The sequence below is a fragment of the Lontra canadensis genome, unplaced genomic scaffold (assembly GCF_010015895.1).
Source record: "Lontra canadensis isolate GAN:19392208 unplaced genomic scaffold, GSC_riverotter_1.0 scaffold12, whole genome shotgun sequence".
In the NCBI taxonomy this organism is placed as follows: Eukaryota; Metazoa; Chordata; class Mammalia; order Carnivora; family Mustelidae; genus Lontra; species Lontra canadensis.
Window position 1 is genome coordinate 10,143,309 of NW_022631006.1, and position 246,434 is coordinate 10,389,742.

The following is a 246,434-nucleotide window of genomic DNA, read 5'->3' on the forward strand; positions in this document are numbered from 1 at the left end:
CAGATACAATAGTTCATGTACTCCCTGGAGTATTATTTTATTTGCTCACTCATTCCTTTATTCATCTATTCATGCAGTGAATTCATAAGGATTCAGACACTGGATATACAATGTTTCTCTTCTAGTGACATTTCCAGTTTAGTTAAGGAGAAAGACAAATCATAGGTGGTCACACTTAGGAGTATAAAATTACAAATTACATTAAGTGTCATGAACGAAAGGAACAGATTTCTATTAGATCATGTGTGCTGGATGAACAAGGAGTCTGTCCTTCCAGGACTATGGAAGCCACGTTAAGGATTTGGGTTTTTATCTCGACACAAATAAGAATCTACTAACGCGTTTTATGCAAGAGTGACAAGATTGTACTTGTGTGTTGAAAAGATCACTCGGGCTGCTCTGAGTTAGAGAAGGGCAGAGTGAATGCTGGAAGATCCATTAGAAGATTTTGCTGTAGTTCAAGTGAGACATGATTAGAGTTTGGATAAGGATGGCGGTGATCGAGGATAGAGAACAAAACTATTGTATATATAGGTAATATATATATATATTTCAGAGAAGGAGAAGTGTGGGCTAGTGTTATGAGACATCAGGCTATAGATGATAATTAGGGCCATGGAAAGGTTAGAATGACCTAGGGAGAAAAATATGACTAGGAAAAGACCACTGAAAAGAAAGTAATGGCTATTTCAGCTTTCGTAAGGAGCATTTTATTGATGTGATTATTTGAGAATTATGATATTTTCTTTGTACTAATAGTTAAAGTAAATTGGAATGTTAAAATGAATTCGATTTCATAAAATATAGACAGCAGATTTAAATTGTTTTCAAAAAATCAGTAAAGGAATCTTAAAATGAGAAAATAAAATTTGGGCTTCTGTGAAGCTGAGGCCTCACACAAAAATTTGGGCTTTGCCTTAATTTTGATCCTACCTAATAAAGGACTATGAATATAAAAAGGCTATTTTGAAAACATAGGACTTTCTCTTAACCCACAATGGGGAGACTCCAAGTTAGAGAAAATAGGAATCAAAAGTTTTATTTCCTCATTTACCTTGAAATTTATGATTCAGTCCACTCTTAGTAGAATCATAATCATCAATCAGTCTTCGATTCTTGGTTGAATCAGCGTCTTCCACATTTAATTTATTATCATATGGGGAGCTTCTAATGGATTGTCTTTCTTTCTCAGTTTTTTCCTTTTCTGTTATTGCTTTTAGCAGGTTCAAGTTATCAACAAAGGAATAATTGCTTTCACCTGGCTTGTTTTCTGGAAGAAAAGCCCCCAAACCCAACACATCCATTTTAGTTAAGATTTTCATAACCTATGTTATTTAAATTATATCACCATAATTTCTTTTTACCTGGAGGGTATGTTTTTTTAATCTTGTCTGCTTCTGCTTCAGCAATCTGGGAAGTAAATTGGAGATAGAACTGGTTTTATTTTTTTTTTTATTTTTTTTTTTAATAATTTTATTTTTTATAAACATATATATATATATATTTTTCCCCCCAGGGGTACAGGTCTGTGAATCTCCACGTTTACAAACTTCACAGCACTCACCATAGCACATACCCTACCCAATGTAGAACTGGTTTTAAATCATTGCTCCAGCATTTACCAAATATGACAGCTAAATAATTTAATCTCTGTGGGATTTCATTTTCTTATTTGTAAAATGTAGATAATAATTTCTATTTCAAAGCATTGCCATGAGGATTAAATGAGATAAAAGAAAGGGCAGATGGTCTGCAAATATTAATTCCCTGCTCCTGTAATATTGGTGAAAGATAAATCTGATAAATTAAACAGCCTTAAAATAGAGTGGATGTGATATTGGATTTACTGGGTTATTATACAGTCAGTTCTATGTATTATACAGAATTCTATGTATGTAACTGTTAAGATGTATCATTTCCCAAAACATATTTTCCATCTTAATTTCTGCCAATTTATTATTAAGTTCCTGAAGTTTATGAATTCAAAATGGCTAAAATGTCACAGCTTAATTACATTAAATATAATAACTAAAATAAAATGAAATAACATTTATAATTTTACTTTTGACCTACCTGTTCATTCAAAGGTCTTTCTGCACTTAATTCTCTATTATGTAGGGGTTTTTCTAGAATAACCAAACACAAATATAAATTTTATTGTACAGTGGAAAGATACAATATGTATCTTACTACATAAAATCTCCAAAAAAGAAAAATAAATATTAGGAGAAATGGTTTTGGATGCCTGTGAACAAAAATATGTATTAACAAAGATAATCAAGATTATACAGTAACAATGATTATCAACGTTGCCTTGCTTATTATCTTGGTGCACTTCCTGAGTTAATAGAATTACACTTTTATTTTTCTGCCCAGAAATCTAACATTTAGTTCTAACACTTCTCTTACCAGCTGTTTCCAGCTAGATAGAGCATAATTTGGATTGGCATTACTGGTACGTTAAAAGCTCTTTTATCATATGCTGCACATATTATGAATAAAATATCCTAGTTGTAAGACAACTAGGGGGAAAAATGCCACTTTTTAAGGCGGAAAAAACCACCCCCTCGCCCAGTTTCAAAATAAGATATTTCAAAACAACCCATGTTATTACTCTATCACTCAAAAATTGTGTGTAGGGGTGGTGGCACCTGTCTTGTCTCTGAATTCGGACTGATTTCTCTATCAATATGCACGGATACGATCTGATCAGAAAAGAGGCAAGGTGATTTACAGTTCCGGGATTATGCCAAGCTTTACCTCTTCGCGGCGAAATAAAAGAGAGGTGGGAAGAAAAGTGCCCACGTACCTTGACTGCCTCCCGGCTTGGGAAAAGCTTGAATTGGGCTGCTTTGGAGCACCAACACCAGGATCCAAGTGCCCGTCCAAAGGAACCCCATTCTTCCACGCTTGGCTTCAGAAACAGCCTGGCGCCGGACTCCCAGAGCAGTGGCTTTTGTTATGAATGAAAAGGAGGAGTAAAAACAGGAAGAGCTAGGAGGGCGGGTGAGGGGAGGAAGAGTGGCAGGGACCCAGCGGCCGGGGGAGCTCCGCGCCGCTACTCAGTAAAGGGATTAGAAAGGCTCCGGGCGCTCCGGAGTCAGGTCCTCAGGTGGGGGAGAGCGCTGTCCGCCCCGTGGGTGCTGAAGTTCCTGTGACGCGAAGCCGGCCGTGGGTCGGTTAGGGCGTAGCCTTACTCTCTCTCCCTCCTTGAGAGGAAGTGAGAGGAAGGAAGCGCATGCTCTCTGAGAGCCAGAGGCGGTAAGGGATGGCGTCAGCGACTCCAATGCTACTCCAATCCCCCGAGAATGCAAGAGGGGAGGGGCGACCGGCAGGCTAGCGTGTTTTCCGTGCCGCAGTCTTTCGGGTGCTCCTGCGCTCAGGGTCACCTGGATTGCTATAAACTTGGAAGTCATTTTCGTAACGTCCCAACCAAATGTTACCTCAAGGACCAAATGCCTTCCCTGCCCTTGCACCTGTCAAGGAGAGCTAGATAACCTTGTATGAAGGTTTCTGTCTTGGAATAGTTCTGGGATATCTGTTCCAGAATCCCTTCTTTCTCCTCCACCCCCTTTAACCAAAAGGTAGATATAATACTTACATCCTTAGAAAAGCCATGCCTTTGTGATTTGGGTTGACATACAAAATGTCCCTCGTCTCTCAGTGCTCTTATTTCCGTCTTAATTCTATGCAGTCTTTTGAATTGGGAAATGCAAGGAATATTCTTTCACATATATTGCTGCTACACATTCTCACTCTCCTAGATGCTGAAGCAGAACTAAAAAAATTACTACCTGTTCCCCCAAGCGTGGATGTCCTCATCAGTCTGGGATAAGTAAGCATCAAGAGTCAGTTTCATTGTGAAACTCCCCCTTCCTCACTAAGAGGAAAGCTCCCTCTTCAGCACCAACAGCACCACAAAACAAACAAACAAACAAACCTGCATTTCCGTAAAATTCTTCCCCAGGATTCAATTATGCCTAAGGGTCTGGCTGTTCCAGAAGTCTTGGAAGAGAAGGGATCCTAACTAGGTCAGGAGGTGCTTCCCACATTCTGAGAATATTCCCCAAAGTCTAACACTATTGCATAAAAGAAGTTATCAAAAGACTTTTAAATAACGAAAACAAGCAACAGTAATGTCAGCAGGATGCTGAGTAAGCTCTTCAGTTTCTGATTTTTAAACAGAGCTTGGAGCCTTTCCTTCGTACTGTGGCATTCTGGGAACCCATCTGAATAATGACCAAATAGAAGGATTCAGCACAATCAGGCCTTTGATTTCTGCACCCTTGCTTTTCAAGGAGCAAGTTAGTCATTCGAGTACCTATAAACAAACAAACAAACTAACTAACAAACAGATCTCCCTTGTTCTAAAGGGTTTTGAGTTTGGAAGTCACTCAAATACTTCCCTTTAGAATCTGAAGAGTACTTTCACTCTAACAGCTATTTCAAAACAAATAGTTGTTTCTTGGCAGTGAAGTGATAACAGCATTATTATCCCAGTATACTGGTATACTGCATTAAAAAAATTGTCACAATTTAAGATCCCAGCTGGGTAAAGGATAAATTTCCTCATGACCCTCTTCTTTAAAACAGAGATAATGGAGGGAGGCCTATGTGGCTCAGCCAGTTAAGTGGTTGCCTTCAACTCAGGTCATGATCTCTTGGTCCTGGGATCAAGTCCTGCATTGGACTCCCTGCTCAGTGGGGAACCTGCTTCTCCCTCTGCCTGCTCTGCTTCCTCTGCCCGCCACTCCCCCTGGTTGTATGCTCTCTCTCTCCAATGTAAATAAATAAAAAAATCTTAAAAAAAAGATGACAGTCTCTGTTTCCTTCATAATGTCATTGTGGGGATCAAATGGTACATGTTTTGATCAAGTCATTTTGATGCTAAGAATATTTTGACATAGCCTAAAATATAAGTCATGAAATGTTTTCAGCACTTAAGAAACATTACTGAATATTATGTGATATAGCCTTTTGCCAATCCTGCACTCTATTCCTTACCTGATTTCTCAGTATCACACTATTTTTAAAATAATTACCTTCATTTTTAAGATTAAAATATAGTTGACATACAGTTTAAGTTAGTTTCAGGTGTACAACATAGTAATTTGACAACTCTATATATTACACTATGCTCACCACAAGTGTAGTTACCATTGATTATACTCCCTATGCTGTGCCTTTCATCCTGGTGACCTATTCACTTCATAACTAGAAGTGTGTACCTCCACTCCCCATCATCCATTCAGCCTCATTCTTTTATTTGTCCTGTTTCTGACTCACCTCTCTCCTCGTTATATGTTCGTGGTTGGGAGAGAGGCTCAGGGTAGAATGAAGGTAAGAGATGGCTACTAGCACATTGCATTGCTTGCCAAAAATTTTTAAAAATGTGTTTGACCTTTTTCTGCCATTTGGACTCAAGGTGACTGTGTTAAATGGACACTGAATCTAGGAATATGTTATGCTTCTGATCAAATGAGCTGTAGAACACTGAGTAAACTGTAAGGCATGAATTACTTTACATTCCTCAGTCTTATGGATATTTCTGGTGGACACAGTGTAGGTCTAAATGGAGTGATTCTAAGTTTCATTTATCCATTAGGAAATGTTTATGGAGCACTTGACGTGTAGCAGGTATTGAGATAATTGCTGGGTATATAAAGACAAATAAGACGGTCACTGCTAGTCTTATAGCCTAATAAAGAGAAAGGATGACAATAAATACAACTATTTACTGAGTAGTTTTCATGTCCTATACATTGACCTCATTTAAATATAAGTAAACAAACAAGCACAGAATTGTGTTATAGGTCCTCTCTTTTATGTGCAGAGTTCAGGTGGGGTGCAAATAATGGAATGAATGGTCAGGCAAGGTTTCAAAGAGAAAATATCTCTTTTCTTAATAATAAAAAGATTAAAATATTTTATTATTCTGTATACATACACTATAAACATTGAATAGTGGGGGCACCTGGGTGGCTCCGTCAGTTAAGCAGCTGTCTTTGGCTCAGGTCATGATCCCTGGGTCCTGCTCCTACTGAGCAGGGGGCCTGCTTCTCCCTCTGCCTGCTTGTGTTCTGTCTCTCTCTGTCAAATAAATAAAATCTTTTTAAAAAGTTGAATAGTGTCAAAAATACATGTTGAAATTACAAGTGTCATTGACACAGATGATCATAAAATAGACAACATACAATGAACAGGTAATTTGTAAGTACTTCTTGTATATAGGTGAACACACACATGGATTGCTTGTCATGTTCTCATTCACTGGTGAAGAAAATGCCTTTTGAGCTGAGTCTTGGAGATAGAGATATTTGAAGGATGTTTTTAACCATTATTGAAAAAATTATTCTATTTAATTATTGCATATTTTATGATAGGAAATTTCAAACAAACACAAAAGTAGAGAAAATACTGAAATTAACACCCATGTGTTCATTACCCAACTTTATTGGTCATTAGCTTATGACTACTCTTTTTATTTTATATTCCCAACCACTTGGCATCCCCAATGGATTATTTACCTATAAAAATCCCAGACTTCATATCATTTCATCCATAATTACGTCAGTATGTTTACCTAAGAGATAAGGATTCTTTTTTCCTAACATTACTGTCATACCTTTAGCATACGTCATAATAATAATAATAATACCTTTGTATCATCAAATATGCAATCAGAATTCAAACTTCCGCACTTGCTTATAAATATTTTGACAGTTGGTTTGCTTGGACCAGGATCTAAACAAGGCCATGCATTGCATTTGGTTAGCATGTGAGAGACACATACAAATATAAGATTGGAAAGATACATTTTGCCAGGTTTTCTTTGAGTTTCCCAGACAAGTCAGTTTCTTCCTTAGAATATTGTGCACACTTTTAATGTAACATGTAGACAATTGTGCTGCTTTTGAACATGCTTCTTTTTCCTTATTCCAAAAGTAATAAATACACATCAAAGGAAAATTCTGAAAATACAGATAAGCAAAAAGGGGGGAAAATCTGATTGAGATAACCACCAACTTTTGGCATATGTGCTTTTGGTGTCTGTTTTTTTTTTCCTAAGAAAATATTTTATATGTATCTTAATAAAATTGTATATCATAGTCTAATTATCTGCTTATATAATTTATCCCACTAGCTATTTATCCCACTAAACTATGAGATCCTCAAAGGAAAGGATCTTGTCTTACTTCTCTTTCTTTCTCAACCATCCTTACAGCATCTGGAAATCCATTTGCTTAAATGGATGAATAAAATGATAAGGATTACCAGTTCACCTTCAGTTGTTTTTTTTTTTTAAAGATTTTATTTATTTATTTGACAGAGAAAGATCACAAGTAGACAGAGCAGCAGGCAGAGAGGGGGGAAGCAGGCTCCCTGCTGAGCAGAGAGCCCGATGAGGGGCTCCATCCCAGGACCCCGAAGGCAGAGGCTTAACCCACTGAGCCACCCAGGTGCCCCTCGTCTTCAGTCTTTAAATGCTGAAACTATGATGGTTGTTCCACATTGGAAAATTATATAGTCTTACAGTGCCAGGAGCTGCCAGTACCTTAAAGAGCTGTTAGCCCCTCTATCAGTATGAATCTCCACTCGGCACTTTTTTTTTTTTTAACACAAAAGAGTAGCCTGGCAGAAGAGGTGCTCACGAAAGGCCTAAGAATAGTGAGGCAGAGCTGGCAAAGGCCCTCACAGCTATAGAATTATAGGAATGAATCTGTTGCAGTTAAAGAGAGACTGACACAGGACACCAGCAACTAGAGATAGCTGTTGTTATAGCTCAGCAGAGAAGTAGATGTGAATCTGGAAATTCACTATCAGAGGAAAGTTGAAGTAACTAAGGATAGCGACACCTGGGTGGCTCTGTAGTTAAGCCTCTGCCTTGTGGCTCAGGTCATGGTCCTCAGGTCATGATCCTAGGATCCTGGGATGGAGCCCCACACAGAGCCCCGCATGGGGCTCCCTGGTCCACAGGAAGCCTGCTTCTCCCTCTCCTACTCCCCCTGCTTGTGTTCCCTCTCTTGCTGTCTCTCTCTCTCTGTGTCAAATAAATAAATAAATAAATAAATAAAATCTTTAAAAAAAATAACCAAAGTAATGAAAATGAGCAAATAAAAAGACTAAAATAATCAAGGAAAATGAAGCCATGGAAATGAAAAAAAAAAAGTATACAAAGAAAGTGGGCCCAAGTGACAAGATCTTATAAGTCACCTAACGAGTGGGTAGTGTCAGGATTGAATCTGAGAGTGGGAAGGAAAAGGTAGCTAGCTGAATGGTGGACTATTCTTGTTGGTCACCCACCTTGGTACTGTGGTTGGACCAGATTGGGTCAATCACCTGCTCAAGGGGCCATGGAAGGAAGGTGTGAGATGTTACAGAGGACTCCCTCCAGAACTATGAGGGCAGAGCAGTTTCCCAGAAGGATTCAGGGTGAGAGTATAAGACAAACACTACTCACTATATTGTGGAATATAGCATTTAATATGGATTAAACAGCATTGAGTGAAAAATATGATTAGCAGTATGATTCCTATTATAAAAATTGTGCATAAGTATGTTATATGTGTATGCACACATAGAGAGTTATCTGAAAAATTTATTTCCTACAATATTTACAGTGGTTTTCACGTAAGAGTTTTTTCTTTTTTAATTAGGGAATTCTGAATTCCTTGAATTTCAACATAAGTATGTATTGGTTTTACAATTAGAAAAAAAAAACCTAATGCAATCTATGTAACTAATGGATTACATACTGTATACTATATACTTCATGATATTTCAGATAATTGTAATGAATTTTTTTTAGGATAGAAGACTAAATTGTGATAAGATCAGCTGAGAGAAAATTAAAATCTGGTTGGAGGTTTTTTGTTTTTTGTTTTGGGGGTTTATTTTTTAAGGATTTTATTTTATTTATTTGACATGGAGAGAGAGATCACAAGCAGGCAGAAGCAGACGGGGCGTGCGGGGGGAACAGGCTCCCTGCTGAGCAGAGAGCCCAATGTGGGGCTTGATCCCAGGACCCTGAGATCATGACCCGAGCCGAAGGCAGAGGCTTAACCCACTGAGCCACCCAGGTGCCCCTATTTTTTATTTTTTGTCTTCTCTGACACTCTGCTACTACCTGAATCCCATTCTAAACAATTTCCACAGATTTCCACAGTGCATTGTCATTATTTATGTCTTTTTTATTGTGACCCCCACTTGGGAGAAGAGGCTGGTCAGGATTCATCTTTTTAACTCAGTGCCTAGAAAGAGTATGGTAGAGAGCTCAATAAACGTCCATTGAGTAGAATTCTATTTTATGAATCTATCTATAGCAGCTCTCTTACATGAGACTTGTCACATTTTTCCAAGCCACAGGTCTACCTCATGTAGCCAAACTGCACCATTTCTCCCCATAATCCCTGCCCATCTCCTCTCTTTCCAGGGGCAAAACTGCTAGGTGGTCAGAGGCAGGCTTCAGAAGGCTATGGCTGCCCAAGGACTCCTCAGGTTAGTACACACCCTCTACCCTACCAGGCCCTGAAGCTAGCCTTTTGGGGACCGGGAATTAGGAATTAGGAATATTCAACACGTTCTTCTTGTTAAATGGTGGTGGGATGGGGCTCGAAGGCAAGACAGATAAAGGGTACAAACTGGGATTCATTTCTGTAGGGTCCAGCCTTAGAGGATTTGCTAAAATATTAATGACATGGTCTCCCTTGTGGATCTTCAAAAGATATTAGCTGTGCAAGGCGTGTGCAGCTTGCGTGAGTCAAGGCCACTCTTGACTTTCTTAGCCAGTGTGTTAGGCTGGCCTTGAGTGAGCTACTTCAAATCCTGAGAAATGTTGAGTAGTGTCATCTAGGTTTCCCGGGAGGAGAGGGTATACACAAGAAGCTTACCCTTTCACTGCTAGGAGACGCTCTTCCCAAGTTTGTGCAAAATAGCAGGTACATCAGAGTCATCCTGCCAGGACTCTGAGGTCAGCTAGAAGACAAGGTTAAGATGGGTACCCACTCACCCCCTTATGATGTCCAGGAGGCCGCGCAAGGTGTACATTAGGAGGATGGTACTAAAAGAATCAGTGGCCGTGGCCTAGGTAATTGGGCTCCATAAAATCATCACCATCTGGGTCTCTTCTAACTATTCAGTGTGACAGAAATTAGAATCCCTCTCTCATTAGGTGTGGTGGGCTTGAACATGAGTTGTTTCTGACCCACAGTTACCATGAGTGGAGATAATAGACAACGAACAAGAATCATGGCCTAAAGGAAGGCATGATTAGAGTTGTGATAAATAGTATAAGTCAAGTCACCAAACTGAGGGATCCAGAAAGGAACCAGAGCTCTGAGCTGAAAGGGGCAGGGAAACTTGGAGAACTGATGAATCAGTGTACTAAGAAGGAGGGTGGCCAGTCTGGAAGAATTTCTGACATGGCCTATAGACACCATAGCTTTTTTTTTTTTTTTAAAGAATTTATTTATTTGTCAGAGAGAGACAGAGCGAGAACACAAGCAGCAGCAAGAGTGGGAGAGGGAGAAGCAGGCTTCCCACCGAGTGGGGAGCCTGATGCAGGGCTGGATCCCAGGACCCTGGGATCATGACCTGAGCCAAAGCCAGATGCTCAGTGACTGAGCCACCCAGAAGCCCTGACACCATGGCTTTTTATGCAGTTTTTTTTCTGGTTTGCCTGGTTGTGCCAAGTGAATTAAAGGAATAAAATGGACTGACCAGGGATCTGTGGAAGGGGGCACTCGTCTCAACTGTCACCATAGAACCCATGGCAGAGGGCATCTGGGTGGCTCAGTGGGTTAAAGCCTCTGTCTTCGGCTCAGGTCATGATCCCAGGGTCCTGGGATGGAGCCCTGCATCAGGCTCTCTGCTCAGCAGGGAGCCTGCTTCCTCCTCTCTCTCTGCCTGCCTCTCTGCCTACTTGTGATCTCTGTCTGTCAAACAAATAAATAAAATCTTAAAAAAAAAAAAAAAGAACTCATGGCAGACTTTAGCTCTCCGTTCTTCTTTTTTATGAACAAGATGAGAAGGATCCACTGTGCAGAAGATTTCCCATTTTAAATTCTCATCTATGGATTCTAAGAGGGTCTAAATCTTCTAAATGTCAGGCTCTATGATGAAATATATCCCATAGGTCCTTATCTAGGGCCTGGGTGAGAAGATTCCAAGAGATCTCTCTGTAGGTCAGCTTAACCATGGACAGTAAAAACAGTTTCTCCCATGTTGTATCAATCAGCCTCTGTATGATTGTGAGCTATCCAAGGGACTGAGGAATCAACATTGAGACACAGGTAGTCCACTCTTCAATGAATTAAAGGGACAGCCAGTTCTGTTTGTTCCTTGCCATGATTCATGTTGGGTTGCCTACAGGGGCTTCCTAAGACTTTCTCTAAGAAAAAATGGAGGCCTAGGGACCGGTGGGACCTGGGTCCAGTGGAACTAGAACATCACTTACAACTGGGTTCTCGTACGTCTGGTAATGATGGGTTAGGACCCCTTCTAAGTATGGCTGGAGGCTTCCTTGTTGCATGTGGTTTAATCCATTTATCTGACTCATGCATCTGGAAGGAGGTGAGGACAACTGGAAATCTTGCCTAGAGAGCTGAGTCTTCTGAAGCAGCCTGAGAGAGAAAGGGAATGAGAGAGATCTTTTAGGAAATTCTCAAGCTCTCTACTTTACTCTGAGAAAGAGCCACATCCATAAATGCCCTTTATATATGTCTTTACACTATTTGGCTCTCCACCAGATCTTTGACCTCATCTTTTATTATTCACCCTTTATTCCTTCTAATCTAAATACGTAAGATTCCTTGCTGTTCCTCTGACACAGAGGGCCCACTTCTACCTCCCGGCCTTTGCACCGGCTCTGCTCCATTCCTGGAATTCTCTTCTTCCAGATATGCCCAGGGCTCAATCCCTTACATATAGCATATGTATCTAAGAAGTCGTGTTCTTAGAAAGGCCTACTTCTCAGGTGGGGTTCCCTAAAAGCAGACACTGAAATGGAGATTAGCAGTAGGAAGTTCATTTGGGTAGAGGTTTCCCCTGCTCTCTGAAAGTAGAGCATTCCTACAAAAACTTTCATAAGCTGAAACGGCATAAAACAAAGATGCAGCTACCATTAATTTATTTGGAAAATTTTTTTGAGCATTCGCAGACCCCAGAAATAACCTCTTTGGGCTTTTCTGATACCTTAAGACACATCTTGCTAAAGGATACACAAGATAAATTAAGATAAAGCACAGATGCTCACAGACACATTTTAAAAGCTGTGGCAGCTTGATGCGGAGATGCTGAGTGTATTCCTGGGGAAGGAGCTTCGAGGTGCCTTGCTCAGGTGGTGCAGCATCTATAATGGATTTGCAAAAGGAATGCTGAATGCTAATTTCACTCTTCAGCTGTGTGCGTGTGAAAGCAAAAAATCCTCTTTGGATTTCTTTCCGTTAGCAAAACCGGGTACAAATGTAGGTCTTTTATAAAAGTGAACCGGCATAATGTGAACTTCTGAAAAGCAGGGGATACCTGTATGCTATTGAATCAATACCCACGGGAGGGACAGAAGGGGGAGGATGCGGGATTTGCCGGAGGGAGTAGTTGAGCTGCAACAGTCTGAGTGGAAGCGTTAGTCAATTCTACAAGGAGTTCTGAAGTTCAAAAGAAGGGGATCCTTCAGAGCGGGGCTCAGTTGGGGAGAGAGGTGGAGGCCTTTATAGTCCTGCTCAGATGAGTCATTGGGTGTAGGCATCCCCAGAAGGAGTTATGACCTGGATGAGATGGCTCTTTCCAGCATCTGTGAGAATAAGTCCTTTGGTCCTAAAATGGGATCTGAGCAGTGTATCCCAATGTTCACCACATGTGCCCTGACCCTTTATTTAAAGTTGTAACCCCTGCTTCTGCACTCCCTTTCCCCTGCCTTATGTTTCTCCACTCCACTTATTGCCTAATGTTTCTCCATTCCAGTTATTGCCTAATACACTGTCCATTTCACTTATTGATTTTAAAGATTTTATTTATTTATTTGACAGACAGAGATCACAAGCAGGCAGAGAGGCAGGCGGTGGGGGTGGGGGAGCAGGCTCCCTTCTGAGCAGAGAGCCCAACTCGGGGCTTGATCCCAGGACCCTGAGATCATGACCTGGGCCAAAGGCAGAGGCTTAACCCACTGAGCCACTCAGGTGCCCCTCACTGATTGATTTTAGTTATCATCTCTCTTCCCCACCTACACTGTGAGAGATTTTTACAGATGGAGATTTTTTCGTCTATATATTTTTTCCCATTGCTATATTCAGAGCATCTAGAATAGTTTCTGATATATAGTAAATGCTCAGCACACACTCATGTGTGGAATATGCTTTAAAATACTGCAGGAAAAAACATATAGCTAGCCGAAGAGAAAAAATAAGATTGGCCTTTCATAGATAATTATCGATTCTGGGTATTGATTATATAGAGATTGAATATATTATCCTCTTTAGTTTTGTATATGCTGGACATTTTTCATAATAAAAAGCTTTAGAAAGAAAAGGGTTGTTTTAAAATTTGCTGCCCACTGGTAGAGAGAGTAGTAAGAGAAACTGTTTTCCTTTCTTATTTCTCTCAAAGTTATTCCAAAACACAATTAAACATCTTCCTCTGTGGAACAGAAAATCAATTGGTTTTCTCCGGTGCTCCAAAGCCCATCTTCCAACCATCCCTGGAGACATGCTGCTGCCTTGGGGACCTCACCCGATTTAGCTATAAATGCTGCTGCAGTGTTAGCAGTGCAATTTCTGTTCTTTTTCTCCTAGGATGGCAACATTTTCCAGATACTAGAGAATTAGGTCAGCATTTCTTGCTAGCCACTGCACGGAAACAATTAGACAGGACGAATGCATTCTGAGAAACTTAGAGTGATTACTGGATTTCCTCTCCCATCCATCTGGGAACAGCGACTAGGAGGAGGCTGTGGGAGAAGGTTCAAGTGCACACCTCTCCCCAAAGCGGAGGGTGGGTTGACCCACACAGGAAAGCAGTTACCTCTTCTCTACTGCTTCTCTTCCAAACAAATCCCCCAAAAGGCCTCGAGTGACATAATTTCTATGACCTCTCCGACTTCATTTTTTTCCACTCATCGCCAGGCCCCTGAGCACCTGTTACATTGGCCTCTGCTGCTCTTGACTTGGCCAGACATTCTTCTTATTGATTCACTTACCATGATCTCCTCCTCTACCAGAAATAGTTTTCACCCCCCAGCCCCAACAAACCTTAGCTCAAATGTCACCTTCTCAGTGATGGCTTATTTAAAATTGCACGCATGGGACGCCTGGGTGGCTCTGTTGGTTAAGCATCTGCCTTCAGCTCAGGTCAAGATCCCCGGGGTCCTGGGATCAAGCCCTGCATCTGGCTCCTTGCTCAGCAGGCAGTCTGTTTCTCTCTCTCCCTCTGCATCTGCCTCTCCCCCTGGCCTGTGCTCTCCTTCTCTCTCTCTTTCTCTCTCAAATAAATAATAAAATAAAAAATCTAAAACAAAATCTAAAAAAAAAAAATTGCGTCCACTTCTGCCACTCCTGTATTCTCAACCTTATTACCTTGCTCTACTTTTTCATTATTCCTTGCCACTTATCTCATTTAAACATAATATGAAATTTATTTCTCTACTGTGAGTGCCTATAATAGTGCCTGGCACATAAACAGTTATTGGAAAAAATTGAACAAATGAATGGAATTCAGAGTCCTGTGTTTCTCAGACAGTGTCCATACATTCAGGATTTTTCGAGCCAGTCCTAATTTTAACTCTGTTTAATCTCTCTGCTCCCTTTCTCTTGCCCTTTATCTCCATCCCTCCAGTTTATACTTTAAAGCCACCAGATCTTTTGAAAATACAAGTCTGATCAAAGGTACGAGTGGAGTTTGGGCAAGGCAACCTGGAAAGTTGTAGCACCCTGTGCCTAGCTAGTCCCAGGTAGGAGACATTACCATCCAGCCTGAGCCTGGTGTGAACACTATCAAAAGGCTGGCTGATAGCCTTCATAGAGGACGCAACCAACAGGAGACAACCTAATAGGGAGGGAGCCAGGGAAATAAATCTCCTGACTCCACTCTCTTCTCTTCCTCTCATCTCCTGCCAGTGGCCCCTTATGGCTGATGACAAGGGAGCCATTCACACAGTCCTCTGAAGTCATTCTTCTTGGGCACAGGGTTGGGTGGACTGTGGATGTGGCAGGAGGGAGGAAATGGAAGATAATCTACTTTGTCTCTTCTTCTTTCATGGGGCTCCACTCTCAGGCCCCTTCCTGTCATTCCCAGAATATGACAAGCTTTCTTCCCACTCAGGGATTTTGCAACTTTGCTCTCCCTTCTGTCTGGAATGTTTCTTCTGCCAGCTCCTTCTCATCCCAGTCACTGTCCCCTCCTAAGACAGGCCTTCTCTGACCAGTGTCCTCACTCACTTGTCTTCTATCACATCTCTTTCTTTCTTAGCATTTATCACAACTTTTAATAAATATGTTTTATTGTCCATCTCCTCTTCCAGATTATGCAAGCACCCTAAGAGCAGAAACTTTGACTTTTTAAAAAAATTCCAACACCTGGAATGGAGTCTGGTTTCTAGTAAGCATCCAATAAATAAATTTTTGAATAAATGAACAAGTACACGAATAATGAAAAAAAATTCTGAAAGTGAAAGAAGGGGAATTTCTTACTAGATATTATAAAGCTACAGTAACTAAGACATTTTGACCCTGAGCAGGAATAGAGTACCCTGGTTCAGGAGCAGAACCATTGCAAGAGCTTCCTAATCGGTTTTCCTGCAATGTGGTGATTTAGCATATGACAAAAGGGGCATTTCAAATCAGTGGGGATTAGAGGCACTTGGGTGGCTCAGCTGGTTAAGTGTCTGACTCTTGATTTTAGCTCAAGTCATGATCTTAGAGTTGTGCAATTGAGCCCTGTGTTGGGCTCCATGCTTGTGGAGCCTGCTTAAGATTCTCTCCCTGTCCCTCTGTCCCTGCCCCTGCTCTCTCTCTCTTTAAAAAAAAAAAAAAATCATTGAGGATTAGATAATTAATACCTAAGTGATGTTGGGATATTGGCTAGCAATTTTGTTTAATGATGGATGTATTCCTCATACCTCCATTGAAATAAATTATATATGGATCAAAGATTTAAATATAAAACCATGATAAATTATGTGAATACCTTTATTATCTTGAGAAAAGAAATGCTACTTTAAACATCATAGACAAAACAGAAAACAGAAGGGAAGAGAATGATATATTAACTACCCAACATTTCTATTTTTAAAAATGTCAAAATGGGGGCCCCTGTGTGGCTCAGTGGGTTAAAGCCTCTGCCTTTGGCTCAGGTTATGATCCCAGGGTCCTGGGATCGAGCCCCACATCGGGCTCTCTGCTCAGCAGGGAACCTGCTTCCTCCTCTCTCTCTCTGCCTGCCTCGCTGCCTACCTGTGATCTCTGTCTGTCAAATAAATAAATAAAATCTTAAAAAAAAAGTCAAAATGTTATAACAAGTTTGAAAAACTGGGAAAAGATCACCAATGTTCCCAACCACCAGTAATCAAGAATGCAAGTAAAATGATTATAAAATATCATTTTTGATCTTTCAAATTAGCAAAGATTGAAAAGATTGACAATACTGAATGTTGACCAGTGTATTAGTTTCTTATTGCTATTTAACCTATTACCAAAAACTTAGTAGCTTAAGCTCACAAACTTTATTATCTTACAGTTCTTTAGGTCAGAATTATGCCATGGGTTTCACTGGGCTAAAATCAAGATTATCAGCAGAGTTGCCTTCTTCTTGGAGGCTCTAGGGGAGAATCCTTTCCTTGCCTATTCCTACTTTTAGAAGCCACCATATTCCATGGCTCATGGTTCACTTCTTTCATCTTTAAGGCCAGCAAGATTGCATCTCCCTCTGAACCTTCTTCCGTAGTCAGGTTGCAATTTTACAATTCCAGAATCAGGACATCACGACATATTGTGTGATTGTATGGATGTACTTGCAATGTTTTGAATAGACAAATCTATAGAGACAGAAAGTATGTTAGTGTTTGTCTGGATATGGTGGGGATGGCAGTTGGGAATTGGAGGTGACTGGTAGTAGGTATGAGGTCTCTCTTTGGAATGATGAAAATTTTCTAAAAATGATTATGGTGATTGTTATACAACTCTGTGGATATACTAAAAACTACTAAATTTCACACTAAGTAAATGGTATGATATGTGAATTATGTTTAAATAAAACTAATAGAAAACAAAAGAATCAGGATGACATTATCCAGATCTAGGGATAAATCTTAATGCTACAAATAGTGTAACAATCAAACATATGGATATTCTGTTATGATGTAATTTGAAGTCGCTTTGAATTAGTCTTGACCAAAAAAAAAAAAAAAAAAGGTTTGTTTGAATCTAATCAAGACTTTAGACCTAAATTCCAGGATACCTTTAATTCCAAGAATAAATTCTGTTTCCATGAAGAAATAATGAGACCAGAAGGTGGCAAATCCTACCAGACAACTCTTCTAGCCCTCTCAAGAAATTGCTGTCATGGAAGGAAAAGTGTGGATGGAAACAGTGCCAGATTTCATAAGACTTAAGAGATGTAACAAATGTGATGTGTGGGCCTTGAGTAGATGTTATTTTCAGCAAACCAACCAGAAAGGACATTTTTAATATAATTGGAAAATTTAGATACCGAATCAGTATTTTATGGTAAAAGGAATATTGTTAATTTTGTTAGGGATTATGGTTATCTACCCTTAATTACTAGAACTCTCCACTGAGTGAAATGTCATGATGTCTGCAATCTACTTTTTAAAAATCAGGGGCACCTGGCTGGCTCAGTCTGTGTAGTGCATGACTCTTGATCTTGGGGTTGTGAGTTTAAGCCCTACACTGGGTATAGAGGTTACTTAAAAACATATAATCTTAGAAAATAAATTAATTAAAAAATAAGAAATCAGAAAAAATATAGACAAAGCATATATGGCAAAATGTTGACTATTCTCAAATCTGGGTATGTATATAGGGGTCCATTTTACTAGTTCCTGTCTTCTCCATATGAAAATTTTCATTATATAAACTTTCAGAGCCAGGAAATTGTAAAATCTGTAATGATAAACAAAAAGAATTATCCAAAGAGTTTTCCAAGAGATGTTCGAATAAATTAAGGAATATAAATAATTTTTAACAATTCTGAGTTCTATATTAAGCTGCAGGGGCTATCAACTTCTACAGCAAACACATAGATTACAAAATGACAACCCAAATATTATTGAATTTTGTATTGCATTTTATAGAACATTATCATTTTTTAAACAAAGGGGATTGAAAATATATATACATAAATATTTAATATCCATACCTAGGTAAAAGTTTTCATGCACATAAATTTAAAAAGAGGAAAAGTCCTTTATCATATTATTTTTTTATTTTTATTTTTTATTTTTTTAAGAGATTTTATGTATTTATTTGACAGACAGAGATCATAAATAGGCCGAGAGGCAGGCAGAGAGAGAGAGGAGGAAGCAGGTTCCCTGCTGAGCAGAGAGTCCTTTATCATATTATGATCCCTATACTGTGACCGCAAAATATGGCAACTTTATCCATATATAAAGTTTAGAAGCATTGTATTCTTGAAATTCCAGCAAAAGTCAACAGATAACAGTAGGAAAAAAGGAACTAGTTCTCAATTTCCTGACATGTTGATCTAGAGTTCCACAGTCCAGTTGCCTGTCTTATCTTATTCACTCAAAGATCTCTATCTCATTTCTGGAATTTCTTATAATTTAGATGATCTAGGAAGCAGAGGTACACAGTCAGATTTTCTCAACAGGGGCAGAGGCAAATCATAGACAAATGGCTATTTTATCCTACTTCTGGTCAAGCCATTGTTTGCTACATTCAAAGACAGATTTATGGTGAAGCTAATGAAATCTACTTGTACAAGTCCCTTCCAAGTGCCCAGGAAAAGTCCTAGCTATTGTTCACATAGCTATAAGCTTTTGTAAAATTTGAAGAAGTTTTCAAACACAATTGGTAGACCTTCATCTTTGTACTCTAACCTCCCACCAAACTTACCTGAATGTTAAATGCTGGATGAATAGCAATTGGCATTTCTAGAAGTCTAATAAAGGGAAGTCGAGTTGGGGATACAATGGGTTTAGTTCATTATATAATTTAAGTGGTTCATAATTTAAGAGCTTCATGATCATGTTTGGGTAAAGTTACTGCTAGTCTGCTGGATATAGGAATGAATTCCAAGACACATATACTGTGTACTGAGGGGACACTGACTGGGATAAGAAGGAGCTGGCAGAAGGAACATTCCAGACAGAAGGGAGAGCAAGTTGCAAAATCCCTGAGTGGGAAGAAAGCTTGTCATATTCTGGGAATGACAGGAAGGGGCCTGAGAGTGGAGCCCCATGAAAGAAGAAGAGACAAAGTAGATTATCTTCCATTTCCTCCCTCCTGCCACATCCACAGTCCACCCAACCCTGTGCCCAAGAAGAATGACTTCAGAGGACTGTGTGAATGGCTCCCTTGTCATCAGCCATAAGGGGCCACTGGCAGGAGATGAGAGGAAGAGAGGAGAGTGGAGTCAGGAGATTTATTTCCCTGGCTCCCTCCCTATTAGGTTGTCTCCTGTTGGTTGCATCCTCTACTGAAGCTGTGCCAGTTCATGTCCTGGAATGAAAGTGCAGAGCTAGAGGTCCCACCACAATATGAACATGTTCTAAGCTTACAGCACCAAAATATGTTTATAGCGGATGAGAAACAAAGTCAAGAGTGCAATGGAGTCACTGGGGAGTGATGAATGCTGCTGCAGAGAGAACAACCAGAAGAGGATGCAAATGGGCTATGTTCTCCAATAGAAAACAAAGATGATCAGACTGGATAAAAAAAAAAAAAAAACCCAAGTATTCACTGCTCCCAAGTACATAATTTAAGTAAGGACAGAGAAAGTTTGAAAGTAAAAAAAAAAAAAAAGATAGAACCTAACTGAGCCAGAGTTGGTATGTGGAGAATTCTTCTAGGCATTAGAAGTGTAAAACTGTAAATGGAAGATTCCCCCCTGAGATGGGAAGGAGCTGGGTGAGCCTGAGAAAGAGAAAGGAGGCCCGTGTGGCTGGAGCAGAGTGAACGGGAGAGAAAGTCCAAGAGGTGAGATTGATGATGTTGGCAGGGATCAGATTATTCAAGACCTTGTAGGTCATGGCAAGGAGTTTATATTTTATCTTTAAAAGTATGGGAAGGTTTACAATGTTCTTACTTTAAAAAGAGACAAAACATGTTAACTACCTTGAGCTACTCGTCAGCACCAGCTTTGCATCAAGGTGCCCAACAGAACTCACAGGATATTTTAAATTTTAAAGAAAATATAGCAATACATCTGTCAGATAACACACTAACCGGTAGCTCCAGATGGTTAACCATTTCAAAATTAAACTGAGCTACATTCAGTTCGGTGATGTCATATCCTTGGGAATCTGGGTTTTCAGCACAGCTGTGATAAAAACCAAGAACCACATGAAAATCATTGTACAATAGGAAATAACCATGGTAGCATGCAATCCAGTTTCAAGGTTTGGGAAATTGTGCAGTGCCCAACAGGTGCATGCATCTCATCAGTGATTAATTGCAAATACTTAAAAATTAAGTAAAAATATTTTTATTTCACATACGTTTATTATGTTCTCAAAGAACTACTAAGTTGGTAGAATTAAAACTTATGAAGTAGGGGTGCCTGGGTGGCTCAGTGGGTTGGGCCGCTGCCTTCGGTTCGGGTCGTGATCTCGGGGTCCTGGGATCGAGTCCCGCATCGGGCTCTCTGCTCAGCAGGGAGCCTGCTTCCCTCTCTCTCTCTCTCTGCCTGCTTCTCTGTCCACTTGTGATCTCTCTCTATCAAATAAATAAATAAAATCTTTCAAAAAAACTTATGAAGTTATTTAGACCTAATTATTTAATAAATTGAACTATTTACTATCTCCAGAGGCACTGTGAAAAAGTCACTGAAACACTAGGGCACTATAAACCAAGTTTGGGAGACTTTGTCTTTTTTTTTCTTTCAAGCTTTTATGTAAATTCTAGTTAGTTAGCAAACAGTGCAATGTTAGTTTCAGGGGTAGAATTTAGTGATTGCATCACTTGCATATAACACCCAGTGCTCATCCTAACAAGTGCCTTCCTTGATGCCCATCACCAGCAAGCCTCCTCTTGTTTCCTATAGTTAGGAGTCTCTTACGGTTTGCCTCCCTCTCTATTTCTTATTTTCTTTTTCCTTCTCTTCCCCTATGTTCACCTGTTTTTTTTCTTAAATTCCACATATGAGTGAAACCATATATGATAATCATCTTTCTCTGATTGACTTACATTGCTTAGCATAATACCCTCTAGTTCCATCCACATTGCTGCAAATGGCAAGATTTCAGTTTTTTGGATGGCTGTGTAACATTCTATTATGTATATATACCACATATTTACTATTCATTGGTCAGTGGACATCTAGGCTGTTCCCATATTTTGGCTATTGTGGACATTGCTGCTATAAACATTGGGGTGCCTGTGTTCCTTCAAATCTCTATTTTTGTATCCTTTAGATGCGGATGTGGAGAAAGAGGAACCCTCTTACACTGTTGGTGGGAATGCAAACTGGTGCAGCCACTGTGGAAAACAGTAGGAAGGTTCTTCAAAAAGTTAAAAATAGAGCTACCATATGACCCAGCAATAGCATCACTAGGTATTTATCCAAAGGGAACCTTTGTTTTAAGCACAATCTTAAATTGATGAAGGAGGCCAAGGAAACCCAAGGGTTTCCCAAGGGTGGGGACTAGAAGGAATAGAATCATTTGCACAAAGGAGTTAGCTGTGGAAAGGAAGAAGTATGTTATTTTCCTCTAAGGCAGGAATAAGTTAGATAAGTAAAAAAGAGGTGAAGGTGAAAAAACAAGGATAAATACAAAAATGTAATAGACAAATGGAAGAAGCTGAAGGAGTTTCTTCTGTAGGGCCATGGTTTTCTTGGGGTTATCTGCAAATATGAGGGAGTTCCTAAGGGCTTTAGCGCATGAAGAGGACTGGTTAGAGAAGACAGGGTAATCTCCACATTTGAGGTACCATGTGGTTTGTTTTCATTTTCTCTGATTATTTATTAAATATAAAAATTGTGGGGCACCTGGGTGGCTCAGTCAGTTAAGCAACTGCCTTTGGCTCAGGTCATGATCTCAGGGTCCTGGGATCGAGCCCCGCATTGGGCTCCCTGCTCAGCAGGGAGTCTGCTTCTCTGTCTCCCTCTGCTCCCCCCACCTCACATGCTCTCACTCACTCATGCTGTCTCTTGTTCATGATCTCTCTCACTTATTGCTCTCTTTCTCAAATACACAAATTTTGAAAAATTTTAAAAAATATAAAAATTGTACTGAACAATGCTTTTTCTTTTTCCCCAAGGATTCTATTTATTTATTCAACAGAGAGAGTACAAGCAGGAGGGGTGGCAGGGAGAGGGAGAAGCAGGCTCCCTTTGAACAGAGAGCCCAACGTGGGGCTCGGTCCAGTGACCCTGAGATCATGACCTGAGCCAAAGGCAGATGCTTAACCCACTGAGCAATGCACATGCCCTGGCCAATGTTATTTTTTTCTCTTTCTTTTGTTCTTGTTTTTATTCTGCAAAAAGGAGATATGCTGGTTTTCAACAAGTGTTTCTATAATGAAAATTTCATACATACAGATGTGTGAGGAGAATAGTAATAATGAATCCTGATTATGTCCATCCATCTAGTTTTAACTATTAACTTTTTGCCATATTTGCTGGTGGGTTTTTTTTGTGTGTGTGTGGGGGTGTGTGTGTCTTGTTTTTGTTTTTGTTTTTGTTTTGCTAGAGTATATCAAAGCAAACAACAGTCATCGTTGTATTTTATATCTAAGCACTTCAGTAAGCATCTCTGCAATATGAAGACATTTTCTCAAGTACAGTCAAAGGATGAAACCATTACTCAACATTTGAAACCCAAAGCTGTATCTATTAGTTAAGTAAACAAGTGGTATACTGCACAGGGACAGTCTATCTGGGTAGAATAGATTGCTGATCTTATGTAAGGTTTAGAGGAGTGTGGAGTTCAGAGATCGGTGGATGTTTCCAGGCAGGGATTGGGTTTTCAGAGATGCGGAAGTTACTCCAGTGAGGCTGTTGCTGATTGGTTGGCATTTGGAACCCTCTTCTTTGGAGTAACTCAACTGACTAACTTTCAGAAGCAAGAGACTGTGGCAGAGGATTAGATTACAAACTGGATTGAGGCAAATGGTCATTGATTGACTAAATGGACTAAACTAGTTCTGGTAGTTATTTGTTACCATGATATAGAACTACTGCTTATTGGGGTGCCTGGGTGGCTCAGAGGATTAAGATCTGACTCTTGATTTCAGCTCAGGTCATGATCTCGGGGTCAATCAATCTAGCCCTCCTTCGGGCTCTGCACTCAGTGCAGAATCTGCTTGTCCCTCTCCCTAGGCTCTTCCCCCTGTGCCCTCTCTCTCCCCCAAATAAATAAATAAAATCTTAAAAAAAAAAAAAAAAGACGGGGCACCTGGGTGGCTCAGTGGGTTAAAGCCTCTGTCTTTGGCTCAGGTCATGATCTCAGTGTCCTGGAATCAAGCCCCACATGGGGTTTTCTGCTCATGGGCTTTCGGCTCAGGGGGGAGCCTGCTTCTCCCCCTCTCTCTCTGCCTGCCTCCTGCCTACCTGTGATCTCTGTCTGTCAAATAAATGAATAAAATATTAAAAAAAAAGACTCTTATAATGAGAGGATCCTTTTTATACTACTTCTTTTTTCATGTCTTTGACTTGTAAAGAAACCAGACCAATTGTCTTTGTAAAATTATCCATCCCACTTTGTGGTTTGATTGCTCCTCAATTTTTTTTTTTCTAGTCAATAGCTTGCTTTTTCACTTTCTTAATAGAGTCTCTTGAAAGGCAAGACTTCCTTCATTCCTTTAATCCACCCCCCACTCTCTACCTCTGGCAATCACTAATCTGTTCACTGTATATGTGAGCTTGCTTGGCAGGGAGGGATTGTTTATTTGCTCTGTTTGTTTTTTCTTTTTTAGGATTCCACATATGAGTGAGATTATAGAGTATTTATCTTTCTCCTGGCTTATTTCATTTAGCGGGATGCCTTCAAGGATATTGCACGTAGCAAGATTTCATCCTTTTTTATGGCTAATATTACATTGTATATTTTCTTTATCCATTCATCCATTGATGGACACTTCCTTGTTTCCATATCTTGGCTATTATAAATAATGCTGCAGCGAACATGAGGGTGCAGATATCTTTCTGAGTTAATATTTTCATTTTGTCTGATAAATACAAGTAGAATTGCTGGATGGCACAATAGTGTTGTTTTTAATTGTTTGAGGAATCTCCATACTGTTTCCCATAGTGGCTGCGCTAAGTTACATTCTCACCTACAGCACAGGAGGGTTCCCTTTTCTCTATGTCCTCACCAAGACTTGTTATTTCTTGTCTTTTTGATACTATCCATTCTGGCTGGAGCAGATATCTCCTTGTGGTTTTGTGATATTTTTCTGATGATGAGTGATGAGCATCTTTCCACGCACCTGTTGACCATTTGTATGTCTTATTTGGAGAAATGTTTATTTAGATCCTCTGCCCATTTTTTAATCAGGTTGTATTTTTTTGCTGTTGAGTTTTATGAGTTCTTTATATTTTTTGGATATTAATTCCTTATCAGATATATGAATTACAAATATTTTCTTCCATTCAGTGGGTTGCCTTTTCATTTTGTTGATGGTTTCCACTGCGATGCTTTTTAGTTAGATATAACTCCACTTGTTTATTTTTGCTTTAATCTCCTTTGTTTTTAGTGTCAAATGAAAGAAATCATCACCAAGACTAATATCAAGAAACTTACTGCCTAATGTTTCTTCTAGGATTTTTATGGTTTCAAGTCTTACATTCAATGATTTCATCTATTTTGAGTTAATTTTTGTATGTGGTGTGAGATAATAGTCTTGTTTCATTCTTTTGCATGTGGCTGTCCAGCTTTCCCAACACCATTTACAGTAGAGACTGTCTTTCCCTATTCTATATTCTTGTCTTCTTTGTCATAAAGTAATTGACCATATACGTGTGGGCTTATTTCTAGGTTTCCGTTCTGTTGCATCAATATATGTATCTGTTTTTATGCCAATATCATACTCTGTTGAATACTATAACTTTGTAACATAATTGGACAATAGGGAGCATGATGTCTTCAGCTTTGTTCTTCTTAAAATGAAAAAAATTAAATATAAATTATAATAGCTTCAAAAAACAGTGAATACCTCAGAATATATCTAATGAAATGTACAAGACCCCTCTGCTGAAACTGCACTATATTACAGAAAGAAATTTTAAATGACCTGAGTAAGTGGAGAGGAAGGGCATGTTTATGAATTAGAAGAATCAGTACTGTTGGGGCACCTGGGTGGCTCAGTCAGTTAAGCAACTGCCTTTTGCTTGGGTTATGATCCTGGGGTCCTGGAAATGAGTCCTGCATCAGACTCCCAGCTCAGTAGGAGAAAATTTATTTGGAAGTGCAAGGGAACAAATAGCCAAAATAATCTTGGAAAAGAGCAAAGTTGGACTTCTTATACCTCCTGAGTTTGAGACTTACTATAAAGTTATATAATCAAGACAGTGGATAGATAAATATCATGGAATAGAATAGTATATCCAGCAAAAGACCCAAGGTGCCAAGGTAATTCAATAGAAAAATGAAACTCTTTTTAACAAATGGCCCAGAAACAACTGGATATGAGTATCAAAAAAATAAAATCTTAACCCTTATCTCACATAAACAAAAAATTAATTCAAAATGAATTAGAGAGGGAATAGCTCTGTGGTAGACTATTTGTAGATTAAAATGTATAATAGACCATATAAAAAGCTGGAACTATAGGCCTGCACTAGTCAGTACAGTGGCCACTAGCCACATGTGACTACTGAGCACTTTGAATATGGTTCCTCCAAGTTGAGATGTGCTGTAAATGTAGAAGACACACTAGATGTCAAAGCCTCTGTATGAGAAATTATAATGCAAAAGTCTCATTAATCAGTTTTTGATGATGTGTTGGATATATTGTGTTGAATAAGATATATTATTAAGATCAACTTCACTTATTTTGTTTTACTTTTTAATTTTATTTTTATTGTTATTTTTTAAAGATTAGTTATTTATCTGTTTGACAGAAAGAGACAGTGCTAGAGAGGGAACATAAGCAAGGGGAGCTGGTGAGGGAGAAGCAGGCTCCCAGCTAAGCAGGGAGCCTACCCAGGGGGCTCAATCCCAGGACGTTAGGACTATGACTGGAGCCAGAGGCAGATGCATAATGACTGAGCCACTCAGGCACCACTTTGTTTTACCTTTTTAAAGAAGAGACTACCAAGACATTTAAGGTGACATATATAGGATGTAGAAGAAATGATACTCTGGTGTTGATGGGCATGCCTAATGCTCGGGTCTGGTTTTCCAATGCCATTCTTCAGTCAAAGAAAACAGGGCTCCTTGGAAAAGCAGGGGATTCTAAAACTGGGGCAGGAAATATACAAGATAAGCCTGGAGCATTTTATGGCACTAGAAAGTAAGAAAATGCTCAAATCAAAGAAACAAACAAAAAAAGTCTACATTGATGGGGTACAGCAAAGCGACTTAAGAACCAACTGAAAGGGGCGCCTGGGTGGCTCAGTGGGTTAAGCCGCTGCCTTCGGCTCAGGTCATGATCTCGGAGTCCTGGGATCAAGCCCCGCATCGGGCTCTCTGCTCAGCAGGGAGCCTGCTTCCTCCTCTCTCTCTGCCTGCCTCTCTGCCTGCTTGTGATCTCTGTCAAATAAATAAATAAAATCTTTAAAAAAAAAAAAAAAAAAAAAAAGAACCAACTGAAAGAGCTCTACTGGCCAAAGCTGGAACAATTTGAGCAACAAAATAAAGTAGTATTGGATTATAATCAGAACTATAAGATAAGTATCTGTGAGTCCAAACTGATATAAAAAATTAATTGAATAATAAATAAATGGGAGAGACAAGACAAATTTTTCTCTTGCATAAGAATTCAATATAATCCATGCAGATCTCTACCTTCAAGGAGAGGGAGCACAGCTCCCCGCTCCTCAGATAGGGGCTACACAAAATGATTTAGTCATAAAAACGCATCAAGTACTGACATAAAAATATGGATGAGCCTTGAAAATACTTTGCTAGGTAAACAAGAATGAAAAGGCTACATATTGTATAATTCCCTTGATATGAAAGGTCCAGAATAGGCAAATCCGTAGAGATAGGAAGTAGGTTAGCGGTTGCCAGGGACTTGGAAAAGGGGGAGATTGGGAGTGATTGCTAATGGACACAGGGTTTCTTTAGATGTGGTGATAATGTTCTAGAATTAGATAGTGTTGATGGTTGTAAAATGATGTGCACATCCTGAAAACACTGAACTGTAGAATTTAAAAGAATAAATCTTATGGTATGTGAATTACATCTCAATTTATTAAAAGTTTTAGAAAATGCCTGGACCTCATCTTAGCCAATGAAAAATAAGCTTTGGGGGTGGGCCCCAGGCATCTCTATTTTTAGAAAGTGTCCTTCAAGTAATTCAAATGAGCACTTAAAGATATGAGCTACCAGTGTAGACCAAAAATATTCACTATCAGAGAACTGGAAGTTAAAAAAAAAAGGAGGGGCTTTTGCTAGCAAAGAAGCTGGGGGAGGAATGGCTACCAGATGGTAATCAATAGTATCTGTCACACTGTGTAACAACTTAGATTATGTTTCAAGTAGAATTTCTCTCTCTGAAGGATATCTGAATATTAATTGAGTATGTGCTGATGCTGAGTGTATGGTAGTGAACAAAACGTGTTCCCTGTCGTCATGGTGCTTAGTCGTGTGGATTATTGTTCTAGTGTAGAGAAATGTTGCTAAGGTAATATGGCAGGAACAATTCAAGAAGTGAGGAAGTTGGGGGTGGGCGTGTCCAAGGCAGTGAGAGAGATGATTTGGGCTTTCTCAAGGCTTAGGACCTACAAATACCAGACCACCTTCCCTCAGTACACATATGCAAGGAAGGCCTGAGATGGTACACAACTCAGATTACAAAATTAAGATCTAATCTTTTATAGTACTTATGAACATTATCTTTAAATTAATTCCATAGGGAAATGTTTAATTAAAGGCATTTTGCAAACTTTTGTTGCATAATAGAACTCTATGTATTGTATGTGTTTATGAGACTGCCTGGAATTTGCTTTACTGTCTCTGTGGCTGTCCTTTATACTGCAAATATTTATTATGATCATTTATGTCATCATGAAAGAAGACAAAGTAACAAAGACAGACTTACATTTGGTTAATTCTTAGAAAGCTTATAATGACAGCTACCTGCATAGGATTAGCCATTCTAAGCAACCTCCCAGAAGGAACTCATTTCATTCACCAAGTATTTATTAAGATTATACAACAGACACATGGGTAAATATGTAATATATTGGTTATTGATACTATATTACATGATAGAATCTTATTTATATTTCTAGACTTTAAGGTTATCTTCTGTATTTCCAACCCTGACCACTTCTCTAACCTCATTTCCAGATGCCTACTTGCACCTGAATGATCCACAAGCATCTCAGGTCCCAAATGAAACTATTCAAACTCCTTCTAGCCTCATTCCTCCTGTTTCTCAAAGGATGTTAGCCAAGTGTCCACTGGGGCACTGAGGGTCAGATGTGACTCCAGCCTCACACCCCACAGCCTACCAGTTATTTTCATTCTATTTGTCCAATCCATCTCCCTCCTCTCCTTCTCCCCACCCTCCGTTTTATACAGTTGTTAACTTAGTAAGCACTTTTTTTAGCATAAATCGTGTGCATTAGTGTTCTATGCTTTAGAACAAAGTCTCAGTAAACAAAACAGTCAGTGAACAAAATCAAAAAAGATCCTGCCTTCATGGAGCTTACATTCAACTGGAGAGAAAAATAAATAAATAAAATAGATAAGAAAATATACATCTTTAGAAAGTAACTGGTACTTAGGAGAAGAAAGAAAGCAGGAAGAAGGATAAGATGCGTAGGGGTGTGACTGAAGGGCTTCAATGAGAAGGTGAATTTTGAGTGAAGACCTGAGAAGGAAATGAGGGAGCTAGTCCTGTGGGTATCTGGGGGATACCCCCAGAGGAAAGTGTATGTGAAGTAGCAAAGTGTATGGGGTAGGATTGTACCTGGTCTATTTCAACATAGCAAACAGGCCAGTGTGGTTGCAGGAGAGTGAGCAAGAGAGAGAGGAGTAGAAGGGAAGGAAAGAAGTGGGAGAGTTAATAAAGACAAGATCCTGTAGGTCACAGCAAGGAGTTGGGGTTTTGTTCCAAAGGGGGAACCATCAGAAATTTTTGAACAGAGAAGTGACAGAATCCGACTATTTTAAAATAAAATGATCACTTCAGTTGTTACCTTGAAAACAGACTCAAGTGGGGGAAAGAATAGAAAGAGGAGAGAAGTGAAGCTATTTGAGTAATCTGCTAGGGAGCTGATGGTGGCCCACACCAGTGTGGGAACAGTGGAAGGTATGGGAAATGATCAAATTCTAGAGCCAACAGAACATGATGATCAACCAGATGTGGGGTGTGAGAGATGTCAAAATGACTTAAGCACCTGGAAGGATGGAACTGTCATTAGTGGAGCTGGGAAAAACCACAAGGGAAACAGGTATGTGTGTGTGTATGTATGGTGGTGGTAGTGGTGGTGGTGAGTGGCTTTCAGGAGCTCAGTTTTAGATGTTTAAGCTTGAAATGCCTAGTAATTATCCAAATGGAGATGTCTAGCCAGCTGCGGGGTATATGAGTCTTGAGCTCAGGGGAGAGGCCTCAGCTGGAGATGTACATTTGGAGGTCAATTAAGTAAGAATGGCATTCAAAGCCATGAAACTAAATGAAATCATCATCTCAGTGAGGGTGGGTTGAAAAGGGAAGAGACCCAGCTCAGCCCTGGGGCCTTTAAACAGTTAGAAGTGAAATAAAGGAGAAGGAGAAAAGGTGATTCAGAAGGAACAGCAGAAAGGATAGGGAGCAAGCCAAGCAAATGGTGTCTTGGGAACCACGTGAAGAAAAAATTCCAAGGAAGAGAGAGAGAGTGATCAACTTAAACAAATGTTGGTAGGTCCAATAAGACGAGGTCAGGGAAACTAACTTAGGATTTAGTAGCATGGAGGGCTTTGGTGACCTTGAGAACAGTCTCAGTTTGAGTGCTGGGATCAGACCTGACAGGACAGGTTCAGCAGGCAACAGGAGAGAAATTGGAAACAATGAGTTAGGCGTATTTCTACTGAGTTTTCTTGTAAAAGGACAGAGGAAGAGGAGTAGGAACTGGAGAGGGAGTTGGGATTAAGAGAGATCCTTTAAGATGGGACAAATATCATGTATTTATTTGTATGTTGATGGGAATAATCCAGCAGAAAGCAAAAAAAAATTTTGTTGTTGTTGTGGGACAGAGAGGAAAGAATTGATTGCTGGAAACTATGTTATTGAATAAATGAGAGGGTTAAGATCTAATTAGGGGACAGCAGACAGACTGGTCATGGCGTGTTCACTCCATCTACAGTGGAGGGTGGGGCGGGGGTGGGAAGGCTGGGCATGTAAGTGCACTGGCAGGGGGTGGGGGCAGGTGGGATGGGAGGTGGTACTTGGCTTTGGACCTTCTCTTGTAACTGCTTCAGTGTTCTCAGTGAATAGGAAGCAAGGTCATCAACTGAGAGTTGAAATAATATTGCTATAAAAATTTAGTTCCTGCCTTTTGAAACACATTTTTATGTTTTTTGGTTAGTGATACACCTAGAGGTAGAAATGCTGGCATATATAGAATGCAAATGGAACCAATTAGGATTTTTAGGATTAATATTTTTTTCTGATTTTAAAAGTAGAAAATACAAAATTGTTTAAAGAAGCAAATACCAATAGAACCCATAACCACCTCTTCTGGAAACAAGTGTTATTAATATTTTTATATACTTTATTTCAATATATTAATTTTTCAATGTGATTAATGTTAGGAGGAAAGTAGAAGTCAATTTTATGTATAATTTCATTGCAACTATAAAAAATATGCTTAGAGGAAAAAGGACCAGAAAGAAATATAATAACATGCTAACAGTTTCATTAGTAAAAAAAAAAAAAAAAAAAAAAAAGTGATTTTTTTTTCTATTTAAAAAAATTTCTGCCATCTGATACTTTTTAATGAGAAAAATTAACACAAAAATTTTAAAACAAGCTATTTGTTGAAGCAACCCTGAAAGACTTCTAGAATTCCTGAAACTTCTAGAATTACCTTACCGCTGTACTGACCTAGTAAGTATTCGCTGTAGCAATCCTGCCTCTTTCCATTCAGGTGACATTGGACATCACATCATAGGATTGGGTTTACATGGAAAGTACTCTTGAAATAACAGAAGGGAACTAATTTTCGCCTGGATATTCTACCCAATATTTAGGAAACACCGCCACCAAGTGGATCATAGGAATTTAGTTTTGATTCCTGTTTTCATTCAGTATGGAAAAGTCAGAATAGGCCAGACAGAAAATGTGTGGGAGTGGAACTGAGGAAACTTTGGACAACTGAGTTGAATTAGGAGAATTAACTCAGACAGTTGCTCATGTATATGTGAGCCAAGGTGGAAAGATGAAATCTCAAATAGGAGGGAAACTGAAATGGAAATCTTCAAGAGATTGACTTGTACATCTAGTAGTCTGAGTAATGTGTCCTGATTCTAATTTTAGAATCTATTCTAAAGAAATAATCATAGCTGCACAAAAATATAACAATGTTGCAAATATTTAATGCTGGTGTTTATCCTGTTTGTTTGTTTTATAACAAAAAACAAAAAATGTAAATTTCCAGTGATTGAAGATTAATTGAATAAATGATACATCTTTGTAAGTAATAATTCCACGTATTTTCACAGCAAGCAACTTTGTTGTGGTCATCTTTGCTGAAAGCATTTTTGCTGCAAACATTTTTGCCACATACCTAGTTGGCCATAATGCAATTTTAATATGAAAGATAAAATCAGGAAAAATAAAAAAGCTTTGTATTATTGCATTGTGAACGCTTTCCATACTGTTGTTTGTTCTTGGCATATTGTCACATGTTCATTGATAGATGTTCTAAAGTTCTATGGGAAACTTAGAAGAAATGTTAATACTGTAGCCATTTGTAAATGAGCCTTATAACTATTGTAACGTCCATGTTGTCATTTTCTAGTGTTGTATGAGATGCGCTCTGTCTTTATAGTCTTATTTCACACTTCGAATATTTTCCATCAAATCAATAAACATAGCTGTTATCATCTACTATCTTAAGACCACCATGTGTACACATTACTTTATAGATTATTATGAGGGTTGGCTACTGTTTAGACAGGTCATTAGTTATGAGGGCTAGCTAAGATTTATATATTATAAAAATGGGAATGTTATTTTTTTTTAAGATTTTTTTTTTAATTTATTTGACAGACCGAGATCACAAGTAGTCAGAGAGGCAGGCAGAGAGAGAGGGGGAAGCAGGCTCCCTGCTGAACAGAGAGCCCGATGTGGGGCTTGACCCCAGGACCCTGGGATCATGACCTGAGCTGAAGGCAGAGGCTTTAACCCACTGAGACACCCAGGGGCCCCAAAAATGGAAACGTTATTAATGGGGAAATGAAACCGAACTGATAACTAGCTTCTACACATTAACTCTGTCAAAGGTGGTTGACTCATCAATGAAGAAATGAAACTGTCAACCAGTTATTTTACCTTCTATGGCAAAACTGCCTATGGCTAATTAGTTATGCAGCAAAAATGTGGCAAAATGCTTACAGCAAAGGTGTCTATTGCAAGGATGCCCACTGCACTAATACCAGACACAATTAACTACTCTTTGACCATTAAAGTAGTATTAAAAATATGTAGTGACAAGGAATGATGTTTGTGATATATTTTTTAGGGAAAAAGGCAAATCACAAAGTAGCATGTATCACACACAGCTAAAAGACCATAACAGTATCTGCTAATATGTTAATAGCAACAATAGTCATTAACATATGTTCAGTGCTTACTATGTGCCAGATAGATTAAAGTAGCTATCCTACACCCACCTAATACTGTCTTCTCTAACTCGATCCTTCTAATGCTTCTCTTGCTTCCATTCCTAGCCTTTTTGGGGCCCCAGACCTCTTTGGCAGTCAGGTAGGCACATGGAATCCAGAAAGGTGTTTTTAAATACATGAAGTAAAACACGGTGTAACCAGGAAACATATTACAATGAAACACCATTATTAAAATATCTAAGAAACCAAATTTGTGATGTAATAATACATATGTAAAGTTCTTCATTAATGCAGTAAATAAGATATAATAAAATGTGTAGTAAAAATTTCTCTGTGATATTATTAAGTGATATTTCAAGATAATTTCAACAGCTCTGATATGATGAAAATATTCATGATTTCTATTGGTGACGAAGGCGCTGTGTTTTGTTGGCTATATTCATAACTGAATAGTGTTAAAATGCAGCAACAATTTGGTGACAGTATAGTTTCCCCTGTTTTCCTATCCATGGGTCCTAGGCTAAGAACCACTGCCCTCCAGTCTGTTATCCAACCAGCTGTTGGATCATGTCATTCTTTTTTAAACCCCTTAAATGGCTTCTCATCTCTCTTAAATCCATAGTCCATGAAGATCTGGCCTGTAGTTTCCTTTCTGATCTCATTTTCTACCATTTCCTAGTAGCCCCCTTCTTTCTTCCTCCCCTCCCTCCCCAAAGGCCAACCACAGTTCTGGCCTTTGCTCTTGCCATTTTCTCTGCCAGAACATTCCTCCTCTGGATATTGGCAGAACTTGCCCTCTCATATCCGGGGTCGACATTTCCCATCAAGGTCCAAATAATAAGAATTTTAGGCTTTGTGGGCCATATCTTCTCTGTGGCAACCATTCAACTCCACTGTAACACAAGCAATCATAGACCATATGTAAATGAATGGGTGTGAATGTATTCCAATAAATATTTTTGAATACTTAAATTTGAATTGCATATAATTTTCACACATCGTGAGATACAACTCTTCCTTCAAAAAATTTTAAGCCATTTGAAAAGTAAAAAAAAAAAAATCATTCTTAGCTCTTGAGCTGTACAAAAACAGGCACACAGTCAAATCTGGCCCACAGCCCAGTTTGCTGAACCCCACTTTGTGTTACTCAGGTCTCTGTTCAAATGTCACTTTTTGAAGAGCTCTCCTTTGGCCACTGTATCTCAAATTGCCTTCTTTTCTCTCTCTTCTCCTTTGCCTTACTTAATTTTTCTTCATCAAACTTCTCTGAACCCAACATATATTTTTATTTGCTTATTTTCTATCTTGCTTCTGTAATGTAAGCACCATGAAGTAAAGCCTTAGGCTTTTTCTTCACTTCTGTACTCCCACCCGTATGACAGTGCCTGCTACAATGTAAGTACTTGAGTATTTGTTGACTGAGTAATTTAGTGCTGGTGGGTTATTGTGATTTGTAATAAGAAATATATATTTGGTTTTCATTCTTATTCCTGGCCCAAACTAAAAACTCTTCAGAATTTCTTGAGTGATAAGAGTGATAGAGATACCCAAAGCAATCTGCATACTAATGCAATCCCTATCAAAATACCAATAACATTTTCCACAGAACTAGAATGAACAGTCCTAAAATTTATATGGAGCCACAAAAGACCCTAAATAGCCAAAGCAATCTTGAAAAACAAAAACACAGTTTGCGGCATCACAATTCCAGACTTCATGTTATATTACAAAGCTGTGGTGATCAAAACAGCATGGTGTTAGCTCAAAAATAAACATCAATGGACTAGCATAGAAAACCCAGAAATGAACCCAATTTAATGGTCAATTAATCTTCCACAAAGCAGGAAAGAATATCCAATGGGAAAAAGTCTCTTCAACAAATGGTGTTGGGAAAACTGAACAACAACATACAAAAGAATGAAACTCAGCCACTTTCTTGCACCATATATAAAAAATAAATGCAAAATGGATGAAAGATCTAAATATAAATTTTGAAACCATAAAAATCCTAGAGGAGAGCATAGCAAGGAACCTCTTTGACATTGGCTGTAGCAACTTCTTTCTAGATACGTCTAAGAAGGTAAAGGAAACAAAAGTAAAAAAAAAAAAAACTATTGAGACTTCATCAAAATAAAAAGTTTCTGCAGAAAGGAGGAAATAGTCAACAAAACTAAAAGGCAACCTAGGGAATAGGAGAAGATATTTGCAAATGACACATCTAATAAGTGGTTAGTATCCAAAATACATAAAGAACTTAGAAAACTCAACACTCCCAAAATGAATAATCCAATTAAAATATGGGCAGAAGACATGAACAAACATTTCTCCAAAGAAGACATACAAATGGCCAACAGGCACATGAAAAGATGTTCAACAGCCCTCATCATCAAGGAACTGCAACTCAAAACTACAATACAATATCACCTCACACCTGTCTCACTGACTAAAACTATACAAGGTGAGGATATGGAGAAAGCCAACAGTGTTTATCTGTTGGTATCTGTCAAGAAGCTTGACATAAGGCTGATTGAATAGGACCAATATTTTACCTCAGCAATTGGTGGGTGGAAATGTAAACTGGTGCAGCCACTGTGGAAAACAGTATGGAAATTACTCAGAAAGTTAAAAGTAGAGCTACTCAATAATCTAGCAGTTGCACTACTGGATATTTACCCAAAGAATGGAAAAATACTAATTCAAAGGAATACATGTTCCCCATGTTTATAACTATCTACAACACCAAATTATGGAAACAGCCCAAGTGTCCGTTGACTGATGAATGGATAAAGAAGATATGGTTTATATATAATGGAATATTAGTGATAAAAAAGAATAAAATCTTGCCATTTGCAACAACATGGGTGGAGCTAGAGAGTATTATGCTAAGCGAGAAAAGTGAAAGAAAGACAAATACCATATGATTTCGCTCCTATGTGGGATTTAAGAAACAAAACAAACAAGTAAGGGGAGAAAAAAAGAGTAAGAAGCAAACCCAGAAATAGACTCTTAACTATGGAGAACAAACTGCTGGTTACTAGAGGGGAGGTGGGTAAGGGGTATGGATGAAGTAGGCGATGTGGATGAAGGAGTGTTCTTGCTCTGATGGGCACAGGGTGATGTATGCAAGTGTTGAATCACTATATTGTACACCTGAAACTAATCTTATTGTATGTTAACTAAGTGGAATTTAAATAAAAACTTTTAAAAATAAAACATTTTGATAAGCTCGAAAAAAAAAAAGAGTGACAGAAGTGTCTTTTGTGATGTTAATGGGTAACTTTTGGACATAGCCTAAGGGTGGGGGCAGATTGCCCTGGGGACCCAGTCATGTGATTAGAGAACTGGAATTTTCAGTTCCACCCCACCCTGACTTCTGGTAGGACTTTGAATGCTGATGACCTGGGAAACCTCCCTAAAGCCCAGAGCTTCTGGTTTGGTGAAACGTGGAGATTGGAGAGAGTGGTGGCATTCAGGGCACGGAAGCTGGGCACCCTTCCCCTGTACCTTGCCCTGTGCCTCTCTTCCATCTGGCTGTGCCTGAATTGCAATCTTTTTTTAATAAACTGGCAATCTATTGAGCAAACTGCTTTCCTGAGTCCTGGGAATGGCTCGAGCAAATGAACAGAGTCCAAGGAGGGGTTTGTGGGAACCTCTGATTAATAGCCGTACAGTCAGAAGCATAGGGGACCACGAAGAGGTGCAGTTAGCCTCTGAAGTGGGGTGGGAGGCACAGTCCTGTAACACCAAGCCCTTAACCTCTGGGACCTGCCACTATCTCCAGGCAGATAGTGTCAGAACTGAGTCGACTTGGAGGACACGCGGCTGATGTCGGAGAATTGCTTGGTGGTGTGGGGGAAAATGTCCCCATACACATTAGAATTTGAACCCTTAGCTGGTTGTCTCTTTATGAATTTATTTATTAGAATCAGAATTTCTCTTAAATTATGGTAGCTAGAATTGATAAGTATTGCCTGATACAGCCTGAATCAATGCGGGGTAAAATAAAATTATGCTCCTATTAATACTGCAGTTTTTACAAAACCTGATATTCAAATGGAAATTTTGACAAATCAGATTTCTCCAAAACTATAGTTGTGGTTGATTTTTTTTTTTTGGAACCTATGTCTAATTCTCTAGGTTTATGTTGTTGGTTTGGCTCTGTGCTTTAGTCTGTTTATATTATTTTGCATATGATTTTGTTATTTCCCTCATCAGTCATCCTGGCCATCTGCATATTTGGTGACACATATTATCTTCCTCCAAACCTTTCAGAGTAAGGTAGAGAGGGGGACTGGCTCCCCAGGACTCCTCCAGGTGGCTGGAGCACGGCTGACCCACACTTACGGGGTACATCCTGTAGGTAATCTTTTTGGCCAGGGTAACAGGGAAGTCCCCCACATAGAACTGGGAGTGGTGGGAAAAGGGGGACTTCAGAAAATTCAACTGAAAATCAGCAGCTGAGATACTCAAAGCACATTCTTCAAGAGGGAGAATCTCACCTGAGATTGAATTGTCTTCAGAGAGGATGTGTCAGTGTTAAGGGTATGGAATCGGCCGTGCAGAAACAAAGGAAAATCCCTGAGGTAAAATATTGGTCCTATTCAGCCAGCCTTATGTCAAGCTTCTTGACAAAATAACTGCTGAGAGTTGGATATCTGAATCATCTAAGAAACTCTCTTTGTTCTGTTTGATTCCAGACTCATACAGACGCTTCCTGAAAATTCAGCTTCCCATGTAATGAGCCCGCAGGGAGAAAATAGTTTGGTCAGGTTGACCCCTTTGTCTGGGCCACCAGCCCATTACATTTCTCACTGAAAATTAATAAAATGGCATGTGTTTCAACAAAGTATATGGACATTGATGTTCTGACAGAGGGTATGTTCATCAATTAATTCTGTAAACTGTTATTATTAATACAGTGGAGCAATGCTTAGCTATAAGAAAAATGATGAGCTGTTGATATATGAAATAGTATGAAAGAATTTCAAAGCAGAATGTGAACAAGAAGCCAGATACAAAAGAATACATACTGTATAATCCCATTTATGAAAAGTTTGAGAATAGGTAAATCAGAATAGGGATCGCCTCTGGAAGGTGGAGATGTTGCCTGGAAAGGCAAATGAGGAAATCTTCTGGAATTATGGAAATAATCTCTATCTTAATCTGATTGATGGTTATATAAGTGTATACATTTTAAAAAATTCACCAAGCTATACACTGAAGATGTGTGTTTTTTTCTTTATGTAAATATATTTCCACATAATACTGTAAACATTTTAACAAGTATCTGAGTTTTTTTTTTAAGATTTTATTTATTTATTTGACAGAGAGAGAGTTCACAAGTAGGCAGAAAGGCAGGCGGGGGTGAGGGGTGGGGAGCAGACTCCCTGCTGAGCAGAGAGTCTGATGGGGGACAGATCCCAGGGCCCTGAGATCATAACCTGAGCCGAAGGCAGAGGCTTAACCCACTGAGCCACCCAGGTGCCCCAACAAGTATCTGGTTTTAATTATTAGTTTCTTATGGATTTTGAAATCATGAAGAGATTGAGTTTCTGAGCAGATTAGGCTGAAGATCAGAGTTTCAATGATGGTGAATTTACCAAGGGATCTGCCATTTTGTAGAGGCAGCTGGGACTTTATTTAGGTGTGATAATCCAGTAAAGATTTTGTCAAATTTCTCACTGAAAGAAAATAAAATTTGTCTATGACATTAATTACACTATTGAAAATAGACATTAAGTAAATCTGACATGATTTGTTCTCAGTGAGCACTCGCTGGCTCCTAATAGATGTACTCCTTTAATCAATTGCCACAAGATGTTTCACAATCCATTAAGGACTTTTCCAGGTTTATTAGTGTGTAGTTGTCGGTATCCCACTGTTCTGTTTAGAAAATTAAGATAACATTTGTCTGCATTAAACCTCTTGGCACCTCTCACTAAGAAACAAGTTTGAGTCATAAAATGTGTTTGCTTTTTTATGGATTAGACAGAAATGTCCTAGAGAAGATCATTAACCATGCAAAGAACTTTTTTTTCAGGGAAGCAAACAAGAATAGTAATCAGGTGCTTTTGCTTCTGAGTTAGACAGATCTGGTTTGACTCCTAGCTCACAGATATGTCACCTTAGGCAAGTCTCTTAACATCTCTAAACCCTGTTTTCCTAATCTATACAAGGGAATTGCTATGGTGATGATGAGATTTTTATAAAGCACTTAACACAGCACCTGGCACATAGTAGCTATCATCATCATCATCACCACCACCACCATCATCACCATCATCATCATCACCACCACCATCATCACCATCATCATCATCATCATCACCATCATCATCATCATCATCACCACCACCATCATCATCACCACCATCATCACCATCATCACTATCATCATCATTATCATCACCATCATCACCGTCATCATGGTTGGTGGGAATATTAGCTAGCCACTCATGAATTGGTTTCCCAGGGCTATAAGTATCTCGTGAACCTCTGTAGAGTGCTTCATAGGCCAGAAACTTGCCCTTTATGCCAACTTGGTGACTGAGTTTAGAAGGATCAACTCACATACACACCAATTCACAGGAACCCCCCTATTTATGTAATCACAAAAAAACAGCTGCGTGAGTATATTCTTTCTTTCTATATATAATTGGGAAACCAAGTTATCTACAAGGGTATTAGACCCAAAGACCTCACTATTTAGTGTAAATGATCTCCATAGGTAGTTGATCTTATTACATGTTCTCTTTTATAATTTCATTTTCAGAGAAAGCCTTATCTCTAGGGTTTGGGGGTACATCACTGTCATTAATTGTTCAGAACTTAATTTTTTTTAAAGCTCAGAAGACCTGAATTTTGAAAGGGTTCTTGTGGGGATAAAATCAAAGACTATATTCTTTCTGGATCATCTAGGGGAGAATTTGTTCCTTGACTTTTTCATCTTCTAGAGTCTGCCCACATTCCTTGGCTCATGGCCACATCATTCTGACCCTGGTACCATTTTAATCTCACTCTCTCTGTCTTAAACCTTCCCGCCTTCGCTTTTCTCTGTTTTTGTTTTTTTTTTTTTTTAATGCCTGAAAACCTTGAATCATGAAAAAGATAAGCAAAAAAACCCAACAACCAAACAAAAGAAACTAGGTGACTTGATATGCTTATAAGCAGCAACATTTTATTCCTACTGACCTATATATAAACCTTGAGGCCTGAATTTCACCACTTGCCTACAAAAAGTTAGCTGAACTACCTCCTCATTTCTTCTTCTTTTTTTTTTTTAAATAAGATTTTATTTATTTATTTGTCAGAGAGAGAGCACAAGCAGGGGGTACAGTAGGTGGAGGGAGAAGCAGACTCCCTGCGGAGCAAGGAGCCCAATGAAGGACTTGATCCCAGGTATCTGAGGGCAGATGAACTGAAGGCAGGTGAACCATCCAGGCATCCCTACCTCTGCATTTTATAAGCAATAGAGTGCAGCAAAAGAACAACATGATTGTGTCTGTCATGTAATCTTCTAAATCTACATTTGTGAGATAATATTTATGTTTTATTTTTTAAAATGTTATTTGTTTGGGGTGCTTGGGTGGCTCAGTTGGTTAAGCATCCAACTCTTGGTTTCAGCTCAGGTCATGTTCTCTTGGTCGTGGGATCGAGCCCGCATGGGGCTCCGTGCTCAGTGGGGAGTCTGCTTCAGATTCTTTCTCTGTCTCCCTCTCCCTCCCCCTCTGCTCCTCCCTGTCCCCCCCACTCTCTCTCTAAAATAAACAAATAAAATCTGTAAGAAATATTATTTGTTCTTTTTAATTCTAATATGATTAACATATAGCATTATATTAGTTTCAGGTGTACAGTATAGTGATTCAACAATTCTAGACATTATTCAGTGCTCATGATGATAAGTGTACTTTTTAATCCCCATCAGCTATTTCACACATCCCCCCACCCTCCTCCCCATGGCAACCATCAGTTTGTTTTCTACATTTAAGTGTATGTTAATTTGTCTCTTTTTTCCTGTTCATTTGTTTGTTCTTAAATTCCACAGGTGAGTGAAATCATATTGTATTTGTCTTTCTCTGATGACTTATTTCACTTAGAATTATACCCTCTAGATGCATCCATGTTTTTGCAAATGGCAAGGTCTCATTTTTTATGACTGAGTAATATTCCATTGTGCATATATACCATGACTTCTCTATTCATTCATCTATTGATGAACACTGAATTACTTCCATATTTGGGCTATTATAAATAATGCTGCAATAAACATAGGGACTCTGGCCTCCACTATCCCCTAAGTGATAGTTCCCTGGGCTACCCAAATTGCCTGAGGCACACATTCTTGGGTCCCTAAAACACCTAAGAGAGAAATTCCAGGACCGTCAATATTTCCAGGGGTAGAATTTGGGGAAGGAAGTGTTGCAAAAATCACTAAGGTTTACTTTCTGACTCCTTCAAAGACCTAAGGTCAAGTTTCCTGGCCACCTGCAATCGCCTAAGGTCTAGTTTTCTGCCCTTTTCTCCCCCCCACCCCCTGCCATGAAATATCCTAAGCTGGAGTTGTCTGGATCCCCAACATTTGCCTAAGGTGAATTTCTTGGGCCCCAACAATTAATCAAGTATGTCCTGGTTCTCCAGAATTCCTAAGGTAGCGTTTTGTGGGCCCCCAATATTCTCCCAAAGTAGTGTGTCTTGGCTCCACAAAAGCACCTCAGGTTCAGTCTCCTGGGCCCCTCAGTTACCTAAACTAGAAGTAGCTGGGCCACCACATCATCTAAAGCAGATCTCATTGGGCCCCCACAATCACTTCTCTAGAGTTTCCAGATCTAAAATTTCTTTAATTTTTAATTTTTTAATTTTTTTTTAAAGATTTTATTTACTTATTCGACAGAGAGAGAGATCACGAGTAGGCAGAGAGGCAGTCAGAGAGAGAGAGAGAGAGAGAAGAGGGGAAGCAGGCTTCCTGCTGAGCAGAGAGCCCGATGCAGGGCTTGATCCCAGGACCCTGGGATCATGACCTGAGCCGAAGGCAGAGGCTTAACCCACTGAGCCACCCAGGCGCCCCAAGATGTAAAATTTCTAAGGTAGTGTTTCTTGAGGCCTCATAACACCTAAGGGAGAATTGCCTAAGCCCCACACAGTCACTAAGGTATGGTTTCTTGGCCTCCCAAATAGAGTTTTCTTGGCACCTTCAATCTCCTGAGGTAGACAGACATTCCTGGGACTCTACAAACATATCAGGTAGAGTGTTTAGGGCCACCCTATTCATATAAGGTACATTATCTTTGCCACCCACAATCATGTAAGGTAGAGCTCTAGTTCCCAGGCCCCTATGCCACTTAATATATATAGAGATTCATGACCACCTAAGTAGAGAGTTCTAGTATGCACTCTTGTAATCTGGAATTCTGATACCTCCGCCTTTCTTCTTTTTCAAGATTGCTTTCGCTATTTGGGGTCTTTCATGTTCCATTAACATCTTGGGATCATTTATTCCAGGATTATTTGTTCTGTGAAAAGTGCTTTGATAGGGATTGGATTTAACCCATAGATGGCTTTGGGTAGTATCAACATTTTAACAATATTTGTTCTCCTAATCCATGAGCACGGAATATCTTTTTTTTTTTTTAAGATTTTATTTATTTATTTGACAGACAGAGAGAGAGAGATCACAAGTAGGCAGAGAGGCAGGCAGAGAGAGAGGAGGAAGAGGGCTCCTTGATGAGCAGAGAGCCCGATGCAGGGCTCGATCCCAGGACCCTGAGATCATGTCCTGTGCTGAAGGCAGAGGCTTAACCCACTGAGCCACCCAGGCACCCCAAGCACGGAATATCTTCCTATGTGTTTGTGTCACCTTCAATTTCTTTCATCAGTGTTTTATAGTTTTCAGAGTAGAGGTCTTTCACCTCTTTGTTTATTTCTAGGTATTATATTCTTTTTGATGCAATTTGTAAATGGGATTGTTTTCTTAATTTATCTTTCTGCTGTTTTTTATTCGTGTATAAAAATGCAACAGATTTCTGTATATTGATTTTGTATCCTGTTACCCTATTGAATTCATCTGTCAGTTCTAATAGTTCTTTGGTGGAGTCTTTAGGGTTTTATGTATATAGTATCATGTTATCTGCAAACAGTGAAAGTTTTACTTCCTCCTTACTGACTAGGATATATTTTATTTCTTTTTCTTATCTAATTTCTGTGACTAGGATTTCCAGGACTATGTCAAATAAAAGCAGTGAGAGTGGTGATGAGAGTTATCTTCTTCCTGATTATCAAGGGAAAAGCTCTTAGTTTTTCATCCTTGAGTATGAGGTTAGTTCTGCGTTTTTCAGAGATGGCCTTCATATACAGAGGCATCTTCCTTCTAAACCTACTTTGTTGAGAGTTTTTATCATAAATGGATGTTGTACTCTGCCAAATGCCTTTTCTGCATCTATCAAAATGATCATATGGCTTTTGTCCTTTCTCTTATTGATGTGATTTTGGTTTTGGGGAGTTTTTTGATTACTGGTTCAGTTTCATTGTTGGTAATCAGTCTGTTCAAATTTCCTATTTCTTCCTGATTCAGTTTTGGTAGGTTGTATGTTTCTAGGAATTTATCCATTTTTTTCCTAGGTTTTCTGATTTGTTGACATATAATTTTTCATAATATTTTCTTGTAATCCTTTATATTTTTGAGGAGTCAGTTGTTATTTCTATTGTTTAATTTTTAATTTTGTTCATCTGAGTCCTCTTTTTTTTTTATTTAAATGAGTCTGGCTAAAGGTTTATCAGTTTCATGATCCTTTCAAAGAACCAGTTCCTGGTTTCATTGTGGTTTTTTTGTGTGTTTTTTGTTTGTTTGTTTTTTTAATTTATTTGACAGGGGGAGCAACAGGCAGAGGCAGAGGGAGAAGCAGACTCCCTGCTGAGCAGGGATTCCTGAATCAGGACTCAATCCCAGGACCCTGGGATCATGACCTGAACCAAAGGCAGCTGCTTAACTGACTGTGCCACCCAGGCATCCTGCACTGGTCTGTTTTTTGTTTTTAGTTTCTATTTTGTTTATTTCTACTCCAATATTTATTATTTCCTTCCTTCTACTGGTTGGGTTTTTTTTTTTTTTTTCCTATTTCTAGCTCCCTTAGGTATAAGAATAGGTTGTTTATTTGAGATTTTTCTTGCTCCTTGAGGTAGGCCTGTATTGCTATAAGCTTCTCTCTTAGAACAGCTTTTGCTGTATCCCAAAGATTTTGGACATTCGTGTTTTCATTTTCATTTGTCTCCTTGTATTTTTTTTTATTTCCTCTTTGATTTCTTGGTTGACGCATTCATTGTCTAATGGCATGTTATTTAATCTCCATGTATTTGATTTCATTCCAGATTTTTTTCTTGTGGTTGACTTCCAGTTTCATAGTTTTGTGGTCAGAAAAGATGTATGGTATAACCTCAGTCTTTCGGAATTTGTTAAGACTTGTTTTGTGGCCTACCATGTGATCTATTCTGGAGAATGTTCCATGTGCACTTGAAAAGAATGTGTATCTTCCTGTTTTAGGATGGAATGTTCTGAATGTGTCTATTAGATCCACCTGGTCCAATGTGTAATTCAAAGCCGCTGCTCCTTGTTGATTTTCTGTTTAGATGATCTGTCCATCAGTGCAAGTGGGGTGCTAATGTACTCTACTATTATCGCATTACTATTGATTACTTCTTTTATGTTTGTTAAAAGGTGATTTATGTATTTGGGTGCTCCCATGTTGGGTGCATAAATATATGCAACCATTATATCTTCTTGTTGGACTGTTCCCTTTATGATTATGTAGTGTCCTTCTTTGTCTTCTGTTACAATTTTTGTTTCAAAGTTAATTTTGTCTGATGTAAGTATTGCTACCCCAGCTTTCTTTTCACTTCCATTTTCATGATACCTCTTCACTTTCACTTTCAGTCGGCTATGTCTTTAGGTCTGAAATGAGTCTCTTATAGGCAGCATATAGATGAGTTTTTTTTTTTTTAATCTATTCCGTCATCCTGTGTCTTTTGATTGGGGCATGTAGTCCATTGACATTCAAAGTAAGTATTGATAGATATGTACTTACTGACATTTCGTTATTTGTTTTATGGTTGACTTCTCTGTTCCTTTCTTCTTTTGCTCTCTTCTTTCCTGGTTTCTTTGCTTTCTTTATTCATTTATTTGGATACCTTTTCTTTATTTCTTGTATATCTATTACCATTAAAAAAAAGATTTTGGGGCCGCCTGGGTAGCTCAGTGGGTTGAGGCCTCTGCCTTCAGCTCTGGTCATGATCTCAGGGTCCTGGGATAGAGCCCCACATCGGGCTCTCTGCTCAGCGGGGAGCCTCCTTCCCCCCCCTCTCTCTGCCTGCCTCTCTGCCTACTTATAATCTCTCTGTCTGTCAAATAAATAAATAAAATCTTTAAAAAAAAGATTTTGTTTATTCATTTGACACAGAGAGAGAGAGAGAGCACAGGCAGGGGGAACAGCAGGCAGAGGGAGAAGCAGGCTCCTCACTGAGCAAGGAGGCTGATGCAGGATTCCATCCCAGGACCCTGGGATCATGACCTGAGCCAAAAGCAGATGCTTAACTGACTGTGCCATCCAGGTTAAAATACTATTAAGCCCAAGAAAATTTAATTTACCACACTTATAAAAAATAGAACTCTCCAAACGTCCCTGTCCCTCAGATTATGATCTGAGATTAGTAAATAAATCTCCTTCCTGTATACCTCAGGTGTTTTTCAAACTGCTCCTTCTATCCTCAGAAGAGCTGTTTGATGTGCAGTCTCTGTAAGGGTAGGGATTCAATTTCTTATTACCCTCTGGCTCTCCCAGAGCCTAGCCCACTGATTTTTAAAGTTCCAAGTGTTAAGCCGCACTGATCACAAGAACTTGCAAAGCTAAGGGGTGCCGGGTAGCCCAGCTGTTAAGCATCTGCCTTCCACTCAGGTCATGATCCCAGGGTCCTGGGATGGAGGCCCGCATTGGGCTCCCTGCTCCCCAGGGAGCCTGCTTCTCCCTCTCCTCCTCCACACCCCTGCTTGTGTTCCCTCTCTCGCTGTGTCTCTCTCTGTCAAATAAATAAAATCTTAAAAAAAAAAAAAAGAACTTGTGGTGGGTATTAAGGAGGGCATGTATTGCATAGAGCGATGGGGTGTGGTGTATAAACAATGAATTTCGGAACTGAAAAAATAAAAAATAAGAACTTGCAAAGTGAAGCCCCTCTGGTTTTCAAAGCCAAATGTTTTGGCGATTCACGTTCTCAGTATGGGTCCCGCATGCCTGAGGTGCTTGTGCGGAACTATTTCTCTTCCTTCTCCGCGCTTGTGGTGGCTCTCCCTTCTGCCGACATTCTCACAGGTCAGGTTGGTTCCCAACTGTTTTCAATGTGACCTCTCCTCTATGTTTAACTGTGGAGAGTCTGTTCTGGCAGTCTTTGGGGTACTTTCTGGGCTATTTACATTGATGTAGCTGTTATTTAGTTGTATATATGGGATGAGGTCAGTTTAGGACCATCCTACTCTGCGGTCTTCCCCAGAAGTCTTTGGAAAACAATATTTTTTTTAAAAAAGATTTTATTTATGTATTTGACACACAGAGATTACAAGTAGGCAGAGAGGCAGGCAGGGAGAGAGAGGAAGAAGCAGGCTCTCCACGGAGCAGAGAGCCTGATGTGGGGCTCGATCCCAGGATCCTGGGATCATGACCTGGGCCGAAAGCAAAGGCTTTAATCCACTGAGCCACCCAGGCACCCCTTTGGAAAACAATATTAAAAACAAAATACCTACATTCCATTCTGAAAATTAGGAGATTTTGTACCTAACAATAAAGTGGTAGGATTTCTGTGGAAAGAAATGTTTAGGTTTTTTAAAAAATAAGGTAACTGTGTAAGGCTAAAGTGGGTCTTTACCTGAAATGTAATTTATAAGGCATAGAGTGTCTCCAAATAGAATACATAAGTGAAGAGCCCATTTTGAATTTGGCATTTGAAGAGTCTGGCATTTTGATCTGACATAACCAGTGGTGATTTATTTGCTTTCATTTATAGTTCTTCAACATCCTTTTCTGAATAAACCCAGATGGAAAGGTCTCTCTTCTGGATGTCTGTTATTTGCAAGTCTAACAACCACTAATCTGTTCTCTGTAACTATGACCTTGGGGTTTTTGTTCTGTGTTTAGATTTCACATATAGGAAAGATCACTTGGTATTTGTATTTTTCTGACTTATTTCACTTAGCATAATGCCCTTAAGGTCATTTCATATTGTTGCAAATAGCAAGATTTCATTCTTTTTATGGCTGAATAATACTTCTATGGGTGTGTGTGTGTGTGTGTGTGTGTATTACAATTTATCTGTTTACCCATCAGTGGACACTTGCGTTATTTCCATATCTTGACTATTGTAAATAATGCGGCAGTGAACATGGGGGTGCATAAACCTCTTCAAGTTAGTGTTTTCATTTTCTTGAGATAAATACCCAGAAATGAATTTCTGGATTATATGGACATCCTATTTTTTGGTTCATACTTTATCTCTGACTAACTTTAGTTATTTCTTACCTAAAGATTGGCTTTGAGCTACCACACAGTGTACAGGATAAGAATGTAATGAGGGGTGAGAGGTGGGGGTAGAAAGTTATAACTACTGGAGTTTTTTGTTGTTGTTGTTCAAAATGTCTTTGTGTGTTAATATTATGAAAAAAAAAAGACTTCAAAATTTCCAACTATGGTGTAGCAGTAGTGCTAGTAAATAGGTAAAATGATTACTTTTATTGAGCAACTATTGTGTGCTAGATCTTAAACACAGACGTGTATTATTCTATTCAATCCTTACAATCACATTATCAAAAGTAGAGCTTTATTCTCATTATTCAGATGAAAACATTGAAGATCAGAGAAGTAACCCACCTAAAGTGACATAGTGAGTAAGTGGCAGAGGCACTATCTGAACCTAAGTCCTGATTTTAAACCCTGTGTTCTGACTTGCACATTACATCAGTGAAACAGGTCCACTCTTATTTTTTTTTAAAGATTTTATTTATTTATTTATTTATTTATTTATTTATTTATTTGACAGAGATCACAAGTAGGCAGAGAGACAGGCAGAGAGAGAGGAGGAAGCAGGCTCCCTGCTGAGCAGAGAGCCTGATGTGGGGCTCGATTCCAGGACCCTGGGATCATGACCTGAGCCAAAGGCAGAAGCTTTAACCCACTGAGCCATCCAGGCTCCCCAGGTCCACTCCTATTTTAAGATCATTGGTTCTCTAATGTCTAAATGTTGAATCATAGAAAAGTGGAGTTGGAGAAATCTCCATTTCTGGTATTTATTACAAAACTTGCAGTGTGAAGTGTAAAGATATTGTTCGTCATTTGTTTAAGGTGGTAACAGATCTTGGAGTTGTCTAAGTCTCATTTAGTAGTATCTGGTTGTCAGCAGGACCTTCTCAATTTATACATCTTTAGAGAAAAAATCAGGGGGGTTTTGCTGCTTCAGCCAAAAATTAGACTGTATTTATTTATTCATTTGAGAGAGAGAGAGAGAGAATGAACACAAGTAAGCAGAGGAACAGAGTGGGAGGAAGAGGGACAAGCAGACCCTGTGCTGAGGACAGAGCCTTTGTTGGTCTTGATCTCACAACCCATGAGATCCGAGCCAAAATCAAGAGTTTGTCACTTAACCAACTGAGCCACCCAGATGTCTCAGCCAAAAATTATTAAGCGCTTATTTTAGTGTTGGACATAGACAGTAATAATCCAGTTTATGGTGCGCATAGACTGCAGACTCAGTAAGTACAGAGACTTTGTATAGCCTTAGCGGCTAACTGAGGTCCCAGTGAGGAGCTCAAATAAAGTTTGTTGAATGAATGGAGAATAAATAAGACACATATAAAATTACAACAAAGTAGAATGAATGGAGGCTTGTTTACCCAACTATGGCAAACTAGAATCAGGGGATATTCCTTGATGATCGTGAGGTACGTTTAAGAGAAATAAAGGAAACACCACAGATGAAATAAAAATAAAACAACATAGAAGTGAGCAAAAACAAAACACTCCCCACCCAAAGCAAAAAACAAAGTCCCTGCCTAGAACAACATTGGATCCAGAAATGGGAATTGACCCTTTTTTAAAGAACATTGGAATTGTGCATTATGCTCACATGTTTTATTAAGTGAAGTTTTATCATTATAAAAGATACATAGTGTTTGCCTGAGAGGGCTCAGTGACATGGACACCTTTTCTGCTAATTTAATTAGGATGCAGGAACCAGATTATGGCATTATTATAAACTTCTGTTGAATTTTCCAAACACACAATATAAGAGATGCCATTTTTTGAGCACTTACTCCCTAGTAAATGTTCAGTAATTGGTCTTTTGACAATTTTCACGAGTACTCTCACTAGGCTTTATAGTGTCTCCTGAGTGATTCAAATGAATTTGTTAGGTGAAATTTAATAATAATTATTATTTTTGTTATTATCATTAAATTTAACCTGAAATACTTACATAGCACTTATTTTGTGCTTTATAGTGTCCTACGTGTTTTATATGTGGTAATTTATTTAATTCTCACAACAAGACAAGATAGGTGCTATGATGACCCCTATTTTACGGATTGGAACGTTAGGTATGGCATGGTTGATGTGCTGAAGATCGCATAATTAGCATGTGGTAGATCTAGGATTTGAACCGAGCATGTTTCACTAGTCTTTGTGCTACATTGTTTCCCACTTCGGATTTTGTTCATTAGAAACCTCAGGGGAACTCCACATCAGCTTACTTAATAATCAGAATCTCTAGGAGTGGGACCCACATGTTGAATTTTAACAGGCTTTCCAGCTGCTTCTGCAAGTAGGACAGCATCAGTCAATGGACAGACATTAAGGAACAAGAGCCCTATGTTCCTCTTGCTTCCTCTTGCCACTGATGCTCGGGCAACCATCAAGACAGAGTTGTCATTGCCTGTGCACGTCTGTCGATTCTTTAGAACGGGTGTCAGAAGCTTGGAGAAAATCCCAGAGACAATAATGAAACATTCTTTAGGAATTCTGTGGCATTTGTGCTTTGGATTGTTCAGAGAATGATATGGTGGGGAGAGACCTAACGCTGACAATTCCAAGCTAAAAAGCGATTCAGTAGAGTTGAAGTCTGAATATGAGTGAGTTTAGGAAATTTTGACCCACTTACTTTGTTTATCTTTCTTTTTTCCTTCTCTCTCTTTCTTTCTTTTCTTTTCTCAAAGGAAGCTAAATTTGATAAAAATCAAGAGAACTTTCAATAAATTTAAAACAAATATCCCTGGTAATAAGAATGTAATATAGTAGTTTAATTGGTAGCTTTTGTTCTTTCTGTTGGTCTATAAAATAGTGATAGTCTTAGAATTGGTAGCATTTTAGAGTAGAGTAGTAAACAGAATCTTCTTTAATCTTTCAGAGTTATCTTGTGGTTCCTGATAAAGGAATGAGGAATGTAAATTTCTTCTCAGCACACTCAAATTCTCACTTGGGGAGAAACCAGAATAGTGAACCACAAAGTGAATAGAAATGTTGTGAACCCAGTGAACTAGATGATAGAATCCAGAATAATCCCTTACCTTCTTTCACATAATTCCAGTTTGGCTGAGATGTTTGAGGGGTGGGGGGTGGGGTCAAAGGCAAAAACAACCCGGTGTTACTGGGAGGATTATGTACCACAGGTGTGGATAGTTTATTACAAAAATAGCATCACTGGGGCACCTGGGTGGCTCAGTGGGTTAAGCCTTTGCCTTCGGCTTGGGTTGTGATCCTGGGGTTCTCCGATTGAACCCCAGGTTGTGCTCTCTGCTCGGCAGGCAGCCCGCTTCCCCTGCTCTCTCTGCCTGCCTCTCTGCCTACTTGTGGCCTCTGTCAAGTAAATTAAAAAAAAAAAAATCTTTAAAAAAAATGGCATGATTATCCTAGGGTGTTCAGTTCACCATACTGGCTCCTTTTAGGGTTCAGGCAGGATCTCATCACATTAATAGCATCAAGTTCCATATGAGATAATCTCAAAATAACATTATTTTGCTCCTATATGCACAATTAATTTCAAAAATCCCTGCTAATGTTTTAGCTAGACTCTAAGAGAAAACTATTAAAAAACAAGAGCAAGAAGAGTGTTCTGAAGCTAGCCAGTGATCACCTACTACAAAAACTCACTAAAAAATTAAAACCAACAAGAAATACAAAGCTATGAGAGGCAGATAATGCAGAGAAAACACCTTACTGGAAGTGTGAAGTGGGGCGAATCTGAAGCCAGGTTTGATTTTGTGACTTGTTGATGGGTAGTAAGTGTCCCACAGAAATTATTGTCCACAGGCCAATGGCCAAAGCTCTAATAATTATGTTTTGGTTTCATAAAAGTAATGTGATTTTACTCTTTAACTGAAAGAGTGTTAGGGAATTATATTATGACTTCCCTAAATTAGAGTTCTCTCCACAGGTAGCCAGTATTATTTAAAATTTAAAACCATTCAATGTGTGTTAGAAAACATGGTTAGTAAAGTTACAGTTCACATGTCTATCTAGACAAAAAGTGTGTGGCCTGCTAGCTTTGGACCTGGTACTCCTCATGTCCTCAACTCACATCAGTGTGAAAGTCACTCAGCCAGCTTGGAACAAGGAGTACAGGTGTGCAGAAGCTCAATCATACTGTAGCAGGTGAAGAAACCTTTAGGTGAGAGGCAGACAGGTAGCAGGCTTGGGAAGAAGGAGCCAATTCGAGTGGACAAATGCTAATTGTGCAGAACATCAGTCTGGAAGTCTAAGGACATCACAATATAACCTCGTTTATATAAAGGGATCTATAAAATATGTAGGTAATTAGGTGCTGGCAAGCATGAAGGGTAATGTACTCAGTAAATATTAACTCTCATTGATATTTTCTCTTCTTCTTTGTGGCATAATTTAGTCTTCCTTTTCCTGACATACCAATAGTGAGTGGCATTCAAAACTCTGTGTGTGTGTGTGTGTGTGTGTGGTCGAACAGCATTCTCAGTAAGTCATGAGTGGGTTTGGCCTTAGGGTATGTGTGGGGTCAACTTTTTCTTAAGAATAATCCTAATTGTGTTCTCCCCCAGTTCTCTCACTATTCCATTATGTGAGTGTCACAGGTTAAATTCCCTAAGTCACAGCTCTTATATATTGTATATAAATGATTTGTTTATGTACCTTTAATATGTACTAAGTATGTTGTGATCAGAAAAGCTATTTTTCTACCTTGGTATATATATATTTTTAAGATTTTATTTATTTATTTGACAGAGAGAGATCACAAGCAGGCTGAGAGGCAGGCAGAGAGAGAGGCGGAGCAGAGAGCCCGATGCTGGGCTCGATCCCAGGACCTGAGATCATGAACCGAGCCAAAGGCAGAGGCTTTAACCCGCTGAGCCACCCAGGCGCCTCTACCTTGGTATATTTTTATCCTCTAGAGTCTTGCTCGTAGCCTGGCATGAAGGAGCTCAGGCTTTTTAATTTTCTTTTTAAGAATTAATTTTTATATAATCTCTACACACAACATGGGGCTCAAATTCACAACCCCAAGATCAAGAGTCACTCGATCTACCAACTGAGCCAGCCAGACTCCCCTGAAGGAGCTCAGTATCAAACCAGTTTCTGAAGGTGTGTCTTTGAGTTCATATTCTAGCAGAAATAGATATCCAAGCTATAAAGCATCAGGAAATATTATGTAACATTTGGAAATGGACAAAAGAAATTAGTGGATGTCTCTTCAGTGAAGTATTAGGCATTGCCTGAGGGAACTTTGAGGATTATCTGATTCTATTTGATTGATTTGCTATTGATGAGTTTTTTTTTTTTTTTTTTTTTTAAGATTTTATTTTTGGGTGCCTGGGTGGCTCAGTTATTAAGCATCTGCCTTTGGCTCGGGTCATGATCCCGGTGTCCTGGGATCGAGCCCCACATTAGGCTCCCTGCTCAGCGGGAAGCCTGCTTCTCCCTCCCTGGCTGCTTCTGCTTCTATTTCCTTTATCACTGTCTCTCTCTCTGTGTCAAATAAATAAATAAAATCTTTTAAAAAAATAAGATTTTTTTAAAAGATTTTATTTATTTGACAGACAGAGATCACAAGTAGGCAGAGAGGCAGGCAGAGAGAGGGGAAGTAGGCTCCCTGTTGAGCAGAGAGCCCGATGTGGGGCTCGATTCCAGGACCCTGAGACCATGACCTGAGCCGAAGACAGATGCTTAACCCACTGAGCCACCCAGGCACCCCAAGATTTTATTTTTAAGTAATCTCTACACCCAATGTGGGGCTCAAACTTATAACCTGGGGATCAAGAGTCACTTGTTCAACCAACTGAACTGGCCAGGCACCCTGAGGTTATTTTAAAATTATGAAAGTAGAAGTTAAATTTTAGAGTGTGGATAGCATACAAAGAATTCATGGTCATAGCAATGCAAATAAGCTTTGTCAGATAGAGACTATAAATCTGTAAGTTAAATTCTCATTTGAACTAGTTTTAACATCTTACTGGTTTCCTCATTAATGAGTTGAGTAAGATCTTTGGCACAATTTCGTTTTGTATTTGCGTCAACATAGTGCTTTTTTTTTTTTTAAGATTTTTATTTATTTATTTATTTGTTAGAGAGAGAGAGAGAGAGAGCATGAGCACAGGCAGACAGAGTGGTAGGCAGAGGCAGAGGGAGAAGCAGCCTCCCCGCTGAGCAAGGAGCCCGATGTGGGACTCGATCCCACGACGCTGGGATCATGACCTGAGCCGAAGGCAGCCGCTTAACCAACTGAGCCACCCAGGCGTCCCAACATAGTGCTTTTTAACTTTTCAGAAAGTATACTTTAATAGAAATAATGTGATAAATCCTATTATGGAGGCACAAAGATTTGTGGAATCATAAGGTGGGATCAATTTATTTGATACCACTGGGGAGGGAAGATTTTACCCAGGAATTCATTTTTAAGCTGGGTTTGAAGAAAAAGTTGAATTGATGTGTGGTTGTATTTGGGGGAGAGGAGTGAGCTAAGAAAAATCAACAGGCATAAGCAACTATAGACATGGTAGATCTGTCTCTGGCCCCCACTGTTTAAGAGGTATGAGCCTTAGAACTACCACTGGCTCCTCAACCACTTTTCAAAGATGGTGAGATTTCAGGGTTGAGCCCCCTGATGCTGTTGTAGGGTTATGAAAGTCATCATCAGCTACAAGGCCAAAGGCCCAGTAGGCATCTGACCCCTCTAGGTATCCCAGCACATACTCTGTGTAGACTTATTCAGTGTATAAAACCCACTGAAAATTTAAAACAAATTTAGACATGGCATTTGCATTCATATTTGAAATTTTGTATGTAAGTATGTGCAGATGATTGGATTTTAAAAATAATAAAATATATTCCACCAATCTCTTATATTCTCATATAAAATCTAATTCTGTAATAGGAAAACTGACATGGATTGCATATTTTTTTTTATAACAAATCTGCCTTTTTTTAAAAGATTTATTTATTTATTTATTTGACAGACAGAGATCACAAGCAGGCAGAGAGAGAGGAAGGGAAGCAGGCTCCCTGCTGAGCAGAGAAGCCTGATGTGGGACTCCATCCCAGGACCCTGAGATCATGACCTGAGCTGAAGGCAGAGGCTTTAACCCACTGAGCCACCCAGGCGCCCTGACATGGATTACATATTAATCATGAGCATGATTTCCTAGTTTCTTAATTTAACCTCTTCATAGACTTGAAAGGCCACTCTTTGTTTAAAAATTTAAAATCATTATGTATACTTTTTCTTAGTAAAAAGCAAAGTATATACGTTCATTGTGGAAAAATTGGAAACAAATATCCAAGAAGATTAAAACTAAACTTGTTCATAATTCTACCAGCTAGACACAGGACCTGTTAAAGTATTTTCCAGATTTTTTTCTTTGTCCTAGCTTGTTTTTAATTCACAAAGTAAGGCTATTTCTTTTTCTTTTTTTTAATTGAAGTGAAATTCATGGAACATGTGAACAATGAAAAGTGAACAAAGGCATATAGTTCAAAAAACATTTTTAATCACCACATAAGGAGACCTAGTACCCATTAAATACTTACTACCCATTTCTTCCATTCCCAGCTCCTGGCAACCACTAATCTCTTTACTGTCTCTGTGAATTTACATATTCTGGATATTTGGTATAAATGGAATCATACAATATGCAACCTTCATGTCTGGCATATAACTCTTGTTATAGCATGTAACAGTACCTCATTCCTTATTATGGCTGATTAATTATCTATTTACCCATTTTTAAATTTATTTTTCCAGTCATCCATTGATGCAGTGATTCTTTTTGACAATCTAGTTTTTAAAAAATACAATAAAACCTTAATAAATCTTGAACATTTTTTATAGTCTTGCTTCATATGTGATCACAGGAATATGCCTGTACAAATGTGCTTGCAACATCTAGAACTAGACTAAAAGGAGAGTCAAGTTAGGACTTCAGGATTTTTTGTTAACACCCAGTGCATGTCGGTACACCTCACACAAGTGCACACATGCCATCACTACCATTATCATTGGAGCCAGACCCTCCTGAACTTTCTCGTTTCTGCCCCCAGATACGAAGTTTTTCTTACAGGAGGGGGACTCCATACAAAAGTATTGATTCCTGTCCCCTGTCACCTCTCTTTAGGGGTGTGATGTATGAGGTCCAGTCCTCTGACCATCTTAGCCAAGCCTAAGAGTACTGTACTATACTTGGTGATCTCAATACCATAGTGCCTCATCTCTCAGCAGTAAGAACATGAAGTTCATTTTATTTTGTGAATCTAGGACAAGATTAATTTATTACTCCTTATTTAAAATTTTATTTTTCTCAAGCACCATGCCAACAAAACTAATTCATTTCTCTAGAGGCATAGAATGGTCTGTTTATTACTTGGTAGGCCATACCTATCTTTGATAACTAATTCCAACTATTGTTTAGTTCTTATCTCTCATCTTAATGCCACTAGACTTCTATCTCCATAACTACCATCTGCCACTTCCCAGAGGAAGCAGAATTTTGTTTTCTGAGGCCTTGGGAAGATATGTGAGTTCTAAAATATTTGTGATTTTTACTAACTCAATTAACATAATGTACACCCAATACAGTTAATAACTACTTGGCTTAATAAACATTTCTTGAGGGGCGCCTGGGTGGCTCAGTGGGTTAAGCCACTGCCTTCGGCTCAGGTCATGATCTCAGGGTCTTGGGATCGAGTCCCGCATCGGGCTCTCTGCTCAGCAGGGGGCCTGCTTCTCTCTCTCTCTCTCTCTCTCTCTCTCTCTGCCTGCCTCTCTGTCTACTTGTGATCTCTCTCTGTCAAATAAATAAATAAAATCTTTAAAAAAATTTTTTTTCTTGAGTTCCTACCCTGTTCCAGGCACTTTGCCAGTCTTTAGAAATTAAAAAAAAAAAAAAAAGGAAGCTAAAAATGAATTAGGATTAGGAACAATTCTAACAAAGACACAAAAAATAGTGGCTTAAATAAGTCAGAAATTTATTTCTCTTTCATGTAAAAATCTAGATGTAGACGTCGGTAAGGACACTTCATGATTCTGGGACTTAGTGGAAAGCTTCCAACTTTGTACTGTGGCATCTCTAAGAATGAGTCCCATCCTTGTGTTCTAAGATGTTGCTCCAGCCATCACATCTATATTTTAGAGAAATAGGATTGAGGAAGGATGAAGCATAAAGAGTATGATAGCTACTTTTTTTTTAAAGATTTTATTTATTTATTTGACAGACAGAGATCATAAGCAGGCAGAAAGGCAGGCAGAGAGAGAGAGGAGGAAGCAGGCTCCCCGCCGAGCAGAGAGCCCGATGCGGGGGCCGGATCCCAGGACCCTGGGATCATGACCTGAGCTGAAAGCAGAGGCTTTAACCCACTGAACCACCCAGGTGCCCCTAATAGCTACTTTTTTTTTTCTTAAGATTTTATTTATTTATTTGACAGACAGAGATCACAAGTAGGCAGAGAGGCAGGCAGAGAGAGAGGAGGAAGCAGGTTCCCCGCTGAGCAGAGAGCCCAATGTGGGACTCAATCCCAGGACCCTGAGATCATGACCTGAGCTGAAGGCAGAGGCTTAACCCACTGAGCCACCCAGGTGCCCCCCCTAATAGCTACTTTTTAAAAAAAATTTCCAAAAACGGCTATGCATTCCATCTTCTGCTAACATTTCATTTGTCAGAACTTAGCAACATGAACAAAGAGCAACACACAGGCTGAGAAATGTCTTTGTTCTAGGCATCTGTATCCCAGCTACAAGCTGGAGATTCTAATGAGAGAGCAGTTAAGGGAGAAGGCAATCAATTGTCATCAAGACAGAGTCCCTGTCCTCCAGACAAATGTGGGAAGGAAATACCTAGAAGAATGCCTAACTGGGATCTAATTCACAGTGAGCAAACCTCTCGAGAGATGGGGGCTTTTGAACTGAACTTTTTTTTTTTAAATATTTTATTTATTTATTTGAGAGAGAGAGAGAGACAGTGAGAGAGAGAGAGACAGTGAGAGAGAGCATGAGCGAGGAGAAGGTCAGAGGGAGAAGCAGACTCCCCGTGGAGCTGGGAGCCCGATGTGGGACTCGATCCTGGGACTCTAGGATCATGACCTGAGCTGAAGGCAGTCGCTTAACCAACTGAGCCACCCAGGCGCCCTTGAACTGAACTTTTAAGGAAGAGTAGAAATTAGTCAGGCAGAGGGCATGGTAGCAATGGTGGTGATGGTGGTAAGGGAAATCCTACGTAGGGGAAGCAGCAAGTTTCCAGAAGCCGAAGCATCAGAGGAATTACTAGCACTTCGGTGTAGTTGCAACGTATTTAAAGGTCAGGAATACTGAAAGATGAAGTTGGAAAAACAAGCAGGGGTCAGTTCATGTCATATCTAATCTACTCCACATACTAATTATTTAGAGTGACAAAATATTTTTTTTAAAAATTAGTTCCCCCTTAGGCTCTCACTTCAATGTTTATGAAACCACTAAACATTGGTATTTAAGAAAATCAGTTGTATTTGTAGGGCATCTTACTTTTCACAATACGATCATAAATAGTGCTTGCAAAGATAGGAGCCATTTGCTACAATTCTTCTAAGATGATCAATCTTCTCAGATCTTAGCAACAAAAGAATCTAACTAGATCAAAACTTATCTTATTCATCTGCTTGTAAGATTCATTTCTGCCTCCTCACAAAAAGTGTTTAAAAATTGCCCTCTGTTCAGCATCTCCATATTAGAGACAAAAAGCTAAAAAGCTTAAGGTGTGAGTTAAATAGCTAAGATTCTGAGTAGTAGTCACCAAGAAGACAGTAATTTGATGCAGCCTCTAGCAGAGAAAGACATTCTTTTAGGGTTCCTGGATCCAATTCTAATGCCCCACCTTGCCAACATCAAGCAGTTCTCAGACACCAGTGGGGCATCTAGGAATTTAACTTCATTCTTATACTATCTACCCAGAGATAGTATCAGATTCTACTTACAGGTTAAGGGTTGTCCTGAAAGACTGCCCTTCACTCCCCACTTCAGATGCCAGTTGCAAGCCCCAGTCTGTTACCTGTGCTTCTCAACCAACTGGCTACTGATTAAAGGTTCCACTGACTTCCTCCTTAGGTCAGATTAACTTGTTAAAGGGACTTACAGAATTCAGGGAAACATTACATTTCCAGTTTATTAAAGGATATGACAAAAGATACAAATCAACCCTTAGATGAAGAGATACATAGGGCAAGGTCACAAACAAGAGTGCACCTGTTGTTGTGGAGCTGGTTGGGGGGCAGCTTGATGGTACTCGGAAGTGTTCTGATTCCCCAACCTTGGGAGCTCTCCAGAAAAGGACCAGTAAGCTGCTTTCTTTGAGTTTTTTATGGAAGTTTCATTAATAGTTGTGACTGACTAAGTCATTGGCCATAGGCTGATTCAATCTCAAGCCCCTTCCCTGTTCCTGGAGGTAAGGCAGGGGGAGGGGTAGGACTGAACTTTCCAACGCTCTAATCACAGGCTTGGTTTACTTGGCAATTGAACCCCATCCTTAGGTGGTGTTCAAAAGTCACCTCCTTAACATAACAAAAGATACTTTTTATCCCTTTTAATACTTAGGAAATTCCAAGGATTTGGGGAGCTGTGAGCCAAGAACTGCAGATGAAGACCAAATATATATTTCTTATAAACCACAGCATTGCAAACATCATAGAAAATATATAAAAATTTTCATCCTATAAGTGCAGTCCTAATTCAAACAAAGCAAAAATAAGAAATCAGTGGCCATGGAGATGATCAGAGGTAGAGTCTGGGTCTGTGATAAAGACTATTTGCAAAGACGGCTACAATAATTCCTTCTATATCCTTTGTCATTGTGACTTTTCTGTTCCTCCCATTGAAAGATGGAATTTATTTCCTTTATCTCTTGAATCATGATGACCATGTGACTTGTTTTGACCAAGGAACATGGTGAAAGTAGCTGTGTGTGTGACCTTCAAGACTGGGCCTAAGACCGGTATGGAAGTCTGTCTAGCCTATGGAGGATGAGAGGCCACATGGAGGGAAACCAAGGCACCCCAGCTAACAACTAGCATCAACTCCCAGCCATTATGCCACCTTGTACCTTTTACTCCAGGTGACCCCTTCAGCTGAATGCAACCTCATGAGTGAGCCTGAGTGAAACCAGCAGAAGTCTCAATCCAATGCACAGAGCATAAGAAATGATAAATCATTGTTGTTTTAGGCCACTAAGTTTCAGAGTAGTTTGTTACATGGCAATAGATGACTGAAATAACATTATTCCCTTGATATTTTAGATTAAAATACATTACCACGATAGCTCATGAGTCAAAAGCAATTAAAGGCAGGGGTGCCTGGGTGGCTCAGTTGGTTGAGCATCTGATTCTTGGTTTCAGCTTAGGTCATGACCTCTTGGGTTGTGAGATGAATCCCATGTTGGGCTCTGTGCTCTGTGAACAGTCTGCTCGAGATTGTCTCTCTCTCCCCCTCCATGCTCTTTCTCTCTCTCTAAAATAAGTAAATATATCTTAAAAAACAAACAAAAAAAAGCAATGAAGACATTGCTATTACATCCATTTCAGGTTTAGTGTAATAGATTTTGCAAAAGGAACTGGTAATAGGGAGTCAAGGTGCCTATTTCACTGCTATAGGTCCCTGTAGTCACTGCTAACAACTGAAGAAAACGGCAGCTTAAAGTGCTAGACATCTGTAAGATAATTATAAGATCTCCACAACTAGAGGAAACATTCAGAAACATGGGTATTAGAAACAGAAAGCATCACACTTACGCTATACAATCTCGCTCATATGTGGAATCTAAGAAATAAAACAAATGGATAAACAAAAACATGGGTATTAGATCCCTGAAAAAAATAAATGTACTCACTTGGGAAATTCAGTATTGAAAACATATAGCTAGTTCATTAAAGAACTGATAACAACAGATATATCAGAGATTAGCATTATGGCACTCTAGATGTATGAGTAGAAATTCCAGTGATCTCTGTAGGTAGGAATAAGAATGACAAAGATGATGCCCTTTGACGCTTGTAGACAAAATCTGTGGTGTGGCAGTTAACCCTCCAAGAAGTCTCCCAGTGATTCTCATTCCCTGGGACTCACTCTCTTGGGAAATATTCTCCCTAAATCATGGCTAGCAAAATGTGGTAGAAGTAGTGATATGTGACTTCTGAGGCTAGGTTATAAAAGATATTGCAGTTTCCACCTTGCTCTCTCCCTTGGATTACTTATTCTCGGGGAAGCCAATTGCTATGTCTTGAGTGCACTCATGCACCTCTATGGAGAGGACCACATGGTGGGGAACTGAGGCCTCCAACCAGCCACTAGGATCAACTTGCCAGCCACGACAGTGTGCTATCTTGGAAGAAGGTCTTTTTGTCTCAGTCCAGCTTCCAGGTGACTGTAGTTCTGGCTGATACTCCTTTTTTTTTTTTTTTAAAGATTTAATTTATTTATTTGACAGAGAGAGAGAGAGATCACAAGTAGGCAGAGAGGCAGGCAGAGAGAGAGAGAGAGGAGGAAGCAGGCTCCCCGCTGAGCAGAGAGCCCAATGCGGGGCTCGATCCCAGGACCCTGAGATCATGACCTGAGCCGAAGGCAGAGGCTTTAACCCACTGAGCCACCCAGGTGCCCCTGACACTCCTTTTTAAGATAGATTTTTTTTTTGAGGTTATTGTTTAGTTACCGTACAATTCAGTAATTTTAAGTGTATAATTCAATGATTTCTAGTAAATTTACAGACTTGTGCAATTATGACCACAATCTAAATTTAGAATATTTCCATCATGCCAAAAGAAATGCCATGCCCATTAGCAGTTACTTCCCTTTCCACTACCAGCCCCAGGCATCTGCTAATGTATTTTCTGTGTCTATATATTTGCCTTTTCAGAAAACTTAATCTAAATGGAATCATGCAATATGTGGTCTTTTGTGTCTAGCTTCTTTTTAGTGCCTAGCTGAAATTTTTTAAAAAAATTTTTATTTATTTATCTGACAGATCACAAGTAGGCAGAGAGGCAGGCAGAGGGTGTGGAGGGAAGCAGGCTCCCCGCTGAGCAGAGAACCTGATGCGGGGCTTGATCCCAGGATCCTGAGATCATGACCATGATCTCTGAATTTCTGATCGCTGAAATTTTGAAAGACTTTGAACTAGAACCCTAAACTAAGCCATGCTGAATTCTTGATGCACAGAAACTCTGTGTGTGTGTGTGTTTTGTCTTTTTTTTTTTTAAGTTAGCCACTGCTTCTGGCGGTAATTTGTTACACAGTAATAGATAACTAGTATAGAGGAGTATGTGATTACTGCTGGGAAACTAAGTGCCTCTGTCACCCAGTGTTCCATTAAGCCCAATCCCAAAGGCACAACATTTGTTACAATTAAAACTTGTGGATGTGAGAAATTTTACTTTATAGTTTTATTAGTATGTTCTGTTGGTGATACTTTCCCACTTTTTAAAAGAAAATCACTTCCAGATCAGAAGAAAAAAAATTTTAGGTCTTCACAGAAGGTTGGATGAATGAGGAAGAAATGAATTGTGGACAGTTAAAATGTGGTTGGGTGGGCTACTAAGGAAACATGCCATATTAGTCTGGAAGGAGTTTTGGTTGGTCAGAGAGACAAGAAAAGGCTCAGCTGTAATTCTAGGAGAATTAACTAGCCAGTTGCTAACCTGAGATGTTGCTATCAAGAAGTCATTTAGGGGCACCTGGGTGGCTCAGTCAGTTAAGTGATCAACTCTTGATTTTGGCTCAGGTCATGATCTCAGGTCCTGGGATTGAGCCCACATCGTGTTCCTTGGTCAGTGCAGAGTATGCTTGAGATTCTCTCTCTCCCTCCCCCTCTTCCCTGCTCGTGCGTACCTGCTCTCTCTCAAATAAATAAATAAATAAATAAATACTAAATAAATAAATAAATTGAGAGAGACAGAGAGCAAGCACACACATGTGAGAGAGAGCACGAAGATGGGGAGTGGTGAAAGGAGAGAGAGAAACAGACTCCCAGACAAGCAGGGAGCACAATATGGGGCTCGATCCCAGGTCTCATGGGATCATGACCTGAGCAGAAGTCAGACGTTTAACCGACTGAGCCACTGGGCACCCTAAATAAATAAATCTTAAAAACAAAAATAAAAACGGAAGCACCTCAGTGACTCAGTTAAGCCTTTGGCTCAGGACATGATCTTGGGATCCTGAGCTCGTGTCGGGTTCCCTGCTCTCCCTTTGCCCCTCCACTCAGCTTGTGCTCTCTTTCTCTCTCAAACAGATAAATAAAATCTTAAAAAAAAAGTCATGTAAAGGACTCAGAAGGGAAGAGAAGAACAAGTAGATGCAGGGTCCAGATTTTGAGTTGATACCAAAAGGAAGAAGGAAGAGGCTTACAATTTTACAACTGTGTAATGGCTCAAAACTTCATGGAATGCTGTAAAACTAGAGCCAATTGTGAAATGTTTTAAATAATACCGAGTTATAATGCTATTGACAGTATTATTTAGCTGTATGTTTTGTTCCAGTTTTTACTGAAATGTTTGTCTACATGTACTATACCTTTTTTTTTTTTAAAGATGTTAGTTATTTATTTGAGAGAGAGCGTGAGCAAGCAAAAGAGAGCTCGAGCTGGGGGGAAGAGGCAGAGGGAGAAGCAGATTCCCCGCTGAGCAGGGAGCCCAATGTAGGGCTCAATCCCCAGGACCCCTGGGATCGTGACCTGAGCAGAAGGCAGATGCTTAACTGACTGATCCATCCAGGTGCCCCTAAACCTTCTTATAAATTTATTTAAATCTGTTGTATTTAATCCTGCTTGCTTTACACCAATTTTTACTGATATGTGCTATATATATATATATATATATATTCTCCCAAATTCATTTTATATGTGGTGTGCTTTTCAGTTGCTAGTACCAAGACACAGCACCAATATTTGCCTTCATGATACTTCATGCACAACATGGGGCTTCATTTACCTAATCCCTGCATTGTTCAAGGGCCTACTGTGCTATGATTCACAGTTGTGGGAAACAGAAAATAAGCCACTGATCCTGACTTAAAATATAAGACTCTAGTGGAAGAAACAGACACAAAACAGTAAGTGATATGTGTGTTTCAAGAGGAGGAAGCCTCAAGGTATTTGGGGGTAGATAAGGAAGGCTTTACTGAATAGGTGACTTTTAAACTAAACTGTGGTTTATCGAGTCAATAAGGGGAGGAAGAGCATTCCAGACAGAGCAGAAAGCATGAACCAAGACAAGGAAGCATAAAACAACATAGTATGTTCTGGAAACGGCAAGTAGCTCAGTGAGGCTGGAAAACGGTGGATATGAGGGAACATCCTGAGATAAAACAGGAAGATTCCCCAGAAGCCAGAATGAATGGGTCTATCAGCCAAACTAAGGAGTTTAGACTTCAGCCTGTAAGGAGTAGAGATTTTAAGTGGAGTAATTTTTTCCTTTAAAAAGGTTTCTCTGGCTGCAGTGTGTTGGAGAGCAGAGATGGAAGGCAGTCAGACTAGTTAGGAAGCCATTATGGTAATTAAATGAGAAATGATGGGGGCTGAAATGAAAGTAAATAACGGCAGGGAGGGCGGGGTGGTTGTAGAGGGAAGGGAATGCTCAGGGTCATGAGTTAGGGATCTTGATAAGGGACCCTTAGGTTTGGGCAGGAGAGGAAGGAGCCAAAAGTGGCTCTGCGTTTCTAGTCTGGGTGACTGGGGGTAAATTATGGCACTAAACAGAAAGGAAAAGGAAAATATCCCCGGTTGTTGAGAATTATCTTTGACTCCTCCTTCTTTTTTTCCCCCACCAAACATACTACCAAACTCTGCCAGGCCTATGCCTCCTATCTCCCCACCCTTCTAATTATCCTTCACAGTGCTACAAAGTCATCTTCCTGAGGAGCTCTGTAGAAGTTTCTGCCCGGAAATGTTTGATGGAGACCGCACTGCATGCAGAATGAAACCTAAGCTTCTTAAGGGAGCATTCAAGACTCTCCTTATTCAGGCAGGCCACAAGCTACCTCTTGGATACCTTTCTCTTGCGAAGTATCTTCTTCTTTTCCCACCCTATATATCATCTCCTCCAAACATTAATCTAATCTTTGTTCCCTAACACATCTTGTCATTTTATACCTCTAGGCCTCAGCTCATGCTATTTTCTCTATTTGAATGCAGAGTTTCTTGTCTAACTCAAACTGCCAGAATTTTACCCCGAGTTTACGTCATCTTCTCCATTACACTTCACTCATCCATCTCCTTAGTCAAAAGCATTCTTCCTTCTCAGTGGCGCATAGACTTTTGTGTCTCAATCACAACACTTTTGGCGTCTTTTTTTTTTTTTTTTTTTTAGATAGCTGTGCTTTGGAATCCCTTCTGTTCCCCTGCCCTAGTGACTTATACGCAGTATAGATTCAAAAATTGGTGATGGATTTACCTGGAGCAGGGATCTGAGTCCTGTATCCTCACCGAAAGTTTAGCCTATAGTTTCGAAAAATCAGACGATTCTGCAATTCCGTGACATCACGCATGGAAAAGAGTCTAGAGGAGTCACCTGTCTCTAGGGGGCCCTTTCGCTATCTAGAACATCCATGACAAAAGGTGGGAGCAAAATAATTTGCTGTCAGGGGAGTATGGCTTCTCCAAATACTTGCAAGGTATCTTTATTGTTTATGTAAAATTAAATACCTTACGCTCGGTACTGTCAAAAAGCCCTACAGGATCTAAGATTTTCTGAGGTGGAATTTCCCGGTGACTGGCGTCCTCCTGAGGTCAACTGCCCGGACCATCACACAGTGTACTCGGGAGCGTACGACAGAACCCAGGCGTGTCCCCAGAGAAGAACTGCTACGTGCCCCGCCCCCACTGGCCGCAGTCGGGAGGCTCCGAGGGAACTCCCGCACGTCTGCGCGCGCAATCCCGGGACCAGGGTCCACGCGGCGCGCGCAATTGCCCTGGAAACCACTGCGCGCGCACGCGCAAACGCGGGGCGGGGAGCGGGACTGAGCTAAGAGCCCAGCAGCTGGAGGAGGGGTTTACCCTCCCACTCTACTGTAGCTCCCTCGAGGGTGGACGCGCGCACCGCCCTTCTCCCTCGGGCGGAGCGTCCTTTCCAGCACGCTCCCGGCTCACGCGCTACCCCGGCGGCCCCCCCGCCTCCGCCTCACACGCACCCTTGCGCTCCTCCCGCATTTGTGCGCCGGTGCAGCAGGCAGTGGGAGCATCCGGGCATTTCCGCAGCCGAGCGGCGATCCGGGCGGCCGCAGCGGTCGAGGAGCTCCCATGGCAGGGACAAGGAAGGGGGAAGGCAAGAGCGGGGCGAGGCGTTAAGCCGGAGCCGCCGCGGGGTGGGTCCCCAGGGAGGCGGAGGGAGAAGCGCTCTCGCAGTCGGGCGCGGGGCTCGTCACTTCTCTCGCGCAGTCCCTTGCCAGCCCGGGCTTCGGAGATGCATCTGCATCAGGTCCTCACCGGGGCTGTCAACCCTGGGGACAACTGCTACTCCGTGGGCAGCGTCGGGGATGTCCCCTTCACGGTGAGCGGCGTCGGGAGCTCAAGGGGGAGAGACCCGGAGCCGAGATCCCCGTCTCGGCCCACGCCTCTCCGGGGAGGCACTGAGGGGCTGGTGGGCCCCACCTGCGCCCCCTTTGCAGCTCAGTTTTGGGGGGCGGGCGTGGGACTGTGAGTCCTGCGGCTGGTGTAGGAAATTACCCTTCAGGGAAAAGGATTAGGAATCTACCGCACTGTCCGCCCTCAGCCAACGGGCCCCCGGGGATGACTGGACTAGAAGGTTCCTCTCCTAGGGCGGCCTCGGGTCTGCGGTGGAGGAAGATGGTTGCAATCGCCGAAACCCTGAGCGTCCGTTTCGCACCTGCTCTCGGCGTGGAGGCCAAGACTTGGTCTCGTCTCGGAGCATGGAGGCGATGCTGCACCTGGCTCCCCCTGCCCGCCGCGTTAGGGCTGCGAGGAGCGCTGGAGCCTGTGGCTTTAAACCCGATACTACGCGACCTTCTTTATCTCCTAATGCAGATATTAATTCCAACAAGGAAATAAAAAATTTCATTCTTTGCCCCCGAAAAATCTAAATGGAAGGGTTAGAGTGACAGTGGCCTGGAAAGCTATTTATCACGAGATCAGTTTGGTATCCTTCCTAGGTAATATTTAATCCTTTGCAAGGTAGGCTGGTTTATTTGTTTTTAAACTAAGGCAATGCAAAAATTTTATAAGTGTTTTTTGTTGTTGCTGTTGTTTGTGCGAGTAAAATGTGTGTAAACGATAACGTGTTAGAACCTTTCAGATCTCGATGAAAAAGGCATGTTTTCTGAATGAGCTTGGACGGATCAGTCCTTTTGGAGAATGGATGTTGTTAGTATAGCTAATTCAAACTAAGCCCTAGAGCTTCTTTCTACTCATAGATAGACTCCCATGGATCAACCTGAGTTCCTTTTCTGTATTAAGTTTATACTGGGTCCTCCTTGGAAGGCACTGTAAGCAATAAAATCTTGATTAAATACACAATGTTATTGATAACTTATACTTGATAAAACTGGAAATAGCATAATGGTATGCTTTTAAGACAAGGAAGACACTTTGATGTCTGCTTTCCAACAACATGTTTTTAAAGCTGCAGAAATAAAAGCTCCAGCAAAACTGCAGAATCATTATGTAGCACAGTGCATTCTGGAACAGAATTTATCATTATGATACATTAAAAATAACATAAGGTTGCCTTTTGGCGATTTTAATTTTTAAATGGATTTCAACTTGGCTTTGTTTCAGTTTAGAATGGACCTTTAAGGATATAATTTGCCTGACTTATATTGTTACACATGACCCTATCAGTGGTGTCATTTGTGTTTTGCATCCATGTGACCTAAAAATCCATAGAGTTGAGCTTGGACTTCAAGTGTATAGAAACATTTTGGGGCATAGAAGAAATTTCCCTTTCCCCAGTTGTGTAGGTGGGGAGGAAGTTTCCTAGCTTGGAAGAGTAGGCTTCCTGCATCAAGATGTCTGGAACCTTAGGTTATGGGGTATTTCCACACTATCATAGTGGTGGTAGTTTTTTGTTTTCATCTAAAGTGGAACAGTGTCTGTCTCATTGTGGGAATGTTGAATAGAGCTAAACAAATTCAGGTGCAGTCTGGAAAAGCTAATGCAAGAACTGTTAGCATTGCGCAGGTGTGGTTATACTGTAGGCCACCCATGACCAGGTCCTTGAAATCATTTTCAAGTCTTTTACCACCTCCCTAATTCACCCTATCACCAAGGGTGATTGACTCTCTGCAGTGTGTATCAGATTTCTCCCTTCTCCCTTTCTCTCTTTCTCTCTCTCTCTCTCTCTCTTTCTTTCTTTTGGTTTATTATTTTTGTCAGAGTGAGAGAGCACACTCGAGCACAAGAAGGGGGAGGGGTAGAAGCAGAGGGAGAAGAAGGTTCCCCACTGAGCAAGGAGCCCTGATGCAGGACTCCAACCCCGGACCCTGGGATCATGACCTGAATCAAAGGTAGATGTTTAACCTACTGAGCCACCCAGCTATCCCAGATTTATCCCTTTTTATCATCTTAGTTACCACCTTATTGTAGAACCTAAATTGTATTACTTAACATAAACACTTCTAAACTGGTTTCCCTTATACTCCTCTCTGATCAGTTTATCCTCCACACAGCTGCTGGGATAGTTTTTCTCAAATACCATTTCACCATATCATTCTTGGCTCAGGACTGTTAAGTTGTTCCTAATGGATGTGTTATGAAGCTTAAACTTGTCAGATGTTCTGCCATCTTTGACTTTATATTTGATTATATGTTCTCCTCATCTTAGCCCCTCTGCTATAGACCTACTAATCATCTTACTTGATCCTACATCTTTTTTTTTTTTTTTAGATTTTTATTTATTTATTTGACAGACAGAAATCACAAGTAGGCAGAGAGGCAGGAACAGAGAGAGGAGAGGCAGGCTCCCTGCCGAGCAGAGAGCCCGAGGTGGGGCTCCATCCCAGACCTCGGGATCACAACCGGAGCCGAAGGCAGAGACTTTAACCCACTGAGCCACCCAGGTGCCCCTCAATCCTACATCTTAAAAGATTTATTGAAAAGAGAGAGAGAAAACAAGTGGGGGGAGGGGCAAAGAGAGAGGGAGAGAAGCAAACTCCCCACTGAGTGTGGAGTCAGATGTATTTGGGCTCCATCTCGCAACCCTGAGATCATGATGTGAGCCAAAAGCAAGAGTCTGATGTTTAACCTACTGAGCCACCCAGGTGCCCCATATCCTACATGTTTATGTTGCAACACGAGAATTCTTGCTTTTTATTTTCCCGAATATGACTCAAAATTTACTTGGTTTAGGATTCCTGCCTATGATTCTGATTGATTTGGCCCTTTGGCATTTATAGACCCTTGTTGCACACCATCTCCTTTTAATATTTTAATTTTGAGGGCACTGATGCAGTTATAATTTTGCCATGAACTAGAAATGACCTTTTGGACTCGAAGAAGAACAGATTCTCTTAAAAAAAAAAAAGTGAGAACAAGCTGTATTTAAGTATTCTAGACTCAGCTAACAATTATTTGAATGCCTACAGTAATACAAAAAAATAAAAAAAAAAACCCACAAAAGTAGAGCTCCTTTACATAGAGTGTGCCATTTGATTTGTATAGCAATCAGATAAAAAACTTTAGTTCTGAGTCAGATGACTGAAAAAGGGACCAGCCAGGACTGGAATGGAGGTCCTGTGACTTCACATCTGGTAGGCTTTTCTCCGTAGTATGTTTTTTTCCTATCAGAGTGCTTGCTTTGGAGGGTGTGTGCATGTGTTTGGAAGACATAGATATGGCCAGTGTAGTAAGAAAGACTGACTGTCTTGCAGCCAGACAGTGGTTTTTAGCTAATGCTGTCTTTCATGATAACCTGAGGATCTTTTCAAAATAGGGTAGATCTTTTATTTCAGAGTCTATAATTTTAAGTTTTTTTAAAGAAGGAACTATTCTTAAAGGAATTTGAAGCGTTTATGATATCGTAATTGAAAAACAGTGTGTTATACATATTCCACTGTGCGTGGTGGGTAGTGGGTGGTGTGATCATCTGGCTTGTGAATGACTGCTTATGTCACCGTGTCCCAGTCGGTGCTGTGTTGTCATGATGGTACAGTTTGTAGTGGACAGTCCCAGTGGTGTGTATCTATAGTGCTAACACATGCTATGATGGTTTTCACTTCCATTTGGGCAGGTAGTGGTTTTTAAAAATGTGATGTTATAAATGTGGTTGTATATATCACCTTTTGATCATTCTGTTCTTTTCAGTGTGTTAGCTAAGTTATGGGGATACTGTTATCCTGTAATAGATCAGGACCCAGATAGGCCAAGGAGCTGATTTTTTTTTTTAAACTATGTATGAGCTTTGTTGTACTACATTTTGCCATTGAGACATTCCCAACTACCTTCTTATCTATAAGTGAATGTTTTAAGGCTTAATGTAACAGATAGTGTAAATTTTCCTTATTTATGTTTTTTATTGCTTCCCTGGAAAATAGTCTTTAGTATTAAAAAATTTTTTTTGTAAGTATTAAAATATCAATTAAAATAATGATAGTACATTATTAATATTAATTTTTAGTCTTTATTTTAAAAAATTTTCTGTATTAAAATATCAATTGAAATAATGATAGCACCTTATAATACAATTAATATAATTAATTTTTTTCACATTTTGACTTTAAGGGGTACAGACTGTATTTTCAGATGTATAAGGGCAGTTGATGTTATTCCAGTCTGATAGGAATTCAACACATTTATTAAAGTTTACAAAAATTAGTCATTACCACTCGGTTTATCACCTACTCATAGAGATTAAAAATGATGTACATAGCTATGATGTAAGGCAGATGAAAGAGATCACATATAATTGGGAACATAAAAGATTTCACGTAAGATTGACAGTTGTAAAGACAGGTATTAGGCCTTTCTGAGTGGCAAGAACAACAAAAGCCAAGGAATAATGTAATATAAAGGATAAATTATTGGGTGATTGTTCCTTCACGAAGCAATAAAAAAATAAAACACAAGACTTCCTTATTAAATAAGAAAACACTAACAGAATGCTGAAAAATATAATTTGCAACCCATAACTTTTTAGGAAAATGTGTTCTGGCATTTCCTAACTTTTATTTTTTTTCCTTAGAGCACCACCGGAAAGCTAGTAATGAATGAAAAAACATTCATTTAAAAGTTAGAAGTTACTGTTATATGACCTCTTTTTCTGGAATTTAGATACATTTTAATTCTACTGTGGTATAATAACATTCCAGTCCTAGAATTAGGGCAACATCAAACTTTGAAATGATCAACCTGTTTATACATTTAGCACAGGTTTCTTGAGCACATAGGTGTGTCAGGCTCTGTGGAGATGAACAACAGTGGTAACAGAAGAACAAAAACACGTAATACTGATCTTAGGGAATTTATTAAAGAAGTATAGGAACCTGGCAATCTCCTTGGAGAGTTAAGACATGTACCTAACCACAGCCCACTGGCTGTGTAGTGTTGTGAGGCACTCATATTCTTTGTGGGAATTCAAGAATAAGAGATCACATTTGGCCAGGAGAATGGGAAGTTGGACAGAAAAATGCTTCTGTGCTTGTCAGTTATCAGTGCACATAACAACTCATACAGCTATTACAACCTGTGCTGATAGTAAAGGAAAAAGCAATAGTTAAGAATTTAGAATGGAGTTGTTCTCTAAGAGAAGTTGGCTTGTTTGTTCCTGGAAAGTAACTTCTTGTTTATCTAAATCGATATCTTCAGAGTTTGCGGGCTCGCGTTTAGTGTGAGCCTGTAGATAAATATGAGGTTGTGTAAGTTTTTACTTACAGATTGTTAGCCTTCTGCCTTATAGAGGTGAGACTCTTAGAAGCTACCCAGAAACTCTGGTACAAGTCTCAAATAATGCCTCCTTAGAGATGAGAAGTTAGAGACCAACTACTTCTATGACCCTGAATAACTCAAACTTATTATTAGGTTTTTCATCTGTAACATGAGGTTCTTAACTTAGGATCTTTTAAAGTATTTAGACCTTGAAGGAACATCATTTGGAGTTCTTGAGAGATTTCCAAGAGGCAACAGGGCGAATGGACTGGAAACATACAGTGATTGTGCTAAAGTAATAGCTCTGGAGTCTGTTGTATATTGCTCCTCCACTGATATGTATAGGATTGTTATCTGACTTTACAGTTAGGGAGTTTGACCTCCCTTCTGGCTCAGAGAAGAAGCCATGCAGAGTGTTTATGAAGTTGTGTGTCTTCTTTGGGCCCACGGTTGAGAAGGTGGCGTGTATTCATGATTGTATCTTCAGCGTATGGTAGGTGGTAGTTGCCTGGGACTGTCACAGTACAGTATGAAGTGGAAGATGGGGCCATTGTGGTTGTGTTGAAGCTTTCCATGCTCTAGATATACTTACTCCTTTGCTTTATGTTCTTAGGATTTGGAATATTTAAAAGACAACTTTAGGAATTACAATCAGTATCTTACCTTGGGTCTTGGGAAGTTTTTAGAACAAATCGGAGTCTGAGTATTTAATTATCAAAAAGGGCACAGGGTGTTGGGTTACAACCGCAATGGCACAGTGGAAAAACAAGTCATGCCTGAGCAATTTAATTTCCTACTATGATAGAAAGCAAAGCAGTATTTAAAAGGGGATAATGATAGAAAATATCTGTAATTCACATTTAATAAGGCTCTTCAGGCTTGTGGGTTATTTTTTAAAACAAGTTTGGAAGCCAAATATTTTAATAGAAATTTTAGGGCTTTCAGTCTTCTTAAATTTGTAGAGTCCTTTCATATATTTGCTCTGAAACTGTAATTCATTATGTAACAGGATATAGAACCGGTTATTGAGGAAGCAAGTGCAACTTACACAGGTGTTATGACTGTATTTTCTTTCTCTTAGACATAGCTCCTGTTATCTTGGAACTTGATGTATATATGTGAACCCAGTTGCCTGGGCTTTTCTATTCTCAAACCTTCTCATTTCATGATTGCTAAGGGGTTGTTCAGTGGCCCCCTCTCCTCCCATTCTAAGCACCTGCAGAATAAGATGGTTATCTTATATACCTCTGGTAGAGAAGTCAGTAGGTACAAAAGTGTCAGTGGATAGAGTGAGACTTCTTTAAATACTACATGGTAATTTGGGGGAATGATTTGAGACCCATAAATAATATCCTCTTAGATTGTCATTGAAGATGTCCCATTAGGACTGCCCCCTCTAAAAAGTGAGACTTCTCAGAAATGGTAACATTTAATTAATTAATTTTTAGTTTAAATTAGGCTCCATACCTAACATGGGGCTTGAACTCAAGACCCCAAGATCAAGAGTTGCGTGCTCTACTATCTGCGCCAGCCAGGCGCCCCAGTACATTTAATTTAATTTGTGCTAAGTCATTATGTTTTCATCCTGTGATTTTAAGAGAAACCCAGGAAGCTTGAGACTATGTAGGCATTATGGAAGGGGGCGTGGACGGACCCAAAAACACATAGAAGTTTTGGCTTAGATTCAGTTCAAAGATAGACATAGCTTATATGTTAGCTGTAGTTCAAGAACAAAATACTAACATTTTCCTTGGAGTAATGAGTTTTGTGATATAACATTTCCTTGGAGTAATGAGTTTTGTGATATGCTAGCAATTCCTTGTTTTCTCTGGCCTTTCTGCGTGTATACTTAACGAGGATCTAATCAGAGAGAGATACTCAAATTATACTGTACTCTGCCCATTGCATCTTCTTTCATGCCTTTAATGTACATGAAATGTCAGTATTTCCAGCAAAGGCCATTTCGTCCACTTATACTTGTGGCTTTAAACTGGGAGTGAGAGGGGCGCCTGGGTGGCTCAGTGGGTTAAAGCCTCTGTCTTCCGCTCAGGTCATGATCTCAGGGTCCTGGGATCGAGCCCCGCATCGGGCTCTCTGCTCAGCGGGGAGCCTGCTTCTTCCTCTCTCTCTGCCTGCCTCTCTGCCTACTTGTGATCTCTGTCAAATAAATAAATAAAATCTTAAAAAAAAAATAGACTGGGAGTGAGTTTGCTCCCTAGGGGATATTCAGAGACATATCTGGAGACATTTTTGATTATTGTGACAGGGTTGTTGGGGGCCGACAGGCATCTACAGCAGAAAGGCTACAGATCCTGATAAATGTCATACAATGCAGAGGACAGCCGCCTCCCCCCCCCATGTCAATACTCTAGAAGTTTTGAGAAATCTTGATTGATACCCTAGTTCTTATCTTTTATCTACTCAAGGGCATTGTGTTAGCAGTTTCTATTTTTCTCTCCCGTAAAATTGCTTTTTCTTTCTTTCTTTCTTTTTTTAAAAATTTTTATTTATTTATTTGACAGGGAGAGGTCACAAGTAGGCAGAGAGGCAGTCAAAGACAGCGGGAAGCTGTCACCCAGGGGCCCTGCTTTTTCTTTCTTATTGAAATACTTTCTTCAACAGCTCTCTTGGATTTCCTCCACTTTTACCTGCTCCCTCTCAGCCTGATTCCAGACCTCTATATCTAGCTATGACTTTGTCATCTCCCTCTTGAATATCTAATAGCTATCTCAGAATCCCTATCCTCATAACATTCTCCTTCTCCAGCCTTCCCTAAATCAGTAAATGGCTACTTCTCTTTTTCTTTTCAGTTCACTTGGAATCTTTCACTCCTTTCTTTCATTTATGCCTCATATCTAATATTGGCAAATTACATTGGCTATACATTCAAGATGGATCCAGAATCTTACCATTTCTTTTTTTTTTTTTTTTAAAGATTTTATTTATTTATTTGACAGAGAGAGATCACAAGCAGGCAGAGAGGCAGGCAGAGAGAGAGGAGGAAGCAGGCTCCCCGCTGAGCAGAGAGCCCGATGCGGGGCTCGATCCCAGGAACCTGGGATCATGACCCGAGCCTAAGGCAGCCGCTTAACCCACTGAGCCACCCAGGCACCCCACCATTTCTTTTTTTTTCTTCTTTTTTTTTTTTTTTTTAGATTTCATCTGTTTATTTGACAGAGAGCACAAGTAGGCAGAGCAGCAGGCAGAGGGAGAGGGAGAAGCAGGCTGTCCACTGAGCAGGGAGCCCGATGTGGGACTTGATCCCAGGAACCTGGGATCATGACCCGAGCCTAAGGCAGCCGCTTAACCCACTGAGCCACCCAGGTGCCCCAGAATCTGACCATTTCTTATCTGTACTGATACCACCCTGATCCAAGACACCATCATCTCTAGGATTATGGCAGTAGGTTCTTAACAGGTCTTCCTGCCTTGTTTGCCTTCAGCCTTACCCTCCTTCAGTTTCTTCTCAATAGTAGTCAGAATGATTCTGTTAAAATATAATCAAATCTTGTTAGTTCCATGTTTAAAACTTTTAAATGGCTTTTTTTCACTCAGAGAAAATACCTGAGTGCCCTAAATGCCCTTTAGTTTTATTTCTTTAGCACCTAGAACAAAAATTTATTGGGTGCAAGAAGTACCCAATACAATAGTGTATGGAAAGGGCAGTTAGTGTAATACAGGACATATTTATAGTAAACATAGTGACCACTTTTTTTTTTAATTTTATTTTTTATAAACATATATTTTTATCCCCAGGGGTACAGGTCTGTGAATCGCCAGGTTTACACACTTCACAGCACTCACCATAGCACATACCCTCCCCAATGTCCATAACCCCACCCCCCCAACCCCCGTCCCCCCATCAACCCTCAGTTTGTTTTGTGAGATTGAGAGTCACTTATGGTTTGTCTCCCTCCGAATCCCATCTTGTTTCATTTACTCTTCTCCTACCCCCTTAACCCCCCATGTTGCATCTCCTCTCCCTCATATCAAGGAGATCATATGATAGTTGTCTTTCTCCGATTGACTTATTTCGCTAAGCATGATACCCTCTAGTTCCATCCACGTCGTCACAAATGGCAAGATTTCATTTCTTTTGATGGCTGCATAGTATTCCATTGTGTATATATACCACATCTTCTTTATCCATTCGTCTGTTGATGGACATCTAGGTTCTTTCCATAGTTTGGCTATTGTAGACATTGCTGCTATAAACATTCGGGTGCACGTGCCCCTTCGGATCACTACGTTTGTATCTTTAGGGTAAATACCCAGCAGTGCAATTGCTGGGTCATAGGGCAGTTCTATTTTCAACATTTTGAGGAACCTCCATGCTGTTTTCCAGAGTGGTTGCACCAGCTTGCATTCCCACCAACAGTGTAGGAGGGTTCCCCTTTCTCTGCATCCTCTCCAGCATCTGTCACTTCCTGACTTGTTAATTTTAGCCATTCTGACTGGTGTGAGGTGGTATCTCATTGTGGTTTTGATTTGTATTTCCCTGATATGACCACTTTTTTTTAAAAAGATTATTTTATTTATTTGACAGAGAGATCAAAGTAGGCAGAGAGGCAGGCAGAGAGAGAGGAGGAAGCAGATCATGACCTGAGCTGAAGGCAGAGGCTTAACCCACTGAGCCACCCAGGTGCCCCCATAGTGACCACTTTTATAACACTGTTTTTTTCTGAAGATTTTATTTATTTGACAGAGCGGGCGCGAGCACAAGCAGGGGGTGTGGCAGAGGGAGCGGGAAAAGAGCCTGATGCTCAATCCCAGGGGCTCGATCCCAGGACCCCGGGATCATGACCCGAACAGAAGGCAGGTACTTAACTGACAGAGTCACCCAGGCGCCCTTATAATACTGTTTTTTATAGCATCTTTTGATATAGCTCGATGGCATTTTATAGGATGGGAGCAGGGAGAGCTGATAATTACCATTCAGGTACAAAGCTTTGCTGATCTGGTTTGTTTGCTTATTTATTTATTTATTTTAAAAGATTTTATTTATTTATTTGTCAGAGTGACCGTACAAGCAGGGGGAGAAGGAGGCAGAGGGAGAAGCAGGCTCCATGCTGAGCAAGGAACCTGATGGGGGACTCCATCCCAGGACCCTTAGATCATGATCTGAGCCAGAGGCAGACACTTAACTGACTGAGCCACACAGGTGTCTCTGGTCTGGTTTAATCTAAGGATGTATATTATGTATTGAAAGAAGTGACAGTGCCCATCAAGCAGTTCTCCCCTTTTCCTTAATTAGCTTTTAAAAGACCTCATTACATAAAAAAATTGGAAATTAGCCTAATCCTTGGATTGTGTTGATTCTGCATTTTAAGAGTTACATGTTTTAACAATCAGTTGAGCTAGGCCTGGAGTTGAAGACTGGGGAGCCTGCAAAGACATTGTAGAGGTGGCTGCCCTACTTGGTGGTGCTAAACTCAGCCAAAGGAGTATTGGGTAGAAGCAAGATTCTCTTTAGAAAGTCATTTGAATAATATTCCAATATGTAGACAAATGGAGCATTCAAATATGGGTATCATAATTTTATGCTGGAAAAATTTTATAAAATTTAGATAAAAATAAAAAGCCCAATTTGGCCATTAAAAACAAAAAAGCAAACAAAAACCATAAAAGAACCCAATTTTTTTACTTTAAAAAATCATTAATGTAATAATGGCATTATAAAGAACTCATAATTCAGACAAAGTTGAAATAATAGAAAATAAAAAGGAAAGTAAGGGAAGTTTCCATTCCCCAGTAGATTAGCATAACTTCATGGTTATCCTTTACGCAAAAAAATATTTGAGGACATAGGCATTGTGTCTACCCTCTAAGGTCAACCAGTTATATAAATGTGCACTGCTATACAAGAGGAGTTGGTGTATGTTGTTTTAAGATATAAACTAGTTAAACTGGGGGTCATCTACCAAAGTGCTGACTTTGGTCATAGAGAAACTGAGCTGTAGCCCTTCTTTCTGGCAGTATTTAATAGTGTCAGTTGTATGTGGTTGGTATATAGGAAAAAAAAAACATTTTTTTTTCTTTTGAAATGGTGGTATTGTCAATCTTGTGTGTTAAATTGGTACATGAAATATTTCACACTTTGATGTAGTACAAGAATTTTAGATCTGAGAATTAAAGGATTTAATCAAAGACACAGATAGATCCAAGACAGAATTAACACTGGAACCCCTGCTCATTCATATGGCCTTGTAGATTATTTGAACAATACAGGAGAAAGATAAAATCATTTGTAATGGTATAATCCAGAGATAACCCCTCCTAACATTTTGGTAAATTGGACCTAGACCTCATGTGAGAATGTTTATCTGTCCTTTTTTTCCAGAATAAGTTTTAGATCATTATTTTTCCAAGGATTTATTCCTTGTGTAGATTTTCAAATTTTTTGTATAAAATTGTTTGCAGCAACCTCTTAACTATCTTTTTAAAGTCTCCAGCATCTGGTATATTGCTTCTTTTCTTCTTACTGCCATTTATTATTTGTGCCTTCTCTTCTTCTTTAATGGAAATTTATTCACTTTTAAAATTTATTCTTTTAAAATAAACTACTTCTACATTTACTAGTTTTATTACATATTATCTATTTCATTAATTCTTATTTTAAATTATTTCCTTCTTTCTACATTATTTGGATTTATTTTGCTATTTTCTACCTAACTTATTGAGATAAATGTTTAGCTCATTTCAGTCTTTCTTTCTAATACATGCATTTAAGAATGTAAATTTCATATTCTTAAGACTTAACTGTATTTGCTTATCACAAAGCTATTTTTTAAAAGATTTTATTTATTTGAGAGAGTGAGAGTGCAAGAGCGAGAGAGACACACACACATACACACACGCATACACACACACACAAAGGAGCATGAGCTGGGGGAAGGGCAGAGAGAGAGGAAGGAAGCAGTTCCCCATTGAGCAGGGAGCCCAATGTGGGGTTTGATCCTGGGACCCTGAGATCATGACCTGAGCCGAAGGCAGATGCTAAATGAACTGAGCCACTGAGATGCCCCGAATATTTTTTTTTTCATTCCATTTTTTCTCTGTAAAATTTTTCCTGAAGTTATATACTCTGCTTTTACCTTAGAAATTACAATAGCGTTCTTAAGTTACCATTTAACTTGCCATAGCTGGCTGAGGCTTTATAGTCCTTTAAACAATACAAGCACTCTTTGTATTGTTTTTTACTTTCTTCCTGCTTGTAATCTGTCCTTCTGTGATAAGTCTATTCATGTTTACAAATTCTGTAAGACTTATTTGATATAGACAGTAGTTATTTACATTTACCTGTATATTTATAATTACCTTACTCTTCATTCCTTCCTGCATCTTTCACAGTCCATTTGGAATAATTTTCTTTCTTCTTGGAGAAACTTTAGAATTTCCTTTGGTGTGGATCTGTTGGTGTTGTAATGTCATTTTTTTTATTTTTTTGAATGAAAATGTCTATTTTGTTTTGTTGTTGAGAGATACTTTTGCTAGGTAGAGTATGACAGTATTTTCTTTTTGCCACCTTAAAGGTGGCCTCTTATTGTTTCTGTTGAGAAGCCAGTTACCAGCCTACTGCTTCTTTAAAAGTTGTATTTTTTTCTCTAGCAGTTTTTAAGAATTTTTTTCTTCGTCTTTCTGAAGTTTTACTATGTTGTGTCTAGTTGTGCGTATATATTTTTTCAATCCTGTTTGGGGCTTTTGAGATTTTTGAATGTGTGAATTGATGTATTTTATCAAATATGGAAAAATTTCAGCTGATATCGCCTCAAAAATTGCCTCTACCCCATTGACCTTATGAGACTAAACATATTGGACCTTGTCACTTTATTTTTGTGTCTAATATCCTTTCCTTTGTATTTTCTTTTTATCCTTCTCTGCAGCACTCTGGATAGTTTCTTCTAATCCATTTGCTAATCCTATTTCAGTCATGTCTAATTTGCTTTATTGCACTTACTGTACTGACTAGTACTAGGTTTTGTTGTTTTTGTAGATGTCCTTTATAAGATTGAGCAAGTTTCCTTCTATTTGTTTTTTTGCCGAGAAATTTTTTTTTTTTATCACGGAGGGGTCTTGAATATTGTCGGATGTTTTTTCTTCACTGATTAATATGGTCACGTGGTTTTTCTTCTTTAGACTGTTAATGTGGTGGATTACATTGATTGACTTTTGCAAAATGAATTAGCTTTGTATTACTGGTATATTATTCTTTTTATGTATGGTTAGATTCAATTTGCTAGTATTTTATTGAGGTTTTTTGCATTATGTTTATTACGGATGTTGAGCTATAGTGGGTTTTTTTTTTAAGATTTTATTTATTTGAGAGAAAGAGTGTGAACGCTCAAGTGGGAAGCAGAGGGAGAAGGAGTAGTGGACTCTGATGAGCAGGGAGCCTGATGCAGGGATCGATCCCAGGATCCCAAGATCATGACCTGAGCTGAAGGCAGACTCTCAACCCACTGAGCCAGGCGCCCCTATAGTTTTTTTTCTTTACATTGTTTTTTGTTTGTTTGTTCTTGGTATCATTGTAATGCTGGTTTTATAAAATGAGTTTAGAGGTATTCCTTTTCTATTTTCTGTCAGTGGTCATGTAGAGTTCATGTCATTTATTCTTTAAATGTTAGGAGAATTTTCCAGTGAAACCTCTGGGCTTGGAGTTTTCTTTTCAGGAGGTTTGGTATGACACATTTGATTTAATAGTTAAAGGACTTTTCAGGTAATATATTTCATCTTAGGTGTGGTTTTATAGTTTCTGGTTCTAGAGGAATTAGTCTTTTTCATCCATTCCTTTGTCGTATTTATGTGTGTAGAATTGCATATAGCATTTATGTATTTTCTCTTTAATGTCTGCGAGATTAGTATTGGTATTCCCTCCTTTATTCCTCATATCGATAACTTGTTTCTTTTCTCTTTTTCTTTGTCCTTCTAGAGATTTATATGTTTTATTGTTCTTTTTCAAATAATCAGATTTTGATTTCATTCATATTTTCTATGATTTTTCTGTTCTCAATTTCATTGATTTTTGCTCTTTATTATTTCCTGCCTTCTGCATGCTTTGAATTTGTTTTGCTTTCCTTTTCTGATTGATTAGGATGGAAGCTTAGATTACTGATTTGAGAATGTTGACCTGTATCTCTTTGAACATTTTTATTTTGGCCACTTTCATGTTTTTGTCTGATAATGTCAACATATTGGTCTGTTGATTGCTTTTTTCCATTGTGAGTTGGGGGTTTTTGTTTGTTTTTAGAGAGTGTATGAGTGTGGTGGGGGACTGAGGGAGAGAGAGAATGTTAAGCAGGCTGAATGCCCGTCGTGGAGCCGGATGCAGGGCTTAATCTCACAACCCTGAGATTATGACCTGAGCCAAAATCAAGAGTTGGACGCTTAACTGACTGAGCTACCCAGGTGTTCGAGATTTTCTTAGTTCTTTGTATTGCTGAATAATTTTGGATTGTAACCTGGACTTTTAAAAGAATTATGTTATGAAACGTTGGATCTTGTGTAAATCCTATTGAGAATGTTGATATTTTTTGTTTTAGCAGGCAGTCTGCCTGTTTGGATTCAGGCAGAAAATTCTGACCAGCCTTCTGTGGGTTTCAATGTCAGTTCCATTTTTAAAGCCTTTGCAGTCCTAGTTAAATATACCCAGTGTATGTTCCACCTAGTGGCCAGTAAAGAACCTGGTCAGTGGCCTCTCCTGTAGTTCAGTTCTTCAGGTTTTTGCTCTTTTGTTGGCAAGGTATGATCCATGCATTTGTTGCCTGGGAATGAGCCCAGGAATTTATAAACAAAGTTTATAGGCTCATTCTTCTGAACTCTTCCCTTTCTGTGATTTCCCTGGTACTTTCTGGTTTCTGGGGCTCCCCTTTTTGGTTTCTTTGTTGCAAAGTTGAGGCTCTAGTTATTCTGCACTGTACTTCCTGGGAATGTACATGTGTTCAGTGCCAAATAGCATTAGGACAGGGAAAGAAGAAAAACAATGGGGGTTCACCTCACTCTCTTGGAATCATAGCTTCTCGTATGGGAGCTGTGGGATTGCTTGGGGACTGGGATGTGAAAAAATGGAGAAAGGAGAAATGAAGGATAAATAGGGAATTCTCCATCCCTCTCTTTGAAAACTAAGTCTTTTACCCTACTTCTTCAGCCAAAAGTAAATGGTTCTTTTGGAGCTCTTTTTTTTTGCTTCTTGGTTTCATCCTAACTTTAGTTAAACTGTTCTGGTACAGTGGACTTCAAATTTTGATATTTTTTCCTTTTCCCCCCCCCCCAAAGTTATTTATTTATTTATTTATTTGACAGACAGAGATCACAAGTAGGCAGAGAGGCAGGCAGAGAGAGAGAGAGAGGAGGAAGCAGGCTCTTGGCTGAGCAGAGAGCCCGATGCGGGGTCGATCCAGGACCCTGGGATCAGGACGTGAGCCGAAGGCAGAGGCTTTAACCCACTGAGCCACCCAGGCGCCCCTAATCTATTTTTTTCTCAAGGATTTTGTTCATTTTTTGAGAGAGCATGAGTGGTGGGGCGGGGAGGGAGAAGCAGACTCCCCTCTGAGCAGGTAGCCTGATGTGGGACTCGATCCCAGAACCCTGGTGATTAGGACCTCAGCTGGAGGTAGAAACTTAACTGACTGAACCACCCAGGTGTCCTGGTCTTTAATCTATTTTGATTTTGATTTTTAAAAAATAATATAGTGGTCCAGTTTCATTCTTTTTTTTTTTAAATAAAGATTTTTTTTATTAGAGAGAGAGTCTGGGGAGGGGCAGGGGCATAGGGAGAGAGATATAGTATTTTAAGTGGATTCCATGTTGAGCATGGGGCCTGATGCAGGGCTTGATCCCATGATTCTGAGATCATGACCTGAGTTGAAACAAAGAGTCAGATGCCTCAGTGACTGTACCACCCAGCTGCTCCCAGTTTCATTCTTTTGCATGTAGCTGTCCCATTTTCTCAACACCATTTGTTGAAGAGACTGTCTTCCCTATTGTACGTTATTGCTTCCTTTATCATAGATTAACTGACCATATAAGCATGGGTCTATTTCTGGGCTCCCTATTCTGTTCCATTGATCTTTGTGTCTGTTTTTGTGCCAGTACCATATTGTTTTGATTACTGCATCTTTATAGTACATCTTGAAATCTGGGATTCTGATACCTCCATCTTTCTTCTTTTTCAGGATTGTGTTGGCTATTCTGGGTCTTTTGTGTTCTGTATGTGTTTTAGGATTATTTGTTCTAGTTCTGTGAAAAACATTGGTATTTTGATAGGGAGTTCCTTGAATCTATAGATTGCTTTGGGTAGTATGGGTATTTTAACAATATTAATTCTTCCAGTCCATGAGAATGGAGTATCTTTCTATTTGTGTCATGTCCAGTTCTTTCATCAGTGTTTTATAGTTTCCCCGAGTACAGGTCTTTCATCTTGTGTAAGTTTGTTTCTAGGTATTTTATTGTCTTTGGTACAGTTGTAAATGGGATTGTTTTCTTATTTTCTCTTTCTGCTACTTTGTTATTAGTGTATAGAGACAGAGCTGATTTCTGCGTATTTATTTTGTATTCTGTAACTTCACTGAGTTTATTTACTATTTCTAGTAGTTTTTTGGTGGAGTCTTTAGGGTTTGTTATGTAAGTTATCATGTCATCTGCAAATAGTGACATTTAACCTCTTCTTCTCCAATATGGTTACCTTTTATTTCTTTTTCTTGTCTGATTACTGTGGCCAGAGCTTCCATACTGGTTGGATAAAAATGGCAACAGTAGACACCCTTGACTTGTTTCTGATCTTAGAGGGAAAGCTCTCAAGTTTTTACCATTGAGTATGATGTTAGCTGTGAGTTTTTCCTATATACACTCAGTACCAAAGAAAATATGATTAAAAAATGGGCAGAGGACCTGAATAGATATTTTTCCAAAGAACACATACACATGGCCAACAAACATATGAAAAATGATCAGCATCATTAATCATCAGGGAAACATAAGTCTAGACCACAATAAGGTATCATACCTGCCAGAATAGCTAAAATCAAAAAGAGAAGAAATAACAAGTATTGGCAAAGATGTAGAGAAAAAAGAGTCCTCGTGCATTTTTTGTAGGAATGTAAATTGGTACTGTCATTGTGGAAAACAGTAAGGATGTTCCTCAAAAAAGTTGAAAATGACTGGGTATTTACCCCAAAGATACAAAGATAGTGATCTGAAGGGGCACCTGCACCCCAATGCTTTTAGCAACAATGTCCACAATAGCCAAATTGTGGGAAGAGCCCAGATGTCTATGATCAGATGAATGGATAAAGAAGATGTGGTGTATACACACAGACACAGACACACACACACAGGAACATTATGCAGCCATAAAAAATGAAATATTGCCATTTGCAATGATGTGTACAGAACTAGAGGGTGTTATGCTAAGCAAAATAAGCCAATAAGAGACAATTACCATATGATCTCACTAAATGTGGAATTTAAGAAACAAAAGAGAAGATCATAGGGAAATAGAGGAAAAAATTAAACAAGACAAAACCAGAGAGGGAGACAAACCATAAAGAGACTCTCAATCATAGGAAGCAAACTGAGGGTTGTTGGAGAGGAAGGGGGTAAAGGGATAGGGTAACTGGGTAATGGACATTAAGGAGGGCACATGATATAATGAGCACTGGGTATTACATAAGACGATGAATCAGAGGCCTGTACCTCTGAAGCCAATTGTATGTTAATTGAGTTTAAATAAAAAATGTTCAAAAACAAACTTAAAAACAGAATTACCATATGATCTAGTAATTCTGCTGCTAGGTATTTACCCAAAGAAAATGAGAACACTAATTTGGAAAGATATATGGACTCATGTGTTTACTGCAGCATTATTTAGAATTGCCAAGATATGGAAGCAACCCAAGTGTCCATGAATAGATGAATGGATAAAGAAGGTGTGAACAGAGTAGATTGAGCTTCATTTTTTAATTGACTTCTCTCTAGCTATGAAAGTCCTAAACAGCGTCTTCCAACATAAGGAGCCATCTTTGCTAGTGATGGTTGCTCGATCTTCTGGACGACTTGATGCTGCTTCCACATCAGCACTTCCTGCTTTGCCTTGGACTTTTATGTCATGGAGATGGCTTTTTTCCTTAAATTTCATGACCTAGCCTCTTCGAGCTCTGCACTTACTTCTGCAGCTTCCTCACCTCTCTCAGCCTTCGTAGAATTAAAGACAGTCAGGGGTTTGCCCTGGATTAGGCTTTGGTTCAAGGGAATGTTTTGGTTTCTTTGATCTTCTATCTAGACCAATAAAACTTTCTCCATAACAGCATATCACTTCCTTATCACTCATGTGTTCACTAGAGTAACACTTGTAATTTCCTTCAAGAACTTTTCCTTTGCATCCACAACTTGGCTAGCTGTTTGACACAAGAGGCCTGCCTTTTGGCCTATCTTAGCTTTAGACATACCTTCCTCACTAAGCTTAATCATTTCTAGCTTTTGATTTAAAGTGAGAGATGCGCAACTCTTTCTTCCATTTGGACACTTGGAGGTCATCATTGGGTTATTCATTAGCCTCATTGTAATATTGTGTCTCAGAACAGGGATGCCCAAGGAGAGGGAGACAGGTGGGGGAATGGCTGCTCAGTGGAGCAGTCAACACATACATTTATTAAGTTTGCTGTCTTATATGGACTTGGTTATTGTACTCCAGAAAAATTACAATAATATTAAAGATAACTGATCACAGGTCCCATGCCAACTATAATAATAATGAAAAAGCTTGAAATACTGTGGGAATTGCCAAATATGACACAGCTGTAAGTGAGCACATGCTCTTGGAAAAATGGCATCAATAGATTTGCTTGATGCAGGGCTGCCACAAACCTTCAGTTTGTAAAAAACAGTTTCTGTGAAATGCAGTAAAGCAAAAGCACAATAAAAGGATGTATGCCTGGCATATTCTAGGTCCTAGAGGATCATAGGTGACTGCTTTACGTAACTGTATCTCTTTTATATATCTATTTTTCTAGCTTTCCAAACTAGGATCCTCATTGCATTCCCTACTCTAATTCCCTAATCATAGCCAATTCCACATTTTCTTCGAAGCCCTGCTCTGCATATTCCCAATCTTTGTACCAGTTTTGGTTCTAGTTAAGGCAAGGGACAGACGAACTGAAGTAAAAGCAAGGTTTATGTCAGTGAGCCATCAAGGAGGAGCAATTGGGCTTCAGGGTGATGAGACTCGTAGAATCAAGACTGCCTTCTCTTAGAGGTTTTATATACTTATTTTTTCATGAATTCTGTCTTTGGATATCTGATCCATTCACTTCTTAAGCTGTTGGTTTCAGTTTCAAGTTGCTGATTTATCCCTGAACATTTATGACTTTTCAGCTTAACTTTTCATGCTAATTCTGGGTCTTTTGTTTTAAATTCTTCAGAGAATACTTTGCTTGACCTAGGCCATCTCCTTCAGCTGGCTGATAGCCACTGTTTATTACTTTGGACCATCCTCACATCCTGTCAGCTGTGAGTAAGAAAAGGAGTTACAACATAAAGAACATTTAGCTGGGGCTCTATGCAGAATAGTGTACACTGAATTATTTTCTCTTTTCATTAGGACTGCAAGTTTATGCACAGAATTACAGCTTAAAAATTGCAAGCGGCCTCAGAAGCGATCTAGTCACAATCTTTCATTTGGCTGGTGAAGGAAATATCTATAGAGATTGTCATAGTCAGTATTAACACCTCTACATTCTCAGGAATATATTCTTTCCATCATATTGACAGTACTGAGAGTTTAATTATAATTTAATAGCTTAATCATATCATTTGGGAAATATTTTTTAGAACACTGTCAGGGCCAACTCCCTCAAAATATCAATACTTAAGTTAAATGAATGGAAATTTCCAGTAGTTACAAAATAAGTGGAAGTTGCCAAATATTACATATTAATAACGGTACATATTAATGTACTAATAACTTTAAAATTCCTTTTCTGTTGAAACAGTGCAGAAAGGTGGTTTTATTAAAGCATGGGGGCAGAACCTGTGGGCAGAAAGAGCTGCCAACTTTAAAATTCTTTAAATGTAAAATGTATTAACAAATTAAGGAACAAAATATAGAGTTACTTATTTTCTGCATTTCTTATAATTTAATGTAAAAAATTTTATTTCTTTAAAAGTAGCCATTTAAAAAGTAGTCTTTTACTTCTTTATTCTTTATGAAGCAAATTGTTACATATCCCAAGGTTTAGAGAACAAATCTGAAGCTGAAAGGTGGCTCTAGGCTTTTATACATGTTGGCCTGTCCAGGGGACTTTTACCAATACCGCTGTGATTTCCCTTAGAAATTTTTGGTAAGTAATACTTTGAGTGGTCTGTTCTTAGCACTGACATATTTAGAAGAGATGATTTTTTATTTCTACCTCCAGACCTACTTTTTGGTGAAAATGCATGCAAGCTGGAGATAGACCTGATTTTGTAATAGTTAATTAGAGGAAAGTAATTAATTATTGCATATTTCTCTTTACAAAGTCTCATTTGCTTTTCAGATTATTTACTAGCATCAGTGAATTTTTAAAAACCCCTGTTTTTGTTCTTTGTTCAGGTTTATAGAAATAAGCTTAGTTTGTACTGCAGGTGTCTGTTCCTCTTTAGCTTCATATTTAGAGGTTTGTTATATAGCTCCATCTATTTTGTCAGTAAATTATCAAAATTGGCTACTTCCTGACTAATACTTAAGATTGTTCTTTTTTAAATTTAAAGTTTTAATTAAAATTTTACTTTCAGATCTGTTGCTTCTTTAGGTTGTTAGGAAGAAATTAAAATGAATTATTTTGTCTCTTACCATTTAATCACAAACACTTGCAGTATTTCTTTTTTTTCCACTTGTAGTATTTAAGTTTTCTTCTATTTTTTCAGCCATAGATTTTTGTTTTTATGTATTATTAACTTTATGTTTCCCTCAGTATACTACTTGCAGCTTGTCTTTTTTCTACTACTATAAGTAGACTGTTAATTTTGCATTTCTTGATGTGAGTTGTTTCTAAAAGGAGCAATCCCCTTTGGTTATTGCACATGTAGTTATTATTGTATTATTTCTGACGTTGTTTCACCTGTCTCTTGACCTGGGGTAATTTTTTTGCTCTAAGCTTTTTGCATACTATTTAGTTTCCTTCTCATTTATTTATTCTGCTCATTCAGCATTCTTTTTTTTTTTTTTCCTCATTCAGCATTCTTGAGTGGACTTTAGGCTGTTAGGATGATTGAATCATATTAGTAAAGTCTTTTCTTAGTCATGTGGAAAGAAGGGCTGTTTGCTCAAGGACTACCCTCTCCCCTTTTCTAAATGTAGTATGGACTTCTGTCTGATCGGCCGAAGGCTTATCTCTTTCGGGGGATAGTGGTGGTGGGCAGTAGTTGATAATAGTTAAGGCTTTGATTTTAGGTATAGAAACCTGTAGGAAGACAAGTGAGGTTGATTGAATATATTGCTGATAAGTACTGTTATTTTTGTAGACTTCAATTTTATTTTGAAAAATCTCATTAATTTTGTGTATTTATTATATGTAAATGTATAGTTAGCTGGTGATACATAAATTGGGCTTTTAAAATAGTCCATGGCCTATTGTGATCTATTTACTAAACTTTTCAAATTGGAATTGTGTATTATATAAATATACTATTTCAATGAAGAGATAATGATATGTCCTTTGCTTAATATATTTTTAGTTCAGGCATTTTGTTCATTTTAAAAAAATTTTTTAGTTATGTATGACAAAGGATGAGTTTCCTTAATCTATAAAGAGCTCTTACAAATCATTCAGAGCAACAATACTAAAGACTTAGTTAAAAAAATGGACCAATGTCCTGAAGAAGTTGAAAATAGAGCTACTCTATGACCCATCAATTACAGTACCAGATATGTACCCCAAAGGTACAAATGTAGTGATCTGAAGGGACACCAGTACTCCAATGTTTATAGCAGCTATGTCCACAATAGCCAAACTATGGAAAGAGCCCAGATGTCCATCAACAGATGAACGAATAAAGAAGATGTGCTGTTACACACACACACACACACACACACACACACACACACACACTGGAATATTACTCAACCATCAAAAAGTGATGAAATTTTCCATTTACATCAGTGTGAATGGAACTGGAGGGTCTTATGCTGAGTGAAATAAGTCAGTCAGAGAAAGATAATTATCATACGGTTTCACTCATATGTGAAATATAAGAAATGGCACAGAGGATCATAGGGGAAGGGAGGGAAAACTGGGAAGACATTACAGAGGGAGACAAATCATGAGAGACTCTTAACTATAGGAAACAAACTGAGGGTTCCTGGAGGGGAGGTAGGAGGTATATGGTAATTGGGTGATGGGCATTATGGAGGGCATGTGATGTGATGAGCACTGGGTGTTATATGCAGCTGATGAATAACTGAATTCTACATCTGAAACTAATGATGTATTTTTTTTTCTAATGATGTATTATATGTTGGCTAATTAAGTTAAAAAGATGACCAATAGCAGGAATAGTAGGTTTTCAGAGAAGGAAATATAAGTGGTTGATAAATATATGAAAAGATGCTTAACTTTCTTCCTAGTAAAAATACAAGTTAAAATAACAAGGAATGGCGCCTGGGTGGCTCAATTGTTAAGCCTTCGGCTCAGGTCATGACCCCAGGGTCCTGGAATCGAGCCCCCCTCAGGCTCCTTGCTTGGCAGGAAGCCTGCTTCTCCCTCTCCCACTCCCCCTGCTTGTGTTCCCTCTCTCGCTGTGTCCTCTCTGTCAAATAAATAAAATCTTAAAAAAAAAAAAAAGATGGCCTTATATCTGAGTCATCTCATTTAAAAAAAAATGGAGATGCCAGGTTTTGTTGGATTGGAAAGATAAAAACATTTGATAATTATCAGTTAGTGAGGAAGAGGAGAAACAGGTATTTTTCTACATATGGGGAATATAATCTTTTTGGAGGGCAGTTTGCAGTAGTTACTGATTTTAATCACTCACCCAGCAAATTATGTCTTAGAATTTATCCTTTGGGTATACTCATACACATATATGTAATATCATAAACAGGTGTTCACTAAGGTACATTTTTTTATGGTAGTGAAATACTGGAGACAACCTAGATTAATTATGGCAAAGCCAAGAAATGGAAGATTCTGCAACTATTAAGAAGAATGAGATCATTCTTTCTGTGCTGCTCAGGAAAGTTCTTTAAGATAAATTGTTAATTAAGTGGAAAACAAGTTGCAGAATTATGTATAGTATAATCCCTTTATGTAAAAAAGTGTTTACATATAGATACACTTATATGTACACTAAACATTTCAGGAGGGCTCATAGGTAACTGAAGTGATTTCTCCTTGGGAATGAGGAGGAGTGGTCAAAGGTAGGGAGAACTATTTTTCCTGTTTGGGTTTTAAATTAGCAAATGTTGCCTTTTCTATAAGAAAATAAAATTTATTATTGAAAATGTTAAAATTAAACATTTAAAATGATTTATTTAACTTGTAGGTGGTTTTTATGGATAACTGCTATATGAAAATTCTGGCTTAATAAGGGACCCATTCAAAAAGAAAATCTATTTGTTTTAGAAGTTAATTTTTTTAAAAGTTATCTTTAAGAGTAACATGGGGCTTGAACTCACGACCCCAAGATCAAGAGTCATACATTCCTCTGACTGAGCCAGCCAGGCGCACCTAGAAGTTAATTTTTAATCCTGAGGTGCATAAATAGTTAGGTGTTTAATTACATGACCAAAATGAAGAAGGGAGGGGTGTTTTCTTGGGAAATTTTTGTTAATCTGTGCTTCATTTTCTTGATTATAAGATTTTTCATAAGTCAAGATTGGTCTCTTAAGACTTTTTCTGCAGATAACTTGGTACAACAAAGTGACCATCAAAGCCAGACAGCCCTGTCTTCTTTAGCTTTTTGTTCATTATAGAGCAAAGACCACAGCAGCAATGAAGAATTTAAGTGAATTTATGTAATTAGCCAACCAGTAAGAACAGAAAGCTGAGCAATAGAAAAAAAAGTGAAAGGAGATGGTCATTAGTGAAGTGGATAAAACAGTGTTAAGAGATCTGAATTCATCTATTTGTATTTTATTTTCTCCTAGGAAAAGTTATGTTTGTGTAGGATTTTTTTTAAAAAAGTATTTCTTTACACCTTCATTTATCTAAGACTTAAAGGAAATCTGAATAATTCGAACAGTTTGTGGGATATGAATACGAGTTTGCTTTTCTGAAAATAATGTAGTGAAGGCAGTTATATATAAAACTGAAGTTAGGGCAATGATTGTGTTATGTCCCTTAAGATACACGTAATCACAATGACATGAAGCCCTCTAGAGAAGGCAGCAATATCTTTATTATGGTAATAGTAGTATTTTAATTCAGAGTATTTTATGACTTTAGAAGATGATATTTAATTTTTTTCCTCAAGTGAAGTTTTGATAAGGTAAAAGAAGGGGGGGTGACTTTGTATTTCAGGCTCAGCTAATCGGCAAGTCTCTTCTAATGAAATTTTTGGATATCGCAACTAAAAAACAGAAAAGAATCTTGATAATAACAAATACTCAAGTTTTGGGGCACCCAGGTGGCTCAGTCATTAAACGTCTGCCTTTGGCTTAGGTCATGATCCCGGGGTACTAGGATTGAGTCCCACATTGGGCTCCTTGCTCAGTGGGGAGTCTCCTTCTCCCTCTCCCACTCTCCCTGATTGTGTTTCCTCTCTCACTGTCTCTCTGTCAAATAAATAAATAAAATCTTTTAAAAAGATACTCAAGTTTTTAGCTTCCATAGAATTATTGTGGGATAGATAATATGACACACCACACACTTTATCTAAGGAAGAGATTCTTTTAGACAAACAAATGAGATCTGTGAATTCAGGAAACCAGGCACATTCACATGACTTTAAATATAATCTCCAGGAGTTCAGAGACCTTCTGAGACTATCTATGACTTCTGTCCATTAGACTCCATGTTGAAAACTCTTACTTTCAATGCTGAAAGCACAGACTATTTTTCTCTTTCCTAAAAGGATGGATTTATTGTCCAAAACGAAGGTTAAAGCAAGTGAAGATGAATATATTTAAAGCATGTCTTTGACGTGAGGGCCTGAGCTACAGAATTATCTCTTGTTGTGACTATGATCAGCTGTTTATTTTTTAAAAGATTTTATTTATTTATTTGGCAGAGATCACAAAAAGGCAGAGAGAGAGAGGGGAAAGCAGGCTCTCCCCTAAGCAGAGAGCGTGATACGGGGCTTGATCCCAGGACCCTGGGATCAGGACCTGAGCTGAAGACAGAGGCTTAAACCCCCTGAGCCACTCAGGTGCCCCTGGTTATTCTTTATCATAAGGACAGTTCAGTCCTTCCATAGAAGAAATCGTCCCACATGAATGGAAAGAGAGTGTGTTTTTCTAAGATGCTTTCTCTTAGGCCTTATCTATGTGTTGGGGCCAAACCATACCCTTGACTTTGAGATAAAACATTTTATAGATCAGTGCTGTTGTAAGAGCAGGACGCTGGTGTGTAGTGCTGTAGGACAGGAGTGGTTCTACCAAGAACCCAAGGGAAGAAGAACCTGGTTAAGGGATTCCATTTCCTGCAGAAAAGGCTTGCTGTCCCTTTTCCTGCTTTCTAGTAATGATCCTGTGGAGTAGTTTATACCCTGATACATCAACGATACTTCATTTACCTAGTACAAAGGAGCCCACTCCATATTCCCTGAGTTCATTTTAGTATTTATGTGTAGTCTCAGTGAGTACCCTTTTTTCCTCCTGCACTATAAAGTATTTCTCTAGTGAGACTGAATTCTGAAAAAAGAATGGAGACAGAGTTGCTTTCGTCCTAAAATTGAGAGACTGGGAATCTCTTGAGTAATTACAGCTTTTGTATAAACCTTCTTAGCAGTTGGTTTTCACTGAGTAATTACTCTGTGCCAGGTGCCGTGGTAAATACTTGGGATTACAATGATGAACACGGGCCTTCTAGCTCTAAGAAGACAGAGTAGAGGTGGGGTGGTATAGTGGGAAAGAGCAGGAGCTTTATTCTAAGCAAATGAATCCTCAATCTATGAACTTGGGCAAACTACTTACCCTTTCCAGGCTTCAGTTTCTCCATCTAGAAAAGGTGGTCTGTGAAGATACAGTGTTCATAAAGACCTAGCTGATGGCCTCATTATAGTCAGTATTCAGTAAGTGGTGAATTATTAAGGAGGGCTTTGGTAGATTCCCTTCTGGTAGGTCTTCTAAATCCATGATACTGTTAGGCCGGAAAGTTAGCCAAAATCTTTCCTTGTATAGCTGCTGTTGTAAATTTGTCCAGATTATTAGCAAGGAGGTTATGTCATCTGTCTGAACTCTATGTTCTTTGACTAGGTTTCCAGGTACTGAGAGTTTTGTAGCCAGAAATTAGGGAGATTTGGATCATTTATTTGTTATACATATATTTATTGAAGGCTGCTTATGCTAGGCGGTGGGAGTGCAGCCATAAACAGGACATGGTTACTTGCTTTGATGGACATTCCTGTGTGGTGGGAACCTGACAGGTATTAAACGCGTGTTTATATAAATAATTAAAATCTTGTGAGCCTTCAGTTATAGAATGCATGTGATTCAGTCTTGACTTATTATGAGGCCCCTATTTTACTTCCATTTTACCACAAGGAAATTCTCAGACAGCTTGAGTAACTTATCACTTAATATGGCAGAACCCAAATTGAAAACCCTGCATATGGGGCGCCTGGGTGGCTCAGTGGTTAAAGCCTCTGCTTTCGGCTCAGGTCATGATCTCAGAGTCCTGGGATCGAGTCCTGCATCGGGCTCTCTGCTCAGCAGGGAGCCTGCCTGCCTCCTCCTCTCTCTCTCTGCCTGCCTCTCTGCCTACTTGTGATCTGTCTGTCAAAAAAAAAAAAATCTTTAAAAAAAGAAAAGGAAAAAAAAATTCTTAAAAAAAAAAAGAAAACCCTGCATACATAATTTCAAACCAAAGTTTATGCTCTTTTCACTAGTTCAATTCGCTGGGATAATTCTATTAGGCACTTTGGAAATTTTGAAATATTGTTCAAAGGTAGGATTATTTTTTGTCATTTTAATATACATTCTTCTATTGAGGTATAATTGACATACAATATTATGTTAGTTTCAGGTGTACAACATAATGATTTGCTATTTGTATGCCCTTGCAAAATGATCACAATAATTCTAGTTAACATCTGTCACCATACATAGTTACAGAATTTTTTCCTTTTTTTTATAATGAGGATTAATAATAATTTAAAAATTAGTAGGGCGAAACATTTCTTTCCTATACACAATATTCCCTTTTATTTTTTTCACTTTTTTTATTATGTTCAGTTAGCCACTGTATAGTACATCATCAGTTTTTGATGCAGTGTTCAATGATTCACTAGTTGCATGTAACACCCAGTATTCATCACAAAACGTGCCATCCTTAGTGCTCGTCACCTGGTGACCCCATCCCCCCACCTCCCTCCCCACTGAAACCTTCAGTTTGTTTCTCAGAGTCCATAGTCTCTCATGGTTCATCTCCCTCCCCAATTTCTCCCCCTTCAATTTTCCATTCCTTCCCCTATGGTTCTCTGCGCTATTCCTTATAGTCTACATATGAGTGAAACCATATAATTGTTTCTCTGCTTGACTTATTTGACTTAGCATAATTTCCTCCAGTTCCATCCATGTCGATGCAAATGGTAGGTATTCATTCTTTCTGATGGCTAAGTAATAGTCCATTGTATATATGAATCACATCCTTTTTTATCCATTCATCTGTTGAAGGGCCTCTTAGCTCCTTCTGCAGTTTGGCTATTGTGGACATTGCTGCTAGGAACACTGGAGTGCATGTACCCCTTCTTCTCACTATACCTGTATCTTTGGAATAAATACCTAGTAGTGCAGTTGCTGGATCATAGGGTAGTTTTCTTTTTAATGTTTTGTGGAACCTCCATCCTGTTTTCCAGAGTGACTGTACCAGCTTGCATTTCCACCAACAGTGTAAGAGTGGTCCCCTTTTTCCACATCCTCGCCAACACTTGTTGTTTCCTGTCTTGTTAATTTTTGCCATTTTAACTGGTGTAAGGTGATAGCTCATTGTGATTTTGATTTGTATCCTGCCACATTGTTGAAAGGACAGCCTTTGCAATATCCCATAGGTTCTGGACCAATGTGTTTTCATTCTCATTAGTTTCCATTTTTTTTTTAAGATTTTATTTATTTGACAGGCAGAGATCACAAGTTAGCAGATAGGCAGGCAGAGAGAGAGAGAAGAGGAAGCAGGCTCCCCGCAGAGTACAGAGCCCAATGTGGGGCTCGATCCCAGGACCCTGGGACCATGACCCGAGCCGAAGGCAGAGGCTTTAACCCACTGAGCCACCCAGGCGCCCCATTAGTTTCCATGTTTAAGTTCTTCCTTAATTTCCTTGTTGACCCAGTCATTTTTTAGTAGGATGTTCTTTAACTTCCACATGTATCAATTCCTTCCAAATTTTTTCTTGTGATTGAATTCCAGTTTCAAGGCATTGTGGTCTGATAACATGCAGGGAATAATCTCAATCTTTTGGTATTGGTTGAGACCTGATTTGTGACCAAGTATGTTATCTATTCTGGAGGAAGTTCCATGTGCATTCAAGAAGATTGGGTATTATGTTATTTTAGGGTGGAATGTTCTGTATTATTTACAAAGTCCATCTGGTCCACTGTGTCATTCAAAGCTCTTGTTTCTTTGTTAATCTCCTGCTTAGATAACCTGTCTGTTGCTGAGAGATCTCCTACTATTAATGTATTATTATCAATATGATTATTTTGGTTAATAGTTGGCTTATATAGTTAGCTGCTCTCATGTTGGGGGCAGAGATAATTACAATTGTTAGATTTTTCTGTGGGATAGACCCTTTAAGTATGATAATAGTGTTTCTTTACATCTCTTACTACAGTCTTTGGTTTAAAAATCCAATTTGTCTGATATGAGAGTTACTACCCCAGCTTTCTTTGAGGTCCATTTGCATGATAAATGGTTCTCTATCCACTTACTTTCAATCTAGATGTGTCTTTAGGTTCAGAATGAGTCTCTTGTAGGCAGCATATGGATGGGACCTGTCTTTTTATCCAATCTGAAACCCTGTGCCATTTAATTTTTCAGGCTGTTCACGTTGAGACTAACTATTGAAAGATATGAATTTAGTGCCATCATATTGCCTGTGAAGTCCCTGTTTCTGTAGATTATCTCTGTTACTTTCTGATCTATATTACTCTTGGGGTCTTTTTTCTTTTATAGAGCCCCTCTCTCCCTTGGCTGCTTTGGTGGTCACATATCCTTTCACTTTCTGCCTGTCCTGGAAGTTCTTTGTCTTTCCATCCATTCTGAATGACAGCCTTGCTCAATAAAGTATTCTTGGTTGCATGTTCATCTCATTTAGTATCCAGATTATGTCTTGCCAGGTTTCTGTGGACAGGTCTAATGTTATTCTGACATTCCTCCCTCCATAGGTAAGACATCTCTTCCCCCAGCTGCTCTCAGGATAGCTGCCTTGGCTCTAAGATTATCAAGTTTTACTATTATATACCAGGGCATTGGTCTATTTTTATTGATCTTGGGAGGGGTCCTCTCTGCCTCTTGGACATGGATCCTTCTTTTCTTCCCCGGAGTAGGTAAGTTCTCAGCTATGGTTTGCTCAAGTATACATCCTCGTCCTCTCTCCCTCTCCACACCCTTAGGGGTCCCAATAATTGTGACTTTGGAAAGTTTCATGGTGTCATTGATCTCTCTACTTATGATCTTATGAGCTTGTAGTTGTTTATCTCTATCATTCTTGACTTCCTTCCTTCCTATCAGCTTATCTTCTAGATCACTAATTCGATCTTCTTTCTTATTGACCCTGGCATTCAGAGTATCTAGTTTAGATTGCATCTCCTTCATAGCATTTTTAATGTAGGTGACAGTAGCTCTACATTCTGCCCTTAGAGATTCTATACTGTTGTTAATAATTTTCTCAAGCCTAAAGAGCAACTTTATAAATGTTACTCTGAAGTCGTTTTCTGACATCTTCCTTAGATCCATATCCATTAAGTCTGTGGCAGAGGCCATTGTTTCTGGTTCTTTCCTTGGTTGGCAGTTCTTCCTTCAAGTCATTCTCTTGAGGGATGGTTGAGGGAATGTACAGAGTCCAAAATATCAACCATGACTCAGGCAAGATGAACCTGAGGAAAATCTGGAGTGTCAGAAGCCACCACTCACCCCCCGTGGTTTTTCCTGTGTGTAGAGATCTAGATAGATATTCTTACATCTCACGCTGATTTCGTGGGTGTTCAGGATGGCTTGGTAGATATCCAACTCAATTCAGGGAACCAGCAGCGGCAACGAGGTTCCCTACTCCTCCTCCATCTTGCCTCTCTCCTCAATATTCCCTTTTAGTTTAGCTTTCTTGAATGCATGGTATAGCAAATCTGCCTTGTCTGTAAGAATATAGTTATTTCCTCCCATAAGTGATTTTTTTCTGTATTTCCCTTGCTTGAAATTCTTTTTCTTTTGTTGAACTTTCTTGTATTTATAAATACGTGAGTTGAAAATGGTTGATAGCAGTTACAGCAGGATTTTGGCAATGTTGGAAGTTTTAGTAACCAGTAGAAGTAGTGTTTGTTTTCCTACCTGCTCTTTGTCCTCATTTCCCTCTTTCCTTAGCAGCCGTATGTGGATCTTTTCAGAGGTTATGTTTTCACTTGTCAGCCCTGGCTGTTGGAGGTCTATTTTTGTAGGATAGGACTGTATTGTTTAAAGTTGTGGAGATGGTGGAATAAATTATTTTTAAATTATTTTTTTGGTGTATATATGTATACATGTATATATATGTATCTTTAAAAAAAAAAGATTTTATTTATTTATTTGGCAGAGCGAGAGCACAAGTAGGCAGAGAGGCAGGCAAAGAGAGAGGGGGGCGGAAAGCAGGCTCCCTGCTGACAGAGAGCCGGGTGTGGTGCTTGATCCCAGGACCCTGAGATCATGACTAGGCCAAAGGCAGAGGCTTAACCCACTGAGCCGCCCGGCCACCCCATACATGTAGCTTTTAATGGGGCTTTTTCATTTGAGAATTGGATTGTTAGGTTATTTGGAATATTTAGTCATAAGTTGAGTTCCAGAGAAAAAGTGTCCTCACTCTCTGCCCCTATGTCTTCATAAAATTCACAATGTTGCAAAACAGGAATAGCATACATCAAGAAGTGTGGCAATAGGAAGAAACATTTGGTTTTACTGTGAACAAGGAAATTTTCCAGGAACTTAATTTTGTTTTTCATTTTGCAGACTGTATATATTTGTTAACATTTTATACAAATCAGTTTATTTTAAAATTAAATTTATTTTAATTAATTTTTGTGTGTGTGGAGCCACTTTGGGTTGGTTTCCTTTCCATCACCTCTTAATAGGTTGAGGCAGTTGGTGAGTTCAAGTTTAGTCTTTGCTTTAGTGCATGTAATTCTGCTTTGGGGGTTCATGTCTATTTTACTAGCTCTTTAAGCCACATGGATTTGTGTTGGAAAATGCATCTGATTTCTTTCTTGATCTTTCTCAAGCCTGGTTTGAACCTTGGGAATACAACTGCAGCCTTCAGTGCCTTATTAGTCTCAGATGGAGGTTTTACTCTTTAGGGTTTATCAAGATGAGCTTTGGAGGGAACCTCAGAACAGACAGATTTATGACTTGCAGGGACACAGGGTGCAGTGTTTAAGAACTAGAAGAATCTTTTCTTTCTTATTACTGGTTGTTGAAAGATAATGCATGGGGTGTCATCATCCTATTTTTTAATGTGAATTTTATTTTTCATGTAACTTTTAATGTCTTATTTAGAAATGGATATCTTAATATTTTTACATTAGCTATTTTTGTAAAATGTGTCAAAGTGTTGTGGAATGTAAGGTATAATTCACAAGTTTTATATCTCACTTACTGTAAAACTCTTCTCTTTTAGGCATATGGATCAGGCTGTGATATTGTTATTTTGGCAAGTGACTTTGAGTGTGTGCAGATCATTCCTGGTGCTAAGCATGGAAACATCCAAGTCAGCTGTGTGGAGTGTTCTAACCAACATGGAAGAGTAAGGGATCTAATTACATTATTGAATGTCATCTTTTAATGTATTCTTATCTTTATATACTAGGGTTACCTATAATTTCTTATTAATATACTTTAAATGGGTATTGGTAGGTGTGGATAAAGTGATAAGATGTCTACAAATTGTAAGGCGCCATTAAGCTGATAATGTGATTACTTACCAGTGTATGTACTCTTTTTTTTTTCTGTGTATATACTCTTGTAAGATCTGTAGACCTCACAGCCCAGTGCACATTGATATTCTGCCAGTTGATAATTCTAGCAACTATTAAGCCAATAATAGGGAAGTCAGCCTTTATTTTCTCTGTGTAGCATCCCTTATCTCACCCAAATTATAACATTAAAATTTTTTTAAAAATTAAAAAAAAAATTTTTTTAAAGATTTTATTTATTTATTTGACAGATAGGGATTACAAATAGGCAGAGAGGCAGGCAGAGAGAGACGGGGGACGCAGGCTTCTGGCTGAGCAGAGAGCCCGATGTAGGGGCTTGATCCCAGGACCCTGAGATCATGACCTGAGCCGAAGGCAGAAGTTTAACCCACTGAGCCACCCAGGTGCCCCTAACATCACATTTTTATCAAGAAATTTAGCAACTTGTGTCTAATATAATATTTGGCATATAACAGCTGCTTTTTAAAACTTCTGTTAATTTAATGAATGTTTATTTGTTGAGTGAAGACTCTTATTAAGGTTCTTTCATTCAAACTTTTAGACAGAAGGTCTATTTTGAAATAGTTCACATTTCATCATATGTACATCTCGTCTTCCCCCAAATATACAGCAAATGTAATATATATCAAATTGTGGTTATACATAAAGTAAATATAGCATACTTGTGGTATACTCTAGCAGTTCAGTAAAGCCAGTGTTGTGCAGAAGAGTTAAAAGTCTGTATAATATAAAAATGAACTTTTTGGGGCACCTGGGTGGCTCAGTGGGTTAAAGCCTCTGCCTTCGGCTCAGGTCATGATCTCAGGGTCCTGGGATCGAGCCCCATATCGGGCTCTCTGCTCTGCGGGAAGCCTGCTTCCTCCTCACTCTCTGCCTGCCTCTCTTCCTACCTGTGATCTCTGTCAAACAAATAAAATCTTTAAAAAAAATGAACTTTTCTTGTAATAATTGTAATAATTTAAATAGTTTTAGTGTTCTATAAATTTTTTAAAGGTTTTATTTATTTATTTATTTGACAGCGATCACAAGTAGGCAGAGAGGCAGGCAGAGAGAGAGGTGGGGAAGCAGGCTCCCTGCTGAGCAGAGAGCCTGATGAGGGGCTCTATCCCAGCACCTTGGAACCATGACCTGAGTTGAAGGCAGACACTTAAATGACTGAGCCACCCAGGCGTACCCAGAGAAGAGATTCTTAAGTCCAGTACTTTTTTAGTTTTAGTTGTAGAATGGAATAAATCATAAATACTGTCTTGAGATTGTATTATATGTAATTAGTTTATACATTATTGTGAAAGGATGTTGTCTTTCTTTTCCTAAATGTTAATGCTTTGTTCATTTCTTTTTAGATTGCAGCTTCGTATGGTAATGCTGTTTGTATTTTTGAGCCGTTGGGTGTAAATTCTCATAAGAGAAATTGTGTAAGTATTAAATGGTAGTAGAAATTTTTTGGAGTGAAGTTTAGAGTCCAGTCGATAGCAGTGAAAAGCTCCTTAGGAGCCAGTGCTAAAGGTAGTCTGGAATATACATGTGAAGATGGTCTGGTGCTTTATGGGAAGATCTTTTACATCTACAGGAATATACTTAAACATTTAGGCAATCTAGTTTTCTACAATATTGCTAATTGAGATTTACCTTGCTAGTTGGGATTAACCTTAGTTGAACTACTATTATTTCTTGTCTAGATTACTAGAGTAGTCTCTGATATGTTTTATTTCCCCCTTCCCCTTCTCTATTCTCAACAGCAGGTCATGACACAATTCTCTGCTTCAAACTCCATATTTCTCATAGACTCAAAACCAAAAAGCCTTAAAATAGACTAGTCTTTCTTCCCTCTAGTACCCCCTTACCACCTCTCAGAGCTCAACTCCTACTATTTTTGTCCTCTCTGATGTCACTTCAGCCACAGTGGCATTTTTACTGCTCTTTGAACAGTGATTTCCCATCTTAGGGTCTTTGCACTGTTTTTTCTCTTGTCTAGAATGTTTCTTTATCTAGACAACTTTAGAGCCAGCTCCTGCAGATCCTATAAATCTTTGCTCAATAATACCCTCTCAGTGGGGGGTCCACCCATTTAAAAAAGTTGCCATTTGCTTCTTCCACCTTTATTTTAATCCCCATCCTCCTATTTAAAATTTTTTTCCATAGCGCTTATGTTGCTATATTTGTTATTTATCGTTGAGAGTGTAAGCTCCGTGGGAGGGTATGTATGGGGCTTTGTTTCTTTTGGTCACTGATGAATCTGAAGTACTTAGAGCAGGATCTGGAACATAACAGATGCTTCTAAATTTTTATTTAATGAAGGAGTTAGGAACTTAAGTAGAGTCACCTATCAGCTGAATGATCTAGCATATCACATTGAGAACTATTCAAATTCATTCTGGGTGCTGTATGTTATTTTATTTAAAATTCAGAAAACCTTATATGGTTAGAATCATCAGTCCTTTTAAAAATCACTACATGCATTAAGACTCTGTTATCACTCACAAATAGTCGAAAATGCCAGTGTGAAATCTGAATGCCAGGAGTATATATTTACCAGTAATTTTTAAAAAGTGTGTTCTTAAATGCATTAAAAAAGTAGATTTGATATTTTTTTAAATTATGCATTTGATTATTTAATATTTCAAAAAAAGTACAAATTAAAATATGATAGTATGAGGAAGTGGATATCAAATTTAAGAGTGATTAAGAGTCACCTAGGGTACATATTAAAATTCAGATTCCAGACCTCACCCTCAAAATTTCTGCTCTGGAGTTGTTGGCCCACATATTGCACTGTGAGAGATACTAAAGGATACTAAAGGAAAGAATATTAAGGATGTTTGTAGTTTTAAGGAATGATTTGATTATTACTCTAAAATAGATCTATTGAGCAGTATTTAAAGCAGTATTTGACTTTTGTTTGATCAACAGTAGAAGGGTTAAAAAAGCATATTAAAAAATACAAAATTATATTTGGATAATGAAATTCAGGTTTTGCAGTTATTTTAAAATTCTGTGTCTTGAAAGTCAAATTACCTTGAATGAAGTATTTGTGAAGTATTCAGAAAATATAATGAGAGGGAATTGCTGTGTGTTATACTATTACTACTTGTCAAGCAGTTGATCTATAACTTGCCTAAGGTGACATGGCTTTACATTGCACTATATTTCACAAAAGGACATTTTATATTTATGTGCTACAAAGAAATACCTAAACTTTTTTTCACTCCATTTCATTGCAAAGGTCTTACACTTTAAATCTTCTACCTTTTAGTATGAAAATGGTAAGAAAAAGGATGGAAGTCATACAAATGAATACAACATATGTCATATAGGTTTAGGGACTGTATATATTGTATGGTTCAAATTTGCTGACTTTGGGAGATATTTCCAGTTTATTTTAGACATTGAGTCCATAGGATTATGATAATTTGCATTGCTTTCTAATGTGCATTTATTTTGTTTTCACAAACATTTATTGAGTGTCTGCATATGTTCCAGCCATTACAGCGCTCAGGACGCAAAGCTTATAATGGGTAATTACTGCCCCGAAGAGTTGGAGTTTAGTAGGAGAGTCAGACATATGAATGGGTAAAGCTCTAGTGTGACCACTGTTAGAATGGTAGCGGGTAGAGTGGTCTCAGTGCTGCCAGGATATCAGAAGAGGCCTCCCTGCAGAGGAGATGATTTGGTTGGGTCTTGATGGCAGCATAGCAATTTGCAGGTGAAGAGGAGAGAAACCGCATATCCCAAGTATGAGAATGTGTTCATAGATGTGGAAGGAAGCGAGAGAATATGCTTTGTTTGGGTGTGGCAGGTAGCTTGCTATGGTAGGATAAATAGTAAGTGGAACTATCTGAAGTTATTTTAGAAACAATATTTTGAAAATAAATATTTACATCTTTGCTTTAGATCATAAGGTCTTAAGAAAATGGTAAAATGGTAGTATTGTGGTTACTTTAAAAAGTTACGTTTTTCTTTTTTCTTTGTTTCAGCAATTGAAGTATCAGTGGCTTAAAACTGGGCAGTTTTTTTTGAGCTCTGTGACGTACAATTTAGCATGGGACCCTCAAGGTATTTGGTGATTATATTTAGGAATTATGAAGAGTAAATATTGGTTTTAAATGTATGATTACAAGGTGATATAATCTCCCATAATAAGAAAGTGATCAGTAGTGTATTTTCTTTTTGCTGGTGGATGAGTATGTATTTTATTTCTTGGTATGTGCTGCTTTGTACAGTGCTTAATTTACTGTTATTTCTGTGCTTTTCCCCCCTGCCTTTGAATGCCTTAATCCAAGAAACAGTGATGATTTGTTTCCTTAGTTATTAACATGTGCTGTCCTTTACTGTTACTGCATTTAGTAAGAAATAAAATCTGAAATAGGGCTAAAAAAACCCCTGTCTCACTTTATTATTTGTGTTTTCGGAAATTTTTGTCTTTAAATTTGAAAGATTAGACACTTCTAATGATAATAGCTATTGCTCCTTTTTACATTCATGATTAATAAAGGTAATTTTTATATTACATATAGAAAAACAAGTTGCATTAATCTTTAGTTAAGTTTTATATCCTGAGAACATTCTGTGTTTATATACCAGAGGTTTCTGGGGTTGTTTTTTATTGTACTTTTTCTTTTTTTTTTTTTTTTAAAGATTTACCTGATATACAATAGCTCTTTAGCTCTTTGCCGGTAAGCATTTCTTTTTTGTTCTCAAGTCTCTGCTGAGAACTGCTCTCTCTCTGGTAGTGGATTCTGGGATTTGAAATGGATATGCCCCACGTATTTTCATAGGTAGTATTGCTTATTATTTTTCACAGAAAAGTTCATAGACCTAAATACAAGCCCACATATGCATTTCTTTCTCCAGATAATCCTTGCTTATTCATCAGGGCTTTCTTTAAATTTCAGATAACAGATTGTTGACTGCAACTGATTCTATTCAGTTGTGGGCTCCTCCAGGAGATGACATTCTGGAAGAGGAGGAAGAAATCGATAATAAAATTCCTCCAGTTTTAAATGATTGGAAGTGCATCTGGCAGTGCAAGTTTGTATCCATGTTGTTCTGTTCATTAATCTAAAAAAGCTTCCTAAAATATATTCCCTTTCACAGTGGTCTCTATTTTTTGATAGTACCATTACAGTTAGAAGCCTAGAAAGTGGACTTTTTCTAACCAAAACCCATTATACTGTTATCCTTCAGTCTGTGCTGTAGTTGATTGTTTAAGAAAAGCAAAAACATTGTCATAGTTATAACTTCAGAATTTGGGTAGATAAGATTGACATGTGGGAATTACTCATTAATGGATGAGATATGGATCGGGATGTGGAAGGGGAAGATGTGATGAAAATTACCAGCCACTCCTAAGTGGAAGAATGGCTGTACAGTTGACAGGATGGATTATGTGAAGGGGACCAATCAGCCAGGGAGGATGGTGAGCTCAGTTTTTAACATGTTGCATTGAAGATGTTGGTGGGACATACTGGGGAACATATCTTTTCTGCATGTTGATTGCATTCTTCTTTGGCTCTCCAAAGTGAAATTCAGATTAGTTTTATTAACTAATTTGTATTTTGGGGGAGGTGAAATTTTTTAGTTTTAGAAAACTCTCTTGTTAGGAAAATCTTATTTTGATCATTTATATATACAGTGTTTCAGATTTTTAAAAATTTGACTCTTTAACTTTTTCTTTTTTTTAGAACCTCAGTATCTGTACATTTGATGGAATGGTCCCCTGATGGTGAATATTTTGCTACTGCTGGAAAGGTAAAGAACCAAAGAAAACATAAAAGAAAACAATTAAAAATGTTCCTTTTTCATTCTCATTTTCAGTTTTCTCTTCTGTAAAATTGGGATAATCCTACTCTGCAAAGCTGGCCTGAGGAATAGTGATAGTATTTGTGAAAGGTCTGGTATGTTGCTCATAGGTAGGAGGCACTTGGGGAAATAAAGATCTGCTGCTGCTGCTGTTATTATTATTATTTGTCCGTTCTTTAAAACTTATATTTTATAAAATTAGTTTTTATGTTTAAAGAATAGTAAATGTAAGTAATTTAAAAAGCAAAATAGTACTACTAGACTCACAATGCAAAGCAGCACCCCTTTCACTCCGTTCTTAATTCCTGTGTCCCAGAGGCAGTTACTCATCAGATTGTGTATTTTGGTATTTCCTTTCAAGTTCCTAAAATAACTTGCTTATGATCCCATTTCTTAACTTCTTTTCCTTTCAGTTTTATGTATCCTCTCTTGCCTCTGTACTATGGAAGCTGAGACTTGAGTCTTCCAGCTGCTGTCCCCATCTCCACTTGTGCCACATACACATTTTCACTTTCCTTCCTCCCATCTTCCTACTGTAGGATGGCTATAATACTTGGGTAAATGTTCACATTATTAAGATTGTGTAGAAACTCTTTGTAGAATAATTACTTTGGAGTTACCAGTTACTTTTTTTTTATTCTTTGCTTCATTTTTTATATACCTAATTCATCTGCAACCCTCTGGCCATCTTTGGATCTCCTCTGGGTAATGTAATCCCATCTAGGAGGTGTCCTGAAAATGTGTGTTCTCTTTGCCCCACTCTGGCTTAGTTGCTCTCCAAGCCTAAAATAGCAGAGCTATCATTTTTGAATTTTCTTTTACCAACCTCAGGAGATTCTCTTTGCCCTGTTTCTTAGCATCATTTATCTTCTTTCTTTGCTCTGATGGAGATACCCTCTAAGTAGGTTCCTGAGAAGTGAATGGGCAAAAAAAAATTTTAAGGCATTGCAAAGCCTAAACAGTTATTCTTCTTTTGTGCTTGATTTGGCTAGGCATAGAATTGGGTTGAAAATTTTCTCTGAGAATTTTTTACATCCTAGCTCTGTTGCCGTCTAGCTATCAGTATTGCTACTTGAGAAGTACAGTGCTGTTAGGACTGCACTCCCCCCATCTCCAGCTTGTAGAGGTTTTAAAAATCTTCCCCTTTTCCCTGGTGTTCTGAAATTTCAAGATGACGTCATATGGTCAGTCATGTATAAATACCTCAGTGTATACTTCTAAGGGAAAGACTTTTGTGTTCAGACAGCTTGGTGGGCGTGTTTAATCTGAAAACTCATGTCTTTCATTCAGGAGATTATTTTGTATTACTTTTTTGGTGTTACTTTCTTCCCTTCATGTTCTCTTTTTTCTCTTTCTGGATTTTCCCTTACTCGGATGTTGATTGTTTTTTACTGGTCCTCTAGTTTATCTTTTCTCTCCTCTTCCAATCTCTCATTTCCTCACCTTTTTGTTTAAATTCTGGGGGGTTTTTCAAGTTTAACTTTTTTTTTATTATGTTCAGTTAGCCAACATATGACATATGTACTCATCATTAGTTTTTGATGTAGTGTTCAGCAATTTGTTAGTTGTATATAATACCCAGTGTTCATCACCACAGGTGCCCTCCTTAATACCCATAGCCCAGCTTTAGCTTTGAAATAAATTTTTCCTGCTATCCCATTTTTAATTTTCAAGAATTTTTTCTTATTCTATGAATCTTCATTTTTTAAAATTTTTTTTTATTTTTTTTAAAGGTTTTACTTATTTATTTGGCAGAGAGAGAGAGTCAGAAATCACAAGTAGGCAGAGAGGCAGTCAGAGAGAGAGGGAGAAGCAGGCTCCCTGCTGAGCAGAGAGCCAGATGTGGGACTCCATCCCAGGACCCTGAGATCATGACCTGAGCCGAAGGCAGAGGCTTAACCACTGAGCCACCCAGGTGCCCCAATATGAATCTTCATTTTAAGTTATAAAATACTTCATAAGTCTAAAGGAATATATTTGAAATATATAGAATATATATATTATATATACTCTATATGGTATAATAATACACATTTACCTACTCCCTGATTTGTGACAAAGAACATAAACCGATGGGTTCCTTATCTTTCTGCTTGCATCTCCTCTTTCCTCTCCCACCCAGACAACCAGAATCCTGCATTTTATGTCTTATTTCTTTCTTTTCTTTTCTTTTTTTTTTTTGGTTCACATGTATAAATTCCCCAAAAATATAATGTTTAATTTTTCAAGGTTTTGAACTTATAAAATTATACCATAAAGTTATTGAGATACAACTTCAAGAAATTAAAAAATAAATTTGTGATAATTGCTATTATGTACTTCTTGGTTAATGCTTCAGTAACAAAATTACATTTAAAAATCACAAAGTAAAACTTTAATTGTACTTAATTGTATATGGAATTAAAACTTTTATATTATACTACTAGGCAAGAAGAGGTTTTCTAAGAACACCAGGATTCACCCTTTTTGAGTTAATCTCTAGTTGTAGACCACTCAACTGTTTTGTGGCTGAGTAATTAGTTGTTGCTCAACAGGTGACAGTACAGACCAGAAGAATCCACAATAATATAGACAGACTGCAGCCATGTGCAGTTCAGTAGTGAACAAATAACTAACAATTTCGAAGTAGCAAGGAGTGTCAAAAACATTTTGAGATACTCACAGCAGCTGTCATGGAATGCTAAAACTTTTGTAATTTCTGTGAGATAGACGTAGGTGCCACTAATACTACTTTGGTTTGTTGCTCATATTCATAACTGAAATTTAGCATTTCCTTCAGTTAGCAGTTATGAAAATAGAGAAGTAATTGTTTTTCACCACTCAGGTTCATGGTAACCCTGGGTCTTAGTTGGGCTTTCTCAGAAAGCAGATCCCAAGACAAGGGTTCTGGTATAAGTAATAAATAGGGGGAATGATCACCAAGAAATGTCCTGGATTTGAGGCAGAGAAATGAGGGTGCTTCAGAAAGGGTACATTATCATGCAAGTGATTAACAAGCTTGGATCTGAGTACCTCTGGGAGCCAGTGTTCCTCAGAACATCATGTTCCTCACACATGTCCCTCAGACACATCGGTTGTTGGTTGGGGGCTAGTTAGGGCAGGGCATTAATTCTCAGCAGTCAAAAGCAACTCCTGGAAAACCACAGGCAAAGATACATAGATGCCATCAGTTAGAACTGGCACACTAAAATGCTAAGACATGAGAGGACACAGGGTATATATCAAAAGTATCTTATAAATCTTGAATTCTATCCATCGGCCCCTTGATTTAGGGGACCTCAGGTAAAGAACCCAAGACCTAAAATCTGGACATCTGTGGTTTTGTTTTGTTTTGTTTTATCTTCTACACTTATTCATGTGGAATAATTTTGGGATATGGTTTGAGGGAGAGGTCCTTTGATTTTTTTTATATATGGATATCCAGTTGTCCAGCACAATTTATTGAAGTCTCTTCTTTCTTCATTGCTGTGTATTACCACTTTTGTCATAGACAACATGTAATGTCCATATTTGTGTGGGTCTGTTTCTGGGTTATTTTCCTCTCACTGGCCTTTTCTTACACCAGCCACCAGACTTAATTGCTATAGCTTTTAAATTGCCTTGGTATTTGGTAGAGCAAGTCCCTCCCATCTTTAAGATTATCTTATCTATGCTTGGCCTTTTGTGTTTTCAAACTAGTGTTTCGGTAAGTACCCAGTAGTGGAATTACTAGATCATATGGTATTTCTGTTTTTAATTTTTCGAGGCATCTCATACTGTTTTTGTGGCTATGTCTGTTTTCATTTCCACCACTAGTGCATGAGGGTTCCGTTTTCTCCACATCCTTGCCAAGGCCCTTTGTATTTTCATGTAAATTTTAGGATGAGCCTGCTAAGTTTTATTTATTTATTTAAAAGTTTTATTTATATATTTTTGAGAGTGAGCACACACAAACAGTGGGGAGGGGCAGAGGTGGAAATAGAAGAGACTCCCTGCTGAGTAGGGAGCCCAGTGAATGCGGGGCTCAATCCCATGACCCTGAGATCATGAACTGAGCCAAAGCAGGTGCTTTACAGACTGAGCCACCAGGCATCCCAAGCCTGATAAGTTTTAAAAAGCTAACAAAAATCTCTTGTGATTTTGATTGGTACTGTATTGACTCAATAGGTCAGTTTGGGGAGAATTGGCATCTTTACAATTGAATTCCCATCATGAATGCAACTTAGCCCTTCCTTTATTTTAAAACTTCTTATTTTTCTCAGTATTGTTTTACAATATTTTTTGTAGAGGCCCTAAGCATTTATTGGATTCATTCCTAGGTATTTGATGTTTTCAGTGTTATAAATAGTATCATTATGTAAATTTCATTTTGTAATTGTTAGTGGTAGATAGAAAAGCAATTAATTTTTGTATATTGGGTTTAAACCTAGCTAGTCTTAATATAGTAACTGATTCTAATAAACCCTTTGTAGATTCCTTTGGTTTTCTATGTGCATAATTATCTGTGAATAATGAGAGTTTTATTTTATTTTTTCTAACTCTCAATTGTTGTATATCTTTTCCTTTCCTTTTTAAATTACCGTATTTAGGACCTCTAGTATAATGTTGAATAAAAGTAGTGAGAGTAGTAGTCTTTTTCTTGTTCCCAATTTCAAAAGGATACCTTTCACTCTTTACCTCTAATTATGATGTGGTTGTTTACTGTAGTTGTTCTTTCTCAAAGGACATTTCCTTATTTATAGTTAGAGGGTTTTTGTTTTTTTTTTTTAATCACAAATGATGTTGAATCTTAGGAAGCATTTCCCCTGAATCTAATGAGGTTATCATTTTTACTCTTTCAATAAGATGAACTTATTTTCAAGTATTAAATAATCCTTGTGTTTCTGGAATAACTCCAGCTTGATTGTAATGTATTACCCTTGCTGGATCTGGTTTGCTAATATTTTGTTTAGGATTTGTGAGATCTCTTAATGTGAGATTTGGCAAATAATTTTTCCTTTTTTTATAATGTCTTTGACAGATTTTGATATCAGTATCATGCTGGCCTCCTAAAGTGGATTGCAAAGTTCCCTTTTGTCTACTGTTATGAAAGAGTTTATGCAAGATCGATTTTTTTTAAAGTGTAGGATAGTTAACTTTTTAATAAACTTATGTTAGAATAGTTTTATATATACAGAAAGATTGTGAAAATAGTAGAGTTTCCTCTATTTTTAAAATATATTAATACATTCATTATAAATAATAAACCAATATCGAAGACTGATGTATTTTTATTCTCAAATATTTGCTGGTGAAGCCATCTGGACCATGAGTTTTCTTTGTAGGTTTAGGTTTTTAAATAGTTACAGGGCTATTTATATTTTATATTTCTTTTTTATTTCAGTTTTGGTAAGCTATCTAGAATTTGCCAGTTTTATCTAAATTTTCAAATTTACTGGCATAAAATTGTGCAGAACATTTTGTCTTTCTAATATCTGTAAAACATGTGGTTTCGTTTTCATTTTTGGTATTTGTGCCTTCTTTTTCTTGATTCATCTCACAAAGGGTTTATCAGTTTTGTAAGTCTTTTTGAAGAACTATTGGTTTTGCAGACCTATGTATTATATGTTTTTCTGTTTTATTTGTGTTCAGTTGTTCTTCTGTTTTTTTTTTTTTCAGACTTTTTTAGATGGATGTTTAGCTTTTTTTATTGGTAGTATATACACTTAACACTGTAAATTTCCCCCTAAGCTTCGCTTTATCTCACAAGGTTTTTTTTAAATTCCATGTTTTGGTATGTATTATTTTCATAATTATTCTAAGCATACATTTTTCTAGTTTTTGTTGTAGTTCATTCTTTGATCCATGAGTTTTCAAGAGAATGGGTTAGAGTTGAGTTCATTTATGTTGGAGGGGAGTGTAGATGGTTTAGGAGTACTTTATTGGTGGTGACAACTTTTATTTTTCATTATTAAGTAAAACTTGCAAATAATTTATAGTTAGGATAATTACTACTACTATTATGACAGCAGCTACTAATGATTGAGTGTTATGGACCTGATCCTGTGCATGCACAAAGCCTGTAGGACAGGCAGTACTCTCTTTGATCTACAGAAGAGGACATGCAGCTCGAGGACTTTCTGGAGAAGTTAGAACTAGTCAAAAGGCAGATCCGGGGTTTAGTCCAGCTCTATTGGGTGGCAAAACACCATGCCACCTCACTCTGTATTTCACAGAGAAAATGTTTATTACAAGTGTGTTTGTGAGGATTCCCTGAGGCTGTGGTTGAGAGTGGCACCTTTTAGCTTCTGTCAGGTACCTGGGGGGGGCAAAGCCAACTCAAACTAAATTCTCAACTTGGAAGTTGCTGTGCCATGCAGGTAGTGTGAGTTTGGGTCTCATGGGGCCTGCCTTGTGGTTGTAAATGCCCAGTGAAACCTCCTTCCTCCTCTCAGACCCTTCCTTACCATATCCCTTTTCAGAGGTTTTCTTCCTCCCTCAATTTCACCCTTTCACTTAGGGATATTCCTTAGTGGCTTTCTTGCGGTTATGCGGGTGCCTCTGATATGACTTCTCACCTTGCATGGCCTCGTGCATTGTCTCTGTGTAGCTGTTTAAAACCACTGCTCTGTGCCATGGGGTATTGGCAGATTCCCTTGTGACAGTCCAGTTGGCTGCTTCAGCATTTGTTTACTATGGGTTCTTGCCTGAGAAAATAGATGCAGTTGGAGGAGAACTTTGGTAAGCTCCTACCACCTACCTGTATGTGTTCGCTTCCTGATATCTGGGCCTATATGTCCTACCTTCCTTTGTGTTGCCATGGGTGAACTGTCTGTGTTTTTATTTTTATTTTTTTTATTTTTATTTTTTGAGAGAGCAAACGAGCAAGCATGGTAGCAGGAAGCAGGGTGGAGGGCAGAGGGAGAGGGAGAGAGAGAATCTTAAGCAGGCTCTTTGCCCAGCATGGAGCTGGGGCTCAATCTCACAACCCTAAGATCATGACCTGAACTGAAACCAAGAGTCAGACGCTCAACTGACTGAGCCAGCCAGGCACCACACTGTCTGTGCTTTTGTACAAGGCCATTTCTTTCACTTGTTTGCCAGCTCCCATTTGCTTTTGCTTACTCAGAGACATCACTATTGCAGTTGTCTCCTCTCTTCTCCATGAGTTTTCCCTTCTCCAATGGGTCATCACACTGGTGTATGTTATGGACTGAACATGGCCCTCCAACCCCCATTTATATGTTGAAGCCCTAACCCCGGATGTGATGGTATTTGGATATGGAGCTTTGGGAAGGTACTTAAGGTTAGATCAGGTGTCATGAGCATAGCCCTCGTAGGAATAGTGAGTACTTTTCCAAGGAGAGACACCGGAGAGCTTGCTCTCTTTCTGCGACATGAAGACACAGCCAGAAGGTAGTCAGTCATCTGCAAGCCAGCAACAGAGCTCTCAGCAATCTAGCCGCACTGGCAACTTCATCTCAGCCTCCAGGCCTCGGAACTGTGAGAAAACACATTTGTTTAAGCCACCCAGACTATGATATTTTGTGATGGCAGCCCAAGCTCATTAATACAGCATAGCGTGCCAAACATGTTATAATCTTGTCCATTCCCATTCTGAAACAAACAGCCGCAATAAGAAAATCCTCTTTCTCAGTCACATTTCCTTGTTCTCCTTATGGCACCTTCAAAGAGTTGCTTATAGTTGCTGTCTCCCAGTTTTTCTCCTCATCTTCTGTTTTGCATACTCACTACCGCTCTTTTGAAAGTGTCATTAGCAAGTTCCTGTTACCGAATCCTGTGGTTAGTTTTTTTTTTTTTTAAGATTTTATTTCTTTATTTGATAGGGAGATCACAAGTAGGCAGAGGGTCAGACAGAGAGAGAGGGGAAAGCAGGCTCCCTGCTGAGCAGAGAGCCCAGTGCGGGGCTCGATCCCAGGACCCTGAGATTATGACCTGAGCCGAAGGCAGTGGTTTAATCCACTGAGCCACCCAGGCACCCCCTGTGGTTAGTTCTTACTAATCTAATGGCATGAGTTAACACAGTTGGTTACTTCCTCCCCCTTGAACACTTTCTTTAGTTTACTTCCAGGACACAGGTCACTCTTGATTTGCTTTTTAACTCTCTGGCTGCCCCTCATTAGTTTGCTGATATCACCTTTACTCCCCTACTTCTATATGTTGGAGTTCACTAGGGCTTATTTCTTAGACCTCTCTTCTGACCATACTCACTCCTTTGGCTATGTCATTTATCTCATGGCTTCATCTTTTGCCTGTACCTCTCTGAGCTCCAGGATGATTGTGTGTGTGTGTGTGTGTGTGTGTGTGTGTGTGTGTGGTTGGAGGCCTCCTTCAGGACCTCAAGGCTTCCAGTAGTTCCTTGCCATTTGGGCTTTTTCTCCCTCTCCCTTTTCCCTGCTTTCTCTTTCTCCCATCTGCTTCTCTTTCCTCCTCTTCTTCCCCCTCACAGATAACAGAGCTATCTAAATGATTTGGCAGGGTAGCTAGTAAGGAACCAAAGGATAATTGAGGGAAATAAATAATGATAAATAAATTGAAAGAAAAAAATTAGATTTTAAAAACAAACACTGAAAAACTTGATAAACCAATTAAATCTCCTCCAAGTTAATAAAACCCTAATATTTAATATTTCTGGGTAGAATGTAGAGTTGCAAGAATATTCCATAATGTCTGAAAAGCATGGTTAATAAAAAGAAAACTTGGGGCGCCTGAGTGGCTCAGTGGGTTGAGCCTCTGCCTTCAGCTTGGGTCATGATCTCAGGGGCCTGGGATCGAGCCCCATGTCGGGCTCTCTGCTCAGCGGGGAGCCTGCTTTCCCCTCTCTCTCTCTGCCTGCCTCTCTGCCTACTTGTGATCTTTCCGTCGAATAAATAAATACAATCTTTTAAAAAAATAAAATAAAAGGAAAACTTACCAGAATCACAGGAAGAAAAGTTTAAAAAAGAATATTATTCTTACCTTTGGTCTCTAAAACTAGGCAGTTACTTTTAAAGCTTTGATCTTTAAAAACTAACATCCCACTACTCCTAAAACTTAACCATGAAAAAACCTGCCATACCTAGGGATTTGTTCTGTTACTCACATTTCTTAGGGTTATCATATACTCACAGATGATTAGTAAGGTTGGTCATTGCTTTGATTTAATGAATCTGTCATAGGCGAGGCTGTGATAGTTTACTGTAGGACCAGTTCAGTGTGATCAGAGAGCTACTCTGGTTCATACTGGAATGCAGCTGTGTAATATTCCCAGTTGGTCGTTTCCCTGACATCAGCTTGGGCTCTGTTGTGCAGGCTGTGCTGCATTCAAAGCAGCACTTTTCCACGCCCTCTTTCAAATAAAATTAATGGCACTATTGTATACAGTCAGGTCTTCCTTAAAACATGTATTTTGACATATATATTGTCCGATGTACCTTTTATCATAGAAAATTTATCAAAGAAAATGCACTTCAGAACTCCAGTAATTCATAAAAGCATACAAGAATCTTCTCATAGTTGTATTCACATCATGATAGACTCTCATATTTATGTATATTTTATATATGCATATACATATAAAATTTGTCTTTCTCTATTTCATAGTGCATTTTTGAAGAAAGACTAATTTGAAATTTTACTTGAAATTAACAGCCTTCATGTATTTAGCAAATATTTTTTTGAACGCCACACGCCCTGAGCTGTTCTGTGTTGGCAGTCTTGTGATGAAGAGGATAGACAAGGTTGCTGTGTGCATGCAACTTGACTTGTTATGAGGAAAGACAAAAAAATCATGTATTAATAAATACTATTCAGAAAATTAAAACAGGATGATGTAGTAGTGTGACTTTGTGTCTATTAGAGTGGATGATCTTTAGAGAATACTTTTCTGGGGAAGTAGCTTTGAGAACTGAATAATTGGAAGGGGTCAACTGTATGAAGTTCAGAAGAAAGGATATTTTTGGCCAATGGGACACCAAGTGTAGATGCTCTGGAATAGGAATTAGCAGGTCTTGTTAAAATACAGCAGAATGCTGGAGTGTAGTGGCTAGATCAAAGTATGCATTTTGGTTAAGAAATCAAGTAGAGTAAGATGAGTTCCCTGGAGAGGTCAGCGTTAAGGATTCCAAGTTTGAATTCATTAGGCAAAAGATGGTGTTTACTGGAGCACTGGGTGTGGTGCAAAAATAATGAATACTGTTACGCTGAAAAAATAAAAAATAAAAAAAAAAAGATGGTGTTTAAAGTTAAGGGGCTGGGTGAAATTAACAAGGGAGAAAATGTTATGCTGGAGAAGGGAATGTGTTTTAGGATGAAATTCCAGAATTCTTGAACATTAAGAAGTGGAGGAAAAAATGGGGAGAAGCCACTGAGAAGGAGTGGCCACTAAGATAGATGGAAAACAGGAGAATGTGACACAAGAGAAATCAGAAGGAAAAAAAACTCAAGAAGGAGGCAATAGTTAATTATGTCAAATGACCTATAACACGGGGAAGACACTTTAGATATGTATAGAAAGAATGGTCCTACCTATATGTGCATAGATTAAAATATAAACTTAACCACTTTTAGAGTTGTAGGATTCTAGCCATCTTCGAGATCATAGAAAGAAGCTGAGATCTTAGGGGTAAAGTCCATTTCTCTGCTCCTTCACTGCCTCTAAGCCAAGTTAGCATCTTCTTGCCTCTGGAACCTGATAGAGTGTGAAACCATCCTCTAATCCTGTGTTTTCTCAGGGGCCAGAGCCCCCAAACGTATTATTTTCACAATGCTTTCATGACTCCTGTTGCTCCTAGGGTAAAGACCACAATCCTTAGTGTGGTAAGACTGTAGGATATGGCACTGGGTAGCCCCAGCTTGTTCCCACCTATCATACTGATGGCTTTTTAGAGCCTGAATATCATGCCAGACTCTTGACTGCTTTTAGGCCTTTGTGTGCTCTCTAGGGAAGGATCCTTCTCTATTCTTTGCTTGGCCATCTTCTATATATCTTTCAGCTGTCAGTTTAAATATCACTTTTTTAAAGAAAACCTTCCAGACAAGATCAAACCTCCGTAGGAAATGCTCTCACAGTATGCTTTTTGTTTGTAGCATTTATCATAATTGTATTAAAATAGTTATTTCTATCTTTATTTATTGTTGTCTTCTCTTCTAGAGTATAAGCTCTGTGCAACTAGGAAATATATTTTGTTGTCTCTTCCTTCCCCGTCCCAACTATATCACCAGCAGTTTATACAGTGCATACCTGCATTCACTATGTTTATTTGAATGAATCATGTGACCATTCTGTAGTATATAAGCAGTTAATAGCACATCATTATCCTTTTGTATGTTACAGACTAATTTTAAATCTAAAACAGCCTAAAATCCATTGAATTTGTTCAGAGTGAAATTTGGCTGTTTAATGGATCTGTATCTGGACATGATCAAAACAAATATAATTCTTATAAAATATATATTAAAAGGCATGTAATTGAATTGAATTAAGAATAGTACATTAATACATATTCCAAGATGCCTACCCTTCTCTAAATGAGACAAAGGAACTGCTAAAATTATTTATAAAAAGTATTTTTTTGTAGATTCTTTTCTTCTTGTCATTTATTTCCTTCACATACTCTTTTTTTATTGAAGTATTATTAACACGCAGTGTTACATTAGCTTCAGTTGTATGATACAGTGATTCTGCAATTGCATGCATTACTCAGTGCTCATCATTCAATAAACATAATTTCCTTGGGGCGCCTGGGTGGCTCAGTGGGTTAAAGCCTCTGCCTTCGGCTCGGGTCATGATCCCAGGGTCCTGGGATCGAGCCCCGCATTGGGCTCTCTGCTCAGCAGGGAGCCTGCTTCCTCCTCTCTCTCTGCCTACTTGTGATCTGTCAAATAAATAAATAAAAAATCTTAAAAAAAAAAACAAAACCATAATTTCCTTTACCTGTTACACTTATTCCCCCACCCACCTCCTCTCTGGCAACCACAAGTTTGTACTCTATGTTTAAGAGTATTTTTTTTCTTTTTTTTTTCTTTGTTACTTCAATTCCACATGTGAGTGAGATCATATGGTATTTGTCTTTCTCTGACTGACTTATTTCCCTTAGTATTATACCCTCTCGGTCCATCTGTGTTCTTCAAATGTCAAAATTTAACTCTTTTTTATGATGAATAATATTCCTCTGTGTGTGTGTGTGTGTGTGTGTGTGTGTTTGTGTGTGTGTGTGTGTTTATACACCACATATTCTTTATTCATTCATCCATTGATGGACATTTAGGTTGCTTCTGTATCTTAGTGATTCTTGCAGTAAATATAGGGGTGCATATATCTTTATGAATTAGTGTTTTTCTTTTCTATTTTTTTTTTAAGATTTTATTTATTTATTTGACAGAGCGAGATCACAAGTAGGCAGAGAGGCAGGCAGAGAGAGAGAGAGGAGGAAGCAGGCTTCCTGCTAAGCAGAGAGCCCAATGCGGGACTCGATCCCAGGACCCTGACATCATGACCTGAGCCAAAGGCAGAGGCTTAACCCACTGAGCCACCCAGGCGCCTGTGTTTTACTTTTCTTTGGGTAAATGCCCACCAGTGGAATTACTGGATTATATGGTAATTCTATTTTTAATTTTTGAGGACCCTGCATACTCTTCTCAAGAGTGGCTGCACCAATTTGCACTTTGAGCAACAGTGCATGAGAGTTCTTTTTTCTCTACATCCTCACCAGCACTTCTCATTTCTTGTGTTTTTGATTTTAGCCATTCTGGCAGGTGTAAAGTGATATCTCTTGTGGTTTCGATTTGCATTTCCTGATGATTCATGATGAACATTTTTTTCATGTTTGCCATCTGTATGTCTTCTTTGGAAAAATGCATATGGCATGTCCTCTGCCTATTTTTAAATTGGATTATTTGGGGTTTTTTGTGTGTGTTGAGTTGTATAAGTTCTTTATATGTTTGGATATTGCCTCCTTATCAGATCTGTCATTTGCATATGTCATTTGGAAGGTTGCCTTTTTTTGTTTGTTGATGGTTTCCTTCACTGTGCAAAAGCTTTTTATTTAGGTATAGTTTTAATAGTTTAATTTTTGCTTTTGTTTCCCTTGCCTCAGGAGACGACTCTAGAAGATGTTTCTATGATTGATGTCAAAGAAATTTCTGCCTATGTTTTCTTTGAGGAGTTTTGTGGTTTCATGTCCCACATTTAGGTCTTTAATCCATTTGCATTTATTTTTGTGTAGGCTACAAGAAAGTGGTCCCATTTTATTCTTTTGCATGTAACTGTCCAGTTTTACTAGCACTGATTGGTGAAGAGATGGTTTTTTTTTCCATTGTATATACTTGCCTCCTTTGTCATAGATTAATTGACCATAAAAGCATGGGTTTATTTCTGGACTCTCCATTCTTTTCCATTGATCTATGTGTGTTTTTGTGTCAGTACCGTACTGTTTTAATTACTATACCTTTGTAGTGTATCTCAAAATCTGGAATTGCAATACCTCCACCTTTATTCCTCTCTTTCACGATTGCTTTAGCTATTCAGGATCTTTTTGTGGTTTCATGCAAATGTTAGGTTTTTATGTTCTAGTTCTGTGAAAGATGTTGGTATTTTGGTAGGGATTGCATAAAATTTGAGATTGCATTGGGTACTGTGGACATTTCGACAACATTAATTCTTCCAGTTCACGAGTGTGAAATATCTTTCCATTTGTTTGTGTCATCTTCAGATTTTTTTGTCAGTGTTTCTTTGTTTTGGGGGTTTTTTAAAAGATTTTATTTATTTATTTATTTGTCATAGAGAGAGCGCAAGGCAGGGGGAGCAGCAGGCAGAGAGAGAAGCAGGCTCCCTGCTGAGCAAGGAGCCCAGTATAGGACTCAACTCCAGGACCCTGAAATGATGATCTGAGCTGAAGGCCGGTGCTTAGCTGAGCCACCCTGGTGTTCCTATCAGTGTTTTATAATTTTCAGAGCATAGTTATTTCACCTCTTGGTTAAGTTTATTCTTTTATTTTTAATAAATTTTATTTTTATTTTATTTTTTTAATGTATTTTATTCTTTTTGGTGCAATTGTAAATGAGATTGTTTTCTTAATTTCTTTTTCTGCTACCTCATTATTAGTATATGGGAATGCAACAAATTTCTGTATATTAATTTTGTATGTTGTGATTTTACTGAATCCATTTATCAGTTTAATAGTTTTTTTGATAGACTCTGTAGGGTTTTCTATAGATAGTATCATGTCATCTGCAAATAGTGAAAATTTTACTTCTTTCTTACCAATTTGAGTACCTTTTATTTCTTTTTCTTGTCTGATTGCTGTGGCCAGGACTTAGAGTATTATGTTGAATAAAAGTGAGAGTGGACATCCTTGTCTTATTCCTGATCTTAGAGGAAAATCTCTCAGGTTTTCACTGTTGAGCATGATGTTAGCTATGGTTTTTCATATACAGCCTTCACTTATTTATTTATTTATGTATTTTTTCATATACAGCCTTTTTTTGTTGAGGTATGTTCCTTCCAGACCGACTTTGTTGAGGGTTTTTATCATGAATGCATGTTATACTTTGTCAAAATGCTTTTTGTGCATTTATTGAGATTATATGATTTTTGTTGTTTCTCTTGTTAATGTGATGTATCACATTGATTTGTGAATATTAAACCACCTTTGCATCCCTGGGATAAATCCCACTTGATTGGGGTGAGTGACTTTTTAAATGTAGTCTTGGATTTGGTTTGCTAATATTTTGTTGAGGATTTTTACATCTGTTTGCATCAGAGTTAGTGGCCTGTAGTTTTCTTTTTTTGTAGTGTCTTTATCTGGATTTGGTGTCAGGGTAATGCTGGCTTCATAAGAATGAAATTTCCTTCATATTTTATTTTTTTGGAATACTCCCCCTTTAATCTTAATGTATCTAATTATCTCTCTTTGCTTACTCAGTGTGTTATATTTGCCTCAGCTGTGTGTCACAACTGGCTGGACTTCGAGACTGCTTTAGGATGTGTGGTCTTTGACAGGGTCATGTGGTACATTAAAAACTACTACTGACCCCTGTAAGATGATTAGTGTTCATTGTTGGACCATCTACTGAATTTGAACTCTCATCTCTAATGAATCCAAAAGATGCCTTTCTACTGAGTAGAAACTGAGTAATAAGTAGTAACTAAGTAATAAGTACACAACTGAGTAATAAGGCTAAAACTACATCTTCTTAAATGGGATATCTAAATTTTAAGCTCCTTGAAGGTGGTTCTGTTTACTTGTTCCATAATGCCCAGTATCTTTCTTTGAATTTTTATTACAGTAGCTTTAGCAATGGACTATTGAGTATTTTTTCCACAAGTAATAGTCATGTTTTCCTTGCATTAAAATTCTTCAGTTCTCCTAAGAGCTAAGTGTTCTGTAATTCAAATGTAAAGAAAAGAATGCCTTACTGGTAAGGATACTTTGAGGTTAATAAAATGCATCACAGGTTTAAAAAGCTTATTTCCTCACATTTTTCAGAAGATACCACTTCTAATTAAGATCTTGAAAAAAGAACAGAGAATAACTTTGTAATGTTGGCATTCCCTCCACCCCCCACCCCCCACCACAATCTGTTCTGCCTCTGTTAATAAAGCCAAGTTTGTCTGACTTGATGAAGCAGATGGTAAGTGTGTCATCTACCACTAGAAGTCATTTTCACCGTTTCTGCTATGTATGACGGGATTTCGGTTCAGGTGTTGTGGCACCCATTCAGTTACCTTCAGGATTTTTAATGTTTCCATTCATTGAGCACTTTTGCTGGTAAGATCTATTTTTTATAAGTGTGGTAAATTAAATTTTCTTGGACTTCATAGTATTTTAACTTTTGGGACACCTGGGTGGCACATTTGGCTAAGCATCTGCCTTTGGCTTGGGTCATGATATCAGGGTCCTGGGATTGAATCCCACATCAGGCTCCCTGCTCAGTAAGGAGCTTGCTTCGCCCCTCCCTCTCCCTCTGGTGCTTCCGCTGCCTGTGCTCTCTTTCTCTCTGTCAAATAAATAAATAAAATCTTAAAAAATAGTATTTTAACTTTTTATCTGAGCTTTAAAATCTTATTTGCTCAAGAGCCTTTTTCTACCACAAGGTATACCTGATTACATCTGCAACTCAAGAATTGTTTTTTTCAGTTTTGCTTGCTATATTTATTTAAATTGTTTGTGAAGTTTATATCTGAACATTTTCTAAAACACTTGGTTATTTTATAAAATTTGAAAATTATTTAAAACACTCTTTTCTTGGAGTGCCTGGGTGGCTCAGTTGGTTAAGCATCTGACTCTTGGTTTCAGCTCAGGTTATCATCTCAGGGCCCTGAGATCAAGCCCTGCATGGGGCTCTGCACTCTATGCGGAGTGCGAGTGAGAGTCCTTGAGATTCTTTCTTCCTTACTCCCCATCGCCCTCTCCTTCCCTCCCTGTTTGCAGTTTCTCTAACTCTAAAATAAAGAAATGAAATCTTTTAAAAAAATTAAAAAATAAAAAACTATTTTCTTCAGAAAATTTTTTTCTTAATAGAGGATTATGATCTTCAGTAAAATCATAATTTCAGGGCTTAGATAAGAATTTTTGAGAAGGATGATTTTGGCAGGAAGGAAAGGAGAAGCCTACAGAATGTTTCCAGAAGCTTTTCTTCCTCTTGAAAGCACTTCTCTGTTCCTAGATTCAATGTTTTGGTTATTTAAGGATTGGCTTCTTAAACTTCTTCCTTCTTTAAAGTGGAAATATCTTTACTTTTTAAATAAGATATGTATTTATGATAAAAAACTTGCAGAGAAAATGAAAATCCCCTGCCAAATAGTCTTTCAATAAAAAAAAAACCTTTCAATAAAAAAGGTTACTGTTTTCTGTTCAATATATATTCTTTCAGACTTTTTGACGTCTTTGTAAACCACCCATATATGCACACATACTCAAATTAGGTCATATTCTTTAAATGTGTATTCTTTTTAACAGTGACATAATTTTTCATTATATGAATGAATGTACTGTACTTTAACTTGATTAGATAACTATTAATGAACATTAAGTGGTTCTGATTTTTCTGTTGCTATGAAAAATGAACAACCTTGTACGTAAATCTTGTCCTGTTGTTTCCTTTTTATAATTAATTTATTGAAATATAGTTAAGATAAAATAAAATGTGTATCTCAAGTGTATATCTTAGTATACACCAAATATATTTTATGTAAATATACTCAATACGTTATATTAATATAACACATTTACTATATTAACATATAATAACTGTGTATATTAACTATATAACTAATACATTAATTTTATATAGTTATATTTTATGTAATTATATAAAAGGTATTAATGTAATTAACATATTAATATAGCATATTAACTTTGTTGATATTCTTTATACTTAATGCACTACATTAATATATTAATATCTTGATATATACTTTAATATATTTTATATAAATAAAATGTATATTTTAAGTTAAGTGAGTCTTAACAGATTTATAGACTTTCTCAAGATTGCTTTGACTATTCAGAGTCTTTTGCAGGTCCATATAAATTTTAGGATCTTTTGTTCTAATTCAGTGAAAAAAAGTACTGATATTTTGATAAAGATTTAATTGAATTTAGATTGCTTTGGGTTGTGTGGACATTTTAACAGTATTCTCCCAATCCATGAACATGGTGTATCTTTCCATTTGTTTGTATCTTCTTTGATTTCTTTCTTCAGGGTCTTACAGTTTTCAGTATGCAGGTCTTTCACCTTTTTGATTAATTTATTCCTGGGTATTTTATTCTTTTTGATGCAGTTGTTAATGGGATTATTTTCTTAGTTTCTCTGTTCTTTTATTATTAGTGTATAGAAATGCAACAGACTTCTATATTTTGATTTTGTATTCTCCAACTTAACTGGATTCATTTATTCTAACAGTTTTTTGGTAGAGTCTTCTTAGGGTTTTTTGTAAGTAGTATATCATCTGAAAATAGTAACATTTTACTTGAAAATTCCTTTCCTTTTTCTTGTCTGATTGCTATGGTTAAAACTTCCAGTACTGTGCTGAATAATAATGGCAAGAGTGGGCATTTTGTTTTGTTCCTGATCTTAGGGGAAAGCTTTTAGCTTTTTACCATTGAGTATGATGTTAACTGTAGGTTTGTCATATATGGCTTTTATAATGTTGAGGTATGTTCCCTATATACCACTTTGTTTAAAGTTTTTATCAGGAATGGATAATTGGCACATGCTTTCTCTGCACCTATTGAGATGCTCTTAGGAATGTTATCCTTCATTTTGTTAATGAAATGTATCATGTTGATTAATTTGCATAAATCAAACCATCCTTGTATCCCTAGAATAAATACTACTTGATTTTGGTGAATGATTCTTTTAATTTGTTTTTAAATTGGTTTGATAACATTTTGTTGAGGATTTTGCATCTATATTCGTCAGGGTTATTGCTCGGTAATTTTTTCCCCTGGAGTTGTATAACTTTATTTTATTTTTTGTAATTTTCTTTGTGAGTGTGTATGTGTGTTTTTGTCTGGTTTTGGTATCGGGGTAATGCTGGCCTCATAGAATGAATTTGGAAGGATTTCTCCCTCTCCTATTTTTTGGAATACTTTGAGAAATATTTTTTTTTTATTTTTTTTAAGATTTTATTTATTTATTTGAGAGAGAGAGAGCATGAGAAGGGGAAGGGTCAAAGGGAGAAGCAGACTCCCCGCTGAACGGGGAGCCCGATGCAGGACTCAATACTGGGACTCCAGGATTAGGACCTGAGCTGAAGGCAGTTGCTTAACCAACTGAGCCATCCAGGTGCACTACTTTGAGAAATATTAAATATTTGGTAGAATTCACCTGTGAAGCCATCTGGCATTGGACTTTTGTTTGTTGGGAATTTTTTTTTATTACCAGTTCAACCTAATTACTAGTAATTGGTCTGCTCAGATATTTTCATTTCTTCATGATTCAGTCTTAGGAGGTTGATGTTTCTAGGAATTTATCCATTTTTTTCCTAGGTTGTTTAATTTCTTGGCATATAGTTTTCTTTATGGTAAGCTGTGATTTTTTTTTTTTGTATTATTGTGGTGTTGGTTGTAATTTCTCTTTCATTTCTGATTTTAAGTCATTTTTTTCTTTGATTAGTCTGGCTAAAGGCTTAATAAGTATATCTTTTCAAAGAACCAGATCTTAGTCTCAGTTGATCTTTACCATACTTTTTTAGTCTTGATCTCATTTGTTTATGCTCTGATCTTTATTATTTCCTTTCTTCCATTCATCTTGGGCTTTGTTCTTCTATTTCTAGTTTCCTTAGTTGCAAGGTTAAGAGATTTTGATTGTTTCTTGAGGTACACTTGTATCTTTCAGACTTTCCTCTTAGAACTGCTTTTGCTACATCCTCCAGATTTTGAACCATTGTATTTCATTTTTATTTGTCTCCATGTATTTTTTTGATTTCCTCTTTGATTTTTCATTGATCCATTGGTTGTTTAGTGGCCTGTTGTTTTTGTTTAATCTGTGTTTTTCTTTAACCCCTCCCCCCCCAGGTTCTTGTTTTTTTGTAATTGATTTCTAGTTCATACTCTTGTGGTCAGAAAAGATGCTTGATATATTTCAGTCTTCTCAGATTTATTTAAAAACTTGTTTTGTGGCCTAACATGATCTATCCTGGAAAATGTCCCATGTGTACTTGAAAAGAATGCGTATTTTGCTGTTTTTGGGTGGACGGTTCTGCATATATCTGTTAAGTCCATATGGTCTAATGTGTTGTTCAAAGCCACGGTTTCCTTACTGATTTTCTTTCTGGATGACCTATCCATTAACACAAGTGGGATATTTAAGTCCTCTACTATTATTGTGTTACTGTCAATTCCTCCATTTTTGTCTGTTAATACTTGCCTTATATATTTAGTGCTCCTATATTGGGTGCATAGATATTTACAATTGTTGTATTCTCTTGTTGGACTGAAACATTTATTACTGTGTAATCCTCTTTTTTTTTTTTTTTTTTGTCTTGTTATGGTTTTTGTTTTTAGTTCTTTTGAGAGAAAGCATGTGGGCGGGGCAGTGGGAGAGGGATAGAGAGAATCCCAGGCTGGCTTCACAACCAGCATGGACCCTGACATGGGGCTCAATCTCATAACCCTGAGATCATGACCTGAGCTGAAACCAGGAGTCAGGTGGTTAATTGATTGAGCCACCCATGTGCCACTATAATTTTCTTTATTCTAATTATAGCCTTTCTTTCCTCTTAAAGAGTTCCCTCACTGTTTCTTGTGAGGCTGTTTCAGTGGTGATGAACTCTTTTTTAACTTTTATTTGTCTGGGAAGATTTTTATCTCTCCTTTAATTCTGAATAACCTTGCCTGGTAGAGTATTCTTGGTTGTAGGTTTTTTCCTTTCAGCACTCTGAATATATCATGCCACTTTCTTTTGGTCTGCAAAATTTATGCTAAACAGGCAGCTGATAACCTTGAGTTTCTCTTGTATGCAACTGTTTTTCTTTGCTGCTTTTATGATTCTTTATCTCTAATTTTTGCCATTTTAATTGTTATGTATCTTGGTGTGGACCTCCTTGGGTTCATCTTGTTTGGGACTTTTTTTGTTTCGTGGGTCTGGGTATCTGTTTTCTTTCCCCAGGTCAGGGAGGTTTTCAGCTAGTATTTCTTCAAAGTCATTTCTTTCTAGTCAAGTCTCTGCCCTTTCTACATTTTTCATTGTGACCCTCTCTATGATTAGCTGTGGAAGATCTGTTCTGCTAGTCTTCAAGTTGTCTTTAGAGTTGCTGTACATATAGTTGTTGCTTTGGCATGTCTGTCAGAGGAGGTAAGATCAGGACACCATCTTTCCTACCTTCCCTAGCTTTCTAGTTAAGTTTTGAAATTGGGTGGTGTAAGTCCTCTAACTTTGTTTTTTCTTTAAAATTATTTTTTTTGGGGGGGGTGCGTGGGTGGCTCAGTCAGTTGAGTGTCTTAGATTCTTGATTTTTGGCTCAGGTCATGATCTCAGAGCTGTGGGATCAAGCCCCATATTGGGCTCCCTGCTCAGCATGCATTCTGCTTGTCCCTCTCCGTCTACTCCTCTCACTCATTCATGCTCTCTCTCTCAAATAAATCAAATCTTTAAAATACGTATTTTTGGTGGTATTGTTTCTTTGATGTCATACAAATTTTAGAATAAGGCAATCAGTTTCTACCAAAAAGCTTGCTGTGATTTTTGGCTGTGTTCACATTAAATCTTTATAGATTAGTTTGGGAAGAATTGAATCAGTAACATTTGTATTTCACATCCCTGAAGGTGGTATATTTCTCTTTTTATTTAGGTTTTCTTTCTCTTAGCAGTGTTTTGTAGTTTTTAGCATACATGTTCTATTCCTGATTTGTTATCTTCCTAATGTAAAAGGTATTTAAACAAATTACATTTCCAATTTTTTCTAATGTGTAGAAAGAGAATGCTGTTTGAGTTTTGATCTTTAGTCTTACGGTCTTATTATTAGGTATAATTTTTTTTTGTAGATCTTTAGGATTTTGTGAATAAAGACAATTTTACTTTTCTAATTTGGAAATTTTCTAGCTGTCTTTCTGTTAATGATTTCTAATTCACTTTTGTGTGGTTTTAGTTTTAGGCACTAATAGATGAAAATGGGACTGCTCCATTTGAGTGAGGGATTGCTGGTGGTATAGGAGAGAGGGATTAGAATTGCCACATGTTCAGGGAGGCACTGCCTTTTCTTTATGAATGCTTAGGGGTTTCTGAGGTGCCTCTATGGTTTTTATGGTATATGGCCTGAAACTACTGCTGTATTATGCAGTAAATTAGGTTAGGTGAAAATAATGCTAACTTGAAGAAGGTACTTGGAAGAAAGCAACTAGTACATTGTTAAGTGGTTGTCTCAGACTAAGCACTTAAAGAGATTTGCTGTATAATTCAAATGTACAAATAAATGAGACCTTAGTGGAAACATACATTGTGTAATATAGATTGAAAATGAGTACCAAGATGGTAAAACCCAGAAATGTTTGTCTAGTCTAGATGATAGTGTTTGGACCTACACGTACTTTCCAGGAATACATAATTACATAATTTCATTGTTTCTTAGAGTGAGATTTTTGCACAGATGATGCTGTATTATTTCCCATAAGACTCTATTCACTATTGAGGATGAAGCACTATAAAGTAGATGCTTTCTATTAAATAAGATAAAATTATTTTGGCCTTCTTAATTTATTTTTTAAAATTTTATTTTATTTTTTCAGTGTTCCAAGATTCATTGTTTATGCAGCACATCCAGTGCTCCAGGCAATATGTTCCCTCCTTTATTTATTTATTTGTTAGAGAGAGCGAGGAAGTGAGAGAGAGCACAAGCAGGGGGAGCAGCAGGCAGAGGGAGAAGCAGGCTCCCTGCCGAGCAAGGAACCAGATGTGGGACTTGATCCTGGGACCTTGGGATCATGACCTGCGCCAAAGGCAGACTATTAACTGACTGAGCCACCCAGATGTTCCTATTTTGGCCTTTAACAAAATTCTTAGAACTAAGTAAAGTGATAAAGTCAGTGTCTATTTATTGTTAAGTTTATAATACCTTATTTAAGTGGGCATAAAGGTGATTCCTGACAGCTAAGTGCATTCACTTCATTTAGTGTGGAGATCAGAGAACTGTGGTTTTTATGTTCTTAAAAGATTGTAAGAAAAAAAACAAACAAACAAGGAGGGACTATGTGGTCCACAAAGCCTTCCATACTATCTGGCCTTTCACAAGGAAAGTTTGCTGATTCCTGACATAATGTCTAAGAAACAGCTCATATTTAAAAAGGATTGGTTTCACTTTTAGAGATGTCTTCAAAAAAGGAGAGAGAATGTTAACAGTGACTAATAACATGGCCTCTTTCTTATTTTATCCAATGGCATCTGATTTTGGAATCTTCTCTGCAGTGACCCCTCCATGTTTAAATGACGGATTTTGGCTTCAGTCTCTATTTGAAAACCACCATTATGCAGAGGAGATTGATAATGAGAAAACTGTTTTTCACGAGTAGTATTGTTTAGGGGAATGAACATTACGCTTGGAGTTTGTGCTGTATAAAGCTCACATGTTAGTTTTTACAGATAGCTTAATTTTTAAAGGTTCTCTAAATCGCTAAATCACTTACACTTTGAATTGTGTTATGTTCAGATTAATTTTATATTGACATATGTATTTTTGCAGGATGATTGTCTTTTGAAAGTATGGTATCCTATGACTGGCTGGAAATCCTCAATTATACCTCAGGATCATCAAGAAGTGAAAAGGAGACAGGCGTCTACCCAGTTTTCCTTTGTTTATTTGGCACATCCCCGAGCTGTGGCAGGTTTCTCATGGCGTAAAACTAGCAAGTATATGCCCAGGTTAGACAAATGTGTCCCATAACTTTGGTGTGTTTACTTATGTATTTGTAAAAATACTATATATTTCTAAAAAGCAAAGGTCTTTTTAGTATGTTGACTTGGTGGAAATGAAGAGCATAGGCTCTGGGTGTTAACTGTCTGAATTCTAATCCTGCTGTTGTTACTAGTTTTGTGAACTTTTGCCTGCATTTCTTAAGTTCTCTGTGCCTTAGTTTCCTTCTCTTAGGTAACAGTACCTACCTCGGAGGGTTGCAGTGAGACTCATTATCCTAGTGCATGTAAATACTTACTGCAGGCCTTTGCACATAGTATGGGTTTAGGCTGTGTTACTGATACTGTTAGTAGTAGCAGCAGTAGTAAGAGTCCAGGAAGGAAATGTTGGCAAGTTTGAAAGCACACACTGAAGGAAAATAAACATAGTAATAAACTATCAACTATCAATATTATACATGGTGAGAAAGCATATCATTCACAGTGAGTAAAGTGGCCAGGTTTTTCTTAACTTAGGGCCATCAACAGAACCTTTTCAAAGAATTAATTGTTGTAAGTTTTTCCTCAATGTTCAACATCTCTTAAAAGTATTAAACTACAGAACAGCTCATACAAATGATTCCTATATCATATATATAGTTATAAAAAAGCTTGCTTAGAAATCTGTATTTTTGAGAGAAAGTTATTTCATGTGTGAACTGTTCACACCTGATAGGAAATACAACATATGTTATAGAGGTGCTCAGTAAATGGGAAATTCATTTTTGGAATCTGAGTTAAAAGTTTATTCTGCTTAAATTATTTGTGTCTGTTAAAACATTTGCAGAATACCTTTGACCAAGTCAGATTCTACATTTGTTATTTTTTTAAAGGAAGGATGATTTTTTATTCTTTTATAATGAGCGGTTAATTCACTTTAGCTGCTTGGTGTTGTAACATTTTTGCTTATTTTAACTTAATGGAAATTGACTTATAGTTTGAAATTATATTCTTGCAGTTTTATTTTGAAGATGCTCATTTGCTTACCTGTTTATAATCTTTTGATTATAAGAAGGATGATACAGGATGACACAAGTAGTGCTGTAAGCCATGCAGTTTAATTACATTTCATGAACTTTTCTTATGGTCATTCTGTAATTTGCAACAATTAGGTTTTCTTTTGCTCTTTCATTTGTTTAGAAGATACCAATATTCCCACTGAATCTAGTTTTCAAGCAGTATGTGTGTAATCAGGCATAAACTTCTGTCTCTTTGTCAAGACTATTTCCTGGTTTTTATGGTATACACATTCACAGTGATAACTTGTGTATGATTTCAAGCTTCTATTGACCTCTCTTTCTCTACACACTATAACATCTAAGCAGTTGGAAGCATACTATACTGTCATTTAACTGAGCCATTCAAGGCATAGTTTTAATGAATCAAAGTGTCATGGACAGCTAGGTTGTTTCCGTTTTATGGCAACTGATTGCAGCCCTTTATTCAGCCTGCCATCTTGCAAGTATAAGCAGGTAGTCAGTGGGGTTTGGTGAGAGTGTGAAATAGGCTGTATCAATCTCTTACCATTACTGGAAAAATAACTGCTCTTGGTCATACTGTTAGTTGTGCACTAATGCTATTTTTATATGTGAAGAACCAAATATTAATAAACTTTAATTCATCAGTGGCACTGATATTCATAGTAACTTCTGTCCACTTCTCTTTGTTATTAGAGGTTCTGTCTGTAATGTGTTATTAACTTCATGCCATGATGGCGTCTGCCGACTCTGGGCAGAAACTGTATTACCAGAAGATTGTCTTTTGGGTGAGCAGATCTGTGAGACTACCACTTCTAGTGTTGCCAGCAACCTCACTCAGGCTGGAAGACACAAAGACAGAATACAGCATGCTCTTGAGGTACTATATTATATAAAATGGTAAATAAATGTTGAAGATATATGAGTTTGGTGGGAATTTATAAGATAGGATGTAGGTAGTGCACCTGGTACAAGTAATGATGAAATTAATAACAAATAATTCTTACTAATTTGTTTTGTGCTTGTAAGAAAACTCATTTTATGCCCCTTAGAAACCAAATACAACAGCAATGATCTCAGACATTTAGTCTAGGTAAGTATTATAATTTTAAGTTTTTCATTTTGCGTGTCAAATATGAAAATCTATAGGAATAAGCTTTGATTAGTACAACACACAAAGGACCCCGAAACTCTTTGTAATTAAAAATGTTTTGGGCACCTGGGTGGCTCAGTGGGTTAATCCTCTGCCTGTGGCTCAGGTCATGATCTCAGCGTCCTGGAATTGGGCCCCGCATCTGGCTCTCTGCTCAGCGAGGAGCCTGCTTCCCCCTCTTTCTGCCTACTTGTGATCTCTCTCTCTCTGTCAAATAAATAAAAATCTTAAAAAAAAATGTTTTACTTTTGTTTCATGAAGATTAAATCTTACATGTGTTTTCTAATTAAAAATGACTGTTTTGATTAAGAATCAGACATAAGTTGACTTTTAATATAATTGCTTATAATTTCCATAGTTTACTATTTTTTTTTTAAAGATTTTTTTAAATTTATTTATGAGAGAGAGAGAGAGAGCGAGCACAGGCAGACAGAATGGCAGGCAGAGGCAGAGGGAGAAGCAGGCTCCCTGCAGAGCAAGGAGCCCGATGTGGGACTCGATCCCAGGATGCTGGGATCATGACCTGAGCCGAAGGCAGCTGCTTAACCAACTGAGCCACCCAGGCGTCCCCATAGTTTACTATTTCAAAGGCAAATTAATTTTTCCAATTTTTAAATGCAATATATATGAAATAAATGTGCTTCCTATGAAGTTAGATTATTTATAATCCAAACTGTTGTGTCCATTATGGGAATAAAATGAAACAAACACATTTTTAAAAGTTATCAGAAATTTATTTTTAATTTAAAAAAAATATTTATTTGAGAAAGAGAATGAGAGAGAGAGCATGAGAGGGGAGACGGTCAGAGGGAGAAGCAGACTCCCCGCTGACCAGGGAGCCCAATGCAGGACTTGATCATGACCTGAGCTGAAGGCAGTCGCTTAACCAACTGAGCCACCCAGGCATCTATAAATTATCAGAAATTTATTGAAGTAAACCTAGATTGCTAATTTTCTTAATTTTTCATATGTGACTTCTTGCTACAGAAAGAATATGTGCTTATTCTAACATTAGATTAGAAAAAATGTGGAATTTAGAATCCAGCTATTCAAGTTATGTGTGTATGTGTATTTTTTCTTTGTTTATAAGATTGAGATCATATTATGCAGTAATGTTTTATAACTTGCTTTTTATACTTAATGTGTTATAAACATCTCTCTACATTACTAAATATGTTTTTACACTATACTTTTATATTAACATTTTTATGGATGCATAGCCAAAATATTTTGCTGTTCCAGCAAGCAGAAATATTTTTTGGGTTGTGTAGGCTGAAGATGTGCTCCTTAAAAGTTTTATATGAAGTAGGCTTACTCTGATGCTCTCTGTGATTGGGCACTGTTTATACATTTTTCCCCCCAAAAATTTAAAGTATAAACGAAATTAAAAACAGAGGTCAGAATAGTTAAAATTATATTTTAATATTTGTTGAAATTTAGTGAGATAAAGTACTTAATTTACTACATGTTTACAGTCATTTTTATATACTTATGTGACATTTTATCTTCAAATTACATATAAGCTTTTAGAAACTAGGTGCTTTGAGACATCTTTGTATCCTCCATGGTACCTGTTATATTGCTTTTCAGGTGTAAAACTGAAATACCATTTGTTACATAAAATAAAAGCAGAAGTTGCAAGTAAACGTATATAATTAGTGATTTGACAAATTTTTGCTACCATTTTAGTAATGTTATTAATAATGTTAAAATTGTTTTTAATAGAAAAAGCCTAATTGTCTGATTTATAAGCTGCCTTGGTTTTTGCCATCCTTTTGTCTGAAACACCTAACTGTAAGGTCTATGTAATTCTGTATATACTTACACATTTTGTTCTTCGGAGAAAATAATCAGCCAGTATTACACCAGCCTTGCCAATATAATTTAAAATAATGATAAATGTTAAAGATCAAATGAAAATAATTTCATTTGTGGTGTATCAGGTGTGTAATATATCCATCTTAACCCTATTAAAGAAATAAGCAACTCTGTAGCAGGGAGACCGGAGGTAGAGGACATGCCACCATAGATCATGCCACCATAGATCTGACACTGTTTTCCGTATGAAAGGAGGTGAGGAAATTGAAAGGAAAGACCAGATGTATTACTTTAATATAGAAAGAACTGAGAGGCTGCCACATTTTATTTAGCTGGCTGTGAGAAACAAAGAAATAGAATGGGAAATTATTGTAAAGCATGGTATTGGGTGTGGGTTAAGCGACAGAGTAAGGAAGTGCTGTGAGTTGGGGTTATGGTGTAGAGATACTTTCTTTTTAAAATAGTTCAGATCATTGGGTGTGCTAGTGGAGAATTTTTATCCTATGGACATACCTCAATTTAAATAAATCCCGTAAGCTGGCACTTTCATGGCTCCTCTCACCTATGTAGATTCCCCTTATTCTGTATTTTGTACTCTATTTTTCTTCTTTATAACAGAGATAATATATTATTTAGCTATAACTGTTTAGTTATTAGTGAGAATTTTGGGGAGAAATTCTCTTCTTCCTGGTAGGAAGATTCAGGCTTTTTTTTTTTTTTTTAACTGTTATGACTAGTAAATTTCATCTCAGTGTTGGGCTATCCTGAAAAAACCTAGACTTTGGACTCCTAATCTTAATAGAAGTTTCTATAGATATAGATGAGCACCTACTTCTGCCTTGAACTATAAAATGTGCAGAAACTATGGAGGATATAATCAGAATTCTTGAAGTTAAGGTAGTTCCTTTAAAAATGTTGAGATTTTGCAGAAAAGAAAATTATAAAATCCTTAATAATCAGAAGTACTTGGATTAGCATTTATTAGACTTCCAGAGTTGGTTTAGCTATTATTTTTCTATTTTAGACAATACACCATTTGAAAAATTTAAGAAAAGGACAGAGGAGGTCTTCTGTTCTTGTGACTCACACCGAATTAATGCCTGACCAGACGGCAATGCATGAAGTTCAGAGACACATTTCCCACCATGCCAATGCTCTATGTCATTTCCACATTGCAGCCAGCATCAATCCTGCCACAGGTAAGGGACAGTAAAGTTTTAGTTCCTATAACTACTCCGAAATAAGATAAATAAATAGAAAACTGGGACTACTAATAGAACCTGTTTTTCATTTTATGTTAATATTCCATGTTGCCTTTAAAAATTCTTCTTAATTCAAATAGGAAAATAAAATAAAGTACCATTTCTTAAATTGAGACTGTGTGATTCTCAGGAAACAACTGCAAATAAGTGTTTCTGAGCAACTCTGTTTTTTCTAGTATATAGCAAGGTTCTAAGTAAATTAGAGCTTTAGTTGAACATGGGAACACAAGTGGTGGCAGCCTAGTTAGATTGATGTCCTTCCCTTTTATATTTTCACCATTAATGTTTCTTCTCAACTTTTCTTAATGACCATCTAATATATTTTTTCATAGTTTTCCTTGTATTTCAGCATATCTTATTTTCTAATCCCGTAGATCTATTTATTTATTTGAGAGAGGCAGAGAGAGAAGGGGCAGAGGGAGAGAATCTCAAGCAGATTCCCTGTTGAGCAGGGAGCCCAACCTGGGGCTCATTCTCACAACTCATATGAGATCCTGACCTGAGCTGTTGGAGGCTTAACCAGCTGAGCCATGCAGGCTCCCCGCCAAATAGACTTTCTTATCCTACACTCAGGGAAAGGTATTTTTTTCTTCTCACACTGATACTTTCTTTTTTGCTCCTTTCCTCCTGTGAGGTTGAGAAGAAGTATTTTAAGGCAAGTTGTGTTGGCAAAAGCATATTTGAAAGCTTCTATTTAAGGACATTGTTTCTTTTGTACACGAAAAACGTGAAAAGGCACATAGATAATTTCATATTACACTGCTGATGTAACTATATTTTTGTAAAGTTATAGTCATATTTATTGAAATGGAAGTCACTATATTGCTTCAGAATGCAGAGGAGTTTATTTTGAAATGTTTGTTTATATAGAGGTGATATTCAATAGATAGAATTCCAAACAAGTGATCTTTAGGACACTTGCCCCATCGTCACAGTGTCTTGAGATATGGGCTGCCCAGTATGGGAGCCACTAGCTACATGTAGCTCTTTGAGCATATGAATGTGGCTAGCCTATATTGAATTAGGCTGTAAGGTACACACTGGAGTTCTAAGACTTAGTACAGTAAAAGAATGTAAGATCTCTCATTAACCATTTTATTTAATATTGATTACATGTTGAAATGATGATATCTTATGTATATTAGGTTGAAATAAAATATTACAATTAAGTTCACTTGTTTTTTTTTTTTTTTTTTTTTTTTTTTTTTACCTTTTGTAATACAGCTACTAGAATGAAAATTGCCTATGTGCCTTGCATTATTTCAATCGGACAGTGTTTTGCTACCTGGTTAAATGTTACTTTACTTACTGAGCTCACGTACTAATTCTGTTTGTTCTAAGATTGTCTTTATAATATTAACTTGTTTTCAAAATGTTAGTGGTTTCAGATTTTTGTAAATTTTTAACTTCTTTAAAAGAACCTTATCGTGAGTTATTGACTATAATGAAGATCTAGCTTCAAACGGAGTGTAATTCGAGTTAGTATGCAGTAAATTCAACACTTCTTAGAAAGGTTGACTTTTTAACGGTATACGCTATGCTAATCAAATGGAATAGGATCACAGGATTGTCCCCATGGATAGGTTTTCTGTCACATATTTGAGTCTAAGTACTGGATATGTTCTTGTAGCCAGTTAGCCTTGTCCTTCAACATCTTTATTAAATAACCTTCATCTTTTAGCCAGTTTTATCTATTTTTACTTTAACCTACTACATACTATTTTAAAAATAATTTCATAAAAGTATTTGTGCTGTATATAAATACATAGTTTGACCAAGTTGATTGCTAAACGCAAATAATTTTGTATTGCAGGACTCTTCCTCTTCTTCACCTTTTTTTTCAGGAAACTTTTTGAGTCTACATTAAAGCTGAAAGCAAAGATGAACAAATACCCATATAAATCTTTACCCAGTTGACCACTTGTTACTATCTTGTCCTGCCTGCTTTTATTCTCCCCTTCTGCCCATTTGTGTATGTCTTTGCTTCCTCTTCCCTTATTTTTGGCTGTGTCATTTGAAAGTAAAGTTGTCACCAACATTATCCTTCATCTCCTAAATATTTTATGACATTATCTAAATATTTCAAGTGTGTCTTATAGTAAAATAGGAGGTTTCCTCCATTACTACAATGCTGTTACTGTATTTAAGGAACATGGATAAGATTATATTTAATATATAGTTGATATTAAAATATAGACTCTTTCTTTTATTCACTTGATTGTCATTTCTTTTAAACACCTCATCTACGATAGTTCCTCTCAGTTGTCAAAAAAAAGTCTCTCAAAGAACTTCTCTGTTATCTTTTAGAGCATCTTGCTGTCTGAATATTTGCTCACGATAAGGTTTAGGTCAAACATTTTTAGCAAGAATAGAGGATGTATTGTTTTATAGTATTCCTAATTTATAAATTCTATTTTATATGATTTGTTTCATTTTTATCAGAAACCCAGGACTGTCATCCAGGGATTAGAAAAAAAGAACAACTTGGAACTTTATTTAACACTGATATATATTAACAGAACACTACCAAAATACCCTGTGCATTTTATCTTTAGACTTTCATATTTTGCAGAGGACAGTGGTTTTTTGTTTTGCTTTCGTTTTTGCTTTTTGCTTTCTGTTGAATAGATTATTTGTAATATTAATTGGGATTAAGGAGATTGATTTTTTTAGCTTTACTATTATACATGAACTAGTCTATTTTGTGAATTACAGTTAACCCAACTGGAGGAAGCCTGCTAATATACTTTAGAAGTTTGCTTGTCTTCCCATGTTCTTCTTTGGCATTATTTTCTCCCAGCTTTTTAGGTTCAAACATTTTAGAAAGGTTGAAACAATACTAAGGTGAACATTCATGTCTTCTACTTTGAATAAAAACTGCTAACATTTTGCCACAGTTGCTTTATTCGCTCTGTATATACCTGTGTGTGTTGGGGGCGGGCATGTGTGAGTACAATTCTTTCTTAATCTTTTGAAGAAGTTACGTATATCAGGTTTACGTACTTCAGACAGTATCTCCTAAGAGTAAGGAAATTCTCTCACATGATCACAATATTGGTATTATCTTTAAGAAAATTAGTAGTTATTTCATAATCTCTAATATCCAGTTCATATTTAAACTTAAATTTCTCCAATTATCTAAAATTCTTTTATAGCTGCTTTTCTGTTTTATTTTTCTGTTCCTCCATCCCCAAACCAGGATTTAATAAAGTTTCATGCATTTGGTATATTTGTTTTTTAAATTAGTAAACTAATTCCATTAGTAATTTAAGTCATGTGCCGTTAATTCTTAATATTTACTTTTACCATTAAATTCAGTTAAAGTTTTTACAAATCCTACTGGAGTTATGTTGACCTTTTCTGTTTAAGTATAGAGTTAGTCTTTATAAAGACGAACTTATAAGAGCTTTATAAGCACTGTGTAATCTTTTTAAAGACACGAGAAATTCATATTAAAATCTTTTTTTCCTCACAGATATTCCAAATGTCTTGGTTGGCACTGTATTTAACATTGATGATGGAAATGGGGGCTTTGTGGTTCATTGGTTAAACAACAAAGAGTTTCATTTTACATCATCTACTGAAATATTTATGCAGCAATTACGAAAACTTTCTGAGAAGCAGATAGATCATGAAAGTGATGAAGGAGATAGAGAAGATGAGGAACGTTCACAGGAGGAAAAAGAGAGGGGTTTACATATGAAACTAGATCATGGTTAGTATTGCATGTTCAGATTTTTCTTTTTGGCAAGTCATCAGCTTCTTGTGATACCACTTTTAGTTTATAATCCTTCCTTCCTGCTCTTCTTTTTTACTTTTCCAGTCACTTACTGACCATCTACTATGGACCGTCTACCACCTAGCTTCTATATGCTTTTGTTACATGTATTGCTTTGAGTAATATACTGCTTTGGAAGCCTTGTCCTTTTGGGGGGAACAGGTTTTGCTAGTGATAATGATAATGTGAATGAAATTCTGATTTCTTTAAAAGTAAGAAATAATAATAACTTTCATTTCCGACCAGAAAATGATTTTCTTTTTTTGTTTTTTTCTCATTCCCTCCCTGCCCCGACCATAAATTGGAAAAAGGATTTATAGTTTCTTAAGATAGTATGCTGTTGATAGTCTAGTATGTGATTGCATTTTTATGATATTATTAGTATGTATTGATAAATTAGTGTGTACTGATACATTTATTTTCTGATTCAGAATTATCCCTGGATAGAGAATCTGAGGCAGGTACAGGATCGTCAGAACATGAAGATGGAGAAAGAGAGGGAAGTCCCAGAACCTTTTCACGACCTAGTGTACCAATGCCACTGCCTACAGTCCTGCTTGATCGGAAGATTGAAATGCTGCTAACTGAATGGAATAAGAATCCTGACATGCTTTTTACTATACACCCTGTAGATGGTACCTTTCTAGTGTGGCATGTAAAGTATTTGGATGAATATAATCCTGGAATATTTAGACAAGTCCAGGTATATTTTACTGATGAAGCAGTTACTACATTTCTTACAAAAAAAAAAAGATGCTATTCAGATTTACCATGTTTTCAGAAATATTCAAAAGATTCTGTTTTTGAGAAGCAACTGAGAAGAAAATACTTATTCTTGTTACCAAAGGGGGATCTATGACCACAGATTTTATAAACCTGGTTAATTCGAAGTAAAATGAATTTGGCTTTGAAATGTGGTACTGGGTATTTGAATATATGTACATTGGCTTTTTTCCTGGGAATTCACATTATTTTGATTAATCTTAAAACTACCCTAAAAATGTGACTCAGATGTGTCCCCCTGGTTTTAACTAAATCTAACTGTTAACTTTTTGAACTTTATTTTTTTTTAAGATTTTATTTATTTGACAGAGATCACAAGTAGGCAGAGAAGCAGGCAGAGAGAGAGAGGAGAAAGCAGGCTCCCCACTGAACAGAGAGCCCGATGCAGAGAGCCCGATGCAGGGCTCGATCCCAGGACTCTGGGATCATGACCTGAGCTGAAGGCAGAGGCTTTAACCCACTGAGCCACCCATGCGCCCCTTGCACTTTATTTTTATTGAGATTTGTGGTGTGGTCATTTAGCTGTACAATAAGGCGCTGGAAACTTTTCTTTTTTTCAGGCTTCTTTTGGGCAGCAAATAGAGATATGATGTTATATAAATAGAGGAAAGGAATTAGATCAGAAAGAAGTTGAAAATGATAATTTTTCTAGGATATTTTGAAAATGGAAGTGTTTTTGGAAGACTTTCTGAGAGGAGGGAAACTACTTACATTGAATTCATATCGTGTTTTTCAGGTGTCTTTTTCTTCTCGGATTCCTGTTGCATTTCCCTCTGGTGATGCGAGTTCTCTTAGTAAAAATATCATGATGTATGCCTGCATAAATGCTACGAAAGATTCTCCTCACACTCTGTTACACCAAGAGATGATGGCTGTAGGCAGTCCTCACGGATCACAATCGTACTCCAGATCACACACTACAAATATGAACATTTTAGCTCCTACAGTAATGATGGTCTCCAAACACATAGATGGTTCTTTAAATCAGTGGGCAGTCACTTTTGCAGATAAGTCTGCCTTTACCACGGTTCTGACTGTATCTCACAAATTTAGATACTGTGGTCATCGATTTCACCTCAATGACTTGGCATGTCATTCAGTTTTACCATTGTTACTGACATCCTCTCATCATAATGCTCTGTTGACTCCTGAATTAGACTGTCAGTGGGACTCAGACAATAAAGTAAGTAGATTGATGGATCCTGTAAGACATATAAAAGGTTCCTCAAAACAACCTCTTAGAAATGCAGCGACACGTACATTTCATGACCCGAATGCAATATATAGTGAGCTTATTCTGTGGCGTGTAGACCCAATAGGACCTTTGTCCTACACTGGAGGAGTATCAGAATTGGCTCGAATTAACTCTTTACATACATCAGCCTTCTCTAATGTTGCTTGGCTTCCGACTCTTATTCCCAGCTATTGTCTTGGTAAGTGTTCATTTTAATTCTGAAATTAATAAAACCTTCTAAACTGTTTTTAGATACACAAAATGTTTTATATTTGCTATTATTAAGAGGATTTTTAGCAAGTATTAGGAATGTAGACATCAGACTTATGTTTAGAATTTCCAGAAATTTGTTTTTAATTTTTCCCCCTCTCAGGACATATTTTCTATTGATTTCTTTTGTTAATAATTTTATATCCATTAATTTTATGTGTATTTATGATTCTGGACCATGGTTGTGTCTAAAAAGAAAAGTGTGTATAGGTTTCTCATCCTTCAGCCAACAATAAAAATAAACTACATTTATAATGCAAGGCCTTTACTCTCTCAGGCACATACTGCAATTCTGCAAGTGCTTGCTTTGTTGCTTCTGATGGCAAAAATTTGAGACTCTATCAAGCTGTGGTGGATGCAAGGAAATTACTGGATGAATTATCAGATCCTGAATCTTCAGTGAGTATTTCCTAATTTTTATTAAAATATCTAGTCTGATAAGGAATTCTCTTTTTACTTTGTAACTTTTAGTTGGTGTTTAGGGAGTGAGTACATGTTCTGGGCTCTGTATGACAAATTTGCTGTTTCTTAACTTGTGTTTCCAAGTACATGAATCAATATCACACACCAGTATATTTTACATTTAAAGAAGTAAATATGCCTTTTTATCAAGAAATATCCTGATTTCTGCTGGACATTTTTCACTTTCTAGTTTGGTTCTGTTAATCTTTCTTTGCTCTAAGGCAGCTTTACCAAGCCCTTTGTGTAGGTTGGAAAATTTGAGCTTTTCTGAGCTTTGTTGACCATTAAAAAAAAAAATCCTGTGGTTAGAATATGTTATCAGTGGGTGGCAGTATCTTATTCTGGTGGTTCTGTAGCTGAACTGGAAGTCAACGTATAGTAGTTACTATTCAGATTTGAATAGTGGATTTTACCTTTACCTATGAATACATGCCTTTATAAAAAGTACTTGTTCTAACAAAAATGTTTCCAGTATTAAAAACCAAAGATATTTTTGAGTATCTACTATGTGTCCTTCAGAGTGAAGGGGATAGAGTATAAGTATTGGTGTGTGTCTTTAAGGAGCCTTAGAATTAGCTGAGGAGAGAAATTATTAATAAAAGCTTTTAACAACGGTTTCAGACAGAAGCAGTGTCTGAGGGTGGTATGTAACTAATTGTCAGACAGTTGGTCCCAGAAGTATCCCATAATCCAGAGGAGAGATCGTAGGAGGGTAGGCCTAGAAGTCTTCAGTAAGGACAATATTTAGGTTTGTTTTTGATGGATGGATAAGGTTTAGAAAGATCCTTTCTCTTTGCTGGAGTGAGAGAATGGCCTCAAAGTGTGGATACAGGAAAGTGCACGTATAAGTAAGGCTTGTTCCAGGAATGGTGGGACAGCCACTTGGCCTGGAGCCAGAGGCTTGGCATAGAGGAAGTAGCATCTTAGAATCATGGACTTGGAAGATACTTTATAGGTCATCTAGTCTAAACCAGCCATGTGATGCTTCATTCCCTGCTACCACATTCTTGCCAGTCTGTCCCCGGCCTCAGAGCGGGGAGCCTCAGCTCTAAATGCAGCTCATGCTGCTTTTGAATTACCCTCACTGCTATACCGAAATTAAATTTGTATTCCTTAAATTCTGCTTGTTAGCCCTGGTTCCATTTAGGAAAAGTGTAATATTCCTTACATGTGAGATCACTTCAGATATTTGAAGATGACTGTCTTATAACCTATGAAACTTTTTTCCTCAGGCCAAACCTCTCCCTCCCCCAATAAATTAATTCTGTTTTATATTTGGCCCTGGTTACTCTTCTTAGCAGTTTTCAGCTTGTTTATACTCTGGGCATTGTAGGACCACTAGAATACAGCAGTATTATGGCCCCTCTCATTAGATACTATTGTGTTTTTGGTAATCATGCTGATTCTTTGTTTGTAATTGATTCATACTGAGCTGACTCTCATTTAAATATCCCAAAATTTCTTTCTGCCAGTAAGCCATTCTGTATTTGTGCATTTGAGTTGTGGCCCAAATGAGTGCCTATTTTCACTATTATATTTCATCTTTCTAGGTTTAGTCTTTCAGTTTCTTTTTGATTCCAGATTCTGTTATTTGCGTTATTGCCTTATGACTTATATCACCAGTCTGTTTGATGAATGTTGTTTTCACATCTTTGTCTGAGTCAATTATAAAAGTGTTAAACAGAATAGGACTGAAAAAAGAACCTAGCATTGTACATTTGAGATTTTTTTCCATTTTTATTGTCTGAAATATTTCTTCAGCTTGCCTCTAGGATTTCCATGAGGCAGCTTGTCATGAGCTTTTCTGAAATAAAATACACCCTGTCTGCCAAATATCCTGTAGTCAAAAAGGAAGTTAAATGATTGTTTTACTGTATAGTAGGTTAAATGTACCTACCCTGATGTCTGTTGTTGACTAAAAGCCTTGTACTAAATAGACATCAAGGTCTTTAGTTTGCCTTCCTGAATTATATTGTTTTCCTTTTTGAAAATTGGAACATTTAACTATTGCTAGTATTTTGGGTGCGACATTTCCTATGATTTCTCCAAGAACATCTTCTAAAGTTCATTGAACTCATTTGCAAAATTTCCCACTAACCAGGCATTACTTTTCCAGGAAATTTAAATTTATGTAGAGCAGTTAGATACATTCCTGGAATTTCTTTTTTTTTTAAATTAATTTAATTTTATTTTTTCCGTGTGTTCCAAAATTCATTGTTTATGCACCACACCCAGTGCTGCATGCAATACGTGCCCTCCTTAATACCTATCACCACATTCCTCCAACCCCACACTACCCCCCCAAAACCCTCAGTTTGTTTCTCAGAGTCCATAGTCTCTCATGGTTTGTCTCCCTCTCCGATTTCCCCCCAGCTCACTTCTCCTCTCCATCTCCCAACGTTGTGTTTTATTTCTTCTGCCCCACAAGTAAGTGAAACCATGATAATTGACTCTCTCTGCTTGACTTATTTCACTCAGCATAATCTCCTCCAGTCCCATCCATGTTGATATAAAAGTTGGGTATTCATCCTTTCTGATGAAAGCATAGTACTCCATTGTATATATGGACCATATCTTCTTTATCCATTCATCCGTTGAAGGGCATCTTGGTTCTTTCCACAGTTTAGTGACTGTGGCCACTGCTGCTATGTACATTGGGGTACAGATGGCCCTTCTTTTTACTATGTCAGTATCTTTGGGGTAAATACCAAGTAGTGCAATTGCAGGGTCTATTTTTAATTTCTTAAGGAATCTCTACATTGTTTTCCAAAGTGGCTGCACTGACTTGCATTCCCACCAACAGTGTAAGAGGGTTCCCCTTTCTCCACATCCTCTCCAATACTTGTTGTTTACTGTCTTGTTGATTTTGGCCATTCTAACTGGTTTAAGGTGGTATCTCAATGTGGTTTTGCATTGAGATACTACATTCTTGGAATTTCTTAATTTATCCTGTCTTCTACTCTTCCCCTTACCAATGTACATTTTTTCTTAGACCTATTTTCATTAATTTATTAATTTTCTAATGTTAAAAAGTAATACATATTCTTTGTAGAAAATTTTTGGGTTTTTTTTCTGTTTTTTGCAAGCTAAATTCTTTTTTTTAATTAAAAAAAAATTTTTTTTTTTAATTTTTAGATCAAGAGTGCACGTGCATGTTGGGAGAGGGGCAGAAAGGGAAAGAGAGAATCTTAATCAGGGTTCATGCCCAGCTCAGGAGTCTGACTCAGGGCTTGATCTCACCACCCTGAGAGCATGACCCGAGCTGAAACCAAGAGTCTGTTCCTTAACCAGCTGAGCCATTCAGGCACTAACTAGCTAAAATTCTTGAAATGGAAGACCAGAGACAAAGTAGGAATTAGTTCTTATTCTCTCCATCTTTATTAACATTAAAGTATCAGCCTCTGTTAATGAGCTCATCTTTTCCTTTATCTCTGTACTCTGAAAATAACTTATTCAGTTACTTAATTTTTTATTTTTATTTTTATTTTTTTAAACTTTATTTATTTGACAGAGATCACAAGTAGGCAGAGAGGCAGGCAGAGAGAGACGGGGAAGCAGGAGCCCCGCTGAGCAGAGAGCCTGATGCGGGGCTCTATCCCAGGACCCTGAGATCATGACCCGAGCCGAAGGCAGGGGCTTAACGCACTGAGCCACCCACGTACCCCCAGTTACTTAATTTTTTTAAATAAATTTTTAGTTTTTGAATAGTTTTAGATTTACAGAAAAGTTGCAACAGTGAACAGTTCTCATCCACCCCATAGCCAGTTTCCCCTATTGTTAACATCTCATATTACCAGCCGAACTCTAGACTTACTAAGATTTAGAAGATTTTTCTGCTAATGTCCCATTTGTGTTCCAAAATCTCACCCAGAAACCATATTATATTTAGCCATCATGAATCCTTACTTAACCTTCTCCAATCTTGGATAGTTTCTCAGTGTTCTTCATTTCTTTCTTCCTCAGTATTTTCTCATGACTTTGACAGTTTTGAGTAGTACTGGTCAGACATTTTGTAGAATTTTCCCTTGATTTGGGTTTGCTGTTTTTCTCATGGTTAGACTGGAGTTACGTGTTTTTAGGAAGAATATCCCAGATGTGAAGGACCCTTCTTTCACATTATATGAAGGGTACATGCTATCAACATGGTAAGTAGCTCCTTTCCTCTTATCTTATCAGTCTTGCTACAGATTTGTTAATTTTATTGATATTGTCAAAGAATGAACTCTTTGTTTCATTAAGCTCTTTGTTTTTGTTTTCATTTTCATTAATTTCTGCTCTTTTATTATTTTCTTCCTTCTGCCCTTTCTTGGGTATAGGGGAGTCTTTTTCTAGGTTTCATGACATAGTAACTTAGAGTTTTGTTTTGAAGCTTTTCTTATTTTCTAATATATGCATTTAGTTCTATAAATTTCCCTCTCAGGGGTGCCTGGGTGGCTCAGTGGTTAAAGCCTCTGCCTTCAGCTCAGGTCATGATCTCAGGGTCCTGGGATGGAGTCCCACATTGGGCTTTCTGCTCAGCAGGGAGCCTGCCTCCTCCTGTCTCTCTCTGCCTGCCTCTCTGCCTACTTGTGATCTGTCTGTCAAATAAATTAAAAAAAAATTTCCCTCTCAGTACTACTTTGGCATTTTGATAAGTAAAATTTTCATTTTATTCACTTCACTGTATTTTTAAATTTTCCTTGAGAATTCTTACTTGATTCATGGGTTACTTAAAAGGGTGTTGTTTAGCTTCCCAGTGAATACTCAGAAGAGATTTTCCTGTTAGCATTCTGTTACTGATTTCTAATTTGATTGCATGATGGTAGGAGAACACACTTCATGATTCCAATCCTTGTAAATTTATTGAGGCTTGTTTTATGGCCCAGGATCTTGTTTATCTTAGTATGTATTCCATGGCATTTGAACATTTTCTGCTGTTGTTGGGTGTGGTATTCTAAAATTGTCAGTTAGCTTTTGTTTTCATTAATGGGGGTATTGAGTTCTTCTAAATCTTTGCTAATTTTCTGTCTAGTTCTATCAATTTCTATCAGAAGGGTGTTGAAATTCCCAACCGTAATTGTGAATTTGTCCATTTCTCCTTTTAGCTCTAGAAGTTTTGTGTTTCACATACTTTGCAACTCTGTTTTTTTGCATATACATTTAGTTTGAAATGAAGGTGTTGGCAGGACCATGTTCTTTCTGAAGGCTCTAGGGGAAGATCCTTTTTTGCCTCTTCCTAACCTCTGGTTGCTCCAGCCAATCTTCAGTGTTTGTAGACTTGAAGCTGCAACACTGTAGTCTCTGTCTCTGTCTACACATGGCCTTTCTCTCTCTGGGTGTCTCTATGTGCCCTCTCCTTAGAAGGACACCCACACTAATTTAGTATGACCTTATCTTAAACAGATTAGATCTGCAAATATCCTTCCTCTAAATAAGATGTCCGGGCACTTGGGTCACTCAGTCATTAAGTGTCTGCCTTAGGCTCAGGTCATGATCTCAGGGTCCTGGGATTGAGCCCCGCATCTGGCTCCCTGCTTAGCGGGAAGCCTGCTTCTCCCTCTCCCACTCCCCCTGCTTGTGTTCCTTCTCTCACTATATCTCTCTCTGTCAAATAAATAAATAAAATATTTTAAAAAAAGAAAAAATAAGATGTCAGCATTTGCATCAACATGGATGGAACTGGAGGAGATTATGCTAAGCAAAAGGACCTGAACAGACATATCTCCAAAGAAGCTATATGAATGGCCAACATGCACATGAAAAGGTGTTCAATAGTACTAATCACAAGAGAAATTCAAATCAAAACCACTATGAGGTATCACCTCATACTCATAAGAAGGGCCATTACCAAGAATAGAAAATAACTGCTGGAATGGAAGCAGAGAAGTTGGAACCTTGTGCACTGATGGTGGGAATATACAATTATATGGTTTTACTTATTTGTGGAGCATAAGAAATAACGTGGAGGACATTAGGAGAAGGAAGGGAAAAATGAAGGGGAGAATCAGAGTGGGGAGACAAACCATGAGAGTCTATGGACTCTCAGGAAACAAACTGAGGTTTTTGTGTGTTTTGTTTTTTTTTTAAATTTTATTTGTCAGAGAGAGAGAGAGAGACAGCACAAGCAGGGGTAAGAGGCAGGCAGAGGGAGAAGCATGCTCCCTGCTGAGCAAGAGGCCCCATGCGGGACTCAATCCCAGGACCCTGGGATCATAACCTGAGCTGAAGGCAGCTGCTTAACTGACTAAGCCACCCAGGCTCCCCTAAACTGTGGGTTTTAGAGGGGAGAGGGGTGAAGGGATGGGTTAGCCTAATGATGGGTATTAAGGAGGGCACATATTGCATGGATCATTGGGTGTTACATACAAACAATGAATCATGGAACGCTACATCAAAAACTAATGATGTACTGTATAGTGACTAACATGACATAATAAAATTTTTTAAAAAAAGATTTCATTCTAACATTCTGGGTAGACATGGATTTTCATGTGACATTAGCCAACCCCTTACACTAACCAGCTTTTTTCTCATTAGTTGTGTTGCAGTTACATAGTCAGAAATCTCCAAGTCCTTCTAGCCTCCAGACTCTCTTAAGCCATTTTTAAAAATTAACATATAATGTAATATTTGTTTCAAGGGTTCAGATGTGTGATTCATCAGTCTTACACAATTCACAGCACTCACCATAGCACATACCCTCCCCAATGTCCATCACCCAGCTTCCCCATCCCTCCCATCCACCTCCCCTCCAGCAAACCTGTTTGTTTCCTGAGATTAAGAGTCTCTTATGGTTTGTCTCCCTCTCTGGTTTCATCTTGTTTCATTTTTCCTTTCTTTCCCTATGATCCTCTGTCTTGTTTCTCAAATTCCTCATATCAGTGAGATCATATGATAATTGTCTTTCTCTGATTGACTAAGCCATTTTGACTTTCAGAGCTGTATGTTATAAGGAATTCTGAGATTTTTGCCTTTCTGGATGATAGACTATAGGACCTCACCCTTATTGTTGATCTTAAACTCTTAACATAACATTCTTGTTCCCTGTCAAGTTCCCATTATTTCTGCTGATATTTTTTTTTTTTTCTAAGAGCAGCTGTTCTTCTAGTTACTTCCTCTACTAATTGTAATTTGAAATATGGCAAGAAATTGTCACATGCTGTCCTCTTCCTCAAATGGGGTTTTTAGTAGATGCTGGGTAGAGTCTAGCTTATTTTTTTTCCTCTATAAGAAACATCTGAAAATATTTGAATTTTATTCTGGAATCAGATGAATTTAGGGGACAGTAAACTTTTTTTGGATAGGGAAGTAAAGTGATTAGTTTGCAGGATGGAATGTAGTTGGTAGGCACTGGAAACATTGGAGATGGCAGGAAATCTATTGAGGTCATCAAAGCATGTGGTAAAATAAACCTGAGCTAGAGTGGGATTTGGTAGACATTGAGAACAGGAGAGTAGGGCTTAGTAGTTGCTGAATATGAATACTAAAGGAAATGATTCTAAGGTTTCAATTTTGTGATAATGGATTCATTAGTAGCGGTCAGATATTTGTGAGGTATTGTCGATGACTTAAGTTTGAGATACACTGAGCGTGAAGTGACTGAGGTTTTAGGTAGCAAAATGTAGTTTAGAACTGTTTTGAAGACATTTGGAAATTAATTCCTAATGTTCCTTCTCAGATACCAGTGTATATTTGGTACTTACTATTAAGACAGAACTTGAGGTTTTTAGACCTTTAAAGGCACGAGTAACAGTTAATGGTCATAAATATGACTTTGAGTCATCAAGAAGCGATTTATGTTGAGCAAACTGTTTACGAAGGCAGAGATTTAAAGATTTTATTTTTAAGTAATCTCCACACCCAGTGTGGGCCTCAGACTCACAACCCTGATATCAAGAGTCGAATGCTCCACCCACTGAGCCAGTGAGGCACCCTGAAGGCAGCAATTTAATTAAAATTTAAAAAAATTCCATCCATAGTACTGAAGATTCAGTTGTTCTAGTGCTTGGTGTCATGTCCTCTTAAGTTTATCCATGTTGTAGCAAGTGGCGAGATCCTTTTGAAAGCTGCATGATACTCCACTGTACCCGTGCACCTGTCGGTGGACAGTTGGATTGCTTCCATCTTTTGACTATTGTGAATAATGCTGTGTTGAATATAGGTGTACAAATATCTCTTCGCAATTCTGCTCTTAATATTTGGGGGTATATACCCGGAAGTGGGATTTTTTGGGAACCTACATACTGTTTTCCTTAGTGGTAACACCATTGTATATTCCCACCATCAGTGCACAAGGTTCCAACTTCTCTGCTTCCATTCCAGCAGTTATTTTCTATTCTTGGTAGTGGCCCTTCTTATGAGTATGAGGTGATACCTCATAGTGGTTTTGATTTGAATTTCTCTTGTGATTAGTGCTATTGAACACCTTTTCATGTGCATGTTGGCCATTCATATAGCTTCTTTGGAGATATGTCTGTTCAGGTCCTTTTGCTTTTTTGTTGTTGTTGAGTTGTAGAAGTTCCTTCGGTGTTCTGGATGTTAACCCCTTATCACATATATAATTTGCTGTTACTTCCTCCATTCTGTAGTTTGCCTTTTTACTCTGTCAGTTGTTTTCCTTGATATGCATAAGTTTTTAAGTGTGATATAGTCCATTTGTCTATTTTTTATCTTGTTGCCTGTAATATCCAAGAAATTTGATGTCATATCCAAGAAATTATTGACAGAACCAGTGTCTTAAAGCTTTCTCCCAGGTTATCATATGAATTTTAGGATTTTTTTTTTCCATTTCTGCAAAATATGCCACTGGAATTTTGATAGTAATTACATTGAATTTATTGATTATTTTGGTACTATGGACATTTTAATAATAAGTCTTCTAATCCACAGCATAATATGTCTTTCCATTTATTTATATCTTCTTTGATTTTTCTTAACAATGTTTTATAGTTTTCAGTGTACAAGTCTTTCATCTTCTTTGCTCAGTTTCTTAAGTCTTTTATTCTTTTTGATACTCCAGTAAGTAGAAAATATTAATTTCCTTTTTGGACTGGTCATTGTTAGTATACAGAAACACACCTGATTTTTGAATGGTGATTTTTGTATCCTATAGCTTTACTAAATTAGTTTATTATTTCTAACAATTTTATGTGTGTGGGGGGGAATTTTTAAAGTTTTCTACATATAAGATCATGCCATCTGCATGTAATTTTATGTCTTTTCTAATTTTTATGCTTTTTATTTCTTGTCTAATTGTTCTGGCTAGAACTTACAGTCTGTGTTGGATAATAGTGGTGAGAGTGGGTATCCTTGCCTTGTTCCTGATCTATCTTAGAAGAAAAAGTCTGTCTTTTCCCATTGGGTACAACATTAGCTTTGAACTTTTCATACATCTTTTATTATATGGAGGTAGTTTCTTTCTATTCGTAGTTAGTTGAGTGTTTTTTTTTTTCATGAAAGCATGTTGAATTTTATCACTGTTAAATTTGTGTCTGTGGGGAAAGATGGTCTTGGACTTCCTATTCTCAATATAGAAGTCAGAATGATATTTTTAAAGTATAATTTGTTTGGATCATGTCACTCTTAAGCCATTGTCCACAGTGAACTATAATATTGTACAGACTCTACCCCCATCCAGCCTTCCTTCACTTCTCTGATACTGCATTTTTCTACTTTTCCCCTCCCTCATTTTGGCTCCAGCCATACCAGTCTTTTTACTGGTCCTGGAGCATGGGAAACCATCTCTCATCTTAGTGTCTTTTACTTACTGTTCTCCCTGCCTGGCATGTTCTTCCCTCAGATAACACATGGCTTATATTCTTGCCACCTTTAGGTCTTTAGTCAAGTGAAGGCTTCCTGACCACCTCTGCCCAATACTTCCTGTCCACATTCCCACTTTGTTTTCCCCTTAACACTCAGTACCATTTCACAGTTTGTTATACTTACTGAATTGTGTGCTATTCGTCTGTCTTTCATTTGAATGTAAAATGAGGGCGGTGCTGTATTCCCAGTGCCTGGTATCTGATAAGCACTCTATAAATATTTGTTGAGGTAATGAGTAAGTTGATGAATGTCATGCTGAAGTGTTTTATTACCTTGTGAAGGCAATGGGAAGCTAGCTGTTGTACCAATTTGTATTTCATCAGCAAAGTTTGTGAGTACAGGCTTTTTCCTCCCTCTTTTTCTTTCTTCTTTCAAAATCTTCACTATTTTGAACTAATGTCTATTCTTCTGATTTGCGCATTTTTTAATCATTGCAGAAATGGAATGGTTTTTCATATTTTTATTGGCCATTTGTATTTCCTTTTGAATTGCTTATTCATGTTCTTTGTGGATTTATAGTATTTACATTGGGAAGAAAGACTAAGTAGGAGAAGCTACACACAGATCTTTCTTTGCATTTTGTGGGGAAGAGCACATTGATAAGGGTTGTACTTTTTCAGGGAGAGACAGTCAGTACCACCTTGATTTTGTCCCTGTGTCAGTCAGGGCCTAGGTGGGAGACAGATGGCACATAATAAAGGTTTAACTGTGAAGAGTTTATTGCTTCTCGGCCTTTTGACTAAGATCAAGTGTAGTAACTGTGAAGAGTTTAATGAAATAACTCCTTTTAAAGATGAGCACATGATTAACCCACAAGTGATAATAAAGCACTCAGAGTCTAGCAGCAGGGTGAAGCCATTATTACCATTATCCAAATAATGGCCCCCCCAAAATATTCACGTGCTAATCCCCAGAACCTGCAGTTTTGTTTTTTTTTAAACCTCACATGGCAAAAGAGACTTTGCAGGTGTGTATAAATTAAGGGTCCTGAACTGTGGAAATTTTTCTGTATTATTCGGGTAGGCTCAGTCTGATCACATGAGTCCTTGGAAGCAGAGAACCTTTACTGAGTATGGTCAAAGAGAGAGGTGACAAAAGAGGAATGGTCAGAGAGATGATATTACTGGGTTTGGGGAAGGGGAAATGGGGACCATGAGCCAAAGAATGTGACTAACCTCTACAAGCTGGAAAGGGCAAAGAAATAGGATTTTCCCCTCAAGTCTCCAGAAAGGAATGGGGTCCTGCTGACAAGTTGATGTTAGTTCAGTGAGACCCATGTCAGACTTTTGACCTATAGAACTATAAGAGAATATATATATGTTGTTTTAAACTGCTAAGTTTGTGGTAATTTTTTGCAGTGACAATAGAAAAATATATCCCTGTGCCTCAAGGGTCAAGAGAGCAGTAACAGTGTGCCGAAGCCTGGGGAGAGCTAAAGCCATGGAAGCAGGAGCTGCCTGATGGGAGAGATGGCTACAGAGGAACATAGCCACTGCCAGAACTGTGGGGAGCAAGGGGGACACATGCCCTGACCTCTCTCTCTCTCCTCTCCAGTCTCTGACCAGTCTCTCCCACTGAGTAAATTCAGCCTGAAGCTGAAGCTGACTTGCAAGCTGGGTGATAGGGTCCAGAACTTAATGTCTTGGGCACAGGATAAGGCAGACAAGGGTGGAGAAAGTATTGAGGTTCAAATGCAGATCAAGAGTTGCCAGCAAAGTCCACTCTTTTTGTCCTCTAGCATCGATCCCTCTTCTGTATTTAGATTGAGAAACTTGGGTCATTGTGGAATGATGCCGGTTTAGTTGTGGTCCTACTTGGAACCTGAAGTTGTTGCACTGTTGGTACTTGTCCTGGTAGGGAAATCAGGGAAAAAGAAACAATATAAAGGAAAGCTGTCATAGCCCCTGCTTCTACAGATAGTCACAGAGCCTGAACTCAATAATCGTAGTCTCCTCCCACCACCAAATTCTGCACTCCCTTACACTTTGTCAGCACTTTTTTTTTTCTTTTTCTTTTTAAACCTGGTGGAGTGGCCCAGACGTTAGTGTTCTTATTTTCTTTAAGTAAATACCTAGTGGTGGAATTACGGGATTGGGCGGTTTTAGTGCTATATTTTAAACAATCAAAATTAATGCAGAAAAATTCTTGATGCACAAAATGCTAAAATTTTTTTTAATTTTATTTTTTATAAACATATAATATATTTTTATCCCCAGGGGTACAGGTCTGTGAATTTTTTATAAACATATAATATATTTTTATCCCCAGGGGTACAGGTCTGTGAATCGCCAGGTTTACACACTTCACAGCACTCACCATAGCACATACCCTCCCCAATGTCCATAAGTCTCCAGAAAGACCCCTCCCCCCATCAACCCTCAGTTTATTTTGTGAGATTAAGAGTCACTTATGTTTTGTCTCCCGCCCAATCCCATCTTGTTTCATTTACCCTTCTCCTACCCCCTTAACCCCCCATGTCACATCTCCTCTCCCTCATATCAGGGAGATCATATGATAGTTGTCTTTCTCCAATTGACTTATTTCGCTAAGCATGATACCCTCTAGTTCCACCCACGTCATCGCAAATGGCAAGATTTCATTTCTTTTGATGGCTGCATAGTATTCCATTGTGTATATATACCACATCTTCTTTATCCATTCATCTGTTGATGGACATCTAGGTTCTTTCCATAGTTTGGCTATTGTAGACATTGCTGCTATAAACATTCGGGTGCACGTGCCCCTTCGGATCACTACGTTTGTATCTTTAGGGTAAATACCCAGCAGTGCAATTGCTGGGTCATAGGGTAGTTCCATTTTCAACATTTTGAGGAACCTCCATGCTGTTTTCCAGAGTTGTTGCACCAGCTTGCATTCCCACCAACAGTGTAGGAGGGTTCCCCTTTCTCTGCATCCTCGCCAGCATCTGTCATTTCCTGACTTGTTAATTTTAGCCATTCTGACTGGTGTGAGGTGGTATCTCATTGTGGTTTTGATTTGTATTTCCCTGATGCCCAGTGACGTGGAGCACTTTTTCATGTGTCTGTTGGCCATCTGGATGTCTTCTTTGCAGAAATGTCTGTTCATGTCTTCTGCCCATTTCTTGATTGGATTATTTGTTCTTTGGGTGTTGAGTTTGCTAAGTTCTTTATAGATTCTGGACACTAGCCCTTTATCTGATATGTCGTTTGCAAATATCTTCTCCCATTCTGTCAGTTGTCTTTTGGTTTTGTTAACTGTTTCCTTTGCTGTGCAAAGCTTTTGATCTTGATAAAATCCCAATAGTTCATTTTTGCCCTTGCTTCCCTTGCCTTTGGCGATTGTTGTTCCTAGGAAGATGTTGCTGTGGCTGAGGTCGAAGAGGTTGCTGCCTGTGTTCTCAAGGATTTTGATGGATTCCTTTCTCACATTGAAGTCCTTCATCCATTTTGAGTCTATTTTCGTGTGTGGTGTAAGGAAATGATCCAATTTCATTTTTCTGCATGTGGCTGTCCAATTTTCCCAACACCATTTATTGAAGAGGCTGTCTTTTTTCCATTGGACATTCTTTCCTGCTTTGTCGAAGATTAGTTGACCATAGAGTTGAGGGTCTATTTCTGGGCTCTCTATTCTGTTCCATTGATCTATGTGTCTGTTTTTGTGCCAGTACCATGCTGTCTTGATGATGACAGCTTTGTAGTAGAGCTTGAAGTCCGGAATTGTGATGCCACCAACTTTGGCTTTCTTTTTCAATATTCCTTTGGCTATTCGAGGTCTTTTCTGGTTCCATATAAATTTTAGGATTATTTGTTCCATTTCCTTGAAAAAAATGGATGGTACTTTGATAGGAATTGCATTAAATGTGTAGATTGCTTTAGGTAGCATAGACATTTTAACAATATTTATTCTTCCAATCCAGGAGCATGGAACATTTTTCCATTTCTTTGTGTCTTCCTCAATTTCTTTCATGAGTACTTGATAGTTTTCTGTGTATAGATTCTTAGTCTCTTTGGTTAGGTTTATTCCTAGGTATCTTATAGTTTTGGGTGCAATTGTAAATGGGATTGACTCCTTAATTTCTCTTTCTTCTGTCTTGTTGTTGGTGTAGAGAAATGCAACTGATTTCTGTGCATTGATTTTATATCCTGACACTTTACTGAATTCCTGTACAAGTTCTAGCAGTTTTGGAGTGGAGTCTTTTGGGTTTTCCACATATAGTATCATATCATCTGCGAAGAGTGATAGTTTGACTTTTTCTTTGCCGATTTGGATGCCTTTAATTTCCTTTTGTTGTCTGATTGCTGAGGCTAGGACTTCTAGTACTATGTTGAATAGCAGTGGTGATAACGGACATCCTTGCTGTGTTCCTGACCTTAGCAGAAAAGCTTTCAGTTTTTCTCCATTGAGAATGATATTTGCAGTGGGTTTTTCATAGATGGCTTTGATAATATTGAGGTATGTGCCCTCTATCCCTATACTTTGAAGAGTTTTGATCAGGAAGGGATGCTGTACTTTGTCAAATGCTTTTTCAGCATCTATGGAGAGTATCATATGGTTCTTGTTCTTTCTTTTATTAATGTGTTGTATCACATTGATTGATTTGTGGATGTTGAACCAACCTTGCAGCCCTGGAATAAATCCCACTTGGTCGTGCTGAATAATCCTTTTAATGTACTGTTGAATTCTATTGGCTAGTATTTTGGTGAGAATTTTTGCATTTGTGTTCATCAAGGATATTGGTCTGTAGTTCTCTTTTTTTATGGGATCCTTGTCTGGTTTTGGGATCAAGGTGATGCTGGTCTCATGAAATGAGTTTGGAAGTTTTCCTTCCATTTCTATTTTTTGGAACAGTTTCAGGAGAATAGGAATTAGTTCTTCTTTAAATGTTTGGTAGAATTCCCCTGGGAAGCCGCCTGGCCCTGGGCTTTTGTTTGTTTGGAGATTCTTGATGACTGTTTCAATCTCCTTACTGGTTATGGGTCTGTTCAGGCTTTCTATTTCTTCCTGGTTCAGTTGTGGTAGTTTATTTGTCTCTAGGAATGCATCCATTTCTTCCAGATTGTCAAATTTGTTGGCGTAGAGTTGCTCATAGTATGTTCTTATAATTGTCTGTATTTCTTTGGTGTTAGTTGTGATCTCTCCTCTTTCATTCATGATTTTATTTATTTGAGTCCGTTCTCTTTTCTTTTTGATAAGTCTGGCCAGGGGTTTATCAATCTTATTAATTCTTTCAAAGAACCAGCACTTAGTTTCGTTGATTTGTTCTATTGTTTTTTTGGTTTCTATTTCATTGATTTCTGCTCTGATCTTTATGATTTCTCTTCTCCTGCTGGGTTTAGGGTTTCTTTCTTGTTCTTTCTCCAGCTCCTTTAGGTGTAGGGTTAGGTTGTGTACCTGAGACCTTTCTTGTTTCTTGAGAAAGGCTTGTACCGCTATATATTTTCCTCTCAGGACTGCCTTTGTTGTGTGCCACAGATTTTGAACCATTGTGTTTTCATTATCATTTGTTTCCATGACTTTTTTCAATTCTTCTTTAATTTCCTGGTTGACCCATTCATTCTTTAGAAGGATGCTGTTTAGTCTCCATGTATTTGGGTTCTTTCCAAATTTCCTCTTGTGATTGAGTTCTAGCTTCAGAGCATTGTGGTCTGAAAATATGCAGGGAATGATCCCAATCTTTTGATACCTGTTGAGACCTGATTTAGGACCAAGGATGTGATCTATTCTGGAGAATGTTCCATGTGCACTAGAGAAGAATGTGTATTCTTTGCTTTGGGATGAAATGTTCTGAATATATCTGTGATGTCCATCTGGTCCAGTGTGTCACTTAAGGCCTTTATTTCCTTGTTGATCTTTTGCTTGGATGATCTGTCCATTTCAGTGAGGGGAGTGTTCAAGTCCCCTACTATTATTGTATGATTGTCGATGTGTTTCTTTGATTTTGTTATTAATTGGTTTATATAGTTGGCTGCTCCCACGTTAGGGGCATAGATATTTAAAATTGTTAGATCTTCTTGTTGGACAGATCCTTTGAGTATGATATAGTGTCCTTCCTCATGTCTTATTATAGTCTTTGGCTTAAAATCTAATTGATCTGATAGAAGAATTGCCACTCCTGCTTTCTTCTGATGTCCATTAGCATGGTAAATTGTTTTCCACCCCCTCACTTTAAATCTGGAGGTGTCTTCGGGTTTAAAATGAGTTTCTTGTAGGAAGCATATAGATGGGTTTTGTTTTTTTATCCATTCTGATACCCTGTGTCTTTTGATTGGGGCATTTAGCCCATTTACATTCAGGGTAACTATTGAGAGATATGAATTTAGTGCCATTGTATTGCCTGTAAGGTGACTGTTATTGTATATTGTTTCTGTTCCTTTCTGATCTACTACTTTTAGGGTCTCTCTTTGCTTAGAGGACCCCTTTCAATATTTCCTGTAGAGCCGGTTTGGTGTTTGCAAATTCTTTCAGTTTTTGTTTGTCCTGGAAGCTTTTAATCTCTCCTTCTATTTTCAATGATAGCCTAGCTGGATATAGTATTCTTGGCTGCATGTTTTTCTCATTTAGTGCTCTGAATATATCATGCCAGCTCTTTCTGGCCTGCCAGGTCTCTGTGGATAAGTCTGCTGCCAATCTAATATTTTTACCATTGTATGTTACAGACTTCTTTTCCCGGGCTGCTTTTAGGATTTTCTCTTTGTCACTAAGACTCGTAAGTTTTACTATTAGGTGACGGGGTGTGAACCTATTCTTATTGATTTTGAGGGGGGTTCTCTGAACCTCTTGGATTTTGATGCTTGTTCCCTTTGCCATATTGGGGAAATTCTCTCCAATAATTCTCTCCAATATACCTTCTGCTCCCCTCTCTCTTTCTTCTTCTTCTGGAATCCCAATTATTCTAATGTTGTTTCGTCTTATGGTGTCACTTATCTCTCGAATTCTGCCCTTGTGGTCCAGTAGTTGTTTGTCCCTCTTTTGCTCAGCTTCTTTATTCTCTGTCATTTGGTCTTCTATATCGCTAATTCTTTCTTCTGCTTATTTATCCTAGCAGTGAGAGCCTCCATTTTTTATTGCACCTCATTAATAGCTTTTTTGATTTCAACTTGGTCAGATTTTAGTTCTTTTATTTCTCCAGAAAGGTCTTTTATATCTCCCGAGAGGGTTTCTCTAATATCTTCCATGCCTTTTTCGAGCCCGGCTAGAACCTTGAGAATCGTCATTCTGAACTCTAGATCTGACACATTACCAATGTCTGTATTCATTAGGTCCCTAGCCTTTGGTACTGCCTCTTGTTCTTTTTTTTGTGGTGAATTTTTCCGCCATGTCATTTTGTCCAGATAAGAGTATATGAAGGAGCAAGTAAAATACTAAAAGGGTGGCAACAACCGTAGGAAAATATGCTTTAGCCAAATCAGAAGAGATCCCAAATCGTGAGGGGGGAGAAAGGGGATAAAAAGGTTCAGAAAGAAAAAAGAAAAAGAAAAAGAAACAATTAAAAAAAGAAAACCAATAAAGAAAAAATATAAAAAGGAAAAAAATATATATATATTAGATAAACTAGTTAAAAAACGTTAAAAAAAGAAAAGGGTAAAAGTTAAAAAAATTTAGCAGAAGAAGAGAAAAAAATTGAAAAAAAAATTAAATTAACTGCAAGGCTAAAGAATCATGGGGAGAAAGCCATGAGTTCCGTGCTTTGCTTTCTCCTCCTCTGGAATTCTGCTGCTCTCCTTGGTTTTGAAACTGTACTCCTTGGTAGGTGAACTTGGTCTTGGCTGTATTTCTTGTTGATCTTCTGGGGGAGGGGCCTGTTGTAGTGATTCTCAAGTGTCTTTGCCCCAGGCGGAATTGCACTGCCCTTACCAGGGGCCGGGCTGAGTAATCAGCTCTGGTTTGCTTTCGGGAGCTTTTGTTCCCTGAGCGTATCCGTAGAGTTCTGGAGGACGGGAATGAAGATGGCGGCCTCCCAGTCTCCAGGCCCGGAGGAGCCGAGAGCCCGGGGCCCCACTCCTCAGTGCGCCCTCAGAGAACAGTGCCCAATTACTCCCGTCACCCTGGCTTCCGGCTGCGCTCTGAGCTGACCAAGCCTCCGACCGGTTCAAGGTAACCCCAAGCTTAGAGCTCACTCCTTGGTCTGTCTCTGTAGCCGGCTCCCCAGTTCTAATACCTGTAAGCTCTGTGACACTCAGACACCCGGATCCTTCTGTGACCCTGCGGGACCTGAGGCCACACTGACCCCGCGTGGGCTTCACCCTGGTTAAGCCTCTGGAGCAATGTCCCTCAGCGGAACAGACTTTTAAAAGTCCTGATTTTGTGCTCCGTTGCTCTGTCGCTTGCCGGGAGCCACTCCCCCGCCCCGCCCCCCGGTCTGTCTTCCCGTCGCTTTGGATTCACTTCTCCGCCATTCCTACCTTTCAGAAAGTGGTTGATTTTCTGTTTCTAGAATTGGTATTCTTCTCTTTGATCTCCCATTGGATTTGTAGGTGTTTGCAATCTTTAGATAAGCTATCTAGCTGATCTCCAGCTACCTGAAGTAGTCTCAGCCTGCTACTTCTCTGCCATCTTGACTCCTCCCCCTAAAATGCTAAAATTTAAAATAAAGACAGGCCTAGCAGTGCCCTGTTGAGCCACATTGAAACCTGGGGCAAAAGGAAGAATATGTACTCTAGAAACATATGTTCCTGTAATTTTTTAATGGTTCGTTTTTTCCCCCAGAACATTAAAGCAGTTGAAAAGTGTTGAAAATCGGAAGTAAGTATATTAAAATTTACAACATTATTTTAATTTTAAATATTTCATCTGGCCCAAACAGAATTTTTTATAATTTTACTTTCCTGGCTTTAACTAAAGGAAACACTTCAATAATGTGGTCAAAATTTACTTCTTTGCTAATCCAGCTTTCAGTTGAGAGTTGTTGGATATAGTAAGAGAAAGTGACTTTGCAAGTATATTTGGTGGGTGTAAATTTTTTTTTTTTAGATTTTATTTTTTTATTTGACAGAGATCACAGGTAGGCAGAGAGGCAGCCAGAGAAAGAGGAAGGGAAGCAGGCTCCCTGCTGAGCAGAGCCCCCCCCCCCCCCCCCCCCCCCCCCGATGCAGGGCTCGATCCCAGGACTCTGGGATCACGACCTGATCCGAAGGCAGAGGCTTTAACCCACTGAGCCACCCAGGTGCCCCGTGGTGGCTGTAAATTATTAGCAAGTGGTGTGAATATATTTCCTGAACCTGAAAGTGAATTAAAAGAGAAACTGGGAATGTATGAATTACCAGATGTGATATTCTTATTGGAAAAAGCCAATCAAGTAAACAGTAAAGAGATTGTAGGCACCCGTATTAGTTTCCTACTGCTGATAAGACAAATTGTCACCACCGAATTGGTGACTTTAAAACAATACATTTATTATCTTACTGTTTTGGAGGTCGGGTATTCTAAAACCAAAGTGTCGACGGGGAATATCCCTCTGGAGACTCTGGGTGGGGCCTCCATTTTCTTGCTTCTTCTAGCTTCTAGAGACCCCTGCATCTTTTAGTTCATGGCTCCTTCCTCCTTTTTAAAGTTAGTAGCAGAGGATTTTCAAATCTCTTTCTCTGAATCTGACCATACTTCCTCCCTCTTATAAGGACCGTTATGATTACAGTGGGCCCTTCTACCTAATCCAACATAATTTTTCATATCCAGTTGTTTGATTTAATCACACCCACAATACCTCATTTGTTATGTAAAGTAACATTCACAGGTCCTGGGAATTAGGATGAGGACATTTTTGGGGTCTTATTCTGACTACCAAGCATATTAATTTTACATTCAAAATGGAAGTATGAAAAATTAACTAAAGTGCTTTAGATTTTGAATTTTTAGCTGGAGGGATAATCTTGTTTACAAAATGCAGCCACTCACTTGGCTCTTAAATATTTTGACAGTTTAAGTCTCATGAAAATTCATCTGAAATAGTTTTAAGTGTCATACGAGATCCATAATTTGTAATATAAAATCAATGTTGTGTTTGGATCTTCTCAAACTGATTCACAAAGTTTGTTCAGTGCTGTCTTATGTAAGTTTGGAAGTGGACTGCAGAACTTTAAAAAAAAAAAAAAGCAGTCCCAGTGTTCTGCAGAAGAAATTTCAATAAGCTGAAGTTAATTAAAAATCATTTATGGAGCACCTGGGTGGCTCAATTGGTTAAACGCCTGACTCTTGATTTTGGCTCAGGTCATGATTTCAGGGTCAAGCCCTGCATCCATCCTGAGTGTGGAACCTGCTTAAGATTCTCTCTCTCCTTCTCCCTCTGCCCTTTCCCTTCCTCCCTTTCTAAAAAATAACAAATTAATCAAAGAAGTTATTTGAGATTATCACTCGGTCAAGAGATTGTCAAACAGAGAAGTTGTCTATATTGAAAACGAGCAAAAGTAGATTTAAAAAATATTGATTTTTCTTTCTTTAGAGCCAGTTAAGTAAAATAATAATATCATTTTGATATAAATAAACTTAAATATAAAATAATGATTGTGAGTTTTAATATATTTTTTTTAAGATTTTTATTTGTTTATTTGACAGAGATATCACAAGTAGGCAGAGAGAGAGGAGGAAGCAGGCTCCCCGCTGAGCAGAGAGCCTGATGTGGGGCTCGATCCCAGGACCCTGGGATCATGACCTGAACCGAAGGCAGAGGCTTTAACCCACTGAGCCACCCAGGTGCCCCTTAATATACTTTCTTTTCAGTTTTTCAGTAGTTTTCAATCCACATTAATGTTCTGAAAAAATATTAATCATTAAAAAATACATATAAACATATCTGTGATATGTTTTTGTCTCAGGCTCTAATATGGCTCATCAAGACATTTTTCTTTTTAGTTTTTAAGTTTATTAATTAAATAATCTTTACACCCAATGTAGGGCTTGAACTCACAACCCCAGAGTCACAGGCTCTTCTGACTGAGCCAGCCAGGTACCCCATGACACTATTGAATCCTGCATATAAAATTTTGATATTTTCTTCATTATGAATTTTTTTGCATTAAATCTGATTTTAAGAAATATTGCCTTGGGAGCCTGGGTGGTTCAGTTGGTTAAATGTCTGACATATGATTTCAACTCAGATCAGGATTTCATGGGTCATGAGATCAAGCCCTGCCTGGGGCTCTCTGCTCAGCTGGGAGTCTGCTTAAGGTTCTCCCTTTCCCTCTCCCTCTGCCCCTCCCCCACCTGTGCATGCATGCACTCTCTCAAATCTTTTTTTTTTTAAATGATTTTATTTGAGAGAGAGAGAGAGAGAGAGAGTGAGCACAAGCAGGGGAGACGGTGGAGGGAGAGGGAGAACAGACTCCCCACTTAGAAGGGAGCCAGATGTGGGGCTCAATCCCAGGACCATGACCTGAGCTGAAGGCAGACACTTAACCGACTGAGCCACCCAGGAGCCCCAATAAATCTTTTAAAAAAATACTTCATTAAGGTATTATTTATCTTGATTATTGAGTTTTTGGTACCCCCCCTTAAATTTTGCTCCCAAGGTGAGTGCTTTTTTCATTTTATCCTAATTCTGGCCCTATCTTCTGCTGTAAAATGGGTTCCTTTGTTGGAGGTAAAGTTGAGTAGGATCCTGTAGTGTTGAGTAAGGCATTTGGTAAGGCCTTAGTGCTAGCAGCAGAGTTGTGGGCAGGGAAGGCAAATCCTTACCTGGAATGGGTATCCCTGCAAGGGGGCTGCAACCTTGGTTGCACGTCAGAAGCACCTGAGGAGTTTGTAAAATGCCTGTGATCACATTGTACTCAAGACCAATAAATCAGTCTCTGTAATTGCGACCTAAGCAGCGGTCACTGTTAAAGCTCCTCAGGTGATTCAGTGTGCAGCCAAGGCGGAGAACAACTTATGCACGTCAGTACTTACTAAACTTCAGTATGTACACAAATCATCTAGAGATGGTGTTACAGTGTGGATGTATTAGCTTTAGGGCCTGAGAGCTGCATTTCTAAAAAGCTTCCTGGTGTTGCTATTGTTGCTGGTTCATTGACCACACTTGAGTAGCAAGGACTCCTGGTGTGTTAGAGGTATTCCGGTGTTTTAACCTCACCCCCTGTAGGCCACAGTTGCATTCAGATTGCAGTTAACACATCCAGGAGACACTACCTCCAGGTGTCTGAGCTAACTCTTTAAAGCCTGAATTTTGTTTGAATGTACTCCTAACAATAAATTCAGCCATACCCAGCCATATATTTTGTCCTCCTTGGTCTAATAACCCATCCGTGTCTCTGGCATCTTGCTGATACAGATCGGAAAGATGCTACAACCCCTGGGTATGTGCTGTTTTCCCAGAGGTAGTCTTGTATTTATAACCCTAGGCTAAGCTGGAACCTGACCCCCTCAGCGGCCTGCAGGTGGTAAGAAGTAATAGCGGTGATGCTGAGGAGACTGGGCATCTCCTTGTGAAGTAACTGCCTCAAGTGAAGTTACTGAAAGGTTTTTATGCAAGGGAAGCCTGATTGGAAAGAGGGAGAAGGGACTGCTTTTTTCAGCACAAAGGTTTGAGAGTTTGGGTGTCCAAAATTAAACTTCCCATGTTAGTTCAAACATCCTCATCTCAAGATAGAGTCCCACTTCCTGTCAACCATCGAGCGTACCTTCTCACTGGCAGGGTCATACTTCTACATGGCATTGCACATCTGCAAACCATACACGTGGGCATGGGGCCACAGCCTCAGCCAGGTCTGTCGTGGAGCTTTAGGACTGCAAAATGAAGACATGTTAAAAGAACCAGATGCCTTGAAGTTCTACACTATTTAGCTAGATGTTATAGAGTTTTCTACCTGTTTAGTTAATCTTAAACATGAGAATAAAAGTGAGTACAGAAATTTTAAATAATTCTTTAAATGAATGAATCACCATTGCCACTCATTGAATATTAAGAGGGGCCTTGAATGTCTGAGATGCTGTATCACACTGACAATAGATTCTTAAATTGTTGATGATTCACATCTTCTGTTTTTTATTTACAGAAACTTATTGGAGAAGTGTTTAATATTGTGAGCCAACAGTCTACTGCTCGACCTGGCTGCATTATTGAACTCGATGCAATAACCAACCAAGTAAAAACATGCTTGTGAATTGGGGGTATTAATATACTTTATCCCAGAGTGCTTTATGTGTATATATTTCATGATCAGAATAATTCTCTTGTTTGAGAATTGTAAATACAGCCAGCTTCTCTTGATTTCTACAGTGAAAATCTAACGATTTAGGAATTATTCTCCAGCTAAATTTTATCTGTAGCCTTATTTCCTGTTTAAAGGTCATTCGATTCAGTCGGGAAAACTGTGAAGGAAAATACATTACAGATGCATAGGGGCTTGAGTTGTGGTTTCTCTTTTTATACTATTCCTTGTTTCAACTTTGATGATAGTTCAGCTTTAGACTGATTGCCTTGTTAGGCTGAATATTAGATGTTTTTACAATATCCATAAAAAGTAAGATCAAAGTATACATTTACTTTCTAATCCTAAGTCTTTTGTATAATCATTGTTCTTCCTTGGCAACTACCCAGGAAAGAGGGAGAACCCTTCTCCCTACAGTGAGTTTATAAATCCCTTTCTAGACCTCAAGATACTTGTTTCTTCAGGATCATGTTGATGGACTAAGGGACAGCACTAATATATTCATTCCAAATAGGAAAAAAGATTGTTTTATCTTTTTTCCTATTTGGAATGAATATATTAGTGCTGTCCCTTAGGTGAGGAAGTTACCAATATTTTCAAACAAGGAAATGAAATTGAGCAAACCATATTTAAAAACAAATATAGTTGTATTATTTTTTTTCCATGGTGCCTGGTACTTTCTGTTGGGGAAAATGTAATAATTTCCACCAATGTAGAGAAATGTCAGCTCTTGGCAACAGAAATATGGCTGCCAGATTCACGTTACTAATGCCTCCAAGGAAATCCCTATCCCGTGATTTCCTTATTCTCCATAGGGATATGGCAGAAGAGTCGACTGTCTTCATTCCCATAACGGTCTTCATTTTTAATGGGCTGAGTGTTAAATTCTTCTCCCACTTTAGCTCCTTCTCTTCACCATGGGATATTAACAGAGGCCACTCTTACTTAGTGTCATGCTTTTCACTTCACAGCTGTTCAAGATCCCCCCCCCCTTAGTAGTGGCTATCTTTAACATAAGGGCTGGTGAACTGTAAGCACCGATAAATGGCTAAAACTCATTCTAGGTTTGTGCCCAATGTGCTGTATGGTTTCGATATCCATGAAGACCTCACCCTTCCCTTCTCATTTATTTTTTCCTTTGGGGAGGTGACCTTTTTCTCTACACGTGAAGAGATTTTTGGTTTCTATGTGGAGACACATAAAAATACCATATAACTTTCATAAATATTCTGTGGGTCAACCTAATATTATAGTTCTTTCATTTCTGTGTAGTTTGTAAGGAGGTTGACCTCCTTTATTCCATAAGATTTAGCCCACCCATCCATGCCTCCCTTCCTTGAAATCTGTGAGGCAGCCTCTAATTGTCTTAACACACTTCCACCCAAAGATTTTGTCTGAATTTAATTTTTTCTTGAATTTCCATTCCCTTTGTGATTATAAGTAGCCATTTGTATCGTTTTTAGTTTTTTTCTCTGTGTTAAAAAAACGCACTCACCTAGCATATCAGTAGCAGCTGATGATGATGGCTCCTCCATCCGTTTAGAAATCCTTGTTACTTACATGTGAATACATTAATCTAGAGGTGTGTCACCCTCTGGTTGTCATAGGGCCCCTCACAATTCCCACTAGATAGACTGGGAATACTTTGAGGATGTTTCTGGTTTTCCTATTTTTGGTTCCCAAGTGGAATTAGAAAAACTAAGGGAATCCTATACTAGTTGCCTTATTACATAGTCAGCATAGCCTTCTCCAGCAAGTCATGAGACCTAATATTTTTGAGCTCAAAGTGGTGTAGATCACTTGTGTGTGTGTGTGTGTGTGTGTATTTTGAGAAGCAGGTATGTTGATTTGTTTTTATTAGAGCTCTTCAATTCTGCTATTGGCTGGCTATAGCATCTCTGAAAGCAGTTTTCTCTGCCCAGGTGATTCATTTTTTTCTGTTGCTTTTTCCTTTCTAATTTGTCAGTTGATAAAGAATAGAAATTGTTAGATTTATTTCTTCTACATTTGTGTTCTTGGGGAGGTGGTGGGTGGAAGACAGGGAATTTCAAAGATGAAACTTCATTTTTTTCCTATTTGTAGTGTGGCTCAAATACACAGTTGCTTCATGTGTTTCAAGAAGACTTCATTATAGGATACAAACCACATAAGGAAGATATGGAGAAAAAGGAAACAGAAATTTTTTTTCAGCCATCACAAGGTACTTTTAAAAAGTAGTCTTGAGTTTGGCACTATAATCTTAAAAACAAACTCCACAAATTGTTATTGAATATGGATCTTTATATCAAAAGTCATCACTCATAATTTTTAGCACAAAACAACAGTTCTGTAAAAATTGCTTGTTTGTATGTGAAGAAAGCATGTGGGTGAATATTACATCCAGTTTCACCAATGACAAAGATTGTTGTCAAGAAAATATTACTTATGAATCCTAGTTTGTTTTAAAAAATAATTTTAATTGTTCAGTTCTGCAATTAAATTACTTTGGTAGTTAATTCCCTGTGGTATCTCAAGCAAACCATTTAATCTTAGTGTAAGTTTTTAGAAGTCCTCAGTACACTGCTAAAGACCATTGATGAGTATACAATAGAAGACATTGTTTTGTATGGTGTATCAGGAACCTCAGGTACACTGAATTAAAGGTACCATCTCACAGTATTCCCCTGTGACATGTAGTATTTGGTTTTTCGTGCAAAACAAAGTAGTTCTTCATAAGAGCTTTCAAGATAGACCCCATGTGATGTTTAGTTTAAACTTCATTATTTAGCTTAAAATGTTCCTTTTAAAAGTTCTAACTTTGTAATTATAAGACGGTCAGAATAGGAATAGATTTGAATTTAGTCAACCTAGAACAAATGTTGAACAAATGTCAACATAGAACAAATAGAATATTTTCTATTTGAAAGAAGGAAAGACATCTTCTATATTAAGAATTCATTTTATATGATGAACATGTTTTTAGTTTACAGAAGGTTTCCAGATATTTTATCTAATTTGGTTATAGATCATAAGTATCTAAATAGACATAATTAATTTTATTGATGTAACTTGTATCACAGAATTATGTATTGTCATTTATGAACAATATTTCTACCAAAATTTTATAGGTAATTTCCTTTTCATAAGAATGAATTCTTCTCTGACATTTCTTCACTAGTCACTAGTAATTTTTTCCTTTCATGTATCTTCTAATATTAATACTTTTCTTCTTGATAAGTCATTCAGTTGTCACATGGTTTTATTTTACTATCAGTATAAAAGGACTGCTTTATATATTTAAAATGTGCTTTTCCATAATATTTTACCTTTATTTGGGTTGAACTTTTTTATTTGCTGCCCCACAAACCTAGGTACTGTTTATCATTCTACCTCTAACAAGAATACCAACCTACTAGAAACAATGCTTGTAAAAATATATAATTCTATATATATATAGAATACTATATATATAGTACTATATTTTTACTATATTATACTATAGTATAATACTATAATATATACTATACTAAAAATACTATAATATTTTTAATTGAAAGACTTACATTTAAAAATACTCTTTTATTTCCTTCTTTTGAAATTTCTTTATGTAATCGCAAAATTAAACCAAAAGATTTCCTAATGCCTTTCTCGGTTTTTCTTTAGATTTTGTGCAGTTTCTTTGACATTCTTCTTGAGTTTACAGTTACTTTCTTTCTTTTTTTTTTTTTTTAATTTTTAAATTTTTTTTTAAAAGATTTTATTTATTTATTTGACAGAGAGAGATCACAAGTAGATGGAGAGGCAGGCAGAGAGAGAGAGAGAGAGAGAGAGAGAGGGAAGCAGGCTCCCTGCTGAGCAGAGAGCCTGATGTGGGACTCGATCCCAGGACCCTGAGATAATGAGCTGAGCTGAAGGCAGCGGCTTAATCCACTGAGCCACCCAGGCGCCCTATAGTTACTTTCTTAAAGGACTTGATAAGCAAATGTTCTTTCTACCTTGCTCCTGCCTTATTTTGTACTTTCTGAGTTTTAATTAAAAAATAATTTCTCTTTTAATTTTTTTAAATTTGAAAAAGCTTTTTCATTTTAAATAGGCTCTATCACCAGCATGGGGCTTGAACTCATGTCACTGAAGTCAAGAGTCTCATGGTCTACCAGACACCCTTCTAATTTCTCTTTTAATTAAGAAAAATGCTAATTACAAACAAAAGTAAAGTATATAGTTTAAAGATTTTAAGATTTGGGGGTGCCAGGGTGGCTTAGTCACTAAGTGTCTGCTTCAGCTCAGGTCATGATCCCAGGGTCCTGGGATCAAGCCCTGCATCAGGTTCTCTGCTTGGTGGGAAGCCTGCTTCTCCCTCTCCCACTCCCCCTGCCTATGTTCCCTTTCTTGCTGTGTGTTTCTGTCAAATAAGTAAATAAAATCTTTAAAGATTTTAAGATTTTCTTTTACTTGCTTTATCCTACTTTCTTTTTCTTTTTTCCTGAAAACTTTTTTATAAAGATCTATTTATTTATTTGAGAGAGAGAGAGAGAGATCACAAGGTGGGGAGGAGCAGAGGGAGAGAGAAAATCCTGAAGTTACTCCCTGCTGAGCGTGGAACCTGATGCAGGGCTTGATTCCAGGACCCCAAGACCATAGCCTGAGCCAAAATCAAGAGTCAGCCGCTTAACTGACTGAGCCACTAGGTGCCTCTTCCTGAAATATTAGCAAACAAACCCAGCTATCATGTTGTTTCACTCCTGTGTACTTCCACATGCATTTCTAAAAATGACTTTCTTAAATGAGTATATTATCACATTGATCAATAACAAGATTCCTCAGAATTGTATAATAGCTAGTCCATATTTACTTTATTCAGTTGTCTCAAAATGTCAAAAGTTATTTGATTTTCAATTGTTTGGATTTGTATCCAAAGTCTATACATCGTATTTCATTGTTTAAGGGTTTTTTAATTTGAAGTGACTACCCATTTATACTCTCATCATGTCACTTATTTTAGAGAAAGTTATTTTATAATAATTTGCCTAACTAGTTATTATGGTGTCATTCACACTTTCTTCTATCAGCAGATTACCTATTTAGATTTAATTAGATCCAGGTTCAACTTCCTAGGTGATGCTATGTCCTTCATAGAAGAACATAAGAAAGAACATCACTTAGGATGCCTTGTTTTTAGTGATGCTAAGATGCAGAAGATTCAGGTGGTGGTTCCAGTGTAATGTTTGCTGCAATCTACTACATGAAGCAATCATGGTTTCTTCAATTAATGTTGTTTTTGGACCCATTATTTCATTAAAGATTGCAAAATTATGATTTCCTAACTTTATTAGTTCTCATTTACTTATTAGCTGGAAAGTATTTGTAAAGAAGAGTTTTCCCTTATCAACTAAAGCTACTTGGTTACTTAGAAATAAAAAGTTATTTTTAGGAAAGGTAGGGTAAGTATTTAGTTCATTCCATTTAATTCACAATTTCAGAAGAGGGAGTTTGTGCCCAAGTTATCACCAGGGATTACTGATGAATATATTATTGTTGTTGTTTAACTTTCTTTTTCTTTTGACTACCATTATGAATCCATTTTTAAAGAACTCTTTATTGAAGAATAGTATAGATATAGAGAGGTACTCATCACTCATGGGTTTTTATGTACTTAGCATATTTCAGTCCGTTTCAGTCGTTGTTCTTTAGAGTGCTCACATTGTCCTATGTGAGGCTAGTGAGGACCCTTTCAAGTTGGTTCTGAGTCCTTCTGACACAGCTTTATTATTACTATTTTGCTTTCTTTCAGCACTATAAGTTCTCGTAGGCTCATGTTGCAGATATCCTTTGCAAGAATGGAGTTATCACTCCAGACTGTTCTTTTTAATGGGGTATGGTATTCAGAAACCACAATTAGAGCTCTAGCAGTGATCATTTCCAATGAGTTGTTATTGTGGGTTTTCATTTTTAAAGAAAGTTTTTGCTCAACATCATTCATCAGGGAAATTCAAATAGAAACCATAATGATATATCACCTCACGTCTGTCAAAATGACTAAAATAAAAAAAAAACATGAGAAATAACAAGTGTTGACAAGGATGTGGAGAAAAAGAAACCCAATGCACTGTTGATGGGAATGTAAACTGGCACAGGCACTGTGGAAAACAGTATGAAGGTTCCTCATCTTTGACCAATAGGTATACCTTCATGTTGGCTTTTGTGTACTTTTGATATAGTCCCATTAGTCTTTTTTTTTTTTTTTTTAAGATTTTATTTGTTTGTCAGAGAGAAAGAGCAGAAGCAGAGCTGCAGGCAGAATGGGCAGAGCAGGCAAAGGGAGAAGCAGGTTCTCCGCTTAGCAGGGAGCCTGATGCCGGACCCTGGGATCATTCCCAAGCTGTAGGTAGAAGCTTAACTGACTGAGCCACCCAGGTGTCCCAGTCCCATTAGTCTTTGATAGCTACTTAACTTTTGTCACAAAAATTACATAAAACTCCTAAATATCTATTTTTCCCTCTTCCTCCCAACTTGCATACATATCAAAAACAATCTGAAGGGTTTGAAGAGGTGGGGGGGTGGGAGGTTGGGGGAACCAGGTGATGGGTATTAGAGAGGGCACTGATTGCATGGAGCACTGGGTATGGTACAAAAACAATGAATACTGTTATGCTGAAAATAAATTTTAAAAAATCATTAAAAAAATAATAAAAGGTATGTTACTGTAAGGGCCTACTTAGGCAGAGGGAGCCATTTTATTGTTTATGCAGGAAACTTAGATTGACCCTATGCAGTAGACTTAGATTGACCCTGCCCCTCCCAGAGGAACTTACTTGCAAAGCCCAGATACAAGGGCAGGTCAGGCCAGGTGGAGACATCCAATCAGTGGAGCACGCATACTGTCTCCCTAGCTACCAAGGAGAGTGGGCCCCGCCTTGTGGACGCCAGTTCTGACCACGGTGATAGGCTAGTTCAAATACCTACTAGGGTAAATTATAATCTCACTGGCCACCTATGTGTAGCCAGGCTCAACCACATTGCCTTTGCTCTATAAAATTTAGTATGTGAGGCGGGCAAGGGTCTCCTCTTTGTAAGAGACGGCCGTGACCGGTCAGTTTGATTCTTGATGCTTGGCACAAAATAAAGCTTTGCTTGACCTTTAAAAAACAAACACACACACAAAAAAGAAGTTTTTTGAAAGTGTCTTTCTTTTCACCCGATAGAACTATAACTTAAGTATACTTTTCTTTTGAACAATAGGATATCGTCCACCACCATTTTCAGAAAAGTTCTTTCTAGTAGTGATTGAAAAGAACAGCAATAATTACTCTATTCTCCATATGTGGCACCTTCATCTTAAATCTGTACAAGCATGCTTAGGTAAGTAATTACAATTTTATGCTGCGATGTTATGAAATAAATTCATTTTACTGAATCTGTTTTAGGTTGGTTAATTCTTTAAAATGAAGATTCAGTGAACTATAAATTGAGTTGCTGGATTGAAGAATGGGTATGCCAAGCTTTTAATTACAGGATCATAAATAATTGATGAAACAGGTTAATCTAAAACCAAACCATTCTGCAAGCACATTAGATACATTTTTTAAAAGTAAAAGTCTGATCCATTTATTTGTTCAATTAATATTTATTGAATGCTTATTATGACTCTGTTCTAGACACTATGTCTCTATAAATTTGTTTTCCGCATAGAATTAATATGGTACTTTTCTGTGGATGAATACACACTTTCATCTGACATAATGTACTTTAGAATCCTTACATCCACATGGATGGAACTAGAGGGTATTATGCTAAGTGAAATAAGTCAATCAGAGAAAGACAATTATCATATGATCTCAGTGATATGAGGAATTTGAGAAATAAGACAGCATCTTAGGGGAAGGGAGGAAAAATGAATGGGAAGAAAGCAGAGAGGGAGACAAACCATGAGAGACTCTTGATTCTGGGAAACAAACTGAGGGCTGTGGAAAGGGAAGTAGGTAGGGGGATGGGGTAACTGGGGGATGGGCATTAAGGAGAGCACATGATGTGATGAGCACTGGTTGTTATATGCAACTAATGACTCATTGAACACTACACCAAAAACTAATGATGGCTAATTGAATTTAAATAAATTTTTAAAAAATCGCTAAAAAAAGCAGATTTACTCTTTATAAAAATATGATTGAGCATCTAAAGCTCATTAGTCAAACTTTTTCTTTTTTTTAAAGATTTTATTTATTTGACAGATCACAAGTAGGCAGAGAGGCAGGCAGAGAGAGAGGAGGAAGCAGGCTCCCCGCCGAGCGGAGAGCCCGACGTGGGGCTCAATTCCAGGACCCCAGGATCATGACCCGAGCCGAAGGCAGAGGCTTTACCCACTGAGCCACCCAGGCACCCCAGTCAAACTGTTTTTGTAGAATATTAAGAAATCTAACAGTTATAAGTTACATTAGCCATGTTTTTGCTGTACACATTCATACTAATTTCTTAGCAAATTAGAAAATCTGTAGTATGAAGGAAAGAAGTTGAACTTGGATCCTTCTTCTTAGAACTGACATTTACTTTCTGAGAGATAATTGTTAAAATGAATTAATACAGCCTTATGAAACTGAATCTGCTTTTAACTCAAAATATTTAAGTTTTTGAAAGATTTTCTTTTTTACTGGTGGTTATATAATTTAACTGATTTTATACACATTAAACATTTAATACAGTTAACTAATATTTTTTGTTCCCTTTGTAATTCACATTATCACATAATTCTGTAAACATAGTTCTAACTGGGCCATGAACTCAGGGTAGAAAAGCCAAATGATTTGATAGAACTTTTACCTGTGCCCATTTGAGCCTAATCTTCTTTTTTTAAAATCATGTTCCATTAGCCAACATTGGATTTTGATGTAGTATTCAGTGATTCATTAGTTGTGTATAACACCCAGCTCTCATCACACATCCTGTGTGAGCCTAATTTTCTTGAGGCAGAGGGAATCCAGAAGTTCTTTCAAAGACTTTTAAGTTCATTCTTGGTGTTACATGCTGTTTCACAAAAATGTGAGAGTAGAGTGATCTAAAACCAGCTTGTCAAGAAGAGAATTTTTAACTCACCAGAGAATATAGTATTTTCTAGGGTTGGACACAAAGCCAGGAAAGGTCCTGAAGAGATTAATAGAGGTAGTAACAGATCCTTGTGGTAGGACAGGAAGATTGTGATACCTTCTGTCCCCACTATGTATGAGGGAAGTTTCCCACTGGTATTCCCCTAAATCCAGGTTTAGTGTAGAGTTTCTTGCTTACTCTGTTTCTGTTAGCAGTGAAAGGTTACGAACAATATGACAGTAGAAGCAAACAAATAATATGCCCTCTTCACCTATGAAAGCATCAGTCTTTTGGTTCTAAATTCACAGCAGATTTAGTGTAGTGTATGCTGTCATTCACAGCTAATACTTGAATTTATCAGTATGTTGAAAATCTGGGCTGAGAATCAAATGATAGACTTAAACTTAGATGGGAAAGGAACATATTGACTACTTCTAAGGGACCAGGCACTGAGATAAGTGCTTTAAACATGTGAGACAGACATTATCCCCAATTTACTAATGGAATAATATTAAGTAACTTGATCAAGTCCCACATCTAGTTTGTCATAGGACCAAGTTTTGTATCAGGTTTTTCTGTCTCTAAGGCCTTTGCTTTTTTCCCCTGCTCTTATTTTCTTTCTTAGCATGAGAATAATACATTAGGAAAGTGCTTGGTTTACAGGAAGAGAAGTAATACAGCTTGACCTTATTTTGCAGATGAGAAAATAGCCAGAGATGGTGAAGTGCCTTGACTGAGGAGGCAGCCTAGTTAGTGATAGGGCCAGGAGTAGTACTTCTTTCTGCTGAGTACTCATGGAAGTTTGTAGTCCCATTCCATTTTGTGGAAAATGTTTACATAAAATAGATTGATATATTTAACATCCACCAGGAGCAACAGGGGATTACTCAATATCTCTTACTATTCTGATGCTTCTTGAGATATATAAAGCAAGCACCATCCTTGTCCTTCATAAATTCATGGTCTAATGGGAGGGAGACAGGCCCACAAATATAAATGTAATTCAAAATATCCCTCACATGTAGCAGAAGCACAGATAACTGAATCTGCTTAGAGATTTATATTCCACTCTTATGTGAAAGCTGGAACTCTTGGGAAGATCAGATCGATATCCATACCCACCCCCTTTTTTTGTGGTAGAAAAGGTGATTTTATTATAACATGAGGAAAGAACCCATGGGCAGAAAGCGCTGCCCTAGGGTTGTGAGGGGTGACTGATTATATACTTCTGAGTTTGTGGAGGGAGGGATGATAGAGCTAAAGTATGTTTCTGAGGTATTAAGGAATTTTGAAGCAAGGGTTTTAGGACATTGGGAGCTCACTGCTGTTAAGGTTACTTTTAGTCTTTAATAAAACATAAACATTAAGGCATTAAGGCGGCCTTGAGTTCTTTGAGGAAGGTCATGATCTGCGTGTTTCGGATATCTATCAGTGGGCTGCAAGCCAGTCAGCTAACACTGTCTTAAATTTGTTTAGAACTTTTATTTTTCTGTATTTGTTTTTGAAATCATCTTGTTGATGTCTTGGTAGTCAGGAGGCTGGTATTTTATTGTCTTCCTTCCCTCTAGCTAGTTATATGACTGTAGGAAAATCAGTAAGCTCTCTAAACTTAAATTATTTCATTTATGACATGAGGTAACTTAAAATCTTTCTCCTACAACGTGAGGGTAATACCTTGTTGTTCCTCAAAGTTTGATTCATAATGCTCTGTTTCAGAAATACATGGGCAACTTATTAATGCAGATTTCTGGGGTCTACCCCAAAACAACCGGATCAGTCTTCCTGTGGTGGAGGCCCAGGAATCTGCATGGTAACAAGTTTCTCCTCAAGCTTTTGGTACTTTATAAAGATGTATTTATTTATTTTAGAGAGAGAGAATGCACACTTTTGTGCTAGTGCTTGAGTAGCGGATGAGGGGTGGGGGGTGGAGGGGCAGAGGGAGAGAATCCCCAAGCTGACTCCCCACTGAGCGTGGAGCCTTACCAATGGCTTTATCCCCTGACCCATGAGATGACCTGAGCTGAAACCAAGAGTCAGATGCTTGATTGACTGAACCACCCAGGCACTCCAAGCTTTTGATGCTTTTTAAAGGTTGAAAACATTGGAGGAAATGACTTGAGATTTTTTTCTAGTTTTTACATGTTGCAGTTAAGTGACTTTGATGGAGTTGGTGATGATAAGAATAAAAGGGGGGAAAAAAAGTCTGTCAAAGTAACTCAGCAAGTCTGAAGATTGACCTTGTCTCCAAAGTACTTTTAAAAAACTATGTTTCTTAATGATGACAAGGTATTATTCTAGCTAACATATATAGTGCTGGTGGTAATATATTTCATAATTTATCTTCAAAGCTAAACCTTCAGGAGGCTTTTCATCAGAGAGTCTACTTTCAGTCCCTGGACAGAAGAATGTAGACTCTTCTCCAGAAACCTCACCTAGTGTGAGCCCCATGCCACACTCTGCCTCAATTGCCAATCTACAAACTGCTAGCAAACTTATTCTGAGTTCTAGACTGGTCTACAGCCAACCTCTTGATCTCCCAGAAGGAGTTGAAGTAATAAGAGCAACACCTTCCGCAGGTAAGGTAGCTTAAAGAGTGGGCAGTTGTAGCTCAGAGTGGCCTTCAGTGGGTAAAATGGACAAACCCTCCTGAAATATGTGTTATGTGGACAATTGTAATTTTCTAGTAATGATGTACCTGTTTAGAAACATGTCTTTATTGGAAAGTTTCCTATGATAAATGTAATCAGCCTGACAGAAAATGATATGTTTTATTTTTATTTTATTTTTATTTATTTATTTGACAGAGATCACAAGTAGGCAGAGAGGCAGGCAGAGAGAGAGGAGGAAGCAGGCTCCCCACTGAGCAGAGAGCCCGATGCGGGGCTCGATCCCAGGACCCTGGGATCATGACCTGAGCCGAAGGCGGAGGCTTTAACCCACTGAGCCACCCAGGTGCCCCAGAAAATGATATGTTTTAATGTGAAGTTTCTTGCCACACTATGATTTCTTATAAATAGGAATAATGTAATATGGCAGTACAATTGCAAAGAACAGATGTGTTCATCGGCAAATCACTGAAGTTTTTTTTAAGTTGAGGCAGTTCATCCACTTTTGTACTAATCACATATTACCTTTATTAAATATGTTTGAGCAGGAGTTGGCAGGTACTGTGGGGAAAATATGTAAGATACAAGATTATAGTTTGGCTTGCCTGAATGGTACTGAGTTTAACAAGGCAGATAAGATTGTTGGGAGGGCAGGTGTATTTAAAATGAACAAAGAGGCAACCCACAGCATGGGAGAAGATATTTGCAAATGACAGTACAGACAAAAGATTGATATCCAGGATCTATAAAGTACCCCTCAAACTCAACACACACAAAACAAACAATCATATAAAAAAATGGGCAGAAGATATGAACAGACACTTCCCCAATGAAGACATACAGATGGCTATCAGAAACATGAAAAAATGTTCATCATCACTAGCCATCAGGGAGATTCAAATTAAAACCACATTGAGATATCACCTTACACCAGTTAGAATGGCCAAAATTAGCAAGACAGGAAACAACATGTGTTGGAGAGGATGTGGAGAAAGGGGAACCCTCTTATACTTTTGGTGGGAATGCAAGTTGGTGCAGCCACTTTGGATAACAGTGTTGAGATTCCTCAAGAAATTAAAAATAGAGCTTCCCTATGACCCTGCAATTGCACTACTGGGTATTTACCTCAAAGATACAGATGTAGTGAAAAGAAAGGTCATCTGTACCCCAATGTTTTATAGCAGCAATGGCCATGGTCGCCAAACTGTGGAAAGAACCAAGATGCCCTTCAACAGACGAATGGATAAGGAAGATGTGGTCCATATACACTATGGAGTATTATGCCTCCATCAGAAAGGATGAATACCCAACTTTTGTAGCAACATGGACGGGATTGGAAGAGATTATGCTGAGTGAAATAAGTCAAGCAGAGAGAGTCAATTATCACATGGTTTCACTTATTTGTGGAGCATAACCAATAGCATGGAGGACAAGGGGAGAAGGAGAGGAGAAGGGAGCTGAGGGAAATTGGAAGGGGAGGTGAACAATGAGAGACTATGGACTCTGAAAAACAATCTGAGGGTTTTGAGGGGCGGGGGGTGGGAGGTTGGGGGATCCAGGTGGTGGGTATTAGAGAGGGCACAGATTGCATGGAGCACTGGGTGTGGTGCAAAAATAATGAATACTGTTACACTGAAAAGAAATTTAAAAAAATGATCTGTCACTTAGAGAACTATAATTAAAGAGTTCCTGGAGTAGTATTTTTGGGAAATGAAATTGGAGGTTCAAGACTGGTGAATGATTTTCAGTATGAGGCTTCTTTTATTCACCCACAAGATAGGTTTGAACTCAGAGTTGGAAAGATCACATTAATGGTTTACTCTGGGCTTTTGTGGCAGGTGCAGATCTCGGCGAGTTTTTAGTCTTTCAAAGTATTTGGAAAGTTTGGGATATACCCAGGTTTATCAGAATTGGTAATATAATAAATTATATTTTGCAGAAGCATTGTACATATGTTACTTGACAGTAACACTCCAAGGGAAGTAGTAACATGGTCCCTAATATTTAGATGGAAAATGTTCAGATGTGGAAGTGGCTTTCCCAGTGTTGTGGAGTTATTAATGGACTAGAACCTGAATTCATGTCTTCTGACCCCAGTCCTAATCACTGTTACTCCTCACGTTATAGTTGACAGTGGATGAGTTATAGTTCATAGTTGATGAGTGGTCTTTGGCAGTCAGGAATAAATATGAGGATTTGAATTACCCTTATTTATAATGGTGAGACCTAGTCTGTTTAGCTCTCTGGAAACATTTTGATGGTAGAGGCAGAGTTAGGGTCTGGATTACTCAGGGGCAGGTTAGGGGAATTTGAATGGGAAACTATAGTGAAGACTTAAGCATCTCTGATGAAAGTCATGACAAGTGGAGACTGAAAGTCCAGTGAGGCATGTGGTGAAGGCATATGTAAGTTACAACAGGTAACAGATTTAGGGATAATGGGTTGCCTTGTTTTATTGTGTTTGAGTTTTATTTTATGGAATAGTCACCTCATTTAAACATTATTAATCACCTAAAAACCACTTAAGTTATTATTACTGCATATTTTGATTCCACCAATGGGCTCTTCAAAGCTTGTATAGATAATATCTTGGCCAGTGGATGCTTAGTGTAAAGCAGTAGTTAAGGGGGGTTTGCAGAATTATAATAAGCTTATAGTGGCTTTGGGTTTAATCACATTGTAAAACTTAATTGTTAGCATTTTATTTTGTGGTTGTTATCATGACTATCTGCTTTTTCTTTTTAAGGCCATCTGAGTTCTTCTTCGATTTATCCGGTGTGCCTTGCCCCTTATTTAGTGGTTACAACTTGTTCTGACAATAAAGTACGCTTCTGGAAATGTAGTATGGAAACCAACCCTCAGTGCCAAAGCGATGAGGAGGAAACTTACCATTGGAGGAGATGGCCCTTGATGAATGATGAAGGAGAAGATAACAGCAGTACAGTGAGCATTGTGGGAAGACCAGTTGCTGTTAGCTGTTCATACACAGGCCGCCTTGCCGTGGCTTACAAACAACCTGTCCACCACAATGGTTTTGTTTCTAAAGAATTTTCCATGCATGTTTGCATCTTTGAATGTGAATCTACGGGAGGATCAGAATGGGTTTTAGAGCAAACAATTCATCTTGATGATTTGGTCAAGGTTGGCAGTGTACTTGATTCGAGGGTCAGTGTTGACAGTAATCTGTTTGTGTATAGCAAATCAGATGCGCTTTTGAGCAAGGATAGATACCTTATTCCAAATATCAAACATTTAGTACATTTGGACTGGGTTTCAAAAGAAGATGGCTCCCACATTCTCACAGTGGGGGTTGGTGCTAATATCTTCATGTATGGACGGCTCTCAGGAATTGTGACTGAGCAAATCAATAGTAAAGATGGAGTGGCTGTCATTACTTTACCACTAGGTGGTAGTATCAAGCAAGGAGTTAGGTCAAGATGGGTTCTTCTTCGTTCTATAGATTTGGTGTCCTCTGTGGATGGTACACCTTCGCTGCCTGTTTCTCTCTCCTGGGTGAGAGATGGGATATTGGTGGTGGGCATGGATTGTGAAATGCACGTGTATGCACAGTGGAAGCATGCGGTCAAATTTGGAGACATTGAAACGGATAGTCCTGATGCAGAAGAGACAGCAATACAAGATCATTCTGCCTTTAAATCTAATATGTTGTCAAGAAAAAGTATTGTTGAAGGCACAGCTATTGCTGATGATGTGTTTTGCTCACCAACTGTGGTTCAGGATGGCGGCTTATTTGAGGCCGCACATGTACTTTCCCCTACTCTCCCTCAGTATCATCCAACTCAGCTGTTAGAATTGATGGATTTAGGGAAAGTTCGAAGGGCTAAAGCTATTCTCTCTCATTTAGTGAAATGCATTGCAGGTGAAGTTGCAATAGTTAGAGATGCTGATGCTGGAGAAGGGACTAAGCGACATCTTTCCCGAACCATTAGTGTAAGTGGCAGTACGGCGAAGGATACGGTCACCATAGGAAAGGATGGCACTCGAGATTATACCGAAATAGATTCTATTCCTCCACTACCATTATATGCACTGCTTGCTGCGGATCAGGATACAACCTACAGAATTTCAGAAGAGAGTACGAAAATACCCCAGAGCTTTGAAGATCATACCAAAAGTGAACCAGAAGATCAGTATTCAGAGCTGTTCCAAATCCAGGATATAACCACAGATGATATAGATTTAGAGCCAGAACAGAGAGAAAACAAATCGAAAGTAATAAATCTTTCTCAGTATGGACCTGCTTACTTTGGCCAGGAACACGCTAGGGTACTTTCAAGTCACCTTATGCACTCGAGTCTACCAGGCCTTACCCGTTTGGAGCAGATGTTCCTCGTGGCTTTGGCTGATACGGTGGCCACCACCAGCACAGAGCTTGACGAAAACAGAGATAAGAGTTACTCAGGTAAATATTCCCACTGAAATTTACAAGGTTACCATGCATAGAACCATTTGTATAATGTATGCAATGACTCACATATTAAGTTGCAGTCTTTCTTGAAACCTTGCCGTGAAAAGAATTCTCTAGTAGACAATTACTGTTTGTAGACAATTACAATCATAATATGATTAATTGTGAAAGAAAAGACTGTTGGGATAGGCTATGACTTGCACATATGACGTCATGGATTTGTGATATCTGTGTGCGTTCTCACATGAGTTTTTACACTGAAATCTTTGTGTCACTTTAGATCTATGTAGTCTTGTTTTTTCAAACATAGTGACTCCTATGGCTTATTTTAGTTTTTATTTTACTTTTAGTAATAATAGTGGCCCACTTGATAATTTTACTATTGAATCATGAGGCTTATAGGGACCTCATGATCTCAACTTGTTCATCTTTCCATTTCTAGATATAAATTTTTTTTTTTTTTACAATTACCTAATTTTCTCTGAAACGTCTCTTGAGGAAGAGGTTTTAATACATTTTACTATAATGTGTGTCTTGATTAATTTGCTCTATAACCGGAACATTTTTGGCTGTCTTCTGAAACTAGATTCCATTCTCTTTTATGCAGATAGTTGAAGGTAATGGTGTTGCTTGTAAATGATGGCATTAGCCAAGGAAACTGAAAATTATTGATCATTCATTCACTCAGTAAATATTGTGGAGGAGTGAACAGTTGCTATATGCCAGGCACTTTATGTACTTTATCATACTTAATTGTCACAACAATCTAGGTAGGTAGCTGTTATTATACTAAATTTTATAGATGAAGACACTGATCCTTAGGGAGATAAAGTGACACACAAAGTCATGCAGGTAGTAAGTGGCAGAGCTGGGGTTCCTATGTGGATACCTCATTGCCTTCCAGCCCATACTCTTACTATTTCACAAGATTTCTAAATTTGAGGGGAAAAGACTGTACCTCAAAGCTAGCTGGAATGTATCTCTTCATATAGATTTATATCCTTATAATATATCCCCCCAATTTTCTCTTTGTAGATTAAAATAACTAGAGACTTCAGAAGCTTTTGCCTGTGACCTATTTTTCAAACATGTTAATTAAAACAAATCTTAATGATTATGATTGGCAGGGCAGTATCAAAATGGCTCATCCTGGTCATGGTGCCCTTTCAGGAGGTGGCTAAGGCAGGAATTAATGTCTCCACTTCACAGGTGGGAAACTGAAGCTCCGAGATTAAGTATGTTGTACGTCTCAGTCAGTGGATTCTAAGTAAATGAATTCTTCCCAGTGGAATTAAAGGCATTCCTGACTCTGCTTTCTCTCGCACCCCATATTCCAGTCTTTGGACACATGCTACCAGTTCTCCCATATCCAGGTCCAGTCATTTCTCACTACTCCTCCTATGGCCATTCCAGTCAGGTCACTGTCCCCTTCTGCCTGGTTATAGACAAATCTCCAACACTGCTTAGTTCTTGTTACCTCAGTCTGTTCTCCCGCCTACACCAGTGGCTTGCTATCTCACTTTAGAGTAGAAGCCAGACCCTTACGGAGCCCACAAGGCCCCATGTGATCTCCGTTCATTTTCACTGACCTCCTTGTGTCCCAGAAAGACCCTAGACAAATTCCTGTCTCAGGGTCTTCGCACATTTTGTTTCCTCTGTGTGGAATGTTCGTTTTTCCAAATTTATGCCCTGCATAATTTGAGAATTTAAAACATTTTATTTTCTTCTAGAAAATATTATTTGATTTAACATTCTTAGTACTTCCTAAGTGGCAGTTACTGTGCTTGGTGCTGTTCAGACTTTTGGATTGCTTTCCTCCAACAGTGGCTATAATTTTAATTAAACTCACCACACTTTATACCTTTGCACAACTTTTAAATAGGAGTGAGTTTGTGAATTAGGTTAAAGGTTCAACCTTAGCTTTGTAAAACTAGCCTAGGGAATCGGATTTTAAATCTTTCATAGTACTGTATATCAGTTGAGCCAACCAGACTAGAAAATTTTATCTTTTTTATTAATAATAATAAATGAGTGATTTCATTTAAATATGTAATTCCTGTGTTTTAAATCTCTATCTGACTTCACATAGGAAATGCTTTTTAAGATGGTACCTAGCTTACTATAGTTAATATATTTTTTATTGGATTTCAAGATTTCATTTATTATGAGTAGTTGTAAGTACTGTTGTTACCTGTATATTTTCCTCATTTTTCATTTGGGAGTTTTAGTATTTACAAATATTTTTTGTGAAGACATTGTTTTTATAAAGATATTCAAGTGTTGAAAAGGAATACACTCAAATATATATTTTGTGCAAATTGTTATTGTTGAATTTAATGCTTATTTCCTAATTTTTTATTGGTTTGTGACCTTTTTCCTGAAACATATTTTCTGTTTGCTTTGCAGGAAGAGACACACTAGACGAGTGTGGTTTAAGATACTTATTGGCTATGCGTTTGCACACATGCCTTTTGACATCGCTGCCTCCTTTATACCGAGTACAGCTACTTCATCAAGGTATTTAACTCCTTGTTTGAAACTTTGCAAGACTTTTATTTCATATTGAAATGAAATATTTGTATGTATATTTGGGTAGAAGAATTAGCTAAGTCATTATATGCATTCTTATCATTAGCCTTAAGACCTTCCTGTCGCATGGTGCCCACTGACTCTTCTTCTGTGCCTCTTTCAGCTCTATTCTGTGACTTTGGCTCTTCTATCTCAGTTTCTCAGACTTTACTCACTAAAGTTGCAGTAGTTTAGGAGTAAACCTGGTATGCCTAAGGCCGTAAAAGTGGCCCTGAATTTCTTTGACATCTGATATCTTTTGTTAAAAAATTATGTGAATTTTGCCCTATGTTTTATTATTTTTGTTTATTTTAATGTAAGCATTTTGTTATAAGTTCTGTACTCACAAGTAAAGCTGATGTTTCGGGAATATGTGCCAGATAGTAATCCAGTAGATTTGAATACTTGTAGCATACTGCCACACACACTGATTTGAGGTGTAAGGATTTATGTCAGGCCCCTAATTTACAGATTAAAAAACTGAAACTAGGGACGCCTGGGTGGCTCAGTTGGTTAAGTGCTGCTTTTTACTCAGGTCATGATCCCAGAGTCCTGGGATCAAGCCCCGCATCCTACTTATCCCTCTGCCTCTTCCTGCCTCCCTGTCTCTTTCTCTCTTGCTGTCTATTGTGAATAAATAAATAAAATCTTTAAAAAAATAAAACAGTGAAAAACTGAAACTATAAAGTGACCTGCACAAGATATAGGGCTATTTATTAATAGACGTTGGCATTAGAATCCCAGTCCAGTGCAGTCCTCATTAGACTGTGTTCCTTTTGAAACCAGCCTCCTGGACACAGCCCCATAAATAATGCTTTAGTATTGTAGGAACTAGAATACCATTCTTTATAATTTGTTGTTCTTACCCATAGCACTTACCCTTCACCCATAAATGTTCTTTGAAAATATAATTTTAAACAGCTGTCTGATATTCTATCTTGTTTCTAAACTATGTTTCATCTATCTAGTCCTTTATTTGTGAAACAGATTTGACTGGTTTTCTATTTGAATGATCACTGTAATGAATGACCTTATAACTCTGCATACAAATATTCATGTATATATCTGATTATTTCCTCATGTGACTTTTCCAACAGTGGAATTAATGAGTCAGAGGGCTTGAAAATTCTTATTAACTTTTTTTTTTTGAGGTAGTTGTTTGTTTTTATTTTTAATGTTTCAGTCAATACTTTGTTGCCAGATCGATATTCTAAATTCTGAACATAACTGTATCTTAGTATTTTTTTATTCAAGTATAATTAATATACAGTGTAGTTTCAAGTGTACAATACAATGAATCATCAATTCTGTACATTTTTCAGTGTTCATCAAGATAAATGTATTCTTAATCCCTGTCTTGTTTCTCCCGTCTGCCCATCCACCTCCCCTCCAGCAACCACCAGTTTGCTATATTTAAGAGTGAAATTTCTTAAGGCTTGATGAGTATTGCCCCAGACAGAAACACTGTACTCATTTACATTCCTGGAAACAGTGTTCGATGGTTCCAAAACTTAACCCATTGTGGACTTGATATTACCATTTTAAACAATCTGTGCCATTTGGTTAGGTTTAAAAAAATGGTATCTAGTAGGTTCTTTTACACTTTAGTTTTAAATAATAGATGGTACTGAATCACTTAATGACAATTGTGGTATTGAAAATTCCATTTTCCCTTTGATACAGTTAAAACACTGGACATAAGTGACTGCTATTATAAATGATGATCTTAGGAAGAGTTTTCAGGGGAAAAGTTCAGTAGATGGGATACAGATAGAAAAGCTAAGAAGAACAGAGGAAAACTGCAAAGAATAGCCTGTTACTGGTAGGCAAAAAATAAATAAGTAAATAACTATCTGTTGGTGCCGCTGTTCTTCTTCTTCTTCTTCTTCTTCTTTTTTTGAAGATTTTATTTGTTTATTTGACAGAGATCACAAGTAGGCAGAGAGGCAAGAGAGAGAGGGGGGGGTGGGAAGCAGGCTTCCTGCTTGAGCAGGGAGCCCAGTGTGGGGGCTTGATCCCAAGACTGAGATCATGACATGAGCTGAAGGCAAGAGGCTTAACCCATTAAGCCACCCAGGCGCCCCGTTCTTTTTTTCCTTAACATACACACACACACACACACACACACACACACACATATATTTTGGTATTAAGCTATGGAGCAGGTCACCTTAAACTCTGTAGTTATGATTTTTTAATCTGTAAAATAGGGGGCTGATATAAATCCTTGTATCTCAAATCAGGGTGTGTGGCAGTACGCTACAAGTATGCAAATCTACTGGATTATCTGGCACATATTCCCGAAACATCAGCTTTACTTGTGAGTATATGACTTACAATGCAATGCTTATATTAAAATAAACATAAATAGTTAGGCTTCCAAATACATTCACTTCTGAACCTAATTCCCCTGACATACCTGTTTATTTTCCGTTTCTGCTTAATCATACCAAAAATTAATCACATTTCATGTAAGGATACAGAATGTAATATATTTTATATTATTCTTTATATTATAAATGTGCTTTTAGCAAAGGTATACTGTGTGCATTGCTATGTAATAGCAACTTCTAAAGCAAAGTGTCAATTATTTGATGTAGTGATTATTAAAGGCAAAGATTTAAAAATTAATCTGCCCTTAGGTTATGAAAAACTACAAATTGGTGTTAGTAAATTTTGACCATTTTCCCTTAAATTTATGGTGGCAGTCAAAGCTTGTTGCACTGATTTTTTTTCTTTTTATGCTCTGATTTCAGGCACAGTTGTATAGAAATATTAGCAATGGGAAATTTAAAAAACTTAAGATTATTATTCAAAATGGTCATAATAGTTTTTCCTTTTATACCTTCTAAAGGAACTGTTGTGAAGCAGTAGTGATTAGAAAATCTTTAAACTATATTGGAAGTCTATATAGTAGTTGTTAATGAAAAAATTACATGTGGTAACACTGATGGTCGTCTAACATTGAGAAGCCTGTGCTGTAATGTGACTATCATTGACTTCAGACATGAGGTCCAAAATGGGTCCATACAGATGGCTACTTTGAACAGTCTGGCCTCTTTTCTAGTCTCCTCTGGGTACTTCCTGGCATTCCCACTATCTGTCGTCAATTTGTGTGTCTCATTTCCCTTGTGTTTCCTCTCCATCTGCTCTAAGTGGAACAAAGTGTTATCAGCAGTTAAACTGTCGATAAACGCCCTTGTACTTCCAAGTCTGATGGGGTTGCCTCTAAATACAACCTAGATTCCTGTCAGTCTTCTACCAGGACCAAAAGAATTTGCCATATACCATCAGTATTAGGCAGCTTTAAACTACTTTTAACCAAGATGCCAAAGGCAAAGGAATGTTGTCTCCTGGCTGTTGTTATTCCCTGTGATTGTCTTGAAGGTTAGACCTTACTGTGAAATGATATTTAGCTCCTTGGCCAGAGGGATGAATGGGGCAGTTTTCACTATTCAGTGCTGGAGGATATTGTCTGCATTGCTGTGAAAAAATACCCAAGGACACAGGCCAAGATATTTTGACTTGACCAGAGCTTTCACTGTTGATAAGTTTGGTGTGTGTACGTATAAATGACTCGATGTTCAAATATCTTAACTGTGATTAAGTTTTAGTGTCTCTATTTTTGCAGAGAAAGAAAGTAAATACTTTGGAAAAAAGAGATTTTTTCATTTTGTGTGTTCTGCCATTGCTCTTGTATTTAGAAGCTTATAGTGTAAAGTCCTTGAATGATGACTTTCTTTTGCTCTTTTTTTTCTGCTTGAAAATTCTTTCCAGAATGAAAGAATAAATACATGACCATGTGAAAAATTGTTTTGTTCTTTTTTGGTAGAGTTCTGAAAAGGTTATTATTTTGTATTTCTAATTTAGGTGTGTCTACCTGCCATTTTGCCTGGGCTTTTCATTCTGAGGCTGAAGAAGAACTGATAAATATGATTCCAGCTATTCAGAGAGGGGACCCTCAGTGGTCTGAGTTAAGAGCTATGGGAATAGGTTGGTGGGTCAGGAATATTAACACTCTTCGAAGATGCATTGAAAAGGTAACTTTACTTCATTGGAAGCTCAAGTTAAAAAAAAATCTTTAAAGGATAAAAGATATTATCTTCCAGAAAATATGTAGTGGGGAATTAGTTTGCACATCTTGAGATCTTGAGAATTTCTTAAATAATAATATTTGGAGATTCTCAGAACTTGACCTTTATAAAATGCCTGTGTAGTGTATCAACTGCCTTTTGCCATATATACTGAGTTTATGATATTTATGGAGTTGCGTATTTTTTTGCTATCAGTTGAAGTGTGTCAACTAGTTGGAGAAAATTCAAAAATCTTTTTTTTTTTTTAAATAACTTGAAGTTTGCAGTGGATGTGAAAAGTACAGCCCAGGGAATATAGTCAGTAAGATTATAATAGCATTGTATTGTGATAGATGGTGACTGCATTTACTGTGGTGAGCATTGTATAATGTATAGTATTGTCAAATCACTGTTACACACCTGAAACTGCTTTAACACTGTATGTTGATTGTATTTCAATAACAATATTTACAAAAGAAAATAAAAAAATCTAAATTTAGAAAACAAACTTCCGTTCTTATCAGATAGGTACATTATAGATACAAAAATTATTTTTTATATAAAGGATTCTCTGTATGGCTAGGTTAATAAATAGCAAACTTCCTCTGTACACTTAAAATACCATTCAATAAAAGGTTTTGATTTGTGTGCACTTGACGAATATATCTATGGCAGCAAATTAAACATGCTGTAAAATTTTTTATGACAGGCTTTCGGAATCTGTTTTCTGGTAGATTCCCTTTAGAAAAAATTTGTTCAATAATTTGTTAGTGGAAGCTGAAAATTCCTTCAGTGTTGCAGAATCAAACCGTTATTGAGCACCTACTGTGTGCCAGGTTGGTGCTAGTTGCTCTTCACAACTTATTTCATATAATCATCTTACTGGCCCTGCGTGGCCATCTCCATTTCCACCTGATGGACTAGGGCTAGAGAGGTGAGGTAACCCACCCAAGCTCCTGGCATTTGTAAGTGTTAGACTGAGTCTGTGCCTGTTCTACTCTACTGGGGTTAGAAAGGTGGAATTCTCATTATTTACTTGTAGGAGCTCATCAAAATTCCCAGAAGTACAATTAATGATACTATATTTGTGAAGTACAGATTTATTTCTCCCAAGAGAAATTCATTCCTCTACAGTAGTAGTCATCAGATTTTATTGTCAGAAGAATCAGCTGGCAAACTCACTTAAAATGCGTATCCTCCAGGCCAATTTTTGTTTGGTAGGTTGAACGTAGCTAGGGATGTGCGGTCTTCATCTCAGCATCCTGAGATTCTGGTGTTCATTGTGGCCCTCGGATCAGTTTGAAATGTGAGCACAGAAGTGTCATTTTCCTGTTACATGCAAAGTTGCCAATAAGATAATCAGTGTTTCTCTCCTCAAAATAGGCACAAATGTAAGAAGGAATTTATTCTCATACCAACTTCTGGTGTATAGGGAAAGTTAATTGTTACAGCATGTAAATGACACAGTATCTACATTAAATTTTTTATATTCTGAAACAATGGAAAAAAGAGGACATATTTTCTCTGAAATGTTTCAGATTTTGGCTACAAAGATCTTAATTTCTTGTCAGCAATCAGTTGTGTCATATAATTATTTCTGATATGTACATAGGATTTAATTCCACAAGAAAAGTATCTCTTGAAATTGCATCAAAGGGATACATGAATTTTTTGCCTTGAGATATATATTATAAATCCTTAGTGAAACATGAATAAAAATTTCTCTAAAAATTATTAAACATCAAAATGCTAAGTTAAATAATTGAAGACAGAGAAAATATTAAAAAAGAAGAGAAATAAACAGGTATTGAGAATACAGCATTTTCATGATGCAGTTTCCCCGTCTCCCATTCCTTGGTAGTTTTCTGCTTCACCATTAGTCACTGTGAACTAATAAAACAAGTGTTGTTTTTTATCGTTCTATCTCTCAGCGTAGTGATTTGCAGAAGTTATCTAAGTGTCCTTGAAAAATTAAGATACTGTCTGTATGATAATTGTGTTCAAAACAGTATAATTATGTATAATAATGTTATTGGCTTAATTTTTAAACTTAACACTGAGTTGATTGGTTCTGTATGAATTCAGCAACTTTGGCTATAAGCTCTGAGGAGATTAATGAATCGTGTTCATTAAGACTCTTTGTCATGGAATTTCTAAGAATTGAAATTTGTAAGCTTTTGAAGATAACGGAGCTTCAACCTTCTGTGTTAATTACATGCCAGAAAGAAGGTGTCAGTCTTTAGAATAGTCAAAATTTGATTGGAAAAATACCAGAAAAGAATGTTTCTTTAAAAAGTATGTTTACAAAAAACACTGGAACACTCACTTATTTTTGTCTATAGTTGTTTACGTGTGTGTATATAATTGATATTTATTCACAGATGTCTGTATCAGTATTAGTTGAGAGAGCTTTAAATTGTGAAATCACATTGACTATGGAAGTTAGCATTTTAGCTTTTACAAAACATTAAGAAATGTAACATTTAATTTTCAAGAAAAAGATCACATCTGTTGAATATTCTGCCTTCTTTTTTGTTTCATGTGATAGACAGTTTTATTACTACCTGGGTTCTAATACCTTTTCCACTTAATGTGTGACCTTAGGCAGTTCACTTAACCTCTCTGTGTCTCCGTTGCTGCCTTTGTAAAATGGGGATAATCCTCATGGATTGTGGTAATTTAATAAGATAAATAAAAGGCACTTAGACTGGTGCCTGGTACATGGAAGTAATTAGTAAATTGCTAGTTGCTATTATTATTTTTATTATAATTACTGGCATACAAATAGTTGTCTCTCAGAGCTACTGGAGATTGTGGAATAGAGCCAACTTTTCTCATTTCCATGGTTACTATCAGCAATGTAAGATCAGGGAAGCATTAATTGTTGGTTAATTGGTTGTAATTCTTTTATCAAATAGTTAATTTAATAGATTGTTTTATTTATCATTTAGGTTGCCAAAGCTTCTTTCCAGAGGAATAATGATGCCTTGGACGCTGCGCTGTTCTACCTTTCCATGAAGAAGAAAGCAGTAGTGTGGGGTCTGTTTAGGTAAGTTCCCTCAACAATGAACATGACTGACTGGGATGAAGATGGTGCTGCAGCTATTCTGATGCCAGTGCTTTAGAAAGTACTTAGATACTTGAGTGTGATCAGATCAGCTTACTTTTCTGTATCCTGGTTCCTTTATCTGCAAAAAATGGGTATAATATTGGTTCAGCGTAACCTAAAGGGTGGGATGTTGTTAAAAAAAAAGTTGATAAAAGCACTTTGAATAGTAAACAGTGTATCCTGTTTATGTATATGCAAGCAGTTTGAGCTTTCCTTACCACAAGTGAAGAGAAGCTTGGTAAGAGATACCTATTACTGAAATTATTTTAGATGGGTGTTTGAGGTTATTTTCACATGTTCTGCAAAGGATTCAAACTATTTTAGATTTCCCTTAGCCACTGATACTTGTGTTCTTGTTTCCAGATCACAGCATGATGAAAAGATGACAACATTTTTTAGCCACAACTTTAATGAAGATAGGTGGCGTAAAGCTGCTTTGAAAAATGCTTTCTCTTTACTTGGAAAACAACGCTTTGAACAATCTGCTGCTTTTTTCTTGTTAGCTGGTTCATTGAAAGATGCCATAGAGGTACAAATAAGAAAACATGCTGTGAGATACTTGTAGGAGATTGAAAATCTGAAGACGTTATAGAGTAGACTGATTTTCTTTCTTTCTTTTTTTTTTTTTTTTTTAGTTTGTAATACTGAAATTTATTTTACTACTTGGATTATAAATTAAATTTTTTTTTAAAGATTTTATTTGTTTACTTGACAGATCACAAGTAGACAGGCAGGCAAAGAAAGAGGAAGAGGCAGGCAAAGAAAGAGGAAGAAGCAGGCTCCCCAATGAGCAGAGAGCCCGATGTAGGGCTTGATCCCAGGACCCTGGGATCATGACTTGAGCCAAAGGCAGAGGCTTAACACACTGAGCCACCCAAGCACCCCTAAATTAAAATTTTTTAAATCAGAAAACTTGTGTGTAATAAATTAGGTTACAGATTTGTAAAGCTTATTATAATGTAATTCTACATACTGAATTGCCTTTTTGTTTTTAAAAGATTTTATTTATTTATTTTGAGAGAGCGAGTAAGAGAGAACATGAAAGGGTAGAAGGTCAGAGGAAGAAGCAGACTCCCTGTGGAGCTGGGAGCCTGATGTGGGACTCCATCCCTGGACTCCAGGATCATGTCCTGAGCCAAAGGCAGTCGCTTACCCAACTGAGCCACCCAGGCGCCCTGAATTGCCTTTTTTAAAAAAAAAAGTTATGTTCAGTTGGATTGTAATTTTCTGTCTTATGTTTGTAAAGACAGAGAATACAGAGAACTGAAATAGTGGTGTAGTGATAAACAGAATTATAAATCAATTCAGGTGTGAAACATAAACCAAAAATTTTTATAGAGAGAATGTTGCATTTCAAGTATATATATATAAAAAAATGACTAATGAATATTTTCTTCCTAGCCATCTTACGATTCTGAACTATTTGAAGTATGTGTAGGTCACAACCTCCTTCTCTGGGGTAGATAGGCAACTACTTTAAGTTCTTTTTTTTCTAAATGAAATTCATAGATAAGGAACTGAAATTGCTATTCGTATTGTTTTGTAATATAGTTGTCTTAGGTATAGAAAAATGAATGAAGAGGTAAAACTGTATTTTTTGATACATATACCTGGCAGTTGATTATGAGAGAAGTTATAGGGGCACCTGGGTGGCCCAGCTGGTTGAGCATCTGGCTCTTGATTTAGGTTCCGGTCATGATCTCAGGGTCCTGAGATCAAGCCCCACATCAGGCTCCATGATCAGTGGACAGTCAGCTTGAGATTGTCCTCCCTCTGACCCTCCTCCCCCTTTCCCCGCTCACTTATTCTCGCTCATAAATAAATAAATCTTTAAAAAAGAGAGAGAAATTATGAATGTTACTGTTTATTTATGAGATCTTCCTGCTAAGATACTTACTGTCATTATGAACAATCCATACCAGTGAGGGAAAAATAGAAATAATTGGAAGTAATACATGATAGAAGAAAAAGGAAATACCCAACAAAAAGAAATTCTCTACATTTAGAATTAGTCACATTTTCAAAAATTATCTCTGATGTATGATTTTTTAAAATAATGAATATTTATGATTTTGAAGTAGGAAGTTTCAGGTAATCAGGAGAAGAGAAATGTTGATTGAGAGATGCTTTTATTGCCTGAATGACCTCAAATTTTCTATATGAGTAATTACATTAGAATATAAATTAGAGTAAAAATAGAATTATGGCTTTATTTCATATGTTATTTGTTAATTAGAAGGTTTTTTAAAAATAGTAATAGTTATGTTTATGCGGACATGTATTTGGGAATTAAGAGGAGTTGATATATGTAAATTCAAATGTCATAAGTATATTTAATTTTAAATTAGTATTATTAATTTAAATTGACCTAAGTCTGAGGTGATCTTGATATTTGTCTTATGCTTATTTTATAAATGATCTTTCTAGGCCAGAAACTGCTAAGTTCTAGCTTCTTATTCTTTTTTATAGCTATTCTTTAATCTCCTATCAGGTAGTCATTTGCTTGAATTACTGTCTCAACCTCTGTACCCCTCCCACCACTATAAGAATATAAATGGTAGATTTCAGGATATCAGTGGAATATTCCATATCGCTAAGTAATTGTCATTAGATAAATATTTCTTAATATTTGAATTTACAGGTATGTCTTGAAAAAATGGAAGATATTCAGCTAGCCATGGTTATTGCCCGTTTGTATGAATCGGAATTTGAGACGTCATCCACTTATATATCCATCCTAAATCAGAAGATTCTGGGTTGCCAAAAGGATGGCTCAGGATTCGACTGCAAAAGATTACATCCTGATCCTTTCCTGCGTAGTCTTGCCTATTGGGTAATGAAAGATTATACCCGAGCTTTGGACACATTATTGGAGCAGACCCCAAAGGAGGATGATGAACATCAAGGTAGGACATTTCTGGGTTTCTCTTTTATTTTTAGGATATTATTTTTAAGTAAGTTCTACACCCAGGGTGGGGTTCACACATACGAAAAGAGTCATATGCTACCAGCTGAGCCAGCCAAGTGCCCCTCTTTTTCTTTTTTAAAAGAAGGCTGTTTCTGAACTTTAATGTTTATTTAGGGAAAAAAATACAAAACAAAAACCAATTATATTGAACTGAAGCATACATGATGTTTACATAATGTATCGCTCTTTCCATATAATCATATAGCTGGTGTTGTTTTGTTTCTTAAGTAGAAATTTTGGCTGTTGCACGCACTGGTTTAGTGCATGGACCTTTTATTCTTGTGTGATAAGCTTTCTTTACTTCTAGTTATCCCAAATAATTTGGATTTTTTTGAAGCATCTGGAGGGCATTTATTAGCACTCTTTGCAATAATTTTTTGAAAATGGAACATTCTAAGTGTTTGTCAATAGGATAGTTAAATGAATTATAGTATATCCATACTACAGAAATAACGTGCCATTAGAAATGAGGCAGATTGATGTGTTAATATGTGCTGTAGTAGTTAGTGAAACAAGTGAGATGCAGAGTGGCGTAATTCTTGCATTTTATTTACATATGCATGTCGCAATCGTGTATGTGTTTACCTACTGGGTCTAGTCTCCTTCTTCCTCTCCGTTTGTTGTTTTCTGGAATAAATCAAAAGAAACTGAATACAGGGGTGCCTGGGTTGCTCAGTCAGTTAAGTGCTCAGATCATGACCTCAGGGTTGTGGGATCCAACCCCATGCTGGGCTCAGTGCTGCTTAAGAACCTGCTTAAGCCTTGGGGATAGTATGTACTATGGTGAGTGCTGTGACGTGTGTAAACCTGGTGATTCACAGACCTGTACCCCTGGGGAAAAAAATATATGTTTATAAAAAATAAAAAAAATTAAAAAAAAAAGAACCTGCTTAAGATTCTCTGTCTCTCCCCCGCCCCTTCCTGACTCATGCTCATTCTTGCTCCTCTTAAAAAAAAAATAAAATAAAATAAAAAAGAAACTGAATACTGGTTACTGGTTACCTTTGGAGAATAGCGTGGGGAGATTCAAGCTTTTACTTTGCATTTTCCTTGCATACAAGCAAAATGCATACAAGCATTTTCCTTGCTGAGTTATAACTGGATGATGAGTATTAGTACTTGGAGGGCACTTGTGATAAGCACTGGGTGTTACATATAAGTGATGAATCACTGAATTCTACTCCTGAAACCAGTATTACCCTATATGTTAACTAGAATTTAAATAAAAACTTGAAAAAAAATTTTTTGTTATGTATTATTTTTAAATGCAAAAAAACCCTACATGGATAAAGGGATTAGGGACCCATTTTTACTTTCTTCTTTATAAAGAAGAAATATTTTAATATATAGTATTAAAAATTTTAGAGGAAAGGATATTAAACCTTTAGAAGAAAAATAAGTATCTTAGTTTCCCGGGTAATTTTAATAAAATGTGCACATTTTTATAGAAAGAAGGTTCTTTTTATTTCTACTTTCTAGGTTAATTTTTTAAAAACTTGTTATTGTGGAAACTGCAAATATATGTAAAAGAGTGAATAATAGATACTGAAAGTCTATGAATCCATCACCCAACTTCAGTAGCTATTGACTTAGACCAACTTTGCATCATATACACCATCCTTTTTACCTCCTCCCATTCTCAACATAGATTTATTTTGAAGCAAATTTCAGCATATCATTTCTTTTATAAATATTTCAAAATGAATCTCTAAAAAGTAAGGACTCTTAAAACAACACATGTCACTGTAACAAAATTTGATTAGTAATCATGAAATGGGCAGTGTTCAGATTTTCCTGGTTGTCTTATAAAATCTTATACAATTAATTTGTTTGAATCAAGATTCAGATGAGGGGCACCTGGGTGGCTCAGTGGGTTAAAGCCTCTGTCTTCGGCTCAGGTCATGTTCCCAGGGTCCTGGGATCGAGCCCCACATTGGTCTCTCTGCTCAGCAGGGAGCCTGCTCTGCCTGCCTCTCTGCCTACTTGTGATCTCTTGTTTGTCAAATAAATAAATAAATAAATAATCTTTAAAAAAAAAGCAAAAGATTCAGATGAGGCATATATGTTACAATGGGTTGAGGTGCCTCTTTGGTCTATTTTGTTTTATTTTCTTTTAAAATTGTATTGATTATTATTTGAGTGAGAGCACAAGCGGGAGGGGGTGTGGTAGAGGGAGAAACAGACTCCCTGCTGAACAGGGAGCTCCGCACAGGACTCAATCCCAGGATCATGACCTGAGCTGAAAGTAGACGCTTCATCGATGGAGCCACCCAGGTGCCCTCTTTTGTCTACTTTAATCTACAGTTTTTCCTTCTTCCTTTTTCTTATTCCTTGTAATATTTTTGTTAAAGAATGTTCACTTTACGGTTTCTCACTTTTTAGAATTTGTTGGTTTTGTCCCTTTTTTGTCACTTCATGTGTCCCCCCCCATATTCTCTATATGTCTTATAAATTGGTAATTAAGATTCTAGATGCTTTTATTAGATTTTTGGCAGAAATATTTTATGGTGGTGTGGAGTACTTCTGTCAGGGAACACATATTGTTTGCTTGTTTTGCTTTTTGTTTCATTAACAGCCATCAGTTACCATTGCATAGATCCTTTATTTCATTAATGTTTATAAAATGATGATACTCTTCCTTTATGAGTTGGAATACTTCTCTAGAAGTACAGTCTCCCTTAGCTCTTTGATTACTCTAAAATCCAGTAGTATACGTAGTGAAGGAAACATCAGTGTTTGATTCTTTCACTTTATCAGTTTTCAAAATAATAATTTGGTTCACTAACATACTACAAAGGCAACTAATTAGCTTTTATATTTATTTGAGTTATTTGAACTCACAGATTTAGATAGATTTGTGTTTGACTCCATTGTGGTTTATTATTGTGGATGCTCAGATTATCTCACTTTTAACCAGTGGGAGCCTCTACAAGTTCTTGAATCCTTTTGATGTTATTCTTTGACAGTTTCTTTGCTTTCTGTTAGGGCATGCTGTTTTAGGCTGCTCTTGTACATCTCATGCCCCAGGCCTGGAAGTGGCCATTCTCTCTAAGAATCCTTGTTCCTTTGAATGGGGAATAATAGAGACTACATCCTGGGCATACAGCTCCTCATTTGCTGTCGTCATTGTGTCTAGGCTGTTTTCATGAATGGAGCCAGGATTTTTTTTTTAACCTGAGAATTTGTGAGTTCATTGAAATTTTTATTTCAGTATAGATTATAGATTTCTTTTTGAATTTCATATTTGTGTCTTAAAATGAAAAGCTTGAATTCTCATAGCCTTAACATGTTTGTTATTTTATATGTATATGATAGATTCAGAATAATGATGCAAAAATTTTTCAAAGCAACATGATTACTGAGGACAGGTTAAGCTGTGATTTTTGTTTTTATGGTATATCCCAGTAAGGATGTGCAGCCAGATTACTTATTCTAAAGTCACTTTATAGTACCTCTTTGTGTGGTTATGCAACAAGCTTGACATACAGAATCACTTATTTAATTTTGCTGATACTTTTTTGTGATTTTTTCAAATTTAATTTTTCTGTTAAAATTATATAAAATATTGGGGCGCCTGGGTGGCTCAGTGGGTCAAAGCCTCTGCTTTGGCTCAGGTCATGATCCCAGGGTCCTGGGATCGAGCCCTGCATCGGGCTCTCTCCTAGGGGGGGAGCCTGCTTCCTCCTCTCTCTCTCTGCCTGCTTCTCTGTCTACTTGTGATCTCTGCCTGTCAAATAAATAAATAAAATCTTTAAGAAGAAAATTATATAAAATATTGACATGGCTTTGAAATAAAATATATAAAACCACGGTATTTTCAGAGGGATCTAGCTTCTTTCCATTCCTATTCTTCCCTCCCTTTTTAGGGAACCAACTAAACATATTTTTGGGGGGTGTTTTCTTTCCATTTAAAAAATAGAAGCAATATTAAAAAAACATAAATAATATTTAAGTATCCTTTACTTTGAGGAAATGCTGACATAGTTATTCTTTTATAATTTAAGTACAAATTAACATATTACTTTGTGATTGTATGTTTTACTTCTGTAGTTCTCATCAAATCTTGTAACCCAGTGGTGTTTAGTTTCTACAACTACCTTCGAACACATCCTTTGCTTATTCGAAGAAATCTTGCCTCCCCTGAAGGAACTTTGGCAACTTTAGGTCTCAAAACTGAAAAAAACTTCGTTGATAAAATTAACCTTATCGAAAGGAAATTATTCTTTACCACCGCCAATGCTCATTTTAAAGTTGGATGCCCTGTTCTAGCCTTGGAGGTACTTTCCAAAATTCCAAAAGTTACCAAAATATCTGCCTTACCTTTGAAAAAAGGTCAGCCTGACTTGATTCCTAAAAAGACAGATGGTGAACCTTCAGAATCAAAGACTATGAGCGATGACAGTGGACGTTCTGGCATTGACTGGTCTGGTGTAACTTCATCACAGTTTGACTGGAGCCGGCCGATAGTGAAAGTGGAAGAGGAGCCTCTTAATCTTGATTGGGGTGAAGAGCATGACAGTGCCTTAGAAGAAGAGGAAGAAGATGCTGCTGGTTTAATAATGAAAAGTGCAGATGCCAGGGAGACAGACAGACAAGATCAGAAAGCCTCAGACCCTAATGTATTACTGACTCCTCAGGAAGAGGACTGTCTGGAAGGTGATACTGAAGTTGACGTGATTGCTGAGCAATTAAAATTCAGAGCTTGTTTAAAGATCCTTATGACTGAGCTAAGAACACTGGCTACAGGTTATGAAGTAGATGGTGGAAAACTCAGATTTCAGCTCTATAACTGGCTTGAAAAGGAAATCGCTGCCTTGCATGAGATATGTAACCATGAATCAGTTATTAAAGAATATGCCAGGAAAACACATCCCAAGGTAGAGAGTGATCTTCTGGACCAGGAAGAGATGATGAACAAACCAGATATAGGTTCCTATGAGCGCCACCAAATAGAAAGACGGAGATTGCAGGCAAAACGGGAACATGCAGAAAGACGAAAGTTGTGGTTACAGAAAAACCAAGATCTCCTGAGAGTGTTTCTTAGTTACTGTAGCCTTCACGGGGCCCAGGGTGGTGGTCTGGCCTCGGTAAGGATGGAACTCAAATTTTTGCTACAAGAATCACAGCAGGTATGAACTTCACGCTTGTTTTCAATCTTGGTTATTTTAATGATTTTAATGGCTCTTTATACCAGTTAGCCTAAATATGTCTAGCCCGTTTGTTCGTAGGAGGAGGATGTTTCTGCTCTGCATGGGTCTGTGGAGATCAGAGCTTTAGTGATTATGAGTAGGTGTAACAGCTGAGAGCACAGCTGTGTCCTATTCATCTTTCTATCTTCTGCATCTCGCAGAGCAACTGGTACAGGTTGGGTGCTCAATAAATTTTTGTAGAATGAGTGAATAAATACATACAGCTTTTATTCAGTTGTTCATCACCAATATTTTTATCATGTAACTACTAACTGATTTTTTTTCTCCATTTTAAGTGCTCTGAAAAAAAATAATCCACTGTTACCCACAGGAGACCACAGTGAAGCAACTCCAGTCTCCACTTCCGTTGCCCACCACCCTACCTCTGCTTTCAGCAAGTATTGCTTCGACAAAAACAGTCATAGCTAACCCTGTATTATACCTAAATAATCACATCCACGATATACTTTACACTATTGTTCAGATGAAAACACCACCTCATCCCAGTGTTGGAGATGTGAAGGTAATGTAAAGTTTATGATCGGTTGCTACTGTATACACTGAGAAGGTAAATATGTTAAACTTGTCTTCTGGTTTGAACTTGGAGGAAGTTTCTTAAAGTGCTCCTCATCTTCTACTTCCCCAATCCTGGGCAATGGAAGACTTTATGGGAAAGTAATTTGAGACAGGCAAATACTTTTTGATTATAAAGTTTTCTAGACCATATTCTTGCCTCTTAATATTCCTTTAAGTCTTCCATTTCCCTTAAATGAACCATCAATTTAGAAATGTTAATGACTGTATGCCAGGATATTATGAGAATATAAACTCAGGGAATATCTTTGGCAGAACCATGACTGATCAGAAATATCCCAGAGAAAGTATCCTCACTACTATTTCCCTGACGATTATGTGTGTTGGAGTCTCTGCTGTATTAGGGGCAAACAGGGGTTTGACAGACTTACTACCCGCAAATGAAACCCCATACCCTGTGCTGAAAACTCAAGAACAGCTAGATTTGAAGAAAACACTAGGAAGCTTGGGAGGATTTGGAACTGATCAGACTCCCTCTGTGCTACCCTGTGTGTATTGGTGCTACGCGTTTCCAGTTCCAGTGGCTGATGTCATTTCCGGTCCCCAACATTTTTGGTTTTTACTTCTCTTATTTAAAAGGCATGTTTGACCTCTGGTAGTGCATTCTTCTGAAGGACCCCCAATTTTTTGGTTACATCAGCCTATTAGAGACTTCTAATCCATAGCGTGAATTAATCTGTATTAGTGTTTTAGCAGAGATTACTTAAATTATTCGTTAGGTGAATATGGACACTTGGAAAAGGCATTAAATGCATATACATTCTAAGTAAACATTTCCATCTCCTAGAAATTTGGATAAGGCTTTCAAAGAGGATGAAACTATTTCTAAGGTCCCATAAAATTTAAGACTTTATGAGTCTGAAAATGTTGATTCAGTATGTTTATTTTTTAGGATGTAGTTTTTATACTGATAATTTTTAAACTTTCTAAATTTAAAATTCTAAGAGTATGCACTAGTCATAAGTACTGAGTAAACTACTTGCTCTCTGAAAAATCAGCCATTTCACACAGTGATTGATAGATCTAAACATTTAATTCAAGCTTATTGATAAGATCAAGTATTTATTTTCATCAAGGGCAATTTTATAAGGCAGTTTAAGTAAAAGCTCAGAAAATTGTGTACTATTTTGGTTCTGCTTTTTTGGAATATTAATCTTTAAGCTAACCATTACCAGGTAGAGCAGTCCCCGTAATAGATGATTGGCACTTTGCTCAGGCTCACAGTGAGTAAATATTTGATAAAGATGTGTCTGAATCAGTTAGCTTTGTTGTGGGCATGCATATTTAGTTGGGTAAGTGTTATTTTAGAAGGTTTAGAGTTAATAGTCTAGGATCTAGTCTTATTTATAATATTGCTAGTTTGCTGGGTATTTTCTAACAGGTAAGATATTACTGTTATATAGAAATGTCCGCATGAAACGTAATTGTGGCTGTTTGGTTTCAGGTGCACACACTTCATTCACTAGCAGCATCACTGTCTGCATCAATTTACCAGGCATTATGTGACAGTCATAGCTACAGGTAAAAAAAAAAAAATCATGCTAAGTTATTAATACAGCAAAAGCATTCAACTGTGCTAGAGTTATATCAAAGTTCTATTTCCTAGGGATGGAGAAATCCTCAAATATGACTGCCATGGGGATGGCTGGGTGGCTCAGTCAGTTGAGTGTCTGCCTTGGGCTCAGGTCATGATCTCAGGGTCCTGGGATTGAGTCCCACGTCCGGCTCCCTGCTCAGTGAAGAGCCTCCTTCTCCGTCTGCCTGCTGCTCCCCCTGCTTGTGCTCTCTCTCTCTCTGACAAATACATAGGTAGTTAAAAAAACAAAATATGACTGCCATGTATACTCTAATAGGTGAGAGAGAATGAGAAATAAAATAACTTTGTTTAATTTAGCTGTCACCTGGGCATCTGGGGGGCTCAGTGGGCTAAGCCTCTGCCTTCAGCTCAGGTCATGATCTCAGGGTCCTGGGATTGAGCCCCACATCGGGCTCTCTGCTTAGCGGGGAGCCTGCTTCCCCCTCTTCTGCCTGCCTCTCTGCCTGCTTGTGATCTCTGTCAAATAAATAAAATCTTAAAAAAAAAATTTAGCTGTCACCTAGTAACAACAGAGGCATATAAAAAATTACAAATAGTAAATGGCAATTATCATCATCATTGTCTTTTTTGATTTTAAAAGAATTTTTTCTCTTCAAAATAATTTATGAAGTTTTCTATTTTTTTTTCCTTAAGAACCATTTCTTTTAGAATTGGATTAGCTCCTATTTGTTTAATTGGTTTTCAGTTGAAAGAGGAAACACTTTTTAAAAAACTCAAAAAGTACATTTCTTACATAGAATTAATTAAAATCAGTTTTACTTACCCACTTGCATATAATATAAAAGTCTTTGGAAGTAATATTAATGAGAGTAATGGTTAAAATTTTCCTAAAGGTCATATTACCTTTATCAGTATATACTGTGCGTTTTAATGATGAGGGAAATGTAAGTAGTAAGAGATTAAATGACTTGGAAGGATAACCTTGCTTTAAATAAATTATATTAAATGAAAAGTTTGTAATATAAATAGAATCACATTAAATTTATATTAAACAAAAGTCTCTATATTTGCTTGTAAATTTAGCAGCTTTTTGTGAGAAGACTTGGTATTGCAAAAGGTATTACTCCCTTAAAATGGCCTGTACTCAGCTTTTAGCCTAATGAGGACCCCTCTAAGTAACTACAAAGACTTGGACATGTAATAAGGAAAAAAGAGTTTATTTAATTGACTATGATCATCTTAATGATCAAAAACAACTTGTTTGATATCAGTCACTGGTTAAAATGGCACCAAATGAGAATTCAAATAAATATTTTTAAAATATATATTTTTCATCTTTAGGCTATGATTGACTCTAAAAGGAGTTAGCTTTACTTTTTGCTTTTATATTTTCCCCAGCTCCACAAAGATGAGGGAAATAAATATTGAGGCACATTTGGCTTTAGGATTAGATACTTCTAAGGTATGAGTCTCCAGATTTTAGTTCATATTTTAATTCAAGGTTAAGCTCGCACAACTTTGCTGAACTAAGAAATGCAAGAAAGTAGTACCCTGAAACTTCCTAATAGAGTCTAGTACCAACTGTAGTCTTCTTCCTCTCAGATTCCTTTTTTTTTTTTTTTTAATAAAAATGGGTGAATTTAGAAAAGATTTTCAATTATTAAGTGACATCCAGAAAAGATTTTAAAAAGACTGAAGGTCATATTCCTCAAACCATATTACAATGTATGTTAACTGTTTAGAATTTTTTCTTTTCTTCTTCTTCTTTTTTTACCTCTTAAAGTAACCTCTATGCCCAACATCTGCGTCTTGAACTCATGACACTGAGCTCAAGAATCTGTGTTCTACCAACTGAGCCAGCCAGGTGCCCCTCAACTAACTAGAATTTAAATAAAAAGCATGAAAAAAAATGACTAAATGTCATTATAATCATTTAAGAGAACTATATATAAAGTGCAGTTGCTTTTTTACCTCTGGTAGAATGCTAAATTACTGAACCTTATTTGTATCAGCAGTCAAACAGAAGGAAACCAGTTTACAGGAATGGCTTATCAGGGACTTCTTTTAAGTGATCGCCGAAGGCTGAGGACAGAAAGTATTGAAGAGCACGCAACACCAAATTCTTCTCCTGCTCAATGGCCTGGTGAGAGTTTAAGTGTTCCTGTTTGTTTGTTTGTTTTTGTTTTTTTAAATCTACTATTTGGTAATTCCATTTTAAAAAGTTATTAACTGGTTTCCTGATTGTTGTTCTTTGTGGATTTGGTGAATGGTTTTTTATTTGTTTGTTTTTGATGATGTTTTCTGCCATGGATTAGGAATTCTTAAGTACTGTAATGTTGTCTGAAGACTCAGAAAGTTAAGGCTTCAAAACCCAGCTGTGTTGACCAGCATAAAAAAGCAAGGTTTAACATCTTTCCTAAGGGTGAGCACATCCTCTTCCTTATCCTTAGAAATCCTAAATTAGGGAGCAGTGTCACAGAGATATTTTCACAGATGTGCCAGAAGGACTACAGTTATTCTCAAGTGTAAATTTGTATGTGGGGATAAGAGTGACCGTTCCGTGGCACTTCTTTCATGCTGTCTGTCAGTCCTTCTCTTCTCTGGTTAGCTCTCCTTCTCATTCTCCACATCAGTTAATTCACACCTTCTCCGCTTTCTTCAAACCTTTTCCTGGTCTGCTCTGTCATAGTTTTTACTCTACTTGCTTTATAACTGATTGTTGTGAAGAGTGGCAGTAGAAATAAGTGACAAAGTGTGTATTTAATATCCACTTATGCATAAGTTTCTGCAAACATTGTCTTCATTTTAATTTTTGTATAGCTTTTCACCCAGATTCTCCAAATGTTAGTATTTTGCTGTACCTTGTTTACCATTCATCCCTCTCTCTCACTGTGTGTACATATGTATTTTTTCTGAAGTATTTGAGAGTAAGTTGCAGACATGATACCCTTTTACATCTAAATATATCAGTGTATCTTTCCTAAAAACAGACATTCTCTTACATAACCATAGCACAGTTTTTAAATTCAGCATCTTCACATTGGTACAATATTATTCTTCTGAACCATAGATCTTTCAGAAATTTCCCCAGTTGTCCCACTCATGTCTTCCCTATAACATTTATTTGTAATGTCTCATGAGTTTCCTCTGATACCGACTAGTTCTTCGTTCTTTTTTTTTTTTTTTGTCTTTCATGATTGACAATTTTGAAGAGTACTAGCCAGTTATGTTTTAGAATGTCCCTCAATTTGGGTTTTCCTGGACTTTTATTAATATTAGACTCAGGTTATGTATTTTTAGCAAGGATAGCACAAAAGAGATATGTGCCCTTAGTGCAGAATAACAAGAGGCAAGTGATGTCGATTGGTTCCATTACTGGTGCTGTTAACTTTGACCACTTGTTAAGGTAGTTTTTGCCAGATTTCTCACTTGTTAAGCTACTCTTTTTTCTTTGCAATTAATAAGTTTCTTTTGAAGGGAGTTTTAGACTGTGTAAAATATTACACTTTTACCCACTAATTTTAGCAACCAGTGATGATTCTTGCCTGAATCAGATATTACTGTGGGGATAATTGGATGGTGATTTTTTTCTGATTTTATATCATTCCTTCCACTTTTAGTTGAAATTGTACTATAAGGAAAAGCTTTCCTTTCTCTCTTTTTATTTATTCACTCATTTATTAGTATAAACTTAATGGGTCTTATCTCATTCCATAGGCTATAATCCATTTCTGTCATTTATTTCATTGCTCAGTTTATAGATGTGATAAATATTATGTAATATAGATACATAATTTTGGTTAAGTTACAAATTTGGATTTTTTTCTTCTGGAGCTTTCTGCTGATATACTTCTTATTATATACCCTAACAGGTGTGAGCTCACTCATTAATCTCTTGAGTTCAGCTCAAGATGAAGATCAGCCAAAACTGAACATTTTGTTGTGTGAAGCTGTTGTTGCTGTTTACTTAAGTTTATTGATACATGCTTTAGCTACAAATTCTTCCAATGAACTGTTTCGACTTGCAGCCCACCCATTAAATAATCGAATGTGGGCTGCTGTTTTTGGAGGGGGTGTGAAACTTGTTGTGAAACCTCAAAGGCAATCAGAAAATATTTCAGGTAAGATAAATTTGACACAAATAATGTATATAAATGTAAATAATTTCCAGTGTTAAAGTAAATTATTTTTTAATGTTTTAAGAATTTTTATTTTGAAAATCAGTGATGTTTAAATCCCCCCCCCAATTTTTTTTTTTAGTGATATTTAAATTATAATCACTCTGGTTAGGATAGTAAATAACTAAACTCAATATTTGAATAAAAATACAGTTTCAGTTCAACATTTTTTGATAAACCAGGACACATTTGAGGTAGATAAGAAATAGAGGACGAGTAAAGGTAAGTGAGGAGACTGTTAAAGAATGGAAAGGAAAAGGATAGTTTTTAGAGAAGGAAGATTTAAATAAATCCTCATAATTTTTATGGACTGTACCAGCAGTTGCTTCATATTAGGTTCACGGTCATGCGTAAGATAGCCTTTCCAGTCATGCATGTGGTTTTTAAAGTTCCATTTTCTGTCTTTTTTTCTTCTCTCACGTACTGGAATGTATTTTTCGTTCCCCTTTTTAAGATGGTAGGATATGGTGAGGTATAGACCGATGCCATGGGAAAGGTTTCCGTCTTGGTGCTGAAACATCTCAATTTATCCTTAGAAATTGTCCTGTTACAGATGAGGAATCAGTGGCACAGAGTTTAAAGGGCACGGTTCTAATCTATGTACTTACTGCCCAAGGTTGAATATTATTTTTAAAAATATATTTATTTATTTATTCTTTTTTTTGAGAGAGTGTGTGTGCCCAAGCAAGGGGAGGGGTGGGGGCAGGGGAAGAGGGAGAGAGAGAATCTTGAGCAGACCCCATGCTGAGCGTGGAGCCTGACACAGGGCTCGATTTCACGAACCTTGAGATCATGACCTGAGCCAAAATCAAAAGTCAGATGCTTAACCAGCTGAGCCACCCAGGTGCCCCTGCCCAATGTTGAATTAAATGTAAGTCTGTAAGTCAAAGTACGGAAGGAGATCTTACCCACTTTCATTGCTTTCACTCCCACTATTTTTATGAGGGTGACTCTTCATCCTTATCTAGTTCCTACCTTGTTATAGTCTACCTTGAATTTGAAAGTTTTCCCCTTAAATCACTTCTTTCTCTTCCTGAATTTTCTATTATTTTTTCATGATAAATCATTCATTGAATGAATTAATGCTTAAAACCTCTGAGTACACATTATGTGCATTCACTTAAAACCTACTGCATACCAAGCAGTGTTCTAGGCTTTGGGGTGAATAACACAGACAAATCCCTCACCTTCTTGGAGATTACATCTAGTGAAAGGAAATTCACAGTAAAAAAATTAACAAATAAATATTTCAGTTATGATAAGAACTTTGATAAAAATACAGCAGAGTAGGTGGCAGGTGATGAAGTAAAGCATGTAATACAAGAACAGTCTGGAATGGTCATAAAACACGTTTCTGATGACTGAGCAGAGTTCTGGGGAAGTCAGGGATCATGCCAGACAGGTGTTGGGGGCCAGAGCCTTTCAGGCAGGTGGTTAAGGGAGGAATGAATGAGTTTGGCCTTTTCCAGGAACTACAGAGGAGGCCAGAGGCCAGAGTGGCTGTCTTGAGCTGGGAGAGTTTGGATAGAGATAGGGTAAGACAGCAAGCTGGGGGCAAGGTCATTTAGGATTTCATGGATGATGGTAAAGACTTCAATTGTTGTTTTAAAGGAAGATAGGAAATTACTGGCAGGCGTGACCTAATCTGATTTAAGTTTTCACTGGGCCTACTCTGGCTGTTGTATGGAGAATAGACTATACGACAAGAATAAAAGAGGCGGCTATTGCAATAGTCCACTTGAAAGAATATGTAGATACACCAAGTGTGGTATATACAGAAATGGGAGTGTTACTCAGCCATTAAAAAGGAGCAAAGCACTTATACATGCTACAACCAGCAGGAAGCTCAAAAATATGCTAAGTGAAAAAAGCCAGACACCCCACTCATCAAGGAGGACTCTGATTCTCCCTCTGCCCCTCCCCACTACTTGTATGTTCTCTCTCTCTCTCAAATAAATACAATATTTTAGAATTTTGATTTCCTGTAGTGAATTTTTAAGAGAGGAGTGGGTTGACTTATACTTTCTGGCCTTCCCCTGTACAATTAGGTGTTTGATTTATGTGTTCCTTTTATCTAACGGTTTCTCAGTCTTGACCACCCACCGTACTAGTTCGCCCTCCTGAGGTGATCATCCTCCATCTTCTCTCTGGTTGACGGAGCAAACCATGCCTCACCCTCTGACTAGCTCAGGAAGCGTTAGCGAGGATCGCCCATAGAATAAGCTCCCAGCTTCACACCCGCAGCCGTGGTCTATCCTAACTCTAGACTGTTCTTGTTATTCCCCTCCCCACTGCCTGTCGGGCAAAAATAGTTTACTTCTTGTCGACCAGGTAAAAAAGAAAGAATTGCAAGCTGCAAAATAAAATGTGTGGGTTTATTTGTGTTCTTTGGAATTGCAGTCTGGGACACAGAGTTGACCGAAATTGAAAGCATGCTCTGGAGGACAAGGGGACTACGGTTTTTAAGGAGGAAAGAGGGAATGTACGTAACTTGTTTTGAAGGAGATGTGATTGGTGCTGGTAAAGCTATGTTACCCTAATATGTAGGTGATTAGTTGTTAGGACTACTGCTAGGTGAAAAGTCCATTTATGTCCATTCTAAGTGCAGCAGATGCCTTGACTTATAGTGGAGTTCAGCAGCAGTTATGAGAACTGGGGGCAGGACATGCATAAACCTCACTTCCTCAGTGTCCTCCTGGCTCCATTTTAAATAACTTTCTTCACAGTGCTTACTCTAGTTTATTCTCTCTGTTATCCTCATTCATCCAAACCTTTAGTCACTGGTTTCTGTTGTTCCTCCTCCTTTTCACATTGAGCTTCTGCCTTCTTTTTTAAAGGCGTGCTTTACACCCTACATCTTCAGTGAATCTTTCTTGAAGAGCATAGCCAGAAATAATCTCTCCAGCATTAATGAATATGCCATTTATTTGATGCATTGTACATACAAATACTTTAATCCCTATTCTGTGCAGCGCACAGGCTGTTCATGGCAAGATATCCTTTGATGCTCTGCCCTCCTCTGCTTCTCTGCCATGATGACTGGAAAACAGATGCAGTAACTAGGAAAGTTTAGAAGCACAGATAGAAGTCATTTAGTCTAAAATTAAAACATCACAAGAGTAGGCTGAAAAGTTAACATTAACTCTTTGAATTAATAATGGGAAAATAAATGCTGGGTTTTTTTCCTCTTCTATCTTTATTCAGCACCTCCTGTTCCTTCTGAAGACATAGATAAACACCGTAGGAGATTTAACATGCGAATGCTTGTCCCCGGAAGACCTGTAAAAGATGCTACCCCACCACCGGTGCCTGCAGAGAGACCATCTTACAAAGAAAAATTTATTCCTCCTGAACTTAGTATGTGGGATTATTTTGTTGCAAAGGTAAGGGGTGTGAGGAGCACAAGCTTTGTATGTGTTTATTATATTAATTCTTATGTAAGCACCACATAGGAATGACAAGGCAGCTTGTGGTTTGAATAACTGCTTTTTATTTCTATTTTTTCAAAGATTTTTTTTTTTATTTGAGAGAGAGCAGAACCAGCAAGAGAGCATGAGTGGGGGGAGAGGGGCAGAGGGAGAGGGAATAGCAGACTTGCCACTGAGTGCAGAGCCTAAAACTCGATCACAGGACCCCAGGATCATGACCTGAGCCAAAGGCAGATGCTTAACTGACTGAGCCAGCCAGGCGCCCTGAACAACTATAGTTTGGATATTTAATTTCTCAAGTCCAGAAACTGAATAGTCATTCAGAGATGATCAGATACTTGATGATGATCAAATACTTGATATGGATGAAACAAATGAAAATTACATGGGATTTAGGTCTAAAACAGAAGTCAGGTTTATTAACGTGTAATCAGTGTCATGGTTTTCTAGTGACTAGAGTACTTGTATCTGCCATCTAGGTTCCCTTCATCTCATTATCAGTAGTTCTTTTAGTCACCATGAAATTAGAGTAAGAGGAGGTGGGTGGATTTTTTTTATTTTTTAAAGATTTTATTCATCAGGCAGAGAGCAAGCACAAGTGGGGGGAGGGGCAGAGGGAGAAGCAATCTTCCCACTGAGCAAGGATCCCCATGCGGGACTCGATCCCAGGACCCTGGGATCATGACCTGAGCCAAAGGCAGATGCTTAACCAACTGAGCCACCCAGGTGCCCCCCCACCCAGGGAGATTTTTATTACAATTAACTTAAAACCTATAAATTGACTTGTAAAGAATTATAGTTTTTTTTTTAAAGAATTATAGTTTTACATGTCTCAGTCTCCATATATAGCTTTTAGAATTTAGAATTAGATTTCCTTCACTATAGCTCTCTGACAGTTTTCATTAAGTTTCTCCTTTGGTATTTATGTTTCTTTAAACTTTTCTAACTAGTTATGTTGATACTTAAGAAAAACACTTGATTTTTAATATTTCTGTGACATGCGTCTTATTTTTTATTGAAGTGTAGTTGACATAGGATGTTATACTAGTTTCAGGGGTGCAACACAGTGATTCAGCACTTGTACACACTGTGTTGTCCTCACCACAGTAAGTGTAGTCATCAGCTGTCACCATACACATTTTTACAGTATTATTGACTATATTCTCTTATGCTACACTTTTCATCCCTGTGAATTATTTATTTTATAACTGGAAGTTTGTACCTCTTTACCCCCTCACCTATTTTGCCCATCTCCCACCCCTCTGGCAACCACCAGTTTTTTTCTCTGTATGATTCTGTTTCTGTTTTTCATTTGTTTTTTATTTTTATTTTTTAAAGATTTTATTTATTTTAGAGAGAGAAAGAAAGCACACATGAGCAGAGGGAGGGGCAGAGGGAGAAGCAGACTCCCTGCTGAGTGGGGCTCAAGCAGAGAACCCGGAGATCATGACCTGAGCCCAAGTCAGTCACTTAACTCTCTGAGCCACCCAGCACCCCAGTTTGTTTTTTAGATTCTATATATAAGTGAATCATGTGGTATTTGTTTCCTCTGATTCATTTCACTTAGCATAATGTCCTACAGGTCATCCATGTTGTCACAACTGGCAAGATCTCATTCTTTTTCATGTCGAGTAATATTTCTCTCTGTGTATGCATACCTTCTTTATATATTCATCTATCAGTCACATTGAGGTTGCTTGCATAACCTGGCTATTATGATTAATGCTATAGAAATATTTCTTTCTTCTTTTTTTTAAGATTTTATTTATTTATTTGACAGATCACAAGTAGAGAGGCAGGTGAAGAGAGAGGAGGAAGCAGGACCCCTGCTAAGCAGAGAGCCTGATGCGGGGCTCGATCCCAGGACCCTGAGACCATGACGCGAGCTGAAGGCAGAGGCTTTAACCCACTGAGCCACTCAGATGCCCCTATATTTCGGTTGTAGCTAGCTGTCAGTTATTTTATGGAATCTGAGAGTTTTGCCTAGTTTTCTTGACCTCTCTAGGTCTAGTATCACTTGTGAAAGGAAATATTTGCTTAGAGAGCACTTAAAATATTCAATATTAAGTTAGGACAAAAACAACCCAACTATATATTTAAAAATAACTTTACCTTTTCTTGCAGCCGTTTCTCCCTTTGTCTGATAGCGGTGTTATATATGATTCTGATGAAAGCATTCATAGTGATGAAGAAGAAGATGATGCTTTTTTCTCAGATACACAAATACAAGAGCACCAAGATCCAAATTCTTATAGGTAAAAAAGGGTTCATTCTTTTTTTTAAATAAAAAAATCATGATGTTAGTAATTTTAAGTAATATTATCATGAATTTATATAAGAACTGACTCATATTTTCAGGTTAGTAATTCTGTACCTTTGAGGTAAATTTCTCGACAATAGAGTATTTCTTTAACATCTAGTTTTAAAAGGAATAGCTTCCATATAGAGTGGAAACAAACATTTTTAGTGAGAAAAATACATAATTTGTTTATGTGCTATTAGAACTTAATATATATTCATTGATATGCTCTTAGATTCCATGTGACTGTGTGGTAAATCTTTTTCCATTAAGTAATTTTCAGATATTGTAAGTGTGATATATTGTTACATATTTTCTATTTTCGGAGACTACAAAGGTTCAAGTTGTCAGAAAAAAAACAGCTTTTTTTTTTTTCTGGGTTAGAGATTGGGTTAAACAATTGACAGGAATCATTACTGTGCTTCTCGATGTTATTTTCAGTGAAGGAGACTTTGTTTGTTTGTTTTCCTTGAACAGTTGGGCTCTTCTGCATTTGACAATGGTTAAGCTAGTACTTCACAATGTCAAGAATTTCTTTCCCATTGCTGGGTTGGAATTCTCTGGTAAGTAATTAATGTTCTTAAATATAATAAAGTAGCATCAAGTTTCTCTTCATGAAAATCTATATAAAAGAACATTAGGTACTAAAAATTAAAGATTTTATGAGGTCTTGTGTTTCTTAGACCCTAGTCTATGATTCTAATTCATAGCAAGAACCACTGTTTACCCATAGGATTGAAAGAAAAAGCAAGAAATCAGACTAGAGAAGCTATACATTTTCTCAGTTCATTTTAGAGAGTGGGCCTTCTGTTTTGTTAAAAGCACTAACAATCCAAATGGTATAAGATTAACATTTTCAGGTTTATTTGTGTTTTCAGAGGTGTTGGCTCTAAAAATTCAGATTTTTAAATTATGTGGATGACAGTCACCATTTTTTTTTAATCAAAATAAGATGACACTTTCTATCATCTTTTAGAGTTGCCTGTGACATCACCATTAGGTATTGCTGTGATTAAAAACTTGGAGAACTGGGAACAGATCTTGCAAGAGAAAATGGATCAGTTTGAAGGTCCACCCCCTAACTATATCAACACATACCCAACTGACCTTTCAGTGGGAGCCGGACCAGCTGTTCTTCGAAATAAAGCAATGCTAGAGCCGGAAAATACTCCATTCAAGTAAGGGTACTGTCATAATACTCATGAGAATGTAGCCTGGTTTAACTTGCCCAGAAGATAGTTTGGCAAAATGTACCCATATTATGTTTATATAAAAACGTTCATAACTCTGAAATTGAAGTTCTCTTTCTAGCAGTATATGATAAGGAAAACATTAGAAATCTGGATAGAAATATTTTTCACAGCATTACCTGTGATTCAATAGACTTACTGCTTTTATAATCAGAAAAAAACCATCTATTATATTTTTGCCATTATTTTAAGAACTTTTATGCAAATATTTTGGAATAATAATCCCCATATACAAACAAGGTGCTACAGACATTTTAGCAATAATTTAACAGTAAATACATTAAGGTTTTTTACTGATGTTTTGAAATTCTACCTGCCCTCCTGCCTGTCCTTTGGAGAAGCAGCGTGCTTTTTGTGAGGCACCTGTCCCATAATTAAGAGTATTGCTGATAAGCTTGAAAGAGCAAGGCTTTTTTTTTTTTAAAGATATTATTTATTTGTCTGACAGAGACACAGTGAGAGAGGGAACACAAGCAGGCGGAGTGGGAGAGGGAGAAGCAGGCTCCCCACTTAGCAGGGAGGCTGATGCGGGGCTTGATCCCAGGACCCTGGGATCGTGACCAGAGCGGAAGGCAGAGGCTTAACCACTGAGCCATCCAGGCACCCCAAGCAAGGCTTTTTAGTTGGGCTATTAAAAATGAAATCTCTGACTTTATATTTATTGGTGATTTATGTAACCAACAGAACCAACCCTCCAGTATAATTTAAAAAGAGAATAATAAGAACTTCTTTTGACTCTCAGCTCAACCTGTTCATTCAGAGAAACTGTAATTAGAGAATTAATTGCTAGATGAAGGAATGATTTTTTTTTTAAAGATTTTATTTATTTATTTGACAGATCACAAGTAGGCAGAGAGGTAGGCAGAGAGAGAGAGAGAGAGGAGAAAGCAGGCTCCCCGCTGAGCAGAGAGCCCCACGTGGGGCTCGATCCCAGAATCCTGAGATCATGACCTGAGCCGAAGGCAGCGGCTTTAACCCACTGAGCCACCCAGGCGCCCCGAAGGAATGATTTTTAAAAGAACTAAAAATTGGGGCACCTGGGTGGTTCAGTACTAAATCCTCTGCCTTCGGCTCAGGTCATGATCCCAGAATCCTGGGATGGAGCCCCACATTGGGCTCTCTGCTCAGCAGGGAACCTGCTTCCTCCTCTCTCTCTCTGCCTGCTTCCCTGCCTACTTGTGATCTCCACCTGTCAAGTAAATAAATAAAATCTTTAAAAAAAATAAAATAAAAAAAGAACTAAAAATTGAGAGAAATAAATTATGAAATTTTGTTGAGCTTAGCGATAGAACTTATTTGCAATAGATAGTGGAGGGTTTTTTTTAAGTTTCTGTAAATATGAAGCATATTTTCTACAGAGTAAAAGAAGATACGTTAATTTTTTTCTAATAGATCCCGGGATTCTTCTGCACTCCCAGTCAAACGACTCTGGCATTTCCTTGTTAAACAAGAAGTCCTTCAAGAGACATTTATTAGATATATTTTCACGAAGAAAAGAAAACAGAGTGAGGTATTTTGAAAAAAAAATTTCTGTTGTAGTTTTTGTTTAGTTTTAACATTTCTAATGAAGTCAGTGCTTGATTTACTTTTTGGTTGGAACATATTATCTTTCATACCTTATGGGTAATAGTTTACCAAACTACATTGTATTTCTTTTATAAGATAAAATCTTATAATTTTCATTTTAGAACAGTGAAGCAACATGGGTCCCTTGGTAAATCATGTATAACCAAGTGAAAATTGGTCCCTCCTGTGCACTACTTGCTGTTGGGTGTTTACAAATAATAAATATTGTGATGGATAATTTGAGTAATTTAATATATAAATAACTATACTCTGTATTATAATTTTTGAATATCATTTAATTGGAAAGCTAACATAGCCCTTTAAAAGCATCTAACATTTTTAGCACTTAGAAATGAACAGGATAAACTTTAGAAGCAAGAAATTCAGAATAATTTTGTGAAAGAGAATAAACTACAGAAATACAGAGATGAAGGAAATTTGCTTTTACAAAGTGAGGCAGAGGTCCTGCATTGCATAGCGATTTTTAAGCTAAATATAAATTAACAATGTAATGCAATGCAGAGTTCAAGAAGAATCAGGAATTTGAGAGCCTGGAACTTGAGAACCTAAAGTTATCTCTTCCTTATAAAATGAGGGGTGCACAGATCTGTTATATGAGCGTATCAGTCCATTTGGCTACTCAGGTGAAAGTCAGTGCTCAGAGTAAAGTATCAAATGAGATTAAAGATTTGGCAAATAAAATCTCTGAGAAAAGAGTAATGAATTATATTTCACTTGGGAAAGCAAAAACTTACATGGTTCATTTTCCCAAGGTAAAATGTATAACTGCGTCTCTGTTTTCCCCCGTACTTGGATTAGCAGAACCTACCCGACTCATTGTTTTCATGAGTTGCCCGTATCTAGATGGTAATTGTGGTCGGCCCTTGTGGATAGTCATTTATTTTCTGTATGGATTTAAAATTATGTACCTAAATGAAGAAGTAGGGGAAATGAGCTGTGGGGATTCTTTGGAGTCTTAGAAGCTTTTTTTGATAACAAGATCCAGATGATATTGAAATCATTGGTGTGTTTATTAGGGTTTGTTAAGAAATCACAAAACCAAATTCTTCTATTTCATTCAGTCTACTGTTTACAGTATTTCCTATAGTGATGCTGAGTCCAAATTCCATAGAATAAGATCTAGAAATCTAAAAAATAGATTTAACATAAAAGATACTTGCTCAGTTAGGACTCTCGTATTTATTCCCAGAAAGCTAGTTCACTGAAGGATCAATATTTTTTGAGTGTTCAGTTCTTCAAATTATTAAATGTAATGATTCACTGAAAATATATTTTAATTATTCATATGGTTTGTAGTGGTGGTTTGGTTGTATTGTCAGAGCCTCGGAGTGCTGTGGGAAGCCAGGGGTCTAGGTTGCTGGGACCCTCAGTTTTGCCCTTCAAGATCTGTTCTCTCAGGTTTCTCTTTTTCACCTAAGCCTCTCCCTCTTTCTGCCCCTTTGTCTCTGTGTTTTTGGGATCAGCAGCCCATGCTGTGTGTTTTCAGATTTTTTACCAGCAGAGGGAGGATCTCCATGAAGAGGGGAATGGGATAAAGATAAATTGAACATTTCTTAAAATGCTGTGTAAGCATTTGTTGGCTCCACAGATGGGAAGTACATGGTGGGGAGTTGGAATGGGAGGAAGAATTTTTATCGTGTACCCTTTTGTACCTTTTGAATTTCAAATTACTGAATGGAATTACTATCTTGTCCAGTGCTATCCAATAGAACTTTCTGTGATAATGGAAATTTTTATTTGTTTTATATAATAGCAGCCACATGTGGTTATGGGGCACTTCAAATGCACCTAGTGTGACTGAATTTTCTTTAATTTAAATGGTCATATATGGTTAATGGCTGTTGTACTGAATAGCACACATCTGAAAATTTTTCATTAAAGGAAAAAATGTTAAAGCTGTTAAGACAAAATAAAAACTGGTCACTAAATTCAGAAATATGGAACAATTATCAAAACTATCCATTCATTAAGAGTGGTTCATCTTTTTAAATCGTTAAATAGGACTTTGGTACTTGTGAATTTGATAAATTCCAAGAATTGACAAACTAATCTTAAAAATTCTAAATTCACTCAGTTTTTCTTTCTTGATTTTGTGCTTCTAAAAGGAAAGTTTACACGTTCATTTTTTTACCATCTTTAAGTTATGGATTGACCATTTCAATGTGAAATTTTTCATTCTCTCTATGATTTCGTTTCATGCATGTGTTTTGTGTTTGTGACGGTGTGGTGTTACTTAGTCTGTAGAAGAACATGTCGACCAGGTCAAACAAAACTGCGTAGTGGAAGATTCCCGCAGCAAGGTAGTATCCCATGCTCTTGGACCTCGCTCATTCTCAGAGTTCAAGGAGCCGAGCTAACCTTCATCTCTGATACTAACCATGTTGGCTAATCAGAATACTCAGTGCTCACATACACCTCAGTGGCCTCGGGTAGGAAATTCTCCACCGTCCCCAACTTGCTCTTCCTAAGCATTGATGCTTCTCTTTCCTTCTTCCCGTTGTATCTTCACATCTTCCCCTTTCCATCTGTTCTTAGACATGGTGGTTTTATCTTTCCTCCTTGAAAGGAGGATCTTCTGAGTCTGCATCTTCTTTCCTGCCCCTCACCTTTGACCCTAAGCCAGCGCATCTTCTCATCCATCTCCTTTGTCCCTTTCTAACTGTTCTTTCCAACTTTCCTTATTCCTGTCTTAGCACCCTATTTTAAAATGTTTATTTCTTACATGACTCCTTTATCTTACTTTTTCCTCCACTCTGTGCCTGCTGATGCATACACATTCTTACCGCAGTGTTCGCACACTTTTGGAAGAGATGCAAGTGGCATACTACTCTTACAAATACTAATGAAAACTATGCTTACCCATCTTTCGTGATGGCCGTTAATCAGTGTCATCCTCTTATCACATCTTTTAATCGGGGTGATTACAGGGCATCAGAGAATTTAAGCTAATTGCAAAGCTAAGTCTCAACATACTAAAATTACTGGTACCTTTTTTCTTGCTGCTGCTGCTGTTACATTTTCGTCTTGTCCTTTTAAATTTTGTGGAATGTGTGTGTGTCTCACACATTGCTACACAACAGCTGAAACTGCTGATAAACATTTTGTAGGTTGAAGCTGATTTGGGCTATCCAGGTGGGAAGGCGAAAATCATTCATAAGGAATCGGATATGATCATGGCATTTTCCATTAATAAGGTAAAAGTTTTAGTCATTATAAAGATTGTCCTTTTTTTTTTTAGTGAACTTGCTTAAGTTACTGACTCTGCTTTACAGGCGAACTGTAATGAAATTGTCTTGGCTTCAACACATGATGTACAAGAACTCGATGTTACCTCTCTGTTGGCCTGTCAGTCATATATATGGATTGGAGAAGAATATGACCGAGAATCCAAAAGGTTAGTCTGTCTTGTGTAGTCCATATAAAAAGAGGTTTTAAGAACCCATTAAATGGTTATGCACATGATTTGAATGATCTTGAAAAGTATATATGTCTCTCCCTTTATTTGGGTAGAGACATAATTGGTTTAGCTGCCAATAAAATTCTTACATCAATGAACAAATTACCCATACTTCTTCTATTAGACATGGAACTCTTCATAGTGTTGGAGTCAGAATATTACCCCCTTCCAAAGCCTAATGCCATAACTGCAACCTTGACATTTAACCCCTAAGAAATGTTAGGAACTAAATAGTATTCAGTAAATTCGGCTGATTTGGATAATTCAAGCAAAAAGTAGAATATAACAATATATTAATTAGACTGATTAGTGTTTCTTCTTATCATCTGACAAGCATATTTTTACAGATAACAATATAGACAACTTTAGGGCACCTGGGTGGCTCAGTGGGTTAAGCCTCTGCCTTGGGCTCAGGTCATGCTCTCAGGGTCCTGGGATCAAGCCCCGCATTGGGGCTTCCCTCCCTCTCTCTGCCTGCTTGTGATCTCTCTCTCTGTCAAATAAATAAGTAAAAATCTTAAAAAAAAATAGACAACTTTACTTTTCAGTGACACTATAGATACTGCACCCTCAGTGTTGTGCAACACTGTCCTATTTTGGGGTTTCTTCTCCATGTTTGCCCTCCCTCTTGCTTTTCTCCAGACTCTTGGACATTTTATGTGGTTGGGAAATGGTGCATCACAGCCTCTTTCCTTGTTCTTTTGGGTTTTCTGTTTTGTTAGCATATAATATTACTACAGAGTTGAGGTCAGCTTATAATATTACTACAGAGTTGATGTAACCATGTAATATGATACAGTCCATCATAAAAATTACTTTAACATTTTTATGTGATGATTACTAATACTTCACTTGAAGAAATCTTTAAACTGAGATTTCTTTAAAATGTAGGAATCTGATACATGGGATAACTGTATTAGAAAGACCTTATCTTTTTCTATACATGATAAAAAGAATATTTGTGTTTAAATCTTTCAAAACATACATTTGTTCCAACTTGTGCAGCAGTAAAATTGCCCCCAGACAACATTAAATTTATAAATTTTGTCTAGAGGGAAAAAGCTGACCAGTACTAAAGTAGCCTAGGGTTAGGAATTACACCTACATTTTTCTTATGGATATTTATTCACTCTTTTAAGTGAAGACCTGTGGGTACATAACACAAATTCCAGTTACAGAGTTGCTTAAGAGAAAATGGGACTTGCACAGTAATGCACAAATGTCTTTCACAGTTCAGATGATATTGATTATCGTGGTTCCACAACAACGCTTTATCAACCCAGTGCAACGTCCTACTCAGCAAGTCAGGCGCACCCACCGTCCTCTCTGCCCTGGCTGGGCAGTGGGCAGACCAGCACTGGAGCCAGTGTGGTAAGTTATTCACTATTACGGATAGTTACTGGATATGGACTCACCCAAAAGTAAGTTGAAATCACTTTGACCTAAGAACAATCCTAAAGATCAGGGGCAGTGACTAGTTAGCACCCCGTAATAATAATAGCTAAGATAGTGTGACTCTCTTGTGTCAGGTACGTGCCTTCTGTTGTAGCAACCCTATGTGGTGGGTGCTTTTGTCATCTCCCATTATCCTTTTATAGATGAGCAAACAGCATCAAGGGGTAAAGCAGAGACAAAGAGGAGTTGTGTCTACTACAGGTGTTTGAAGAAATGTGTCTATCATGTTGTTGCTAGTCACTGTAATTAAAGGGTCCCATTCTCATGTTCTGCCCCGAAGAATCTGCAGATATTCCTCATTGTCCTCGGGGAGGGCACTCAGAGAAAAGTTCCTTCATCACTCAGAGAAGCTGCTTGGTATCTGCCCGGTTCTCATGGGCCAGGGCTATGCCAGTGAGTGACTGCTTCCGCAGCCTGTTCAGATAAGTGTCCTGTGTGAAGTGGTCCAGGGTGTATGTTAGTAATAATCCAGCTGTAAGAGAGTAAAGGTTATGGGAATTAGAGTTGAGCTGAAGCATCTTCTCCCGTGTCTCTTCTCTGATGCACACAATGAATTTGTCTTTTATCTTCTTTTAAAGCTGATGAAAAGGAATCTACATAATGTTAAGAGAATGACCTCCCACCCAGTCCATCAGTACTGTAAGTGTTTTACTTGTGACCCAGAGCATTGTAAATGGCCTGTCATTTGGAAATTCGTTGATAGAATGGGAAATATTGGAACTCTGTAGCTTTTTCATTTCTTATTTTCTGCTTTTCCTTTTGTGTTTCAGATCTCACAGGAGCTCAGGATGGCAGTGTGCGAATGTTTGAGTGGACACGACCTCAGCAACTTGTCTGTTTCCGCCAGGCGGGCAATGCAAGAGTTACCAGATTATATTTTAATTCACAAGGCAACAAGGTTGGCTCTTGGGGCTCACTGCTAAATTCATCTGAAAAAGATACTTATAAGTAGATGGTTAGTAAAACTACACCTGCAAACCAGTGACCTGGACTTAAGCTGGGCAGGCAGTTTATTGGTGTCTGCTTGGACACCCCTCTCGGCTCCCAGTAAGGCACAGGTCTTCAGAATTGTGTATGGATCAGTCATCCATTTAGAGATACCGAACACCGTGACGATAAAGAGCGCTTTCTGTTGAGCGTGTGTGCTGGTGGTACGTATAAGCACAGTCAAGCACCTGAGAGAAACCTTCCAGTTTCTTACTAAATTATCTTAGAGACGTTTGGAGGAAAATGAAATAGATATGGAAAAGCATTTAAAAGGCTGTAAGCTATTTATAGTGCCTGACTTGCGTAGAAACTACAGTAATAGAAATAGGTGTAGGCAGAATGTTAAGTGAGGTTCGAGTGACTTCATCAATGACTTCGCCTTTGGTTTGCTCACTAAGATGCTGTGTTTAACATTTATGCCATTCTTACAGTGTGGTGTCGCGGACGGAGAGGGTTTTCTGAGTATCTGGCAAGTAAACCAGACGGCATCAAATCCTAAGCCTTACATGGTGAGTACATTCAGCATCCCCAGAGCATGTATAGAGGTTGCTTTGTTGGTGAAGTGTCTGTTTCAGACACTAAATCTCATTGGACAGTCCCTCATCGGATCTGTTGAGAAGGGGGCGTCTCTGTCCCGCAGCACGGCTCAGCACCCGTTATTGCCCTTGTTTAAACCGCAAAGATTACTTCTTCAGAACTTGAAGGATGACCATTATATTTGAAAATGTTCAAGGGCTTTCCCTGTGTGTGGTCCTACTTTAAAAACTCTAACTTCTTGGGTATGTGCTATGGTGAGTGCTGTGAAGTTTGTAAACGTGGAGATTCACAGACCTGTACCCCTGGGGGAAAAAAAAATATATATATATATATGTTTATAAAAAATAAAATTATTAAAAAAAAAAAACAAAAAAAAAACTCTAACTTCTTGATAGGTTTTTAATGTAGTACCTAAAATGAATCAACATGAAATGCTAACAGGTTCTACGTATTCTAATTTGCTCCAGCATTTTTCTTACTAAATTAACCAATCCCAACAGTCACTTCATTCATTAATCCCAACCCTATTAAAACATCTATTGATGCAGACAAAACATATCTTCACTTGGTGGGGGCTCAGGTAGGGCTGGGAGGTTGTGCTGTCTTGTGCAGAACTTTAGGCTTCATGTCTGTCGATTTTAGTTTTCTAGACTATATATATCTTTTTAATTATGTATATAAGATATTTCTCTTAAATTAGTACCCTGTAGACTATCATAACGTCTTTACAAAAACGGAAGGGATTTTGAATCAGCTTCACTCATACCTGGACACCCTCCTGGGTCTTTGCCTCCAAATTTCCACTCATTCACCTGATGCAACAAGCAGAGTCCTGCCTGCCTCCGTAAATCATTTCCTATGGCTGTGGAACATCCTTAGGAGTGGTTTGGGGCAGCCCTAACTCTGTAGATAATTTGCAGGACCACTTTTGACCTCTTTATTATTGCTAAAGTTCTTCATGTGCAAAGAAAGAGATGGTAAGGAAAGGTCATTGTTTGCATTTAGGTTACAGAGTTAATTGGACTTGAGCTCTTCACACTATAGTCTAAGACCACAAGATGGGCATGTAGGAATTTCCCTACTTGGGTTATTATTGTTTATTATGATTTATATTAAGTAAAGTTTATTAAATGTATTTGAAATCATTAACACTGAGTTTGGGCCCTTAATGTAATTAAATGCTTAGTTAAGTTCATCCTATCCTTTGTTAGATAATCTAAAAATAAAAAAAACTTTTAATTCCATGTTTTTACTATTCCAGTTTTAAAATATAAATATTTAGGTAATATTGGGTATTAGCTAAATAATATGCAAATAATAGCTAATTTTCTTATCACACTCTCTATTCTGGATGTTTAACAACACTTCTTAGTTCACGCATCTACGGCTAGCAGAACTGTGTGTGTGCACGGTTCCAGCTTGTCTGGGCTTCTAGGTAACATCACTTGCCCTTTGTTTCTTGTAGAGTTGGCAGTGCCACAGTAAAGCCACAAGTGACTTCGCATTTATTACCTCTTCAAGTCTAGTTGCCACATCTGGACAGTCCAATGACAATAGGTAGGTTGACAGAAGCATAATAAGAAATAAGCACATTTTTAGCAGAAAGGTATTCTTGCTGCAAGGTATGGTCTCTTTTTACTTAGTACTTTTTCTACCTCGTAAATACAAAACTTTTTGTGACATAATCCTTATCTCAGTAGTTTTCCTTATCAAGAGAAAAACAAGTACTTGTAATTTAGGCTTTCAATAAGCAGATGTATTTATGGTAAAGCTTCCCCCCCACCCCCGTTCTCAGGTCAGGATATCGAGACTGTAGCCATCATGCTCAGTACTGTCTTGGACCTGATACTGCTTTCACTGGCAACACATGCCGTGAATAACACCTGTCATTTCCTGGCAGTGATTACCCCTGGGGGTCAGAAGCGTTAGAGATAGCGTTAGAGTGGTAATGGAAAAGATGAGGGTTTGGGGGATGAGATGGCAGAGACATGTGGGGCCATGTGAGACAGAAATGTGCAGTTCGAAAAGGATAAAATGTTAGAGGTATCCCCAGCTTCTGCCCTCACCCTAGCTAAGAATCATTGCTTTCCAAATATGAGTGAACAAAAAAGATAGTAAGATGCAAGGAGTAAAAATATTTGACTTGAAGCCAGTAACAAAAAGCACATCGTAAACCATTGTTGTGTTTTCTTTGTAAGAAATGTATGCCTGTGGGACACATTGATATCCCCTGGAAACAGCCTCATTCATGGTAAGTGAGTTAAGGTCTATGATTTTTAACACACTATGAAGGAATGCTTTCCCGGTTTTATTCTAACCAGTGAGTGTTTACTCAGGGCTTATAAATGAATATCTGGCTATTTTGCTGAGGTAACTATCCAGCTAGCATAGAATAGTCTTTATATTCTATTTGGAAAATATGGTATGGAGATTGGCGCTACTAACAAGGCTTTTTAGCAATTAGTTGCAAAGTATTTGAGCTCAGTAGAAAGGAGGTATTTTAAAGAATTACACCTAACTATAAAATAAAAGCTAACCTTACAAGAACAAGAAATGCAAACAATGCAATTTAAATACATCCTTTAAGACGGTGTTCTCAGCTGGTATCCCAAAGATCCCTTTTTCACACGGTGATCTTGAGAGAAGGCTCCACACTCCAGTATATTTCAGCTAAACATAGCTAGGTGAATTCTTTCTTTTTTTTTTTTAAAGATTTTATTTATTGATTTGACAGAGAGAGATCACAAGTAGACAGAGAGGCAGGCAGAGAGAGAGAGAGAGAGAGAGAGAGAGAGAGTGGGAAGCAGGCTCCCCGCTGAGCAGAGAGCCCGATGCAGGACTCGATCCCAGGACCCTGAGATCATGACCTGAGCCGAAGGCAGCGGCTTAACCCACTGAGCCACCCAGGCGCCCCTAGGTGAATTCTTTTATAGAAAGATTTTTCAGTCTTTTGAAATAAGTATAGTTATTTCTCTGCAAATGGTTTTTCTTTGAATAATTAACAGTTCTTCAAGGTGTACCACATACTGGGTTTAAGGCTTTAATTGCATTGAAATGCAGAGAATCCTAGGAAGGCTAACTCCTTACCTTGTAGCTGGTCATTTTCACATAACTGTGGTTGAATTTGTGACTTACCTGACAAGAACTTCTGATGAGGCTGTTTGGACAGGAACCGGGGGAGCGTAGAAACCTGTCCTGGTGGGCATTAAGGTGGGGCTGAGTGGATCATTGAGAAGTTTGGTCTCCTCTGTGCTTTTCGCTTCTACAGGCTTCTTGAAAGGCAGCGTAACTTTTAAACTTCCTGCATGTGTTTTCATATTGAGATTATGGATAAGAACCTTTTTTTCTGTCATTGGATCTTTTTTAATACTTGGGTCATGATTATAGAAATTGAAATGAAAAATTTGACAGTAATTTCTGTGTTATTTAAATGTGCATTTAAACATTACCAGAATTGTCTGGATAGCCGTTGTCTGGGAAAGACATCTGGTGTTTTCCTTCTTCAGGTTTCACATGCCACGATCATGGCGCCACGGTCCTTCAGTATGCGCCCAAGCAGCAGCTCCTAATCTCTGGTGGTAGGAAAGGCTGCATCTGCATTTTTGACATCAGGCAGAGACAGCTGATTCACACATTCCAGGCACATGACTCCGCTATTAAGGCTCTGGCTCTGGACCCCTGTGAGGAATATTTTACTACAGGATCAGCAGAAGGTAACATAAAGGTGAGTCAGTACAAGAAGTTGGAAGGTGCTGGATATTACCTGTGTGTGCTGTCAAGGCTGGGGAACAGAAACCCCACTGCACTCTTTGATCTTTGGTCTATTTCTTTCTCTTTTCTAGCGACTTACCCTTTGTGTTTTTACTCTTTTTTCCACCAGGTTTGGAGACTGACAGGCCATGGCCTGATTCATTCATTCAGAAATGAGCACGCTAAGCAGTCCATATTCAGAAACCTCGGGGCTGGCGTCATGCAGATCGACATCATCCCGGGCAACCGGATCTTCTCCTGTGGGGCCGATGGCACGCTAAAAACCAGGGTGTTGCCCAATGCTTTTAACATCCCCAACAGAATTCTCGACATTCTCTAGACTTAAAGGTTGGGGCTTTATTTTTATGAACATTTTAATGAAAATACACTGTCGTAACGAATAGGCATTTCTGCTTCTTAAGCAGCTGTTCACACACTGAAAACAATGCAGAGAATCCCTGTTGTAGAATCTGAGACTGACCCCAGCTGAGAGTTGCCCATACCGGTTGGTAGACTGACTGCATGTACCTTATTCTCACGCTGACACACTCTAAAACAAAACAAAACCCTAGTGTTGTATGAAGGTTAGCTATTCTTTACAGCATTTAGTAAACCTGATTCAGAAAGCATTTGAGGTTAGAAAGCATGTTAGTAAGTTATAATAATGGGAAGGACGTTTATACCAAATTAAGGAGGAAAATGTTGCTGATTCAGGTTTTTCTTCCTAGTCTTACCACTGATGGAAGCATGCCCGCAGGCTCCTGTGTTCAGGGAAGGATAGTCACAGGGTGTGAGAAGGTCTAGATCACCAGAAGCCCTTTCTGAGCTGTGGCGCAGCGTGCAGGGACCATTTCTCTGCTGGGAGAGGTCATTTCCATTCTTTCCTGCTGATTATTTTTCCTGTTAGTGTTTTTACTGAGCTAGTACTGTAACTTGCAAATGAGTGCAAATTTAAATGCAACGTTTTTCCTTACGATTTGCACACTCACATTTTTTGGACTGCTAGTTTTTCTATTTAAATATCTGCCTTCATGTTAGGAATGTAATATGTGAACATGACATATTTGTAGTTGACCGAACATACCAGTTTAGTACTTTTTCTTTCAGGGTTAAACACCCCCCACATTTAAGGCTATGTTGAAACTACACCAATAGAGCATTTCATATCATAATTTAAATGAATGTTAGGCTTTTTGTGGCCAGTTAATAGTTGATGAGATCGGTGATATTATTTATTACCACAGCCTATTGTATAAACTATGCAGAGTTAAAATATTATTTGCTTATAAATTATTAGCCAATGTTGTCATATTTTGATGTACCTCCTTGGTTATGACCAAAAAATGTTCTTGAGATATTGAAACCAATGTCTGTGTGTTTAAATGTTTACCAGCAAATTATCTCATCATGTTAATGAGAATGTTTAATGCCTGTGTGGTAAATAGTAAAAATATAATGGCATAAAAGCACCTTTCTCTGGAGGCGATGTGATGTTCGGGCTGTGAAATACGTATGTAAAAGAAAAATAAATGTTATTTGTTAGAGTTTTACCTTAGTTTGGTCTGGCCTTTAACAGTATTTTTAACCACTTACTTTAAATGTGAGTAAATGACCGTTAAAAGAATTTTTAAGGCTACTGGGCTGTTCATTTATTCACAGATATTTACTGAGTACTTTTCTGTAGCAGAAACCATTCTAGAAAATGGGACACAGTGTTGAGCCTAACAGAAGGCACTCAGCATTGGGATTTAGTTGGGTAAGAGCCTAACGTGACCGTACCTTTTCTTGCTTACTGAATTAAGTGATGATTTTGCTGCTGACCCCGGTGAAGCAGCTGAGCTAGGAATAGTGCTTATGTGGAGTCAAGGTGAGGGAAGGAGGATGTCTGAATACACAGAAACACAAATTTGATAAAAATTGCAGATATACACTTACCACAGTGTATCTAGTTAGTATATGGTATCCTGTTCATGCTGCCTCTTCTCCACGTTTGTATCTATTTTCCTAAAGTAGTGCCAGCCGATTTATTTTCTCTTATTGTATCAATTACACTCTTTAAAAAGGACTTTAAGCTGTTGTCCTAGAGTTTGCAGTGTACTTCTCAAACTTGAGCTACTTTCACATTGAGCTACTTATGCATCACACAGAGTGCAGATACATTATAACACAGTATTCCCAGTTGCTCCCTCCCATCACTGTAACACTGCTGCCATTTATTTCCTTGTCTATAATCCCAGTACATTGCCACCGTTATTACTTCGAAAAGTTACCTATTAGATCAATTATGAACACGAAAAGGAAAAATTTCATTTTACCCTCACTTATGTCTTTTCTAATGCTCTTTCATTCTTGATATAGATGTTTCTGACCCATATAATTTTCCATCTCTCTGAAGAACTTCTTATAAGGCAGGCCTGCTGGCAGAAGAGTCTGTTTTGACTGATCTGAGGAATTCCTTACTTTACTTTGAAAGGATAACTTTATGGGATACAGGATTCTACAGAATTCCACCCCCACTGCCCCAACACTTCAAATATTTCACTCCACTCCTTTCTTCCGTCCATGGTTCTGAAAAGAAGTATGACACAGTCTTATTCTTGGTCCTTTCCTTACCTTAAGTTGTGGGCTTCTGTTGGCAAAACCCACAAACGTGGAGTCCCTTAAGACTGGGCTGCAGGAGTTTGTAGCTTGCAAGCTGGTCCACACTCAGACTCCAGGAATTTCTTAATTACCTTTTAAGTGTTCCTACCAGTGACTGGCTCTAGCAGCTTCTCCTCGAAGTTGGCTGTCATTACCTGTATCTGCAGGTCTCTTCAGTGTTTGGAGTGGTATTTTTCCCTGGGCTTTCACATCCTCTAATGGATCTAAGAAAATATGTTGATTTTTATATTCTGTGCTTTTTTCTTAAGGACAGGAATGATGACTTCCAAGTTCTATACATTCAGGCTGAAACTGGAAGTTCTACTTTGTGTTTCTATAAGCATTATGAACTATTTCTATAACTAAAATTTTACTGTGCCATGGTATAATTTATATAAAGTTAAATTTGCTTGAGTCAATGTTATGTATCCTGAGTACTTATTTATTTAGGCTCCTCTGCAGCTTTTAGAGGCTATTGAGATGCAGTTATGATGGTACGTTCTTCAGGGAAATGATTCTTTATGGATTACTTACTGTACACTAGCCCTGGGCTAAGCAACTTACATAGATTATCTCACTCCCAAAACAAACCTATGAGGCATTGTGTCTCTTGTTAGAGATAATGCATTTTAAAAATCCCTATTTTTCAAATGAAAAACAGTTGAGACTTAAAGAAGTAATATTACTCAGCAGTATAAGGATCCTAAATTAGTTTGACTCCAGAGTTCACACGCACTTAACATTACATTGTATAGTAAACATTCCCCACAGATGTCCTGCAGTCTTCTCCACAGATTCTCTGTAGCTCCTCACAGAAACATAAGTGAGGCATATATTACCTGGCGGATCTTTGAACTTCACAGGAGATTCTTTACCTTAAGCTATGTGTACACAAAAGCTTAGCACCTGAAGCAGACAAAAAACAAAACAAAAACGTTTGACTTCTTAACCAAAACTCAAATCCAGTCCTGGCTCTTATGTTGCTCCAGAGTAAAGGAGAGTATACACAATGATAAGAGCCAGAGGGAAAAGGGAAAAAGCTTGTGAGATTTTATTACCCCAATCCCTAAACAAAACAAAACAAAACAAAACAAAACAAAATTGGCCCAACTACCCACCCAAGGTAGGAGATTTCAAGCCTAAGTGCTCTGAGAGATTTTAAAAAGAGAAATTTCTACTGTCAAAGCAGTAAGATTTACCTGCTTACTTGAAACAAAAATTATACAAAACAATAGTTCTCAAGACATAGGACATCAGGCAGTGGAAGACAGGGATCCCTCAGAGGTGAGCATTATTATAGTCCCAACTTATTACCTGAAGAAATTGTCCAGGCCACAAACAAGGAGAGAAAACCAGGCAAAGCTTGATGGTCTCTCTGAGTTACCAAATAGAACTGGGGCATCTGGGGAGCACAAGATAGAGTGGGCTCAGAAGAGGGTGAGAGAGGTCTCAGAAATTCCTTTTCGTGTATTCAGCTGAACATGAATCAGTGCATCTGTAGGAGAAAACTACTGGTGGTCAGGCAAAGAACCACCAGACAGGATGAAAGAAACAATCAAATCACACAGGTTAGATGAAATAGTTCCTATTCTAACCAACCAACAAACCTCATAATTCATAGGGCATTAGGTACTCATAAAGAGTTTTGCTGCAGTAATGGGACAAAATTAGTGAAAGACACCACTGTAGTCCCGCCCAAGAAATCTAAAAGGAAAGGGTTAAGCAATTTCCAAATAAACTACAACTCAGAACACAGTCCCAGAATATTTATAGTAATACAAGGACTAGCAAGGTAAAATTCAAATGTTTGACATTTGATAAAAATTACCAAACATGAAGTAGGATAATATGAGCCAACTGAGCAAATTCAATCCATCAGAAAATGGTCCAGAAATAACACAGGTGACAGAAAAGAATAATAAGGTAGTTGTTTTAAATACATACTATATGTCCAAGAAGAGCTTTAGACAGGTTAACTGGACAGAATAAAGCATTTTTTAAAAATCGAACCTTCTAGAAATGAACTACAGACTACAATGTCTGAGATGGAAAACACACTGGATGGGATTCACAGATTAAGCATTGCAGAAGAAAACAGTACTGAATGTGAAAATATATTAGAAATTCCCAAAGGAAACGAACCCTAGAACCAAGTAAAGAGGCTCAGTGAGTTGAAGAAAACCATTAAGCCACTCAATATATGTGTTCTGTGGTTCCTACACAGAATGGGAGTAAAAAATATAATTAAAGAAAGTCTGGGACCCTAACGGCAGATGGTGGAGTAGGAGGACACTAAACTCGCCTCATCCCATGGATGCAGCTAGGTAACACTCACATCAGCATAAACAATCCAGAAAATGATGAGAAGACTGGTAGAACAAACTCCACAACTAAAAGTAGAGAAGAGACCACATCAAAGAAGGTAAGGAGGGCAAAGATGCAGTTTGGGAGTGAAACAGACTATGATCATCCATCTCAAGGATGCTGGTGGAGCAGAGAAGGCTGATAAATAGACTATCACACTGGGAAGACAAATTCCGATTTCATTTGGCTTTGAAAATGAGAGAGGCCAAATCTTGCAAGTTCTTACAACTGTGGGATTTAAAGCCTAGAATTTTAAAAATCAGGCTCAGCTCTGGAAGAGCCCCAAAGGCATTTAAGAAGTGGAGTCCCTGCACTTAAAGGGACAACACAATAAGCAGTAGTGAAAATTCAACATGGAAGCAGCAGATTGAAATATGCTGAGGACAGAAGGGAGGGACAGTGATTTATTCATCTCAGAACATGGTCACAAGGGGCAGGGATCACAAGGAGACCCCTCCAGGAACAAAGGAGCTGGATGCATCATTTCCCTCCCTTGCCCCCCAGCATAAATAGTCACCTGCAGGTACTAGCACAGCATCAAAATTCACTACCTTGCTTACACCAAGCCCTACCTCCCCAACCCGCACTTTGATCTCATTTTTCAAGTACACACCTTATTAAAATACACCCCACCTGGCCAGAGACCAAGCACTGCCTACAACAGGCAAAGAGAACCTCTGCAGATGACTGGACTAAAGGAAAAAGCAGCCAGGACTCAACAGCACATCACACACGTCACTAACATAGGAAACACTTCCTGAAACACCAGTCCCTGGAAAACAGGAGACACTGCACTGCAGGACACTATAGGACTTCTTCTTCATAAGAGCATTAAACTTTAAGAGCAGGAGACTTAGCTAACTTTCATAACACACAGAAACAGACACAGAGACAAAAAAAATTTGTCCCAATGAGAGAACAGGATAAAACCATAGAAGGAGACCTAAGTGAAACAGATATAAGTAAATATTACCTGAAAAAGAATTTAAAGTAATGATCATAAAAATACTCCCTGGCCTTGAGAAAAATACTGGAGGACATCAGTGAGACCCTTAACAAAGAGATAAAAAAAGAACCAATCAGAGACAAAAAAACCAATATGAAATTAAAAATACATTTGATGGAATAAATAGCAGGTTAGATGAAGTAGAGAAATGAATTCATGACCTGGAAGACAGAGTAATGGAAATTAATCAAGCTAAGCAAATGGGAGAAAAAAGAATTATACAAAATAAGAATAGACAGGGAATTCAGTGACTCCATTAAATATAATAACTTTCACATTATAGTGATGCCAGAAGAAGAGAAAGGGGATAGAAGATTAATTTAAAGAAATAGTAGCTGAAAACTTTGCTAATCTGAGTAAGGAAACACTTATCCAGATCTAGGAGGCAAATAGATTCCCCAGCCCCATACAAAATCAGCTCAGGAGTGCCACACCAAGACACATAGTAATTAAAATGGCAAAAAGTAATGATAAAAAAAATACTAAAAGCATCAAGAGAAAAGAAGACAGGTCCATACAAAGGAAAACCCATAAGGCTAGGAGGCAATTTTGCAGCAGAAACTTTGCAGGCCTGAAGGGAATTGCATGGTATATTCAAAGTGCTGAAAGGAGGGTAATAAATGAGAAAAATATGCAGTCAAGAATACTTCATCGAACTAGGCTGTCACTGAAAAAAAAAGAAGAAATAAAAAGCTTCTAGGACAAACAGAAATTAAAAGAATTTGTAATCTCCAAACCAGTCCTACAAAAAATATTGAAAGGGATCCTCTAAGGAAAGAGAGGGCCCAAAGTTAACATAGACAACAGAGACAATATGCAGTATCAGTCACCTTACAAGCAATGCAATGGCAATAAATTCATATCTTTCAATAGTTATCCTGAATGTAAATGGGCTAAATATCCCAATCAAAAGATACGGTATAAGATTGGATAAAAAACGAAGACATCAATATGCTGTCTACAAGGGACTCATTTTAGACCCAAAGACACCTCAGATTTAAAGTGGGGTGGGGGGACCATTTACCATGCTAACAGACAACTAAAGAAAGCTGGAGTGGCAACCTTTATATCAGACAAATTAGATTTTAAGCCAAAGACTATAATAAGAGAAGAGGAAGGGCAATATATCATACTTAAAGTGTCCAAAAAGAAGTTCTATCAATTTTAAATATCTGTGCCCCTAACATGGGAGCAGCCAATTATATAAATCAATAACAAAATCAAAGAAACACATCAGCAATACTACAATAATAGTAGGGGACTTTAACAGTCCCCTTGCTGAAATGGACAGATCATCTAAGCAAAAGATCAACAAGGAAATAAGGGCTTTAAGTGACACACTGGACCAGATGGACTTCACAGATAAATTCAGAACATTCCATCCCAAAGCAACAGAATACACATTCTTCTCTAATGCACATGGAACATTCTCCAGAATAGATCACATCCTGGGTCACAAATCAGGTCTCAGTCAATACCAAAAGACTGGGATCATTCCCTGCTTATTTTCAGACCATAATGCTTTGAAACCAGAACTCAATTAGGAGGAAAGTTGGAAAGAACTCAAATATATGGAGGCCAAAGAGCATCCTACTAAAGGATAAATGGGTCAACCAGAAAATTAAAGAACTAAAAAAAATTCATGGAAACAGGGGCCCCTGGTTGGCCAATCATTAAGCATCTGCTTTTGGCACAGGTCATGATCCCAGGGTTCTGGGATCATGCCCCACGTTGGGCTGCATGCTCAGCAGGAAGCCTGCTTCTCCCTCTCCCATTCCCCCTGCTTGTGTTCCCTCTCTTGCTGTGTCTTTCTCTGACAAATAAATAAAATCTTTAAAAAAAAATAAAATTCATGGAAACAAATGAAAATGAAAACACACTGTTCAAACCCTTTGGGATGCAGCAAAAGTGGTCCTAAGATGTAAGTATATAGCAATACAAGTCTCTCTCAAGAAACAAGAAAGATCTCAAGTATACAACCTAACCCCACACCTAAAGGAACTAGAGAAAGAACAGCTAAGAAAGCCTAAACCCAGCGGGAGAAGAGAAATAATAAAGATCAGAGCAGAAATCAATGAAATAGAAACCAAAAGAACAGTAGAACAAATCAAAGAAACTAGGAGCTGGTTCTTTGAAAGAATTAATAAGACTGATAAACCCCTTGCCAGACTTATCAAAAAGAAAAGAGAAAGGGCCCAAATTAATAAAATAATGAATGAAAGAGGAGGGATCACAACCAACACCAAAGAAATTCAAACATTATAAGAACATATTATGAGCAACTATATGCCAACAAATTAGACAATCTGGAAGAAATGGATGCATTCCTAGAGACACATAAACTACCAAAACTGAACCAGGAAGAAATAGAAAACCTGATCAGACCCATAACTAGCAAGGAGATTGAAGCAGTCATCAAAAATCTCCCAACAAACAAGAGCCCAGGGCCAGACGGCTTCCCAGGGGAATTCTACCAAACATTTAAAGAAGATTTAATACCTATTCTCCTGAAACTGTTCCAAAAAAATAGAACTGGAAGGAAAACTGCCAAACTCATTTTATGAGGCCAGCATTACCTTGATCCCAAAACCAAAGACCCCACCAAAAAGGAGAATTATGTGGATGCAAAAATTCTCAGCAAAATACTAGCCAATAGGATCCAACAGTACATTAAAAGATTATTCACCATGACCAAGTGGGATTTATTCCTGGGCTGCAAGTTTGGTTCAACATCCACAAATCAATCAATGTGATACAATACATTAGTAAAAGAAAGGACAGGAGGGGGGCAAGATGGCAGAGAAGTAGGAGACCCTGTTTCAACCAGTTCCCTAAAGCGAGCTAATCATCTATGAGAACACTCTGAACAACTATGAAATCAGCCTGAGATGTAGGATTATACACTTCTGGATCTTTACAGGGGGCAGAAGACTCTAGTGAAGAGGTAAAGCATACTGGGTATGACTGGACTGATATCAGAGGGTAAACAGAAGGGGGAGGGAGCCACCAGAAGTGACCCATTGGAAAGTAATACCCCAATACGAGAGTGCCCTGTGATTGGGGACCAGCATTAACTTGGAGTCTGATTAAAAGCACTCAAAAAGAGCAAAAGATCTTAAGAGACAACTGGAGGAATAGGCAGTCATGGGCATGGGCATAAGCCCACAGACCCAGGACGGCCACCATCAGTGACCACCTGTACCAGAGAGAGTGCTGCGAAGCCTCCAGGCTGTGGTCCCTGAGCCCCCAACTTTCCGCCCAGCGCTGGGCTAGGCACACTTCCTGCCAGCTGGCGTGAGAGTCTGGTGTGAGAAAGAGCCAGCTGTTGCTCTTTAGAACCACAGGCTTTTGCACTCTGCACATGCACTGTGCAGTCAGGGCCTGAACTGCGATCCCTACCTTCCTCAGAGAGCTCCATGTGGGCGCTAGCCGGGGTGTCTCTAAGACCAGCCTAGAGTCTGAACACTCCTAGCCCAGGCTTGAAAATCTCAGCACACTATCTCTGGTTGGGATCTCTCAGATGGTCTGGACCCCAAACAGCAGTCCCAGCAAAGGCAGCCACTGGAAACAGGCTGCCTCGACCAATATCGCTCATGGTTTTAGGGGCACGGGGGTGCAGAGACAAGCAGGTGCTTTTTGCGAGACACTGAGATGGTGCCTGGGGACGTGCACTGCCTGTAGGAGGTTGCACAGCTCAGTGGAGTTTGCAGAGGGGGAGTCTGTGTGTTCTGGACCACCGAGAGGGGAGCAGACAGACATCTGGGTGCAGTTTGCTTTCCTCTAAACCTTTAAAAAGCCACAAAAAGCCACCAAAGAACAAAAACTTCCAGAGAACAAAAGCCTGAAAGACCAGTTTCCACAGAGCCCAGCCCCTTGATGGGGGAAGGAGGACTCAACCCAAACAAGACCGACTGAAAAGCAATGCAGCAGGCCCCTCCCCCAGAAAGCCCCCGAAATCATGAGAAGACAACTACAAGGACAACTATGGGGTCCCCATAAAACTGTAAAATCCTAATATCAGGGGAAACAAGATATTAAGCTCCCATTATTGCCCTAAAACCTATAGATTTCATAGATACAACTTTTATTTTTTAATTCGTTCTCAGTATTCTCATTCTTTTTAATTTTTTAACCTACTTACCATTACAACCAGAGGTTCAATACAACAAATTCCATAATAACCTTTTTAAAATTTTTTTTTAAGTTTATTTGATGGACAGAGATCACAAGTAGGCAGAGAAGCAGGCAGAGAGAGAAAGAGAGGAGGAAGCAGGCTCCCTCCCCGCTGAGCAGAGAGCCCGATGCGGGGCTCAATCCCAGGACCCTGGGATCATGACCTTAGCCAAAGGCAGAGGCTTTAACCCACTGAGCCAGCCAGGTGCTCTGCCTTAATAACCTTTTAACTTGAACTCTTTTCATACATATACCTGTGTTTTTCTTTTGTTTTTCTATCTTTTAAATATACATATAGATATAAGCTTCAAGGTAATCCTCTTGCCCTAATAAATACTACCCCTATATATAAACCAGTTTTAATCTCCCTTTATCTCTGGAAAGTTGAGTCCTTTAACAAAGATATCAAGATACACCCAGGAAGAATCAAAATAACCTTCCTTGCCCACACTGAGGATTTATAACCACCCTCCCATCTTCTTCCTCTGTCAGTGTTTCTGTGTATTTGTTTTTGTTCTGGTAGTATGTAAGTCTTATACTTGGGGTTTATTTTGGCTGGGTTCTTTTTTTTCCCCCTTGTCATTTACTTTTGTTGGTCTTTTTGTCTGTTTTTGTTTGTATATCTTATAAATCTTACCTTTGGTGTCCATTCTGGCTGCTGTTTCTTCTTCTTCTTCTTCTTCTTCTTCTTCTTCTTCTTCTTCTCCTTCTCCTTCTCCTTCTCCTTTCTTTCTTTTTTCCTTCTTTTTGGTGGTGACTTCTGATTGCTCAGAAGCATTCCAGAGTGCACCTTGCCTGGATCACGGTTGATATATTCAGCTACACATCCCCTCAACCACCTTTCACCTCTCACCAAAATGACTAGGAAGAGGAATGCCCAACAGAGGAGAAATTCAGAGACTGTGCCCTTTCCATCAGAACTATTGGATATGGACATGAACAGTATGTTGGAAAGGGAATTCAGGGTAACAATTATCCAGGAAATGGCTAGGTTGGAGAAAACCATTAATGACAACATGGAATTGATTAGGGCAGAAGTGAAAGCTACCCAAGAAGAAGTTAAAAATGCTATCGATGAGATCCAATCTAGTCTAAATTCTCTAACAGGTAGGGAAACGGAGGCAGAAGGAAGAATTAGTGATCTAGAGGACAAACTGATAGAGAAAAAAGATCAGGAGGAGGTCTGGAACAAATAGCTTAGGAGCTATAAAAACAGAATTAGGGAAATAAATGATGCCATGAAAAGTTCCAATGTCAGAATTATTGGGATCCCTGAGGGGAAGGAGAAAGAAAGAAGACTAGAAGATATAGTTGAATCAATTCTCCAAGAAAATTTTCCTAATCTGGGCAATGGAACCAGTGCTCGTGTCCTAGAGGCAGAAAGATCACCCCCCAAGATCACAGAATCTAGAAAGACCTCAAGATACCTGATTGTGAAACTGATGAATCACAATTTTAGACAGGAGCTCTTGAGAGCAGCTAGGGGGAAGAGATTCCTTACATACAGAGGAAGGTCCATCAGAATAACGTCAGACCTGTCCACAGAAACCTGGCAAGCCAGAAATGGCTGGCAAGACATATTCAGGGCACTAAATGAGAAGAAATGCAGCCAGGAATACTTTATCCAGCAAGGCTGACATTCAAAATGGATGGAGAGATAAAGAGCTTTCAAGACCAGCAAGGTTTAAAAGAGTATGTGACCACCAAGCCAGCACTACAAGAAATATTTAGGGGGGTTCTATAAAAGAAGAAAGAACCCAAGAGTGTCATAGAAAGAAATTTACAGAGACAATCTATAGAAACAAGGACTTCACAGGCAACATGATGTCAATAAAAACATATCTTCCAATAATCACTCTCAACATGAACGGCCTAAACACTCCCATAAAACAGCACAGGGTTGCAGACTGGATAAAATGACAGGACCCATCCAAATGTTGTCTATAAGAGAGCCATTTGGAACCTAAGGATACAACCAGACTGAAAGTGAAGGGATGGAGAAGCATCTTTCATGCTAATGGACCTCAAAAGAAAGCTGGGGTGATGATTCTCATATCAGCTTAATTAGATTTTAAATTAAAGATGGTAGTCAGAGATAAAGAAGGACACTACATCATTCTTAAAGGGTCTATCCACCAAGAGGATCTAACAATTGTAAATATTTATGCCCCCAGTATGGGAGAAGCCAACTACATAAGACAACTGTTAATCAAGATAAAAAGTCATATTGATATGAATACATTAATAGTAGGGGATCTTAACATGCCACTCTCAGTAATAGATCATCCAAGCAGAAAATCAATAAAGAAACAAGAGCATTGAATGACACATTGGACCAGATGGACCTCATAGATATATACAGAACATTCCACCCTAAAATAACAGAATACTCATTCTTCTCAAATGCACATGGAACTTTCTCCAGAATAGACCGCATATACTGGGTCACAAATCAGGGCTCAACTGACACCAAAAGATTGAGATTATTCCCTGCATATTCTCAGACCACAATACTTTGAAACTGGAACTCAACCACAAGAAAAAGTTTGGAAGGAACTCAAACACTTAAAAGCTAAAGACCACCTTGCTTAAGAATGTTTGGATCAACCAAGAAATCAAAGAACTTAAACAATTCATTGCAACCAATGATAATGAAGACACTTCGGTCCAAAACCTATGGGATACAGGTCCTAAGGGGGAAATACATAGCCATCCAAGCCTCCCTCAAAAAATATTTTCAAAATCCAGAACATACCAGCTCTCTTTACACCTTAAAGAACTGGAGAATCAACAACAAATTAAGCAACCCCACACACAAGAAGGGAAATATCAAGATTAGAGCAGAGATCAAGGAGATAGAAACTAGAGATATAGTAGAACACATCAATGAAACTAGAAGCTGGTTTTTTGAAAGAATCAATAAGATCGATAAACCATTGGCCAAATTAATCCAAAAGAAAAGAAAGAGGACCCAAATTAATAAAATTATGAATGAAAAGGGAGAGAAAAGGGGAGAAAAGGGAATGAAATGGGAGCGATCATGACTAACACCAAAGAAATAGAAATAATCATTACGAATTATTATCAACAGTTATATGTCAATAACTTAAGCAACCTAGACAAAATGGATGCATTCCTGGAAACCTATACACTTCCAAAACTGAATCAGGAACAAATTGACAACCCGAATAGACCAATATCTAGTAATGAGATTGAAGCAGTGATCAAAAACCTCCCAAGAAACAAGAGCCCAGGACCTGACAGATTCCCTGGGGAATTCTACCAAACATTCAAAGAAGAAATAATACCTATTCTCCTGAAGCTGTTTCAAAAAATTGAAGCAGAAAGAAAACTTCCAGACTCTTTTTATGAGGCCAGCATTACCCTGATCCTCAAACCAGGCAAAGACCCCACCAAAAAGGAGAATTTCAGACCAATATCCCTGATGAATATGGATGCCAAGATTCTCAGCAAGATCCTAGCTAATAGAATCCAACAGTACATTAAAAAGATGATCCACCATGACCAGATGGGATTTATCCATGCGATGCAGGGGTAGTTCAACATTCACAAATCAATGTGATAGAACAAATCAATAAGAGAAGAGAAAAACCACATGATCCTCTCAATTGATGCAGAAGAAGCATTTGACAAGATACAACATCCGTTCTGATTAAAATGATTATAAGTATAGGGACAGAGGGAACATTCCTCAACTTCATAAAATCTATCTATGAAAAACCCACAGGGAATATCATTCTCAATGGGAAAAAGCTGACAGCTTTCCCTTTGAGATCAGAAACACGACAAGGATGCCCACTCTCACCACTCTTGTTCAATATAGTACTAGAAGTCCTAGCAACAGCAATCAGACAACAAAAAGAAATAAAAGGTATTCAAATTGGCAATGAAGAAGTCAAACTCTCTCTCTTCACAGATGACACGATACTTTATGGTGGATATACGGAAAACCCAAAAGACTCCACCCCCAAACTACTAGAACTCATACAGCAATTCAGTAATGTGGCAGGATACAAGATCAGTGTTCAGAAATCAGTTGTCTTCTTATACACTAACAATGAAAATATAGAAAGGGAAATTAGAGAATTGATTCCATTTACTATAGCACCAAGAACCATAAGATACCTGGGAATAAACCTAACCAAAGAGGTAAAGGATCTGTACTTGAGGAACTATAGAACACTTATGAAAGAAATTGAAGAAGACACAAAAAGATGGAAGACCATTCCATGTTCATGGATCGGAAGAATAAAAATGGTTAAAATGTCTATACTGCCTAGAGCAATCTATACTTCCAATACCATCCAATCAAAATTCCACCAGCATTTTTCAAAGAGCTGGGACAAACAATCCTAAAATTTGTATGGAACCAGAAGAGACCCTGAATTGCTAAGGAAATGTTGTAAAAGAAAAATAAAACTGGGGGCATCACATTGCCTGATTTCAAGCTTTTATTACAAAGCTATGATCACCAAGATAGCATGGTGCTAGCAAAAAAACAGACAAATAGACCAGTGGAACAGAGTAGAGAGCCCAGATATGGACCCTCAACTCTAAGGTCAAATAATTTTCAACAAAGCAGGGAAAAATATACAGTGGAAAAAAGACAGTCTTCAATAAATGGTGCTGGGAAAATTGGACAGCTATGTGTAGAAGAATGAAACTCGACCATCCTCTTACACCATACACAAAGATAAACTCAAAATTGATAAAAGACTAAACATGAGGCAGGAATCTATCAAAATCCTAGAGGAGAACATAGGCAGTAACCTCTTCGACATCGGCCATAGCAACGTTTTTCAAGATATGTCTCCAAAGCAAAGGAAACAAAAGCGGAAATGAACTTTTTGGACTTCATCAAGATAAAAAGCTTCTGCACAGCAAAGGAAACAGTAAAAACAAAACAAAACAAAACAAAGAGGCAACCCACAGAAGGGGAGAGGACATTTGCAAATGACACTACAGACAAAGGCCTGATATCCAAGATCTATAAAGAACTCCTCAAACTCAACACGCACAAAACAGATAATCACATTAAAAAAAATGGGCAGAAGACATCAAAAGACACTTCTCCAAAGAAGACATACAAATGGCTAATAGACACATGAGAAAATGTTCATCATCATTAGCAATCAGGGAGATTCAAGTCAAAACCACATTGAGATACCACCTTACACCAGTTAGAATGGCCAAAATTAACAAGACAGTAAACATCATGTGTTGGAGAGGATATGGAGAAAGGGCAACTCTCTTACACTATTGGTGGGAATGCAAGTTGGTGCAGCCACTTTGGAAAACAGTGTAGAGATTCCTTAAGAAATTAAAAATAGAGCTACCCTATGACCTTGCAATTGCACTACTGGGTATTTACCCCAAAGATACTGATGTAGTGAAAAGAAGGGCCATCTGTACTGCAATGTTCATAGCAGCAATGGCCACAGTCACCAAACTGTGGAAAGAACCAAGATGCCCTTCAACGGATGAATGGATAAAGAAGATATGGTCCATATATACAATGGAGTATTATGCCTCCATCAGAAAGGATGAATACCCAACTTTTCCATCAACATAGACAGGACTGGAAGAGATTATGCTGAGTGAAATAAGTCAAGCAGAGAGAGTCAATTATCACATGGTTTCACTTACTTGTGGAGCATAAGGAATAACATGGAGGACATTGGGAGATGGAGAGTAGAATTGGGTTGGGGGAAATCAGAGAGGGAGACAAACCATGAGAGACTGGACTCTGAGAAACAAACAAGGTTTTGGAGGGGAGGGGGGGCAGAGTTGGATGAGCTTGGTGGTGGTTATTATGGACAGCACATATTGCATAGAGCACTGGGTGTGGTACATAAAAAATGAATTCTGGAACACTGCAAAGAAAAAAAAAAGAACAAGAACCATATGATACTCTCAATAGATGCTAAAAAATCATTTGAACAAAGTACAGTATTCTTTCTTAACCAAAACTCTTCACAGTGTAGGGATAGAGGGTATATACCTCAATATCATCAAAGCCATCTAGGAAAAACCCACAGAAAATATCATTCTCAATGGGAAAAACAGAGCTTTTCCCTTCAGGTCAGAAACATGGCAAGGCTGTCCACTATCACCACTACTATTCAACATAGTACTAGAAGTCCTAGCCACAGCAATCTGAAAACAAAAAGAAATAAAATGCATTCAAATCAGCAAAGAAGAAGTCAAACTCTCACCCTTTGCAGAGCATAAGATACTTTATGTGGAAAACCCAAAAGACTCCACTCCAAAACTGCTCAAACTCATATAGGAATTCAATGAAGTGTCAGGATATACAATCAATGCACAAAAGTCAGTTGCATCTCTATACACCAACAGCAAAACAGAAGAAAGAGAAATTAAGGAGTTGATTCCATTTACAACGGCACCCAAAAGTATAAGATACTTAGGAATAAATCTAACCAAAGGGGCAAAGAATCTGTACTCAGAGCACTATAAAGTACTCATGAAAGAAATTGAGGAAGACACAAAGAAATGGAAAAACGTTCCATGCTCATGGATTGGAAGAACAAATATTGTGAAAATGTCTACACTACCTAGAGCAATCTACACATTTAATGCAATCCCTATCAAAATACCATCAACTTTTTTCAAAGAAATGGAACAAATCACCCTAAAATTTATATGGAACCAGAAAAGATCTCAAATAGCTAGAGGAATGTTGAAATAGAAAAAACAAAGCTGGCAGCATTACATGTAAAGCTCTATTACAAAGCTATACCTATCAGGACAATATGGTACTGGCACAAAAATAGACACATAGATCAATGAGTCAGAACAGAGAGCCCAGAAATGGACTCTCAACTCTATGGTCAACTAATCTTTGACAAAGCAGGAAAGAATGTCCAACAATCTCTTCAACAAATGGTGTTGGGAAAATTGGACAGCCACATGCAGAAGAATGAAACTGGACCATTTCCTTACACCACACACAAAAATAGACTCAAAATGGATGAAAAACCCCAATGTGAGACAGGAATCCATCCAAATCCTTGAGGAGAACACAGACAGCAACCTGTTCAACCTCAGCTGCCCCAGGGTCTTCCTAGAAACATCACCAAAGGCCAGGGAGGCAAGGGCAAAAATGAACTATTGGGACTTCATCAAGATAAGAAACTTCTCCACAGCAAAGGAAATTGCAAAACCAAAAGACAACTGACAGAATGGGAGAAGATATTTGCAAATGACTTATCAGGTAAAGGGCTAGTATCCCAAATCTATAAAGAACTTATCAAACTCAAAACCCAAGGAACAAATAATCCAGTTAAGAAATGGCCAGAAGACAAGAGCAGACATTTCTGCAAAGTAGACATGCAAATGGCCAACAGACACATGAAAAAGTGTTCCACATCACTCGCCATCAGGGAAATACAAATCTAAACCACAGTGAGATACCACCTCATACGAGTCAAAATGGCTAAAATTAACCAGTCAGGAAACCACAGGTATTAGCGAGGATGCAGAGAAAGAGGAACCCTCCTATACTGTTGGTGGGAATGTAAGCTGGTGCAGCCATGCTGGAAGACAGTATAGAGGTTCTTCAAAAAGTCAAAAATAGAGCTACCCTATGACCCAGCAATCACACTATTGGTTTTTTACCCCAAAGATACAAATGTAGTAATCCAAAGGGGTACATGCACCTGAATGTTTATAGCAGCAATGTCCACAGGAGCCAAACTATGGAAAGAACTTAGATGTTCATCAACAAATGAATGGATAAAGAAGATGTCACACACACACACACACACACACACTGGAATACTATGTAGTCATCAAAAGAAATGACATTTTGGCATTTTCAACGACATGGATGGAACTAGAGGGTATTATGTTAAGCAAAATAAGTTAATCAGAGAAAGACAATTATCATATGATCTCTTTGATGTGAGCATTTGAGAGGCAGAGCAGGGAGTCATGAGGGGCAGGGAGGGAAACAATGATACAAGATGAGATCAGGAGGGAGACAAACCATAAGAAACTCTTAATCTCAAGAAACAAACTTCGGGTTGCTGGGGGGTGGGGAGGCTAGGGTGGCTGGGTTATGGACACTGGGGAGGGCATGTGCTATAGTGAGTGCTGTGAATTGTGTAAGACTGATGATTCACAGACCTGTTCCCCTGAAGCAAATAATACATTATATGTTAATTTTTTAAAAAGTGAGAGGATGGAGAAACACTTATCATGCAAATGAAAGTGAAAAGAAAGCTGAAGTAACAATACTTTTATCAGACAAAATAGACTTTAAAATGAAGACTGGAATAAGAGACAAAGAAGAGCATTATATAATAACAAAGAGGAAAATCCAAGGAGAAGACATAATAATTGTAAATATTTATGCACCCAACATGGGAGCACATAATACATAAATCAGTTAATAATAAACATAAAGAAACTAATCGATGGTAATATAATAATAGTAGGGGTCTTTAACATGCAACTTATATCAATGGACAGATCATCCAAGCAGAAAATAAGGAAACAGTGGCTTTGAATGAGACATGGAACCGGATAGACTTAACAGACATATTCAGAACATTCCATCTTAAAACAACAGAATACACATACTTTTCAAATGCACATGGAATATTCTCCAGAATAGATCACATCATAGGCCACAAAACAAGTCTCAACAAATTCAAGAAGATCAAATATTAGTGGTTAAATAATATGCTATTAAACAATGAATGGGTCAACTAAGAAATTCAAGAGGAAATAAAAAATTCATGGAGACAAATGAAAATGAAAACACAAAAGTCCAAAATCTTTGGGATGTAACAAAAGCTGTTCTGAGAGGGAAGCTTATAGCAATACAGGCCTAAGTCAAAATGCAAGAAAAATCTCAAACAATCTCACCTTATACTTATATGGGCTGGGAAAAGTAGAATAAACAAAACCCCAAACCAGCAGAAGGAAGACAATAATGAAGCTTAGAGCATAAATAAGTGATAAAAAAAAAAAATAGATCAATGAAACCAGGACCTGGTTCTTTGAAAGGATCAAAAAATAGCTAAATCTTTAGCTGGAAAAAAAAGAAGAAAAGAAAAAGGAAAGGAAAGCACAGGAAAAACAAGAGGAGAAAGGAGGGGAGGGGAGAGGAGAGGAGGGGAGGGAAGGGGAGGGAGAGGAAGGGCAGGGAAGGAAAGAGGAGAGGAGAGGAAAGGAAAGGAAAAGGAAAGAAAAGTGAGGAAGGGAGAAAGGGGTAAAGGGGCAAAGGCAGAATGGGGCAAAGGGGGAAAGGGGGAAAGGAAAGGAGGAAGGAAGAAAGGAAGAAAGAATGAAAGAGAGAGAGAGAGAAAGAAGGAAGGAAAGAGAAAGAGAGAGGGAGGGAGGGATGAAGGAAGGAAGGAAGGAAGGAATGAAAGGACCAAGGGACAAAAAGACCAAGGGACGAAAGGACCAAGGGACAAAAGGACCAAAGGATGAAAGGATGAAGAAAACTTGAACAAAATCATAAATGGTGGTGAAATAACAACCAATACCACAGAAATAAAAAAGACTACAAGGGAATGTTATGAGCAATTATATGCCAACAAATTGGATAACCTAGAAGAAATGGATAAATTCATAGAAACATCTAACCCACCAAAACTGAAGCAGGAAGAAATAGAGAATTTGAACAGATTACCAATAATGAAGTTGAATCAGTAATCAAAAAACTCCAAAACAAAAATCCAGGACCAGATGTCTTCACAGGTGAATTCTACCAAATATTTTTAAAAAACTTAATATGTTTTCTCAAACTATTTCAAAAAATATAAGAAGAAGGAAAGCTTCCAAATTCATTCTGTAAGGCCAGCACTACCCTGATGTCAAAACCAGATAAGGACACTACAAATAAAGAGAACTACAGGCCAGTATCACTGAAGAACATAAATCCAAAAATCCTCAAGAAAATACTGACAAACTAAATCCAACAATACATTAAAAAAAATCATTCACCATGATCTATTGGGATTTATTCCTGGAAAGCAAAGTGGGCTTAATATTCATAAATCAATCAATGCGATACCTCACATGGATAAAAACCACGTGATCACTTCAGTATACGCAAAAAAAAAAAAAAGTATTTGACAATGTATAACATCCACTCAGGATGAAAATCTTCAACAAAGTAGGTTTAGAGGGAATATAGTAAAGGTTATATATGAAAAACCCAGAGCTAACATACTCAATGGTAAAAATCTGAGAGCCTTTCCCCTAAGATTGGGAAGAAGACAAAGATGTGCACTCTCACCACTTTTTTAAAATTTATTTTCAGCATAACAGTATTCATTGTTTTTGTACCACACCCAGTGCTCCATGCGGTCCGTGCCCTCTCTAATACCCACCACCTGGTTCCCCCAACCTCCCACCACCCCCACCTCTTCAAACCCTTCAGATTGCTTTTCAGAGTCCATAGTCTCTCATTGTTCACCTCCCCTTCCAATTTCCCCCAACTCCCTTCTCCTAACTCCCCATGTCCTCCATGCTATTTGTTATGTTCCACAAATAAGTGACACCATAGGATAATTGACTCTCTCTGCTTGACTTATTTCACTCAGCATAATCTCTTTCAGTCCCGTCCATGTTGCTACAAAAGTTGGGTATTCATCCTTTCTGATGGAGGCATAATACTCCATAGTGTATATGGACCACATCTTCCTTATCCATTCGTCCATTGAAGGGCATCTTGGTCCTTTCCACAGTTTGGCAACCGTGGCCATTGCTGCTATAAACATTGGGGTACAGATGGCCCTTCTTTTCACTACATCTGTATCTTTGGGGTAAATACCTAGTAGTGCAATTGCAGGGTCATAGGGAAGTTCTATTTTTAATTTCTTGAGGAATCTCCACACTGTTCTCCAAAGAAGCTGCACCAACTTGCATTCCCAACAGTGTAAGAAGGTTCCCCTTTCTCCACATCCCCTCCAACACATGTTGTTTCCTGTCTTGCTAATTTTGGCCATTCTAACTGGTGTAAGGTGATATCTCAATGTGGTTTTAATTTGAATCTCCCTGATGGCTAGTGATGATGAACATTTTTTCATGTGTCTGATAGCCATTTGTATGTCTTCATTGGAGAAGTGTCTGTTCATATCTTCTGCCCATTTTTTGATATGATTATCTGTTTTGTGCGTGTTGAGTTTGAGGAGTTCTTTATAGATCCTGGATATCAATCTTTTGTCTGTACTGTCATTTGCAAATATCTTCTCCCATTCCGTGGGTTGCCTCTTTGTTTTCTTGACTGTTTCCTTTGCTGTGCACAAGCTTTTGATTTTGATGAAGTCCTAAAAGTTTATTTTGGCTTTTGTTTCCTTTGCCTTTGGAGACATATCTTGAAAGAAGCTGCTGTGGCTGATATTGAAGAGATTACTGCCTATGTTCTCCTCTAGGATTCTGATGGATTCCTGTCTCACGTTGAGTACAGCAATTCAGTAATGTGGCAGGATACAAAGTCAATGTACAGAAATCAGTGGCTTTCTTATACACCAACAATGAAAATACAGAAAGGGAAATTAGAGAATCGATTCCACTTACTATAGCACCAAGAACCATAAGATACCTGGGAATAAACCTAAACAAAGAGGTAAAGGATCTGTACTCAAGGAACTACAGAACTCCTGAACTACAACACTCCTGAAAGAAATTGAAGAAGACACAAAAAGATGGAAGACCATTCCATGCTCTTGGATCGGAAGAATAAACATTGTTAAAATGTCTATACTGCCTAGAGCAATCTATACTTTTAATGCCATTCCAATCAAAATTCCACCCGTATTCTTCAAAGAGCTGGAGCAAATGATCCAAAAATTTGTATGGAACCAGAAGAGACCCCGAATCGCTAAGGAAATGTTGAAAAACAAAAATAAAACTGGGGGCATCATGTTACCTGATTTCAAGCTTTACTACAAAGCTGTGATCACCAAGACAGCATGGTACTGGCATAAAAACAGACACATAGACCAGTGGAACAGAGTAGAGAGCCCAGATATGGACCCTCAACTCTATGGTCAGTTAATCTTCGACAAAACAGGAAAAAATATACAGTGGAAAAAAGACAGTCTCTTCAATAAATGGTGCTGGGAAAACTGGGCAGCTATATGTAGAAGAACAAAACTCGACCAATCTCTTACACCATACACTCTCACCACTTTTATTCAACATAATACTGGAAGTCCTAGTCACAGCAGTCAGACAGCAAAAAGAAATAAAAGGTATCCAAGTCAGCAAGGAGAAAACAGAATATCCACTCTTCGCAGATGACATGATCCTATAGGTAGAAAACCCTAAAGACTCTACCAAAAAAACAATGGAACTGATACATGAATTTAGTAAGGTCATAGGATACAAAATCAGTATATAGCAATCTGTTGCATTTCTATACACTAATAACGAAGTAGCAGAAATAGAAATCAAGAAAATAATCCCATTTACAATTACACTAAAAATAATAAAATATCTAGGAATAAACTCAACCAAGGAGCTTAGAGATCTGTACACTGAACACTATATAACCCCGATGTAAGAAATTGAAGATGACACAAACAAATGGAGAGCTAGTTCATGCTCATGGATTGGGAGCACAGATATTATTAAAACGTCTATACTACCTAAAGCAATCTAACATTCAATGCAACCCCATTCAAAATAACACCAGCACTTTTCACAAAACTAGAACAATCCTAAAATTTGTATGGAATCAGGAAAGAACCCAAATAGCCAAACTAATCTTGAAAAAGAAGAACAAAGCAGGAGGTATCACAATCCCCAACTTCAAGCCATATTACAAAATATAATCATTGAGACAGGGTGGTACTGGCACAAAAACAGAAACATAGGTCAATGGAACAGGAACAGAATAAGGTATCCAGAAGTAAACCCATGATTATGTGGTCAACTAATCTTTGACAAAACAGAAACGACATCCAATGGAAAAAGAGACCTCTCTTCAACAAATGGTGTTGGGAAAACTGGACAGCAATATGAAGAATGATGGACTACTTTCTTACACCACATACAAAAGTAATCTCAAAATGGATGAAAGACCTAAATGTGAGACAGGAAACCATAGATTCCTAGAGGAGAACACAGATGGCAACCTCTTTGACCTCGGGCACAGCAACTTCTTCCTAGACATGTCTTCAAAAACAAGAGAAAAGTGGCAAAAATCAACTGTTGGGACTTCATTGAGATAAACTTTTGGATGGCAAAGGAAACAGTCAACAAAACTAAAAAGCAAGTGATGGAATGGGAGAAGGTATTTGCAAATGGCATATCAGATCAAGGGCTAGTATCCAAAAATCTATAAAGAATTCATCAAAGTCAACACCCCAAAAGTAATCCAGCTAAGAAATGGGCAGAAGACATGAACAGTTTTCCAAAGAAGACATATGAATGACCGACAGACACATGAAAAACTGCTCAACATCACCCATCATCAGGGAAATACAAATCAAAACCACAACGAGATTATCTCCTCACACCAGGCAGAATGGCTAAAATTAACAAATCAGGAAACAACAGATGTCGGCGAGGATGCCGAAAAAGGGGAACCCTCCTACATTGTTGGTGGGAATGTAAGCTGGTGCAGTCACTCTGAAAAACAGCATGGAGGTTCCTCAAAAAGTTGGAAATAGAGCTACCCTATGACCCAGTAATTGCACTTCTAGATATGTAGCCACAGGATACAAAAATACTGACTCAGAGGGGCACATGCACCCCCATGTTTATAGCAGCAATGTCCACAATAGCCCAACTATGGGAAACAGCCCAAATGTCCATCAACTGATGAATGGAGATGTGATATCCACATTTAATGGAATATTCCACTTATCAGAAAGAATGAAATCTTGCCATTTACAAGGACATGGATGGAACTAGAGTGTATTATGTTAAGCAAATTTAGTCAGAGAAAGACAAATATCATATGAATTCACTCATATGTGGAATTTAAGAAACAAAACAGATGAACATAGGGGAAGGAAAGGAAAAACAGAATGAAATACAAACAGGGAGGGAGGCAAACCATAAGAGACTCTTAACTTTAGGAAACAAACTGAGGGTTGCAGGAGGAGAGATAGTAGGGTAGATGGGGTAACCGGGTGATGGACATTAAGGAAGGCACATGATGTAAAGAGCACTGGGTGTTATATGTAAGGCATGAATCACTAAATTCTACCCTTGAAACCAACACTATACTCTATGGTAACTAACTTGAATTTAAATTAAAAAAAAATGAAGTGGCAAGACTACTATTTTTTTTAATAGGCTTTTCTTTCTTTTTGCTTTGTAATCTTTTATTTACAAAAGTTATCATCAGTGAATGCATGGCCTACCCAGTAGCACAGAGGTTAGAAAGCAGAGATTAGAAAGAACTTTACGGGTCACAGCAATAGCTTCTCAAGCAGTTATTTTTTTTCCTGTGGGCCAGTTTTACTGTAAACCTGTTGTAGAACTAAGAACACTTTTTTGTTTAGGGCTGGTATGGAGTGTTAACTACCTAATCGAACAGGCCAGTAGGCAGAAACCAGGATGCCATGATCCTGACCCATCT

The 246,434-nt window shown here is 37.9% G+C and overlaps 2 protein-coding genes across 7 annotated transcripts in view; one reads left to right on the forward strand and one right to left on the reverse strand.

Moving 5' to 3' along the window:
• Positions 1-3,873, reverse strand: part of SCG3 (secretogranin III) — a 36,426-nt gene extending 32,553 nt beyond the window's left edge. Inside the window, exons 1-5 of one of the 2 annotated variants that reach the window (XM_032856480.1) lie at positions 3,795-3,873; positions 2,810-2,953; positions 2,074-2,126; positions 1,365-1,410; positions 1,055-1,270 (exon numbers count right to left, since the gene is read on the reverse strand). In XM_032856480.1, coding sequence (XP_032712371.1) covers positions 1,055-1,270; positions 1,365-1,410; positions 2,074-2,126; positions 2,810-2,953; positions 3,795-3,843 — 508 coding nt within the window. In that variant the 5' untranslated portion in view covers positions 3,844-3,873. The remainder of the gene's footprint in view (positions 1-1,054; positions 1,271-1,364; positions 1,411-2,073; positions 2,127-2,809; positions 2,954-3,794) is intronic. The other variant, XM_032856481.1, reaches the window with a different exon arrangement.
• A 61,881-nt stretch (positions 3,874-65,754) lies between these two features.
• Positions 65,755-223,213, forward strand: DMXL2 (Dmx like 2). Of its 5 annotated transcripts, none has more exons than XM_032856483.1 (44): positions 65,755-66,165; positions 98,478-98,603; positions 100,137-100,208; positions 102,768-102,846; positions 103,686-103,821; positions 104,475-104,541; positions 127,733-127,911; positions 129,615-129,798; positions 132,914-133,088; positions 136,627-136,866; positions 137,361-137,632; positions 138,449-139,145; positions 139,494-139,615; positions 162,445-162,534; positions 164,683-164,800; positions 169,819-169,938; positions 174,006-174,233; positions 177,010-178,686; positions 181,099-181,209; positions 185,131-185,300; positions 188,285-188,382; positions 188,806-188,971; positions 191,084-191,348; positions 195,461-196,539; positions 196,931-197,122; positions 198,638-198,714; positions 200,746-200,873; positions 202,603-202,851; positions 206,113-206,291; positions 208,461-208,591; positions 209,113-209,198; positions 209,612-209,813; positions 211,278-211,395; positions 213,710-213,772; positions 214,580-214,666; positions 214,745-214,866; positions 216,162-216,300; positions 216,963-217,023; positions 217,155-217,282; positions 217,803-217,880; positions 219,374-219,465; positions 220,107-220,159; positions 221,415-221,632; positions 221,789-223,213. In XM_032856483.1, exons 1-44 carry the CDS (start codon positions 66,079-66,081, stop codon positions 221,996-221,998), a joined length of 9,171 nt encoding a protein of 3,056 aa, XP_032712374.1. In that variant the 5' UTR covers positions 65,755-66,078; the 3' UTR covers positions 221,999-223,213. The 5 variants fall into 5 exon arrangements, with proteins under 5 accessions (XP_032712374.1, XP_032712376.1, XP_032712373.1 ...); XM_032856482.1 differs by having other exon boundaries at positions 65,756-66,165; positions 200,743-200,873; XM_032856486.1 differs by lacking the exon at positions 65,755-66,165 and adding an exon at positions 71,968-71,985 and having other exon boundaries at positions 200,743-200,873.
• The last annotated feature ends 23,221 nt before the right edge of the window (positions 223,214-246,434 follow it).

What these genes read in the sequence shown, in the direction of transcription:
- DMXL2 (XM_032856482.1), top strand. Translation starts at nt 66,079, where the DNA reads ATGCATCTGCATCAGGTCCTCACCGGGGCTGTCAACCCTGGGGACAAC. An exon ending in AAGTGCATCTGGCAGTGCAA is followed by an intron (nt 103,822 to 104,474) that starts GTTTGTATCCAT and finishes TCTTTTTTTTAG; the next exon opens with AACCTCAGTATCTGTACATT. An exon ending in ATCTGTACAAGCATGCTTAG is followed by an intron (nt 169,939 to 174,005) that starts GTAAGTAATTAC and finishes TTATCTTCAAAG; the next exon opens with CTAAACCTTCAGGAGGCTTT.